Consider the following 288,358-nt stretch of genomic DNA (forward strand, 5'->3'; position numbering starts at 1 on the left):
CCAAATGAAGGGAGTCATGCTATCAGAGGTTGGAAAACTGGATCAGGCTGTGGGCTGGATTCTTAATCACCTGGAGTAAGGTGACCCAGTTTTGGCCACATGGTTTCAAATCAAACCACATGGGTCAGGGTTTCCCAAACTTGGGTCTCTACCAGTTTTTGGATTACATCTCCCATCACCCCTAACTAGCAGGACCAGTGGTCAAGGATGATGGGAATTGTAGTCCAAAAACAGCTGGAGACCCAAGTTTGGGAAACCCTGAATTGTGGACAAAGGCACAGCTTGCAAAGCACCATGCGCAGGGCTCTGCAAAGGGCTTTAGGCTCAACAGTGTCTTCACCTGTCACAAGGAGGATCATGTGGCTTGGCCAAAATGTGTCATCAATTTGCTGGACACTCCTAGAGAAGTAGTTTTTATTTTATTTAAGACATTAATTCAAACAGGTTGTGCAGGTTTTGGAAACTCCACAAATTCCTGAAAAACTTGTGAAGAGAAATAAAAGCAAGATGAATGCTTACAGAATGAAGAAAGAGGTCTCTATTCTATTGCTTTCAGCAAGGGAAGCAGAATCATCCTCTTGTTTACCTCAAAAGGGGATCCATCTTCTGCCAGTAAGGATGTAAGAAAGCAGCCATTACTGTTCCAACATGTATTCATGGCAGTCAGCACTTTTTGTTCTGGTAAAAATTCAGTTTCCACCAAATACTGTTATCTGTCTCATTGCCCACCATTTAACACAAGCTACTAATGTTACATAAGTAACCTTTAATGTAACTTTTTACATACCTATTTACATAACTTGCATAATTTACATTCAGCGTAAACGAAATGTCAAAACGATGTCATTAATTACGCATCTTCTGCAGTGACATTGTGAATGAATACAGATCATAATCACTTGACTGATTTACTGAAGAAGTGTGCATGCACACAAAAGCTTACACCCAGAACAAACATAGTTGGTCTCTAAAGTGCTACCAGAATTTTTATTTATTTATTTAGACTGTGCCAGACCAACACAGCTACCTACCTGAATCTTGACTGATTGACGTTCTCAACCACTGACAAGAACTGCAGCAATTTCTCCTTTTCCTGTTTCCTTCAGAATTCTCAGTCTTCTGTGTTTGCAAATACAATACTCTGTTTCACCATTACTGTATGCAATGCTCTATGCAAGCACATGTAAAACACTTTGGAGTGCTCAAAGTGCCTGCTGCGGCCCATCACCATTGCCTCTCCCTCCCCAAGGGCTCAGAAATAGCACAATTCCTCCCTGAGGAGATCCTGTAACTTGTAGCCCCAGTTCACTCCTTAGTGGGAACAAGTGCTTTGCCAGGGAGCTGGAATTCTCACTTCTGCCTTTGCCACTGTCTGTCCCTTCTCCTGCCCAAGGTAAGGTTTGTCAACTCTCAGGGAGCAAGGAAAGGAAGAGGCTGAGACGAAGGGAGTTTGGACATCAGGCAGGCACCCTCACTGTACTCTTTGTGGTGGAAACAGATTCTGTTTAGGCAAACCTACCCAGAAATGTGGGACCCAGGTAGCACTGTGGGTTAAACCACTGAGCCTAGGGCTTCCTGATCAGAAGGTCAGCGGTTCGAATCCCTGTGATGGGGTAAGCTCCCGTTGCTCGGTCCCAGCTCCTGCCAACCTAGCAGTTTGAAAGCACGTCAAAATGCAAGTAGATAAATAGGAACCACTACAGCGGGAAGGTAAACGGCATTTCTGTGTGCTGCTCTGGTTCGCCAGAAGTGGCTTTGTCATGCTGGCCACATGACCTGGAAGCTATATGCCGGCTCCCTCGGCCAATAATGCGAGATGAGCGCGCAACCCCAGAAATGTAGAATGTCGATGTGCCTTTTAATCTGTTTTTAGCTCATGGTTTATTTTAATTATTTTGGAATGCTTAAAATTGCTGTTTTTATAGATAATTTTATTGTTCTATTCTTCTTGTAAACCCATTTCCCCCCTTACAATCAAACAGTATAGAAATTTTATGAAACAAACCATGAAATAAAGGTGGTGGGTGCTCAAATTCAAGGTGTTACTATTTGTATACTAACAAATAGTATCCTCAACAACCTGGGATATATTTAGCTGAAAGATTGCCTTACCTCACACATGCCCAGTTGATTGCTTTGATCTGTGGAACTGGCACTTTTATAAGTGCCATGTTACTCTCATTCTGCACTTGCAGTAAGTCAAATTTTCAGTGTGGCAGAACCTAATCTGTGGAACTGCCTGCCTATTTCATAGCTTCGTAATTTTTGAAGTTTGCCAATTACTTTTTCTTTAAGGAAGTATACCCAGACAAGCGATTGTTATACCATTTTATGTATCTCTCTCTCTCTCTCTCTCTCTCTCTGTGTGTGTGTGTGTGTGTGTGTGTGTGTGCTGCTTATTTTGCAAATAGAAATTCCATGGAAATTCCAACAGGGGTGCTCACATTTTTGAGCGCCCTTTTCAAATGCACACAAACCCACCCCCCACCTTTGAAGACAAAACCACCTGTTCCTGCTTTGACTGCTTAAAAATACATTTGATGCATCCCACTGCGTCTTGGATTACAGCCTTGGACTTTCTTGTGCTATCAGTGTCTAAAGAATTTCTGCAATCCTCATGAAGACTCTGGCTGAGGAGAGCATGAGCGAGCTGTGTCTGTTAGTCGCAATTAAATCAAGAGGCAATGATGGATATTGGGAGGTAAAAGTGGCACAGTGGTCCAAGAGCTTTTAACTGGTGCCGCTGGATACATTTTCCGTCCCCTCTAACTCAGCAATTAGAACCTTTTAAAAGAACAGCTTGTTCTCCAAGCTAACAAAGACCGTGCAGGGCTGCTCTTTAGATGCCTATTAAATCATGCTAAAGGATATTGAAGCAGCAGTGATGGCAAAATCCTAAAAGCCTTTTCTCCCCTTGTCCCAGACATGTACAACTTCAGCCTGCCTCAGCAGCTGTTCCCAAATGCATCACAGTATTATGTGGACTAGCAAGATCTGAAAATTGTCTGCCTTTAAGTAGGAAATCCCCTTAGCTTTCCCAGGTGCACCATTGCATCTTCCTCACTCAATTCCTTGTCAGCCAATCCCCAGCCCCACAGGATCAGGCTGTTTGAAATCCCCATATATTTGTAACTTGAGATCTATGTTGGAACTTGATTGTGCAATGGTTATTGTAGCCCAGATATAGGGATTCTGTGACTCTCCAGATGTTGGAATACAACTCCAAAAATCCTTGAGCATTGGCCATGCTGGCTAGGGTTGATGGCCACTGAAGTCCAGCAACATTTGCAGCTCCATCATCCTCGATCACTGGCCATGGTGGTTTGACCTGATGCAAGTTGTTGTCTAAAAATACCTGGAGGGTCATACGTTCCCTGTACAAGCCTTATATCATCTCTAGGCTTGAACACCTCTCTGAAGTGCTGCCCATGTCATGAAGAGGTGAGCATTAAAGTCAGTAATCCTCTGGCACTGCATGACTTCACCTTATGCTGCACTCATAAACACGTGTGATAACCAGCTTTATTTAATGAACATGCTTGAGTCTAATTAATGCATGAAGGGGTTAATGCCATAAGCTGTCCTGCCAGCCTGTGTCAGTTCCCCTCACCTTGAGAAGAAATGGGTAACCAAGCCTTTTGGACTCAGACTACATGGGAATTCAGTGTGTGAGGACGTCTGACCTGGTTGCTCCAGCTCAGCCACATGGCTCTTTTGTTTCAGACAAGAAAGAAGTTTGAAACTAGCATTTTGGTATTCCAATAGTTTAGGAACCTTTACCATTTTCTACCATTTTCTAACCAAGCAATGCTTTACTGCCTATGGAGCTTTTTCTGACTGGACTGCTGTTTGGAAAAGCATATGAATCTGACCTTAGAGTTTTGTTAGCAAACTATTTACAGTATAACTTACCAAATGTGTGGGCTATCTGTGTGATAGGGAAGTGGGATAACTTGAGATTCACTGAAAGGCACCTTTTAAAGGTTTTACGGCCTATATTTCCACATTTTCCTTTGCTGCATCTTTTGCCATGTTAAATCTCTGCTGAGGTTCTCTCACCACAGAGTAGTTGTGAGTCTTGGCCACCAGGATTCCAACAAAGCATAGATAAAAATTGGAAGCGATTACCATTGGAAATCAGAGCAGGTCTAATTTCTGAGCAAACGAGATTTAGAACAGAGAAATAGTGTGCTCCATTTGGTTTGAGGTGTAGATCAGTAGTAGAAGCAGAATTCTTAGGGCACAATACCCTTTGCAATTACAAGCTACAAGACTGGCACTGTGGCAGGGATGATTTATGTGCTTTTAAACACCCCAACACCATCCAGTTTTGTTGGGAGCTGCTCCAGATGTTTACAAACAGCTGCCCCTGCTCTGGTTCCATCCCATTATCACTTAGCCATCTATGCCCCACTGTTCTGAGGACCTCTGTTCTCCAGCTCATTTATCTGCAGGCTCTGTTGTATCTATATTGATTTTGTTCTCCTTTTTTATTTTTTGCCTCCCTCTCCATTCTGTGTTTGCTTTTTGAATTATGCAGTGCTGCAGTTTTTCTTCCTCATAAGAAGTGAGTGAATTTTTCGGAGTAGGATCAATTGAGTCCTGCCTGCCATAGTTTAGTCGGGAATCCCCAGAAGGGGCAAGAAAATAAAACGAGCAGGGAGGCAGCGTAAGAAAACTGGAAACGATCAATCCAGTCCTGGTGAAGAAGAAAAACAAAACCCCAAACCTAAACCCCTAGGAGGAAGAAGAAGAGGGACCAGCATGCTCAGTTGGTGCTCCTCATATGGCTTTTCAAATCTCTGCTTTGAATCAATAATCTGCTTTGACACCTATTGCTTCAGAAATGCAGACACAAAGCTAGATTCAAAGGCAACCACACTTCATAGGAGAAGAATATCCAGTTGTCGATATTATGTGTGCGTTTCTCTGTTTTTGCTTACCCTATCTTTAAAATGCATATTATGAGGCCTGGTTAGATCTTGGATGAGCTGGGATAAAAGAAGGTGCAAACAAATCTTTTGGCAGTTTTGTTCTTGCAATTACTTTGCCAATAATAATGATTTTGGACCAGGATAGGAGAACTTTGATGGTTCATGTTGACTACAGTGGGGGCTGTAGATGCAAATAAAACAAAGTGTGGTAGCATGGTCCGTTGATGGTGCCAGATAATTTGCTTCATTGACTGGTTCATTTATTTATTCACAGCATTTATATTGGATTCTAGACAACACGGTTCCCTGAGCAGCTTGCAAAGTTAAAATGCAATATTAAAACTAATCATAAGCACTATCACAGCATTTAAAACATCCTGAAGAGAAAGAGGAGACCAAAAACCAAGTTCACAAAATAATAAAACACACACAATCTACAATGAAGGTTTCAACATTTTAAAAGCCTGAGAGCATTAAAAAAAAAAACAAGTTGCCATACTAATTTCTTTGGGAAGAAACCTACTTCCCTTCTAGCAAGGACAAAGGCAGCAAAGCTCCGAAAGAGGGTCTTAAGGTATATATGGAAGAAGGCAGTCTCTTAGGGTCATGGGTTTGTGTGAGCCTCCTAGACCCTGGTAAGCAAGGTGGAGAGCTTAAAAGCTCTTTTACGCTGGGAAAACCCTGCACACAAAAAAGAGCTTTTAAGCTCTTTGTTTTCTGCGCATTTGTGTGATTTCAACTGGCCAGCCATCAATAGCAAAAAAATTGAAACCACGGAAGTTAAATGCGTGCAAGATACAAGTTGACAATACTGATGATAGAAAAAGTGAGAAAAACCGAAATGGTCACATCCACTCACCCCTAATCTTGAGTTTGGCAGGCAGCAACTGTGCAGCAGCTCTGATTGAATAGGAATGTATTTATTGACCATTGGTCTGCTTGAGAGCATAAGAAGACCCCTGTTGGGTCAGAGCAACAGTCCATCTAGTCCAGCATTCTGTGCTCACAGTGGTCAACCTGATGCTTGTGGGGAACCCACAAGCAGGACCTGAGTACAACAACACTCTCTCCACTTGTGAATTACAGGCATTAATAGGCACACTTCAGCTGACACTGGAAGTAACAGGGCCATCACGTCAGGATATCTTCACCACTCATTGTATCATGTCACCTGGGATGAGGCTGGACCAGAGATAAACAACAGGGTGCTGATGTAAAAATTAGCTTTTGCTACCCAACTTCCCATAGGACTCTGAGTCCCCTAAGTCCAAGATCAGTCAGAGAAGAATGGATGGAGGTAGGATCCAGTGGAAAGCAAGGCAGATATTTATTTTTCTGTTGCGACAGAGTTCCCTCCCCCTCCTTCCAAGGAGGGAGAGACCCTGAACAAAAGTGTGCAGGAACCTTTAAAGACTTTTGACATTGCTCAACCCCCTTAGCCAAAGACCACCCCGAAATCATCATACATACCTCATAGGAGGCAGTCTACAGCAGAAATCCTGTCTGCCAGGATACCTGATAATGGTAGCTGATTGTATTACCTGGACAGCCTGGCCATTCTTTTGTGATGGTTAATACTTTAGTTCCTGAATCCAGGTCACAGGCTCACCCTATTCATACACAAATATGTCCTTAAGACAAAATTTGTACAAAAGGAAAATGGGAAGGGTTTCCCCATTTCCCTTGTTGTTGTCGTTTGGTCGTGTCCGACTCTTCATGACCCCATGGACCATAGCACGCCAGGCACTCCTGTCTTGCACTGCCTCTCGCAGTTTGGTCAAACTCATGTTCGTAGCTTCGAGAACACTGTCCAACCATCTCGTCCTCTGTCGTCCCCTTGTCCTAGTGCCCTCAATCTTTCCCAACATCAGGGTCTTTTCCAAGGATTCTTCTCTTCTCATGAGGTGGCCAAAGTATTGGAGCCTCAGCTTCAGGATCTGTCCTTCCAGTGAGCACTCAGGGCTGATTTCCTTCAGAATGGATAGATTTGATCTTTTTGAATTCCATGGGACTCTCAAGAGTCTCCTCCAGCACCATAATTCAAAAGCATCAATTCTTTGGCGATCAGCCTTCTTTATGGTCCAGCTCTCTTACAGCTCTCTTACTTACTTATGGTCCATTTCCCTTACTGCAGAGGAATATTTAAGGTCATTGGGAGAGTCAAAATGGCTTCAGGATTGCTCTCCCATACGATTTCAGACACATGGTTTATATATTTAGATATGTGTGCATTTATGAATATGAATGTATTCTATTTTTCAGATCTTAACATTCTTACAACAGTGCCCTTCAATTATTGCTGGACTTCTGCTCCAATCAGCTGCAGGCAGCCAGTATGGTCAATGCTCAGGGATGATGGGAGTTGTAGTTCAGCAATATCTGGAGGGCACCATGTTGGCTAAACCTGGAATGGACCAATACATTAGTCACATTTCCTAATTATGTAGGCAATACTGTATGAATAACTGATCAAGTTTGTAAAGCAAAACCTAACTCCATGGCCATTCCCCAATCCAGACTGCAAGGAAAGATGAACAGAACCATTCATTTTCTGACTTGATACTACCCCCAGGAATGTTTTGGCATATATAAACTCCGGAAATAGGAAATCCTCAAAGTGCTATATACTATGCTGCAGAGTTAAAACTTGAACCCAGCTCCTTCCTCCCCTCACCAGTGTCTATCAAGTGACTAGCTTCTATTGAGGCAAATAGTAGAAAAGCAAATATTATGTAGATGCAAATTTCAAGAACTTTGAAAGTAGGCACAAATGCACGGCTTACAAAATGACAGACTGGCTCGCAACCACCCCTTGAACAGTCAAGGATAACAAACACATGTGTAAATTCAGCACCAGTTTGTGGCTAATTTACAAACAGAAATAAACAGCAAAATGTGTCAGATAAATTATTCACCAGAAGAATCTGAGAAGCTCTTTTGGGAGGAAGTGGGAAAAACAGCTTATACCATCTAAAAAATGCCAGAGATTTTAAGAGCACTTATTTGTGAGCTTTTGAGAGGCCAGTGAGGAAAGTGATTCTCTCATCAGCCTTGAGTGCAGGACAACAGCTAGTTGTGTGTTCCTTCCTCTTCTAGTAGCCTCTGCCCAAAACAGAAACAGCCAAACACTTTAAAATGGTTTAAAGGCTCTTATGATGTATGTTCCTAAACCAAAGCTTCCACACTGACATTGCCTGGCCAGTGGGATGTGATGTGCCCACAAGAACATAAGAAGGGCCCGCTGGATCAGGCCAATGGCCCATTGAGTCTAAGCATTGCATCCTCTGATTTTTGAGGCAGAGCTTAGCTATCATGGATAAAAGCCACTGGAACAAGATGTGATCTGAAATTCAGTGAGCTTTCAAAAATCACACAGTCTCCAAATTTTACCGTGCAGTTCCCCAACCAGATAATGGGTTAAAAATGCATATATGTGAGGGGGAAGCATGCATACACTACTGAAAACAGCATACAAAAATACGCCATATTTGGGGAAATTGCTGATGAATTTCCATGAGGACTTATTTCAAAACCAACTGATGCAGCCCTCTCCTGGAGACCCCTCTATACATGCAGCCAATGCAAAGAGTGGGGAGTGGAGCCCTGCATGCTTGCCTCATCCCTCCCATTTGCACACCTCCTGGCAGAGGAGAGTGTCTACAAATGCCAATTATGCAGGGAGAGTGGAGAGCATATGCACCAGCAACTGCATTTGCACATAAGCTCCCCCTTCTGATATTAGTATGCATCCAACAGTTCATACACAGCCCCATTGAATTTTATGAGCATGACTAACTTGGCTCCATTAATTTCAATGGGCTTACTCTGAGCAGAAGTTAATTGGATACAATTAATTGTTATGAACTTGCCAGTATCAAAGGACAAGGCTGGGAGATGTGTGGCCATCAGGGCCAGGGCCAGCAGGCATGGTCAGCTTAGAGTAGCCATGTGCCCTCTGTTTCAGGGATAGAAAACCTGTGGCTTTCCAGATGCGAATGGACTACAACTCCCATCATCCCTGACCACAGGACATGTTGGTAGTGTGTAATGGGAGTTGGAGTCCACCAACATCTGGTAAGCCCCAAGTTCCTCATCCAGGTTCTATTTGAAGGACTGTGTGGTCCAAGCCCAATTTAAAGATAAAGACCCCAAAGAAGGAAGAGTAAGGAGAGGACTTGAAGTTTCCCATCAGCAGTTAACATCTGGACAGTAGCCTAAGCAAAACACACATCTGGCTACAATCATTCCAGTATGGCCAAACCTAGGCCCCAACTGTCTGAGAAACCACATCCTTCCCTACATAACCACTCAGGAGCTGTTTGTTTGGCCCTGGAGCAGGCATTCTCTGTGGTGGTTCCTAGATTTCCTCAACAGAGGTGTGTCCATTATAGTCTCTCCACCATGTTAAATATGTACCTCTTTGGCCTGGCCTTCAACACCCAAAATTTATGCTTTCAAGGCCCACCCTATTCCTGTGATTGTAATTTGTTTTGCACGGGTTTCAATACTTAATTTTAAATGGTTGTAACCTTCTGGGACCTATTGGTAAGGGAGGAGAATAAATTAATAATAATAATAATAATAATAATAATAATAATAATAATAATACAGTAATGCAAAAACATATTTCTATTTAAGTAATTTCTAAACTTTCATCTTTAAATATAAAGCAGCACATGCAAACTGTATGTAAATCTATTCTGCCTTATACTTTTGGTGATGCATAAATGTCAAATTTAGCTCTGCTGCTTCCATACATTGACAGTACATGTTGAGGGGACTCCACTGAACAGTCCACTGAATAGCCCACTTCCTCCTCTCATCCTAACTCCGCCCCGACCATTCTCATTGGCTGGTCGGGGATGACGCAGGCGGGAAGCCACCATCGCGTAGGGGCTGACTTGCAGCCCCTACGCGGTGGTGCAGTCGGTCTGCCCACAACGCCGCTTCCGTCGCAGGCGCGGAAGCGGCTTTGGATCCAACTTATCCTTCACCAATAGCCATGGGCTGTACCCTCTTCTAGAATGACCAGAGGAAGGATGCGAAGTGCATGCAGAGAATTCTTTCAACTGAAAACTTGTGCAGAGAAGAGACTTTGGTAGGAATACGGTAGCTTGCTTGTTGAACACTAGGGACTCAGTAATCAAGCAGTAGCACCTTGCCTTCTGGGCCCCCCGGAGCCCATTCTATGCTGTGTTATTCTGGGTTGCCATCTAGCTTACAATACAAACAGACCCAAAGCTCAATCAGACTTCCTTAGGTGCTGCACTTTTGAAGCACAAGTCCACTCTGTGTCCAAGCTCTGTGTGCTTAGTGGTTTTGCCTTTTATTTTATTTTATTTTTCTCCCAGTGCTTTGCCTGGGAAAATCCACATTTTACTGCTGAACTGGAACAAATGGCAAACCGCAGAAAAACCGGTTGTCATTTACTTCAATTCAGCAATAAATTGCAGGTTTTCCTGGGGAAAGCCTAAGGTAAAACAAACATACAGAAAAAAAGAAACCACTCAGACATAGACCTTCAAAGCCTAGACCTGTGCCTAGAAAAATGTGGCACAAAATAAGGTGTGGATGAGCCCTTAGCTGACCCCCAGTGACCAAGCCCTGTTCACCAGTCATATAAAGCAGGGTGAAGCAGTACATCTTTCAACCAATGGGCTGCTTCCATTCTGGATAACCTTCAGGAGGGGGGAGGTGGCGGCACATGTCTGGTAGGTGGTGTCTGAAGCAAAAAAGTGGGTGGAGTAATGAATATACATGTTGCCTTTGTACTATAGGCTACCAACAGGTCACTTTCTATCCTCTATCCAGGCAAACACATTCAAGGAGCACAAGAAAGCTGTGATGTAAGGCCAAAGAGGCATGTGGCCTGGGAAAATAGGGTGTGGCTATAGAAGGAGTGTAACTTATGGAAAATCCCAAGGGCCAGATAGGAGGGATGTTTGGCCTCCAGGCCTGAGATTCCCTACCCCTCCTACAAAGCTTCAACGCAATAACTTGTTATTTGATTGAACCAATTTTTTCCCCACTGGTGAATACCCTACCTAGGTAAGTGCCTTCCCACTTCTACCCTATACTGTACTGCTGTCTTTGGAACTTATCACATATTTAGTATAATCAACATCACTAGTCCACACAGTGTGTTTGGATTCCAGTACAGAACAAATTATAACCTCATACAATGGTTTATCTCCAGTGTATATCCAGTGCCGCTAGTTCATATGTTCCACTTTAATTGCAAATTAAATCGCAAATCTTCCTCTCCCAATGGTCAGCTATCAGTATCCCTCAGCCCAAGTTGTTGCTGGTAAACTCTGTGCTGCAATCAATATTTGTGGTGCCCAAACAGTAAAAGCTCACCCCATCTGATTTTTAACACACCCCAGGAGCATTGTTGCAGGGTTTAATTATAACTCAGTCTGTTATTGCATTGATCAATTGATTAATTCCCTCCCTCCAATAATCTTTTTTTATACAGTATTTTATTAATTTGTAGTAAAATAACATGGATCAATTCCAACAAAAACTGTAGAGTGTTAAATGTTTATTTGGATCACCTATAAAAATAAAATTTGAGCGGGGACACTGTCAAGTAAGTGAGTCATTGAATACATTGTGAAGGCATGACTTTATAGCATAGCATCTCCATACGTAAGCATGAGTGGATAGATTTCTTATATAAATGTTGCTTCTGTTGACATAGGGGAGATGTAAGGACCAAAGCTTATCAAAATGATCATGTTTAGCTTGACCTTTAACAAATCTTCTTTAACCAGGCTGTGACTCCATCAAATACGGGCAAATACTTTTCCAACACATGTCTGACCGTCACCTAGGAAACATTTTTGACAATTTAACAGACCTTTTCATCATGCCAAGTTGCTTCAGTATTGCTTGGAAATAGACTCCCATTTTATACTGAAGAGGGCTGGGATGCTCTTTGGAGGCAGAAATACCATGCATGGTCCATCAGTGGCATTTCCCAGTGTCTCTCGTTGGACAATATTGACCACAACATACACACACACCCCAACAGATTTTTGAACATAAATAACCTCTTTGAGTCTATTATTACCCTACCTTAGGGAACTGCTCAGGATTTGCTTGGGGATATGGAATGTAGAGGGGGAAGAGACAGCCTATCCTGAAATCACTGGATTTCAGCAAAGCGAGAGGGAAGCCACGAGGCTGGTAGAGAGGCCTATGAATGGGCCAATGGTTCCTCCTGCCCACCCGCCCATCCACACCCTCCCTTCCCCAATGTACATGACTTCCTATCTCATTGCACATTTTCCATTAATAAGGGCATGGTGAGAGTGATGTGCAATGTGCAAGGTGGGGTGGGGGAAGGGAGAAGAGAATAAAAACTGCTGTAAATTATTCATTGCCAATATCATTATGTGTCATAACAGTGTGTCTGCGATTGGGGGCGGGGGGCGGGGGGGAGCGCTTGCGTGGCAAGGCCGGAAAAGCTCATCGTAGGCTGCACAGTGGCAGAGAGCTGATTAAATATTGATAGTCTCTAATTGGCTACAGGGTTTCAGGATGGCCGGGTCTTTGTTGGGATCATTTGTATTCCTGCTTTGAAAATGGGGAGAGAGAGGAAGAAAAAGGCACAGAGAAAGCCAACATTTTCATGTTTGGGCACCCTCCACTCCTTCCTCCTCCTCTCTCCCAGCCCTCCCCATCCCCTGGCAAAGGGCGTCGCAGTGGGGGGGCGATGGGGGTGGTCCTCCCTGGGTTCCAGTCTGGGAGGGGGTGCCATTTGGCGTCCCCACCCCTGCAACTTCCAAGCCGAGCCTCCAGCCTCCCGGTTAAAAGTCTGCTAGGGGCACCGCTCCGAGCGGACTTTTTACCGGGAGGCTGGAGGCTCTGCTTCGAAGTCACGGGGGTGGGGGCGCCAAGTGGCACCCCCCTGCTGCACCGAGCGGGCTTTCTACCTGGAGTTTGTAGCTGGAGGCGCGCGGCTTTGGAGGCGCAGGGGGCGGCGATACCCCACCACATAACGATGCATGCGTCGTTACGTAACACGCACGCATCGTTACGTAACACGCATGCGTCGTTATGTAGCGACACTGCGCCCCCCTGGGTGCATGGCAATTTGCCGCCCTGGGTGTCGCGGCGCCTCACTACGCCCCTGCCCTGGCATGCATGAATTAGCATGGCCTGTGCCTCTCCTGGTTAGCTATGCTGCCGGTGTGCTGTGCTGATGCACTGCTACTGAGGCCTCTGTGCAATGGAACCAAACCTGCAGAAAAAAAGAAGTTGCTGCCCTTGCAGTCTGTTCTTCCCCTCTGGCCTATGAGCAGTTTGTTCTTCAAACCCTGCAGCTTCCATATCCCCATTGTGACCTGGCTTAGTGACTTTGGGAGCTGATGAAGAGAAGGACCATAAACAGGCTCAGCACAGAAATAATTGTCACACAGGAAGATTCTCAAGTTAAAAGAGGGGTGAGAACATTTTTCAGCCTGAGGGCTACATTCTCTTCCAGGCAATATTCCAGGGGCCACATGGCAGTGGTGAGAGGGGCCAAAGGCAGAAGTGGGTGGAGCAATGAAGACACAGCAGGGCAGTTTAGACACTCACATCCATCCCTCCTCTGTCCTCCATGCAGGCAAGAAAAGATTCCAGCAAGGCAAAAACCAGGGTATAAACCAGTCGTGCTGTGGCCTGAGGATTTTTCCAAGGGCATTGAGGTCCATATTTCAACCCCAGGCATGAGAGTTGGAAAGCAGGTGATGAGGATGACCTCTGTAGCAGGCAGGCTGCAAGCCAGTGTCAAGCAGACAAAGTTGAGCTAAAGGAACCAATAGTCAGATTTGATATTTGGCAGTTTCTTATGCTCTCTAATATGCAACATCTTACGGGTACCCAGGATAGATTATTCACCTGTTGTGCAAGCTCAGTTTGTGACTCCTGTTAAAGTAGTATGTAAGATGGGCAGGGAGTATTTTCCCATGCCAAGGGGATTAATTGACAGCCTTGCCAAACCACCTCATTTATACTATCCACTCCTCCCCTTTTTATCTTTTAGTGACACATATTCATTTTTAATGCACTGGCAGCCTCGTACCTAGCATTGCTTGGGTATTCTAGAAAAAACACAAAAAACACTGCAGTTTTTAAATTAGTGGTTAAAATCAGTGCAGTTTTTGAAAGGTTGAGTCCACCATCTTGATCCAAAATGACACCCAGTTGTATCTAAACATAGCCAAAAACCTGCTCCTTCATCTCAGCAAGTGTCATGCGCATAAGAATTATCCAAATGCCTTGCCAGCAGACAAAAACAACAACCACAAACCCACATTTTTTTCTAAATATATAGGAGATACCCTTATGTACCCATCACCTCACAACAACAACAACAACAACAACAACAATTATTAAGATGAAGAATGAATTCTAGCTCAGCATTGTCTACACTGAGTTTTCTCCTCACCCTATAATTTAATGGGGTTTTTTAAAAAAAAGTTTAAAAACTTAACTGTAAGACATTGTTTTCTGCTGCTCCAGAGAAGCGGACATGGAGCAATGGATTCAAGCTACAAGAACGAAGATTCCACCTAAACATTAGGAAGAACTTCCGTGGAATTTGCTGCCAAGGAGTGTGGTGGAGTCTCCTTCTTTGGAGATCTTTAACAGCCATCTGTCAGGAATGCTTTGATGGTGTTTCCTGCTTGGCAAAGGGTTGGACTGGATGACCCTTCTGGTCTCTTCCAACTCTATGATTCTATGATTCTATGTGTACAAACTGCCTTGTGCTAGGTGGCCTAGTGGACATGCCTTACCTGATCTCCCATCAACAGCATTGCTGTAGCTAACTAAGAGGAGGAAGGTAAGGCAGTAGCAAGACTGGCATGGTGCAAAGGTGCTGGTGGAGCCAGTCCACCGGTGGAGCCAATGCCTGCTGTTGCAGTCATATTGCACTCACCACCTCAACCCTCCCAGCAAGCCACAGTGATGCTGGTGATAGGAGGTCAGGAAAGTGCCCTTGCCTTGCCGCAGACCTCTACTGCACAGAACTCAAGACAATTTCTCTTTCTGGACGGTCCAGATCACTAATGGAATACAGTGGTACCTTGGTTTACGAACTTAATCCGTTCCAGAAGTCCGTTCTTAAACCAAAGTGTTCTTAAACCAAGGCATGCTTTCCCATAGCAGTGGGGGACTCAGTTTACAATGGAACACACTCAACATGTTCTGCGTCCAAGGCAAAGTTTACAAACCGAAACACCTACTTCCGGGTTTGCAGCGTTCTTAATCCAAGTCGTTCATAAACTAAGCTGTTCTTAAACCAAGGGCTCACGTGGCCCAGATATATACTAGAGCCTTCCTTATGTCGCAAGTCTTTTGTACCATCTCTTTACACACACACACACACAGAGAGAGAGACAGGGGGGGGGAGTTGAGGTTTGAATAGGGATGTTTGTTTTCCCTGGTTATTATTTGTTCATGAATTTATTTACCATTTGGTGGGGGTGGGAGAAGTTCCAAACAACTCAGGCTCCTCTCTGCATGCACTCCCTGGCCTCTGGCATGAAAAGGAGCTCACTTCAAAGTGAATGGAACCACTGTGTCTCTGGTGGGAGCCACCACATGGGGAAATAAAAAACAAATGACGGATTGATTACTAGCAAGAAGCTACGAGGAATAGTGGGACTGGGTTCATTCAAAAGGGGAGCAACCCCTCTCAGAGGCTAAACTTGCTTAAATTTTTCATTAAAGAGAATCTTTTCAATAGACAAAATGAGCCCAGCTGCTCCTCCTCACGCACCCTTTCCTCTTATGCATTCACGTGGAATGTGGGCAGAATGTTATTCCTGCCAACAGGTGCAGTCTGCACACTGTTGACTCCTACCACCAACTTATGGGGAAGGAACTTGAGCTCAGTGGTGGAGCTGCATGCAAGAGGTCCCAGGTTCAATCCCTGGCATCTCCAGGTAGGGCTGGGAGAGACCCCATCTGGAAGCCTAGCACCCATGAGTAAAGGCCATGCTGGCCAGGATTGATGTGAGCTGGCATCCCACAATATCTGGAGGGCCACATTTCCCACCCCTATTCCAATATAGCAGTATGGATTTATATTTGTTTTCCCAGAAGGCACCACTGTATTAAAGGATGGGGCAGCTTAAGCCTTTTCCCCTCTGGCAATTTTTCTACTCAGAATTCTCCCTCCCTGCTTTTCTGGAGGTGGAGGGAAGAGAATACCGAGTGGAACAATTCTAGAGGGGAAATGGTTAAGCCATTGCCTTCACTACTGCTCCAGTGCTCCAGTGCAGTGCTCCAGTGCTCCAGTGCCTTCACTGCTGTTCCAGTGCTCCAGTGCTCCAGGGTGGGCATTTAGTGCAGTGCTCCAGTGCAGTGCTCCAGTGCTCCAGTGCCTTCACTACTGTTCCAGTGCTCCAGTGCACCAGTGCTCCAGGGTGGGCATTTAGTGCAGTGCTCCAGTGCAGTGCTCCAGTGCCTTCACTGCTGCTCCAGTGCTCCAGTGCGGGCATTTAGTGCAGTGCTCCAGTGCACTGCTCCAGTGCCTTCACTACTGTTCCAGTGCTCCAGTGCTCCAGTGTTCCAGGGTGGGCATTTAGTGCATGCACAAGCCACAAATTCAGTTTGGACTCTGATTCAGTGCTTCGGAAAAGAGCACGATTTGCTCAGCCCAGGGTCCTAATGTAAACCCCAATTCAGAAAAATGAAGCTTTGTGCCTCTCTTGTTTACATTTCAGTAATACAAAATTAAGAGACGCAGGTGGCGCTGTGGGTTAAACCACAGAGCCTAGGGCTTGCTGATCAGAAGGTCGGCGGTTCAAATCCCTGCAACGGGATGAGCTCCCATTGCTCCGTCCCAGCTCCTGCCAACCTAGCAGTTCGAAAGCACGTCAAAGTGCAAGTAGATAAATTGGGACCGCTAAAGCGGGAAGGTAAACAGCATTTCCGTGTGCTGCTCTGGTTCGCCAGAAGCGGCTTTGTCATGCTGGCCACATGACCTGGAAGCTGTACGCCGGCTCCCTCGGCCAATAATGCGAGATGAGCGCGCAACCCCAGAGTCGGTCACAACTGGACCTAATGGTCAGGGGTCCCTTTACCTTTACTTTACCTAATACAAAATTGGCTATAGCTCCCCCCCCCCTTTTTGACAGAAGTGGATTAAACTTGCAGACATAATACTCCTGGGTTAATAAGGGATGTCAATAAGGCCTATCAAGCTATAGACAAAAAGTCCAGGGTTTGTGTTGGCTTTGCGCTTAACACCTTTAGACGTTGATCCCCCATGCTGCTGCTGCTGCTGCTCTTCCTCCTCCTCCTCCTTCTCCTCCTCTTCTTCTTCTTCTTCTTCTTCTTCTTCTTCTTCTTCTTCTTCTTCTTCTTCACAGAATTAGATAGCTCTGCAGGTACTGAAGTCCCTTCTGAGGGGATGCAGCCAAGCAATTTTCATTTTTTTTAAATTTTAAAATCACCTTTATTAAATTTCATAAAACATAACAATATAAAATCATAAAATCATAGTGTTGTGTATAAATCTTATTATACTATGTCCACTTATTCCCAGTCAGGAAAGAAGAAAAAAGTTACCTTCCAAGTCATTTCCCACCGCTTACCTTATAAATACATTTTGAATTTGCGTTGCTTTCATTTGTTATATCTGTCCTTGATTTTTGGTTTTATCATATTGTTGTTTTCCAAATTTTAATTTTCCTCATGACTATCTAATTTAAACAGATCATCAACTCTGTTTTTACACCAATTCTTTTAAAATATTCCTCTACCACTCCCCATTCCAATTTGGATTTCTGTTTAGAGGTGTTTCGAATTGCTGCCGTCATTCTCTCTAGATTCATGAATTCAATCAATTTTAATTGCCATTCTTGGATTGTGGGTAGATCTTCCTTCCTCCATTTCTGAGCAATCACTAGTCTTGCTGCTACACACGCATACAAGAATATGTTTCTCTTATTCTCAGGTATATTATCTGGAATGATGCTCAGTAATAAATACTCTGGTTTTTTTCCAAAAGTCACCCTCAACATTTTTTTCATTTCTTCATAGATCTCATCCCACAATTTACATATTTTTCCACAGGCCCACCAACAATGAAAATAATTTCCTCCTTTTTCACCACATTTCCAACAATTGTCTAAATAATTTCTATATTTTTTGGCTAATTTATTCGGGGTCAGGTGCCATCTGTAAACGAGTTTCAAGATGTTTTCTTTTATATTCGTACTAGCCGTAAATCGCATCGAAACTTTCCATATACTCTCCCATTGTGCCGTGTAGATCGGCCTCCCTAGATCTTGTGCCCACCTTGTCATTACCTCTTTAACTACTTCATCTTTTAGCTCCCATTCTAACAAAAATTTATATATTTTTGATAATGATTTCTCCTTATTTTCTATTAATAATTCTTGTAATTTTGACTTTCCAATTGTAAATCCTATTTTTTTATGTTCCTGAAAAAGGCTTTGTATCTGCATATACTGCAACCAGCTGTTGCAATATTGTTTAATTTCTTCATATGGTTTTAGCTTCCATTGTCCATCCTCACTCACCAAAACATCTTGATACGTCAACCATTTTCCTTTTTTCCACCTTCTCCCTAGGGCTGTCATCTCAAAAGGCAAGGCCCACCACAGTATTTTTGGTTCCATTAAATTTTTAAATTCTTGCCAAATCTTGAATACTGATTTTTTAATCACATGATTGCTAAACTGTTTATTTTTCCCTTTCTCTATTTCTAATAAGTATGTATGCCAACCCCCTACATTTCTAAATCCTTCCACCTCTAATAACTCTTCATCCTCTAATATCAGCCAATCTTTGAGCCAGCACACACACGATGATGCGTAATAAAGTCTCAGATTCGGGACCCCCCACCCCCCTCTATCTTTTACATCTGTGAGTAGTTTGTACTGAATCCTTGGTTTCGTGTCCAACCATATAAACTTACTTAAATCTCTCCTCCATTCCTCAAAAATCTTTCTTTTCCCCAATATAGGTAACATTTGGAATAAAAATAGGATTCTTGGTAGAATTGCCATCTTTATTGTTGCTATCCTACCTGAGAAGGAGAGATTTAAGCCCCTCCATCTCTCCAAATCTTTCTTTATTTCCCTCCATAATTTTCCATAGTTGTTTTTATATAAATCTATATTATTGATACTAATTGTAATACCTAAATATTTGAATTTATTCACAATTTCCCAATTTGAAATTTGTTGCATTTTGCTCTTATCCATCTGTCCCATATTTCTCAACATCATTTTTGTCTTTTTTTCATTGATCTTTAATCCTGATATTTCTTCAAAAGAAAGCAATTTTCAGAAAGATAGCTGCAGTGGTTGTTCCAGAAGAGCAACCTGTGCAAGTCTGATGTAGCAAAAATAAGGATTTAATTTCCCCATATGTTTTATGGGCAAATGGTATGAAGATGTCATACGTTGCAGAGGTAACCCTAGGTAAGAAACCAGCTAAATGACAGAGAAACATGTCCAAAGATACTATGCGCCATTAAGGGTTTTCTTGGGGTGGGTTTTGAATGTAATGGGATTTGCTTCCCTACTTGTGGTCTTGTGAGCAATGGTTTTATTATGAAAATGGTATGCTGTGGAGGTGATCTTTATCTGAGAGATGTTGTTTGCAGATGATGCAGCCTTGACAGCACACTCTGAGGAAGCTGCACAGAGACTCATCAACTGTTTTGCCCAAGCCTGCGTCAGCCTGGTGAAGGCCAACATCCTGAGTTGTCAGCACTCCATGCATCTGTATTGATGACCACACGCTTGAGGTGGTACACAATTTTGCTTCCTAGGTTTCACCATAACCAGCAATCTGTCCACTGATGCTGAGCTGGACAAGCCTGCTACAGCAATGGCTCACCACTCCAAAAGGGTGCGGGAGAATGTGATGCCAACATCCTGGCAACATCAACCCTGCCATGTGGGAATCCCTTGCAGACAACCGCAGTGCCTGGAGGCAGGCAGTCAAGTCATGTATCCATAGAAGTGACCAGAGGAGAAATGAGCACTGCGATAAGCACAGAAAGAAGAAACGCCATGATGCACCTGCAGTAGCGCAGCCAGATGCCTTCATCTGGCCCAGCTGCAACAAAACATGCCTCTCCCGTATTGGTCTCTACGGCCACAGCAGGTGCTGTAACCCTCCAAGAGCTTTACCTCACTCCCAAAGGCACACTCCTCCATTATCTCCTGGGACAGACAAATGTCGGCATAGTCCCTAAGACAATAACCACCCAGTTTTCAAAATGATTCACACAGGGACTAGGAAGCTCTGAAGAATGAAAAGAACAACTATAGACATGTGTTCTGCTCAGTTGGCAGCACCAAATGTCATGAAGGGCAAAGTAGATTTGGACAGTAGTAAACCTGGCAGAAAGGCACAGGGATCCGGTTTGCTCCAACTGGGCATTGTGTCGTCTAGATAACTTGGAAAGTTCATTTTAAAAAGTAACTATTTCTAGTTCAAGTTCGGCATGATTCTATGATTCTGCGTCCAGAAGGGAAGTAATCCTAGTTCATGTTGACCCCTTTGATGGTGGTAGGACTTACTCCTTTTTGGATGGAGGTTTCTAGCAAAGCGGTGTCTTCTTGGGGTGTGGGAAGGGGGTGATTCCTTCACATAGTCTTCCTCTTCCTCTCTGTCCCTTGTGATCATAGGGGTACTGTCCTTTGGGTCTTCCCGAAATAAATATTGGGGCAGAACCCTAACCACCATCTTCCTATCTTTCCTTCTTCTTTATGCAGTTTTTAAAGGAACAACCAACTGTCATTATATTGCATAACTAGCTTTTCTAACATTTCCAAATACACGGAGAACAGTATTTTCCCAAAAGGGCAAAGGTGGGGACTGAGATGGACAGGGGAAAGAAGAGGTTCAGAGAGGGGAAGGTCAGACTCTGGTGCCAATGTTTAAATCTTGTTTCATCTATGAATGAGATGCTAAATATTTCCAGGTCTAGACCACTTGAGAGTCTTTAAAAGTCACTTTCCATGTTTCATAAAATATATATATGGTGCAACCCCCTCTGTAGCTGCTGTGCCACATGGCAGATGAATTGTCCTACCCAGTAGCTCCCTGGTTCTATTAATTTATTTAACAAGATACAAAAAGGCCCCTTCATCTCCGTAACCTAATCCAGGAGCTGTTGTAGGGAAACCATTAAATAATCATGATAAACAAGAATTAAATAATAGAAATAATAGAAACAAATTCCAATCCAGGGAAGACACCTGCCCCTCCCTCCCAGCAGTCTGTTACAATTTCATGATCGCAGCAAAGAAGAATTTATTTCCTTACAGTAAACCAGTTTTACCAGGCAGGAAACAGGACTCAGCAGAATGCTTCATTTTCTATCCTTTTTCTGAATGTTGGGGGAAAGATTAAGGCCACTCTGGTGTTCAGAATCAGAAGGATTAACGTTGCAGTCTTCTGTGGTTATGCAGAAGTAATCACCATAGAGTTTACTCCCATGTAAATGGGCAAAAAAATCCTCTACATTATTCATCTCACTAGCCAATGTGGTGTAATTACATAACTTATATAATTTACATAATAATGTATGACAATCACATTATCCGTATGTTATTCTTTTTCTTTCTTTTTAAATTTTTTAAATTAGTTTCCACATTTTAATGCATATTCTCTCTCACACATACATCCAATTACAAGGTTCTCTGAACCTTCCAACTTCCTCCCCTCCCTCCCATGGGTTCTTAACTTCATTTATTTATTTTACTCATCTTATACTTTTTCCAACTATTATGCATCCCTAATTTATCATAATCAGTTACAAATCAGTTACATTACAAATGCCATTACAATGCTGCCAATGATTTTAACTGTTTACAATGGTTTTTTAAATAAACTACAAATTTACTCCACTATCTAGCAAATACTTGGTCTTCTAGGTTTCTGATCTTCCCCGTCAGTTTCGCCATTTCTGCATAGTCCATCAATTTTGTCTGCCATTCTTCCTTTGTTGGTAATGCTTCTTCTTTCCATCTTTGGGCTAGGAACGTTCTCACCATTGCCGTTGCATATATAAAAAGTCTTTTGTCTTCTCTTGGCACTTCTTTCCCTATTAAACCTAAAAGAAAGGCTTCTGGTTTTTTAAACAAATGTATTTTTAAACAATTTCTTTAATTCATTATAAATCATTTCCCAGAAATCTTTTACCTTACAACATGACCACCACATATGGAAAAAAGTACCTTCTTTCTCTTTACATTTCCAACACATATTTGATTTAGTTTTCTACATTTTAGCAATCTTACTTGGTGTTAGGTACCAAAGATACATCATTTTCATATAATTTCCTTTCAATGCATGCTGTAAATTTTATTCCTTTCCATAACTTTTCCCATGATGAAAGTTGAAATGAATGGGGCAGAATAACATATGGATAACGGGGGACATTATCCGTATGTTATTCTACCCCATTCATGTCAATGGAAAAGATGTACAGTGCAAAAATGGGGAAACCACAACTGGTTATGTGGCGCTTGTGAACCATACCTGCCAAGCCTCCCGCTGAAAAATGTGGGAACAGCAGTAGCAGCACGGCACCGGAAGTTGCATAGAAGCAACTTCTGGGGCCACTCTTGACCATGTATGGGCACCGGAAATAGGGCAGAGCAGCACCGGAAGTCGCTTCTACGCATGCCCAGCTGCCATCTTCCGGGGCCCGGCGGCCATCTTCCAGTGCCGCTCTACCCTATTTCCAGTGCCCACACATGGTCAGAGCAGCACCCAAAATGGAGGCTCCCTGGCAGGTAGGAAATCCGGGGGATTTCCGGGATTTTTCTCCATTCAGGAGAACAGCTGGAAACGAATTAAAATCCAGGGGTTTCCCGTGAAAAACGGGATACTTGGCAGCTAAGCTTGTGAACTGAAAGCAGCAACAACAATTAGTACCTGTTGTATATGCTGGGTTGATTTCCATTCCAGGCATGGGGCAAATAAGTGAACATAGGATGGTTTCTGCTCCCCATTTGTGCTTTTGTCAGAATTTTCCCTACTGACTTTGCCTGGCTCCCATTCCAGTCCAACCTGTCCATGATCTGGTGAAGAAACCCAGTTGAACTCAACACAACTCTAGACATTGAGCCAGTGATCTAGAAAAAGAGACTCATGCAGTGCTTTTTTTAAGGGGGTATGCAAAGGTACCAGCACTTCTTTTTGTTATTGTTGTGAAAAGGTGTGGCACTTACTGTACCAACTTCATGTTGAGTACAGGCACCTATTTTTCGGGGGGGGGGGACTGGCCTCATGGTCATCGTAGTAGCCCTGAAGTCCCAAACAAGCTCTGTCAATAAGCCCTTGGTGTGAATGTTGAAGCCCCCAAAGAAAATTGCCCTGGGGTAGTCCAACATCACGCCCAAGACCTGCTTCTGCCAGCACATGGGCAGCACATGGAGTGTCCATTATCAGATCTCTCATACCCGATGCCCTGTCTCACTGGCCCCAAAATTATATGAGATCCCTCAAGTCCTGTAGCAGAGTGGAAGGGTTTATTGAAGAGAGAAATGGGATCCTTGTGGGTGATAGATTGTAAACTACTTTTTATGAGACTCTCTCTGAACGGTGTACAAAATAACATTGTGTAACATTATGAATAAAACACAGCTAAAATCCAGCCAATCATTTAAAAAAACAAATACACTGGTAACAAAACAGTGATGAAATTAGAAAAACTTTTAAATTAACATTTTAAGAAGAATTTATTTTAAAAAAACTGTCACTCTCTGACGAAGTGTGCTCTCTGATGAAAGCTCATACCAAAATATAAACTTACCGTAGTTGGTCTTTAAGGTGCTACTGAAGGAATTTTTTTATTTAAAAAAAGAGTGAGAATGAAAAAAATAAAAAATACTGTTATATTAAGTACAGGTGTGTATATTCTTATTATCCTAATACACATATAATTGTCAATAGCCTAATATACTCTGTGTAAACTCATTCCAAATATCATTGTGTTTAATCTAAAGAAAGTCTGCATCTATAAGCTGTCCGGTCATATATTGCCAATGTTGTCATCTCATCAAGCCATTGATTAAGGGGAATTGTATCTCTACTCTTCCAATTTGTCAGTATCAGTCTCTGGGCCACCATTGGGATGTGTAGAATCCATTTTCACTGTCCTGTTCTCAATTTCCATACAATGTTCAAGAGCATATTCACCTCTGGAAATCTTTTTTAAAAAGCATAAACTAAATTATATGTGTGGGTAGGCTTGCTGAAATAATAATAATAAAGTTTTCAGCAGGTGTGACTTTTTAATTTCAACAGGCATTTTAGGTGTGTTTTTCTGATATCATAGTTATTTTTAACCATTTAAAAAATAATAATGAATACCATATTCTATTCCTATTGTATACCCCATTAGAAACTATAGGTTGTACCCAGTACTGGCCCTAGTGTATGTACAAGGCCTGATGAAATGTCTCTGGGCTCATCCACACTTCCTATTGCCTGTGCCTAGAAAACACAAGTCCAAACAGTTTTCTGAGTGGGTCTGAATGGTTTCCCCCTTGCCCTGTTCCATTCCTAGGGAAAACCCACTCTTTAGTGCTAAACTGGACCAAACGTCAATCCGGAGAAAAGCTGAATTGCCATTTGCTCCGATTAAGCGCTAAAGAGCGAATTTCCCTGGGGAAAAGCAGCAGGATAAGAAGCATTGTGGACAAGCCCCCAGGTTTCTTTCTGCTCAAATTATACACTCTTTTTGTTCATTTTCCTTCAGTAAAGTATCATCATGATTTATTTTCACGCCAGAGTGCAGCTGTGTTATTTGAGTGACTTTGCTAAAAGAGACAGCCCTTTGTTATTAAGCAATTTAGAAATTATGAAAATAAAGCAATGATGGCGATCCGCTCCCAACCTTCCAGTCTGGACTGGTGCTGCACTGAATATCCTGGGTGGAATCAGATTAACCCCACAAAGCTCAGCCTCCCCAGGTTTAGATAATACATGGCAGGTTGGCCCCCTCACCCACATTTTTATGGCAAGGAAATCTGTATTTATATGCAAAAGCAGCATACATGTTGAAGTAGTAAGCAGCAGCAGCAACTATCTGAATGACAGGCTATAAATACTCTTAAAAAAACCCAAAACAAGCATACTGGCCTCAGGAGCCTGCTGTTCCTTTGGAATCCATTCTGTGGGGCAGCCACACTCTGACATATGGGATGCCTACTGTATTTTCTGGGGCCCTGACCTTCGAGAGTGACAGTCTTTTGAAGCAGGGACATCTGGCTGCAGATATTTGAAATGCCTTGCATTTAGACGGGCAGCCACGATTCCAAGCTTCCTCTAGAGTCTCCCATTGTTGGATATCTGTCCTAACCCCACTCGGTGCCATGCATACACTAACCCTACGCAGTGCATATTTAGGGCTCATTTGCCAACGGTGGGTCCTTTATTTCTCCCTCTGCCTTTTAATCCTCCCGTGAGTTGGGAGGACAGGAGCCAAAGAACAAAAAGCGAAAGCCAGAATGAAAAGAGGATTTCCTCCCAATCTGCGCTTTATCGCCACAGCAGAAATTCATTCCCATAATCAATTTGACAGGTGTGCAACCGTTTGCAGAGTTGGGGGTGCGAGGAGGGCGAGTGTTCAAGCGGGGAGTGCCGCAAACCTGCTTTCTTCCAGCGGGCCGCCAAGTGCACCCGGCTCCGGTTATTAGAGATGACAGGCACACCTGCTGTCTCTGAAGCCCTGCAATTAAAGCTGCTTTGAGGTCCCAGGAAGTGATCGCATTAGAGAAGCCCCCCCTCCCGTCTGCCAGCTTCTTAGCATATTACCAGTGTCATTAGTGTACCAGCGGGCGGAGGGCATCGCTGTGACCCGCGCTCCTTTCTCCCACTCAGGAGGGGATGCAAAGTGACTTTTAAAGAGGGAGACCTGCTTTCTTTCCCCCCCACTTAGAAGTGGTTGAGCTCCTTGGGGTGGCGGGGTGGGGGGGAGGAGAAACGAGTGCACCAGAATTCATTGGCAAAGAGAGAAAGAACTTGGCTACACTCGTCCCTTCCCAGTTCTTGGGAACGCAAGGAAAGTGCTGCTGGATATCGCCGTGGGGTGTGTGTGGATCTGGTGTTTTTTTTGGGGGGGGGGGGTTGGTTGTTGAAGTACTTGAGCTCCTTGTGCTTTGGTGGAGACTTTATTGAGAAGCCTTCATGCTTCAGGGATGTGGGGGGAGGAATTCAATTTAAAGGCAAACTTTACTAATCTGCACTTTCCAAAATTATACATGGATCTGTCATCATTCAAACTTCATCATTGAATCTTCATCATTCAAACTTCTCTAAATTCCGTGCTGCAGTTCTCCAGCCAAGTATATACTGAGATAAAGTGTGCATAAAAATTCTTACACATCATTCTACAGAACATACTCCAAGAAAGGTTGTTTCAGGGGAAGTAAAACACACATGGCTCCATTCCAGTACCCTCACCCCCACAACTGCCCTTGGGGGGGGGGGGTGCCCCATAGTGCTCATGCCATTTGGATCTCAAATGTCCTACTTTATCACTGTTTCCTTAGCAACCAGGCATTTCACAGAGTTGATGACATTTCTTTCCCTGTCTCACCTCCCCATGTCTCTCCTATCTCTCAGGAAGCTTCAAGGATATATTTGGATGTACACGCCAATCTTAACGAGAACACCATCCTTAATGACCATTTGTACCACTTTCAATGTTAGATAGGTTACAGGTAGGTAGCCGTGTTGGTCTGAGTCGAAGCAAAATAAAAAAATTCCTTCCAGCAGCACCTTAAAGACCAACTAAGTTTATATTTTGGTACGAGCTTTCGTGTGCATGCACACTTCTTCAGATAGGGTTAGATAGGGTTTCTCGTTTATGGCCTAGAGAACATAGGGCTTATAAAATGTAGGCACACAGGAACAACACATAAAATTATATTTCTAAAGGTAAAACTGCCATTAATATTTGAAACATTAAAACATATTTAATAATCAAAATATATACCCTGGGAAAATGGTAAAAATGTACAAAACTGGGTCAAACATATGTTGGAAATGTAAAGAAAAAGAAGGGATTTTTTTTATCATATGTGGTGGGAATGTAGAGAAGTAAAAAAAAATATTGGGAAATGATTTACAATGAATTGGAAAAAAAATGTTTAAAAATACTTTTGTTAAAAAACCAGAAGCATTTTTATTAGGAATTTTAGGGCAAGATATACCGAAGAAAGTGAAGAATTTATTTACGTATGCAACCACTGTGGTAAGGGTATTGCTAGCACAAGGATGGAAGAAGGAAGAATTACCAACGAAAGAACAATGGCAAGAGAAATTGATGAACTACGCAGAACTTGCAAAACTAACATACAAATTACGTGAAAAGGACAATCGGGAATTCAAGGAAGAATGGGAGCTATTTACAAATTACTTGAAAAAACAACAGAGAGAGACTTACATTCACTGGCAGGATTTAAATAAACATGCACAATTTTTTAATAGAACAGTCTGAATAATTAGGGGAATGAAATGTACAATTGTATAACATGCAGAAATAATATGTAAAAATAAATCAGATAGGGGAGCTGAGGGAAGTCTGGGGAGGGAGGGAGGGAGGGATGGGGGAGTGGGGAAAGTAGTTGATTGTAGTATTGATAATGTGTATTGGTTTAATATTGATAAATAAAACTACACACACATACACACACAAAAACAACAACAACCCAACAACAACCTGGGTCTCTGATTCTTTAAGTATATAGCGCAGATGAGGCTTCTTTAAATGGTGGTAAATGGGTGAGTTTAACCCCATTTAATTCCCTCTAAAATCTAGAAAGATCTAAGGCAGGATGATGACATAATAAGGATCATACAAATTGCCTTATGCATTGAGAAAGTGAATCACAATGTCTTTCCCCCCTTTCACATATTACTAGAACCCAGTGGAATTATCCAAGAAGGTTGAATGGTGGGAGATTTGGGACAGAAAAAAGGAAGTAGTTGTATACCCAGCCTTGTTATTATCAAACACCATTATTAAATACTGTTGTTGTTGTTGTTGTTGTTGTTGTTGTTGTTGTTGTTTCATTTACGGTATACCACTCCTTTTTTATTGCCAGGGACTTAAGGTGGTTTACAGATAAAAATTAGAACTGCTTAAAACACAGAAAAAAACAATCATTAAACATAGAGAAAAACAATAATTAAAAACTATTATGGTCCAGCTCTCACTTCCATACATCCCTACTGGGAAAAACATAACTTTAACTATACACACCTTGCCAACAAAGGTCCGTATAGTTAAAGCTATGGTTTTCCCAGTAATGATGTATGGAAGTGAGAGCTGGACCATAAAGAAGGCTGATCGCGAAGAATTGATGCTTTTGAATTATGGTGCTGGAGGAGACTCTTAAGAGTCCAATGGACTGCAAGAAGATCAAACCTATCCATTCTTAAGGAAACCAGCCCTGAGTGCTCACTGGAAGGACAGATCCTGAAACTGAGGCTCCAATACTTTGGCCACCTCATGAGAAGAGAAGACTCCCTGGAAAAGACCCTGATGTTGGGAAAGATGGAAGGCACCAGGAGAAGGGGACGACAGAGGACGAGATGGTTGGACAGTGTTCTCAGAGCTACCAACATGAGTTTGACCAAACTGCAGGAGGCAGTGGAAGACAGGAGTGCCTGGCGTGCTCTGGTCCATGGGGTCATGAAGAGTTGGACACAACTGAATGACTAAACAACAACAACAACAATCATTGATAGAAAATATATACATATAGTATCTACTTCGTTCTCTTTTCAGTACCAGGCAAATACCGGTCTTGTTGTTATTCTTCCATGTTTCCTAAGCTGCACTCTTATAAATACCAGAGAGTAGGTCCCATTAAACTCAATGGGGCTTACATCTCAGTAGGTAAAGGACCCCTGATGCTTAAGTCCAGTCAAAGGCGACTATGGAGTTGCGGTGCTCATCTCGCTTTCAAGCCGAGGGAGCCAGCGTTTGTCTGCAGACAGCTTTCCAGGTCACGTGGCCAGCATGACTAAACCACTTCTGGCACAACAGAACACCGTGACATAAGCCAGAGCGCACAGAAACACGATTTACCTTCCCACCATTTATATACTTTCTCTGGTGTGCTTTCAAACTGCTACATAGGTTGGCAGAAGCTGGGACAGCAATGGGAGCTCACCCTATCACACAGATTTGAACCGCGGACCTTCTGATCAGCATGCCCAAGAGGCTCAGCGGTTTAGACCGCAGCGTCACCTTTTTACCGTTTTACACGTATTGGAGAGGGCTGAGCATGAACCAGTTTGTACTGCAATCCTAAGACAGATGGGGAGTGCAATATTGTGGATCAGTCACGGCTTCCAAAGCCTTTCCAGGCCAGAGCAGGGTGTGTTGAAAGGCAGATTTATCTACTCCCCCCCCATGTAGGTCTTTTTTTTTAATGTTTTCCCCATTGGTTTCAGGTAGGTAGAGAAGATTAGTAACACAAGCTCCTGAAGCCTCTCAGATTAGCAAAGAGATCCAGCAGATCCAGGGCCACCTCCACCCCACTTCTGGTCCCAGAATGCTATATTTCAGTGCCTAATTCTGGTTATTGCCTTTGAAAGACCCCCAGTGATAGCTCTGCACCCATGGGACTATGTGCAGTGGTAGTGAAGGGTCTCTGCAGCAGGTATGTCTCTCCACCAGTGAAGTAGAGAGAGTCAAGGTTATTTGTTCTTTTTCTTATTGTGTTTTTTTTTTTGCTTTTTTTATCTTCTATTTTTATGCCCTGAGATCTATGGATGGAGGGTGGCATGCAAATTTAATAATAAAGAATAAATAAAATAATACTAATACTAATAATAGCAACAACATGAAAAGGCATCTCAACTCCATCCTACCCAGTGGATCTGGGGATTAGGATTGATCAGATGCAAATTTATACACCAGGAACGTCCTATGTAGAACCCACAGCTGTACATGAGGTCTTCCTTGGATACTCCGTGAATCTCCTCTCCCCAGTGGAATTCGCCTTGAAAGATGGATTCTGTTGTTGTTGTTGTTTTGGTGGTGGTGGTGGTGGTGTGTGTGTAGCCCACAACTATGCCTCTAGTTTGCAAATGTCTCCAGTGGTCTATAAAGATTGATGATCCCTATGACAAATGCTTACCTGGGAGTAAGTAAGTCCCATTGAGCTGAGTTCTTCAGTTATACAAGTGTGGAACTGGACTGTAAAACTCCTGGGTTTTTGCCCTGCTGGTTTGAAAATCAACTGTCAATTAAAAGAGAGGAAGCTGTGGTTCTGATTTTGGTCTTGTATTTGGTTTATCCTCTTTGGATTGAGCTACCCTGGGAAGTTAAACCACAGAGCCTAGGGCTTGCCGATCAGAAGGTCGACGGTTCGAATCCCCGCGGCAGGGTGAGCTCCCGTTGCTTGGTCCCAGCTCCTGCCAACCTAGCAGTATGAAAGCATGTCAAAGTGCAAGTAGATAAATAGGTACCACTACAGTAGAAAGGTAAAAGGCGTTTCCGTGTGCTGCTCTAGTTCGCCAGAAGCGGCTTTGTCATGCTGGCCACATGACCTGGAAGCTATACGCTGGCTTCCTCGACCAATAACGCGAGATGAGCACCACAACCCCAGAGTTGGTCATGACTGGACCTAATGGTCAGGGGTCCCTTTACCTTTACCTTTACCCTGGGAATCAGTTGTTTGAGTGATTTAGCTTACCTGAAATGTGTCCTTGAACTATAATGGTGCTCCCCTGCTGGATTACCCAATAGGCAGACTAAGCACATGCGCACTGGCCAAGTGGGGTACACATCACACAAGCACACACATGAAGAGATTTTATTTTATTTTATTTAAAAATTATTTGACATTGAGGGTGTGAGGAAGTGGGAGTGAGGTGTGGACTCCTCCATTACCACAGTACCTTCTCTCAATCTAAAGACATATTTAAGTCAGTCAGAAACACTCAAGGAGGGTACACACTTCCGGTCTGTCGCGGCGGAGAGAAGGACGCAGGGACCTCGCGCGCCGATGTCCCTGGCTTCGCGGAGGGGGGGGAAGTCCGCAGAGCGAGCGGATTCCCCGTAAAAACACCGGGTAGAGAGTCCCGGTGACTCACGCGCCCAGCGGTTGCTCCGTTTTTTGCGGATCCCCCGCTGCCCGAGAGCTCAATAGAGCGATCGAGAGCCGGCGGGGTGGAACCGCGGGAGCCATTTTGGGCTATATCTTACCTCCGAGAAGTGAAGCTCCGAGTCCTGACCCGGCAAGCGGCAGATTCTTCCGAACAAATTTAAACTTCCAAAAAGTAAGTGGAATTGCGATCACGGACTTTAAATTCGTTAATTGGAAAAACAGGAGAGGCTTTAAAGAAACGGAAGTCGGTCTCTTCCTAATGGAAAACTGGGAGGCGCTTTAAATAATCTTAAGCTGAACGATAAAAGGCATCTGGGACTGTGGACCTGAGAGAAAGAAAGACTTTTTTGAACCCTCTCAACTCCCGAGTCCGGCACCCCTTGAGGTACAGCACTATTAAGGGGGAGAGTGCTTTGACAGCTGTCAAAAGCTGTCAAGCTGTCAAAAGACCGGGTGGACTTATTGCACTGTTGTAATCAGTAAAAATTGACTGAAAACGTGGTAGAACTATTCAATATTGGAATTAAGAATGGAGTTGTGATTGAGTTAAAAGACAAAGGAAAAGAACAGCCAAAATGGAGTCGACCGTCTGAGGAAGGAATTTTCCAGCACCTCTTTGTTCTCCACCTCCTGTTTGTCTGCGGTCAGGAGAAATATGAAAACAAAGTACTCTCGAGTCTTCCAGGAGGCTGTGCTAAACTATCTACAAATATGGGAGGATATTTACAAGGAACGGCAACATCCCAATGTACCAGCAGTCGAGGATGAAGTCCAAGTCCAGGATTTAGAGGAAAAATTGATCTTGGAGACTGTGGAGATTGAATCTGGACGTCAGGAGAAACAACTAGATGAAAATCTTAAAGAGGACTTGGACTATAAAAAATATGTTTGGGATGAAGCAAAGCATGGACTTCAAAAGGAAGAAAATCAAGCAGAGCAAGAAAATGAGAAGCAAAGGAATTTGAGGATTAATGGACTTGAAGATCCTGGAGGGGTTGAAATGTGGGGTGATGTCAGGGAGGAATGGGAAAGACAGGGGCAGGGGGGGACAAGGGTCTGGAGACGGATATGGGAAAGAATGGGTGTGGGGTGAATATTCTAGTTAAAAGATTTTGCTTTTAGCCTCTGAAAGACGGTTTTTGAAATTTTGGCCTGTTAACGGAAATGCTGATCCAATTGGGGGAAAAGACTTAGGGAGAGGAGATGGAGTGTAAAAATGAATGGAAAAAACTGTGTTTTCTGGAGGGAATTATAAGAACGGCTTAGGAAAGAATTTAAGTTAATGTAAATTTTTGTAAGTTAAGTTAGGTTTAGGCAGAAAGCTGCCTACTCTCCTTTCCTTACTCTGAGATACTCAGTGGCAGGGAGTGCTCAGAGGGGTGAGGAGGGGATATAATGGAACCTTGGAAATGCTGTGCCTCACAGGTTCCTCTTGTGGCAGGAGGGGGCCTGTGGGAGGGCAGCATGGAAAAGGAGGAGGGTTGAGTTAATATTATAAGAAAAGGATTTTAAACTGAAATAGAAAACCCGCCATAAACTTTAGATTTTGCTTAAGGAAAACCAGGAGGAAGACTATCGAGGAAGTCACAAGTATAAGGTTAAGGTAATAAGAATTGGGGAGTTAAAATTCTCCCCTATTATTGTTATGTTTGTATTTGTCTAAGTATGCTTATGAATGAGCTGGGGGAAACCAATCCTCAGAGCTCCTCCATTCCTGTCCTTTCAGTGGCAGGGGGGGGGGAGAGGGGGGAGGAGGGAGGGGGGAGGCCAAACCCAACTTACAATGGACCCCTTTGATTCTCAAAGCACACGGGTTTCACTGGTGGCAGAGGTGAACCAGTGGGTGGAGGGAAAACGAAGGGACAGTGTTATATTGTATGTTTGTGTAGTTTGTTTAGTTTTGTTTGTAAAATTAATAAAAATTATTATATATAAAAAAAGAAACACTCAAGGAGGGTGCAAAGCAGGCCTGGAGACTGGGTGCCCTGAACCCTGACCATAGCTGCCAAGTTTTCCCTTTTCTCGCGAGGAAGCCTATTCAGCATAAGGGAAAATCCCTTAAAAAAGGGGATAACTTGGCAGCTATGACCCTGACAGAGAGGCCTGGAGGGCTGCATAAGGTCCCTGAGATTGTTATTGTCTATCCATGCTCTAACCTAGCACCCAAATTACAGTTCCCAGGGGACCATTTTCTGGTTCACCTCTGCCTTGACCAACCCTGTTCTTTCCCCACTTATCTATTCTTTTCTTATTACTTATCCCCACCTAAACCAGGGGGCATCTTACTAATGTAGACTGAAATAATGAGAGGAAATCAGTTCCTGTCTTGTGTTGCAATACACCAGCTTTGTTTTATTAGGGGTTTTTTCCGGTTTAGTGCTGTTTTATTTAGAATTACATGGGTGGGTGGGTTGGGTGTAATAGTCTTTTCTGTGCCTAGGGCCTCTGAAGGTCTTAATCTGGGCCTGATATTGCCTTGTTGCTAGCCTAGATGTCTATGTGTGTAAACTAGGGTTGCAATATTTCAAAAAGTAGAAACCAGGACACCCCGAAAGTTGTTTGTTGAGCTTTTTTAAAGTTGTTGAACCACAATTTTTTGATTGACTTCCCTATGATCCAGGATAAAGCGACACCTTTCAGAAATTCATCCCAGACGTCAATTCCACCTTTGAAATCCCAGACGTGGCAGCCCTAATGTAAACCCTTGGATGCCTGCAACATAGACAATTGTACAAAAAGAAGAGTCACAAAATTGTTCCACACAATTTTGCCTGTAGCCCCGCCCACCGCTGGCATGATGCACCACATCCCCCAGAATGTTCAATATGTGAGAATGCAGCCCTCAGGATTCAAGAAAAGTTCACACAACCTGGCATAAATGCCTTAAACAGACAAATGCATGAGTCAATATCAGCAGAGTGAATCGATGGGAGGATAAGCATGCAGGAGTGAAACATGACAAAACTTGTTCCATCGTCACGGCAGAAAAGAAATGGGGGTGGGGGGGAGGGAAGAAGAAGCAACAACATGGTGAAAAGCAGTACACAAACCCACAGGACTAGGAGCTCATCCATATTTCACAGCCCAGTTATACAAACAAAATAGGAACCAGAGCGACTGCGAGGACACCATTTGTCATATCAAAAAGGCGTTTCAGCAGCACCTTCCTGGGCCACCTGTCCCCTTGAAGTGTGCAGCTGGGGAGGGGTGGGAAGGAAAGAAAAGGAAAGGAAGAGAGGGGGGACAGAGCAGCTTTCTCTCCATCCTGTAGCCTTCTTGCCACAGCTGGAGACGGCAAGCAAGTAATTAACCTCCAAGCCAATTCCCTAGAGGGGGCTGCCAGGCAGATGAAAAGGACCAACACATCTTTGTCTGAAAGAGGCAGCAGTGGGGAGCTGATCGCCAAAGTCAAGGTGGGAGAGAAAAGAGGGGAGTGAAAGTCTGCGTTCTTTCTCTTTTTCTCCCCAAGTGTTTGTACTCAAGTAATTGGTGTGTGTGTGAGAGAGAGAGAACACAAAACCAATTCCTTATGTCTCTGAGGGTAGAGTTGAATCTTCCACCCCTTACAAATAGTGCAAGTGCTTGGGACTGTACATTCTCAGGCAGGGTCAAAATGGACCTTGTGGACTGAAGCACCCACAACCTTATAAGAGGGTTTCCATCTCAGACAGAGGGGTAAAGCTTAAGCTAAGATCTAAAATTGGGACTAGACCTCCCCCCGCCTGAATTTAAGAAGAGGGAAACACCAGGTGATTTGTTTATCATTCACAACAACAGCATCTATATACTACTTAATATGCTAAATCCCTAATTAGTTTACATAAAACAAAGTGAGATAATTAGAAAAAACAAAAAATGTATATACAACATCTGAAACCAAAAATGCGGAGAGAAACATCAGTAAAAACAGAGAAGCCATCAATAAAATATTGAGTTAAGTATCAATCAATAAATAATCAAACAGAACATGATGAATCAATGAGCCTGGGAATGCCTGCTTAAATAGACGGGTCTTAATAGGAGGTTATGCTAAGGTTAAATTATGACTAGGACTTACTGAGTATTCATTTTGATGTGTTTGTGGGAGGTTATACAGCAATGAACATTCAACTTGTTTCACTTGAACAATAGTTATATTATCTTCCCATTCATTGTTTGTTCATCCCACCCAAAATGGCCACCGAGCTTGTTATGTATTGGTTTAATCTGTGTTCATGAGTTTCTCTGCTAGTCCTGTAACTACCTTTCCCGCTCCTGGGCGATTCAAATGGGTGCGGGGACAGTTGCTATTGGTTAACTTGTTAGCACAATTTGGATCCTCACTCTGATAGGTTCCCGCCAAAATCTAAATGTATCCTTTCCCCAACCCCTGCTCCTGAGAGTATAAAAGGAGCTCACCCTTTCCCTCCAGCCAGTCAAGATTCCTACTGCAATAAAGAAGACTGTTCTTGTTATACTTGACTCCTAGCAGTTCCTTGCTAGTATGCTGAATCACTTCTGAGCTGACTTCACGAAGAGCTGAAATCACACTCACAACATAACAACTGGCGACGAAGGTGGGATCGGAATTCTGAGGCTGCAAGGAGACATTCCCTTGGCCCAGGTTCCGAGTTCGAGGGTTGAGTAACGAAAACTGCTGTTCACGCTCAAGCCCTCACCGACCAGCATCAGTCAGCCTGACCAGCCGCGGAATGGAGGCCGGCAGAGTGTTGGAACCCTTCCAGCTCAGCTCTCCACACAAATGGGAAGATTATGCAGAGCGGTTCGAGTTCTATGCAACAGCAAGGGGTATTACAGACGCCGCCAAGAAGAGGGCCACATTTCTCAGTTGTTGTGGCCCAGAGACCTTCGAGCTAGCAAAGGCACTGCTGGCACCAGTTAAACTACAGGATGCCTCTTTGAGAGACATCATAGCCAAAATGACTAGTCATTTGGCTCCGACTGCAACCAAGATGTCCAGGCGGGTCGATTTCTACAAACGGCAGCAGCAAGCAGGGGAGCCTGCGGCAACGTTTCTAGCTGAGCTCCGGAAGCTTGCACAGCATTGTGGGTTCTCCAACCTCGAGGAAAGCCTGAGAGACCGTTTTGTCTGTGGCCTCAGTAGCAGCAAGGCCCGCCGCCGCATCATCGCGAAAGAAGAGGTCACCCTTGCCTCCGCTCTGCAGGAAGCCATTGCCACGGAAGCCACAGAGAAGGAAGAGTCCGCTGACGTAATCAAGCCAGCGAAAGCACCGTTGAACACCACCCATTTCACAGGAGACCCTGTAGCCAGTCCAGACCAGAGCCCCGTGCAAGGGGTTGAGTTGGTCCGCCAAAGTACCACTGCATCCAAAAACCATCGCCCCGCTTGTGCCGGCTGTGGGGGAAACCACGACAGGAAAAATTGTCGTTTCCGTGACGTCACGTGCCGGGCATGTGGCCGGTTGGGCCACCTTGCAAGGGTCTGTCGTTCTGCCACCTCTGATTCTGCAGTGTCCCCGAGATCTTCGCACCGCAGATCTGCATCCAGCACTCACCTCGTTGATGACTGCAACTACCTCACCATAATAAATGGGAAGACCGTACCCTTCCCCGCACAGGAGAAGACAACCATCCGGGTCCAGATTGAAGGGCATCCCTGCGACATGGAAGTTGACTCTGGGTCAGGATTTTCCATGGTCTCCGACCGAACTGCCCGCTCCTTCTTTCCGGGGGGTAAGTTTCCCTCATTGGAGACTTTTCCAGTCACACTGCAGTCATACACGGCAGGCCGCATTTCAATTTTGGGAATGTGCTCCGTCAAGGTACAGTTCAGAGCCAGGACAGCCGTACTGAAGCTTGTGATTGCTAAGGGTAACCGTCCCAGTCTGTTGGGCACGGACTGGTTTCCAGCATTGGGACTGGGGATTTCGGGGCTTAATTCTGTTACAGTGACTAATGAAAACTTTGATGTCTTGTACCAGGAGTTCGCAATGCTTTTTGATGGATCCCTGGGGTGTTACAAGGGGGCCCCTATTGATTTTGCCCTTGATCCAAGTATTGCTCCCATCCGGCTTAAGCCCAGGCGAGTTCCTTTCGCCCTTAAGCCAAAAATTGATGCTGAATTAGATAAACTTGTAGCACAAGGGGTATTAGAACCTGTTGAATCCGCCAGATGGGAGACCCCGATTGTCACGCCCTTGAAGGCAAATGGGGAAGTGCGCATATGCGCAGATTACAAGTGTACAATTAACAAAGCGTTACGGGGCAATTCATACCCTATTCCAGTAGTTTCTCAGTTGTTGGCCACGTTATCTGGGGGCACGGTATTTGCAAAGCTTGACTTGGCTCAGGCATACCAACAACTGCCAGTGTCAGAGCACTCTGCTGAAGCTCAGACCATTGTCACCCACAAGGGTGCATTTAGCATAAAAAGGCTCCAGTTTGGGGTCAGTGTGGCACCGGGAATCTTTCAGGGGCTTATGGAGCGCCTCTTACGAGGGCTTCCGGGGGTCTTGCCCTATTTTGATGATGTTCTTATCGCTGGGAAAAATGCTCAGGACCTGCTTGAGCGTGTCCGTGCTGTTTTAATCAGATTGCAGGATGCGGGGCTTAAGCTTAAAAAGGAGAAGTGTGTTTTTGGGGTGCCCAAAGTCAATTTTTTAGGGTACGAGATTGATGCAGCTGGCATCCACCCCACAGCAGCCAAAACAAGGGCCATTGCGGAGGCCCCTCGGCCAGGGAACAAAACAGAACTTCAGGCCTTCTTAGGCCTTCTCAACTTTTACCACACCTTTCTCCCTCATAAGGCGACCATTGCGGAGCCCCTCCACAGATTGTTAGAAAAAAAAAGGAGTTGGTGTTGGACCCAGGTCCATCAGAGGGCTTTTGATGCGCTTAGGGGTATGCTTTCGAACCGGAGTGTTCTCACCCATTTTGACGAGTCCAAGCCACTGGTGTTGGCATGTGACGCATCACAGTATGGTCTGGGGGCCGTCCTTAGTCACAGGGACCCTGACGGGAATGAGAGGCCAATTTCGTTTTACTCACGGACTCTGTCCGATACAGAGCGCAACTATGCTCAAATAGACAAGGAGGCTCTGGCCATTGTGGCAGGTGTTAAAAAATTCCATGATTATGTCTATGGTCGGCCTTTTACCATTCAGACTGATCACAAGCCCCTGCTAGGGTTGTTCGTCCCTCACAAACAGACTCCTCAGATGCTCTCTCCTCGCATGCTACGTTGGTCCATATTTTTAAATGGGTATCAGTATGAGTTGTGTCATGTAAAGGGTACACATCTATGCCATGCGGATGCCCTAAGCCGTTTGCCCTTGCCCCATATTTCCGACAGGGACCCTGCACCTGCTGAGTGTGTCATGATGCTAGAGGCGCTGCCGGGCCCTCCGGTCAAGGCCCCCGAAATTGCCACCCGAACAATGAGAGACCCCGTCCTTGCCCGTGTCCTTGCTTGGGTGGGGAGGGGATGGCCAGAGGGTCCCCAGCCAGAGTGTTTCAGGGCATTCAAAACCAGGCAGCATGAGCTCTCCCTGCACCGGGGGTGTCTGCTGTGGGGGGACAGAGTGATTATTCCAGAACCCCTCAGGAACAGGGTGCTGGGCACGCTCCACATGGGGCACCCAGGTATGGTCCGAATGAAATCCTTGGCTAGGTGCTATGTGTGGTGGCCTGGAATGGACCAGGACATTGAGAAATGGGTACGAACATGCACCTCATGTCAGGAGGTGAGACCTGATGTACCAAGGGCACCAGTCCACTGGTGGGAGCAGGCACGGACTCCCTGGAGCCGTCTGCACATTGACTTTGCGGGACCCCACCAAGGGAAAGTATTCCTGGTAGTAGTGGATGCCTACTCAAAGTGGTTGGAAGTGGCAGTAGTTCCCAGCATGACCTCCGCTGCGGTCATTCGGGTGTTGAGGCAGCTGTTCGCAACCCACGGTCTGCCAGAGACTATCGTGTCGGATAATGGAATGGCCTTTGTATCTCAGGAGTTTAAGGCATTCCTGGCAGACAACTTCATTAGGGGGGCAACGTCGGCCCCGTTCCACCCATCGTCTAATGGACAGGCAGAGCGGATGGTACGGACGGCAAAAGAGGCTATCGCTCGCCTGCTGGAGGGGGACTGGGCAGCCCGAATTGCCCGGATGCTATTTTTGCAGCATGCCACGCCCTGCACTGTCACGGGCAAGTCACCCGCTGAACTATTGATGGGCCGTCGGTTGGTCACCATCATGGACTTTGTACACCCGGACAAAAACCCGTCCCGTCCTGCTCGAGCTCAGCCAGAGCCCGAAAGGGACATCACACGCTACCTCACCCCAGAAGAGCTAGTCTGGGTACGAAACTACGCCAGAGGTCCGGCATGGGTGCCAGGTGTTGTCACCCGTGCCAGTGGTCCAGTCTCGTATTTCGTTACGCTGGACGACGGTCGAGTGATGCGACGCCATATAGACCAGCTGCGTCGGCGTGCCCCCAACAGTACCCAAAGTGATGGGAACTCGGCCGACCTAGAGGAAACACTGCCTGACACCGAATCCCTGCAGCCTCCTACCCAGGCCAGTTCCAGCGATTTGGAAATGCCTCCACCAGAAGGTAGCAGCATCCCCGCTTCCTCAGAGATGCTGCCCCCAGCCAGGGATGTGTCTCCACCGCCCATCCTGCCTGCAACACCACCGTCACCCCAAGTTCCGGTGCAGCAGACTCCAGCCACTCCTGTTCCTAGGAGGCCCCAGCGGAACCGCCGGCCACCTAATTACTTGAGGGACTTTGAGTGCTTTGCGCACTAGGAGGGAAGGGGTGTTATGTATTGGTTTAATCTGTGTTCATGAGTTTCTCTGCTAGTCCTGTAACTACCTTTCCCGCTCCTGGGCGATTCAAATGGGTGCGGGGACAGTTGCTATTGGTTAACTTGTTAGCACAATTTGGATCCTCACTCTGATAGGTTCCCGCCAAAATCTAAATGTATCCTTTCCCCAACCCCTGCTCCTGAGAGTATAAAAGGAGCTCACCCTTTCCCTCCAGCCAGTCAAGATTCCTACTGCAATAAAGAAGACTGTTCTTGTTATACTTGACTCCTAGCAGTTCCTTGCTAGTATGCTGAATCACTTCTGAGCTGACTTCACGAAGAGCTGAAATCACACTCACAACATAACAGAGCTCACATGCAAAAAAACGGGATGTCCCATTTTTCCAGGGCGCTTGGAAGATATGCCACTATGTACCTTGACTTGAGAAGAAGCAGTGATGCAGTTAGGTGATTTTAGACTGGACTTAATGCATTATAGAAGCTTCCCTTTTTAGATGGCCATGCCTCACATATTTCAGAATGTGGCAAGCCAGTTCTTCTGCATCTGAGATCGCTTCTGCTGATTAAGGCCATGGACATCTGCCCCAAAGCCCTACCTTGACAGCACTACTTGAGGAGTGGAATGTACTGCTCTGGCTCATGCAGTAAAATAGATTGGGTCAGCCCTGCTGACTGGAAGCAGCACCCCTCTGCCTGTGTTATCTGATCCATTTAACCACAAAGTCTGTGAATGGAACGTGGGACCTTCTGCATGCAACTCGCACATTGAGATAAAAGATCTCTGCCAAGAGCTACCTTTACCAGTGAGCAGTGAAAAAAGAATTTTCAAGGGAAGAGTCCAAAAATTTCAAAACTGTATTTTTCAGCTGTTTTGTTGGGTGAGTGGGCAAAATGAAACCCTCTGGATAAAATCAATGAGGAGCACAGAAAGTTGCATTCATCCACCTAGCACACTAACATAGGGACATAAGGAGCTGCCTTATACTGAGGTAGTACTGGTCCATTTAGTTCAGTATTATCTACCTAACTGGCAGGGGTTTTCTTGAAAGACATTCCTCAAATGTCTGGGGTGGGTTTACCATGTACTTTACATAAACTTACGAGTCACCACAGGCTTCCCCCCCCCTTATTTTCCAAACTTTTCTTTATTTCCTGGAATGCCTTGAGAGCAATGCCAAATCTATTGGCTTGAGGAAGTGTGGCCTACAAGTGTTGTGAAGCTTTCTTCAGTTTTCCCACCTTCTGCACTTTCTGGTGACACCCAATAGGGTAGGTGCTATTCTGCCCACCCACCCCCGTGAATCTTGGATAATTTTTTCCTCCACTCCCCAAAAGTGACCAGTTATTTTCAGGAAAAGAAGGGGGGATTTTTTGGCTTAACCTCACTTAATTCTGACTTCATGTGCAGAATTATAGTATGCACGCATTGCTTCTTAGAAATAATCCTTTGCATGAAAATGGAACAGCTTCCTGTTGGTTGAACTTTATAATGAACTGATCAGGCTGTGTTCTTGATTTCTTTGTCAATATTCTGCAAAATCTGGCCTGCTCAGTTATCTGCCTAGACCTTACAAAGCAAGCTACTGCCATGCACCTGCCCAGCCAGATTCTAAAGAAAGAACCATTTAAAAGGATATTAATGAAATAACTTTGACTTAATTAAAGTCAATTATTGACAAACTCTTAGGCTCACGTTATTTGGTCTGCAAACCACCATAAAGCAATTGGTTTTCTCTCATCTCCGCACTTGGTGCAAAGAAAAGATTGCTGTTATTACTTGACATAATTGTGTTCTGCTTAATGTTAAAGGAAAAAAAGAACCAGGCTGGGTGAAATTCAGGAGAGAATCTATCTGATGTCTCTGTTATTGGCAGGTTGAGTGATCAAGGAGGTTGGCTAGCGGCCACTTGATGCACTCCTGGAAGGATTCAATGACAAGGGATGGCTGCTTATGGTACATGGGTGGCAGCCTTTGCAACTTGGCAGCTGTAAAACTGCCCACAGAGGCAGATGAAGCCTGTTGCCTCAGCATTTTAGGAAGGAAAAACCTTGTGTACTTGCAAATGAGGGGGTCATCAGAGTGACGGTACTAATAGTTTATGCCAAGAATGACCAATATATTGTCATACACCCTGCACTTCCCAAATGGCAAGGAGTTCCATAGTCAGTAGTTCCAAGGTTTGGCTTCCTTTGGCAGGAGAGATCAGTGGAGACATCTGCCATTTTGTTAAAATATATTTATTTACAAATATGCAAGCCTAACTGGCAGGGTTCATTCACTCCTAACTGGATATGGATCTGAAGAAGTATGCATGCACACGAAAACTCATACCAGTGACAAACTTAGTTGGTCTCTAAGGTGCTACTGGAAGGATTTTTTTTATTTTGTTTTGGGTACGGCAGACCAACACGGCTACCTACCTGTAACTGGATATAGATGAATGATGTCAATTTTCATTTTCCCAACCATAAGTTCAGACCAGTTCACCTCTTTTCCACATCAGTATGCAATTAAAAAAAAATCCAATACAACATACAAGGTACCTACCTACCTAATTTTATTTGTATGCCCCCTTTCCACATGGTTCAAACCATGCTCAAGACAACAACATGAAGAAAACACATAACTGCAATGTAACAAAAGTGGTTGTAAGCAATAAATAAAAACATCATCTCACAGAAGGGCGTTCACTCTGGTCAGGTATTAGCTGTTTTATACGGGAAGTTCAGACGGGTCCCTTTAGAAGACAAACTCTGCCTGTGCAATTCTGGAGAAGCTGAGACCATTGACCATGTATTCTTTCGTTGCTTTCTTTATAAAGACTTGTGAAACGAATCTATCTCAAATATACTTGATGAGCTCCCTGGAGGATCCGAAGAATTCCATACAAAATGGCTCCTTTCAGACTCCAACCCAAATGTCACCGCCATGGTGGCAAGATTTTGTGTCAATGCTATTAAAATCCGGTGCGCTTATACAGGAGACACTCACATTAACTCCTGATCAGAGTTAGAAAGATTCCATTTTTAATTTATAGTTTATAGTAAAAAATAATAATTATATATTATCTAAAGATCAAATGATGCCTGCTCCCTTTTTAGATAAATTATTTTAGTTTATTTTAAAATTTTAATTTTTTCTTCTTCAAAATGATTCTTTATTATTTAAAATTACAATTTAACAAACACAAATAAACAAACACAAAAATAAACAATCGCAATGTGAATAAATAATAGCGAATATACATTTCTCCTGTTTCTTTGGCTTTACTTACATACTTCCCGTCCTTCTCATTGTTCAATGTTTTGCTTCCTTTGTTCCACAGGTTTATATTTTGTGTTGTATTTTCTTTCCTTCTATTATTTGTTCTTGACAAGCTTATCTTTTACAAACATCATTCTATTTCTGCTAGCAAAGAGCTGTTTGGATAATATAATTTTAAATACCTTTTGTATATAACTCATTCTCTTGATACATTTTGTGCTGATAAACCTCTTACTGAGTCAGTCAGTTTAAAATTTTAATTTTGATGATGTAATAATTTATTGTGCTGGTCGGTGACTGTAATAAAGATTTAGAATGTAAAAACATCAAAAATACCCCACCAAACTGAACAATTTCTATATAACTCATAAGATTTAAAATACAGATACAATAAATTAGCAACAGCAACACACACACCCCTCCAACAAAACTCAGTCTAAGAGTCTGTTCAAGCTGCGTCAGCTTTTGTAGCTGGAGTCAGTCTGGGCCCTGTTTCTCCCAGGCCAGGTAGAAAAGGTATGCAAAGCATGGAGCAGGTCTTCCAGGACTCGCAGCCAAAATGGGTTATGGTATCTTGAACTATATGATGTCGTACAGTTTGACAGCTTCAGGACAGAGTCCACACTCTTAGTCCATAGGTCCCCCCCAGTATTCCACAGCAGAAGCCATTGGTTGAACAGATTCAACAGATCTCAATGGATCAAACTGGTAATCTGAAAGCAACCTCTGCCACGTTATTCTGCTGCGCTGGCTTGTAGGTGCCCTTTTTAACTGAGGAGGAAGGAATCACACACAAAATCAATACCTGCTCTTCATGGGCGTGAGATTAATCTAAGACAACAGAAGCAGTGTTTTTGCAGTTGGTTGATTCTGGTAATCCATTATTAATGCCTGACTAAGGCCTGGTTCTCTCTGAGGTGGCAGACTTGTATCTGAGCGGTATGACTTCAGACAGCAGGTGGAGGCTCTCTGGTCTCAATGTTCCTCCATACTGAAGAATAATGCCTCGGTATAGAAAACAAGAGCCCTGTTCCCATGCAGTCTTCACTAACCTGGTGCTTTGGACTACAACTCCCACCAGCCCATTCAGCTCATTCTGGCTTGGGTTGATGAGAGTTGTAGTCCAGAACATCTGGGAGGATGCTGTGTTGGCCAAGTCTGATGTACTGTATATTTAGTTATCTGTCTTATTTCACAACATGTATGTACTGCTTGGTTGTAATAAAGCCTTAAAGCAGTTTACAAAACAACAACAACAACAACAACAACAACCAATAAAATTGTCAGGTTTCCCCCCCAAAGTTATAAATAAGTATATAAAACTTTTTTGAAATAATTAAACTCACAATAAACTAAAACCAGTTTTAAATACATATGTTGATAAGCTTGCCTAAACACATTTTTTAATACGTGCCCAAAAAGGGACAGATTGCCAAACCAACCTGAGAAATATAGCTCTGTGATGTTTGGAACAAGGTTCTCCTGCTCTCAGAAACCTTATTAAATTATAGTTCTCAGAAATTCTTGGATGGGGGCAGCCATGATTGTTTAAATGATTGTATGGCTTGTTGGCATGGCAGAAGCTCACCCATGATGCAGACCCTGATTTGTAAGTCTGGTTCAAGGATCAGATCCTATGGCCCTCCAGATTCCAACTCCCACAATCCCTTATTCCAGTCGTCTTGCAGATGGCAGGCTGGTGGAGTTTTAGTCCAGCAATAACAGGAGGGCCACAGGCTCACCATCCCTTTACTTGGAAACCTATAAGGAAAAGCATACAGGTCTTCTTTCAGTTGCTAACTAAGCAATAAACTTGCTTTCAGCTTCCAGCAATCCGGCCAATGAGACGGCAAGCATGAGGAAAACTCACGCTAGACATTTAAATGACTGCTCAGTATTAAAAGACGGTTCAGTCATTTTGTGTCATAGACTACTAGGGATGTACCGACCTATCAATTCGGGATTGTGTGGCAATGCACGCGGTCTCCCCGGAAGAAATAAAGACACAGGACACATAGCTTAAGGTTAATGGGTCGAAAAGGCCACAACTTTATTGATTACGGAAGAAGAGAGGTATTGGCATAGGCATTGGATCTAACCGACTATATCTGACTCCAGCCCGCTCTGCTGGCAGTCTGTGAAGGGTTAACCAAGATTGGATGGGTCCTGCGATGCACATCAACTAGGTACCCATCCTGGGGCCACCATTCGGGGTCGTGCCCTCAGGCCCTCACCTTCCACGGTTTCGGACTTGGCAATGCCCCTAGGACTCCTTAAGGGAGTACCCCTCCGCATTTTGGGGAGGTGATGGCAGCAACCTCCCCACCACATCTGTACCTTCAAGAGATAATCCAATGCCTACCGCCAAAACCAAGTTGTGACAATTACCCCGAGGTAGGCGAAAACCACCTGGCCTGAGCCAATTTGCCAGGTGGGAAAATTCCTACCAGGCCCCAAATACGGCGACCGACCGAAGTCCGTAGGCAACGTCAAAGAGGGAAACCCTGCGTGAACGGGGGGAGGTGGGTGGGAGAAAACGGTGAGGTGAGTCCGAAGGCAAGAGGATGAGCTCCTGCCGCGGGCTCACCTATATTGGCAAGCCACACCCTCCCAGTGCGCCCCGATTGGACGCACCGCTGGCATGCCGCGGCAGGAGGCCAACCAATGGGCTGGGGGGAATGCTAGCCATTCCCCCCCCCACGTGAAGCCCGCGTGCAGCCCACAACCCCTCCTCCCTTCAAGCCGGGAAGAGGCTTTCTCTGAGTTTCTCAATATTCCAATATTACGTTCAGTTATTAACATTTCCATATCATTTTACCTTTTCTTTAAAAAAAGGTTCCTCATGGAAATTCACCAGCATTTTGGTGCAAATTTCTCCTGCTATACACATGCTTATGGACACGTTTGCTTGATATACACATTTTTGCAAAACAATAATTGCCTACGGTAATATAATGAACTTTGCATGTTATTTTCCCTCGTGCATTGCAAGCACAGTTTATTTTAGTATATTCATGTTTCTACACATTACTTAGCTGAAGAATTACACTGCATATTTCACATTGCAAATTTCAAAGGATGGCTGTGTTTCAGTTCAGATATTGTTTTGGAAAGTGCAAATTAGGTAGGTTCGCCTTTAAATGAGAACTGAATTGTGTTTCTCCTCCAACCTTAGAGACTACCCATATTTATGTTTTGGCCATTTTGCACTGATTACCATCCCTCTTTGATCACTTTGCTGCAAGATTTCTGGCTAAAACAGATTTGATGGGTACCCTATTTCTCCTGTTTCTGTTCTGCACATCCATATACCAGACCCTTGCTACTCTCAGATTACCAGAGCATGTTAATATGTCACAAGGTCATTCTTGGTCTTGTTAATAACCCACTGCATGAGAAAGGGGGGATTTAGAGAGAGAACCCTTTCTGATCTCAAGTATGGACTCTTGAGTCAGTCCCACTGTGACCAGCTGGTCTTTTACTCTCATTGCTCATTCAATTTCAAACCCAAACATTGCCATGCGATACACTTGACCTTTGCCCTGGCAGAAGCTCATTTGGGATGACAGTGAAATTCATTCTTTGTCTCCCTAATTCTATCTGTTAGTTCCACCATCCTACACAAGTCCCCTCTTCATGCAATTCTAAGGAAGCATAGCCATTCTGTACTGTCTTGCCCTTTTGCAGACATATCTCTGGAGGAAAGATGTATTTATCACCTTTCAAAGTGTATTACATGAACACAGTTTCTACAGCATGCTCCCCACATCCTGCTTTGGGGGGCAGTTTTGAGTGACTTGCTGGCCCTTGTTAGCACAGTGATAGTTTTGTGGCTTTATTTTACATTATGTATTTTTAAATATAGATACCTCCGCTTTTCTATTAAATTAAATATCCAAAGTGGCTTACATAATATTCAATTTAATAAACAATCACCATCAATTATACAGGACCATCCCAATATATGTTTGTTGCCTGGTCAACCCCACCATTAGGTAAAGTGAGGCAGCTGCCTTGGGTGGCAGATGTAGAAGGGGAAGAGAGTGTTGGCAAAGCAGTGGGTCCCAGTTGGGGGTCCATGGACCCCAGGGGGTTCGTGTAGCCCATCCAGAATGTGCGTGGCACATATTCGTTAACTGTCTGGGACATCCCATTTTTTGAGGGCGTGCTCTGCCACGTGAGAGCTCGGTTTTTGAAAAGCAGGTAAAGGATGCTGTTCACATCACGAGTGTTGAAAAAACAATTCAGTTGTCAGTTCTATCAGCCATAGGAGTAGAGGGGGCATATTCTCTTTTGCTTCAGGAAGCAAAGTCTCTTGAGCTGGTCCTGCCTTGGATGAAAGACAAGATGATGTTCACCCACTTCAGCTCCACATTAGGGATGGGTGAATCTGACAAATTCAGTTCCGCTCATGGTCCTATTTTTCCCCAGTCCTAAGTTTAGTTCTCCACATTTCTGCATCAGTTTGCAGTGTATGTTAAGCAATATGTTTGAACACTGAATGTGTAAGCTTATGTCTATAGTCAATGGATAGAATAAACGCCATTATATGTATTGGTGGATTTGTTTTTAATGGTTCTGATTTTTGTATTTTTTTAACTAAAAAAATCCCAATAAAATAGAGTCCTCACACACACACACACACATACACACAAGTGAATTTTTTCACTTGGAATATTGAGGACTAGAAGCTTATGGCATGGAATAACCTTTTATTATTTAAAGGCAGATTCTGAAATTGATTGCACTCATATTCATGCACCCTTTACTTCTGTGACTTTAGCTAGCCCATCTTAACTAAGGCAAGGCATCACTTTCATGCAGAGAATATCTGCATGGAATACACCTGATGAATCCTAAATGTTTAACATCCATAAGCAGGCAAGGGCCTTCCTCTCTCAAAAGATGATCTCAGCAGCCTCCCCAGAAGCATTTAATGCTGGTTTATGCCATATATATATATATATATATATATATATATATATATATATATATATCTGTTGTGTTAACAGAGCATCTAATGTGACTAAATAGGACAACCTGCTCTCCCATCCCCATGAAAAATAAATGATGTGCTTTATTCATTCTCTCAGCTCGGCTTCCTCTCCACCCCATGCACTCGCCACGATGGGATGGCCTCAAACCCTCCCCCCATTCAGGGAGGCAGCCCCACAGGAGATCAAAGCAGGGTGCCTGATCTCTAGAGAGTGGGCACCTGAGTGGAGACATTGACCCCAGCCCATATTCAGCAGAGCAAGCCATTACATTTTTAAAAAAATGGGCAGGAAGGAGGGAAGGCTTGAAAGGGGTATGTGTGTGCATGCATGGGGTGTGTGGAATCTATGCGTAAAATGCGGCCAAGCAGCAGTTCACCCTTTTAAATATTAATCATCCCTGCTTCTGCAATTTTGCCAATGCGTCTGGGCCCACCACTGTTGAATTTTTCATTAACACTACTCGCTTCCAACGGCATTTCACCCACTTTCCTCCTTCTGGAACACCCCTCCTTGTTCTCCTCCTCCTATCTCCCTTCCCCACAGGCTCTCAGCTTTGCCACCCAGCTCTCTCCTTGAGGGCAATGACATTGTTGGCTGCCAGCATCCTCTCTCCTCCCTGGCTAGGCTGTGGCTGTGGAAGGAGGAAGAGGTAGCAGGTGGAAACAAGGTGCCCCACTTGACAGGGAAAGGACGCAAGCACCAAGTCACCAAGTTCCTTGTTGCATAATGCACAAGCAAGAACAGGGCAGAAGTGCTGACAGGGTGCAGTAGGAGCCTTTTGGCCCAAAGGTCTTCATGGCTTGCTTCGCTCTTGCAGCGACACCAAGCAGTGAGCACACAGCTGTGTGCAAGTGGAGCGACCCCATTTTCTCAAGGTGCAGCACAGCCAACCAGAATGGGCTCGCTGCTACAAGCACTCATTTTGCAAAGCAAAGTGGAGGGCTGAATGTACACAAGGCAGGGCTTTTTGCAACAGCAGCCCAGAAGAAACTAAGCAAAAAAATGAAGCAAATAGAGCTCGGGTCAAGATTTAACAGGTAGGTGGGGAAGTGTAACAGTTCTGCATCTGAGGTGTTGCCTTTCACATAGCTCTTGGCATGGGGAGGAGCTAAGCAAAATATTTGAGACCCACAATCAAATATCCCATCTCTTTCACGCACAAAAGCACACACCCAAACCCACACATCCCAATTGAATCAGGATCACAGCATTTGGGGAGCCAACCCAGGGTGGGGAAAAGGGTGGCCAGATAAGGAGCAATCCCAGACCCTGAGATTTCAGGACTTGACCCTGAGGCCTTAGGGCAGCACCCCAGCATAGCTGCCAAGTTTTCGTTTTTCTCACAAGGAAGCCTATTCAGCATAAGGGAAAATCCCTGTAAAAAAGGGATAACTTGGCAGCTATGCACCCCAGTGATGACATGGAGGCAGGTCCTGGAGAGAGGTTAATTGGGAGAGTGGAGCAGAGGAGGACAGACATCTAGTATGCTATACATTGCAGCTGGCTCCTGCCAGACTGAAGCTTGCAAGCTGAATGCACAGTCTCCTTAACAGTTGTTGTTGTTTGTTGTTGTTGTTGTCACTCACCCCACAAGAGATTCAAGCTCTCCTCCTACAACTTGGAGGGGCCAGGTAAACCTAGAGATCTCAGGTCAGGCCTGGAGGTCTGGCAACCCATTTGCTGAAGCTTCAGCCTTCACTTATTCAACCCTTCTCTCACACATTTCAGTTTTCATTCTATGTTTTATTTCATTTCAGACATACTCCTGATATGAATCCACCTCTAACAGTTGTTATATAGCTATAGATGATATAGATATGGATATATATTACTGTATATAAATAAATACTAGTCTTCTTTGCTCAGGTGTTCGTCTTCACATGTCCAGTTTGTGTTCTTGTAAATAAATTGTATCACAACCATCCCACATGCTTCCAAGAAAACTACCTATAAACAAAAGCCCACGAAACTCCCAACTGCTCAAGTTAGCACAGAGCTACAAATCTTCCCCCCTTTCTTACAGCAGAATAATATTTCTTGAGGGGTTTGAAACATTTGTTGCTGATGTTGTTGTTGAGATACTCAGTAAAAGCCGTGTCGCTTTAAAATATCAAACACAATAACTAGTCTTATTAACTCAAGGCTCTCATTTCCTCTCTTTGCATTATTAAAAATTCAGAAGGGTTGTCACCCATGTCTCAACTAGGCTGTGTGCTGGTTGGGTTTATTTATTGCACATTTTCATAAACATTGCATGAATTAAAAGTGCAGTGTATTAATGGGTTGGCAACACTCAGGGGCGATTTTATACAGTGGGCTAAAAGGCTGGGCTATTTGTGTTCTAGATGCCATCTCCTTATGTGCCCAGTAGAAGCATGGGCACATGGCTGAATTGTCCATAAGAGGCCAGATAACCTTCTGTGGGATAGCTTTGGATATGGACTTTCTGTGTCAAATAAGAGTTTGGGTGGAATAGTACAAGGTTATCTAAAGAAGAAAAAATGAGAGGAACGCAAGTGCTTTCTCCATGAAAAACCTGCAATATCTCTTGTTCTTTATTATCATTATCTCGTTCCCAACTGCATGACCTGAGAAAGGAGGACTGCAAGACCTCCAGGGCTGACCTGAAGTCTCCAAGTTTGCCTGACCTGCTCCAGGTACCAAGTGGGTTGAATCTCCAGATGGGTAAGATTGCCTTAAATGAGAGAGAGAGAGACTGCAGTTTACAAACTTCACCTCTGCAGGAGCTGGCTTCAAATTGTTGCACAGACTATCAATTTTAGTGGTCTAGGAGGCACATGCTATTAGTGGGTGGGGCCAGGGTGGAGTAGATGGAGCAACAAATGTGATTTTTACCTTTGTACAATAGACTAGTTTCTACACACACCCTCTCTAACCTCCAGCCAGGCAAGCAAGAAACATTATAATTATCAGAGTTCAAGGAGGGAGAGAACCAGGGCAGGTGAGAAGTGCCATCTGGGGAGAGTTCTTAATACCAGATAGAGAGGTGTGCAGGGCTGCATTGAGTCCCTGGGCCTGAAGTTCCCCACACCTGCCACACCCCGCAGCTGCCAATACTGCTTTTTTGTTGAGCTGGTGCTATCATGGGCAAAAATCACATGACTGAAATGAAATGAAGTCTCAAATGAGAAGATGCTCTAGTGAAATGATGCTAGCAGACATTATTTCTGTGCCTTAGATAGCTATATCTATTTATCAGGGGAAATGAGGCTTGTTTGCTTTTAGGTGCTATTTTGGTTCTGGTGTGTTGCTGCACGATGGAAATAATAATAAAATATCAAAACCGTTTTCTCCGTCTTTGAACAACAGTTCACAATGTTTCATTTTTAAGTTTGAATTACCTTGCACTTCTTTGAGACCTTGAATTTTTTGTGATATGCAACTATTTTATGTGTGTTTTTGTTTTTTTGTGCAATAAAAGCAGATCTGCTATAAGCATGGAAAAGCAAACTGAGGAAGTTACTTCACTAGTTCCATTGCATTTAAATCTTTTTTTCTTAATATTTAGATTAAATAAGCTTTGCTAGCAGTAGATTTTTTTAAAAAAATACATCCCCCCTCCAAACCCTGCATCTCATTCCTGCTTCACCCTGTGTCTTCTTTTTAAAAAAAAGAAGAAGAAGAAAACCTGAGCTAATTCACCTGGGAAACTCCAGACTTATAAACAGATGCCACTCACACAGGTTCTGGGAGGCTTTCCCATCATTAGATGATGGTGAACTTTGAACTCCTGATTTGGAGCCTCTGTTTCGCTGGAGAGGAGCAGAGAGAAGGAAGGAAGAGGAATGGCAAGGAAGGGATAGCGGCTTGACAGGAGGTCCCTAGTGAATTGTTGGCCTAGCCCAGCATTGGAACACTCAGGACATCAAATTGGCTCCAGCCACTTTGAAGCTCCCCTCACTCTTAATCTGTCTCTTTTTCTCTCTCCCTTTCTCACCCCCCTCTTTTTTTCTTTCCTCTTGCATCTATGAATCATTCATGCCTTTTACTCCCCCCCTTCGAGGTTCCTTTTAAAAAAAGAGTAGAAGAAAAAAGGAGGATATAGAGAAGAAAAGTGCTACACACGCTCACACAAAGCCCAGCCTGCATTTATGTTCTTATTGCTCTATGTAGCTTATTATCACCAGTGTTGAACAAATTACTTACATGCTGTTTCCAGTACACTGGCAGTCCTCAGAGCAATGCTCTTGGTGGGGCAAACTGTTTCATTATCAATGTTAATGTTCCATCAGGGCAGCATGTTAACAGACTCGGTGAATCTTCTTTTGCCTGATGCATTAAAGCACACACACACCACAGAGCAATCCTTTGCTTCTGGATCAATTGGACAGGTATGGGTACGTTTGGGCCTCCAGAACATGTGCCCCTCCAATTCCCATCAGCCCCAGTCAACATGGCCAATGATCAGGCATGATGGGAGTTGGAGCCCAACAACACCTGGCCAAATGTTCTCCATCTCTGCCATAGGAGAAACCCAGTGCAAAATCAGAGACACTTCTCTCCTTGCATTCTTTGGTATTATATTGAGGGGTGAACGGATGAGCACTAAGCAATTGAAAGGAGGTTTGTTTAGGCCCTGCCCTGCAGGCTGGAAGTCTCCCTAACCCCCCTCCCTCTGCAGTCCCACTCATAGCTGACATTAGAACCAGGATCTGGACATCCTTGTAATGGAAGCAATTACAAATCTGAAGTGGAGGTCTTGACCTTGCACAGAGCAGCAATTAATCCCCTGAAAAATTTCCTCCGCAAACTTTGCTTACTGAAAAATTTGCAGAAATTCTGCGCACATACCCACAAAAGAGGCTCCTGATACCTTATATATAACTTTGATGTTCAAGATTGGATGCTTGGCACTATTTACTTGCAGAAATGGCTTGTACTTTGTTTCTGACTGTATTTGGGAGATGGCAAGCAATTGGGCGGGGGCATTCAACTAAGTCAGAACAGACCCAATAAAGTAAATGAACTTAGCTAAAAGAAGTCTATTAATTTAAATGGCTCTGAGTATAACTTTAGTTGGCTACAGTTTGTGGTATTTTGTATTTGAGAGCTTATTAGAGTTCACATTAGATACCAGTCAGACTTTTTTTAAAAAAAAAAATCAGACAATGCCAAAAAAGTTAAGCTTTTTAAAATGTGAGTAAAAAACATAGATGTAAGATGTGAATTTTAATTTTAATTTCAACACTCTGCATTAAATGTGAATGAACATTTTAACTAACTGTAATTTACTTTTATTTTTCTGTGAAGAATATTTGTTTCCATTCTGTCTGAAATGAATATGTGAGAATGCATTCTGAAGCAAATTCTTTTGACATGAATTTGCTTTCAAATATGTGTTCCCCTGTTTTGTTTTGTTTTAAAATAACTTTTGGGGAAGGAAAATTACCTCTCCCTTGCTCCATGATCTTAAAGTGCTGGTCATTTTTTAAAAATGTTCATCTTAAGAGTGTACCAGTAATTAACTAGCCCAGAAGTTGTTTGCTACCTGGTCTAGTCAATTTCACTTGCCAACTGAATTGCATAGAACTAGGGAACGCAGTTGTAATTAGGAAGTAGGAAAAACAGAGCAAAAAAGCTTCTGCTCACCATGCAGAAAATGTCCCCTTTTACCATTTCATTTTTGTGGTTATCAATCTAGAGATCAGGGCCAAAGCTATGGCAGTATAGAAGGGGAAAATACTCGTATTAATTACTCTCTTCCCTTCTCTCTTTGGAAATGAGACCAGGCAATATGGAACTCCAGACAGAATCTCGGGTAAAATGTGTCCAAGAATTTTTGAAGCATCCTTAGAAAGAATAATAAATGCCATTTTTAAGGGTTGCTAAAATGATCTTATATTATCTTATATGATCTTGGGCACAAGGAGTGATGACTGAAAAAAAGCGTGTTACAGTACTGTCATGAAGGGCACATCTATATCTTAAGGGGAAATCAGGCTCCATCTTTTGGCCTCCACTATATTTAAAGGAGCTTTCTCTTTTAATATCTGTAACTTTGTTGATATATGTAAAATGTTTTGTTTGATGTTTTATGACTCTTTGTTTGCTGTGTTTAAACTACTATATAAGCCTCATTTTGATTTGTCTCTGTACAGTCTTCTAACTGGTTCTGCTGAGCAACTGGTTGGTGATAGTTAATAAACTGGGTCCCCAACGGGACCTGCTGACATTAGCTGTAATTCTCTTGGTCCCCTGATTTATTTAAAGGTGTTCGCTCACCTGGATAATGAACAGGTGGTGTAGAAACCAAATTCTTACAACACTTAGAAACAAAAGAAATAGAAATCAGTATGAATATTTAACATTATTGATGTGACAGTTGTGTTAAAGTTCTTGATTGCAACCTTCCATTGACTTTGCTGCTAATCCTCTCCACTCCTTTCAAGGCTTACAAATGCATTAAAAAGTATGTGAAAGGGTAGGGAGCTTTGCTTCTTTTTGGTCTCTACATGTTGCCACGCAATATTATCAAGACTAGCCTTCTTATTTAGCCTACCATTAACTTTATGAGATAAAAGATGTGAAAGTATGTTGGACCACCTGCATGAAGCTACTGGTGGTCCATAGACTACAGCTTGGGAATTTCTGATTTAGATCCCACTACTGGTAGTGGGATGCAGGTGATGCTGTGGTTTAAACCACAGGGCCTTGGGCTTGCCAATTGGAAGGTCGGCGGTTCGAATCTCTGCGATGGGGTGAGCTCCCGTTGCTCGGTCCCTGCTCCTGCCAACCTAGCAGTTCGAAAGTACGCAGTGCAAGTAGATAAATAGGTACCGCTCCAGTGGGAAGGTAAACGGCGTTTCTGTGTGCTGCTCTGGTTTTGCCAGAAGCGGCTTAGTCATGCTGGCCACATGACCCGGAAGCTGTACGCCGACTCCCTCGGCCAATAAAGCGAGATGAGCGGCAGAACCCCAGAGTCATCCGCGACTGGACTTAACAGTCAGGGGTACCTTTACCTTTACTGGCCACTGGGAGCATCCCAGACTTGGTCAGGACCAGGATGCCATCTTCAGGGCTGATACAAGACATTTTATTCCAGTGTCAAATAACAAAACCACTTCCATGTATCCAAGCCAGCCAGACTGGTAGCTGCATCTTAGTTCACTAGCAACATGAAAACACCCTCCACCACAACTAGCACAGTATAGCTTATTGGCTACAAGGACATAAGCTATGTATAGGGTTGCCACTTGTCCCGTACTTCAATGTAAAATTCTACATCCTGTATTGATACAGTTTTGTCCTGTATTTCAAATCTTCTCCCTCTCTCTTTTTCTTTCTCTCTGTACCAAGTTTGGGATCCTCTCCAGATGCATGTGTTTGCAAGGGTGTGTGAAAGATCAAGTATTTAAACTCTGTGTAGCCAAGCAGGGACAGATTTACAAATTCGTGTGTGTGTATGTGTGTGTTTGCACGTGCCTGTGTGACAAATTCCAGAGGGGCCATCCAGTTAGGCTGCAATAGATTGTAACAGATTGCTTTGAAGTCACTTCAGCACCAGATTGGGGGGAGGGGAATCGCCCCTCAACTGCCTGACTCACCCATCCTGTATTTTACCAGAACAAAGGTGGAAACCCTAGGTATGTGGCACTCTATTCCCTGGAACCTCTGCATTCCCGCTCAGCTCCTGGAGCATCTACTATCTGAAGTGATCTTTAGACATGGGTGAATCTGTTGATTTCAGTTTCTCTTTGTTTATGATTTTTCTAGTTTTAAATCCAGTTTTCCATATTTCTACGTCATTTTGTGGGGATGGTGTGTGTGTGTGTGTGTGTGTGTGTGTGTACTCGTGAAAATTCACCGGCATTTTAGTGAACATTTCTACAAATATATACACATTTTTGTGTGCCATTTTGCCAGATATACACAGTTTTTGCAGTACATGTTTTCTCTAACATATAATGCATTTTTGTGTATTATTATCACTTCTGTATGGATTTTAATGCACACTTTACCCTAGTGTATTATATGTACTTTTGTACACATTTCTTGGCTGGGAAACCAAATTGCAAAATTCAGAGCGGGGCAGATTTTAAAGGATGGCTGTGTTTCAGTTTGCATATTGTTTTAGAAAGTGCAAATTAGGCCAGTTCACCTTTAAAAGCAAACTGAACTGAATTTCTCCCCCATCCCTAGTGGCTGCCTAACTATGCTTATTGATAGAGCTAGCCCTGGTCCATCGTCTGTCACAGGCAGTACATTCACAGGGGAAGCTGATGACCCCAGAGCAACAGATCCAACCCCCACCCCACATGTCCACACACTGGGAATAGTGTAAAGCATTGCTCAGTTGATTTGGAAGTGAGTGGGAATAATTATTCTCTAAAGCATTTTGAAATAGCTGCTCACGAATACCTTTTCAGTATTCAAGGTTCCTGCTGAGTTCAGACACTCATGGGCTGGAACAAGAATTCCATTGGGCTCACTTGGGAGGGTCTGTGCAAAACCTGCTCATAGGTTTGGCCACTTCTGAGTAATACAACATGTGGAATGCATCATAATAAAAGCTTTCAAGTGTGTTCCTTCTCTGAAACATCTATAGCAAAGCTCCTACCACCAGCCTGCAAGAGAATCAGCCATGGGCAGCAAGCCTCTGTGACCTATTTAATATGTTAAAAATAAATAGCTCTCCATTAATAATACATATAATAAGACTTTGGTTTGGATGCTCTTGGGTGGCTATGCTGTAAAATGTTTACTATTGATGCTGATTGCCAAGAAAACACTTCTATTAATGATATATTTGGGGGTTCCCTCACTCCTTCCTTCCTTCCTTCCTTCTCCCCTTCCTTGGATAGTTAGAGTCTCTACGGGGCAGTCCTTGACACAATGGTTCAAAATTCAATAAAGATTAATAGGGTTCAGTATAGCATGACTTGTTAGTTCAGAGATGCTTTTATAGGGCTGGCTGCATTCAGAAGCGAGAGCGCTGGGACGTTTGTATGTATGGTGTTGTTGGTCATAATCTGTTTGTTTACAAATGTACAGGCTGATATTCCAAGGGAAAATAATTAAGCACAGAAGGAACATGAGGATTCACAGGAATGTTGGTACTGATCTTAGAATTTAGGTTGAAAAGACACTGTTGGGAGTCAATCGCCCACATAGGTAGTAGCAAATTCGAGATACAGTAACTTCAACATTCTGAAGTTATTCACATGCTATTATATCTATATTGGGGTGAGGAACCTGTGCCTGTCCAGGACTCTCTATCCAGCCCCTGAGACTCTTCCCAAGCTATGCTCCCTTTCATAGCTGCCAAGTTGCCCATTTTTCACAGGAAACCCCATTTTTAAAGCCGTTTCCTGCTGTTATCCTGAATGGAGAAATATCGCGAAATTCCCCCGGATTTTCAAAGCAGCTCCTGCCAGCCAGAGAGGCTCCTTCTGCGCATGTCTGGACATGCACAGAATCGATTTCGGATGCCGCTCTGCCCATGTCTGGGCACTGGAAGTCGCTTCTACGCATGTCCAGGCATGTGTAGAAGTGACTTCCAGTGCCACTCTGACCATGTCTGGGCACTGGAAATCGGGCAGCGCTGGCACCAGAAGTCACTTCTACACATGCCTGGATATGCGTAGAAGCGACTTCTGCTGCTGCGCCGCTGCTGATCCCGTATTTCTCAATCCAGGAGTTGACGGGTATGCTCCCTTTCCAGACTACACTTCTCTCTGACAACGTTGTGCAGAGGCGTACCTCGGGTCCCTTGTGCCCTTAGCAAAAAGCTGTATTAGTGCCCCCCATCAGTATCAGTGCCCTTGCCAATTCATTTTACCATGATAGCTACCAGCCGAGCAAGGCCCACAAAAGGTCCAAGAAGCTGCTAGGGCTGCCCTCCACCTCCAGGGTCAAGCTGGGAACACATAGCAGCAGTGTGGCTTCTTAGCCTGTACTCTCACCCAGCAGCAAGCAAGAAGGCAGACAGGCAGGCAGGCAGAGTCTGGTCAGGTCGCCTGGGGAGGGGAGACTTTGAGGGCCACACACACAAACGTTGGGAGAAGTTAAAAGCCCCTGTTGATAGAGGGTGTGAAGAAGGTGGCAGCAGTGACCCCAACATAGCTGCCAAGTTTTCCCTTTTCTCGCGAGGAAGCCTATTCAGCATAAGGGAAAATCCCTTTAAAAAAGGGATAACTTGGCAGCTATGGACCCCAACCATCCCATCTCATCACCCCAATCTCAATTCCTTCTGAGGCCACTGTCATCCAGGCAATCTGTCTTCTGTTCCTCTCACCCCACCATAGAAGCAAACTCCTAGGGGCCAAGGGGTCATCAGCCCCCCCATAAGATAACCAGCCCCCCCCCCCCAGTTGATGGGCATTGCCATTCAGATGGTCTGTGTGTGCAGCATCATGTGATTGATTATGCAGGGCGGGGCTTACCTGGGCCACTCCCAATATTTTATTCAATTTGGCACCCCTGCATTCCACACAACCAACTATCTTTCCTCTGTTGGAGCGATCTGGGTGATTTTGGAGGGAGGGGGCTACCTGAGCCTGCGCCCCCAGCAGGGGCCGATTTTGCCAATCCCTAGGTACCCGTCTGCTGTTGTGCACCCCTCTTAACTGACCTCCAGTTCCCCCTGCCTAATGAGGTGAGGCAGGTGGTTACAAGGAAAGGGCCTTTTCAGTGGCGATACCCCAATTATACCCCAATTATGGAATGCTTTGCCCAGAAAGGCTCACCTGTGCCTATGTTTCAGTGCCACATGAAAACCCCATTTTTATTATTATCCCAGCCCTTCACATAACTAAGGTTTTTAGGGCATATTAGAACCAGCCTCCCTTTGCTAATTTTTAATGACATTTTCCATCATGTTGTTGATCTTATACTTCTTTGTGATAGTTTTATGCTCGTTTCACATTGCGCTGGCACAGGTTAATGTACTTAGTATTTTATTAGGTTTTGTGTTATTTGCATTCTGTCGATCTTTTAAATTTGTGAACTGACCACACTTATCTCTATAAACCTCTTAGCTGGCTAGAAAAATTTGTTTCCACCTCTAACCTGGCAGGTAGGTAGATCTGCATTCCGAAATCACTTTAGACAGGAGCAGCCAAATGGCCCATTAGTTCCCAGTTGTCTGCCACCAGCAACCAGGCTGTACAAAATCTTGGGAAAGAGCCATTTCTCCATTTAACTAGCAGAAGAGCATTGTTCCAAACAGCATTTCCCTTGCATTTCCCCAAGGAGGTGAAACCTGTTTTCTGGATGATTCTATGCAAGGACCCAAACGCATAATTGTTTAGGACTTTCAAATGCAGACTGTGAGCTAATACGAAATTGTGAAACATCAAGAAGATATTGAATGATGACGATGATAAGCTGCAATTGACCAAAGAGTGTAAGCAATGCATTCAAATAGGAAATTTTGAAGCTTAGGGTATATGAATCTGCCAAGTTCATCACTTTGGGGATGGAATCATAGGCACACTTTACGTGGAACGTAAGAGCCATTGAACAGAGTGGTACTTGGTTCCACATAAGATGTGTTGTAAGTTCTGTTTATTTCAATTGGAGGAGTAAGCACTTGCCTAGCTCCACCCACTGAAATCAATAGAAGTTCTCAAACTTCTTCTTTTTCACGGATCACTTGAAGATAGCTGGAGGTCTCAGCAGTCTTACAATTTAATTATATAGAAAATTCAATAATTTATAAATATATAAATTCATTAAATGATGGTGATGAGGAACTATTATTTTACTTTTAAATAAAAACACAGTTGCACATGTATATATAACTGTTGGCATCACTGTTAAATCCAGTACTGTAGGAAGATAAAAATATATAAGAAGAATACCAGAAAAGCTAGCCAAGATGTAGAAGAATAAATCACCTGGAGGTGTGATGCCGAATTAGGAACTCAAATGCATATGTGGTGGAAATGTCCGGGGATATGTAAGTTTCGGAATAACATCTATGAAAAACTTAAGAAAATGTTAAAATGTACAATTAAAAAAAACGGAAATGTTTTTATTAAATATAATACCAGAAGATATAAAACCCCCAAATCGAACACTGTTGATGTATGGAATTGTGGCAGCAAGAGTCCTGATTGCGAGGAATTGGAAAAACAAAAACTTACCCAGGATGACAGATTGGCAAGTTTTAATGAAGGAATACTCGCAGCTAGCAAAATTTACTGGAAGAATTAGAGGACAAACGAAACAAAAAATAAAAAAGGAATGGAGGATATTTGATGAGTACCTAAAGAATAATGGTATATCTAAATCCTAATGGCAGACTAAGATTGAACCTAAATTGAATTTAAGGGAAGATTATAATAAATGGAAGATAAAAGTTGTGTGATACGATACAATAAGGTGAATATACATAGATTACAGAGAGAATAATTGGAAGTCAGTTAAAAGAAGATATAAATGAATGATTTTACTTTTTCTAATTTTTGTTTTGTTTGTTTGTTTATTCTTGTTTTTTGTGATTGCATTTTTGGTTATATGATTAGATCTTCAGAATGTATTGTTCCTTTTGTCTGTAAAAGTGTGTGCGTATGTTGAGTGTTTATGTTTTTAAAGAGAGAAAATAATAAAGTTCATAACCAGATATCTATGGGAATCAACTGGCATTCATAGAAACAGAGGGACTTGCCATTTGTATTGAACTGGACCATAGGTCCATTTAGCACTGTATTGTCTACAGCAGGCATCCCCAAACTCAGCCCTCCAGCTGTTTTGGGACTACAACTTCCATCATCCCTAGCTGACAGGACCAGTGGTCAGGGATGATGGGAATTGTAGTCCCAAAACATCTGGGGGGGCAAATTTGGGGGTGTCTGGTCTATAGTGAATAGAAGCTGCTCTTCACAGTTTCAGACCAGAAACATTGCCAGCCCTACCTGGAGATGCCAGGGATTGAACCTGAGACCTTCTGCATGCAAAACAGATGCTCTACCAGTGAGCCATGGTCCCATCTGACCATGGAGCTGGAGTCACTGCAGCTAGTAGCATGAGGAAATCCATGGGCTCTAGTCCAGTCTCAGTGGTAGAATGCCTGATTTACATGCATAAGATTCTGGGTTTAATTTCTGACATCTCCAATTATAGATATTAGGTAGCAGCTACCTCCATGTAAAACCCTAGAAAGGCGCTGTCCAGCAGAGTAGACAATATTGCCTAGATGGATAAATAATCCAATCTGGTGTAAAGCGGTTCCCTATGTTCTGGCTGCCTCTGCCATTTCAGTGCAAGAACTTGAGTTGTGCAAAGGTGGCATTGTGCAAAACCTTACTTAAGCTAGGTTTGTATTTTTTTAATATCCGGTTGGAAGCCGTCCAGAGTAGCTGGGGAAACCCAGCCAGATGGGCGGAGTATAAATAACAAATTATTATTATTATGGCCATTTCATTTTATCTGTTTCTTGCATCTTAAATTCGATTCTCCACATTTCCGTGGAGAAGTTTGCAATTCTTTTTCCAAAAATAATAATGCAACCTAATCAGCATTTTAGTGCAAATTTCTCCTAATGCAAGTTCTTGTAAGCAATTTCCCCTCAAGTTTGCATTTTTGCAAGCAATTTCCCTTGCTATGAGGCTTTTCTGGGTGTATTCTTTTCTATAATGCATGCATTTGTATGTACACTTTCACCTGATATACACATTTTTGTACACATAATCTGGTTGGAGAAGTGCACGAGGAACATAGGAAGCTGCATTATTATGAGTTGGACCATTGGTCCAACAAGCTCAATATTGTCTATACTGACTGGCAGCAGCTGAGCAAGGTTTCAGGCAGGAGAGTCTCCCAGCTGGGGATTGAACCTGGGATCTTTTGCATTCACAGCAATTGCTCTACTGCTGAGCTATTGCCCTTCCCAAAGGAATTTGGGGACAATTTGGAGAAGTGTAGATTTCATAGGATAGTTGCATTCCAAATTGTACATTGCTTTGTGAAGTGCAAATTAGTGAGCTTTGCATTAGAGTGCGAACTGGGGGAGTATCTCTCCCCCAGCTGTACTCTAAGCCAGTTGAAGAGTGTCTGTGCTGGAGTGTCTGGAAGCTTTTTCTTGGGCACTGAAGGGAGGCAAAGCAATGAATACAAGACTGATGATGATCCTAAGCTATTGATTTTGGGGCTTTAGCTTCCCTGCCTCTTCTGACTCGTTAGCTCTGGATAAAGGCTAAAGTACAAGCTAATCTGACTTGATTTTAGATCAGAGATGGACACATTTAAATAAAGCCTCTGCTCTCTCCAGTCTTAATGCACTGCTTAATGGGTCATCTGCATGACTCCAGGGAATGCAGGGACTGAGGAGGAGGGAGAGGTGGGCTGTATTAGCAGGAACTGTCTACATTTCTGCATTATGGTAAGGGCAATGTTTAATTTTTTTATTCTTCAAAGAAAAATGCACAGAGCTTTAAGGCTGAGAAAGACTTTTTGCAGCTGAAGATCTTAGTTTTAAGAAGGACCTTCACTCAGGATTTGAATTACAAGGAAGCCTAATTTCTTTTGGAGGGGGGGGGCAGCTCCTTTGCTTTAGCAGGGCAGGATTGTGGGGGGCAGAGGTCATGATGCAATTCTCCAGCCAAATGTTGTGTGCAAATATGCATGTGTTAGGAGAAAGTATACATGGAAATGCATATATGGCTGAAAATAACATGCAAAATTGCATTCTAGATTGGATTACTGCAACATACTCTGCATTGCGCTGCACTGGAAGACAACTCAGAAACTGCAGCAGGTCCTAATTGCAGCCTACAGGTTACTGAACAGGCATCCCCAAACTGCAGCCCCCCAGATGTTTTGGCCTACAACTCCCATCATCCCTAGCTAATAGGACCAGTGGTCAGAGAAGATGGGAATTGTAGTCCAAAACATCTGGAAGGCTGAAGTTTGGGGGTGCCTGATCTAGAACATATAGAACCCCTGCGTTAAAGCACTAATTGTCAGTTCATTTCCAGGCCAGATTTAAGGTGCTCACATTAGTGTTTAAAACCACAAATGACTTGGGCCCCAACTATCTGAAATATGGCCTCCTTCTGTACATACCCTCAAGATCAGCAGTGGGGGCTATCTTGGTAGTTTCAGCTCCCTCAGATGTTCAGAGTGGTGGTTGGCCAGGAAAGGGCGTTCTCTGTTGCAGCTCTAAGTTGTGAAATTTCGTCCTCACAGAGGTGTATCTCACACATTCTTTATGCAATTTCTTTTATATGCTGAAGACACGCCTTTTTACTCTGGCCTTTGCACCTACATATATTAAGACCCACCCTCCTCTTGTGGCTGTCATTTGTTTTAAACTGTTTTTAGCACTGCATCTTAAATTGTTGTAACCTGCCCTGGGATTTCCTGTTAAGGGACTGTTAATAAATTTGGGGGGGGGAATAGTAAATGAATATATTAAGGAAACTGCTTGCAAAAATATGTTTTTTAATTAGGACAAATTTGCACTAACAATCTGAATGGTTTTCTTGAGGGTTGTATTTTATTTTATTTTTAGTTTCAAATTGCTGCAGAAATGTGAATAACTGGATTCAATATTGGGCAAATGTGGTGTGATCTCTTAGAGTAATCAATTGAAACTTCAACACAGGGCATGATAAAAGTCTGTAATTTCATCATGATAAGTTACTTATTGTTTACTGTTGTAACAATTGATTTCTCAAAATTTATCTTCCGCACCATGAAAATATACCAAAACAGTATTAAAAAAAAGTTTGGGCAAATGACAAACTTAAGAGGGACTGAAATCAATAGCCCCTTAAGACAAAAAAATTGGCAATCTTTTCCAGCCTGAGGGTCACACGGTCGCATGGGCAACCTTCTGTGAGCCACCCATCTATAGTGGGCAGGTCCAGAGGCAAAAGGGGATCAGAGCAACAGAGATGACTCTTAGTCAGAAGGCTACATCCCAGCCATGCAAAAATGAGATTTCTACACCCACCACTAGGGAGGAAAAAATTGATTCTGCTTGCATTTAAAGGCAAACCTACCTATTTCACATTTTCCGAAATAATATGTGGACCAAAATGCAGCCATCCTTTGAAATTCACACTTAACCAAATTTTGCAATACAGTTCTTCAGTAAACTAATCTGTACAAAAATGTAAATTCTGGATTATGTACATGCACAGATTAGTTTATGAAAATAACATGCAAAAATGTATGGGGGGATTGCCTTGCAAAAATGTGTAAGTTATGCAAAATTGCATATGAAAAAGTGCAAAAAATGTGAAAATTTTTTGATGAATTTTCACTAGAATCTTTTATTGCGAAAAATGAGAGAAACTGAAAGTGACCAATTTGACATTCCCTATCCACAATTCACATATCTGCAGCCTCAAAGCAAGCATGAGGCCTTTTCACAGTTCAAAAACATATTTCAGTTAGCAAAAATGTTCATTTGTTTGTCAATCATTATGGTAGCTTAGTATTCATTATCTTCCCCCCCCCCAAAAAAAGGAGTGGGTTTTACTTCTTGCTGAATTGGGTAAATATTAGTATTACTATTGTCATTTCAATTTATTACCTGCCCTTCACCATCTGGTCCCAGGGCAAGTTACTACAATGGAAAACTGTTAAAGCACAGTTAAGACACTTATATGCTGTTCTTTTTAAGTAAAAGGATCCTTTCTGCTATTTTTAAAAAAATAAAAAATCAAAGCCAATAATTTAGAGAAAAGGCTTAGAAATCTCCCTTAGAAAGTCAGCTCCCTTTCCCAAGGGCTACAGCCCTGCATCCAGTTTACTGTCAGAAACATAAAAAATCAATAGATTGGTCCAGACCCTCTGTGTGCAAATTGCTACCAGTGGATTCCTGTAGAGTTACAGTATATGAGCAATCAAAGATAAAGATTGTTTGGGGCTGCCTGAGCTGGACTCTCCACCAGAGAATCGTCCTAGCTGCTGGCTCTGCCTCATGCACATGCATGCACATGCCTTCCCCCCCCCCCCGCCCCCATTTAACAGAAGAAATCAGGTACGCTCAGTTTACATTAACAACAAAAGAGTCTTGTGGCACCTAAAAGGCTAAAAGGTGTAATAGAGCAAAGTTTCCATGGGCTGGAGTAGGCAACTACATGCTTTTGACTAGATTCAGTGTGCGTGTGTACTACAACCCCTGTCCATGCATATGCTCTGTACATGAATACAATTTGTATATGCATAGGGGCTGTATGTGCTTGGTTTAGTGAACACATGTAAGAAGGGTGTGGAATCCACTGCTCCCATGCTGCAGCACCACTAACACCCATGCAAGTGTACTCCTGCACATCAAGTGTCCGGATCAACCTTATGATTTCATGTTTTCTGCTGCTTTGGTTGCTCCATTGGACAACTTATGAAAGATGTCCGTCACATACAGAGACAAGTTAATTCCGTGTCTGTTTTGGGCCTGGGTGTCAAAATTTAGGAAGGATACAGGCTAAAAGTGGGGAACATTGAGCCCAGGAACCAAGTATGACCCTCCAAGCCTCTCTAGTGGGGCATATGTCCTTTCTTTGGGTCACTGCCCTGCTTCACAAACACACACACATATAGAGTGTTTCTGCTTGGCTGGAATGCATCCTTGAACTCTGATAATATACCTTGATGGAGAACAGGGACATAAGGAACTGCATCAGAGCATTGGTCCAGTGTTGTCTACAGTGACTGGCAATGGCTCTCCAAGGTTTCAGGCATCATTCTCTCTCAGCTGTGCCTGGAACAGAATCTGGGAATTTCTGTATGCAAAGCAGAAACTACGACTGTAGGGCACTTCTTTGCCGGTGTGTTCGGGAAGCAGACCCCAGCAAGACTGAATCCTCTGTCCACTCGCTAGTGAGCAGAGAGAGGATTCAGTCTTGATGCATGTTCCTCTACAAGCTTGCAGAGCAGCACCCAGCAGGATTGGACCCTTCTGCTCACAGTGCAGCAGGAGAAGGGAAGAAGACATGGTATCTCCTTCTCCCTGCCCCTTTTCCAACCCTACGTTCACTTGGCATTTTAAAAGGAGGAGCCACCAGCCATTGAAGCCATGTGGCTGCCATGTTCAGCTCCATCCCTAATGCCAAACGACATCGTGATGTCATGTGCACAATGTCAGGACTCTGGTCTCATGTGCACAATATTGCCCCTCCCCCTCACAAGCTGGCGCCTCTGTTCAGGAATGTTCTAGCTTTCGACATGCTGAACTAAGCACCTCCACCTCTAAAACAAAACAAAAGTTGATATTAGGTTCCAGAAAACACAGGAAGCTGCCTTCAGAGCATTGGTCTATGTATCGTATCAGTATCGCCAACACTGATTGGCAGTGACTCTCCAGCTTTTGCCAGCTCTACCCAGAGATGCTAGGGATTGAACCTGGGACCTTCTGCATTCTTCCACTGAGCTATTGCTCTTCCCCAGTAGGTTATTTCTTTCTTTAAAGCCTTTAGTTAGCTCCTGGGACTTTCTCACCTGCCAAATCTGTTCAGGATATATAGTCATTTCTGAATGTGGCAGCGCTCCCCTTTACCTTCCTTCTCCTCCTTCTCCCCCTTTCCTTTTCCTTCAGTTCTTTCCCTCCTTACCACCTCCACCTTGCTATTTCAATTATTTAATTTTCCCCCTCTTTCTTTCTTTCTTTCTTTCTTTCTTTCTTTCTTTCTTTCTTTCTATCTTTCTTCCTTCCTTTTTTTTTTTGGTGGTGCTTCCCCCAGCGATGTGAAAAGCTGAATGTCTTAAATACAAATCATCTCCAAATCATTCCACGCAGGACCTCTCCGCCCTTGCCAGAGTGCTGGGGCTGCGGGATAATGAGCTCTGTAGAGATTTTGCTCCGATCTTCCACACCACTAGTGGGGGGGGGGTGTATAGGAGGGGGGGAAGGAAGAACAGAGGGAAGGGAACGGATTTTGCTCTTTCTGATTATATGGGGAAAGGGAGGGGGAGCACCTCCTCTTTCTTCCTTCCCCACCTAGCTGACCAGGGAGCTGGTGTCTGTTTGAAGTGAGTAACCTTCTACATCCTGTAACAGACTGAGCAGCACCACAAAAGGGGGCGGGGGGGCTTAAGATTCTCTTGCAGATTGGTGCACCATATACTCTTCTTTGCATTCTGCAGAACACAACTATTATAAGGAGAGCCCTGCTGGATCGGACCAGAGGTCCATTTCGTGCAGCATCCTCTTCCCCGCTGCAGCCAAGCAGGTGCCACTGGGAAGCTCACGAGGAGGACATGGGGGCAAGGGCTATGCTGCCACCTGATCCATGCACATGCTGTCGCATCCCAAGCTGCATCCTCTGCATCTCAGAGGACCTCCCAGAGTAGAGGCAGGACCAGACACAATGGACTACAGCCTCAGGCCTGGGTCCGAAGCAGTGCTAAGCCTCTCAGTCCATTAGTGCAAAGATTTACGCCTGCACAATTGAAACCACCCCTCCTGTCCCCACACCCCACAAAGCTCTTCTGTCAGCCTCGACCTTCTGGAGCAGAGGGAGCGTGAGTGGATCACAGTGCGGGGGGGGGGAGGCAGGAGGGGAAACTTCTGTGCATTTGTAATTCCTTTTTTTTCTTTTTTAGAAAAAAAACCAAAAAAGAAAACAGGTTTATTTATACATTAATCCACAGGACAAAATGCCAAATAAATTTAAAAACAAGTCTATAATACAGTGTGACATTCACAGAGAAAGCGGTGCAAAGACAGACATACCACCAGGGTGGAGAGACGGAAGACAGAAATGGGGCAGGGGGAGGGAAAGGGGGGGCTTCAGGTATCCTGGTTCTTCATATGCCTTGCATAGGATTCGTGAAGGTACTTCTTGTAGGCTGTCTGGTCCTTCCAGAGCTCTGCAGCTTCCGTGTTCAGCGGACTCTCGGCGTTTGGCTCTCCCAGCAGACTCTGGATGGAGAGGAGGATGGTTCAGACATCATAGAGAGCAGACCACTTGTCCTTGAGGATGTCCAGGCAGATGTTCCCCTGCAGGTCCACGTTGGGGTGGTAGCAGGGGGTCAGGAATTTGATGGTGGGCCCATTGTAAGGGTACCCACTGGGGAACTCTAAGGACAGCTTGTACCTCAGGTCCTCATACACCGTCCCAGTTGCTCCATTAATGGTCCCGATCCACTTGAAGAGGTTGTCTGATTCTGGGAAGGCCGAGATCCCTTTATCCCCAGACATCATCAAAGTCATCAGCTCCTGCTGCAGCCTGCTCTGGACGGAGCCTCGGGCGGTGGCGCTGCCGGGCTCGGCCGCCTACCTGGAGGCAGCAGTGGCACCGGGGCCAGTGTTTTGCGAGGCCATGTTGGGCTGAGCGGTCGTCGCCTGCGCTGCGCCCTCCTGTGCATTTGTAATTTCTTGTGCTAAAATAATAAGGGCACTGGATAACACCATCAATGAAAAATGGGAGATGGAAGTGCAAAGTGCTTTGCTTTCATCACAGGGGGGGGGGTGGAGATTCCGACTTCCAGGCATGTTTTAGACCTGGTATCAGTTGAACTTCCGACAGAGCAGGGGGGCAGCAACAACCAGATGCACTAAGGAAAGAGATACGTGTTGTGTGTGAGGGCCCACTCTGCCTCTTGCACATGCACAGCGAACTCAGTTTGACATCCCTGTTGTGCATGCTCCATTTGCGAGAAAGAGAGAGAGAGAGAGTTGCAGTTGTATGTTTGCTCACTGGTGCACAGAAACAAGTGGCTGCAAATTCTGTCCTTCACTTCCACTCCTGGCCTTATGTGAACAGCGACCCTGCCCCTCCTTCAGATCCAACCCACATAGAGACTGATGCTATGAACTGGATCTGGTTCAGTCCTGGATTCCAAACTGAAAGAGGCTGCATTCACATGGCAGTTTATTCCATTTTCATGACATTTCCCTAACCCTTAATGTCCACATTGCATGTGAGCTTTCGCGTGATGTGAAATCCACTTTGGGAACTACAGAGGAATACAGTGCAGGTTTACCACTCATTTCCATGTTACTTGCAAACAGTTTTCGTTTCTTCCTGGCAGCGGATAACACAGAAATGAGACCTAAACTTACACTATATTCCACTATACACCCAGAAATTGCCTTTACATCATGCGAAAGCTCAAATATAATGTGGAACTCGTCAGTTTTCCCTACGTCGTGAAAATTAAATTAAACTACCATGTACATGCAGCCTGAATCAACCCAGGATGTGGATGGGTAGGGATGATGGATGCTTCCCTGAATTGGGCTGGTCCAATGCACAGCCCAAATAGAGACCACTGACATAGGATGGACCATGTGTCTTATTTTACACATGTTTGAGGTCCTGTCCAAATCTGGCTTAAAGTTAAAGTACCCTAAGAAATGAGAGCAGAGTGGCCCACCCACAGTTAGCACCTGGCAGCAGAAGGTGCATGCACTCTGGCCCCCTAGTCACATTCTTCCATACTATGGTGAGATGTGCCATTCCCTTTAAAATTACAGTTATTATTTCTAAATTTGCACCTATACCTATGGTTTAGCACAGGGGTAGGGAGCCCTTTTCAGCCTCAGGGCCCTTTTGCTGTAGTACCTCCCAGGGGGCACATGTCTATGGTGGGTGGGACCAGAGGCAAAAGTGGACAGAGCAATGAATTTGAATTTTTTACCTTTCTACAGGAGACTAGTTTCTGCAAACACATGCACACCATATCTATCCTGCAGCCACATAAGCTACAGGCAGGCAAAAACATGCTTGGTGTGAAGGAGGACAAGTGAAGTAGTTGTGGTCTGGGGAAAGTTCCAAGGGTCTGAAGGCCTGAGAAGCTGCATGAAGCCCCCCAGGCCTGAGGTTCTCCTTCCCCTGGATCAGCATATGCAAAACTTATGCAAACCGGCACCCTCTTTTGCCCTCTTTTTTTAGTGATGCATAAGCAACCCCACCCACCAGGCAATATGTAATCAACTGCTCCAGCATTTACAGGCCTCCTTACACCTAGCTATCTCATGTGCTTTCCCCACACCAAGTCTTGGACCTTTTCTCTATAAGTTCCACAAATGCAAGTACCGCCTTCACGTACTGAGGCTGCCTTCTCTGACAGCCCTGCACACATTTTGCGTCAGTCAACTGAGTGCTTATGATGAAAACTCCCAGGTTGGCTGTTTCCACCATGGAAAACACACACACGCAACACGAGTGAGTCAGAAACAAAAGAGTGCCTGTCTCTCACTGCTGACTTCAAAGCTGCTGTCAGCAGGAGCCATTGAAACAGTTTAAGTACAAAATGAATTGTTTTAATATTTAATCAGTTCCTAATCGGCGCTGGAATCCCCACTGGAGGTCTGGTTCAGTCAGAAGGCTGTCCAGAGCTAGCACCCTGCTTGACCAGAAAACTCACCCTAAACCCTCTTTTTTTTTGCGTCCCCAAACACGTTACCCACCTCTCCAGTCCAGCTCATAAACAGAAGAATGACAACCCTACCTTACAAGGAACACTCTTAATTTGAAAGCAATGGGGGTTGCTGCTCCAAATATAGATGTGAATTTCCCAACTCCTACTGCAGGTCTCTCAGGCTTCATATCCAAAGATTCATAGTGTAGTCCAGGGATAGGGAAAGTTTAGCCCTCCAGATGTAACTGGATTACAACTCCCATCACCCTTGACAAATAATCAGGCTGTTTGGGGCTGATGGGAGTTGGAGTTCAACTACATTTGGCAGGCCTTGTCCTTGATGCAGTTATACAGATCTTGCTTGCCTGTTTTGTTCATTCCAGTAGTGCACAATATCTCCTACAGCAGTGTTTCTCAACCTTTTTTGGGCAAAGGCACACTTGTTTCATGAAAAAAATCACGAGGCACACCACCATTAGAAAATGTTAAAAAAATTAACTCTGTGCCTATATTGACTATATATAAAGTAATTCTCCCACGGCACACCAGGCAACATCTCGCGGCACACTAGTGTGCCGCGGAACAGTGGTTGAGAAACACTGTCCTACAGGACCCTCTGTGAGATTGTCTCTTAGGCCAATTCTCTAGTAAAGTCCTTCCCAACCTTGTGTCCCCAAATGTTATTGGGCTGCAACTCCCCAGCCAGCATGATCAGTGGTCAAAGTCAATGGAAACTGTAGTTTAACTACATCTGGAGGGCCATATGTTCCTCATCCCTGGACTAGACTTTGATTGGCAAACTTGGCCAATCACTTTTGAGACACTACCCACCAGATGAGCCATTTATGCATCTTAACTGGTGATCACCAAGACGTATTGAGATATCATGATGTTATTGTTTTATACCGTGCCATTTTGTGTCCTAAAGCCAAAGTAAATAATCTGCCTTGCCAGTTCCATGAATTAATTATGCATGGTGTAAATAATTTGGTTTTTCTCTCTTCCTCACAGACATAACAACATAGGAGCAGCCTGTTGGATCAGGCCAGTGGCCTATCCTGCCTATAGGAAACATGCAAGCAGGACCTGAACATGAGAGTGATCTTCTATTCTATGGTTTCCAGCAACTGGTATTGAGAAGAATCACTACCTTCAACAGTGGAGGCAGTGCATAACCACCATGGTTCATAGCCACTGATAGCCCTCTTCCCCCATGAATTTGCCCAGTTCTCTTCTAAAGCCATCCAAGATGGTGGCCATCACTGCCCCCTGTGGGAGCAAGTTCCCAAGTCCAACTATATGCTGGAAGCTGACCTAATCATAAAAAAGACTGAGATGATCACATTGAGAATCTCCATTCATGTTTCCCACAATGTGATGGACCTAATCCAAGCGGTGAATACATCCAAAGATTACAGCAAGGAGAGGAAATCACTTGCCATGGACAGGTAATATTTCCCCCTGCAGAAAATGCTCCAACCCCTGTAAAAATGTTTACTGATTCAATTTTTGTTTCACATGTGCATCACTTGACTTTAATGGTATCATCAGGTTCAGCCTTTGGGGCAGATATCCAGGACCCCATTCAGAGTTTGAGCAAAAAGGCCCCCAAACAAAACAAGGCTGGCTCATCACATTTTGACGTAAGTGACATAGCACACATTAATATTTAAAGGAGCAGGGGAGCCTGGTAAGACCATTAAAGCCACAGCCCAAAATTACCTACCTGTACCACTTCTACGAAAGGATAATCATGCATGTGTGACCTGTCCCTGATGGCAGCACAATCCACCTGCTCTGATCCTCCATGCCCTCTGGCTAACCCTCATGCCTCTCCAGGCCACACACCCTAGCCTTGGGCCACATCCCTTACTCGCCCTGCTTTCTTGCACCCTCCTTGAGTGTTTTTGCCTGGCTGGAATGTGCCGTTGAATTCTTGAATTAGCCTGCAGAGTAGAGAGGGGTGCTGAAGCGTGTGTAGAATTAGCCTGCCATCAAAGTAAAATTGACGTTCATGGCTCTGACCATGTTAGCCTTGAGGGCTGCTTACCATGTGCCTAACACTGGAATGTAGTCCACAGAAGCCTGCCCAGAAGTCAGTGTGGCTCTCAACTGAAAAACACCCAAGGCTTGCTCCTTTGCAAAAGTAGCTCACCTCCTCTTCCAGTGGCTTCCATTTCAGGGCCTGAGGGAATCCCCCTCCAACCCCCAAGCAAGGGATGCCTGGCTGCTCTCGAGCAAGTAGTATCCGGGGAAAGCTGAACAGCCTGAACTCGGTCATTAATCAGGGCTATTTTCCATTAGCTACCTGGAGAACCTCCCTGCCCTCCGCACACACACACACACACACACACACACACACAGAGAGAGAGAGAGAGAGAGAGAGACATTGCCTTGAAGGCAGCTTTGCCTTGCGGCTTTTGAACTGCTGCAGTGTATCTTTGCTCTTTCGGTAATCTTCTGGATGTCATAAATAACTCCTTATGTCCCACAAAGTGAATTTAGCCATGCGGGGTTATTTTTACAGCATTGCTGATAGGAAAGGGGCTCAGGGGAGGGGGGATTTCTTCGTAGAGAGGTGGGGAGGGGGTTCATTGCCAGCGCAAACTCTCAGGGAAGCCAGTGGCTCCACGAAGACTTTCCTGCCAGCACCATCTACTGGGCACGAAGGGAAGTGAGACAGCTTTTCGTCCTTGTAGCATCTTCTCCAATCCATCTCTCCTCATCCCACCTTCATGCAAACTCAGCCAGTGCAGGGAAAGAGCAGCCAGCACAACGTAACTCATGGAGAGCTGGTGAAGATATGCAGAAGTTTTTCCACGTGTTGCAGCTGGTCTTGAGAGCTGGGCAGCAAGGTAATTGTGGGGAGGAAATGCTGTATGAGCTACAGTCTGGGCATAGCTGCCAAGTTATCCCTTTTTTTAAGGGATTTTCCCTTATGCTGAATAGGCTTCCTCGCGAGAAAATGGAAAACTTGGCAGCTATGAGTCTGGGGTGGCTATGTGACCTATTTCACAGACAACCCTTTGTTTGTTTGCTATTAAATTTCTATGCCACCCTTCATCTTAGTATCTAGGGTGGGTGGTTTACAATATAAAAACACAAAAATACACAACACTGTAGCAAACAAAAGCAATACCCCCAGTTTAAATGGCTATAAATAGTTTTATTTGCCAAAGACCTGGGGTGTTGTTGTTGTTGTTGTTGTTGTTGTTGTTTAAATTTGAATACCACCCTCCATTTGCAGATCAGGGCAGTTCACAACATAAAAACACAACACAAAATCACAAAATATATGATTTAGAAAACCACAGACGAATAACCCACTTCCTCCGTATAAGATGTTAATCCTGGTGGAAGAGGAATGTTTTCACCTGGCGCCTAATGGTGTACAATGAAGGTGCCAGCCAAACCTCCCTGGGAAGAACATTTGACAAACAGGGAGCCATTGCAGAAAAGGCCCATTTTCATGCTGCCACCCTATGGACCTCTTCTGGAGGAGGCACACAAAGAAGGGCCTCAGATGATGATCTAAGGACCTGGGTAGGTTCATAACCTGGGGTAAGAGGAATGTTTTATCCTGATGCAAAGGTATCAGGTGAGCCTCCCTGCGGAGAACATTCCACAAATGGAGAGCCACTGCAGAGAAGGCCTATCCTACTTGAAGGGCTGTCCAGTAAAAGTCTGAAGAACGAGCAGGAGGAACCTTGACACTAAAATAATAATAAAACTTATTATTTATACCCCACCCATCTGGCCAGGTTCCCTCAACCACTCTGGGTGGCTTCCAACAAAATATTAAAATACAGAAATCCATCAAACATTAAAAGCTTCCCTAAACAGGGCTGCCTTAATTGTTATTCTCTTTGACCTCTGGTGGGAGGGCATTCCACAGGGTGGGTGCCACTACCGAGAAGGCCCTCTGCCTGGTTCCCTGTAACTTGGCTTCTCGTAGCGAGGGAGCCGCCAGAAGGCCCTCGGCGCTGGACCTCAGTGTCCGGGCAGAACGATGGGGGTGGAGACGCTCCTTCAGGTCCTTAAATGTAGTGCCTGCCCTTCACTAGCAGTGAGGTTCAGGTCAGCAGGTTCAGGCAGGCACACAATCTCCCTCACAGTGGCAGGACGTATTGCTACTGAAATCATTTCTACATTTATATCTATACTACTACTACTACTACTACTACTACTACTACTACCAGTCCTTTTTTCCTGGGGAGACGCAGGGGGACACATACCCCTAAACATTTTATGAATCTAAGTTTGGCCTCATTGAGGGGCAGTATTTCAATATGAGTATGATCATTTTTTATATATATAGAAAAAAAGCACTGACTACTACTATTATTAATAATAACAACAATTTATTACTTATACCCCGCCCATCTGGCAAGGTCTCACCAGCCACTCTGAGTGGCTCCCAACATAATATTAAAAACATGATAAAACAGCAACATTAAAAACTTCCCCAAACAGGGTTGCCTTCAGGTGTCTTCTAAAAGTTTGTTTCTTTGATATCTGATGGGAGGGCATTCCACAGGGCAGGCGCCCAGGGCAGTCTCGAGCAGGTCGGGCGCCCTGGCGCTGAGGGGCAGAGATCGCTCCGGCGCCCCCGCCCTTGCAGGGCGTAGCATGGTACCCTGCCTACCGGCCCAGCGCCCTGGCGCACCGCACCACTGGGGCTCTACCTAGAGCCGGCCCTGCAGGCGCCACTGCCGAGAAGGCCCTCTGCCTGGTTCCTTGTAACCTCACTTCTCGCAGAGAGGGAACTGCCAGAAGGCCCTCGGAGCTGGACCTCAGCTGGATGATGGGGGTGGAGACACTCCTTCAGGTATTCTGGGCCAGGGCTGTTTAGGGCTTTAAAAATTAGCACATGCAGGTTTTGTACAGCTCTGGGCTCTGTGTGTCAGTTTCTGTATGTCAGAATGAATGTATGTATGTCAGAATGTATGTATGTATTTTCCTCCAGAGGGAGGGAAGTGAAACAGCCACAGGTAGACTTGGACAGGATCAGGGGTAAAAAAAAAAAAAAGACATCGCCCTGCAGAAGCAACCCCCTCTGGTGATGAGCAGGCCTCTGCCACAGGTGTCTCCTTTTATTGTCTTTCATGTTGGTTGCCGTTATTTTCTGTGGTGCTTTTAACTGTTCTTAAGCCTGTTTGGACTGCGTTTTGGGGCAGGCAAAAGGTGCTTTTGTGTACTGCTACCAGGATCAGAGGTGATGTGTCTTTTAACACCAGTTGCTGGGTAGCAACAGTGGGAGAGGGCTGCCACTGTGCTTCTACCTTGCTTCTGGGCTTTCCAGAGGCATCTAGCTCACCACTGTGGGGAGCTGGATGTGAGGCTAGACGGGCCTTTGATCTCGTACAGCAGGGTTCTTGTTATGTTCACCTGACATCATGCCTAGGATTAAACAGCTCTCCTGCAGCACGGCAAGTGATTCCATCCTCCAGCCCTTGCATTTGCTTTATTTTATTGCGGATTTGTAGCTAGTTTATTAGCCTCCCTAATTGTCACCTCTCTGTGGCTGTGTGCATGCTATATATACATGTTTAAAGCACATTCCATCCCTCAAAGGAATCCTAGGAACTGTTGTCTGTTAAGGGTGCTGGGAATTGCAGCTCTGTGGCAGGTAGACTGCAGTTCCCAGGATTCTTTTGGGGAAGTTGTGTACTTTAAGAGTGCTTAAAATGTATGAAGTGTACACAGCCCAGGCAAAAAAACAACAACGCCTGCCTCAAAATAGTGCAGCTCAGCAAGCCAGCACTGGATGGCAGCAGTCTGTGGCAAAGAATCTAGACAGCAGCAGCAGCCACAGTAACCATTCACTAGGCTAGAGAACCATTTAACCACAAGCTGGCCACATACAGTTCCGCTCCTCTAACCTTCTGTGCAAGAGAGGTTAGAAGTGCTTTAGCTTCCAAGAAGGTGCAGATATTAATAGTGATAGTAGCTGCACCCCAATTAAAGAAACTTGAATCAATTAAGCATACAAATTATTTTATGGTATAATCCTATACCCAATTACCGGGAAGTGTCATTGAACCTAATGGGGCTTACTTCTGAGTAGACATGCCTAGGATTGAGATGCAAAGCTACAGTCCTTTGTATCAGGGATGAGAAAGATCAGATTCATGCGATTTTCTAAATTATTTGTATAGAAACACAAAGATAGCTTGCTAAAGCCACACAATCAAAGCTTGGAGCATCCGGCTTAGACATTCTTTTTCCTTTCTTTTTACATGATGTAAGTGAGAGAGCAAAGAGTTTGGTAAGCCTTCCCAAGGTGAGGGAGTGTGACCTAGCTAAGCCTGGCAGGACAGCTTACTCTATGGTCTTAACCCCTTCATGCATTAATTAGAGCTAAGCATGTTGGTTATACGAGGCTGATTTATCCCACAAAAATAATGCACAAAAATGTATTACATTAAGGACGTTTGCTTGCAAAAAATGTGCACATTACTCAAATCTGCATACAAAAATATATTCATTAGGAGAAATTCACACAAAAAATAAGATGAGAGTCTTATTTTTTCACATTGCTGTGGAGATGTGGAGTCAAAATTTAAGATCAGGAAAAATGAGAAACTGGGGAAACTGAAACTGACAGATCCCTCTACACCTAATTATGAATAGATGTTCACTGGGGTGTGTTGCAAATGTCTAGAACCAATGAGCTGCCCTTAAAAAACGAATGGTTCTGAGTCAGAAACACAGAACAAGGGGAAACTGATTAGCATCCCACCCTACTTAATATTGGCTTTCTGCTTTCCAAATCAAAGCCAGATGTACTCCATCCTTGCCCTATCTAAAGAGACAATTGGCTGTTATTTATTATTTACTGAGGGTCAAAAGCAGCCAGTGTAAACTGCAACAGCAGGTTAATAAGCTGGAAACAGTCCCTGGAGTGGCTAAAATTGCTGCATATTTCACTGCAATATTCTACATGCACATGCATGCAAAAGCTGCTGAAGGAGCATCTAGCTGAAGAATGTACCATAAAAACTGTAATTTTATTATACACATTTCTGTATCAATATTTGTGTATATTGTTATAGGTGGGGGAGGGGGCTAAACCCTAGGAATTAATAAATGGTAGGATTTTGGTGATTTGGGGTATGAAGGGAGAAATACAAAATCCTGGTCTACCCCGTGCAAAATGACCTGGCCAAGCTAGGAGTATTAAGAAACAATACAGGGCCATTGAGGGCCCTTGGCAATGCAAGAGAACTGACCACACACACACACACACACACACACACACACCTGCCTTGAGGTGTGACCAGAAAATGGGGATTTGGAAGGTTGCCAGGGTAACTGGGTGTGATGTCACAGTAAGGGTTTGGGGCCTTTGCCATGAGGCTTGGAATAACTGAGAGAGAACAGAATGATATTGGGCTGAATGGCTGAAGGCAGGCAGGGAGAGATGCTATGGGGAACAAGCCCCTCTTGAGATGACCATACTGTAGGTAATATCTGGACTCTCTCCATATAAATTCAGATGTAAATATGTGGATACATCATATTTCTTAAAGCTGCAACAGCCTCTGCCCTATCTTCAGTTCTCCGTAGTCAAGCCTCCTGGAATCCCTTGCACAGCTCAGCAGGGATTGGGGTGGCCTATAACAATATTTTCACCAATATAGGTATTTTTTTCTGGTGCATTTCCCTGTAGAATAGGCAATTTGTGCACAATTTAATAATAAAATATTATTTTCACATGCACTTTTTTGCACACTAAAATACCATTGCAAACTTCAAAGAAGTGTATGATCTGATCACAAGTTGCATTCCAAACCACAAGTAGGTTTGGGACTGTCAAACTGGGTCAGCCCAAAGCAGACTAAACAAATTATTCCTCCATCTCTCCATTTGGAGGTGTGAGAGATTTGTTTTTCCCCCAGAGACACTAACAGCAGACAAAGGCTGGATCCAGACACATCAAAGAAGCGTTTCAGTTTAAAGTGTTGTGATGAACCAGGTGTCCCCAAACTAAGGCCTGGGGGCCGGATGCGGCCCAATCGCCTTCTAAATGCGGCCCGCGGACAGTCCGGGAATCAGCATGTTTTTACATGAGTAGTATGTGTCCTTTTATTTAAAATGCCTCTCTGGGTTATTTGTGGGGCCTGCCTGGTGTTTTTACATGAGTAGAATGTGTCCTTTTATTTAAAATGCATCTCTGGATTATTTGTGGAGCATAGGAGTTCATTCATATTTTTTTCCAAAATATAGTCCGGCCCACCACAAGGTCTGAGGGACAGTGGTGAAAACGTTTGCTGATAAACAGTGAAAACAGGTAGAGAAAAACGGGACTCCACCTCGCCATCTGGTGGGACATTGCACATACAACACATACAGCAAACATGAAGGGGAGGGGGGGAAGTGGCAATTTCAGCAGTGCAGCTGCCACAGTGAGATCCAAGTGGCAGAGGGTGATGGGGAATGGCACCAAAGGTGGGGGAGTAATGCTTCACTCAGGGTTCCCATAGGCATCTAGTCGACCACTGTGAGAGTACTTCACTAGACGTGTCCTTGGCTTGATGCCCAACAGGGCTCTTCTTGGGCATTTTTTTTTTTTTGGTCTGCAACACTGGACTCCTATAAAGCATGTGAAATTCATGGATAAGTACTTAATTAATCCTTGGTTGTTGGTCAAATCCTGGCTTCAAACACAGGAAAGATTGTAGGGAAATGTAAAGAGGGGACTACTTCAATCCCCATAGTCTTATAGAACCTTCATTTGGAATGTCTCCTGTGATCAGTTCAAACTGGGAAACATAAAATTGTCTAAGGAAATAGTAGAAAAACAGAGATGAATGGCTTGGGGGGGCAGGGAGAGGGAGGGAACACACACACCAGCACAGATGTTTTATTAACACTGCAGCACAGCAGGAGGTGGGTTTCAACATTCCTTTCACCGGTGATTAAAGCAACATGGCCTACAGCAAGCCCAGAAAACCTCTTGCTTTGACTCTGAGCACGTAACAAACATTGGCAGGAGAGATGAAGAGGTTCACAACAGAGAGAGGACCAAGCCTAAGCCCTGCAGCCAAGTGCCCCCAACTCTGGAAGTGTTAGAAGTTTGCAGCTCAGGCAGTGTATTTCCATCACCATCACCATCATCATCATCATCATCATATCATAGGGCTTCTTGTCTTTAAAAAAAAAACACGACAGAAAATGATAGGTATGAATATTTATTCAAAGCATTGTGGGTTACTTACAGAATGATTCCACCATGTTAATTGCTGTTTAAAATGCCAGAAAAACATAATGGGAACCTAATGAAAATATAGTTTACTTTCAGCATAAGATGCCATCAGGAATTTGGTTACCCTGTATTAGGTGCTTACAGTGCTTACTGGGCATTATAAATTGATATTGGTTAAATAAAGCAAGACCATGTATGTCAAAGTGTCAACTTTGAGGGAGAAATGAGCCATTTCCCCTCTCAACACACAGAGGTGCCTTTTGTTTTTCTGGATAAGTCACATAGGTGATGCTAGCTTGCCATCATACAATGAACAGGATGACACCACAGTGCTATGTATCCAGTTGGTGTTGTTCATGTGAATAATGTGAAATATTTACAACAATATTGGATGTCTGCTGGAGATGTAAGCATAACAATGTTGGAAGTGTGAATATGTAAACAAGTTCAAGGCACTTTTCTCCATGTGTGGTGAGATTGTAGTGGTTACTCAAGTGGTTACGCAAACAATTGGAGAAATTATGGTACCTGAATTATCAATGATTCCTGTCACTATGCTTTAGGAATATGCAAGGTACCCAATAATGAAAGATTTAAAAAAAATGGTTTCATCTGGTGCCCATTAGGATTAGTAGGACAGAAGGCATGGAGGCCAACTGGGTGGAGCAAGAGCCAATGACAGGCAGAGCCAACTAATTTTAGTTTTGTCCCCATCCTTTTTCCTGCTGAGTTCTACAAAGACAATGCTGAGACTAAGGAATTATAAATATGAAGACAGGCAGGCAAGGGCTAAATAAGGGCAGGCTGAGGTTCCTGAAGCAGTGCCCCATTTGCCCTTATGGACCAACGTCCACTGAGCAACCCAGACTGTATCAACTAAGACATGCAAGTTTGAGGCAGTACCAACAAATGGCCAGTGATTGAGAAAAATATGGTACATCATGGTGATGAATAAAATCACTAGATATAAGCAATTATAGGACGGGGAAATTCAATCAACTCAGATATTTCAACAGAACTAGGCACTTTTTGCATCATGGTGAAACCAATATAGAACTGATGAAAAAAAGTCTTATGTGAAATAGTGAATATGTAATGAAGACTTTCCACCTTTATGGATGAAAAAGATGGGAAATAAATTTAGGGAAGAACCTTTGGCTATTAAATGATGTCACTGGGGGCATGTGAGGTCAATGTAAATGGATAAGCAAAATGTTCCCAAGAAATGCAGAAAATGCTCACTAACATGGAGCAGTTTGGGCTAAACTTCTATAGGAAGCAGTTCCTGGATATAACTGATCATTAGTGAAGTTCACCCAAACTAGCCATACCCACAACCAAGCATGATCAAAGGGGCTCTAATATTTATTTGTCTGCATATGATGCCATCATGTTACCAAACCCTATCTGTCATCACGTTGCCAAATCTGATTTTCCATGTGACAACATGAAACCAAATCAGAGTGAGGGAAATCATTTCTGCTAACTCCACTAACTCTGAACTGACATCATCATAATTATGGGACTCAAGGAGACTCACGTATTTTTTAAAAACCGGTAAAAATATAGAAAATACGATCATTAAAGACAAATAAACATTGATAGAACATTAAAGACAATTTATAATTGACAGAATTGAATTATATGCATATATAAAAGCTGTTTAAAATATACAAATAATTACAGTAAAAACAGCATGGCACCTGCAGTCAGTTCCCGAAAGCATGTTGAAACAAGAAAGTCTCCAACTGCAGATGGAAAGACAACAATGAGGGAGCCAATCTAGCTTTCTCCAGGGAGGGGGTTCTAGAGTCTGGGAGCAGCCACTGAGGAGACATCATGATTTGATGACACAACTAAATCTGATTAGTTATGTGGCATCAGCATGAAACCAAATCAAAGCAGAGCTGTGTTTTTTGCCCTGACTCTGGCACAGAAGAAAGTGGGAAAGTATCTACCGGTAAGCAGTGGTATTGGACATGATTGCCGCCACCATCAGTTTATTTCCCAGCATGCCTCTAGTCATAACTAGAACCACTGTAAAGTAAGTAGGGAGTTATTTGCAGGTGATGAGTGAGGTGGTTAAGTTGGGGGCTTTAGGGATCAGCCCTACTTTTTAGTAAAAATGTAGGCCTGCAGCTCTCCTACCAAAGCATCAGCAGTGACAAAAATAACACAGGGCAGAGACCACTTTCCATTGCATGAACTTTATAGAGCAGTGTTGGGCATCAGTAAGCATGAACACAGCAAAATTCCCAAGCCGCCAGTGTCCTGTGCCCATGCTATTAAATATAAATTATTTGGAGCACCAAGACACTGTGAACCTGGCTGAAAAAGAAACATCTCCATTCACCCTGAGGCCTGGAGAAGCTGGAAGTCCCTGTGCTGGGAGTGCCTTCTTTAAACTCTCTCCATTTGGGGGCAGGAGGTTAATTAGGAAGCCAGGTAATAAGGAGTCATTAAATCTGTCTGCACAATGAAGTTAGCATAACAAGGGCAAGCTAAGATAGTTAGAGCTTGTTTGCCCCATGCCTTCAATTAACCTCTCCATGTTTTCAGGATGCGCAAACCCCCTTGAGAAAGGTTTCCCAGTGCCTCTCCAAGTTTGCTAATTAGCAGGAAGGCTTGGCAAACAAGGCCCTTCAAAATGGCTATATACTGATATACTGTACTGCCTCCAGGATCAGAGGCAGCAGACTTCCGAATACCAGTCACTGAGGTACGCAAGCAGGAGAGAGCTATTGCGATCATATCCTGTTTGTGGGCTCCCAATAGACATCTGGTAGGTGACTGTGAGAAATGGAATGTTGGACTAGATAGGCCTTTTGGAATGGAATGTTGGACTAGACAGCATAGTGGGCTGGATGCATTTACCTTACCTCCCAGCAGATGAGGGGAGGGGCAGGATCCAGGGCAGTGCAGTGCAAAGGCCCCAGTGGTGCTAAGGCTCCTGCCAGTATGTTTGCACTACAAAACCCTTCCACCTCCACCTGGCAGGAAGCAGTGACTCAGCTGCCGGGAGGTCACAATAAGCATCTCTACCCCACTCCACAGCTCACTATTGTCTTCTTGACTTGAGCTTGAAGAATCTATGGCACTCACTTCCACTATCCCTGTGGGTTCTGGGAAGAAATTCTCTGCATAAAGAATAAATTACCATGAAAGCATAAGATTAAAATGGATTACAGACATTATCAGAATATTGGTTGTAGACAAATTAACAACAGCAAGGTGGCAGTGGCCAGCAGCACCTGGCATCAGTACCCAACCAGCATGGGACTTCCAAGACTGATGCTGAGTGCACTCCTTATTTTAAAAAGCATTTTAAAGTCAGGGTAGTTGAGGCCAAAGAATTGATGCTTTTGAATTATGGTGCTGGAGGAGACTCTTAAGAGTCCTATGGACTGCAAGAATATCAAACCTATCCATTCTTAAGGAAATCAGCCCTGAGTGCTCCCTGGAAGGACAGGTCGTGAAGCTGAGGCTCCAATACTTTGGCCACCTCATGAGAAGAGAAGAATCCTTGGAAAAGACCCTGATGTTGGGAAAGATGGAGGGCACAAGGAGAAGGGGACAACAGAGGACATGATGGTTGAACAGTGTTCTCGATGCCACCAACATGAGTCTGACCAAACTGTGGGAGGCAGTGGAAGACAAGAGTGCCTGGCGTGCTCTGGTCCATGGGGTCACGAAGAGTCGGACACGACTGAACGACTAAACAACAACAAGTTGAGGCAGAGACATAATTACTCATCCTCATTTTATTATTTTAACTTTAAAAATGCATTGTCTTTTCATACAACAAAATTGTGCTCATTCCCAAATTAACGTGTTTTAATCAGGAATAGCATCCGAAACAGTGGAAGAGCAGTAGAAACAAACTTCGTTTTATTCCTGCGCTTTTGATGGTGCTATGATTTCAGTGAACTTTTTCAACTAGGAAGCTGCACGTTCTCAGGTTTAGGGCTTGTTTGTTTGCTTTTAAAAAATCAGGATTGGTAATCTATGGTTGGTCGGTTGCTCGCTCTTAATATATCAGGAATTTAGTACCGTACTAATAGCTATAAATCATAGAACAGTGGAGAAGAGGAATATTATGCAACTTAAGAAATACCCATAGCCTTCCAAAAGACATTTCCCCTGCATTAATTCTAGAGTCTAGATTTAACTAAGTGCATCACTGATTTTATGAACTTATTCAATTACTGGATCAATTACCTATGCATGTGGGTAAAAAAACCCACAATATTTCTGAAGCAAGAAGCATATTTTCTGTTTCTTTTTAATTCCTGCACACACAAGGTCTAATAGGCACCACCTTAGAAAAGGCTTTCTCCCTGCCTTTTAGAGAAAACAGAATACCTCTCTTCTTACGATCAGCCAAACTGATTAATCCAGGATTAACCTTGGGCATTTTAAGACCAAGAACCACATTCCATTCTAGGCAGCCTCCCAAGGGTCACCTGACAGTGGAGGGTGGGGCCAGGAGCAAAAGTGGGTAGGGCAACAAATGCTAATTTATCTACATATCCCTTTTTATTCTCCATCCAGGCATGCAAGAGGCAGTATCACAATCTGAAGGACGTTCCAGTCAGACAAAAATGTGGAAGGTGAAAAGAAGGACCAGTGAGGAGTGTAACCTGAGGGCCTTATAGAGATGCCTGGAGGGCCACATTTGGCCCCTAGGGCTTGACATTCCTCATCCATGGATCAATCCATTAAATATTGCAGTCCATTGTTTAAATAATCCTTTTTTCAAAGCTGCTTTAATTAGAAAACATTCTGCTGTGATCAGGCCATTGCTCATGATGGTTGTGATGACCCTCAAATCTAAGAGATCCCAAAGCACCCTAGTCTCCCACAACATGATTTACAGCTCCTCCAATAACATCTCTCCCATTGGGGAAATTCCTGACAGGATGTTTCCTGCAGAACCTGCTCTGATCTCCACTACTATCCGGATTTCTGACCAGAGTTCTCTGAATAGGAGGCCTCATTGAGGCTCCACCGTTCCGCAGTCACATGCTCTGCTTGTGACTCACCAGCCAGCATTGTGCACACTTGAATCCACAGAGACCTTTCTGTCCTCTGGGGATAAGGGTTACATTCACCAGCATCACATAAAACCAGTCACCCTTAATGTGCATGACCAGCATTTGCCCGCAAACCATTTGTGATTTATTTCCCTTTAAATGATCTTACAAAATCTTCCAGCTACAGTTTGCATGATTTTTTTAAAAATAATAATAATAAAATGTATTTATTGGAGACTCCACAGTGAAGCCTTATCATTTGACTAACCACAGGCCAAGGTGTTGGCTTGTTCCTGTTTTTGAAAAGCAAACACTGACCTCTCAAAAGAGGCTAGTTGCTGTACAAAACCAATGAACCCCAAATGGAACATGCCCAGAATGCCTCTGAGGTGGCCTCTCCCACACACATGGGTATTAATGAATCTGTCAGTTTCAGTTACATTCACTGTATCATTTTTCTAGTCTTAAGTTCAATTCTCCACATTTCTATATCAGTTTGGTGTGTGTGTGTGTGTGTGTGACGCTCTCAAGGCAAATCTTTAAAAATGTAGTTTAAACACCAACAACTGGGAGTCACTGGCCTGTGAGCACTCCAATTGGAGAACAGCCTTCACCAAAGATGTAATGAACTTTGAAGAAGCATGAACTCAGGATGAAATGGAGAAATGAGCTAAGAGGAAGGGACATTTGGCAAATTGTCACCGTGATCAACTCCCACCCGGAAACATATGTCCCGACCGTGGAAGGATCCAGAATTGGTATCCACAGTCACTTACAGACACACAGCTAAGACAATATTCATGAGACAATCTTACTAGACTATAAGTGAGGAGGAGGAGGAGGAGGAGGAGGAGGAGGAGGAGGAGGAGGAGGAGGAGGAGAAGAAGAAGAAGAAGAAGAAGAAGAAGAAGAAGAAGAAGAAGAAGAAGAAGAAGAAGAAGAAGAAGAAGAAGAAGAAGAAGAAGAAGAAGAAGAAGAAGAAGAAGAAGAAGAAGAAGAAGAAGAAGAAGAAGAAGAAGAAGAAGAAGAAGTTCCTTGAATCCCTTGAAGTAAGGGCAAAGCCTTAATGTACAGTAATCAATTAATCAAGATTTTAGGACACTGCGGGGGGGGGGGGGGAAAGAGAACAGCAGTGTACCATTTAGTCAAATGATGTGAGGGCAGAGCAGGGTGGGGCTATGACTCTGCAGATGGTTTTGGTCATTGGTAAGAGTTGATATCATTTGCAATCTACCCAGCAATGTTTGATGGACTACGAGTTCCCCATTCCTGATTTAGTCAAGATTTGGTTTGGTTAATCAGTTGGTTTGGATAATCAATTTCAAACATTTTCATTTATGGATTTTTACATATTTACAATTATTTGCCTTTATTTAAAATGTAATTTAAAAATGTATGTGGCAAATGCCATCTTAGAAGAGACATTTCCCTTAGCCCCAAACCCAGGAGGGAATGGCACTATGATGGAGCTAGACAATCAGCTCATCATCATCGTATCACCTTGGAACATACCACATTAGACTGCAAGAGGGTGAAGTCACAAGTCTGAATTCTTCGTCTTAAGGGGAAAATACCCTTAAACATTACATGAGCATCTATGGAAGCAGACTAGGTCAGAATTCATCTCCCTGACATCTAGCTCTCAAAATAAATGGAAGTTGAGAGCTTTCTCCTGGGTGCTGCGAGCAGAGAACTCTTCAGTGCGACTTCAACACACCCATTCAGTAGGCAAGAGCTCTGTGCTGCTGAAGTGACTCTGCCGTCATTCTGCAGGTACCGGTAGTAGGCAACCAAGCTTTTCCTTCATCCAATTCAAACCTCCCCAATCCAACAGGAAGAGGATTTGGATTGCATTAAAATACACAGATTAGAAAACTGTTGTCCTTTGTTTTTTGCACTTATCCCAATTTTGCAATGCAGTTCTGGGCTCAGCAACTGTATGAATACAAAAGTACATACTTTAGGATACGATGTGTGCAAAAATATGCATTTTAGGACCAAATCCATTTAAAAGGTATATTGTGAGGGGGGAAATGCATACAAAAAGAATACAAGTTTTCATGTAGTTTTGCAAACAAACAAATGTGGGTGGGTGCAGAAATTGGGGGGGGGTGATTTAAGCACATATGCAAAAATGGGTATGGAAAAGAAATAGACTGATCCATTCATCTCTGCACCCAGGGGGTCAATCTGGCAATGTGCATGTGCATACGACCATCGTCATGCATACACAAAATTATGAGATGGGAGAAAATGTTGGAAAGCAGGTGAACTTTTTCTGAACTCTCCTAGAAAAACCTCATAAATGTGTAACCAATTATGAACTGAGCTGAGGGACACACATCCATCTTTTGTTTTGTGTAGACCATGTATTGGGAGCAGCTGGTGGGCAATTTACAACATGTCGACCAACTAAAGCTAGTGGATAAGAACTTTCCCAAAATATATCCACATCTGCTGCTGTTCTGAAGCAGTAGTGGTTAACTGCAGCTGGGCAAGTGGTATATATTTTATGTATTATATTTCTCCAAACCCAGTTCTCAGACTGCATTTGACAACTGATCTAACAATCACACATCTCCTTTTTCATTCCTAAATGTTTACTTTTTGCCTTCATGCTTCATCAGTAACAAACATTTTATTCAAAAGTGACCACCAATGCCATTGGTCTCAGATAACATCTCTGTGCTTTGAACTTCTGTATGGGTGTTTATGCTCCTTTCTTTCAGTTTTTGCATAGCTCTTTATGCTTCTCTTTTAGATCCAAATTCTTACACATTGGCTCATTTATTAAGCTCTAGTTTTAACTGGTTTGTTTCTTCCAGAATCCATCATGTCCGTCATGGAGCAATTCAGATCTGCAACTATATTCTTTCTTTCTTTCTTTTTTTAAAAAAAATATTAAGGTTTATAGAGAAGAATACAAAACTTAATATATTTTCCTTAAAAAAAAAACCCAAACCAATACTTTTATCTAGATGCAATAAAATCACAAAAAAGTGTGTGAGGGGGAAGAAAGAAATAGAGAAAGAAAAATAAAAAGAAAGAAAAAGAGAGTAGGTTAAAAGAGAAAGGTAGAAAAACAAGATTCAGAAAATAAAAACATCTGATATCTGTTGAATAGGGGAATAAATATCACAACTGGAGAGAGATGTGTTGGAATATAATGTAAAAGTGTTGTCTAAAATGTATAAGATATTGTTGGAATGGGAGACAAAGGATGAGCAAATAAAATCCTCAATGATACATTGGGCAAAAGAAGCATGGGAACAATTGTGGAATATGGATATAAAATTTACGGCATACTATAGTTTAAGAGAAAAATTAAACGAAAATGTTATATTGATGGTACCTGCCACCAAGTAAATTGGCAAAAATATATAAATCAAAATCAAAAAGGTGTTGGAAATGTAAAGAGAAAGAAGGTTCTTTATATCACATGTGGTGGTCTTGTAGTACGATTAAAGCTTACTGGGAAATGATATATAAGATGTTTAAAATAAAGTTTGTAAAAAAACAACAACCCAGAATCTTTCCTTTTGGGAATTATAGGGACAGAGCTGCCCAAACTGTATAGAAATTAATTCATGTACAGTATGTGATTACAGCGGCAATAATGTTACTTGACCAAAAAATGGAAAGAAGTCCCAACAAAGGAAGAATGGATACAAAAACTTATGGAATATGCAGAGACGGTGAAACTTACCAGAAAAATAAGAAATCAAAGAAAAGGGTTAAAACAGGGTTAAAACAAAAGGGTTAAAAACAGGGCCACATTATCTTCCGGGCCCAGGCCTCTGTCTGGCCCTGCAAGGGCCTGGCAACAGAAGGCGCGTTCTGAAGCACCCGAGTTGTTCAGTTCCATAAAAAAAAAAAACCAGGAAGTGGCAAGGGGAAGGTAGGGGATTGTAAATCGAGGGGGATGGATTGGGCACTGCAAATATCTGAGGACTTAAACTGGGGAGAGAAAGTGCATGGTTTTTTAAAAATAAAATAAAAAGACGCAGAGGCTTGCAATCAGTCGTAGAATATAAAGCCTAGGTTAAAAGGGGCACAACTGCCCTTACTTAAAATGGCGGCCGGAGCCTTGCATGTGACACAACGCCCACTAAATTATAAAGCGAAAACCCCTTGCTGTGCCCCCAAGTGCGTGTTAGGAGAAATGATGAACAACTGCCTAATGCTGCCAGGCGTTTATTAATGCAGCCGCCAGGAGAGGCTTTGGGCTTGGGCTATGGGGGTGGAATGGCTGTTTTGGTGGTTATTGGACAGTTGTTCCCCCCTCCCACCCTACGTCAGCCCATGACCTATTTGGGCTTCTCCTCCCCCCCACCTCCCGCCCAGGGCTCCATCCGGGATAGTATTTAAAGGGCTGTAGAGCTAAGGCCTAGTCTGTAAAATGGAGCCGAGGCCTAGTCTTTAGGCTGTAAAAATAGAGGCGAGGCCTTGGCTTGGGCTAGTATTTAAATGTGACCCAAGGCCTCCGCCCTGTCTCTCCATTCCTTGGCCCTGGCCTGAGTCTGTGGGTTGTCTGGTAATGGCGCCTTGGTGGTTTCAGTTGCTTGGTTGATGACATCATTATTTTGTGGGTGTGGCGTAGACTCCGTGGGGAGGGAGGGGGTGTAGGAGGAGGAGCTGAGGGAATAACGAGCAGTCGAGCGGTTACGGAGAAAAGTTCAGCCGACACTTTCACGATTTTTACATTTTTATATATATATATATATATATATATATATATATATATATATATATATATGTGGACCCAGGTGGCGCTGTGGGTTAATCCACAGAGTCTAGGGCTTGCTGATCAGAAGGTCGGCGGTTCGAATCCCTGCAACGGGGTGAGCTCCCGTTGCTTGGTCCCAGCTCCTGCCCACCTAGCAGTTCGAAAGCACATCAAAGTGCAAGTAGATAAATAGGGACCGCTCCGGCGGGAAGGTAAACGGCGTTTCTGTGTGCTGCTCTGGTTTGCCAGAAGCAGCTTTGTCATGCTGGCCACATGACCCGGAAGCTGTCTGCGGACAAACGCCGGCTCCCTCGGCCTATAGAGCGAGATGAGCGCCGCAACCCCAGAGTCGGACACGACTGGACCTGATGGTCAGGGGCCCCTTTACCTTTACCTTTATATATATATATATAGATCTTCATATAAAACCTAGATTTGTATCTATTCCAGACTCTCAATATAGAACGCCTAACAAAATGAATTTTGAAGTCCACATTAACTTCAGCCCTGTCACACCACATATATCCATAACATCCAAACTTTAAATCATGACCTGCTACTTCCAAAATTCTCCCGTTTTTTAGCATTATCCAGCCTAAACAGCAAGCGGCAAAGTACAATTTCAAACCAGGCATTCCCAGTGCTGTCTTTCACATCTTGCAGCACTTTCATTTTAACTTGTGTTCAAATCTCTTTGATAAATCTCTTTGCCATTCTTTAAATGGTAGATCGTTATTCACAATAGGTATTCTTTGAAATAGAAACATCATTCTATGCAAAGCATTCATTTTCATCACTGAAATTCTGCCAAGCAATGACAGCTTTAACTTCACCCATTTGACGTATCTTTTTTAACTTCAGCCCATGTTTTGACCTAATTATTTTGAAATGATGCACAATTCATATTTGTCATGGTTATACCTAAGTACTTTTTTCCAGTTTGAAACCCTGTTTTCTCCATCAAAACCTTCTGGTCTTCTTTGTTAACATTTTCATTTTCTGATGGTTAATCTTAAAACATGCTAATAAACCAAACTCTTTTAGTTTATCCATAAGAACTCCTATCCATAAGTCCCTGCAGTGGGTTTTCTAAAGTTAACATCAAATAATCAGCTCTTGATTTATACATTTCTTTTTGAATCTTTATTCCCATAACTCTCTCATTTTGTGTAATGCTTCTAAGCAAGACTTCTAAGACCAAGATGAAAAATAATGGGGATAATGGGCATCCTTGTCTTGTCCCCTTCCGCATATCACAAGATTTAGTCAAATCTCCATTAACCAGTATCTGTGTTGTCTGTTGTGTATAAATTGATTTTACCCATTTAATAAAATTATTTCCGAAGTTCATTTCTTGCAAAACTTCAAACAAAAACACCCAGTTCAGATTAACAAAGGCCTTTTCTGCACCCAAAAAATCAGAGCAACTTGTTTTTCATTGTGATAATTCAGATATTCCAAGATGCCTAATACATTTCTAATATTGTCTCTTAGCTGTCTTTTAGACAAAAATAAACATTGATCATAGTGAATAAGGTCCTGTAGAATCTTTTCAGATCTTTCCACCAATATCAATGTAAATAGTTTATAGTCATTATTCAGTAAGGAGAAAAATCAATAATTTTTTACTAATATTTTTTCACTTTTCACAAAAACTAATATTTTATGGACAAGTGTCAAGCTTATGTAGGTGTCCATGTGAAATAGTGGGAAAAACCTTTCCTGGCATATTACCTGTGGCCAGCATTGTTGTGGAGAATGGGGTGATTAAAAACAATCAATTATCCTGTCAGACTGAGAATATTCCCTCACTGGTGGAAATTTAGGATATTCCACCATTCTTCAGGAGTGTTTCTTTTCTTTCAACAAAGTCAGCGGCTCACGTATATTCCAACAAAACTTTAATAATAAAGAAAATTGTAATGCAATAGCATACTATCTGAGAGAAACTAAAACAACATCAAGCAAGAATGACAGTTGGTCTCTCTAACTGAACCTAACTGAACACCTGAAGGGAGGGGCTGATTCCAAAAACCCAGCACACCAGATGCCAGACATTCTACTGTTCAAATTAGGCCCCAGTGTTTTTCTAACAAGCATAACATTTTGTTGACAGGCACCCACAAATAAATACTTCCAGTACAACACTGTGCATATTAATTCTTAGTATGCATTAAGGAATTGCAGGTTAGTATGACGTCCATGTGGAAAGTTGTAATGCCCACAGGAAATTACAGTTGGCAACCTAATGATTTATGTATTTTCAGCTCAGCATTTAATTTGCAGAAAAGACAAATGTCATGGAAGTTCCCTTTTTTAAGAAGAGGATTTCATGTTAATGGATATCATAATGCATCACCTGGTCAACAAATTTCCTTTTCAATTTCCCCATCTTAAAATCAACAATCAACAATAACAAATATTACCAACCAGTATACTTCAGTAGGCTGTTTCTACTTATGTGCTTTTTTTCAAGGTAATTACTTTCCTTTGGGGGCACATTTCCCTCTGTTTCTGGTGTTTATCTCAAATTATGTGAAATCGTTTATATTTTGTGTTAAAGACTACCTTAAACCTTTTACAGCAGGGATGAGGAACCTCCTTTCCACAGACCAAACTTTGCCTGATATGGTCTCATTTTGCCCGCAAGGCTATTTGAGGGAAGCCATGCCCAGCTGCCTTACACCTGATACCTTACACGTTGTTACAAAGTAAGGGTGAGACACAGGACCCTATGTCCAAGGTTGAAAGGATCGTCACAGAGCAGGCTTTGCAAGCTTTCCTGCACTCCTGAATGGGCCAAAAGCAGCTTCTATCTCTCTTTCATTCCTCACCTTCATCCCACCACTGTCGCCTCTGTTGCTGTAGGGAAAAGAGACTGCACATTACCTCCTCACCCTTTCTTCAGTGAAAGCAGCAGTGTGAAGTGTGAGAATGAATGGGATAAATAAACTTATTTCCTGCCTCATTCCCCACTACCCTACTGCCACTGCTGCTGTGTGAAGGAGAGGAAATCCTACATTTTACAGTGTACAGTGTACAGGAACCGGACAAAGAATTTTGACAGGTGGGCAAAAGCAACCCATCTGCCAATTATATGACATCAAAATGATGTCAAACAACTGGCAGATAGGCAGGCCCACTGGCCTTTCAAATTTGGCCCACAAAGCTTATGCTGATAATGATCTAGCCTGTGGAGCGTAAAAGGTCCCCAACCCCTGTTAAACTGGGTTGTAATGTTTTGTGTGGCAAGGCAAGAGAACTTCAACCCCTGAGACAATTTTTAGATGAGCCCACCTGCTAGGGAGAGCCAATCAGGATGGACCTGCCTCCTTGAAACATGGTGTCAGAAGCTACTACATGCTTCACAAAAAAAGAGTTTGGGGGGGGGGGTCTAGGAGAGCAATAACAATTCTACTCTTTTCTAAATCACACCCATTTTGAAGTTAGTGATAATTAATCTTAAAATGTTATCTAATTACTAATTATATTGATATATGATTATATTTTCTTTTTTTAGAAAAGCATTGATGTATGTCCACACTCTTCTTGTCTGACTTGTCTTCCAGATTTGTAAGCTGCTTGAAGGCAGAGACCTTCCTCCTTTTATAAAACTTTGTAAAGTGCCCTACATTGATAGGTAAAGGGACCCCTGACCATTAGGTCCAGTCGCAGACGACTCTCGCTTTATTGGCCAAGGGAGCTGGTGTACAGCTTCCGGGTCATGTGGCCACCATGACTAAGCCACTTCTGGCAAACCAGAGCAGCGCACGGAAATGCCGTTTACCTTCCCACCGGAGTGGTACCTATTTATCTACTTGCACTTTGATGTGCCTTTGAACTGCTAGGTTGGCAGGAGCAGGGGCCGAGCAACGGGAGCTCACCCTGTCGCGGGGATTCGAACCGCCGACCTTCTGATCGGCAAGTCCTAGGCTAACCCACAGCGCTGCACTACATTGATAGTGTAACACAAATAATGCCCTAATAATTACCATAGCTGCCAAGTTCTCCCTTTTTTTAAGGGAAATTCTCTTATGCTGAATAGGCTTCCTCGCGAGAAAAGGGAAAACTTGGCAGCTATGATAATTACTAAATTCTCAGGGAACAAATTCCTACCAGTACTGTGTCTCAGTACTGGTAAAAATGTGCCTGGTATAACAAGACGGTTCAGGCGATTGACCATATGATAGAGGTTGCTCTTTGGGATTCAATTCCTGTCATCATTCTCTTCCTGCTTTAGCTATCTCCCCCCTCCACCTCCCCTCTGCCTGAAGCATACAAACTGGTTTATGATTTTGCTCTCCCACATGACAGCTTTTCCATGTCAGCCCTATTTCCTTCACCCTTTCTGATCTAATGCCTATTGGCTGCCGTGGCTGAACACAGAGGAGGGACAAGCCCTAGGTCCTCTATAATTACAGCCCATTCCTTTTTTGAAACTTTTCATCAAACTCTTATGAGGGTATACATCACAGCTGATCAGCATCTCCATTGCATCAGTTTTGGGAAGTGGTTGGATCCAAACTCCTCTGATTTCCAAAACCACACAGCTCACTTTGTTGGATATCTCTCCATGGTGAAAGGGATCCTTGGTGTGAATGCAACCAACACAGAGGGCTTCCTCCTTCAAAAGGACTGGGAAGGTAACTGAATATTGTCAAGGCAGACAATTATTCTAGGGTTGTTATGCATGCATGATATTCTTTTTTAACAGGCTGTATATATTTTAAGTGTTCTATCCTTTACAAATATCTAATATTGTGGCATGGGATGGAGGAGAAATATGATTCAATTTGTACTTAAAGGTGAACCTTTCCCAAACAATACATGGACCGAAACACTACCATCCTTCAAAATTTGCACTTCTCTGAGTTTTGCAGTGCAGTTATCCAGCCAAGTAATGTGTACCAAGATGCACATACTATAGTAAAGTTTTCATTAAAATGCATATAGTCATGAAAGTACTCAGATTGGGGAAACGGATTTGCAATAATGATTATATTAGGTTAAATTGCATAGAAAAATATGTATATGAGGAGAAATTTGCACCCAAATGCCGATGAATTTTCATGAGGACTTGTGTGAACTCACAAACTGTGAATTCACAAACTGATACGGCAATGCGGAGAAGAAAAAAATGTGGGCTGGGAAACTGAAATTAATACATTCTCCAGTCCTAATTATGGATGGAGTTAGACAGTGTGTCTTTTGCAGGTGGCTGAACGAAACCATCTGTAATTTGTGTGGGGTTTTTGTTGTTGTTTTTAAAGAGCTTTTCAAAACAAAGGCCTACAGCCAATATGCTTTAAAAATGAATGGGGGTTCTGTGTTAATTGGGAATGGTGGAAAAATTGGTTCCGTTCTCATTTTAATGCAAGCTTTGCTTTCCAATTTTTCACTTTCCAATGCAAACCGCAGCATAGCAATCCTTCAAAATTTATACTCCTCCAATTTTCGTGATGTAGTTATCTAACAAAAGGAAATGTGCAAGAAAACCTATATTAGGGGAGTGTGTGTGAGAGAGGGGTGAGGGAGAGAGAGAGAAATACAAAACCACATTATATTAGATGTATGTACGGTATGTATGTATGTATGTTGTGGAAATGCAGCAAATCATACTGTACTGAATATTAGAAAATTAAAAGACTGAGAGAAACAAAAATTGGCAGATTTGCACATCCCTAGCAGCACTTTTGTAGGAAAAATATGGTATCCATCCCTGTTTAATGTATACATACGTACATACATACATGGCAAGGAGCAGTAACTCACTGCATGAATAGCACCCCAGGTTTAATCCCAAGCATCAGTGATCCCATTAACAGGGAGGACCATAGTTCAGTAGCAGAGCATCTGCTTTGTATGCAGAAAGTCCCCAGTGTCTTTACGTAGGGCTAGGAATGTTCTCAGCCTAGAACCATGGAGAGATGCTGCCAGCCTGTGTGGGCAATGCCTAGATCATGGGTAGGCAAACTAAGGCCCAGGGGCTGGATCTGGCCCAATCGCCGTCTCAATCCTGCCCGCAGACGGTCCAGAATCAGTGTGTTTTTACATGAGTAGAATGTGTCCTTTTATTTAAAATGCATCTCTGGGTTATTTGTGAGGCATAGGAATTCGTTAATCCCCCCCAAAAAAATATAGTCCAGCCCCCCCACAAGGTCTGAGGGACAGTGGACCAGCCCCCTGCTGAAAAAGTTTGCTGACCCTTGGCCTAGATCAGGCATCCCCAAACTGCAGCTCTCCAGATGTTTTGGCCTACAACTTCCATGATCCCTAGCTAACAGGACCAGTGGTCAAGGAAGATGGGAATTGTAGTCTAAAATATCTGGAGGGTCGAAGTTTGGGGATGCCTGGCCTAGATGGACTGAAGATTAAAAAATAAATAAAAGCTGGTCACTGATTGTCCAACAGACATTTTAACTGAACTTTGATTTCATAGTTTTAGCACACTTTCCATTTTCTTTCAAATGAGTTTCTTATACACCGCTTAGAGATGATTGCAATTAAGTGGTTTATAAAATATTTAAATAAATAGATTACAGGCAGTTTCAGTGAACTGAAAATTACCCTTCTAGATTTATGCAGATGCACAGTCTCTTCTTTACCAAAGACACCTGAAACTTCAGTAAGTGTCTGTCACACACACACACACACACACACACACACACACACCCCTCTTTTTCTTTTTCTTTTTCGGGTTGTGTTTCTCATTTTCATGGTAGCTACAAAAAGGAGACAGAATTTCTGTCCGTTCCAGTTCCTCAAGTCTTTGTCACACCCTAAACCAGGGATGGGGAACATATGATTCTCTGAGGTTTGGTTGGGCTACAACTCCCATCACTCCTGACCATCAGCCCTATTGACTGGGGCTGATAGCACTTGGAGTCAAACGGTGATGAATAAATAGCTCAGATGATAGAGCATGAGACTCTTAATCTTAGAGTCATGGGTTTGAGTGCCACATTGGGTGGAAGATCCCCGCATTGCAGGGAGTTGGACTAGTTGAACCTCTTAGTTCCTTCCAGCTCTACAATTCTATGATTGTATTAACATCTGGAAGGACACAGGTTCTCTATTCCAGCCCTATTTGAACAATAATCAGGCTCAAGGAAATTCATGCAGAGTAACTGTTCAATATCACTGTTTCTCTCCTCTCCTGTAACTCAGAGAACTCACCCTTATCTTCCTTCCACAGGCAAGATCAGGAAAGATCTTAAGCTCTGGGTCCCACCAAGAGACTCAAAACTTTGGCTGAGCTTTAAGCTTTCCATCGCTATGGGCAACTTTTCTACTTTACTTGTTCTGGCCTCTTGCCTGGCCTGCCTCATCCTGAGAGTCTCCAGCCAGACAGCCGTGAGCTTCAGGAATACCCCCATCCCCTTTGAGGTTCTGGATCAAGACAAAGCTTACAGTCTCATTCAGCCTGGAATATTTACAAATTCCAGAGCCACTGTCAACTTTTCAGGCAACCTTATTGGAGATGGCATCACAGAGAGCCCACAGCTGTCAGTCATGTGTGCCAAGCCAACAGAAATCCGACAGGCCTTCAAGTACATTAACACGTTTGTGTCTTGCACTATCTTCATTGTGGGCATCATTGGGAACTCCACCCTCCTGAGGATCATCTACAAGAACAAATGCATGAGGAATGGGCCTAACGTCCTCATTGCCAGCCTGGCTCTTGGGGATCTTCTCTACATTCTCATTGCCTTGCCCATCAATGTATATAAGGTAAGGCCCCTCTTGGCCAGGGTGGGGAAAGAGGAAGAAAGCACCCAAGTTTGGATGAGTTGATTACATCACTGCAATGCACTGCCTGGGGAATCAAGACTCTTCAGCAATAAAAAGTGACCATGAGTTAGCTGGCTGCCATATATACTAGGTTGAAGATGGGACCTATCCAGGCATTCCAATCCCTTGTCCAAGGAGGGTGAGTGAGAGATGGGGCCCATCATCCCCATTCTTGTTAGCCTCCACAACTACTACTACCACTACTATTACTACTACTATTTTATTATTTATACCCCACCCATCAGGCCAGGCCTCCCCAGCCACCCTGGGTGGATAATAAAAACATAATAAAACATCAAACATTAAAAACTTCCCTAAATAGGGCTGCCTTCTGATGTCTTCTAAAAGTCAGATAGTTGTTTATTTTCTTGTTATCTGGTGGGAGGGCGTTCTACAGGGCGGGCACCACTACAGAGAAGGCCCTCTGCCTGGTTCCCTGTAACCTAACTTCTTGCAGTAAGGGAACCGCAAGAAGGCCCTCAGCGCTGGATCTCAGTGTCCAGGCTGAACGATGGGGTAGGAGATGCTCCTTCAGGTATACTGGACCGAGGCCATCTAGAGCTTTAAAGTCCAGCACCAACACTTTCAGTTGTGCTCGGAAATGTACACTTCCAGTCACCAGTCTAGCTGCCACATTCTGGATTAATTGTAGTTTCGGGTCATCTTCAAAGGTAGCCGGATGTAGAGAGGATAACTTCTGATACAGGAACACTTTTCTGTTCCTGAGGGTCCCCATGCAGATTCAAAAACCTGGGTCTCATGGTGTTCTAGGTTGCACAAGGAAATCCTCCATGTGCAGAACAGGTTGTCTGCTACATATGTTTCCCTCCATGATCATGGATCACAGTTGGTGCAATGGACATAGCAAGTGCACTCATCCCCACTCTACGTGACCTAATTGTGAGGATTAGAGGGTAACCCTTGTGAGGGTAATTAGAGCACCATATTAGGGGTAGCATGGAACACCTAAAAGATGCTTCTTTTTGGGGTAACATGAGGGATATGGAAGAAATCTGATTTGGCTCACTTTTTAAGGTGAACCTACCTAATTAACACTTTCTGAAACTGTAACACAGGCAACCTTAGGAATGCTCCGAATTTAGCAGTGCAGTTCTCCAGTCCAGCAGTGTGTCTAAGAATGCATATACTAGAATAAAGCATGCATGAAAAGGTTTCCGTTTCCGGCAAGATGGCGAACAGCACCTAGTCAGCGTGAGCTCTCTGATTTTATCTTTTAAAGACTGTTTTAACGAGCATAGAGATTAGATAAAATTAAGCATTCCACAGTTTTTTTAATAGTAGCTTTTAATACCCCTAATATTATTCAGAAGTTTAAAGCTGAACCTGATTATTTTATTACGTTACGAAGGACTCACAGGGAGATTTATTGGTTGTTTGCACTACGGACTTGGAGGTATAGATGGAGTATAAAATATAGAGCTGTGACAGAGCTGTGAATTTTCATGACTTCTTCCCGCCCCGCCCCCCAATTACAAACTGATGTAGAAATTTGGATAACTGCAGTCATGATTGGAAAAAATAAACTGAGAGAAACCAAAATTGGAAGACATGCCCATCTGTACCCTCATATTATGTAAATTTGTGTCCCTCTTTTCTTATGATCTATAAGTGCTTGCCGCATGTTGGGGAAGACGCAAGCACAGCAGTTTTTTTCTGTTTTGAGAGTAATTTATTTGGGGGAACATTTAGACACTGGATAACTCCCCTTTTCTCCGAAATGGTATAGACTATAGAGTGACCATTAACAGATCAGTGAAGTCATATACACATTGCCATTTAAAGAGGACTTTCCTTGCACAATCCCCTAATATGACCAATAAGTCCAGAGCAGGGCTTCCCAAACTTGTGTCTCTAGCTGTTTTTGGACTACAATTCCCATCATCCCTGGCTACACATCCTGCTGGCTAGGGATGGTGGGAATAGTAGTCCACAAACAGCTGGAGACCCAAGTTTAGGAAACCCTGGTCCAGAATCTAAAATTCCCTACTGCACCATGGTGCAGAGATGGGCGGTTCAGAAGCATTTAGGAAAACTCTGTGTTTATTTCCAAGCAGAAGCATCCCTCTTTGAACTCCTTAGCCCTGCAGCTGAGGACACAATCAAGCTACTGTTTTGCATCTAAGAGCCAGAAGTTGGTCAGATGTCAGAGAAGCAGCAAAACTCGGCTTTCGCATGTACTCTGCTGGGAAGCCTCCAGTGCAAAATATTTCTGTGAGACGTAACTGTTTGTGCAGGCTGACTTGGATATTTCAAGTTGTTTTGGATGTTAGCCAAGGCACCTCCTGATTACAATTAATCAGGAGGTGCCTTGGTGGGGAGCCAAAACAGTTGTGGACACATGGGATCCTTCATGGGGACTTTGTTTTGAAAGGGCTGCTACTCCTGCTTGCCTTCTCTGAAAGTGGCACAGCAGCAATGGCATATACAATCTGACCTTTGGTTCATCATGCTTAGTATTGTCTACAATGACTGGCAGGATCTTTCCAGGGGTTCAGGCAGGAGTCTCTCCCAACTCTGCCTGGAGATGTTAGGGATTGAACCTGCAACCGTCTGCTTGCAAGGCGGATGCTGTAACCACTGAGCTATGGGCTTTCCCAAGAACTGCCCTCCTCTCTGTTTCTAGATGCAAAGATATTTGTACATCCCTTGACTGACAGAGAGAAGGAACAGAAAGTTGAACAAAATCTTCCCTACATTAAAGAAGAAAGGAGTGGTTTTATGAAAGAGAAAAGATGAGATTAAGTTAGATCTTTAATTTCTCTGCCCATTTCCCATGAAGGAGATGGAAGCAGTTCACAATATACAAAATAGAAGCAGTGATCATGAATGCAATTGTAGATTGAATTAACTGAAGCGTAGTGTCCAGATCACAAGAAGTAAGAGTTCTGACTTAGTTCTGCATTTTTTATGCAGTCTAGGGATAAGTAAATCTTTTTCACTTTCTGGGTTTTTTTTTTTTACTTTTTCCATTTTCCAGTCTTAAATTCAGTTCAGATGCATTTTTTTCATCAGTTTGCAATTTATTTATTTTTAAAAGAACAATCTTCAAGGAAATTCATCTGCGTTTCTCCTAAAATACACTCCCCCCAAAATAATAATAATAATAATGCATTTTTGTATGTTATTTTCACTAACAATTAATTCTATTGTTTTTATGGATCACGGTTGTGATGCCATGATGCCAAAAGTTTTTATGCCCCCCCCCAGGCCTGCCCCCATTTTATTTATTTTTTATTTTTTAAAATAACATTTTTTTAGAGGCTGCTTCCATAGGCCCCCTGCTGTGATACTGTGCTGCCAGAGGGGTTTTGTGCCGTGTGTCCATTTTTAAAATAAAAAATAGCCATTAAAAAATTCAAAATTATTTTAATTAATTATTATTTTTAATTACAGGTAGGTAGCCGTGTTGGTCTAGCGTAGTCAAAACAAAATTTAAAAAATTCTTCTAGTAGCACCTTAGAGACCAATGAAAGAGGTATGAGTTTTCATGTGCATGCACACTTCTTCAGAAACCTGAAGAATCTGAAGAAGTGTGCATGCACATGAAGGCTCATATTATTTTTAAATATGTATTTACTGTCCACTCTGAGAAGTAGCCCACTGTGATGACACAAGGTCTTTGTGCCCTCAAGCCAGCCCTAATTTTTCTCCATTTGAAAATAGCAGTGATGGTCATGGTCCTAATTTTACTGACCACTGACCACTCCCTTAGATCCACTGCTGAGATTCAGTGGTGCCAAGTGTGCCCTGTGACCCCTCCAAGATGAGCATTAGCTCTTCATGGTTTCAGGTGGGAAATGGACAAAGCTCAGTAGCAGAGCATCTGCTCTGCATGCAGAAGTCCCCAGATACATTCCTCAGCCTCTGCACATAGTGCTGGGAGAGACTCCTGCATGAAACCCTGGAGTACTGGCAGTCAGTGTAGAGTAGACAATACTGAACTGGCTGGGCTAACTGCCTGACTTGGTATAAGGCAGCTTACTCTGTTTCAGGTGGGAGTCTTTTCCAGCTTTGCTAGGAGATAATGGAGATTGAAGTTAATGCCTTCTTTGTGCAAAGTATGCATCCTGCCCTTGAACTCCTGCTGCTACTCAAAGCCCCTCTCTTGCAAGCAACCAGAGTCTGCCTCCTCCCTGTACTGTACTCAGAAGATAAGCAAATGAATTGTTTGTTTTTCTAGCCCTCGTGCAATTTTTTTCTGGAGCAGTCTAAGGGCTAAAGCAATTCATGACTGTTGCCATTTCTATCTCTAAGGGGTGAAATAAGGGGTGAATAGGTGGAAATGAATGTTTGAAAGCTTTCCAAAGTGCCATGCACACCAAAAACTAACATCTCAACGATAAAGATCAGCAGATCCCTTTCCCTGCCTTGACATACTAGCTTTCCATATGCAGGAAGGGTTTATTATTATTATTACTCTGATACCATCTGCACTAAACATATAAACTGCACACAACCCTGCAGTTCCCAGAGTGCCCTAGAGAACAGGATTGATTGTTAAACCACTGGGAATTGTAGTTCTGGGAGGGGAACAGAGGGTCCTGTAACAGCTCTCTTTGCACTTAATAAACTACAATTCCCATGATGCTTTTGGGGGGAAACAATGACTGCTGAAATAGTATCTTAGCCCTTTAAATGTTTGGTGCAGATGGAGCCTGTCGTACCCATTAGACCCATTGAAATGGACTGAGGGCCATTTATTTCAGTGGGTCTACTCTATGACTCATGTTGGCTATCACCTATGGTCCGAGAATGGCTAATTTTAGCTGTTTTTCCCATGGCTTAGAACTTCAAGCTGAGTTACTCATGGAAGTTCATTCCTGCGCCAAAGCTCAAGGTCTTAATAGGCTGTGTATGACAACTGTTCTATATCTGGACAAGTTATTCAGGACCTAACACAAAGAGGAAATCTCATTCTGGTTGTTGAATGGAATATCCTAACTGTTACACAATTTATTTCATTAATCCACATTTTATTATTTGCCGTATCTGTGTAATCCAATATTTAGCGTGAACTGAAACAAAACTTTCCAGTCTAATTCAAAGTAAACCAGTCTGGTAATCGGATTTCCATGATACAGTAGCTGATTCACTGATTTAAGAGGGTTTTTTAAAAAATAATAATAATGATGATGAAAGAGGAACTTCTTCAGCCAGCAAGTCATTTCTGAACATGTAAGGAGAACTTTCATAAATTCTTCTAACAGTTTTCAAAACTGAGATGTTTTACCTTTATAACTATTTTGTTTCCAAAGTTCATTCATCTAATGATCAGAAACTATTTTCTGCTTTTCACCTGACATTCTTCAAAATACAGCTGACTGATATTTTACATATTTGTTTCATGAGCAGAACACTTGCATTTCATACAAGAACTTGCAGATTAATTTTTTTCTAGGGAAGAGGCTACACATAGCCAGAATGGTATATTAGTTGGACTCATAGAGACGCGGGTGGTGCTGTGGTCTAAACCACTGAGCCTCTTGGGCTCGCTGATTGGAAGGTTGGTGGTTTGAATCCCCACAATGGAGGGAGCTCCCGTTGCTCTGTCCCAGCTCCTGCCAACATAGCAGTTTGAAATCACACCATTGCAAGTAGATAAATAGGCACCGCTGTGGCGGAAGGTAAACAGTGTTTCTGTGCACTCTGGCTTCAGTCACATTGTTCTGCTGCACCAGAAGCGGTTTAGTCCTGCTGGCCACATGACCCGGAAAGCTGTCTGTGGACAAACGCTGGCTCCTTCAGCCTAAAAGCAAAATGAGTGCCGCAACTCCATAGTCACCTTTGCCTGGACTTAACCGTCCAGGGGTCCGTTACCTTTTACCTTTATCTAATTAGTTGGACTCAGTAGTGACTGGTGCCCATTGTGACTGGTCCTCCCAGGGCCATCTTAAGTGTATCGGGCACCATGGCGCGATGATCCCTCCGGCGCCCCTCGCGCTCCACCAGGCAGGGCCAGGCACAGCGGGCAGCCGGAGGGCACGCGCAACAGGCAGGGACGCTACCAGCTGTGCTCCGCCTGCGCCTGCTCGGCCAAAGTGATGGAGCGGCGCTGCAGTCCAGGGAGCCCAAGCTGCCAGCTCGACCGAAGGTTTGCAAATTAGGTGCCGCGGAGCATTGTGGGGCAGTGCTGTCTGCGCTCACTGTGATTTGAAGGAGTGTGGGCGGAAGGTAGCCCTGTTCCTCTTCCCTGCTGCCCCTCGACGGAGGCAGCTCTGCCGCTGCTGCTGCCACCTCGCTTCAGCCACCGCTGCTGGAAAAGGAGCGAAGCGGGCGAGGTGGAGGCGTGGGCGGCTCCGTGTGCCTCCTTGATGCGCCCCCTGCTGGGCAGGCGCCCTGGCACACCATGCCAGTCAGCCCTGGGTCCTCCACACCCCTCCCCGCATTCACTACTGTCTGTGGCACTTCAGATGTGATTGGGCTCTGACTCCCATCAGCCAGAGCTACTGCAGCCAATAGTCAGGCGCACTAGAAGCTGCAATGAAGAAATATCTGGAGGGCCACAGATTCCCCATCTGTAAACTAGACAAACCAATTGTAATAATAATAATAATAATAATAATAATAATAATAATAATAATAATAATAATAATATATTATTTATACCCCGCCCATCTGGCCGGGTTTCCCCAGCCACTCTGGGCGGCTTCCAACAGAAACATTAAAATACACTAATTTCTTAAACATTAAAAGCCTCCCTAAACAGGGCTGCCTTCAGATGTCTTCTAAAAATCTGGTAGCTGTTTTCCTTTTTGACATCTGATGGGAGGGCGTTCCAGAGGGCAGACGCCACCACCGAGAAGGCCCTCTGCCTGGTTCCCTGCAACTTGGCTTCTCGCAATGAGGGAACCGCCAGAAGGCCCTCGGAGCTGGACCTCAGTGTCTGGGCAGAACGATGGGGGTGGAGACGCTCCTTCAGGTATACGGGACCAAGGCCATTTAGAGCTTTAAAGGTCAGCACCAACACTTTGAACTGTGCTCGGAAACGTACTGGAAGCCAATGTAGATCTTTCAAGACCGGTGTTATGTGGTCTGTATAAGGCATTTTTATATGTTCATAAAAGTGATCTTTTATAGAGCAGTTGCTGCACCACTGAGTCCATCCATGTTTGCTACTAGGGCGAGGGAATGTTTAGCATTTTTGTGTAGCATTTTGTTGTTGGCTAGCTTTGAAAGGATGGGCATCAATTCAGCCTAAAACACCTCACAACAGAAAGATGTGGTACAATGGTGAAAGTGCAGAATGGGACTGTAGACTACAACCAAGGAACATTTTTGAACATTAAAAAGTACTCCTGGCAACTAGAAGGCCGGGGGTGGGGGGAGCATCAAATTGTCAAAGGCTGGTGTATGGGATTGCCTGATGCCCCTACACATGTAAAGAAATGAGTACAACGTTATAAGAATCCAGTTCTCTACTGAGATGGCATGCTAATGATGTGCTTCCTCTCTTTCAGCTGCTTGCAGAAGACTGGCCTTTTGGTGTGCAGGTGTGCAAATTGGTGCCATTCATACAGAAGGCCTCTGTTGGCATCACAGTCCTCAGCCTCTGTGCTCTCAGCATAGACAGGTAACAGACCACCTTTGTTGCCTCCTGTCAAGCCTGGTTAATTAGGTCCACTCAGCCAATCATTTAGCCAGCCCTACCTATACAATTCATTGACCCTCTTCAGTCTTCCCTGATCACTGTGGTGCATAACCTTTTCAGCCCAGTGGAGCTGCATTGTCTTTAGAGCAGGAATGTGGTCCTGCAGGTGTCGCTGGTCTGAAACTTCCACCCTCAACTTCCCTGCTGTATTTTCTCCAAGCATTGTGTGGGAGTTTTCAGATGTGAGCAAAAGGTTCCTGTGCAACAGGGAGGTTGGACTAGATGACTCTTGTGGTCCCTCCCAACTCTACAGTTCTATGATTCCATTTGCTTTTTCCTGGGCTGCTCATGGCAGGTATAGAGCTGTGGCCTCTTGGAGCCGGATCCAAGGGATTGGCATCCCCATGTGGAAGGCTGTTGAGGTGACCCTAATCTGGGCGGTGGCGATCATCCTAGCTGTCCCTGAAGCCATTGCTTTTGACTTGGTGGAACTGAATTACCGTGAACAGACGCACTGGGTCTGCATGCTGGCTGCTGAACAGAAATCCAGCTTCATGACGGTATGTTCTCTCTTGTTCAGCCAGATGATTTGAACAACCAAGGGAAGGGATGGGCCAGTCTGTCAATTATGGCTTCTCATTTCCCCTATTTTAAATTCAGCTCTCCACATTTCCACATCAGCTTGTCAATTCTTATTTTTTAAAAACAGTTCTCATAGAAATTCCCCATCTTTTTTTGGTGCAATTTCTCCCTTGTTTACACATTTTTATATTCAATTTTCCCTAATACAAATATTGTTGCATATCAGGGGGCTGAGGTTGGATGAGATTACCCTTGTGGGCCCTCCCAACTCTACAGCCCTATGATTCCATGATTCTGGTTTGTTTTTTTCCTGGGCTGGTCATGGCAGGTACCAAGCTGCGTTTTTGTATGCTATTTTCACAAATGTGTACATCTACATCCACACTTTATACATTTATTTATTTATTTTACACATTATTTGGATGGAGAACTGCATTCCTAAAACTTGGACAATTTGGAAATTTGAACAATGGCTGTGTTTTGGATTGCATATTGTTTTGGAAAATGTGACTTGTGTAAACTTGCCATTAAATGCAAACTGAATCAAAGTGTGTATTCTTATGTTAAAAGTGTGCCCCAAATGCATACAATGAGATGGAGGCGGGCGGAATAGCATGCAGTTAACATAATATAAGAACATAAGAATAGCACTTGATTTCTTGGGCCCCATTTGGTCCAGCCTCCTTTTCTCACAGTGGCCAGCCAAATGTGCACAAGATGCCCGAAAGAAGAACCTGAGCACAACAGCACCCTACCCTCCTGCAGCTCCTAGCAACTAGTACGGTATTCAGAAGCATTGCTGTCTCTGACAGTGGCAGCAGAGTATAGTCATCATAGCTAGTACCCATTGATAGCCAATGGGATGCAATGGCACATCATGGGAGGGAAGCGGGTGGAACAGCTCAGTAACTGAATGCCAGTGAAACCAGAATATGGTGGAATCAAAGGCTCAGTCCATCTCTGGTCTTCATGTGTTCCACAGGTGGCATAGGGACAAAACTCCCCAATGCAATCCCACCCTCCACACAACAGCTAACAACTCCCTTGGAGAAGCAGCTGCTTTCATTCCTTCCTTCCTTCCCTTCCCTTCCACCTGCAGTTCTACAAGGATGTGAAAGATTGGTGGCTTTTTGGCTTCTACTTCTGCCTGCCTCTGGCCTGCACTGGCGTCTTCTATTCCCTCATGTCATGTGAGATGCTGAGCAAGAGGAATGGCATGAGGATAGCACTCAACGACCACATGAAACGGGTGAGGTCCCCCAACCAAGGCCCAAGGGAACAAACCCTGTTCCTTGGCTTAGATACAAGGAATGACGTCAGGCCACCAGCCCATCTGCCCAGGCTTTGCCTGCTCTGTCTGGCAGTGAAATAAGAAAATAAGAAGAGCCATGCTAGATCAGGCCAAAGGCCAATCTAATGTTGTCACATGGGTCAACCAGGTGCCTATGGGAAGCTCACAAGCAGGAACTGAGTGCAAGGTGCCCAGAAGATGTCCTGCTAACTGAAATTTCTTTCATTGCAATAGGGAGCCTGTTTGCTCTATAGGCATGGTTGGGCTCCACTGCCCATCGTCTGTGCTCATTGCCTATATCTGAGGTGGAGGGAGTTTAACAATATCTGGGGAGCCACAGCTGGAGACGCCAGGGAATCAACTTCTGAATTAATAGTAGCCTGTCCTCTGAATTTTAGAAGTATGCTCTGATACAGAGATGGGATTTCTGGTTGGACAGCCTGTCTCCCTCATGCAACTGGTGAAATATGAACATCCTTCCCTTGCTTCCATTCCTGGCATGCAGGACTCTGGGGATGTTCTGGATATTCCCTAATTCCAGAATATGGCAGTCATCTGAAGAGCTAACATTGTGCAGTGGTTAGAGAGTTCCAAATACTCCTCCCTTAGCTTTCATGAGGTTGTTGTGGAAATTAAGAGAGGAGGTGGGGATCTATGCATGCCACCTTGAGCTTCTTGGAGAAAAATGTGGGCTATAAATGATTTTTTTTTTTAAAAAAAAAAGAATTTACAGAAAGAGATTCCATCACAGCTTCTCTTCTTCTGGAAGCGTCAGTTCAGGCTGGACTATTACTATTACTATTATTAATTACTGGAACTGTCCAAAGTCCTGCATTTGTGGGCACAGTAGCATAGTAAAGCAGCTCCTTGGTCTCTGCCTCTGTACATCACTCAGCTGTCTACCACACTCCAAAACATGCACCACACAAGTTATTCCAGTTAAATAGCTGAACTTTCAGCTCATAATACAATAGTGCAGGATGAACAACAGAGAAACCAGGGTGTGAAACAGCAATGGAGAGGAGAAAGACAGGAAAAGACAGTGCTTGGGTGTGGAGAATGGGGTTGATGGTATTTATTGACATCTGTACCATATTATACACATGCTCAAGTCATCTTTGCCTTTTGTTGCTCCTTCATTCATTAACTTCAATGGCTGGACTGCTGGTGTTTCAGCGCCGGGAAGTGGCCAAGACAGTGTTCTGCCTTGTGGTGATATTCGCCCTCTGCTGGCTACCTCTCCATCTCAGCAGGATCCTTAAGAAGACCATTTATAGTCAACAAGATGCTGATAGGTGTGAACTGCTTAGGTAAGCTCAATATCAGAAGATGCTTATTTTCTTCTTAGTGCTGGAAGAGACCTCTACCCTCCTTGAAATTAAAGAGGCCATTTCCAGCGTTAGAAATACAGGGAGCCACTTCATACTGATTTGGACCACTGCTTCATCTAACTCAGTATTGTCCATATTACTCCTAACTAAAAGCAAGATGTATGGGTGAACCATATGGTGTGAAGGAAAGCAAGAGGTATAAGGGGATCCTCCAACATACAGGGCTTTCAGACTTACTCATGAGCTGTTGATAATGCATTTTGATCACTGAGATTTCCAGGCAAGACCAGTGCCAAACATTGGCATTGCTGGGTGCCTTATGCTGGCCCACACCTCTGCTGGGAACCCACTGCCAAACTCCGGAGACTCCCAGGGCACAGGAAGTTGCCTTTATACCAAGTCATACTATTTGCCCATTTAATCCAGCACTGCTAACTCTAGCAGGCAGAAGCTCTACAGGGTATCAAACAGAGGTCTTTACAATCACCCGCTATCTGATAATCTTAAGAGGAGACAACAGAGGGTTGAACCTCACACCATTGACATATGAGGCATGTGCTGTCAGCCACAGCCCTTTCTACAAAGTTTGTATGATGGTGGCCATAAGTTTTGGGTTGCAGCCAAAGAATTGTCAAAGGATTGAAACATACAGCTGCCATCATGCTCCCTTCTGACAGCACTGACTCTCCTTTCTCTTCTCCACTCCAGCTTCCTTTTGGTCATGGATTACTTTGGCATCAATATGGCTTCACTCAACTCCTGCATCAACCCCGTGGCTCTCTATTTTGTCAGCCGGAAGTTTAAGAATTGCTTTCAGGTAGGATCGTGATTGTGTTTATGGAGGTGCAAGTTGTTACTGGGAGGAGGAGGAGAAAACTTTATTGGGGCTAATTCTCTCTCTCTAGTGCAGATGTTGTTGTTGTTGTTATTGTTGTTGTTGTTGTTGTTATATTTTATTACTCAGCCTTCACCCTAAGATCCTTGGGCAGGTTGCAATCAAAACACATTAATATTAAAACAAAATGCTGCACAATATTATGAACAAATGTTGCTGAACTACAACTGGCATAATCAATGATTTCACAAAATTGTAGAGTTGGAAGGGACCCTGAGGGTCATCTTTTCCAACCCCCTGCATTGCAGGAATCCTGCCCATAACCATCCCTGGGTGAGCTCAAACCACTAAAATTCTGATAAATAGTCAGACGCACTGACCCGTTGTATCACAGTCATTGACCATTGTCCCTGGTCATTGACCATGCTTGGTCTGGTAGGAGTTGTAGTTCAGTTACATCTGGAGGGCAAAAGAGTTCCCACACTGCCATATCAATATGTTCTTGTTCTTCAATACATTTACACATGCAGAACGAGTATCATCAGAAGTAAACATTCCCCAAAGACATTTAAAGTTACCTCTCAGGATTTTTATTTGTTTGTTGCATTTATGACCTGCCTTTCCAACAAAAAACGTCTAAGGCAATGATCAACAATAAAATCCACAATAAAATAATATATAACCCTTTTAATAAATAAGCACCACAATTAATCAGATGAAACATATTAAAGTGCTGTTGCAGTAGAAGGAGGGAGTGAGAGTAACCCAAAGGATTGAAACTGGCACACAATTTTCTTATCACAATGTTAATTGAGTCCAAAGGTCAAAAAACCAGATTTTTCAACATCCTGAAAAAATATCTCAAGGACAGCACAGAATGCAATATTGTCTCCATCTTGGCCTGCCCTTGGTAGTAATTTCCCAGCCCAACTTGTTCTCCTCCCAAAGAGCTCATGCTGGCATCTATGGTTCTCCCACTCCTCATTTTATCCTCAAAACAACCTTGTGAGTTAAGCTAGATTAAGGAGACAGTGACAGGCCCAAGATCACCCACTAAGCTTCATGGCTGAGTGGTTATTTGATCCTGGTCCAACACTCTAGCCACTATATTCTGCAGGTTTATCATCTTCCTAGGGCTGTGGTGTAGGGTGGTTCTTCAGAAGCCCTAAACATCTCTGATTTCTTTCTCATAGTCATGCCTTTGTTGCTGGTGCCAGAGACCAGCTCTTGGCATTGCACCAACAGATGACAAGGGCTCTGTTGGGAAGTGGAAAGCCAACGGGCAAGAATTGGGCCTCGACCGGAGCAGCTCCCACTTGAAGTACAGCTCTTCGTAGACGAGGGAATCAAGAAGAGGAGGGTCCACCAGGACTATAAAGATGGCTAGCCTGATTTTCCTTGTGGTTCCTCTTCAACTTCTCTGCTTTATTCTGGAAGGAACTGGCAATTTCATCGCCCAGCCCTTTGAAAAGGTCTTGCTCACCTGATGTTCCTTAGCCCCTTATTACTTCCTTAACCCCACCACATTAATGAATTGTTCTCTCTTTCTAAACAGCAGTATCCCTCATAAAAATAAATGGCAGGTTGGAGCAGACCAAAGGCGCTTATAGTCTAGAGGTGGGGAAATTTGGGCCTCTCTGGCTGATTGCTGATGCTCTCCCATGTTACACACCCCAACAGCCTTGCTTTGCACCCTCCTTGGCAGCTTTTGCCTGCTGAGAATGAACTGTGATTGCGCTCCTTACCTGCCTGGATGGAGAGAGAGGTGAGTAGGGGTGGTGTGTGAAACCTTTTAAACATGTGTAGCTGGAAAGTAGCCTACTGTACAAAGTTAAGAGTCAAATTCATTGTTCTGCCCATTTTTGCTGCCCATTTGCATGTGGCCCCTGTTAGGCTGCCTACTGGTGAATGTGGCCCTTGAGCTGAAAAAGATTCTGCACCCAAAGATGCAGTTGGTGTATTAGGTTCCTATTTTCCCTGGATATCAAATAAGGGCACAGTTGGAGAGAGGGAGGACATGGAGAACAGGAAAGCAGAAGGGATGTGGTTCTGGAAGGGACAGAATGCTGGAAAGGAATTGGACTATATAGCAGATTCCCTTCTCCCTTTTGCCTAAAGCCAGGTGGGTAGATCTATAGCTAGGGATGGGAGGGAGATAAATCTTATTCAATTCACGTTTAAAGCCAAATCTATCAAATTCACAAAACACAGCTGTCCTTCTGAATTTGCATGTGTCCAGATTCTCCAGTCAGTTCTGCAGCCAAACAATGTTTACAAAAATGCATGTATCAGAGGGGCAGTGTGCATAAAAATTGAATACATTAGTGAAGATAACATAAAAAATGCATGTGTTAGTCAAAACTAAAGGCAAAAATGTGTTTATTAGGCCCTAATACACTGACGGACTTTCATGAGAATTTTTTTGGAAAAGATTTTTGCGAAATGCTGTATAAATGTGGGAAACTGAACTTAAGGTGGGGAAAATGAGAAAGTGAAATAACTAAAACTGAGCGCTATTTCCATCCCTATCTGTAGCAAAGCAGACTGTGTGGCTATGGATTAGGGTGAAGTGGTCGTAGATTTCCTGCTATGGCCAGTCCCTCTCCTAGGGACGAGGGAAAAAATTGATTCCGTTCGCATTTAAAGGCAAACTTACTTGATTCATACTTTCTGAAACAGTAGGTGATCTGAAACTCAGCCCTACTTCAGAATAGTGGCAAGTCTCTAAATTTTGCAGCTGTCTTTCACCCACATTTAATTTAACACACACCTATAAACATGATAATAGCATACAAACATGTGTTACATTAGTGGAAATTGCTTCCCCCAAAAATGTGTGCATCAAACAAGATTGCTTACAAATATGTGTATATGAGCAGAAATTCACAATGAAATGCAGATGAATTTTCATGCGGATTTTTTTAAAAAATGCTAACAGATATGTAAATAGGGAGAATTGAACATGAGATTAGAAAATGTGTCCTTGGACTATTGTACTGCCTTTTCGGTGGAAGTTGCATGTATGCACAGTATAGAAAACCTCTGATTCCAATATAGCTGACTGCAATCATTATCTGTTGCTCCACCCACTTTTGCCTCCGGCCCCACCCACTCCATGTATGCAGGCTTTGGAAGGTTGGCCAAGACGGAATGTGGTCCTTAGGCTGAAAAAGGTTCCTCACATTCTTCTTCTTCTTTGGCAATCACTTGTAGCCAAGTAAGATTGTCTTCCATAAACAAGGCTTTATCAGTGAGTCCATAAGTGACTGTGGAGGCCAATTCTGGATCCACACATCCTTCCACTGTGGGGGCATATGTTTCCGGGCGGGAGTTGATCATATACACATGGACAATGCCAATGCTCCATCTACTGTGTCATCAATTCCAGAATATGGGTGGTATTCAAATACAGTCATACCTTGGTTTTCGAACAGCTTAGTTCTCAAATGTTCTGGCTCCCGAACGCTGCATACCAGTGACTGTTCTGGTTTGAGAACTATTTTTGGAAGCCGAACATCCAGTGGGGCTTCCAATTGGCTGCAGGAGCTTCCTGCAGCCAATCAGAAGCTGCACTTTGGTTTCTGAATGTTTTGGAAGTCAAACAGACTTCCGGAACGGATTCTGTTCGACTTCAAAGGTACCACTGTATGTTTTACTCAGAGTGGCTCTATTGTAATTATGTTCATTCATTTCAATGGATCTACTCTGAGTAAAACTTAGTTGAATGCTGCTCTGCATATGTGACATCACTTCTTGTGAGCTGAAGCCACCAAGAAAGCAAAATATGAGACGGTTAGAATGGGAATGCCTCTCCCACTGTAATACTTTTGCAATCCACCATAGTCATTTTGTTTCATCAGCTTTTCACCTCCTTTCCTGGACTACTTGGCTCTGAAGATAGCTCAGTCTTCTTTATTTTGGATTTTGCTGGCCTGCTGGTGCTTCAGTGCTTACCTATGTGAGTGTGTTTGTGTAGACAGTAGCTTATCTCTCATGCATGTATATATTATATATTGTACAGAAAACCATTTAAGCTTTCGGACTTCAATAAGGTAACCATGAAACACTTACAGAATCTATTCAAGACTAAGTCTTCAATCCTATGCCCACTTAGCATTTAACTCAGTGGTATTTGCTTCTGAGTTAATGTTCATGTAATCACAGTACAAGTAAACTCTCAAGGGCTGACCCATAGAAATTAATAGACACGGCTAATTTAGCTCCAGTAATTTCAGTTGGCCTACTCTGAGTAGAATTTTGTTGGATACATTCCTAAGCTTCTGCTAGACAAGATAGTGCTGTGATTTAAGAATGACAAGCAGCTGTAGTTTGCTACAATATGACTGGTTTCCATTCGCATCAGGTAGATGTTCAAGGGTACCAATGAGATTTGAACCTGTTACATTTGTGAATGTGATCAACTCATGCGCTGGTGATCAGCACCACACCTGGGCCTCCTTTTCCAAGTATTTTGAAAAGGATTTCTTTGCAACAGAATGAACGCATCATAATTTTGGGTTGTGACTTTATTCTGTAGTTTATGTAGCCGTGATATATATTATGCTGAATTTCAATTAAAAGATCATTGACTGTGCTTCAAACTTTTTTTCTGGCTAATATGCTGACTGGCAGTTGCAAGCATTAGTGGTAATGGCAGAAGGTCTTAGCCATCTCCATCCATACTATAAGCCTAGTTGCCTGGATATAATTTATTCTAATTGTCTATTTGTGTGGGTGCAAGGGCTTTTGCATAACTAGCTGAAAATAGCACCACCCATTTTGCAAGGAGGTATCCACAGATGTCGGGAACTCCAAGCTTTATAAAACTACAGAATGTGAGGCTGGGGGACCTGAGGCAGGAGCACCCAAAGAACAGTGTGTTCAACACAATTAGTATACAAAGTGGCCATGGAATGCTGGCTGGTTGGGTCAGAGAACTGGGTGCTGTATTGCACTGCCTCAGATAAAACTCTCTGAAAGAGGGGGAAATGCATCTGGAAGGTGGGGAGTGGAGGCTGGTCCATTAGGGCAAATAGATCACTGCCTCACAAACTCAGCCTGCTTTCTTACTTGCAACCAGTTCAGAGGGTGGCTCTGGCTGTGTGCTTCCTCCTTCTTAGCCTTGGTATTCCCCTTGCAAAATTCAGCAAGACGGGAAGGAAACTAGAAATTGTCAAATCTGCCTGCTGTTGGGCTCCTTCCTTTCCACCCAACCAGTTGTAATGAGTAACAGCCACCACTAGTTGGGCGATTTCGCATCCCTTACCAGCAGTTGTGCACTCAGCCTGAAGTTCATTACCCTGCATCCGTTTTGCACAAAAAAGAAAACCCTTGCAGGGGGGAACAGTCGCCATGCTGCAGTTCTGCCAAGTCGTTAACTCTGTTGCAGTCTTCCAAGAAGTCACCAAAAGTGTATCCTCAGCAGAAGTGAATGAGAAATACTAACTTGAAGAACTAAGAAGGAGCGTTATTCAGAAATACCTGGGTCTAGCTTGCTTCCTGACCTAACGTCTGCATAAGCAAAGCACACCATCAAGGGCCATGTTGGTCAATTTGTAGGTGAAGGAACAATTGTATGGCAAATTGTGACATTCATACCCATGTCATTCTCCCAGCTCAGTGTGAATAAAATATTTCCCTGTATGAAAGATTTAGAGGGATTCTTATTAATGGTTACATGGGCCTGGGAATCTACTAAATACTTCATACTGCTATCTAATTCATCCCTCTCGTGTGCGCCTCTGGAGAATGCAAACATAGTGCAGACAATCCCATGAGCCCCAGTGGCTGACATAGGAAGGAGAGTATGCTCAGCACATACCATGTAATTGCTGGGCTTATCTGAACATGTTTTAAGCTGCCATACCAAGACCAGAACATTGTCTCATGAGAAAAATCATAAACCGATTGTGGTTAATTTTGTTGCACAACAGAATGCATGTGCACTCTGTTGTGCAGTAAGCTTCCACTATCGCAGCTGATTGGAGTCCTCTTCTGTGCAACACCGACACTCACTCCCTTGCTAGCTTAACAGCCTTTGTGCTAGCCGACACAGAACACTGGATACAGCCCTTTGTCAACAATTACTGGTGAACTGTTCTGGTTCCAGGTTGTGGAGATACTGAGGGAGGGGGCACCATGGAGGATGCCAGGAGCTGCAGCACCCCCCCATCACTACTCCCATCTGCTTGCTTGCCATGTAGAGAGCAAGCAGGCAGTGACATCTGCTGATCCTCTCTCTCACCACCGTCTGGGCCAAAGTGAAAGGCAGGTGAACAACCAGCAGGTTTCAATGGAGAGGTGGAGGCTGGGCCAGGGGCCCCTGTCAGGCTATCAGCAGGTGCCTGGCCATTGCTAGTGATGTGAACAAAATCTCCTTTTTGGGTGCTCCTAGTAACGCAGGCAAGTTGGCTCAACTTCCTTCTGCCATTGACCTGATGCTTTCTTGCTACCAGATATGAAATACTGTAGTATTTTTAAAGAGAATTCTAAACAGGGAGCAAAAGCATTTAAAAACAAAAAACCACACCCACACTAAGTTGGAATGGATTCCATCATCCAATGTTTATTAAGGGGGAAAAACCTTTAGTCCATAAAAAACAAGACCTAATCTTTCTCAACCCCCCCCCCCCTCCTCACAACAAGACAATCTAATTTAAGTCACGGTAGTGCCATTATTTACTTAATGAAATGTATACACCGCTTGATTGTGATGCTGCAGCATTCTGCAATAACTGCAGCTTCCAGTTCAAAAGGCATCTTCCCAATGTCATACTCGGTCCTGAAGATAGGGTTGGAACCGCTGCCCCCAAATAACATTTGCAGGAGCCTGTCCAGGAGGATACCATAGTTAATGGCATCAAAATGCCAACGATATAACAAGAAGCAGGAGCAAGGTCACACTCCCCGTCCCACACTCTGCAAAGGGCATCCATCAAGACAACCAAAGCAGACTAAGTTCTGTGCCAGGTCTGAACAACAGATTGGAACTCAAGACTATGCTTCTTCCATAGTCACATCCTTCTGGGCATTGTACTCTTCCACGCTTGCCTGCAAGGGGGAGCGAACAAAGGCTGTGGTTAAGGGATTTGTGGTCCACATCTGAGATGCAGCTCCTAGGGGATGGATGGACCCTTGAACCAAAGAAGCTGCACCACAACATTCTGTTACAGCCCCCTTCTGTTAGCTGTAATAGGTAAATAGAACTTTTGGGCTCAGGCTGTGTGCCTCTTCATCCATCCTTCTAATTCTGATATTCAAGCTGTGAGTGTCATTGCTCATGTAGTCAAATGGCACCACCCATGGACGAGAGGATGGTAATAGCAGCATTGAGGGGAACCCTGAAATATGTTCCAAGTTCAGAAGAGGAGAAAAACAAAGGGGAGAGGTTCAAAAACCAATGAGTACCAAACATGCACAGCGTCAATAGAATGGAGGATTGGGAGGGATGGAGAGAGAATGTAACTGAATCCTGAACCCAGGCACTTCACACTGTAACAGTCCTACTTGTCACTCTATAATGTGTATTACAAGTTCTTAGTTGCTTTTGATAACATGTTGCACCTTGCTGAGTACTCTTGGGTGATCTAGAAAAACAACTGATAATTGGTTCCTGCCCTGCTCTGAACAGAAATGATGATGCAGCCAGGGACTGCAGCTGTGTTACCCCAAGAATAACAAAATGGTGCTCTGTTTCTGGCAGAAGGACATCAATCCTTAAATTAAAATAAATACATTTCAAGAGGGTTGGAAAGGACAAGACCCACCTCAAATTTGCTTTGTACGTGCTGGCAGACACGCATGAGATCCTCCAGCCCCTTCTGGAACATATCCACAGCCGGTAGGCCTCCTATGAAGAAAGGGAAGCATTCATAGTCAGGCAAGACTTAAAGAGGGCCCAGATCCTTCCTCTGCATTAATAGGTTCCTCCATTTTCAGGTGAGCTATGAACTTGTGAAACAGAACTGCCTGCAGGCAAGAGACCATAATAATTACCTCCTATTTTTTTTATTAAAGATTTCTTAGTTTACAAAAAATGTACATTGCCTCTTTTTCAAATTGTGCTTTCTACAGATCAGTTTAATTTGCTGTGAGACATTAGTCTTCTCCTATATGTCATTAATAATAATAATAATAATAATAATAATAATAAACCTAACATCTGAATAGCACCCTGGAGGGAAATGTACTTTGCAGCACAAGCAGTGTTTGAAACTCCAACAGTAATGCATGCATTCTGCGATAGAGAATTTTATTATTGCAAGCATTTTCTGAACTCGTCGCATTTTCTGTCGCAGTACACTGCACCTAGGATTTCAATTTAAATTGCCTCTGCTAGTGCTGAGGGCGCGGGAGAAGTCCCCCTCCACCAGCCCTACTTTAAAGAGACTGCTGAAGTGGGAATTCGAAGAGAGCCGTATCCTGCCTGCCCGGGGGTGGGGTGAGGAAGAGCTGTGGGGCTTCAGAAAGCCCTGCCAGACCCTGCGCCACTGTGGATGCTGCCGAGGTGCTGTCGCCTGAAGCCCCATCAATGCTGCAATTGCGGAGCTGCTTGTAGCTCCAAACAACCCTGCAAACCCAAACAACCCTCTCACTTCACAAGGCAGCAGTAGTGTTGGGGAAGAGGAAGAACGGGAGGCTTCGCCTGACAGAGGGAGGGAGAATAGGGAGGATCGCTCCTGCTGCTGCCTTGGGAAGGAAGAAGGTCGCGGGGTGGTTTTGCAGCCATGCCACCACCGAAGTGCCAAAGCTGCAGGAGTTGTTTAAGAAGTTGAAGCAGCAGAACAAGCAGCTCTGCATTTGCAGCCAAGCATCCCGCTGCCCCCTGCCACTGCCAGGAGGAGCCCTAGATGTGCCTCTTTGGGTGCTGCATGAGCCGGGGGATCTGCCAGGCACTGCAGCACAAATGCAACCAGAAATTGTGTTTCAGCGCCCCACAACCCAGGTTCTAGGTGATATGTAGCCCCTTGCTTTTCTTTCCTGGTTTCAAACACTGAGCACAACATAACATAGCCAATGGTCAGTGATTCCCATAAATTGCAGTCCAACAACTAGAAGACCACTGGTTTCTGTTACACAAGATAGTAATATTATCCCTTATGTTGAAGCTGGGAATAGGACAGTGCAGAGAGTGAGAGTGAGTGCATAAGGCAGGGACAAGATTCGGAACAGCATTTGTAACTCAGCCTCTTATCCACTAAGTTGTGCTATGTGCAAGCACCATTTCTCATAAAACCCACAATTAAATTCTGCAGGATTGCCCAAGCCTGATGATGGGATATAAAGAACAGTTAACCGGCAAGTTTTCCAAAGGCAACAGAGCTCACCACAGTAGGCCTCCCTGTTCGCCACAGATGCATATGGAATGCTGCAGCTAATTACATATAGCCCAGGTGGATGTGAGGAATACACTAATCAGCCTTGTCAAAATAGTGCAACACTATGTAAGAAGGAGCTAGACAATGTAAGGAAGGGAAGGGCATCTCCACCTAGCTCAGATCGTGGCACCTTGATCAGGTACTGTAAGGAAAGATCCAGAGCTGACAGAGATGCTGCACTGTGGCTGTAAGAGACCATTTGTGCTTTAATATGCAGTTCGTAGGCTAGTTCTGTTCAGAATCAGGCTAGCTAGGTGTATTGTATGTTGACTCTTGCTATACGTGAGTAAAATGTGTAGTTTTCACCCAAAAGTTTCCATATTGTCTCCGAATCACAAAGAATAACTGCCTTTTAGCAAAGCAGCCCTCCAAGAAGCAGGCCTGCACACTTCACCTTTGGTCTGGATGCGGAGGTTTATTTTTCGTTCAGAAGGATGGGTGATGCTATATCCACAGAACTCCACTTCAGGGCTATGGAGAAATGAAGAGGAGGTTAGTTTTTAGAGTAGAAAAACAAGAAAAAAATATTTTGCTTTCTTGAATTGTCCTAGGCATAGCAGCCAACTCCTAGAAGCCTAGGTGCCTTTGCCCCCCCCCCCCGGTTAAATATTTGAAGAAGCTTCTTTTGCAAAGGGGAAAAGCTCCATTTTTTTGAGGATCATCTCAAAGCTGTGCAGCTTTTTATGCAAATGGGGAAAGCCCCATTTTGAGGGGCAGTCAGCTCACAGTTGACCGCATCTTTTTTGCAAAGGGGGAAAGCTCCATTTTTGAGGATCAGCTCAAAGTTGTTGAGCTCACCTTGCAAAGGGAGGGCTCCTGTTTTTATGGGGTTCAGTTTCTGTTAATTGGTTCTCATGAGAAACTTACAGATTCTTGCTTCACACAATTAACTCAAGGCAGTGCCAATTTACTCTTGGCAGAAAGCCAAGGTCTGCCTGACCTGGAAACTACTCTCTCTGATTGGTTAACGACCAGCACTGAACTCTGTTATCTAGGAATGCTAGCACAGTTGTTCCTTGTTGGGTGTTAGGAGTAGGAGTGCTGTGTATGGTTGGAGAGAGAGAGACAGAGAGGATTTATTTTGCTTTGCTTTGTATGCAGAAACTCTGCTGGTTTTATTTTCTTTTAATAAATCCTGTAAATAGTTATTCTGCGTCTAGCCGACTAGTCATTTCCACCTCAACTAGCTTCTGCGCTGTGCAGGGAAATTCTGCTACGTTTGGGCTAAAGCCACTAGAGCTATGCCTGACACTTCAAAATTCTAAGAAACTCACAGTTCTGCGGCTTCTTTAGGAAAGGAAAGGGACCCATTTCTACAGTTTCCAGACAGATAATCCAGGGTGGATTTGATTTAAATCAAACTGATTTAAATCACGATTTAAATCACGATTTAAATCACTAGTCAGTAAGGCTTGATTTAAATCATAGTTGATTTAAATCATAAAGACTAATTCTTGCTGGTATAACTTTATTATGCAAGTAGATGAAGATTTTTAGAATAACAACTTTTCTTATTAGTTTTTTTATCCCCAGTTTAATAGGTTAATCATTCATATTTGGACAACTTTACTGTTGTACTTAGGAAGGAGAAAAATAATCATTACCTTAATAATAACAATTTGAATAGATTTATTCAACTGAAACAATAACATTTCAGCAAATGTTATTTGCTTAAACAAACATCCATGTTTGTTAACTAATTTGGCTATACAAAAACAAAATATATATATTTTAAGAAACTTAGACTGTCAGCCCAGCCTACACATGAAAAACTTAAATACTGTCCAAACAATCAGAAAAATATTGTTTCTACTCTATTCACTGAACTTCTTGAAACTTAGCACTGAAGGGGTTGTTTCTGTATTCATAGGTTTGTAGAACAACAGGATTAAGGTCTTTTTCTCAACTCTGTTCATGTTATAACATTTTTGCTGTGAAGAAGAGGCATGTGATCTCTGTTGAGTCAAATTCAGTTTTGAGAACTGCAAAAGTAAACGAAGCACCTGTGATAATATCTTGTAGGCAGAGAAACTGCCCAATAATCTTACAAAAACCTCTGGAAGAGGTGAATGGATTAATGGAATTTATTTACCCCCAAAATTAAACATATACAACCTTATACTACATAATTAAAAAAACTAATCTTTATTTCATGATGGAATAACCTTTGGATGGTAATATGTTTTCCTCAAAAAGCATTTTATTTAAAAAAATCCAATTTAAATAAAAAAAATCGATTTAAATCAAAAAAATCCCATTTAAATCAAAAAAATCCGAATTTTTTTGATTTTTTTAAAAAAATCATTGATTTTTATCCACCCTGAGATAATCTAATCAGCCAGCCACATGTTGCGGGGGAAACAAGCAGCCTCTCTCTGCAGTCAACAATTGTGGCCTGGGCAGGCCAGGAAGGGAGCTAGCTCCCTTATCTCCTTCCCCAATCTCTTGCAATCAGCTGCTAAGTGGGCAACAATCTTCTGCTTCTGGATGAAAAGAGGGGGGAAGCGTCAACAGGGAGCCTAGGTTCATTCCCCTCACAATAAATCATAGTCACTCAGTGTCCAAATACAACCAAAAAAGAACACTATCAGCAATGTGTGCTTATTGGAAGTAAGCGAAGATAAAGACAGTCTTAAGATAAACTGGTAGTGCACTTGAACCCAAGGCGATTTGGCAAAGGGAGAAACTGCCCCCTCTCTTGCACATGTTGATTGGTTGGGCATGGAAACTCACCACAACTCTTCACAATCCAACAGCCATCCTGTTAAGATTGCTGCTGTTAGGGGCATTTCGGGTTAAGAAAAATACACTCTTTTTTGCAGTAGTTACCTTACACTTACACACATCCCAGGACATTCTGGGAAACCTAAAATGGCAGTGGGGAACTTAGCAGAGATTTGAAGAGCTACAGTGAGTTTTTGTCTCCTCTTAAATAGCTGGAATTATAATCGCCCACCCCCTCACCCACCCCATTTCATAGTGAATACGGCCATGACTAGCGAAGGGTAATTCTGCTCAGCTCCAGTTCCTAATCTCAAATTTCCTATGTCCCATCTAATCGCATACTGAATTGAACCAAAAATTTCTGAACCAGCCAGATCCCACAGGTTCAGAATGGGCAAAATTAACCTGCCACTGACTTAGCTGACTCCTTTAGCAGTCCCAGCTACATCGGAACACAGGCATAGGTGCTCCTCATAAGGCAATTAATGGCTAGCCCAGGCAGCCTATGTATTGGCCTCACCTTCGGCACCCTATCATGAAGGCAATAGGACCCTTACTTACTTTTTCATGATCATGTATCGAAGGGAGTTGCCAAGGGTGTGGTCCTCATTGTGGAGCACAAACGTAACACAGTTCTTATCTGTCCCATCTGCCCGTACCTAAAAGAGAAGTAGTGAAGATAAAGAAAACAAGGTCCCTGAAGGACAACAAAATAAGTGGCTATATACCAAGTCAGACCATTGGTCCATCTAGCTCAGTACTGTCTACTTTACACTGACCGGTAGGGGTTTTCCAGGCTCTTTCAGGTGAGATTCTCCCAGTTCTACCTGGAGATGCCAGTAATTGAACATGGGACCTTCTGCAGGCAAAGCATGTGCTTTACCACTGAGCTATTGCCCTTCCATCATTTCTTTTAATACCACCTTTCCTGAAAGTTTAATACCAAAATGGTATTGGTAATATATTGATTTCACACTTGCAGTATGTCTCCATGTGCAAAAAGCGAGACAATTATCTGGTTAGGGAGGACACTTTTTCCTGTTGCCAGTTGTGGGTGGATTTTGGCCAAGGTATAGTTTTTTAAAAAATTTTTTAAAAAACACCACGTTTCAGCCAAGAGGGCTCCTGGGTCAGACCATCAGCCTAACCTACTCCACAGGGTTGCTGAGAGGATAAAAGCAGGCAGGAGAGAAGATAAGAACTAGGCAGACCACACTGGGTCACATATGAGGAATATAAATATTGGTTGGCTGTACTGTATAAAAACAACCCGGTTCAGATGGCCACCTTCCCCGTCCACAACCCCGGACAGAGGAAAGTTTCATCTGTTGGATGTCAGCCTGTCGCTGGGGCCTTAGCCTGCCCGGTCGTCGGCCCCCACCCCGCCACGAGCTTCGGTCTCACCATCTGCAGCACTCGCGGCTTCTTCTCATCCTCCTCGTCCCCCATCCTCTTCTCCGCGAGGCCGCCAAGCGCAGAGGACGACGGGAGCCGCGGTGACGCACGTGACGCTCACGCGCACACCCCCCTCACGCACGCAAAAGCCCAACCTACCAGGCATGAGCTCCCGGCAGCCACTGCGGCAGAAAGGCGGCGCGTCGAAGTATAGTAGCCCGCGCGCAAAGGGCTACTGGGAATCGTAGTTCCTTGGGGAGGGGGGCACAGGCACCAATTCCCTCAGAGAGCGGTAATTCGAGCTTTAAAAAAAAAGTTTGAAGTGGGAGAGTCGAATGTTCACAAACCGCAATAACTTCGGCGCCGCCACAGAAAAACTGAGGAAGGAACCCGATTCTTAAGCTCGGCGGCAGCGAAGGGGTTAATAGATATCGGAAGGTGGGAACTGCCATCCGCTGATCCAATCCGGAGCTGACTCTGCTACCGTACTTCCGATATGCGTTCCAACAGAAGGCAACAAGAACACGGGGTGGGGGTGGAGTGTGTTTGTAACTGTTTCCGCCCTCCCTGTTTGCTGTGGCTGTGGGTGGTAGTAGAACTCCATTTCCCAGAATCCCGCGCGGCGGTCGGCTGCGGAAGCTCACGTGCTGTGTTTGCTTGTCCTACGAGAGACGCGACGCGGGTACGGGGAAGAAAAACGGGGTTCCGGGCGAGCGCCCAACCAGGTAGGGAACGGGCGGGCGGGCGCTCGGTTGTTGCCTGGTTGTTGCTGTTGCTGCTGTTGTTATTGTGGGGATTGCGGGGGATGGGGATTCACCTTCGTTTTCTCACCTCCGTCACCTCCTCCCTGCTACGAGGCCTGGCTGTGGCTGCCGAGAGGAAAGGGAGCAGTGAGTTCCCTTCAGGGTAGAAACGCCCCCACCCCAGCTGTCGCTATGGCAACGCCCCCTCAGGGAAAGGTCGGTCTGCACCCTCCCTTTGTGTGTATTGAGGGGCGCTTGCACCCCCTGCCCTCTTTCTAGGGGAATAAAAGGAGGGGGGTCATTGATTCTCACCACGTCCGCTGTAGCTTGAGATTGTGATACAATTCACTGTTTTTCTCTCTGTGTGTGTATATATGTGTGTGAGTTTTTAAATACATTTATAATTTATTATGGAAATTACAGTAAGGAAATAAAGTGAAAGAAAAGAAAACAGCAATAACATACTTGAAATTGTGATACAATACGATATATGGGTATATAAAGTAGGACCATTATCCCAGCAAATGTAAAATTATTAACAAGTTGTTATCATTTTTATAAATGCATTCCAAATTGTTGTTCTATTTATCTACACAGAATCTTATCTAAAGGCAACCCGTTCATATGTTGCAAGAGTTGTCGTATCTTCTATCCATTGATCAAAGGGCGTGTAGAAAATCTAGGGTGAGGATACCAGGCTGCTTAACCCATATAATCCCCACCCCCAAGAATCCTTGGAACTGTAAGTTATGCCTCAGGGAACTACGGTTCCCAGCACCCTTAAACACACTACAGTGGCTGTCCTAGGATGGTTTTTTTTGGGGGGGGAGTAATATGCTTTAAATATATACAGTGTGTGCACAGCCTAAAAGAAAAAAGGAAGTGCTTTTTGCCTTATTAAGTGCTGGCCGCTAGTTACAATGCAATATGATGAGCAGATGCAGTGAAGAGTTTTGTGTGTGTTGACATTGTGACAGAAGCTTCCTGGATCATCATCCATCAGATAGTAATCGTTATCATGACTGCTGGGGTTTTTAGTTGGTGTTGATTTAATTTTTATTATTATTATTGTGACTTGCATTATCTGCTTTGAACCACTGGTTTAAAGCAAGTTGTGTGTTTGTTATTAATGCCAAGCTGCTTTGGAAAGCCAATAGTCACAAAAGGCAGCTTAGAAATATTTGAAATAGTAAAGTGGGTTATGGACTGGGTTACGGACTGTGAAAGAATATGCAGTAATAAATGCATTGGTCTCTATAGTGCCGCAGAGTAACTGTTTTCGTTATTGTTTTTTGTATGAGACTAACACAGCTACACTTCTGGAAATTATTATAATGATAAGCAGAAAGAAATGCTTCCCATCTCACATTCCTCACTTTTGAGGCAAGTTTAGATAGGGCCCTTCTCAAAGCACATCTTATTTTACAGAGCATAAAAGGATAGGCCCCTGTAGTGACAAAATTAAAATTTCTCAAAAAGGAAAGATAGGGAGAAAGAAGACAGCATAGAATCTTGGAGGAAGATGGAGACAATGGTAAAGAAGATCAGACTATGTTTTCAGGAAATTTATTCATAACTTTCAAGTGTCTTACAAACCAGCAAGTTTTTTTCTTTCTTGGTAAACATGACACCTCTTATGAAGTACAAACAGGACAAGTTCTTGTTCCAAGGAGTTTGCAATTTAAATTTTGCAGAGTAAATACTAGTATCTACTTAAGCTTAGTTTTAGTGGTGGGGTTCAACTGAAGCTTTCATTGAAAAGATTTTGAGGAAGGATTTAGAAATACTCTGAGGCAACATCACTGAAACAAGCACTTCCTTGAGAGGCTATTATAATAATTTATCTGGATCCCAGATAGGTAGTAACTGCCTATTTGTGCTGAACAATGCATTCAGGAGCTTGAATTATTGCTAGTCGGAGTATCAGCTACCGGTACCAATTTTTTTGCCAGTTACAAGTCTGTTAATTTTTAAATTATATCTCACCTTCTCTCCAATGAACTCAAGGTGGTATATGTGGCCTTTATCCCTGCTGTTATAGTAACCAAAACCCCTATGTGGTAGGTTTGCCTGTGAGAGAATGACTAGTCCAAAGTCATTCTGTGAGCTTCATGGCTAAGTAGAATTTGAATCTGGGTACAGCCCCCAGTCCTAGTCCAGTCGTTGTACCTGCCAGGCAGGAATGGGAAATGTGGAGGAGAAGTTGATAACAATTAGGTGTGATATGCCAGTGTTTCTCAACCTTTTTTGGGCCAAGGCACACTTGTTCCATGAAAAAAATCACGAGGCACACCACCATTAAAAAAGTTAAAAAATTTAACTCTGTGCCGCCCTATATTGACTATATAATTATGACTGTAAGAAACACTTGCCAATTGCTGTGTTGGTTGCAATCTCCTGTAATAAGGCTTCACAAGCCGCTGATTTCTCTGCCAGCACAATCCTTTGCTCAGCAAGTTTCAGGTTGAGCTCATCCAGCCAGCTTCTTTAAGTTTGTCTAAAACCACCCTCCCGTGGTGGTGGCTGTTGAGAGCTGCGCTCGCCCCGCATCTTGACCCGGCCGGCTTCCTTTCCGGCGGGTCAGTGTTGAATATTGGCGGCCGCCAGGCACGTGACAATGCAAATCACCCTTCTCGTCGCCGCATGTCGCGGCACACCAGCCAGCGTCTCGCGGCACACTAGTGTGCCGTGGAACAGCGGTTGAGAAATGCTGTGATATGTGACTGACATTCAAAGTGGGCAGCAAGTCCAGCTGAACTTTCAAGGCAAAGTCTGAAGATTCTAAGCAGCGGAATCTCTACATTTCTGCTTTGAGACTTGTCAATGTCCACTTTTCTGTGAAACTTCTCTTTGCAGATATGTGAAGCACAGACTGTTATTGCGGAATGGGGTGGGTGGTGGAAATATGTAGCTTATTTTCAGTATTGTCATGGGTACTTTCCCATAGATGTCTGACTTGCACAACCATGCAGCACATCAAATTACAATGGCCCCTGCTAAGCGGACAGAAAGAATTGCATTTTCTCAGCAACAAAACATTGCGGTCTGCTTAAATAATCATGCAACATCCTCCAAACTGAAAAACTTAATTGAGAAGGTAATGACTGCACCCAGTGCAAGAAATGATTGGGGACTTTCAGTTGTGCTGAATAAGGGGAAAGGACTGGAAAGAACTTTGGACTTTAATATGGGTCTAGAACACAAGCAAAAGAAATCAAGTGATGTTGGCCAGGCAAAGAGAAGGCATTTGAACTGTTGGGGGAAGCATGCAAGAAAGGCCCTTCTTGGCTGGATCACATTGAGCAACAGCTGCTGCCTTTAACAAGTTGGGGAGCTAGGAAGTGGTGGTGGGGAGATACCACATTAAACTGTCTTATATTTGTGAGGTTTTGTGCAATAAGCAGGGTTGAATAAAACCTGGGACTTTTCCAACTTTTTCAACACAAGGTCAACAGCATGGGACATGGATAGTAGTAAAAAAGGCAAAGCTTACATTGAGCAAGTGTGGTTTTTGCCTGTTACATCTAGGATGTGAGGAGGGCCTTCCAGATCAGATTATGTGCCTTTTAGCCATGCCCGGTACTTCTGAGCATTCTTGAATGCCAGCTCCTCTTAAAGAGGCAAACATTAATACATCACTTAAAGAGTAGAGAAAGCAGTTTGGTTGTTTTTTTGCTGCATTAAAAAAAATGCTTGTTTTTTCTTTCCTGGAGGCAAGCTCTGAAAACAGCTCTGCATTTTTCCACCATGGTTTCCAGTTGGCATCTCATTCCATCTGGAGCAGTCTGTATTATTATAATTTTTAAACTGTGCAGTTAATTAAGACTGACAAGACTTAACAATGACAAGGCTAGCTTACTCACCAATCCAGCATTTAACTTGTTGTTTTGTGTACATTAGTTGCATTAGTTGCAAAGGTACATTCACTTTGAAGGTGCAGAGCTCCTGTCCACCACTCAAAAATATGAGAAAAATAAGAAATTCTTCCAACAGTGTTCTGAAGAACAGGATGATGGTGTGAATTTGGAAACAACATGCCTGAGGAGAACAGTTAAAGTAGACAGTTTAGTCTCAACCGGTTTGAAGATGAATGAGAGGGAAATGTATGCTGAATACCCATAGAGTGTGGAACATGAGTGTTGGTCCAGGTATAGAGGTACTCAGTGGCTCTCCTCTCTCTCCTTCATAAAGGAACTGAATTCCAATGGAAACAAATAATGGGAATCTCTGAGCAGCGCTGGAAGGTCACTTTAGGTTTGCTCTAGCTTTCAGTGGTTGGAACTGCAAAACCTTTGGAAAGAGGAATGCTGTGATTGTTTCATGTGGAAATTTTAATGTATGCAGTATCTATAGGAAACTGAAATTTATTCACTATTTATGGACCCACAGCTCACTGCTCTTGTGACTGCTTCGTTGTTTGAGTTTTTCTTTCTGTGCCAGATGTTTGGCTCCATAAGCATCTTGAGGTGGTCAGGTGGTTAGTTGGATTGAATCATGTGCTCCTTTGCTTACCAACACAAACACACACACAAAATCACTGGAGATGACCTGGTGTTTTGTTCATGCCATGGGGAGACCGAAAACTGTTGTTGAAGCTGGAATAGCACTGCTTCATATTTGCCATGGGTAGGCGTGTAATTGACATTGGTTGCAGGCTATAAATTCCTTTGTAGGCCAGTTGAAGTGTCACATATATTCAAAGTTTTCATAGGGAGCTTTAGAGTCAATACTTTGTGGACAACAGCCAGTATTAATTCAATCCTTAAGAAGTAGACTTTGCTAGGTCAATGAATATGAGTTTGAGCAGATTAAGGCATAACATGTAAATTTGTGTCCTCCTGACTAGTTAATGTGTACGATGATGTGGTATTTACTGTACACTGAGTTGGACCTTGCACTTGCCTGTAAATATACATAATTGAGCATCTGTACCATGAAATTTGCAGAAAAATTCTCTACATGTCTCAAGGATGAACAATACTGAGCTAGATGGACAGACCCATTTCTTGTTAACTCCTCCAGGCAGGAATTCTTGGTGTGTATAGAGGAACCTACTAATAACCCACTGCTGTGTGAAACACAGGGTGGATTTGATTTAAATCAAACTGATTTAAATCACGATTTAAATCACGATTTAAATCACTAGTCAGTAAGGCTTGATTTAAATCATAGTTGATTTAAATCATAAAGACTAATTCTTGCTGGTATAACTTTATTATGCAAGTAGATGAAGATTTTTAGAATAACAACTTTTCATATTAGTTTTTTTATCCCCAGTTTAATAGGTTAATCATTCATATTTGGACAACTTTACTGTTGTACTTAGGAAGGAGAAAAATAATCATTACCTTAATAATAACAATTTAAATAGATTTATTCAACTGAAACAATAACATTTCCGCAAATGTTATTTGCTTAAACAAACATCCATGTTTGTTAACTAATTTGGCTAAACAAAAACAAAATATATATATTTTAAGAAACTTAGACTGTCAGCCCAGCCTACACATGAAAAACTTAAATACTGTCCAAACAATCAGAAAAATATTGTTTCTATTCTATTCACTGAACTTCCTGAAACTTAGCACTGAAGGGGTTGTTTCTGTATTCATAGGTTTGTAGAACAATAGGATTAAGGTCTTTTTCTCAACTCTGTTCATGTTATAACATTTTTGCTGTGAAGAAGAGGCATGTGATCTCTGTTGAGTCAAATTCAGTTTTGAGAACTGCAAAAGTAAACCAAGCACCTGTGATAATATCTTGTAGGCAGAGAAACTGCCCAATAATCTTACAAAAACCTCTGGAAGAGGTGAATGGATTAATGGAATTTATTTACCCCAAAAATTAAACATATACAACCTTATACTACATAATTAAAAAACTAATCTTTATTTCATGATGGAATAACCTTTGGATGGTAATATGTTTTCCTCAAAAAGCATTTTATTAAAAAAAAATCCAATTTAAATCAAAAAAATCGATTTAAATCAAAAAAATCCGATTTTTTTGATTTTTTTTAAAAAATCATTGATTTTTATCCACCCTGGTGAAACATGACCTCCACATAGCACCAGTAACATGTGAACAAACCTCTTAAAAGACCTGGAGAAGACTTTGTTTATACAGTCATACCTCGGTTTAAGTATGCTTCAGTTTGAGTACTTTCAGTTTAAGTACTCTGCGGACCCATCTGGAACGGATTAATCCACTTTCCATTACTTTCAATGGGGAAGTTTGCTTCAGGTTAAGTACGGACTTCCAGAACCAATTACACTCATATTTCGGGTTAAGTACGCTTCAGGTCGAGTACTCTGCGGACCCATCTGGAACGGATTAATCCACTTTCCATTACTTTCAATGGGAAAGTTCGCTTCAGATTAAGTACGCTTCAGGTTAAGTACAGACTTCCAGAACCAATTGTGTACTTAAACCGAGGTACCACTGTATACAACCTGCAATGGAATGACAACATGAGACTCTTGTTTAAGGCAATAAGCCATATGCATTTATGATACTCAAAACAACTCTAAAAAGGGCAGTACGCCAATCATTTTCAGAGTTCTTGCAGAGATCTCAGAAAGTCCTTAGTCAAACTCCACTTGGATTGCCACATAGGCAAGGATGATCAAATATAATGATGCTCTGTGGGGCTGTTGCATTTTGTTTTACTTGAATGGTGCCTAGCGCCAGCTCTCAATAGAGGTGTCTGCAGGTCTGAGCATCTTCTCCCTCCCTCCACTGCAGCAACAATTATGTTCTCATTTTGGTCCCTCATTCCTTGTGTCCTGCAAGAACTATTAATTTCAGAATGCAAAGCTCTTAGGAGTGAATGCAAGTGTTGCAGACTTTGGGTGAGGGGAAAGGGGGGGGAAATAATTGTTGCAAGCAGCTCTTGTGATGTTGCTTATCTAAAATGTGGATTTCTGCCGATGATAGTTAAAACTGGCTGTGGTTTGCAAGATATCTGAAAAGTGTGGAACCACCAATGCTCTGTTGCTTTGTGTTTCTCTTGCTCTTGGCTGCACACTGAAGAAGATGGGGCAGCGACTGAGGTGTGGTGTGTGTGCTTTGCTCTGTTAGGCAACCATTTTCTTTATGCTTTTTTTTTTTTGCTTTGTAGCCAGCCTACAGCCATGGCTATCCTGTTTGCTGTTGTAGCCAGGGGCTCCACGATCCTGGCCAAACACGCTTGGTGTGGAGGAAACTTCCTGGAGGTGACGGAGCAGATCCTGGCTAAAATACCCTCTGAGAACAACAAACTCACCTACTCCCATGGAAAGTGAGTACTACCCTGGGGAGAAAGGAAGTGGGAGGGTGGGAGAAATGGATCTGTTGCAGATGAGGAAATAAAGTGGGATGGGATGGTGGTGGTTGCTCATGAAAAGGTTGGTGTGATAGTCTCAGGTGATATGCAGCTGATCTAGGAATGCTTCCCATATCCATTCTGTTATGCTCTCCAACTAGAGCAGTGGTTAGGGGCAGGCCTGCCTTGATCAGTATATGACCATGTGTTTATCTAGCAGCACTGGAACAAATGACCTAAAGAGGAGACTCCTTTCATGAACTACTGTTCTCAGTTCTGTCTCCTGGAGCTTTGAATCTGCTTACGTTATGTAAATGTAAATGTAAATGTTATTTAATCAAAGAGAATTGATGCTATCAATATCTCAAGGACCACCTCTCTCCATATGAACCTACCTGGACCTTGAGATCATCCTCTGAGGCCCTTTTTCATGTGTCTCCATGAGATGTCCAGAGGGTGGCAACTTGAGAAAGGACCTTTTCTGCAGTAGGTCCACGTTTGTGGAATACTCTTCCCAGAGAGATTTGAGTGGTGCCTCCATAATAAATGTTTAGGCACCAGGCAGAATTGTACCCTTTAATCAGGCCTTTGGCTAATTAATATCCAATACCCTTTTAATTGTGTTGTAGGAGGGGGGATTGATTTTTTTAAAAAATATTATTCTTAACCTGCATTTTGTGTTCTTTTATTCTACTACGAACAACAACAACACAATATTGCAGGGGTGGGGAATATAAGACCCGGGGGCCAGATATAGCCCTAAGGGCTGTCCCCAGGCCATGCCTTTCACAAGCCCTGCTTCACACTCTTCTTGAGTGTTTTTGCCTGGCTGGAACAGGTCCTTTAACTCTTGCCTACCTGAATGGAGGAAGGAGAGTAGTGTGTGTACAAACTCACTGTATAAATGTAAAAAATACATGTATTGCTCCCCACATGTTTGCCTCTGGCTGCACTCACCAATAGCATGCAAATCCTGGAAGGTGGCTTGGAAGGAAATACAGCCCTTAGGCAGAAAACAGTTTCCGGGCACAATTCAAAGTGTTGGTGCTGACCTTTAAAGCCCTGAGCGGCTTTGGCCCTGTATACCTGAAGGAGCGTCTCCATCATTCAGCCTCTACACTAAGGTCCTCCTCCGAGGGTCTTCTGGTGGTTCCCTCACTGTGAGAAGTGAACTTACAAGGAACCAGGCAGAGGGCAAACTCGGCAGTGGTGCCTGCCCTAGGGAATGCCCTCCCATCAGATGTCAAGGAGATAAAGAACTGCACAAATTCAGGCAGCCCTGTATAGGAAAGGTTTTTTTTTAATGTTTAATGTTTTAGCTGCCTAGAGTTACTGGGGCAGCTCAGTCCATAGCTGCCAAGTCTCCCGTATTCCCTGGGAAACCCCCTTTTTCCAGCCATTTCCCGCTGGCAGCCTGGATTTTAAAAAACCCCGTAAATCCCCCCTATTCTTACCTGCCCGGGGAGGCTCCTTCTGCACATGTCTGGAGTCTCTGGACATGCGCAGAAGCGATTTCTGGTGCTGCAGCCATTTTGGAAATGGTCAGAGCATGCGTAGAAGTGACTTCCGGTGTTGCTCTGCCCAGTTCCAAAATAGCCGCGGTGCAACTTCCAGTGCCGTGCCGCTGCCGATCCTGGATTTTTCAGTCTGGGAGTTGGCACCTATGGCTCAGTCAGATGGACAAATTATTATTATTATTATTATTATTATTATTATTATTATTCTCACCCCTGCATTTTTGTAGAAGAGTTTGCATTCATGTGATTTAATTCAAACGCATGAGGGAAGTTGCACTATCCACAGTTCTTACAGAGAACTATAAATGGTAGGGTTTCTCATTCTGTTGAAGTCTTCTCATGAGCTCCTAGCTTCCCAACTACCAGTTTACAGATTGAGTCCAGGGAATGCTTTGGGGTAAAATAATACTTTGCCATGATTGATGCTAAGTAGTTGTGCCCCAATCAGTGTCAGGATGGGAGTTCTAACTTCTGTGTGAAATGAAAATGTGCTAGCAATAGCCTTGCCTGTTTGGATCCATTTTGGAATGGTGGCTATGTTTGATGTTTCTGCTTTGTGTTTTGTGCTATTCAGTAATTGCACCATGCAATTTGTAATTTTGCAAAATTCCGTAATTTTGCACCATGTGAATATAGCTTTGTTTTCAGTTAATTTTGTTTTCAAGTTTTCTCCATGTTTTGAGGAATTGGTTGGCTGTCTTCTCTTTGAGACATTGAATTAATGGGGTCTGGTTGTCAGCAGAAGGAATTTTCTAATGTACGAATTTAGACCTGTGTGCTTGAAATGCCATTGAGTGTATGGCAACATATGACCTAGTAGCTGTTGTGTCAAAATCTATACCCACCTACTTCTTTAAACATGATTCTGGTATCTTCTCTTTCTCTAGCTATCTGTTTCATTACATCTGCCAGGACCGGATTATATACCTCTGCATCACTGATGATGTAAGTACGTAGGACAAAAATGTATTTCCGTGCTCTTTGAAGGTGATTGCTGGAAATGCCCACTGGGGCCCAAATACTGTGGAGTTTCTGCATAGCTTCATTATGTAGAGCAAGGTCTAGACCAGGCATCCCCAAACTTTGGCCCTCCAGATGTTTTGAACTACAATTCCCATCATCCCTGACCACTGGTCCTGTTAGCTAGGGATCATGGGAGTTGTAGGCCAAAACATCTGGAGGGCCAAAGTTTGGGGATGCCTGGTCTAGACCAGCAGTGGCTATCTTGTGGCCTTCCACATGTTGTTGGACTACAACTCTCAGCATCACTGACTCTTGGCCATAGTAGCTGGGGCTGGTGGGAGATGAAGTCCATCAGCATCTGGAAGGCCACAGGTTAGTCACCCCTGGGCTGGATCTTACTTTACACACGGAATATGTGCAGCAGCCCCACCCCCACAGTGCAATCTAGGCCTTGTAGTTAAGGTTTAAGAAGTGGGCATGCTTGGCTGCATGAAAACATATTGGCCCTTTTTCCACCAGCAGCTTCTTCCCCTCCAGCTCTCATCTCTATCTAGGTCTTTGCAGGTTTACTTGCATCTTGTTTGTATCGAAGACTCTAGTGTGGCTAATGAGAGAATTTGCTTTTGCTTTGTACCCCCATCTTTCTGCTTAAATAGCTTTCTGGCAAATTTTTGCTGTGACAGTGTTCTGAGGTTATTTTGTTTGGAGAACAAAAAATGTTATGGGCCCCATCTTCCAGCTGGCCCTGTGGTTTGTCCCCAGCACCTCCTGTTTAGATATACATTGGTTTACGAACTTAATTCATTCCAGAAGGCCATTCTTAAACCAAAGCGTTCTTAAACCAAGGTGTGCTTTCCCATAGCAGCGGGGGACTCAGTTTACAAATGGAAAACACTCAACAGGAAGCAAAACATGTTCTGCTTCCAAGGCAAAGTTCACAAACCAAAACACCTACTTCCGGGTTTGCAGTTCTTAATCCAAGTTGTTCATAAACTAAGCTGTTCTTAAACCAAGGTACCACTGTACTGCCCATGTACACTGAGTTTCTGTTTTGCAGTCACAGGTCATAGCTGTTAATGCACCTATCCTAAGTGCATTTGTTGCTCCGATGAATTTGTTCTGCTTTTAGGACTTCGAGCGCTCCAGAGCTTTCACGTTCCTGAATGAAATCAAGAAGCGGTTTCAGACCACCTATGGCTCCCGTGCACAAACAGCTCTGCCATACGCCATGAACAGCGAGTTTTCCAGTGTTCTGGCTGCACAGCTGGTGAGGTTTATTGATATCAGTCTGCTGGACACAGCATTCAACTATAGACCACATGATGTTGAGGAATAGGTCTGTGCTTGGCTAATTATCCTGTAGCTAAATCAGGGCCTCCCCAGGCTTCTAATACTGGTGACACACTTCTTTTATTTAAAATTGGCAGTGAATTTTTATTCAACCTCAAAAGATAGCTTCTTTGCATGCATTATAGTAAAAGGGGGTACTGTAAACTCTGCTCTTAGAAGAACTTGCATGGCTGTGTTTCTGAGGAAGATTCTTGGATTCTGCCTTTCCACCTCCAGAACTGAGGTGCTCAAGGTAATAATAATAATAGTAATAATATTTTATTTATACCCCGCCCTCCCCAGCCAAGGCCGGGCTCAGAGCGGCTAACACCAAATATAAAACAACTAGTTAAAATACAACTCAACAACAAGACTAAATACAATAAATTAAAAATACAGCTTAACATAATGAATTAATAAAAATAATAAAACAATCTTTTAGATCAAGAATTGCAGGCAAATACATAAAAAGTACAAAAGCAGTAACTGACCTAAAGTTAACACTGAAAATAACTGAGACGAAAACAAGGATAATCCTATGCAGCAGAGAAATTGAAAGCATGCAGCAAAAGAAGCCATTCAAGGCGATGGCAGAACTCTGAAGTAGGAACCTCATGAAATTATCTTGGAGCTCATATGGTTTTATTGTTTGTGTAGTTATTTCAGTGTGGTAGCTTAAGTTATTAAGGACAATGACTAACTCATTGAATTGCACTTATAAATGAACAAGTAGGTAGTGTGATTGGTACAGTTTGGGAATAACATGCTCCCCAAACATGACAACAGAACACTTGCAGAGCATTTTGGACTAGTTGATGATCTTCATGGGCAGCCCCATAAAGGGTATGTTAACATTAATTCAGCCCAGCTGTAACAAAGGCATGTGTAACTTTCGCAAGCCCCATGATCTTCAGGGTTAGGCACAACAATCAAACCTGAGCAAAAGTATTCTGGCTACTGTCATTGCTTGGACATCAGGAGCACTCCCAACCTGATATTTCAGTGGAAATCTAATCCAAAACAGGCAGTCGCCCTGTCATTGGATTGGTTGGACCTCAGACGGAGAGCATTTCTGTTTTGTCCTGATTGCAGTAACTTGTGCAGCAATGCTTTAAGCAGATTCTTCTGTTGGCTGGTATTCAGGACTTAGGGTGCTGATCTGCCCTGAAACAGAGCTTAGGAATTTTGGGGCTAAATGCTGAGCAGATAAACCTCAGATCAGCCAGTAGAGGGAAACCTCCTTTAAGTTACAGTACTGGGAAGCACAGAGAGGAATTGTTTGAGGGCTGAAGAAGCAACTAAAGTGGAGCTGAGGGTCACCCTGCCCAGCTCTTAATGCTGAGGATAGTTCCTTTTATGAGAGGATCCTGTTGGACTTTTCAGATTGCTCTACAGAGACTTTACTTTCTCTTGCTTCATCAAATTAAGCAAGAACCAGAAATTTGTTACATCTGCTCTTCCTTTCATGCAGAAGTACCACTCAGAGAACAAGGGCCCTGACCAGGTGGCAGAGACACAGGCCCAGGTGGACGAGCTGAAAGGGATCATGGTCCGCAACATAGGTATTGTAGCGCTCATTGGCATAAAGATGGTGCAAGGTCCTGCATGTGTACTGAGGATGAGATTGCTTGGGTGCAATGAGTGTCCCTTTCTTGCAATAGCATAGCTGTGCTTCTGCCTGGACCTTGCTTTGTTGTGGGAAAGATCAGTATGGGAAAGGAGGGGTGGCTCTCTATGTTGGCTGTCACACTCTTACACAGCTCTTGTACAGCTGACTCACCTGGCAAAAAGGTTGCATAGGACAAAATATAAGCTGCTTGTTCTACTTGCAGTCTGCCATCGCCCTGAAACTGGTATGGAGCTGACCCTTGTGCTGCTAGCCCCTTTGCCTTGTGCTCTGCTGTTGCAGATCTTGCTCTGAGGTAGGGTAAAACCCACCACATACCTGCCGCAGAGATCAAGAGTACAATGGCCATGCAGTTATGCACTGTTTGTGGTCTTGAGGATAAGCCGCCTGTTCAGCTAACATCCTCCCCACTAGGATTCTCACTGTAGCCTTTCTTCATCCCAGATCTGGTGGCTCAAAGGGGAGAAAAGCTGGAGTTGCTGATAGACAAAACTGAAAATCTTGTGGATTCGGTAAGTTCTGAAATTGGTGGGAGAATTGGTTGGGTTCTCAGGGTACGTATAACATGCATGCAAAAAAAGCCAGGATTAAAAGAGAAAACTTATTCATAGGCTTTTGCTGCGTTTCCATCTTAAGAAAATGCTTTGAAAGAAGTAGCATACAGATGTGGGGTTGGGAGGTGAGCAAATCAGGTGATGCTTTTTCTCAGAGCAGCCACTCCTTAGAACATACTTTGCATGTTTTCAGGTCACACAAGACCTCCTAACCTAGGTGTTCAGAACAAAATTAGTGGATGTTTAATAGGATGTTGTTTAACCTAGCAGAACTTTAGCTTGGCAGAACAAAACAGCAGAATGGAGGTTGCCAGATGCTGTCCTTGGATAGCTAGACCCTCCATAGTCCAAGTGTAAATTAGAAATGTGTGTTCGGAAATAAAACTAAGAGAAGTGAAGAGTGGGTGCATTTTGAGGATTTCTCTAGAGCGCAGTCTAGAGAAGCTTCCAGACCAAGACAGTGTAATGACCCTCCTCATGCCAGAATTTATCCTGGTGCTAGGCTGTTTTTTGTTTTGGTCCTATGCGAAAGGCAAGTTGAGGGTGAGAAAGCCGTTGCATGGTGCAGAGCAGGAAGAGATTGAGAACATTATCTGTTCAGGGCATAGGAAATTATCACAAGGATCAGAAAAGAAGAACCAGACAAATGGACAGGATCACTTTTTGCTGTAATTTGTGAATGGATTATACACTCCAAAGTGGAGTTCAAATTCTCCAGTGTGCAAAACAGGGCCCAATTAATGGTTCTGACCCTGAGGCCAGGTGCTTCTAATGGTTGAGGCATCTTTCTGGGGGGAGTAATCCTTGCAGAAGGGTTGCTTATTCTAGGAGAGAGTAATGACAACTAGACCCGCTTAAATGTTCATTTGAATGTATTGGAAGCAAATTAAAACTTGCCTATTCTTATATGTTGAGACTGAATTGCAAAACCAAGTAATAGCTGGGCAAGCTTTGCGGGAGATGCAGTGTTCGAAACTCCCATTGTAATAGGCATATTTTGCGACAGGGAATTTCATTAGCGCTAGAAGTTTCTGAGCTCTGGGTGCAGTACTGCACCTAAGATTTCAGATTAAAACTGCAGAGTGGAAGGAAAGGGGGAGCTTTTTCTGTCTCCCCACTTCCAGCTACTCTATGAAGACTGGAGATGAGACCTTCTTGAGAATATTAGGGGGGTGGGCAGGAGAAGGACTACTAGACCATGTGAACAATGAACATAATATTTTAGCTGTAGTTCATTCAGTTTAGCTTTGTATTCTTGTTATAAAAAAGCGTGCCGAGACATTCCATTGTTGCACCCATAACCTAGGATTAAGATGCCATTTAGCTTCTAGCTTTCATATCTGTTTCTAACGCTGAGGGGGTGGCTAGGGAGAAACTGGCATGGATTTCCACAAAAGGCCAAGGTGGTGTTGGATGTCTGATAGCATGAATCTTGTCTGTGCTTTTCCCATAGTCCGTCACTTTCAAAACAACCAGCAGAAACCTGGCTAGAGCGATGTGCATGAAGAACCTCAAGCTCACCATCATAATCACCATAGTATCCATTGTAAGTTGTACACATCAGACATTAAAGGGGGAGGGGGCTTTACACTTTAGTCTAGATCTCAAGTGTAAAATGAAATAAACTATGTTTACCTCTGTCCTGCACTGCAAAGGTGAATTCTTGGGGTATTCTGTGTAGTCCTTTGCAGTACTTTTCCCTCCAGGTGGCTGGTGCTCTTTATCTCTCTCCTATGCCCCCATTCATTCCAGGCCTTTTTGAAGGAACATTATAGCTAGGGCGAATTAAGCTATAGGTCTACAATTCTGAGTGCCTTTGGTACCCTTAAATTCCTGGGTTTCAGTACTTTTTGTCCAGAAGTGACAAATATTGCCTTTGAACAGCCACCCCCCCCCCAAGCAAGAGGGAAACTTAAGGCAAACTTGGTTGAAATGTAGAGTGGCTCTCTTTACAACTATTGGGCAGTGTGCACATTTCGTTGTGGGGGTCCACTAAAGTGACTGTATCTTCTCCACAGGTCATAATTTACATCATTGTGTCAGCTGCTTGTGGTGGGCTCTCGTGGCCTTGTGTCCACTAGTAGCTGTTGGAACACGTCTACATGAGAGCACACGTGAGCAAGAATTTCTGAAGGAACGACCCTCATAAAACAAACATGGACCTCCTTGCTCTTCATCCTTCCAGGACGCTCAGGTCTTTTTGCCTTATCACCCCAAAAGGGCCTGTGTGGGACCCCAAGCCAGAGGGAGGCATCTTTCTTTTAAACCTACCTACTTGAAGGGAGTTTTGTCTTTTAACTGCAAGGCTTCCCAAGAGGAAAGTGGTTGACATTGGGAGGGTCTAAACATACTTCTGTATTACCATGCTTTGCACTTTACTGTCCTGATTCCTGGGAGGAGGGGAGAGCTGATGGTCATTTGTCCTGTTCATCCTTTGGCCCTTGAGGGGGCAATGTGGGTGGGACCACCGAAGCCAATGGGTTCCTGTTTACATACCGTAGCCCAGATGCATGTGATCAGCTCCTCCCACAATTGCTTTCCCAGTGGTGCCTTTCCTAAACTCATGTCAGGCTGTGACTTGTCCTTGGAGGAGCCTCCTGTGGCCACCTGATGTGCACACCGGTGGGCTCTGCTTTGTGACTTGGGTGATTGCCAAGTGTGTAATGTTTCGATGTTGCTGTAATGTATCTGCTCTGTGTAGTTTTAAGTGTTTTTCTCCTGCCTGGTTTGGAATGTTTTCAGTCTGGAAAAAGTGCTTGGGCTCAGAATCCACCTGCAGGGTCAGTGAGAAGGGGCTAAAATATTGCTCCAGTGAACAAAGCCCTGCAAAAGAGCACTTGCACCATGCACAACATAGGCTATTAGTCAACTTGATTCTGAATGGGGGTGGGGTGGGGAGGGTGCTTAACAGGCAATGAGTAAAGTCAGATGACAGGCCAGAAAACAACAGAGATCCTCATCTGCTGATCTGGGGGAGGGGCAGGGAGAAGGCTGAAAAGGACTGCTTAAGGCTTACTCAAAAAATTCCCATGGAATCAGCCCATCAAGTACTTTCTCCCCCCCCCCCCAAACTTCTGTCATGCATTGCCCTAATTACATACAGGAGTTTCACATCATTGTAAGCTGCTGGTAGATTGCACAAATGCAATTGGATGCCATTTCAAAGCTTGTATGCATGCTGAGCGCACTCCTGGACACTTGGGAGTGATTTTTTGTGGCAGACTCTACCCGGGAGCTAAAGCTTCTATGGGATGTTGCACTAAAAATAAAGGGCTGCTGTTTGAAATGTTGGTGGGCAAGGCAAGATTGCAGTCCCAATGGGATACTGTACATATGTTGCCCCAAGACCTCAAACTGACAAGATACTTTGGCTGACTTCATCCTTGTGTGTTGGGAGTATAGGGCAAGAACAAATTATATGGGAAATGAACACTGATTTGTGCCGGTTACAGCAGTCATAGGACATTTAAAGCCCCCCCCCCCCCCCCGGTTTATATGCTACTGAAGAACTGAGGCAACTCCCTAAAGTAGGGTGGCACTTTGCCACTCTCCCTGTGCTGTTCTTTTACTAATGCTTTTTTCTGTAATGAGGTAATTTTCAACAGCAACATAGGTGAGTGTTGCAGAAGTTGGGCTATCCTGGGCATGTCCTCACTTGCCAGGGCCTGCTATCTGAGAAGGGCTCCCCTAATATTTTTTCCAGGCACATGTCAATGTTCACTTAATTGTGCATGTCTTAGAAATAGTTGGTAGCAGCTAATTTTCTCTTATTTTTATTGCCTTTATGTAAAACCTTTAAGAGAAACAGCTTCTTCCTATTTAAAAAATACACTGATGCATTGTAAAATAAAGTTAATCTGTTTGAATAAACATATTGTACAAATAATTGATGTGAACCTTTGTGGGGGAGCGTACTGCTTTTCTTGAATGACATTAAAATTTTAGAAATGTAACATGGGATCATCTCAGCTATAGGTAGTGCATTGAGAAAGGGACTGTGTATGGTAGATATATGTGGAAGTCACACAGTATGTTAAAACGCTTCTGAGGAACTTTCACTGTATTCTGCAAGATGCTTGCTTTAAAAAGGAAAGTGGCCTGTAAATTACTGAAGCACACACCAATGCATGGTCAAATAACCTTCAAACTGTCACACTTCAATTTTAAAACTTATCACTGCAAAAGTAGCTTTTGTGAGGAGGGGAGATTTTACTACTTCTAGCTTAATTCCAGTTACTTTAACAACGACATTCTTAGTAGTGATCCTATGCCCTTATAATTGTTATTCCATTATCACATGAAGACATACCTCTTTGCCTAGGCCTTAGAAGGGTTGAGGTACATGTACAGTTGGAATCATAACTTAGCAGTTGGAAGGGACCCTGAGGGTAATCTAGTCAAACCCCCTTCAATGCTGGAATCTCCACTAAAGCATACCTTCTGTATCTCTCTGCCTTGAGACTTCATGAAAGTTAGAATATAAAGAACATACTGCACAAGCTGGCAGTGTTGTAGAACTATATTGTAGGTCTGCTTCTCCAATTGGAATGTGCATCTGTGATGTGTTGCGCCTCACCCTCAAATGTCTGGATTGACGGTATATTAAGCTTAGTCTAGATCTTGCTTTTGGCAATACAATAGCTGAAAACAGATTTATTTTTATAAATGGGCAGTCACTAGTACTTAAGTTGGCATGCTCTTCTACCTTTGAGCATTGTTTTGTATGAATACATCCTCTTTTGTTATTTTTGTTACATTAGGCTAAGTCCAGCTTTATTTACAAGCATGACTGTCCGTTCCACTCTTCTGCTTATTATTAGTTAGCTCTTAGGTGCAAGATACTGTTAATTACTGGTTCAGGTTTATTACCAACAAGGCCATCCCACTTAAATGCTAAATTTAAATAGTGAGTTCAGCTGCTGCCATTTCAGTGACACCATTAATATACAAATACTGAAGTAAAAGCTTTCATTATTTGAGGGCAATATTCCTCCTGCAGAATACCTACATATAATTAACTTCCCCACAGACTTACACCAAATGCAGGTCTTTTCCTGGGAATTCATAGGGGAAGGGTTTTTTGTTTTGTTTTACAAAAGAAACCATACAGCCCCACTCTGTGCACATACCCTTTTGAAAAAGAACTTTAGCCCCTTCACATTTATTAACTACAATATCAAGTCACATTGGTGGCAGGAACTAGGAGTGGCAGGCCAGTTTGCATTCCCAGGTATGATTGTGTTGTATTTATAGCAGGCACCAGCAGGCACTGATTTAGCTGAAAATTCAATTTCCTTCATTAAAAACAGTAAAATATAAAGAGTTGTACAAAAAGCAGAAAAGGAGGGTTTTAGTATCTGATATGAGAAACATCAAGCACTTGTTCTGCTTTCAGATGTGGTAATACCTACACTAGATTACTGCAGCACATTATGTGGGGCTGCCTCTGAAGACAGTAAGAAACTTCAGCTGGTGCAGAATTCAAGGGCAAGGTAGCTTGAGCATATTATACCAATCGTGGCCCGACTGCACTGGCTGCCAATTAGTTTCCATGTTCAATTCAAACTGCTGGGTTTGTCCTAGAAAGTTTTGGACCACCTCTTCCCATATACTCCAACCCAGACTCTGCAATCGTCAGAGGTCCTTATTTGTGTGTTTCCTCCACAAGAGTTCCAGAGGGCGGCAACATGAAAACAGGCCTTTTCTGCAGTGGTTTCCCACTTATGCAATGCTTTCTCCACAGAGTCTTGTCTAGCACCTTCAATACATATCTTTAGGTGCTAAGCAAAAACCCTTTTCTAGAACTAGGACTTAGGCTGAGTAAGGAGTCTATGGCATTTTAAATGGGTTTGGGGGTTATTGGTTTGTTTTTATGTATTTTGTGTTCTCATTTTGTACTTCTCCCTGTGACCTTCAGATGAACGGTATCATACAAATTTCATAAATAATAAAATTATAATAATACACCAAAGACTATCATTACTCAGGTAAAATATAAGGAAAAGAGCGAATAGGTACACATGAATTCACTGCAGGGTACACAGCCGGCCTTCAAGAAACCACACAGGAGTCTTGGTGTTTTGATATATTTATTTGGGAGTGTGTACTATCAATGATCAAAAACCAGCTTCAACCACTACTATAATCAAAGTAACTGAGATACCCATACTTGGAATAATTAGAAAACCTCTTAAAAGTTCCTAGAAAAGTTAATGTACCCCATATGACACTGTAATTTCTAATTATTTCTACTTCTCTCGATGCTTTTTAGGAGGGAAGCCCCCACAAAATGAAATGCTTTTATAGCCATAGGGGCACTATCCTGTGCTCGTCTTTCACCCCTTGAGGGGAATGTTCAAACAAATGTTCAAGTGTAATCAGGAAGCTTTCTATATTCCCAAGTACAAAGCAATAAGAATATAACAGCTAAATCAAAATAAAGGCAGTCAATTTCTACCACTGAAATATAACAGGCAAAGAGGTGGTATGAATTCAGAAAAATATCTCTGTGGGGTCATGAAGAGTCGGACACGACTAAACAACTAAACATGATCAAAAACCAGCTTCAACCACTACTATAATCAAAGTAACTGAGATACCCATACTTGGAATAATTAGAAAACCTCTTAAAAGTTGCTAGAAAAGTTAATGTACCCCATATGACACTGTAATTTCTAATTATTTCTACTTCTTTCGATGCTTTTTGGGAGGGAAACCCCCACAAAATCAAATGCTTTTATAGCCATAGGGGCACTATCCTGTGCTCGTCTTTCACCCCTTGAGGGGAATGTTCAAACAAATGTTCAAGTGTAATCAGGAAGCTTTCTATATTCCCAAGTACAAAGCAATAAGAATATAACGGCTAAAGCAAAATAAAGGCTGTCAATTTCTACCACTGAAATATAACAAAGGCAAAGAGGTGGTAAGGGACCCAGGTGGCGCTGTGGTTAAACCACTGAGCCTAGGGCTTGCTGATCAGAAGGTCGGCGGTTCGAATCCCTGTGACGGGGTGAGCTCCCGTTGCTTGGTCCCAGCTCCTGCCCACCTAGCAGTTTGAAAGCACATCAAAAGTGCAAGTAGATAAATAGGGACCGCTCTGGCGGGAAGGTAAACGGCGTTTCCATGTGCTGCTCTGGTTTGCCAGAAGCGGATTTGTCATGCTGGCCACATGACCTGGAAGCTGTACGCCGGCTCCCTCGGCCAATAATGCGAGATGAGCGCGCAACCCCAGAGTCGGTCACGACTGGACCTAACGGTCAGGGGTCCCTTTACCTTTTAAAGAGGTGGTATGAATTCAGAAAAATATCTCTGTTGCTCAGGTGCACTGATGCTAAAGATAAGTAGACTTTTAAGATCCTCCTGCCCAGCCAGCTGGGCTCTTGGTCCAACTACAGTGGTACCTCTAGTTATGAACTTAATTCGTTCCAGAGGTCCATTATTAATCTGAAACTGTTCTTAACTAGAGGTGTGCTTTCACTAATGGGGCCTCTTGCTGCCACTGCACCAACAGGGCACACGATTTCCGTTGTCATCTTGAGGTAACTCTTCCAGGTTAGCGGAGTTTGTAACCTGAGGCGTTTGTAAGCTGAGGCATTTGTAACTCGAGGTACCACTGTATTTCCCAAACCAACCAGTCACTCTTTATCAGTATCTTCACATTGGCTCAGAAGCACCCTTCTTTCCAAGAGTCATCAGCAGAAACACTGGCCTTCGGAAATCTGCTGGGATACAAAAATTAAGTACTTTAGAGGAGTAGCCACATGCTACTGTAATAGATTAAGAGCTGTATGTGCTGTATCTGTTACTAAAGTACAGCAAGAAGTTTAATGTTTGAATGCTCTGCTGTATTAAAAACCTCCAAGCACAAAGAAAACTAGCTTTCTCCCCAAATGTGCTCAGGACGTCTACACAGCTGCAAGAAAAACAGGTGTTAATGTGTTTTACTGCATGTGCATGTGTTGGGAAGGATGGTTCCAGAAAACTGATATGCGGCAAAATAGACATAACACAACTTTCCCTACTACAATGTATACTGCTTCTCTTATATCCACCAAAGAGAAACATTAGGTATTGAGCAGTACTCTTATCTGTTCAATTAAAAATGCAGTCTTTTCACAGGGGGTGATTTTTTTCCAGGCATGCTGCACAAACATGGAACCTTGATTGTCACATAGGAAATCCTAGGTGATACAGTGGTTGCCATATCAGAGTGCTCTACTGCTGAAATAAATGTCATCAAACAAAAGTACATTGGCTGGCTTTTAAAACATTCATGCTTCCCAACATCCCTGTAGCTACCCAAGTACCAGGATTCTTCCCTGTGCACTAGCAACACAAGGCCAACCTCAAAATAGATGGTTTAAGCACCATATATTTCACATATACCAAGCAATCTTCCTTTACTACAGCCACTTACTGCTTGTTGAGAACAGAATTATGCAGACAGCACTTCACCCAATAAGTCGGTTCAGAATTAGTAAAAGTAACAGCAACTCGCGACTGTAATAACTCCCTAATCTCTTGCTGCAAGCACCTGCCCTCACATCCACCTCCATGCTCATATTAGGCCTTTTAAAAAAAACACAAAAACATTCATTCAAAAGTTACAATACAGCTTTGTCTACTGCCATAATATCACAGAATGATCACTCCTCAATCCCACATCATGTTTGCCTTTTTTCATTTCATGGTTGAAGCAGATAAACTTAACACACTGCCCCTAAACCTGACTGCTCAGAAGGAAGTTCCACTGAATTCCGATAGAGCTTCTGCGTTTTCCTCTAAAGTTGAAGGAAATTATCACAATTGGTCCACAAATTTTGGTCGGCCTTGGTGAGCCAAAAAAATTGTTGATGCCAGGATCATATAACCACAAATCAAGCATTGCCTCTGATTTTGCACTGTGTCCCTGAGACGTCATGAAGTTGGAAACAAACTTCCATCTTGGAAGTGGACAGGAGGCAGAAGCTTGCTTTGCGTCTGTACTTGCCAAATGCTCCAAGCAGCTGGCCATGTAGCACTAAAAAAAGTTACCAATTTTTCAGCTGAGGAGGTAGGGATCATTCTGCCCCACAATGCATCTCCAGAACTAGGAGAATTCCTTTGGACTCTTGCCTGAGGGTGATGGGCATTTGCTGTGGTGAGCAAAACTCTGGGAGTCCTGACTCCAATGCAAATAATATTAGAAGCCAATATTGCTATCCCAACCAAGCCAACAGCACAGATACTTTTAATTCTCAGGGCACAAGCCCAGAGCATCCTTTTTTTACTTTGCACTTAAAGCTTTTACCTCTTACCTCTTGGCTGGCTGTGCCAACTTGCTCTTCAGGGAGGGTGTTCCCCCAACGGACGTTCTACTTTTTGGAAGGGCATGTTTTGCTCCTGTGGCCATACTATTGCTTCTAGCCACCGAACTGCCACCACCAGCAGAACATGGATGCTGTGTGGAAGACTGTAGCTTTCGAACTCTGCCAATAGTACTGCCAAAACCAGCAGCTCTAACGGGCTGCTGTGGTGTTATGAGACTGCTGGCACAAGAACCTGCTTTCATTGGCTGTCGGACTATTAAGGGTGACTTCCCAGCACCCGAGGAATAGCGGAGCTTACTTGGAGCCAGACCTTGAAGTGGGGTGAGAGAAAAGGCACAAGTGAGACCACAAAAAGATTTACAAAGTTTATTTCCTGTCTTCTCAGGATTACAAAATTTTAAATAAAACACTAACAAAACAAAAAAACCAGGACACCCCCTCCCCCAAACAACCCCAAGGATAGACATTAAAGTTCATTCCTGAAAACCTCCCACTGGAAGAAGCTTCAATGCCATCCTAAGAGCAGACCGTGAAGGAGTCAGATGCACCTCTCATGGAAGGAAATTCCACAGACTGAGTGACACAACAGAAAAGGCCCTGTTTTCATTCCTAATTATCAATGCAGTGACAGAAAGAAGTGCTTCAAAAGTGAAGTGGAATTATCAAAAAATGCTTTATGGAAGAAGGTGATTGTTGAGATTTCCTGTTCCAGGCTGTTTAGGACCAAGCATGAACTGATCCTAGACACAAAATTGGTAACCAAATGAGTTGGTAAAAATTGGGATGGCATGTTCCATCTCCTGGCTCTAGACAAAACCTTAGCAGCTATATTCTGGACAGCAGCTATATTCTGCACATTATAGAGCACATTACAATAATCAAACCAGGAGATGACAATCATGAATGAACTGCGGTCCAACACCCCAGGGACATTGTACAACTAGATTGCAGAGATGGATCCAAGAGCATCTCCAAGCTGCGAACCAGGTACTTCTCAGAAAGTGTAACCCCATCCAGAACAGGCTGCATGTCTATTGCAAGATTATCATAACCCCCAACCCACCAGCACCTCTGTCTTACCTGTTTTTAAGTTAAGTAACCAACATTCACAGAAAGAAAAGCTAACATACCAGCCGATGGCTGATTGATTCTGGAGAGTCGACTACTGGGAACCTGCAGATCTGACTCCAAGCTGCAGCTGTTCCTTACAGACTCCAAGGAACGCCGACCTGTTCGGGCCAGGTTAGGCATGCTGTGCCTTAGCTCTTCTATAAGGGAAATGCAAAGACAATGAAAAATCCAACTGCTTCCATGTATTCGCTTACACAACCACTGCAGGCAAGTGATCTTCTCAAACATGGTTGGATTCAGCAAGTGTATCACATACCTTCATTCCCAGAATATTTCATCCTTTCTGGAATGGAATTCTGCACTGCTCTCCGGGAGGTGTGAATCCGGGTGCCTGTTGCCCTGCCAAAGTCTGTGTTTGTGGATGGGGACTGGCACCGTGGTGAGTTCAGTGGGGATGGTGAGTATCTGTGGCTACTATGATAGGAAAAGGAGCAGCCATCATCCTCATCCTCCAGACTGTATGCGTCAAAGTCCTGGTCACTGTAGGTGCCTTTGCGCAATGAATGCAAAGAAGCACTGGAACTACGACGGGAAACAGAGGCTGAGCTGGAGGCATAATCCTGGCGAAGACCTAAAGTATGGTCAACCACAAAGGATACAGTCATTGCTCATTGTTTTTTCCCATAGTTCTTACCTGACATATCTTTGCTGAAGTTTCTACGATATGACCCACCATTGAACTGCTAAACCAAACAGAAAGCAAAGACATAATACACTGCTTGTCTCAATCACAGTGGTGCAATCACAAATATTGTTCCAAACCCTAGAGATGGAAGATAATCATTCAACATGACATATTCCCATCAGGTGCTCACATTTTATGCTACTTTTAAAACCTACAATAGTTACAAACTGTACTAGGTACAAACTGTACAAACAGTACTAGCACTGTGTACAACTATACACAGTGCTAGATTTCTAGATTGGTGCCAGAACTCACCATGAATGCTACCATGTTCTCTGATAATGGCAATGGCGCCCAACTGAGAGGTGCCAGAACTGAATTGCAGTGAATTCTGGCTGGGGGGAAAGCCCTGATTACATATATAGTTTTACAGTGATGTGTGTGGTCATTTAAAATGAATCGTTGAATTTTAAATTGCAGGAAGGTTGACAAGACATTTGTTGAAACAACAACAACAAAGCATTTACACATGCACTGCATCCATTCTTTTGTTATGGATCTTGGCTTCCCCACTATTTGACTGGATTGTCTTCCAGTGGGATAATATTGTTAATAAGCAGCCACCCAGTCCATTTGCTCCTGTTTAAGTTCTAATAAGAGGGTAATTCAAGTTACCGTACTTTGTTTCCATTTTAAATCCCACCTAAGCAAAAACATCTTCAGACTAACACAAAAGCTAACACAACAGCTCAACTGAAGATCCCAATATATAAGATGGACACATTTTAGCACCAAAAAACACTAATTTATGCCACAGCATTTGATGCCTCTAACCCCATGTCTTCTCAGTAACTTCAGAACTTTGAAATTACAGTTGTGAAAGCTAGATACTGATAAGTAGCTGCTTATATATTTACAGGTCATGACACCCACATTCAGGGCATAACAAAATCCATGGAGATTTCAACGAGTTTTTTAGCTGTGAAGTGCATATATGTAAGAAACCAAAAGCTCCATATGTGTTTCATACACTGCAGCTAGTAAAATACTTCTTTAGTTTACACAAGCTGGCAGAATTTTGCTGCACTTTTCACAAAGATACTTTTCCCAGGACTAGATATGCTATTCCAACCTGTTCTCCTGTTCATTTTCAAACTTATTTTCTTCCCCCAAATCAGCCTGTACACCTGACCATCACCTAAATTGAAAAGGTGCTCTTGATCCAGAAGCAACTGCAATGAGCCTGAAAGGTTTTACATTCATCAGAGCAACAGTAGTCCTTACACATATACTGTTCACATCATTTACTAGTATCAATATAATTTATTCAGCAGGGCTACTCAATTACCCAATCTAAGTGGAAAATTTATGTTACTGTGTTACATATAATGCAAGAAAACAAAATTAAAATGTTACATATAAGGAGAGAAAACAAAAGGAAAATGTTATTCAGCCTCTATTTGTGCAGTTTTTTTTAAACCTCTTGTTGTAGATGATACTGTCCTAATGTAAAATGAATTGCTTTCACATACTTTCTTCCTGTAGACGGGCCATAACCAGCACATCTGTCAAGTCTTGCAGTTTGTATCCCATCGTGATAGAGTCATCTGAGGTACTGAGTTCACTGTCAACAGACGACTGAGAGCTCAATGCTGAATGCGTGCCCAAATAACCTTTCGGAAGTGGTGGGGAGAGAAAAGCCAAAATAAGGACTAGAAAGTATTCTTCAAAACTCACTAGTAGTAGCATACTAGGTACACAGTCTTGTTTGAGTCTAGTAATGAGTACAGTGACACTTCCTTATAAAGCATTCATGTTTAGCATTAAGATTAGAAATTACTTCTGAGTAAGAGAACTTCCTTATGTAACTAAATTACAGAGAAGGCCTACAAGTACAGAGTTTGCATTTAACCTAGTTGTTATCTAGGGACACGAGTAGTGCTGTGGTCTAAACCACCAAACTTCTTGGGCCTGCTGATCAGATGGTTGGCAGTTTGAATCGCCATGACTGGGTGAGCTCCCATTGCTCTGGCCAACTTCTACCAACCTAGCAGTTCAAAAGCATGCCAGTAGAAGTAGATAAATAGGTACTGCTGCAGCAGGAAGGTAAACAGCGTTTTCATGTGCTCTGGCACTCATCACGGTGACCTATCGCACCAGAAGCAGTTTTGTCATGCTGGCCAGCTTCCTTGGCCTGAAGCGAGATGAGCGCCACACCCCATGGTCACCTTTGACCAGACTTAACCATCCAGGAGTCATTTACCTTTACTTTTTTACCTATTATTGTTAACATCCTGCCCTTCACTCTAAAAACTCTGGGAAGGTCACAATAATTTAATGGCCCAATGGCATATAGTATCTAAGCAGGGGAGTAGGGGGGCAGGGAAAGGTCTAGGGCCCTTGAAAGAATTTTGGTGGAGCTATAGCTAGGCCTATGATTCTATGTGACTCCCTTAACCGTCATCATTCCCCATTTCCCAAATAAGAAAACAGGCAATGTAAGTCAAAGGGAGATGTGTTTTAGAATTTTGAGTGAAATGTGTTCATACAATATTTGCAGAAATGTTCTTTTTAAAATAAAAAGTACCCCTTCTTCTGGCTATGGCAAAAACAAATAAACCAAATCAGTTCACTAAATCTTCATGCGTCAAAGCCTCCTAGACTGCAACAATCAAAACCTTTCTTGTCCTCTTGCTGGAGGTGGATTTAGGAGTCCTCCTCCATATTATCCCTTCCTCCTCAATTCAGACACTGTGGATTTAGGCTGAGTCCCAAGTTTCCTATAAGACACTTTCAGAGAGGGAAACACTTTTTGCCTGAAAACATCATAAATAATTTACTATTTTAAAAGATTTAAAAGTCCAATACAAAAACCACTGGGCAAGAGAGAAGACCAGCCCCTTTTCTGTCTAAGCCCACTACGAGTCCCCACAAAGGTTTGCTTGTTTGTGGAGAAGGGCTGTCAAGTATCTGCTTTGCATGCAGAAGGTCTTGAGTTTAAACCCTGGCATCTTCGGGTAGGACAGAGAAAGCCTCCTGGTCTGAAACCCTGGGAAGCCACTGTCAGGGTAGGTAATATTGAGCTAGATGTATCACCTCAATATAAGGCAGCTTTCATTTATCATGTTTTTTTCTAAACCATCTTCTAGTTCATTTGTGGCCTAAAAGGAAACAACCTACAGTCCAATATTTGTCAAGTTTCTTTAGTTGATTGCCCAAAGATATTCTCACTTATCATAGATAACCAGGTAAATGGCTACTAACCAAGCCCTAGGACACTTTAAGGGAAATACAGGCTTACTCACAGACCAAGAACCTAAGCTAATTATATTGCATGGTTCATATGTATCTAGGCAGGATGTGCATTCAAGTCTAACCTCAGCAATCTTAATTCCCTCAGACTCTTAGACAAACACCAGCCATCATGCTGATTTCATTGAAGTTAAGGCAATACAGAACTCAAACTACCTGAATAATAGAAGATTCAGGACAGACAAAAAGGAAGCACTTCTTCATACATAGCACTGTTAAAATACAGAATTTGCTTCCTAAACACTTGGTTATTTCCACCAACTTAGATTGCTTTAAAAGGGAATCAGGTACAGTGGCACCTCGGGTTACAAACATTTCGGGTCACAAACTCTGCTAACCCAGAAGTAGTTGCTCTGGCTTGCGAACTTCGGCACAGGATGTGAACGGAAATCGTGCGGTGGCGGCACAGCGGCAGCAGGAGGCCCCATTAGCGAAAGCACGCCTTAGGTTAAGAACAGTTTCAGGTTAAGAACGGACCTCCGGAACTAATTAAGTTCGTAACCCGAGATACCACTGTATTCAGAGGCATGAATTTGTCTGTTGCTGAGGTCCAACAGCAGGAAAGGGCTATTGCTATCATGCCTTGCTTGTGGGCGTTCCATAGGCATCTGATTGGCCACTAGTTACGTGGTCTGGTTATGCTGTTGTCACCTGTGCATACTTGGTCACACTACACTTTGGAAAACACTTTGGCCAATTGAAGTTTTTTCCAAGTCTAAGCAGAGAAATTCACATGCCCATTTACATATAGTCCTTTGACTTCAAATGTCAAGCTAATCCTCCCCCAATACAGAAGGAATTTTACACATGCAAGTGAAACAACAAGTCTTCATACAAACCATGAAGTGGCAAAGCAGCAGAGGGAAGTCCTGTAACAGGAGTCTTCATCAGGGCTTTATCTTAAAGACCAATCAAATGTCCCAGAAATGAAATGCTCAGTTGTGTTGGGAGGTGGACTTTTCTCTCAAGAAATCAAACTTTTTAAATTCCCCAGAATTAGCACAAACAAGCAAAGAGGTCTAAAACAAGCAGCATTAGGCAAAGGCAAGAAAAAGAACTAGGCAATCACGTTAAGCCTGAAGATACCAAATCAGTCTCACCTCTTCCTCCCCCACTCCCTCATGCATCTCCCACCTCCAGTCCTCTGAAAGTGTCCCCAATGCCATGCCATGCCATACCTGAGCTGCCACAAGTTAGTAGCGGTTTGTTAGTTGATTTGTAGTACCCGGGTATGTTTAGTGCATTGCTACAGGACCCTGTGTCTGTATTCAAGTTATGCACACTTGAAGATGCCTGTGGACCGCAATACAGGGATTTCCACCTACTGGCTAAAGGAAAATACAAGAAAGCCATGTAACTTTACCAAGTTAAATAAAGATATGGACAGAAGGAGTGACAGACTACGTTTGCATGCATTACGTGCCAGACACACTCACCCTGAACACAATACAAACAAATTATTTGATTACCAACAGTTTAAAGTGTCTGGAATATATAAAAAATTAAGACAGTTCTCAGTTCTGCATGCAGGGTTCTCTCCTTGGCTTAATACTGCATGCTTTCAAATGTTAAGACAAACAATGCAATTGCTTCTGCCTCAGCTTATAATGCCCACCCCATATACACCTGAGACAGCATCAAAAATATCTGACAGAAGGAGAGAGTGCTTCATGCATTACACTGAAATACTAATAGTACTTCCTCTTTCCGTGTTTCCCAGATAATATATAGACAGGGTAGATGGGATAGCTCCCCCGTGTGGGAAGACAGGATAATTTCGACCTCTACGTCATTCTGAAAGTGAGGATTTAAATGATTCACAAATATCGTTTTGTGGCAATCCTGAGAAGCAAAGCTAGCCTCAGTCTAGTGCAATTAACATTTATGCTGGTAAAGTAGCCAGCCTACCCCAAACAGGGACAGGGAGCTTTGCTTCACATCACCCAATGTGGTACAAGATAATAATATACAGTATACATTGTGCATACTAAGAATCAAACATCCAAGAGTAATCAGTGTGAATCAGCTACCCTGCTGATCCAGATACAGGCAGCGTAGTCCCATGAAGCAGCCATCTGTGGACTTACGGGGATGAGGGGAAATAATGTTGTCCTTCTCTTCTCAATGCTCTATTAAAGCACTTTCATTTAAAGTGTATTAAGAAGTTTTGAAAGACATGCTGCAAATAACAGCTATAAAAACCCAGCATGAATAGTCCACAGGTACTTGGCATACAGACATTTAAAATCAAAGAAAGATTTCCCATCATTAGTTGTAGCTAAGATCTAAAACAAGTTAATGTTGAGAGTTCAAAGAGGAGTGGTGTTTTTAGTGCAGAGAACAATCAAGCCTTATTCTGAACCATCTTGTCCTTGAAATCCCTCAACTCAGAATGGTACCTCATGATACAATGGACATTTAGATTCTTTGAAAGCTAACTGAATGCCTTCTAGAGAGACCAACTCAGCCATAAAATGGAAATGGGTAGAAGCCTGACCAATATAACACATTTTCAGGTGATCTGAATACTTTTCCAGAGTCTGAATATGGGCTTGTTTAATAGTTCAAGACAAAATGATTACAGTGTTCACCTTACGCATATTAAGAGCCATTTTGAAAATAGTAAGATTAATATTTGGCCACCCAGTAGTAGGCAATTATACTGTGTTTCTGCCTCCCTGAGCAGGCTGATAGATGCCAAGTGACAAAACTGGGCTTTGGAGGGATCTCTCTCTCTCTCTCTCTCTCCACTCTACCAGTCATCAGAGCCTTGCCAGTATTCTATTGCTGGCTGTATGTAGGCTAACAAAATCCTGGTGCCTTGGTGCAAGAGGAGATCTGTGGAAAACAGAAGTCTGAAGGGCTCATTTAAAAAGAGGGTAGGAATTCTTTACTCCCCTATAACCCAGGCCTAAAATGGGACCTTTATGACTTTTTTCACAGTAAGCACCACACTTCTGAAAGCATTTTTAAAACATATTGCTACCACAGCTAATACATATGGATGCAACTTTTATATTCAAGATCAAAGCTAGTAAAATTAGCAATTATAACATGGCTACCAACTTGATTTAATTGCTGAACAAGCAACACTAAGAATATTGCAGACTACATACAAAACATTTTTTCAGTATTTGAAGCAGAAATGCAATCAAGAAAAGGATTCTGCCAAGCAGACTGCCACTGCAACATACAATTATCTATGTAGAACACATCCTCTGAATCTTCTTGCTTCTCACTTGCCTCAGACCTCTATTTTCTGTATTATGAAGCAAATGATCAATGTTTGAACATTTTCACACACCAATGAGCAAACTGAAATGTGTGAAAAGTGTTGAGATGCTTGTTAAAATACATACAAATCTTCCAGAATAAGTAACTACAAATCTTTCATATACTCATTCCGAGTAAAAGGAAAGATTTTGATTTGCATTCTATCCCATCCCAATAATATTTATTTTAAAATAGCATCATTTAATAAAGAATGTAATTCTTTTACACTTGTAACTTAAATTTTTTTTTGCACCTGCAGTTTTTATATTATATTGATGTATTTATTATTTTGTTCCATGATGCCTACAAGTTTTAACAGAAAGTTGGCATATAAAGTTTATACTTATCATATGGAGGCTATTCATCCATCTGCTATTACTTGTTATGAATGATGGGAAATTGAAGTTTTCAATATTATTATATAGTGTGTAGACAGTTGGACTAAAAGAATTTACTTTTGAGTAGACATGGATAGAATTATAGGATCCACAGGAGGTTCATTTTTCAGAGCTCTCTAAAAACCACTCTCTTGTTTGTGAATAAGAATTATGAGGTTTGCATGATGATTTTAAGTATAGATCATAAAGTCTTACTTTTGTTTACTACAATATTGATGGTTTAACATTAATGATTGTTAGCAGTCCTGGGCTAACTGAGTCAGATATAATAATAAGTATAAATTTTCCGTATTATTGCCCTACTTTCAAAAAATAAACTAAGATTATTTGGGGTACAGGAGCTTTCAGCTTCATCCATAGCACTGGTCACATCTGTAACAGTTATCATTATAACAGTTTTGTTATACTTTTGTTTGTTATACTTTTAAACAACTAATACATCACAAAGTGATATGTTATGATTATCTTTATTCTGAGAAACTGTTTGAAGCAAATACAGTATCAAAAATTCAAGAAAATGTTTATTTATGGTTAAAAGTGATTCTCTATTTGACATGAAATTACCAAAGCTGTTTGCTTAGTATCATCATGAGAACAGACATCATCCACTGATGAAGCCACCTCAGCCCAAGTATCATGTACACCATCTTGCCTCTGGCAAGCTTAGAAAGATTATCTCCATGGCACCCTGCCCAGCCATTAGTGCTAATGCAATGTGGTTTAAGCTCTGGCAAGAAAATGCTAAAGAGCAAAACAAGAGATCAAGGTACCAAAGCTCTTTGAACTAAATTCAATTGCAAAATTCCAAATACTACCTATGGAAGGAGCAGAATTGTCCAATCAAATTTAACTTTGCATGTGCTTCTGCTTGTTAATTCTTGTGACAAACCAAGGCCTCAATCCTACACTCACTTTCCATGGAATAAGTCATATTGAACTCAAATGTACTTTCTTTTGGGTAGACATGGAGAAGATCATACTGACAATAATAATTTTGACCCTTCTGGGGGTTTTTCTCAGCAGCCATACAACACAAAATATTAAAACAAACACATTCAGATCACCTACCTTGGTCAAGTCTGCTAATTAGGGTACGGCAGGCTGCCTCCGTCTCAGGACTAGGATTGTCTAACACATGCCTACACCACTTCAGGGGAGACTCCTTTTCATCTGCTGGTATTTTTCTTGAAGACACATATAGCCTTAAGCAGAAGGAGAAAGTTTAACATGCTGATTCAGTAAATAATTATATCAGTTTGTCCACCTTTACAGCTTGGGTAAGCTGCTGAAATAAGCAACATGAACTATATGCAGTATGCATGCCCACCCCAAATAGATAACTACATTTATTACACTGCAAGTAGGAAGTCAGTGTGCTTACAAGGTCAGTTAATAATTTTTGTACAGTACAGTATTTTATTTTTTCTAACGATACTTGGTGAATTAGGTGGTTCTGGTGGAGTCCAACAAGCAAAGGTGCTACAGCAAAAGAAGCCATCCAGCAGGAGCTTTTACTAGCTTGAACTGCTTGTGGTTAGAGCAGATAAATTTTGCTGAATACATTTTCAGTAAAGTACTCAAAGAGACCCCTTTTAATAGTTTTAAAAGAGAGTTCCAAACTGAGAAGATTTTTAGTTACTCATTCATACAGCTAATGAGAAAAAAACTGACACTACATCAAGAAGGATGGGAAAAGAAAGTGTTGGGAATTTACAAATTTCATTAACTTCTAAACAAGACTGGTTCTTGCCCATATTAGGGGGAAGAAACTGTTTTAAAGACTGGAAAAAAGATATATCGAGGTTTGTGTGGAATGGGAAAAAACCAAGGATTAAATACCAACTGTTGATTGATAAGAGGGAGAGAGGAGGCTTCGCTCTCCCAGATCTAGAGCTTTATCACACGGCCGCAGGGTTGATATGGATGAGGGAGTGGATAACACTACAGGACAGAGAGATGTTAGATCTAGAAGGCCACAACGCAAGATTCGGGTGGCATGCCTACCTACTGTATGGGAAAATAAAAGCCCACAAGGGCTTCTTAGACCACATTGTAAGGAGATCATTATATAATATCTGGAACAAATACAGAGGGATATTGGAACCCAAAATCCCGTTATGGGCATGCCCGACTGAGGCAATTGCAGTAAAGAGAAGAAATATGGAAGGGAAGTGGCCCACGTATAGAGCAGTTACAGATATGGTGAACGGTGAAGTAATATTGAAAAATTATGAAGACATAAAAGGAATGTTAACGGATTGGTTGCAATATTTTCAGTTACGTCAGAAATTAAATACAGATATAAAAAACAGTCTGGCTATAGAAACATCAAGGTTTGAAAGGGAATTAATAATAAAGAAAAAGAAAAATATTGCAGGAATCTATGACTACCTGTTGGAGTGGGAAACCAAAGAGGAGTTAACCAAATCTGTAATCAAGTGGGTGCAGGACTGTGGACATAATATAACCATGGAACAGTGGGAACAACTCTGGACGAAAGACCTTAAATTTACGGCATGTTACACCTTGAGAGAACATAATATGAAAATGTTTTACAGGTGGCCTCTCTCTCCACAAAGGTTAGCAAAAATGTATAAAGGGAGGAACTCAGCTTGCTGGAAATGCAAAAAAGAGCCAGGGTCGTATTTCCATATGTGGTGGACTTGTGATCATATAAAGATATATTGGAACAACATATATAATGAGCTTAAAAAACTATTTAGGATTACATTTAAGAAAAAACCTGAAATACTCCTGTTGGGTATTATACCAGTTGAAATTAAAAAAGAATACAGAACACTTTTGATGTATAGCTTGACCGCCACTAGGATTCTTGTAGCGAGGAAATGGAAAGAGGAAATACTCCCATCGATCACGGAATGGCAGGTTTTAATGATTGAATACCTACAGCTAGTGAAAATGACGGGGTGGGTACGAGGAATGGATATTCAGAAGACATCAAAAGAGTGGATTATTTATAGGGAATACTTAAAAATGTACAGTACCAATAATTCACTATTGACAGATCTAGAACGATATTTGTAAAGATAAGTAAATTAGGGGGGGGGAGGGAGAAAAATTAGAAGAAGAATTACCAATATTAACAAGCCTGTGAGGAACACCAATTTTAAAAAAAAACACAGGTATAATGGAAAGGGTTGGAAGTATCAATGGTTTCTGAAAACAGAACTTACCTTTCAAGAGTTACTTTGATTCTGTACAATTTCCGATCTATATTGAGTTAGAATGATATTATATTTGGACTATAAGAATTTTTCTTTTTTCCTTTTTTTGTGACCTGTTTTGTACACTTTATTTTGGAAGATCTGGTGTATCTTTTTAAAACTTTTTTCAATAAAGATCATTAAAAAAAAATAAAAAACAAGACTGGTTCTTCAGCCAAAGAAAGGGTAAAATCGTAGTTAACTAAAAGGGGAAAGACCTAGCACAAAACAAAGACAAGCCCCTACTTTAAGAGCTGAGGAAGTCTTACATTTTCTTCCAAATAGGAAAAAAACTAATATTTTTCTTACATTTTATAAGATATTGTTCTGAAACAGAGTACTACTGTATAAACACATAATGCACTTTTATTTCTGTATTCCATTCCATTTTATTCAAAAAGCTATATTATGTTAGGATATCCACGACAGGTTATGGGTACAAGGTATGCCACAGTGCTTTAAGAAATCTCTAGATACAGTACCAGCTTCAAGTGCAGAATTGCTGCCTCTACCTCTGTTTCTCATTGGTAAGTCTGCCACACTTCACTCACAAAGGCTTGTTAGTGAAAAACAGAATGAACAATTAAGATGGAACTTCCTAGCACTTATCTTTAAAACAGGCATTTATTGGAATGCAGCAGGTGTGACATTCCTTCAGAGAATTAGCAAGACCCATGGCTATATAAAATATAAGTCCTGCCACAAATTATTAGGTAACTATCTATGATATTGACATATGAGCAATAACTATAACCATTATCATGACTCACTTCCTGAGAAGTAGTCACATACAGCTTTAGATAAATGAAGTTCTCTATTCTCACAAAAATTGAAGGTGTATACAACTAAAATTCAATTCCCAAATACCTTTCCACAAAAATTATAAATGCACAAGTCTCCACAGCAAGCATATTCCAGCCAGAAAAAATGACTATACATAATTTCTTTCTAATGAATAGCTGGATTCATGCAAAAAATAAATAAAATGAGGTTGATATTTTAATTGTTGTATGTTGTATATTTCTATTTTTGTAAGCTGCTTTGAGACCTAGATGGTGAAAAGCAGGATACAGGTTTTTAAAGTAAGTAAGTAAATAAATAAATAAATAAATAAATAACTGTCACAAGCAGTAGTGGCTCAGGGCCACTCCACACGTTATGTCTACATATAATTTATGTGCCAAACACGTATTGTATGAGGAACAAGAACTGGCAATAGCACCCCACCACATTCAGCAAAATCAAATGTGGGAAGTAGTGGGAATGCATCCTGCACTAGGGAGGCAAACACTCCTTAATATCTTCCAGCTCAGTTTATGGCTGTCTCTTGAACTGATCAGGGCAGGGCCCAAAATAGACAACCACCTGCCTCACTCACAACTAAAAAAGTGTGGAGTTGCATCTATAATGCAACGTTTAACACTGCTGTGTTAACTAATAGTTCTGGGGGCCAATAGCAGTTACATTTTTTGTGGACTTTTTGGGCTGCTTCCCTTGGAACCTGTCCACCTCCAGAGTTTGTGTGGATAATGACTACCCAAATGTCCATTTTTTCTTTGACTTTTCTTTGACTTCCTACACTTAGGAAAAGTTGCTGACAACACCAAGGAGTCCTGGTTTAATTCCTCTGAACACAGATGAAGGCCTCATTTCTTTTATCTCAATTCAAAACAACAAAACAAAATAGAAACTGCTCCAGATATTTAGTCCAGTTCCCTCCTCCCTTGATAGGCATAATTTTGAGTGACTTACCAGGTGTCCTCTTCATCGTCAGCATTCTCAAGTTCTAACAGCTCCACTTCATCCAGAGTTGTCTCATTAAAGGGGTGTTCTACCTCTGCATCCCCTTCGCTCTTTCTCAGTGCTGGCTCAATACCTGTGATGAAGTCTTCTACTAGCGCTGTGCTGCTACAATTCCAACCAGACAAGTCATTGGTATTAGCATCACTGTTCTGCATTTCTGTATTGCTCACAAACTTCGGGTTAGGAGACTGTTCCTCACAACCACTGGTACATTTGTTCTGTTCTGTGGCCCCTACATCCTTTTCCAAGATGTCATCAGTCTCCTCTGAACTCATTTTACTCAGTGCAGAGTGTAAGTCTGCCACTATCTGCAATTCCTGTTTATCCATCAGAGTGTTGATGCTATTATTCATTTCCATCCCATTGAGCCTGGTATTGCAATTATCCACTCCAGCGCCAGCTTGGCTCAGCAGTTTTGCCTCTGGCACACTTCGAAGGCTTCTAGTTCTCAACTGCTCATTCTGGAGCTCAAGTCTCCTCACAAGTTCTTGCAATTTCCGCACCTCTTCCAGCTCAGGGCCCACTTGATCATCCATTGGTTCAGTATTGGGACCCATCACAGAGTTCTCTGCTGAGCCCCGGCTGAGTTCAGTTCCAAGACTGAGGTCTGGCTGAATTATAGGGGCACTCCCAGGGACAACCATCTTCATGGAACCCCTGAGGAGACTTGCTAGAAAAAGATATTATATAAGATACCTGTTAAAAAATAAAGTAAACATACCAGTTCTTTTAACAATTGAATGTCTCCAGGGTAATGGTGCAGAGCCAAGCCTTATTAAAATCTGAAGGCACTTATCTGCAAGGGTTGTGCATGTTACTTACAATGGACATGTTGACATGAACTAAATTTGCCCAGCAGCAACCATAATCACTACTATGGGAAGGGCAACTCACTGTTGTTCATGGTGTAAGCAGATATCCATAATGAACACATACAAAATAAGTAGAGTGCTCTATAATCTTCCCAACTTCACATGGAGCTGCCAAGGCAAAAGTGGTTTCAGGAAGACAGCTTTAGATCTGTGAGGTCAATTTGGAAAGGACATGAACAACTCAAACTTGCAAAATTCTTCTGAGCTAGCAAAAAAGAACCACACACAACATTTACCTAAGTCTTTGCCAAATGATAGATTCAGAGACAAACTACCATGGAATTGATATTTCAAGTATAATTTGAATTACTGCCAGCCTGCATTAAATTTCAAGTGTTTAGGATTTTCGTAACCCAGCTTTTTCAATGGGGAGAAAAAAGACTGAATGATATGGAAAGCATTGTTAAATATTTGAAACACTGATATTGGAGGTAAGTTTCTATATTGTGCAGCAGCTGCATTACCATGTTCAGTAGATAAATTTTGCAATTAACTGACAGCTTGGTTACATACATCGTGTGTGCACAAACATAGGAAAATTACTTTTTGAAGGCAAGAAACAAAGCAAGCCAGTAGCTAATATTGGATCATGAAAATGCAGGAGAGGAAATTGCTTCTTTCCCAATTGTTTACATTGGAACAGTAAACCATAAATTTATTTCTGCAGGTTTTGGTAACAAGTGATCATACAGTGAAAGAAAATGAAGGGCACTAGCAGTTTACTTAAAACTAGATGCAAGGAACTGACCATAAACAACTTTTTACGTTACTTTCCCTACTCCAGCAATTTGGCCTGACAAAAGCCAGTGAACGTGGGCTTCTGTTTACATAGTATGTATGTTTTTGGAAAGACAAATATACACACATACACCTTTTTTGGCTCAGTACTTTACTTCAAACTGAGTGGTTATGTTGACACATGTAAGGGTGTGTACGGAACCACCTCTGTCAATTAACCTGAAAGTGCACGAGACACACATAAAAGTACAGAGTGATGCCAATAAGTATGCACTTAGTATTTCATTTAAGTCATACCCAATTACAGATGATGAGCACAAAAAAGGAAGCAATGAAAAAATTCAAGGTGACAGCTCAAGACTATCTGGGCTCTATTATTAATGTGGTACATGGGACTTATTAGTAAGGCTGTTACAGAAACATATCAAGTCTTAAAGTGAACAGGTTTCTCTGCTCACATTTACAACTCTTGGGAAGCAAAACAGATGTCAAAACCCCTAAAGCAGGGATCAGCAAACTTTTTCAGCAGGGGGCCGGTCCACCGTCCCTCAGACCTTGTGAGGAGCTGGACTATATTTTGGGGAAAAAATGAACAAATTCCTATGCCCCACAAATAACCCAGAGATGCATTTTAAATAAAAGGACACATTCTACTCATGTAAAAACATGCTGATTCCCGGACCGTCCACAGGCTGGATCTGGCCCACGGGCCTTATTCTGCCTACCCATGCACTAAAGGAACCATCATATAAAAACTGTGTAATTTCCAATTAAATACTTTATCTGTAGGGAAGAAATATCTGCCCCAACTTTGAGCCTAAAACATCCTCCCATAAAATTGAATTTACTATAAAGCCAGCTAACTGGCCTATAATTTTCTGAATTCCTCCTGAATCCCTTTTTAAAAAATAGTATTTTACTGATCACTTTCCAGTCCTCAGGTATGGAAGCTGATCTTGGGGACATACTACATATAGTTGATAGAAGATCAGCAATTTCACATTTGAGTTCTTTAAGAACGCTGAGGTGAATGCAATCTGAACTCTTGTCAGTTTTTGTTTTGTCACTCACTAAGACTTAGAATTTTTTCTCTTGTAACCATCATTTGCCTCAGTTCCTCAATTTTTTCCTCTGAAACTTAGTTCAGGCATAGGGATGTACCCTACATCTTCCACAGTGAGGGCAGGTGGAAATAATTCATTCAGCTTCTGTGCAATCTTTCTTTGTTTAGCATATTTGCGACCCCAAGTGTCTCTCCAGTCAGCCTGCTTTTACTAATGTATTTAAAAAATTTGCTTTTAGTAATCTTTCTGTATTCAGCAATGACCATTTCAAATTCTTTTTTATCATCCCTTAACATCTGCTTGTGTTTCTTTTCCGAAAGCTTGTGTTCATTTTTAATGTCTTCTATGGACAATTCCATTTTCTAAAGAAAGCCACTTTACCCATAATATATTCCTTGATTCTGATTTTTAACCACACTGGAATTCTCTTGGCCTCAGTCCTACCTTCCCTAATCTGCAGTTGTTGCTTGCCTTCTATTGCTGTGCCATTGAGAGCGTGCTCACTTACGGTTTATGTGTGGTATGGAAGCTGTACTTCTCGGGAAAGGATAGTGTTGTGCAAGAATTATTAAAACAGCAGAGAGTATTAATGGTTGTTCACTCTTTACCTTAGAACATATCCATACCATCAGGTGCCATAGAAAGGCATTAGATATATCAAGAGATGACATCCTGGTCATCGTTTCTTTGAGCTCCTGCCATCGGGATGGAGATATAGAGCAGGCATCCCCAAACTTTGGCCCTCCAGATGTTTTGGCCTACAATTCCCATCATCCCTGACCACTGGTCCTGTTAGCTAGGGATCATGGGAGTTGTAGGCCAAAACATCTGGAGGGCTGCAGTTTTGGGATGCCTGATATAGAGTAATGAAGGCGAGAACGAGCTGTCTCAAGAACAATTTCTTTCCTAGAGCAATTTTGGCCTTGGTGGAGTACAGGATCAGGTTTAAGGTGCTGGTTTTGACCTTTAAAGCCCTATGTGGCTTGGGACCTCGTACCTACGGGACCGCCTCTCCTGGTATGCCCCGCGGAGGACCTTAAGGTCCACAAACAACAATACTTTGGAGATCCCGAGCCATAAGGTGGCTAGATTGGCCTCTACTAGAGCCAGGGCCTTTTCAGTATTGGCCCCAACTTGGTGGAACGCTCTTTCCCAGGAGACCAGGGCCCTGCGGGATTTGTCATCTTTCCGCAGGGCCTGCAAGACAGAGCTGTTCCGCCTGGCCTTTGGGTTGGACTTAGCCTGACCCCTGTGTTTTCCTCCCTCATGGCCTGGATTTATGGACTACTTGAAATGAGGCTGCATTTTAAATTTTAATATTGTATTTTAATCTGTATTTTAATTAATTGTTTTTATGTTTTATTGTAGTTTTGTTGGTGTGAGCCGCCCTGAGCCCGGTTTTTGACTGGGGAGGGCGGGGTATAAATATTTATTATTATTATTATTATTATTATTATTATTATTATTAAATGGAAACTCTGGATTCTGAAGTCATCTTATTTATCTGTTATATTGTTCTGTATTGTATTGTGTTTATCAGTATTTTAATTTATGTGGAGTGTCCTATTTGAGTTGATATAGCAACCGAGAAATTTCGTTGTTCCCACAAGGGGACAATGACAATAAAGATCTATTCTATTCTACTCTATTCTATATTCTACTCATGCTTCTATTACTGTAGTTTTGAATAATTCCCAATCATTCTGGGTAGACCTGACTTCCTTTATTTTCTCATTTAAATCATCTTTCCCTCTTATGTTTGTGTCCAGTCTTAGACCAGAAATGAACCTACTGTATATCATACAAAACTGAAGGAAAGCCACATGTAGTGATGTAATGTTTTCTTTTTTTAAAAAAGAGTTATGTTAAAAGTATAATTATCAACGTTTCCCAGCAACTATTTTTAGCTCTATTTCAAGCAGGCTGCTGCAATTAAGCAGAAAGTGGCAACCATTATCTCTAAACTACCCATGAGATCAACTGAAGCTCCAAGCATCCATCTCTCTCTTTTTTTCAGGAGAACAGTCAAGTTCTTACCAGTGTAAGTGTTCAAACAAAGCAGAGCAGAAGCAGCACCCTGATCAGGATAGATGATCTTACAGGCTGACAGAGGCGTTGCATGAAGCCCTGAGGAGAGAAAGATACACACAACCAGGAAAAGAAAGAACAAATCAATTGCCAGAAGAAGCAGGATCTGGATCAAACAACACTTGTGAATGGAGGCTGGTACCCCCTGCCCTAAAAATGGGGTTCCTTTCTAAGAGAACAGGAGGGACAGATAGATGAACAAAAACCTAATCTCTCTCTCTCCAAGCCCTTAAAAAAGAAAGAAAGGTGTGACTCTCCTCAGGAGAAAGAATTGGGGCAAAAAAGCTATTGGGGGGGGTGTTCCCCTTTCCCCACATTTAATGAAGGCAGCCACAAGCCAGAAGACACAGATTGGTGGGTGCCTTCCCCCCTCCAGTTTTTTTTTTAAAAAATATGATTATTATTTCATTTATTTAAAGGATGACCGGGAAGGGTGGGTGGGGAGAGCAGCAGTTGCTGAGCAGGCCGGGTAAGGTTATGTATTAGCAGCAGCAGCAACTACAAACACACAATATGCACATCCTTCACACAAGGAAATTTAACCAAAGGTGAAAAGGAGAGAGGGAGGGAGGGAACCTTCTGTGGGACTTAAACACTCCTCCCCACACAATTTTCCCAGGCAACTGAGTCAGGTCTTTCTCCCCCCCCCCCGCCCCCCTCTTCCATACCTGCTCCTCACCGGAGAAGACCCTCCGAGGGGATCGTCCGCTCAAGGGAGATGTGGTAGGTGTGGGCGGAAAGAGGGGGAGGGCAGGAGGGATGGAGGGGGCCCCGGGGACCGCAACTGAGCCCCGAAGGTTTCAGGAAAGAGAGCGAGAGAGGCAGAGACAAGAGAGCGAGAGAGGCCCGGCTCCGCTGCCCATCGCTTCAGGGGAAATTAAGGCGTGGGGGGGGGGGGGTCCGCCGAGCGACCGTTGCCGGAGTAGACCCTTATTATCAATGCCGCCTCCTCTACCACCACCACCACCACCCGCCACATCCCCGAGGGCGCGCTCATTACCTGCCACACACACACCCGACACACACGCGCGCGCCTCCTCTCTCTCCTTTCAGCTGCGACCGTTTGCCGCCGCTGCTACTGCTTCTTCGCTTTATGTTTTTTCTGTCTTTTTTTTTTTCGTTTCGTCCTCCTGCGGCTGATTGGCTACGCTCGCAGCCTTATTTGCATATCTTCGGCACGGCCGGCCGAGCGAAAGCGAATCAGGAGGGAGGGAAGCGGAGTTGGGGGCGGGGTGGAAGCGTTTTGTGTGTGTGTGTGCGAGATTGAAAGAGACAGCGCTCAGAGAAAGTCCCGCCCACCTCCGGCTTTTTGAAGCCTCCTGACGGCGCGCGTGTCCTAAAGGTGTACTGTGTACTCTTAACGCCTGCGCGTTGATAGCTGCAAGGAGATCTAGGGGCAAAGAAGGGTGGCTTAGTTGAGGCAAGGCAAGGAGTTTGCTTTGCTGGGCGGGAGGTGCTAGGTACGGTAGATTGTGGCCGATGCGTTAGAGTTAAACGGGGGTGGGGCGACGACGGGGAGCTGCCTTGCTAATATCGGTGTCTCCCCTCGCAGCCTCATCTGCGCTACACATTTAATTATTATTACTACTGTTTATTAGGATGAGAGGAAGCAGAGCAGAGCAAACCCTGATGGCCACGGAGCGCAAAAGGTGCTGAAAAGCAAACTTTTTGGAGTTTCTGGTCCATAGTCTCTCCTGGATTTGGAGGCCCTAATACAACTCTTTGCCAAGGGTGCAAGAGAGCCAAGTTACCCCTCTGTATCCCACAATGCTCAAAGTGGCACCACATTAGGGATGCTCTGAGAAATTTAAATGGTGGCTGGATCCAGCCTTCTTGTGGCCCATGTCAGGTATCAGCAGTTTGCTCTACCAGGACACTTGTAGCTACCATGGGCATAGCCAGGATTTTTGCTAGGGGGGGCAGGACTTGGTTTGGGGGGCAGACCCAACATGATTGGTCAGTTAAGCATTTCTATTGTTTTATTTGATCTAGGGGGCAGCTAAGCCAATGGTAACTAACCAAGGATGCCATGTGTTTAGGCCTGCTCCGTGGTAGAGCATCTGCTTTGCATGTAGACGGCTCCAGATTCAAACCCCAGCATCTCTAGGTAGCGCTCAAAGAGACCCATCTGAAATCCTGTGGAGTGGCTGCCAGTCACAGCTGGCAATACTGAGCTAGATGCAGTTCTGCCTGTGCTAATTGTTTTGATTATTCCAAAGTCTTATTCCTTTTGCCATCAAGATGCATGCCACTTGAATCGGTTGCTCTTTTGCGTGATGTAGCAGGGTGGGTTGGAAAGGAGAAGACTCACAGATGAGCTAGTCTGCAGTGAAAAAGAGAGAGGGTAATCTAGTCCAACCTCTCTGCAATGCAGGCATCTCAACTAAAGTGTCCTTGGCAAATGGCCATTCCCCCTTTGCTTCAAGACCTGTGTCTCTATGCTGGCCAGCCTCTTGAGTGCCCGCTTTAAAATGGGATAAGGCAAAATCCTGGAGAATAAGGTTATCAGTGGTTACTAGCCATGACAGATATATGCTACTTCTAAGTTGCTGGAGGTCACAAGCAGGAGAGGGCTACTGCAGCCGTTTCCCTCCTACCATTAGGGTCCAGACCAGGATTTTCAAACCAAGAAGTTGACCATCCTTGCAATCTATTCATAAGTAGACTAAAAGTATCATAGTTAATAGGTTAAGCTTAGTCCAGTTTTAAATCCATAGTGCTCTGATTTATTGTGTACAGTATTCTATTTTGCCCCTTTGCTTGCTTTCCCCCTACTTTTTAAGAGACCAGCACATCTTTCTGAGATCTGGGAAGAGACTTGACGCGTGTGGGCTGCTGCCTTTACTCAACTTATAAGAGAACCATCTGGGGAAAACAGGATGTGTTGGTCTCAATCCCTAGGTTTTCAGATGTTTGCAAGAATGCAAGCTGCTTTGATCTCCAAGTGGGATAAAACAGCTGGAAACTACCCCTGCCTGCCCCAAAGCAATTTGTGCGTCAGTTGAACCAAAGTGTACAGGGTGAACTCCTCAGCAATTTGTTAAATTAATTGATTTGGTGCATCCCCAGTTTACCCCCTGGGGCTGTAGGTGACCAAAAGAAAAAGCGGGTGGGCAACATCTTCCAGAGTAAGATTCAACTGACAGTATTGCAGGGCTGTTGTGTTGTAGCTGGGCAAGTAAGCCCCAGCCAGTTTAGCCAGTGGTCAGGGATGTTGCAGGTTGTAGTCCAAAACATCCGGAGGGCACCATCTTGGCTCCTCCTAGTCTAGATTTAGTGGCAGTAGAAACTGCAGGAGGGTAAGAGAGCTGTTGCACTCGTGTCCTGCTTGTGGGCTTTCCAAAGGTATCTGGTGTTGATTGGTGTGAGAACAGGTTGCTGGACTAGATGGACCTTTGGTCTCACCCAGCAGGCTTTGTGTTATTATGCTCTGCAGGGTTCTAGGCATGAGTCTCTCCTAGCCCTGCTTGGAGATGCCAGGGACTAAACCTGGGACTTCTTGCATATAAGCCAGGTGCTCTACCACTGAACTATGCCCTGTTCCCCATCTTGTGGCCTAAGTGAATCATGTGTTGTGCAAAGGACTCCGTCCATTCCTAAATCTAGTACTAATCAATTTAATGGCAATGGGAGACAGACAGAGATAATGGTGTGAGACAGAAATCTACCCACTTTCCCCATTTTGTTGTTTTTGCAAATTTCCCTTAGCTGCCACCTCTTTAAAATAACACATTGCCACAGTTCTCAGGAGTCACAAGAATGAGAAATGTGCTTTTCCTCTGGAAACAAATGCTCTCCTCTGTGCCACAATGTGAACTTTTTAGACCAGTGCACTTCAATCTTGGGTCTCAGTCCAGATGTTGTATCTCCTATCAGTCTCAGCCAGCTTAGCCAAAAGTAATGGCGGGAGTTATAGACCAACAAAATCTGGGGACTGAAGGTTGATGATGAATGCTGTGTAGGACCAGGAAATACATCACACAGACAATTAAGAACTCAAGTCAGCTTTCTGCACATAATATTTATTAGAAGAACTGTTATGTAGAGATTAAACTTTTGGTTCAAAGAAAATAGGTTGGCAAGGAAAATGACGCAAAACATCTATAAGACCTATATCTCCCTTCCCAAAGCAGTTTGCAGCGGTACATGTCATTGAGGAAATAAAGCAATCAGTTAAACAACTTCTGAAATCACACTTGTTGCTTGATAAAAATCTGTGCTCTAAAGCCTGCAGAAAAAGAAGTCAGCCTAGAAGTTAAATATTGACCATAGACTTCTAACAAAAGATCTTGCCCAAGTCACCAGGTTTTATTGCATGCTTGTGTACTAATAATTGGTAATTTGCAGGAGTAGCAGGTATTTTAACTGGAGGCATATCTTTAAAACATATGAGGGGCATGATAAAAGAAAAATCTAATGTCTTAAAACTTGAACATGAAAGGTTTGATGAATATAGCAATTCACCATGTAGAAGGTTCGCTGAAAACTCTGCAAGAGTTTTGTCTTAAATTTCTGCAAGAGTTAAGTAGCTATAGCCTGAGGCTCAAAATTAGAGAAGAAGTTTAGGAGAAAGGTCGTAAACATTTCCCTTTGCTCCACACCTTCTGGACACAGCTCTGGTTTTTCCAAGTCCGTGTCGAAGCAGTTATGTTTTTGTTTTGCTTTCCCCGGGCAAATGTGTGTTTTACTACTGAATCAGAGCAAACAGCAATCTGGAAAATCTTATTGCCATTTGCTCCAATTCAGCAGTAAAATGCAGATTTTCCTGGGGAAAGTGCTGGGAGGGAATAAATCACCTTGACCTGGAGAGACCAGACCTGTACCTAGAAATGAGGCACAAAAGGGAGTGTGGATGAGCCCTAACATATTTGCTTCATAATGTTGTAATGAGCCAGCCAAAACACCCTGGTGCCTGACAGTACTTTTGGGCAGAGGTAGAGGGTCTCACTCAGAAGGGGAAATAACAAACCACTCTTTGAAGTGAAGGAATAGACATTACTATTTAAAAAGCCCCCCATGAGAAGACAAGTCTAGAGTCTAAAACGGTCACCACTATTTTTAGGTCCTGTAATAAGTTTAGTATGTTGAGTTAAAATGGTGGTCTTATTAATTAGCAGCCACAACAAACACTAATAATCTACTGGAGCCCTCTCAGCCAGGCAGGCATACAACCCTCACACTATTCTCAAGTGATCATCTCTAAACTCCTACCGCAATGTCTCTTGTAAAAATAATAATATCCAAATTACTATATGGATTTTTGAGTAACTGCCACGGTCAGTTTATCCCCAAATATCATCACCCCTAGTGACAGAGGAAAAAAGCTTACATACATGTACTAAGCTTTTCCAAGGGATCTGATAAAATTCAGATCCTGTAGAATTAATCTAAGTCTTGAAAAGCATATAGAGCTGAAAGGAAGTGCGAAAGACTGTCACTCTTCTCACTTCCTCCTTCAGCTCTATGTACTTTCAGAGAGAGAGAAAGACAACCACTCACACTACTTCATGATGATGAAGGACATTCATGTGCACACAACCCTATTCTCACACCAAGAATGATGACAAGGGAACGCCTTTCATGCAGTCACTATTATACACTGTGTAGGCCTGCCAGCTGTACATATGTATGCATTTACCCTGTGAATAACCTGTTGAGCAGTTTTTATTTAAAAGAAGAAAAAGCTTAAGAATATTCAAACCCACAACAGAACTGAGAGCATTTACATATTAGCTACAATGCAACTCAAACACATTCAGCAACATTTCATTTCTGTAATACATCATTACTGGATATATGAAGCTGTCCTATAATGAATAGAGATATGGGTCCTCTTAGCTCAGTAAATGTCTGTTGCATGGCAGTATTTGTCCAGGATCTTGGGATATGTTATCAATCCCCTGTTGCTCATGATCCTTTAAAAACAAAACACCTGGAAATGCCAGAGTTTAATGTTATGCATACAAGGCATGTTTGAACTGAGCTATGCCCGTTCCGTATGTGCCAAGGGTGGCCAGTTCCACATAGCTCCAAAAGAGGAAATGCATCATACGTGCACAAAAAGAACAGGTCACAGATTTGCATACAATTTGCACATGCTCATTTGTATGTCTAGCTACAAATTTAGAAAGAATTAATATAATAGAAATATTATAGCTTATTGGGGTAGACTGTGTGACCTGTACCTGCTCAGTTCTGCTGTCAAGGTGCTGTTGATAGGCTACTTTCAAGGCTTCTGCAGATCTGCCTTCTTATAGTACTTTTCCTTTAAGCTTGAATCAGACAGTCCTTCAAACAGAAAGTTGCATTCTAGGACATATGGCCACCCTCTCAGGTGTGCACGTCTCCATGTTGATTTTGTTTAAAAGCACCCCAAAATCAAAACATAGGATGTTTTCAGACTGTCATTTTTTTCAGGTGGAATTCAATAACGTATCAGCAAATTCAGGTAGCACAAATAAATATGATTCAGCTCTCTCGTGCAACAAACCTGCTCCCTACCCTCCACCCCCCAATAAATAACCTGGATTTTTTTTTCCCCAGTACTGATGGGGAAATGCATTGGAACATGCAGAATGATAATTGCCTGGTGTAACATTGTATAACTTAGCCACCAGAGACAGGATTTTTAAAGAGATTAATACCAGGAAATAAGGGTTGTCTCTGGAAGATAGGGACATTGTCCCTGTCTCCCCCTCTGCATCTCATTCACTTTAGCACTTGGACGAGTTTATCAGAATGAATGTAGGTAGTAAAGTTAAAGGAGTGAGTGTGAATTGCTTTCCCTAGGAAAAGGTGGCTAAAGAAGAGTAACATAAGAGCAGAGGAAGAACAGATGTTCGCTGGTCAGAAGGCAGTCAAATCATCTTGGCCCACGTGGGCTATGGTCTTCTCTTGGGTTAGGCTCTTCTGGCCAATGGAAATCTAAGAGAAAATTGGAGAATGAATGGACGATAATGAACTGGTTAGGCAAGGAACACAGCAAAGCAGTGGCACTCTGGAAGAAGAAGAAGAAGCGATGCAAAACAGCACAGTGGCAATATACCACTGCATACGGGCAACTACTGCAAAGTTGAGCTGCTGCTCCTGCCAGTTAATAGCCAAAGATGGGGGAAGGCTGACAACCAGATTGGCTGCTACAACAGAGCAGCCATAGGAATGTAGGAAGCTGCCTTATCCTGAGTTAGACTGTTAGTCCATCTAACTCAGGCCTCATCCACACTTTCTCTTCTCCCACTGCTTTCCCCTGGGGAAAACAGCTCTTTAGCATTTTGCTGGATCAAACAGCAATTCTTGTTTCCTCCACATTGACGTTTACTCTGATTCAGCACTACAGAATGAGTTTTCCCTGTGGAAGGAGTAGGGCAATGCTTTTTTAGGCATGCAAGAAGTGGAAGCATGGCTGAGCTCTCAGTATTCCCCCTTGGCTAGCAATGGCTCTCCAAGGTTTCAGACAGGGGGACATTCCTAGCCCTACCTAGAGATGCTGAGGATTGAACCTGGACCTTCTAACTGCAAACCAGTGAGCTATGGCCCTACCTCTTGGAGGGAGGAGATATTAGAAGGGCAGATAAAGACTGGAGAGACCAGGGTTCAAATCCTTCCACTCAGCCATGCAGCTGAGGATAAAATGGGTAAGAGAGAAAAGGATCACATATACTATCCTGATTTCCTTGGAGGAAAGGGATTAGTTATAAGATGTTTATGTGATCCAGATCCAGCTACATTATGCATCGCAGCCACACTGTGCCTGCATCATCGGTGCCAAGCATATTATTAGTATATAATTACAGCAGTTACAATGATGACAGAACATATCATTAGGATTCCTAGAATTCCTTAACAGTGTTGAAAGTATTCCACATTCATTACCTGTAACATCCGACAATGCAGGACATTATTATCCCTATGTTGCTGATGTCAGGGATAGGGAATGTATCCAATGTTAATCATACTAAGAGTAGGCCCATTGAAATGAATAGATATGACTGACTTAGGTCCATTAACTTCACAAAGCCATTCCCAAGTAAAACAACCCCTTGAATTTAAAGTTAAGCTGAGGCGAAAAGAAAAAAGAAAAGAAAATTCCCATTCCCACACCCACACCCACACCCACACCCACCTCACCAAAAGAATAATATTTTGCCATTTCTTCTCCATTTTTTAAAAATGGGGTGGTGTGTGTGTGTGTGTGTGTGTGTGTGTGTGTGTGTGTGTGTTGGCTGCCATTTAACTCCCACAATGCTTCAAAATGCAGCTAAGGCCAGGGCACAAAGCCGTGGATGTGTGTTTGCAGGAGGGAGAAGTTGGCTATTGCTACCACTAACAGTGAGGTCTGCTCTGTAAGAAACTGTTGGAGAATCTGCTGTATCCTGGGGGTGTGTGTGATTTGTTTTGTTTTGTTTTGTTTTGCAGGGTGAGAGGTGTCCTCCCTGCAAATTTCAAAAAAAAAAATTGAATAAGGAGGGGAAGGAAAAGAAACCGTTGGACAATTTTTCCTTCCCCTACTGAAATTCAGTAAAATTCCTTACTCCTTACTCTGCCTACAGATAGGGTGGGAAATTCTTCTATAGACCACGTGTGTACAGCACTAGCTAAAAGTTATAGATAGGTAGATATAATCAGCAATATTTCTGTTTCGGTATTTAGCCTCTGCCTCAGTGTTTTTCAACCATGGGTCTCATTCCAGATGCTGCAACTCCTATCGGCCCCAGCCAGATTAGCCAATGGAAAGGGATGATGGGAGTTATAGTCCAACATTATCAAGGAAACCAAGGTTGAAAAACAATGCTGTATACTATACTAGTGTATTTTCCCCCTCCTATCCTCTACCTCTCCATCCCATTTTAATGCTTCAGAGAAAAGGCCCCACTCACTTAGAAGAGCTTCTCATAGCACTTATCACAGTGGACAATGTCCCGGTGAATGAAGATTTTATCCAGGAGATCTCCCATTGGCTTGTGGCAAATCCCACACTGTGGAGAGAGAAGGAAGAAATAGCTGCAATTGAAATATGCCAAAGAAGGATATATCCAGAAGAATCCCAAACTGGTAGGGTGGCAGCATACAAAAGAAGATATTTATTCACACATCTCGGTTACAGGCAGCAAGCTTATTAATATTTTCAAATATTGCACATCAGTTATACAGCCACACAAAGAACAGGTGCTTGTGAAGATTCCGAAACGCACCGAATGCTAAATTTTCTTGAATTACCATCTACAGGAGGGATGGTGGAGACAGCTGGAAGATCTGCTTCCCCATCTTACACAGGAAGGTCCTCCCTTCTCTCTCCTCCACCCCGGTTGCCCAGCTTTCAGCTTTCAGCTGCTCTTTCTCCTTCCTCGTCCTTCTCTCCTGTCTGGGGCTGCCAAACCGTACCAGAAACTGACAGAACCCAGGGACCCATAGCAGATAATAAATTGTATAACCAATACCCTACTTTCGTGCCTGGTCTTGGTGTGGTGAAATAAGACATCTTGATACTTGTATACTACTGTTTTCAAAGGTTTCTGATTAATAAGTGTGAGGTTGTTCCCATATGATATAACCTCCCCATTTTCCCCTTGCCATATAGATCCATACGCATGAATTGTGGCAAAAAGAGGGACCTACCCGGAAGCAGTACTCATGGCAGCAGATTCTGAGGTTCTCAATGGTAATCTTAGCACAGTTACGGATCTCACGGCCACAATAAGTGCAGGTGTCTTCAGTTGGCCTGAAGTAAAGGAGGAGGAGGACTTAAGGACTTAGGAATGCATATAAGGGGAATGGGTTAACCACCACCAACTTGCCCATCAAGTGTCACTGCTCTTAACTGAAGCCTTCCTCTTGACTGATTTAAGTGAACAAAAACAAGCATCAGGAGAGCTAATCCCCAGTTGTCCACAATGCTGTATTTTTCTTGCCTTCTCTACACAAGGCCATGGATCTCACAGCCTCTACCATAGCTGTCAAGTTTTCCCTTTTCTCGCGAGGAAGCCTATTTAGCATAAGGGAATTTCCTTTTTAAAAAAGGGAGAACTTGACAGCTATAGCCTCTACATCTAAACAACATATTGCATTTTCCTGCTTTTCCAATTTTGTACAAAAGTTTTTTAAAACCTAAATCTAGCAAAAGAAAGAAGAAGAAAATGCATGAGGAAAAAAGAGGAAAATAACTTTGTGTGAGCAACCCAATAGGCTCCTTATATAAAAACCTTTTTTAAAAAAAAATTGCCCCTTGGTTCCAAAGTATGTAATGTTGTCCCATTGTAGGAATTATCACTTGGACATTGTAATTATTTGTTATAATGAAGCTTTCCAGGCTGACAAACGATCCTACCTTTTCGGGGGGCTGCTATTCAGAAAGCTGGCGCTGCTATAGCTTGTCCTCTCCAGTTCAGACAAATCAGCCAGGCTGCGACTGGGGGATGAAGGTAAGAATACATCATTACATGTACAACATTACATGTACAATTTAAGGGTTAATTATTTTAGTGTTAAAGTCAACTAGCCAAGAAGGGGACAGGTGGAGGTGTTACTTAGCAAGTAGGCAGAATGGCATGATATTTGCTGAGGTAGCACAAGCCATGAATGGCTGTGTAGTTCTGAGGGAGCTTTTCCTCTGTAGGCTTGGTTGAATGTCTCCCTTCTATATATAGTGGTGCCTCGACTTACGAATTTAATCCGTTCCGAAGGCACCTTCGTAGGTCGAAAACTTTGTAAGTCGAAAAGCTCCATTGGAAACGCGATTTCCCATAGGAATGCATTGGAAACGGAAAAAATTGTAAGTCGAAGCAACCCCATCTAAAAATTCGTAAGTCAAAAAAACCCTATCTAAAACTGCCGCGGTTTCCGTTCGGATGTTGAGAAATTCATAAGCGTGCAGTCATTTGCCCCATTCGTAAGTCGAAAAATTCGGTTGTCGAGTCGTTCGTAAGTCGAGGTACCACTGTACAAGCCTCTCTGTCCTTTTCTCCATAAAGTACTGTATAGCCTGTTTTCGTTCAGTTTTCCTCATTAAAGTGTGATCAGGATTTTCTCTCTTTGGACCCTATCTGCGTTATTCAAGTGACTTTGCAATCAAATATTGCATACAAGGAGGATTATTTACCCCCTCCTATATCCATGCCTTTTCTCATCTACTACATCATCAAATTTGGGGGAGCCATCTGAGGCATCTTCTGCATGTGTGGGGCCATTTTTTGGGTCATCAGAGCCAAAGTAGCCAAAGACAAACTAACAAAACTTTTTGCACACAGATTTATCCATACATAAAAATGGCATAGGCTTACAAGCTGCTGAGGCAATTATAGATGCACCCATCCACTCCATATTTCGTTCCCTTACCTATTGTAACGTGGTGAGGATGACAACTCTGTGCTGTTGACTGATTGCTTCACGAAGAGAAGGCCTTTGCTAAAAATGGCAAGAAACAGATTTTGAACAGGTTGTTTTCTACATCTGTCTGTCTATCATCTCTCTCCCTCTCCCTCTCTCCCCCCCCCTCTCTCTCATATCTATCATCTATCTAATCTATCATCTATCTATCTATATCACATTATTTCTATCCATTTTTAATTGTTTTTAATGATAATTTTTTCTATGTCTTAGCAGGGTGGGATGGGGTTCCATCTGTAAACCACCTCAAGGTGGGAGAATAAATATTTGTCTGTGTGATATAGTGTTTAGAGCCGGCATGTCCATTTCAGGGGCCTAATCCAGGCTGCCGGTTGGTTTAATCCGGGCCCTGTGGCAGTTTATTTCTTGGGGTAAAATCCTTAAAAAAGCTCAACAACTTCAATCCCCCCAAAAAGGTTGGCCCTTTGGTCGGCCCCCATGGCCCTTCACTTCATCAAATCTGGCCCTCTTTCAAAAAAGTTTAGACACCACTGGTTTAGAGAGTGCCAGACAAGGAGCAAGAACAGCCACATTCAGATCCCTAGCTCTGCCATGAAGGTCACCAGAGGGGAGTTCCAATGAATCCAATGAATTTAACAACAGCAATAATAATAATAGTAGTAGTAGTAGTAGTAGTAGTTTCAAAACCCTCATGGTTTGAAAGCATGTGTGAAGGGTACATGAGGTTGCAATGAATAACATTGCCCGCTCTTGCTGATGATATATGCAGCAGCCTTGCAAAGGGGCCATATATGGCTACAGATGAATACTACTACTACTACTACTACTACTACTACTACTTATTATTATTATTATTATTATTATTATTATTATTATTATTATTATTGCTGTTGTTAAACCTATAGCCTGCCTCTCCTCCAAGGAACTCAAGGTGGCATACATGTTTCTCCCCATTTTATCCTCACAACAACCCTGTGAGTTAGGTTAGGTTGAGAGGATGTGGCTGGCTGAAGTCACCCAGTGAGCTTCAAGGGTGAGTAGGGATTTGAACCCCGATCTCCCATATCTCTGTCCAGTACTCTAACCACTGCACCACACAGACTCATGCATGCTGGACTCCTCCACAGTGCCATATTATGGCTGGTGGAGGGCTGTTTGAAGGGTGAAGTTAACCAGTTCAACCTCCTCATGAGCCCTTCTCAGGTGACCGGGCTAGCCATGACCTCTCTCAGGCTGGATCTAGACACAAAGAAGTGATTCAGTTAAACACATTGTAGACTTCATACAGGGAAATCCCATTGGTGAAAAACGGGACTCCACAGCGCTTTATCTTTACCAACGTTGTCTTTACTCAACGTTATCTTTACCAACGTTGCTGAGTCCTCAGTCTAATCTACCTGACAGGGTCGTAGTGCCAAATCAATGTAGGAGAAAGGGGAACTTGTATAATATCCTGATCTCCTTAGAACATAGAGATGAAGGTGAGATTCTGGAAGTGCAGAAATGAAGGCCACATTCTGGGAACCACCAAGCAGTTCTGTCATTGTATTATTGTCACAAGCAGTATACAATGACGTGTGGGAGTGTGTAGCCATGAAAACTAGCTTCCCATTGACCCCCACTTTTTACCTTGATGTGGTGGGGTCTGAGTCATAACCAGAGGCTGAAGGATTCTTAAGCCGAGAGGAAGCTGCCGCAGCCCTCTCATCTGAATTCCTGTCAAGGGAAAGGAGATTAGATGAGCAGCACATCTAATTAGATGTCAGCTAAGGGGCATGTGTTAGAGAAGGGTAGACATTCAGTGTGGCATCCCTGCTGTACCCCCTTATTGCCTGAGCAGACATCAATGAATGTTTGGTACAAGGGCCAGGTGTAGAGAGTCCAAGAAACATCAGCACTGGTCACCTCCACAACATACATTTAAAGCACATGGCTTCCCACAAAGAATCCTGGGAACTGTAGATACAGGGAACCTCATGGAGATACAGTTCCCAGCACTATGAACAAACTAGGGCCAAATATCTGTGCTAGCAATCCTAAATTTAAAGCTTTGGCAGGTTGTCATGGGTGAATAATAATCCCACCCAAACCTATTTAACCACCTCATCTTTACCTTCTGATATCTGTGTCACAAATGTCCTTATAGAAAGGCACCCTGTGGCTCCTTGGGGAGCCAGTTATTGGGCCATCTCTGAAGGGGTAGTAGGACATACTGGGAAGAAACAGATATATCAGTGTTAGCAAAACAGCAAGAAATGTAAGAACAAATGAGATGATGCCTTTTATGGGTTGTCCCTAAATAACCAAAGTGAGATTTCAAAGTACATGTGCATTATTAAAAACACCAATTCCTACATTTTAAATAAATTAAGGCCCTTGTTTTGGTCCATACATATAAATTTTTATTCATTATGCAGATGCCCCTGTTCCTTTTGGATTAACCTTTAGTTGTTCCAGTAAAATATACTTTGCCTTTTGCTTTGTGCTTCTAAAGCACATTAAGCTCAGTTCTTGCACAGTACATGTTTCTCTGATAATAGTCACCACCAACAAAATATGGCACTGGATAATGCTCCTGGAAGCCAGCCATGTTCTTTTCCGGGACACTGCTTCCTATTCCCACAATTCCCCATTCTTTTCCCCTAACAAACCAGCCAGTATTCCATGATCACTGAACATGCTAAGTCCCCATTTGCCTATTTTGGATTACCCCACCCCTCCATTAGAGAATTTATTGTACTTCTATAAACCTAAATATTCCTTCAAGCCTGCTGATACCTAGAACAGAGCTAACAACTATGATGGCTATTCTCTGCTTCCACTGTCAAAAGGCAGTGTGTTTCTGAATTCCCGTTTCTGGAAACCGCAGGAGAGGAAAGGGCTGCTGCCCTCAGGCCTTGCTTGTGGGCTTCCCACAGACATCTGATGCGCCAATGTGAGATCAAAGTCCTGAACTAGATGGACCATTGGCCTCACCCACCTGAGCTATTCTTACATTCTCCGTCTTGCACACAGACTGTACCATTTTGGATGGACAAAGATGGATACTTGAAGAATGAGTTTGCTATTAGTACATAGAATTCTGGCATGAGAAGTAACTAAGTCGGCCACATATTTCAAAATGTTCTGCAGGACAAGCACGCTGCAGGGATAAGAAGAAGTTCAGCTAAACCATGTTTTACTCACAGAGGGTTGAACAGGAATGCACACAAGCATGGGATCAGCAAGGTTAGGATAATGGTGATGCCTATTGCAATAATGCTATCCATGGCAGCTATCATGAGCTGATTTTTCCTCCCTACTCTCAAGCCATCACTGGTGTTCTTGCATATCCTGCCTCCTTGCTATCATGTTATCTGGTTGTGATGATTCGTAAGTTACTGCTTCCACTGACTTCTGAAGACTCTTATTACTATACAGACCGGAATCCAACTGATCTGAACCAGGTCATAAGATTCTCAGGTCCAATTCCCACACCACTTTCACTCTACTGCTCTCAATGGATTTCTTACTTAGGTCTTTTGGACTGTTCAAAGCCTCTTTACCTTCCACTGTTGAATGCTTGGTTGTTCAGGTATGATGTTATCTCATGACTGATCTCCAACTTCCTGGCATTGGATGGCTGGTTGCTCAGATATGATGACATTCCATGCCTAGTCTCTGAGCTGATGGTATTGTTGGGTTGGCAATCCAGATATGGCAATCTCTTGTGATCTCTCTCCAACACACTGGGGTTGTCCATATAGGTTGGCATCCTATGACTTGTCTCTGACATGCCCAAAGTAACCCCCCTGGAGAGACTGAAATAAATCCTAATTGTCATCATAGCAAGATCTCTCAGAAGATGACTCTGTTGCCTATCTGGCATGATTAACTATTGGAGTAGTTCATCCATAAAACATGGAGAATCTCAGCACCATGTTTGCTTTACAAGATAGAATGTTGTCTCCTCTGTCCAAAGCTGAGGAGACAGCAAGATAGTTTGCAAGTCCTGGCATGTATTAATATGTAACGGTGGGTAAATTTATCCAGATGGAAAGCAGCTGGAGGAAAAGGAAGCCCACAACATCTGGTGGTGCTAACAATGCCAAATAGTTTGCAAAACTGCAAACTATTTAAATGCTGAGGAGGAGGAGGAAGAGTCAAGGACAAACAAGGCAGCAATCCAAAGCAGAAATCAATAGATCTCACATCCAAATAAATGTGTTTAGGATTAGAACACTTGAGTGATAAAGAAGGAAATTTTTAACCAGTCTGAAAAATAAGGGAAAGTGCTAGAAAGCTAAGCTGCACCACCTTTTTTTTAAGCCACCAGATCAGCTACGGTAAATCCTATAGAAAAAAGTAGAACAAGTTAGTCCCAATGAATCCCTCTTGCGTTTAATGGGACTGTTGGAACTAACTTTAGCTGGATTTGGAGCTACAGAATGATGAAAGCTTAATGAGAATAAAAACAAATAGCCAAAATATCAAATCTAATGAAGTTTGTTCAGTAGACATGTTTTGTTTTGTTTTGTTTTCTAAACCAGATTGCCATTCTGGAATATTTGGCTATTTGAAATAAATTCTGATCAGCAGGATGCAAAGGTATACCCATGGATGCTGAAAGAGCTAGATGAGGAACTTTCAGAGTTAGCAGCATCTATTTGGAGAACTCAGTGGAAGATGGATGAAAAGACTGTAGAAAGGTAAATAATGCACTATGAACATATTTCACATTCTAAATAAAGGCCTTGGCACAGTCCTACACAACATATGAAGAAGTTAATATCCCCCTCTCATTCTGACTGAAAATCTGACCTGTGTTTTGGTTTCTAACTGATTAACAAGACACACAATAGGTCACAATATGCTTATTGCCAGCCTGAAATTAAGTGATGTTCCGATTTCTCATTAACCACTTCTGTCAGCGTGTTTGTCAAATTAACTAGTGCCACAAAACCGAGAAGGACTGTAAACAATAAGAAGAATAGGATTAGGTTTAAAAATGATTGGCCGTAAAGCAGTAATATAAAATGAGAAGATTATGTAAATATGCCAGAAAAAATAACGCAACAAGAGAAACTTCATCTCAGGAAGCCCTAGAGTGCAGATAGCACAGTTCCACAGGATAAGCAAGTTGAAAAATACTAATACTACACCCAGTTTTGATTGCCGCTTTAAGAAAGGTGTAAAATTTACAACTCAAGCAAATTTAAATGGATTCACAAGACAGGAACAAATGAGATCAACTGCTAGAATGTTTGGGAAGGGACTCAAGAACTCAAGATGCTGAGCCTAGAGGGACAAAGATTAATGATTTGCAACTTTCATATAACAAGGGGAAAAAGTGAAGCAAATGCTTTCTCTCTTGTCAAACATGGAAAAGACAAGAGGCAACTGAACCGAAGTCATAGCAGGTGAATGTTTGTTTCACTGTCATAACCATCATGACATAGGTTGGTATCATGACCTTGCCTGTACACTAAGATCTGCATTGAAGGCCCTCCTTGTGTGTCTGCTGGAATGGCTGATTAGGCTGATGTGTGCAACAGAGAGTCACGGAACTCCCTTCTGAATGACTTATGCATGCCCCCCTTTGGCACAGGCTTTCAAGAAGGCCCTGAAAACATCTCTCTTCACTGCTAGAGCGGTGGAACCCTCTGCATGCAAAGCAGGTGCTCTACTCCCTCTTCCTGCTGCTTATACTCAGCATGTGGCATTTCCCTGTTTGTGGTGAAATAACCCATCAAATTTAACATGCCGTCAGCATAAACCACAATTTTGCATGCTGACGTAACTCGTGAGAGGGTGTGCACTGAGCACGCAATTCCTGCTCGCTGTCTTCTGTGGATGCGCAGCTAGGGAAGTGTTGTGGGCTATGTTATAAAAAAGTATTCATCCTTTTCAGTGAAGAGATAAAATCTATCAGAAGCTTGCAGCAGCAGCAGCAGCAGCAGCAGCAGCAACCCATTATGTACATTTACTAACTGAGACTCTTTCATTACCTGCCATTGCTTGGCCCCTGTCCTACTCCTGTCCATTTCACAGCATCCTCAGACATAGAAATCAAGTAGGTGCACATGGAACAATAAAACAATGGAGAAAGAGTTTTGTTTGCTTTGTTTTCTCATGACAGGATGCTCTTAAAGAGCAGGATAAGAGGAAGAGGTGGAAATGGCAACCCTACAGAGCACTGGTGGGGGGGGGGAAATGATATTTTTACAACAGGGATAGGGAACCTGTAGCTCTCTGAGTGTTGCTGGATTCCAACTTCCATAAGCCCCAGTCAGCATGGCCAATGACCAGGGGTGATGGAAACTGTAATCTAACAACAACTAGAGGGACATAGGTTCCCTGCTGTAGTAGAAATGTAAATAATACTCAATGGTTTTAAAAGAGGTTAAGATTATCTGCACCTGCTGGCCACAATGGTGATGTTCTCCTTCCACTGTTCCTCTGAATACCAGTTGCTGCGAAGCTCAGGTGGGCAGAGTGCTGTTGCACTCATATCACACTTGCGGAATTCCCACAGGTATCTGGTTGGCTACTGTAAGAACTAGACTAGATGGGCCTTTGGCCTGAGCCAACAGGGCTCACCTTGCATGCTTATTCCCTATGTTGCAGGTGTGGGTACCAAGGTAGAGAGAGAGAGAGAGAGAGAGAGAGAGAGAGAGAGAGAGAGAGAGAGAGAGAGAGAGAGAGAAGCCTGCTGAAGGCCACCTAAGTCAGTTTATGGTAGAGACAAGATTTCAACCTGGGACTCTCTATGTTTCTGATGGGAGCTGGAGTCCGTTGACATCTGGAGGCCTACAGGCTCTCCGGTAATGCAGCATCTTCCCAGGCCACAGCTCAAGCATGAAACTATGAGATCAGCGAGGAATGGCAACCCTGCAGACACTGCAGTCTTCCATGTTTCCTTACCTTGATGTGTCCGAATCTGACCCGTGCTCTCCCTGTTGGCTTTCCGGAGTGGCAACGCCACTCTCCATAGAGAGAGAACTGGACCTGCCAGGGAAATAGAGGGGATGTAAACATATGTATGTGTGTGCAAACCATGCTTTCCAACATTCCATTGCTGTGAGCATTTGGGTGGAGATGGCCAGAAAAATAAGCATCCCTGCTCAAATCCTTGTGAGCAAGTTGGAGACAAGTGGAACCTTGCATACAGCACACAGTGATACCTTGGTTCTCAAACGCCTTGGTACTCAAACAACTTGGAACCCAACACTACAAACCCGGAAGTAAGTGTTCCAGTTTGTGAACTTTTTTTGGAAGCCAAATGTGCTCCGTTTTGAATGCCACACTTCCAATTTGAGTGCCATGCTCCCATTTTGAGTGCCACACTTCCGTTTTGAGTGTTACGCTGGGGTCTGTCTGTTTTTGCTATTTTATTTTGTGTTTTTGCAGCTCATTTTATTTTGTTTTTGTTGTTTGGTTCCGGTTTCCGCCTGCAGGAATGGCGGACCTGTTTTCCATCCCTCTGACCTTCGTAAGGAATTTGGCGGTTGCTAGGGGAGTAAATGGCAACCCCCTACCCTCTCCGGGGGTTACGGAGAGGGGCCGCTGGCCCGCGATGCCCCCAGACCCACTCCGACTGTTTATGGAGTGGGGGGAGCTTGGGCTGAAGCACTTACGAGGGCCAGGACTCCCGGACGCTAATCTGCATGGCGGGGATTTCCATGATTAAAGAAGATAATTAGGCTTAAATCTATGGACATACTTCAGAAGGAGGGGCAGAAGTGCTGTTTACTGCCGAGAAATCGTTGCTGCTGAGGGTGAGGAGTTAAAGGCTGTATTTCATCTGGAAGAAGGATTGATGGGGACGGAGCGATAAGGGAAGCGAGTCTTTCTTTTTTATTTTTTTTCATATGAGTTACTTCGTACCTTCCCAGACGTGATGTCCTGGCTTGTTTGGAGTGAAAGAGAAGCAAAAGACTGTGTGAGTTGAACTTTATAAACTGTTGTTATTGAGTATATTTTTTGAAGATGAGGAGTTGCTGACGAGAAAAGCCCCCCTCTAGTTGGATGGGAGGAGTGCCTGGACGCGTTCGGAGGATTTATGAGTTGTGACGCACTTTGAATTGGAGCAGCGACCTGAAGCTAAGTTCAGCTCTAGGGCAAGGAGATCCATTAATTTACCAAGAGCCTATGCATGGTGTGAGGTCTGGTTCTTCTGCCTGGAAAAGCTGTAAATTTTATAAAGATCATTAATCTATGAGAGAAAACGAAAGTGATTTGAGTTTTTTTAAGATGGCGCTGCTTCGTGTTGAGAGTCGACGCAATAGGGACGCTCCAGACCAAGAAGATTTATGGGGAGGCTCGACTGATTAACTCACACAGGAGAAAGAACATTTGTGAAACTTTGTTTGACATTTATCTCAGCAGCTGGGAAATAATCGGTTGAAAGAGGAAAACATCTATGTGACTGTAAGGGAAAGATCTGGATTATTATGAACTCGGAGAGACGATTTGAACTTTAGAAAAAAGACGGCAGTGGACGGTTGCGAGGAATCCCCAATTTCTTGAAGCATGGGAACCCAAAAAAAAATTTCTAGATGATTTGGCATAACATTCGGTTTGATTGATATATATGTGTATAATTTGAAATAATGAATGTGATATAATTGGTTTTAATTGGAAAATTAATAAAAATATATTTAAAAAAAAAATTTTGTTTTTGTGATTGTGTAGAACCCAGTTCAGCTACTGATGGACTGATTGTGTGACTGCATTACATTGTTTATTGCTTTCATTTTATGGATCAATGTTCTCGTTAGATAGTAAAATTCATGTTAAATTGCTGTTTTAGGAGTTGTTTTTAAAAGTCTGGAATGGAGTAATCCGTTTTGCATTACTTTCAATGGGTAAGCACACCTTGGTTTTGAAACGTTTTGGTTTTGGAACAGACTTCCGGAACGGATTAAGTTTGAGAACCAAGGCGCCACTGTACTGTGTGGAAAACATAGAGAGAAGCTGTTCACTTCAAAACTGCACTGCCACAGCTTTCTCCCTTCTAAGATAGGATATATCTGTTTTTTTCCAAATATTAAATTCAGTTTGGCACATTTCTGCAAATATTTGTGCATTTATTTATTTCTACAGTCTGCATGAAAATTCATAATTGTCATGTGCACCTCCTCTAATATGCACAATTTGGTATGTGATTTTGCCTAGTATATGCATTTTTGCAAGCAATTTCCCCCAAACAGAATGCATCTATGTTTTCACAAGCATATGCATGCCCCCATGCACTTTTCATTCATATACACTTGTGTACGGGTTCTTTGGTGGGATAACTACATCACACAATTCAGAGAAGTGCAAAGTTTTGAAGGATAGTTTGGCTTTGGTTTGTGTATTGATTTGGGAAGTGTGAATTTTGCAAGTTCACATTTAATTACAAAGGGGGGAAGGATCTCCATTATACCTCCTTCCTTTCCCTGCCCGAAAGACCCATTTATTTCCCCTGCAACAGAGGAAATATGCAGGCAGTGGTGGAGACGCCAGAAAACCCAGTGAAGTTTGCTTCTGATAAGAAACTGATGCTACTTGCTTGAGTTCCATCAGGGAGAGGACCCTCCAAGAGCATTCTGTGAACAAGGAATGTCCTTTTCACAGAGTGATACTCCACCGCAGCAAGAACAGCTCTTGAACCCTGCACTCACCTTGCACTTTCCAGCTCTGACTCATCCCTTTTGGCAGCTCTCAGGAGTTCGCCTTGGATGCCGGTACTAAGGCTGCTTTCACTGGACCATGAACCAGATCTGACCGAGGAAAGACAGTAACACTGGCAAATCTTATCCATTGAAAAAAGAAGAATACAGATGCAATATACCTCTCAATACCAGTTGTTGGGAATCACAAGTGGGGTGAGCTCTGGTCTTGTTTGCAAGCTTCCCATAGGACTGCCACACTAGTTTATCTCTGCTGGTTGTGTGACAGTTTGTATATTTTCTTGGCTGCTTTGTTTTAATGTGTATTTGATTTTAATGTAAATCTGGCAATGAAGACCGGAAAAGGAATATCTGAAATAAATGGGAGAACAATCCAGCCCTCTGAACTGCCATGAGCCATGCCATCACCTGATCTGGGATTGGTTTGGTTTGGTTTGGTTTGCTATGCTATGCTATGCTATGCTATACTATGCTATGCTATGCTATTCAATCCTGGGTTCTCGTGCAGCAAAGGGGCTTCCTTCCTCTCTCCCTCCACCACACCTTCTGCTTTGCCTAGTGTGTGGTAGGGCTGTACCACTCCATCATGCCCTGCTATTGTTTGCCAGGGATTAGGGCTGTAGCCTAAGTCAGTGGTTCCCAACAGGTGGTCCGGGGACCCCCAGGGGTCCGCGAGCTATGCCAGAGGGGTCCTCAAGATCCTATTAGAATAAAAAATATATTAAATATATTTCGTATGATAACAGATTTTTTGTTTTGGCCGCTTCCTGCATGAGCAGAGTCTAGCGCAAAACTAGAATTAGATAGAGGCAGTAGTTTTGCTGTATGCCGCAAGGACTACAAGAAACTTGGAGATAAGGCAATGAAAAAGATCCTTCCATTTGCAACCACATATCGGTGTGAGCAAGCATTTTCTTCCATGTGTTTCATGAAAAACAAATATAGGAATCGGCTCAACATGCGGTCGGATTTCAGAGTGAAAGTTTCAAGTTTGGAACCTAATATTTCAGAAATAATGGACTCAAAGGACAGATTTAACTCATCTCATTAAGAACTGAAATTTAAAACTAACTGTATACTGATGGAGTACTCTGTTGTAACTGTAAAAAACGTATAAATATAAAATATAAAAAGACTCTTAATTTGGCTCTCACTTTTTAATTTTAGGATTAGGAATTAATGGGGGTCCTTGTCACAATAGCGGCTCGATGAGGGGTCCTCGAGAAAATTTTGTTGGGAACCCCTGGCCTAAGTATAAATAAATAAAGGAAACTGAGCATGCTCAGTAAGCATGGAATACTGATTGACAGTTTTGGAGAAAAACTGGAAAACAAAGTGGGAGAGGGAATGGAACGTTGTTGTTTGAACTCTGGAGACAAACATTTCACACCGCAACATAGTGCTGCAGGGACCCACTTATATATACATAGATTACAGAAGCAAGAGTTACTTTTAAGGAACAAACGCACAGGTGAAAAATGCCATTGGCATACTAGAGACAGTGGAGCTGCAAAATATCTTCAACAACGGGAAGGTTCGACAGGGTCCTCCTCTCACTGCTTCTGCGAAAGGTTTTAAAGAAAGCAGCTCATCTGACTTTTGCCCCGACTATATCAAGCAGCGAAGGTGGAACCTTCTGTTGTCTGCCTCCTTACTTTGCCAGATGAGCTTCCACCTTTTTGTATTCTGTGTCACTTGGACTCTCATATGCCATCTCTTGCATAGCCTTCTTCTCAAAGTCAGAGAAAGATCTGCAAGAAGAAAGGAGACGGTTGCGGACCCACTTGCAGTGACACCTCCCCAGGGAGCAAGACCTAGCCATAGAAGGTGAACAAACTGGACAAGACAATGTTCTTGGATTTAAAATTGGCCGTGACTTTATTGATTCCAGGTGTAGGTAGGATTTGACTTAGGCACTGGATGTATATTATCTCAGCCTCCAGGTAGAGGGCTGACACATGGGATTAATGAGTTCTCCCCAAGACGCAGGTCTACATGGATGGCCCTTCCAGGCCGCTGAAGGAAGCTCTAGGGCCCATCTGCCCCATGTCTTGGCTTTTGGACAGAAACTTCCACCTAGCTCCCTTTAACAGGGTACTTTGTGATCACACGGTTTTGAGGTAAGGGTGATACACCACTTCACCCCTGGCCAGATGTTAGACTAAAAGGATTCCACCTAATGCCTTATCGAGCCGAGTTGCAGCTATTGCTATGGGGAAGGCAAAACCTGCAAACGGGGCCAATCTGTTTGCAGGCAAATTCCTTCCTAGCTCCGAAAACGGCAACCATTACTGAACCACAGGAATGCCAGTAAGTGCAGTGCCCTGGGAAGGAAGGAAGGAAGGTTGGCATACAAAATCCACAGCATCACTAAATGGGGTGGAGAGACGGAGGGTTGTTCTTCGCTTGACTGCAGTCCCAAGTGTGGGCACAGTCAGCATTTCTGTAGGCTAGGGGCAGACAGGAGAGAAGCTTGCTCTACTCTGGTCCTCTTACAAGCCCCGCCTGCTCAGCCTGGCCAGATGGGCCAGAATTCAAATAACCAGATGGCAGGAACACCCGCCACTCCAAGCAGCCAGCCTCGGGATTCCCCAACTGCTGGCCACCTCGCCCAGCATTGCTCCCTGGGACTTGAGGCCCTCTGCGACAGGCCGCAACCGTCGCCCATCCTGGGACTGGGTAAGCTGGCAATTGCAGTCCATCCTAAAACTATTGTCATCCATAACATTGCCAGAAGGTGCTCCTTGCTCCCATTTGACAATGGCTACATGCACACCATGGCTCTCGCAAAGAATCCAGGGAACTGTAGTTTGTTAAGGGTGCTGGGAATTGTAGCACAATGAAGAGTAAAGTACAGTCCCTAGGACTCTTTAGGGGGAGCATCATGTGCTTCAAATACAAAACGAATGAGCTGCCACCTGTTTGGATTTTGCCGGGCATTTGGCTGATTTCCGCCTGGACACTGCTGCCGACTGCAGTATTCTGGATATGTCCGAGAAAATCCGGACATATGGCAAGCCTAAATTAACCCACATGAACACAATGAATTACTGCAGGACCAATGACACTAATTCTTAGCATGGCTTACGAAGCTTTAGGACAACATATCTCTGATGAATTTTCTGGAAGTCTGAGTAGCTGTGTGTAGGGACCCTTAATAATAATAATAATAATAATAATAATAATAATAATAATAATAATAATAATTTTATTTATACCCCGCCCTCCCCAGTGAGAGCCGGGCTCAGGGCGGCTGACATCAATAAAATTACAATAAAACATAAAAGAAAGAAAAACAATTGATTAAAATGCAGATTAAAATACAATTTAGATTTAAAAATTGTTTTAAAATGCAGCCTCATTTTAAAATGCCCCAAATAAAAAACCAAAGGCCAGGCAGAACAGCTCCATCTTGCAGGCCCTGCGGAAAGATGTCAAATCCCGCAGGGCCCTGGTCTCCTTTGAGAGAGCGTTCCACCAAGTTGAGGCCAATACTGAAAAGGCCCTGAATACTGAAAAGTGCAGGGATGGGGGACCAGTAGCCCTCCAAATGCTGGTGGACTACAATTTCCATCATCCTTGAGAATTGCTTCAGCTGAGGTTAGGCTTTAGAATTTATAAATGAACCCCACCTAAAAAAAACAACTCCCAAAAGCAATTTGCAACAATAATAAAATGCAGTGATAAAAATACATAAGCATATTCAAGACACAGCCAGAGTAAAAACATCCAATCGTTGGTGCTGCCCAAATGCACAGGGTGGGAGGGAAGAATTTCTGGGCACTGAAACAAGGACAAGCTGGTGCCAAGCAGGCCTCCCTGTAGATAACAATCTATAGACAGAGAGCAGCTGTTTGATCAATATACTACCATATCTTGCTAAATTTCATTCACACCACCAGGCATGTTATGACACAACAGCAGACCACATTGCATGCTTCTGTTCCTCCATTATTTTACCCATGAAAAGGGCAGTAAATAACTATATGCTGGAATACCACCCCAAATTTTGTCAGATGGCAACACAATCCATGACAATCATGGGAAAATTATAGATCAAAACCCCCGTAATTTTCCAGGTTAGCAGGTAGCAAATAGATTTCTTTTCCTGTAGGCAATTAACACAGATATTAGCACTAAATTCCCCCGTGGATTCTGCTAGATTTCCACAAGTGGCTTTTATGTCATGTGAAAGATCATATAAAATGCAGAAATCATCAGGAAGATGGGAAATTCAGCCCTGGTTTGGGAAGTGTAGATTAGGTTGGCTTGCTTTTTAAAGCATACTGAATTGAATTCCCAACCCCATTCCTAATTATGATAGCCAATTCCTCCAAGATTATGTGACACACACACACACACACACACACACTCAAATCAAGGGGGGGAATATGGAATATTTCCCTAAAATTGGACTCTTAACCTAAGATAACTGAAACCTGGTTCTGACATTCTGGGAAGAAGGCTGATGACAATATAGCCAAAATGCCAATTTTGCTTTTTCCTATGTACCTTTTTGAGCCAGCATCCCCATCGCTGTCAAAGTGGGTGGGAACACTATACGTTGCTCCAGAAGGAGTATCGGTGCTGTCCCTATTGAAAGAGCCAGTCCTAGCAGAGACAGAAATATGTTTCAGTGTTAGATGAATATTCAATGCCTGGATTTGCTGGTTTTCCTCTTCCAGCCTCATCCCCTTTTTCATTTGTATTGTGACTATTAAACTGTAAGCCCATGTGCAGGGAGCATGCTGCTGTTCTAAAGTCTTTTCAGAAGCACTTTAGGTGCTGCTTACATGCAATTGGGGGCCCTACAGCAGTTGTATTGGGAAGTTTTAAATGCTTGATATTTTACTGTTTTTATATATGCCGTAAGCCGCCAGAGTGGCTGGGGAAACCCAGCCAGATAGGTGGGGTATAAATATTATTCTTATTCTTATTAATGTTTTTGTTGTTGGTGAGTTAGCTGCCCACTTTCCCCTTCCATGCTCACACAAAATCTGTGTGAATTCTGTGACTTGTGAACTCAGGCTCCTGTATTTGGCCTCCCTGGTGGAGCTTCCCTCTTTGTGATCTGGGGCAGATCTGCCAAGAAAACATCCAGCAAATTTTTGTTACGCATGAAGCAACACGGATTGTCAATGGCTGCTGAGCATGACAACAGTATATTCTGCCTCCAGTATCAAAGGCGGAATGCTGCCACTGAATGCCGGTTGCTGGGGAACACAAGTGGGGGGAGAGAGTGCTGTTGCACTTGTCTCATGCTGCTGGGCTTCCCACAAGCATCTGAGTGGCGTCTTTGAGAGCAGGACGTTGGACTAGATGGGCTTTTGGCCTGATCCAGCAGGATTTTCGTGTGTGTGTTCATGCATCTCATTTCCCAGCGTTAACTTCCCAGGAAAAGAAGGGAACAGGGAAGAGCCAGTTTAAATCTTCACTAAGCTTAGGAAGCTCATTTGGTGACCCTGGGCATAGATACAGCGTGTTGTAGGGGTTAGAGTGTCAGACCTAGAGGGCTAGACTTAGAAGATCCAGGTCCATTGCTGCACATGAAATCCAGTAAGTGAAATTGGGCCAGATTCAGCTTTAACCTACCTGAGAGTGTAGGAAAGGGGTATAGCTCAGCGGTAGGGCATCTGAGAAGATCCCAGGTTCAATTCCTGGCACCGCCAGGTAAGTCTGGGAGGGACCCTGGAGAGCCACTTCAGATCAGTGCAGTCAATACTTAACTGGGTGATCTACTGGAATACTGTGAGGTGTTCTAATGTACATTCTTCTTAGGGATGAATTGGCAGCTGCTGAAATTGCAATTATGGTGCCTTTTTTCAGGTGCAGGCTAATTTTAGGACCTTGGAACAGAGCAAGGTGTGGATTTCAGGGGTGCCAACAATGAAATTATGTGAATATTCTTGTCCATGGGAGGTTACTACCCTGCTAGAATTCTAATTAAACTGAATTGAAATGCTGTGGAAATGAGGTGAGTGGAGGCAGAAGCCATGCCCGCCCCACCCACTTTTAGGGAGAAGTCTTGCCACAATTCAGGAGCTTTGTGCGTAGAAGAAATGACAGCACAGCAGCCAGAGCTTCATTTCCACAGGCAACGACAAAACTACCCCCCCCCTCCACAAGGAAGCTGTCCCCACTACCCTCCTTTCCACCACTGTAAATGCCACCCTCTTTTGGGTTTCCTTGGACATTTTTCAGGGCGGACATAGTCAAAAAGTGAGAGGGAGCAGTCTAGCGTTTCAGCAAAAATGTGAAAAATAGTGCCTGTACCTTTTGTCTCATTTACCAACTTCTACAAATGCTAGAAGCTTTTAAAATTAAAATAAAATTGCAGGAGGAAAGATATCCCCCCACAGGATACACATGTGACCACTGTCAAAAATATTCATATATTCAGTACTGTAATCAAAATATTCAAATGATTTCACCCATATCCCACTAAAATGAAGAGATGGCCCATACATATTTGGAATGGCAAATGTGAGAAGGGAAGGGGGCGACCTGGAAGTCCTTGAACCCACTCTTTGTGCTGGCTGGAAAAGAAAGAAATGAGGGGGCCAGAGCATGGACACCAGCAAATGTACCTGCACATCTCCCCCTGGCTGCGCTACTGCCCTTGAGCCCATGAGTCTCCTCAGGACTGGGAAAGCTGGCAGAGAAACAGCAGCTATGGCACATTGCCACCTGCTTTCTTTTTGTGCACGTGTGTTTTCTCTGTTGGTAGTGGGGTTTATTGCTGTGGATGGTTGTGGGCACCAATTCATACCACTCAGGGTGAGAGCCTGGATGGATTGGAGTGGGGGAAGAAAAGGGGTTAAGTTACTTAAAAGCCACCAAGTCTGTTGGCACAGAGTGTGTGAGTGTCTTTGTGTGTGAGAGAGAGCAGGGCTGCTGTAAGTGAACAACAGAGTGGAAACTGTTGCTAAAACCACAGGTTATTTATTCTATTTAAATCTGCTTGAATGCCTTGTGTTTGCTTTTACCGAAGTATTTGGTTAAATTGGCAGTTTTTTCAAAAAAAAAATTTGTAGTTTTAAAGCTTGTTCACCTTATGACAGAATTGTTAAACTGTTGTTCATTGGACCTGTAATTTTTTTAATAAAAAAAAATGGTCTACTTGATTTTTCCTCTCTTTATTTTATTATCTTTGCTCCCTGCTCTTAGATTGAAAATATTTATTGAGGAGCAGGCCATAAATATAGCAAATAAATAAATAAATAGTCTAGATATCACAAGCTGGTGGAGGGGAGAGACATACCGCACACAATACCCTAATTTGCAACAAGCAAATTAATCACTATCATCTAAAAAGAAGCCACTATTTTACATTATCTTTAGACCTCCAAAGTTTTAGCCATGCCCTTTTACCTTGGGGAGCCAACATCTATGTCACGCAGGTGTTCTCCAGCCATGGACTGAAGATAAGTCTCAGGTGTAGAGAAAGCATCTCTGGTTCGATAATGAGAGGTGGGCCTGCTAAGGGAAGTCCAATGAACCTTTGTGAGGACATTTGGCCAGACAGACTGTCAAATGTGAATAATGGTGATTTCCATACTTGGAAGTAGGGTTGTATTTGGCCCAGTTTTTGCTGCAGTTAAGACGCTCATAAAATGCGCATTGAAACAGTTTTGTGGAAATGCATACAAAAATACATGCAATAATAACACATACAGTGATGCACTTAATAGGATGTACAATTTTAATGTGAACTTTTCATTCAATATCTCAAAGAATTCACACAAAACGGGACAGATTTATGATAGAGCGCCAGCAAAAATGAATTAGGAGGTTCTTACCTATTTGGGTTCGCCTCTGGGGAGATGACAATGTGTGGAGGTGTTTGACTCACAGTTGTACTTTTGGGCTTTCTTGTTTCCCAGCTGTGGATGGCAAGAGGGCATCTGGTTAATAAGAGGCCTAAAACCACTGTTCCATTCTCAACCCATTTTCTGTTAGTCCAGGTATCTATGCAGGAATGTTGGGCTGTGTATATGCAGAAAACTCCAACTTTTGTGTGCCTGGAATGCAGCTTACTGAACGAACACATCCGTTGCTCCACCCTCTTGTTTACTCTGGCTCCACCTACCACTGCCATGCTGGGATGTGGGAATGTGCACCCTAAGAGCAAAAAACCTTCCCAATTTAGGGTCTGAGAAAAAAGCCAGTCTAAAAGTATAAAATTTACCAAGTGGGTGCTCAATATGATCAAAGATACAATCCATCCTATGCATTTAAAGCACATGGCATCCGCCTCAAAATCACGGGAACTATAGTTTGTTGATGGTGGTGGAAACTGTGCGAGGAATAAACTACAATTCCAATGATCTTTTGGGGGAAGCCATGTTGTATTAAATGTGTGTTGAATGTATGCTGTGGGTGTGAGCATGTACAGCTTTCCAGGAAGTAAGCCCCACTGTACTCACTGGAATTTACTTCTGAGTAGGCATACTGTATATGGATTTGCATTGTTAATTTTGCATTTTTGGTGATCACATAGGAAAAGACATATCAACTGTTTTGCCCCCCCCTCTATATTCTGAACCAAGGAAGAAATTTACTCTCTGCTGAATAAAAAAATAGATCCAATGCCTACCATCAAATCATATTTATACTATCTACCTGAGATAAATTTGTAGCAGACTGAGGAATAGGGCATTAATCTAAATATCAAATATGCAGTGCTTTATCTTCTAGAAAAAAGGGTGCCTGTACTCATCATGAAGTTTTTACTGTGAGTGCCACAGTTTTAACCAGTGCTTTTTTTTCTAGCGAAAAATAGGTGCCAGTAATGTGTACCCTTGAGTACCCCCAGAAAAAATAGCACTGTAAATAAACAAATACTGTACCTAGATATGCATTAGCTGCCTCAAAAACTTAGGGAAGGTTCATTGAGAGCAGCTTGATAAACTTCTAGTTTACTTTTTAAAACTTTGAGAGGAAAGTATACAGTATTCATTTTAATTCTCCAAATTTCATACATGCTATCTTTAGTGCTTCTGATCCTTTCTGATATTGCATTTCTGCTTTGATTTATGAATGTAATCATGACCCTCATGGAAAAATAGAATGCAAGTATTCCAGTTATTAATTACAGTTTTGCTCTTGGTTGTTGTTTAGTTGTTTAGTCATGTCCGACTCTTCGTGACCCCATGGACCAGAGCACACAAGGCACTCCTGTCTTTCGCTCTACCGTTTGTCTGAATATGCATCCCCACTTTATCCTCACAACAGCCCTTGACAGGTAGATTCTGCTGGGGAATAGTGAGCTTCGTGGCGGAACGGGGCATTAAACCCAATTCTCAATCCAGCCCTCCAACCACTATGCAGTGTAGCACTTTGGTTGGGCACGTGGGTGGCACCCCTGGCCTGTGGGTCACACGTGGCCCCCTGGACTCTCTCCAGGTCATGCACCTCTCTTCCCACTGCTCTGTGCTTTTCTTGAGTGCTTTTACCTGGCTGGAACTGTAATAATGGCTCTTTCTTGCCTCGATGGGAAAGTGCAAGCACACCTGGCTTTTGTGTGGCTGGGGATAGTTGATGTTGCATTTGGGTCCTGTTTGCGAGCTCCCCATAGGCACCTGGCTGCTGGACTAGATGAGCCTTTGGCCTGATCCAGCAGTGCTCTTCTTATGTTATATTATCTGCCCACTTTTGCCTCTGGTCCTGCCCATCAGTGCCATGTGGCTCTTGTAAGGTTTCCCACAAGGGAATGCAGCCCATGGCTTGAAAAAGGCTCCTCACGCCTGCTGAAAGTGCGGTTTTTAAAAAAGCAGCAGCATTAATCATTAGCACACTTAGTAGAGGGGCAAGTAAACATGCATAGGATTACAGTGGTACCTCTACTTACGAATAACTCTACTTACGAATGTTTCTACTTACGAATAGAGCTCTGTCCGCCATCTTGGATGCGGTTTAGATAGGATTTTTTCTACTTACGAATTTTTAGATAGGGTTGCTTCTACTTACGAATTTTTCCTCCCAAAGCATTCCTATGGGATTCGACTTACAATTTTTTTCTACTTATAAATGTGCGTTCGGAACGCATTAAATTCGTAAGAAGAGGTACCACTGTAGTTAGTTACAAGTAGGTAGCCGTGTTGGTCTGACGTAGTCAAAACAAAAAATAAAAAAATTCCTTCCAGCAGCACCTTAGAGACCAACTAAGTTTCTCATAGGTATGAGGCATATAGGTATAGGTGTGCATGCACATGAAAGCTCTTACCTATGAGAAACTTAGTTGGTCTCTAAGGTGCTGCTGGAAGGATTAGTTAGTGTAAAAGAACGCAAGTGGAAATTACCCTCTGACACTGCTGTGCAAACAGTGTACCTAAGCTAAACACTTTACCTCCACAGTAAATGTGGAAGTGAATTACAGGTGTTTAGGATAGGTGTTTAGGTTCAAAATTGGGAAAGGAGTACGACAAGGTTGTATATTGTCTCCCTGCTTATTTAACTTGTATGCAGAATTCATCATGCGAAAGGCTGGAGTAGATGAATCCCAAGCAGGAATTAAGATTGCCGGAAGAAATATCAACAACCTCAGATATGCAGATGACACAACCTTGATGGCAGAAAGTGAGGAGGAATTAAAGAACCTTTTAATGAGGGTGAAAGAGGAGAGCGCAAAATATGGTCTGAAGCTCAACATCAAAAAAACCAAGATCATGGCCACTGGTCCCATCACCTCCTGGCAAATAGAAGGGGAAGAAATGGAGGCAGTGAGAGATTTTACTTTCTTGGGCTCCTTGATCACTGCAGATGGTGACAGCAGTCACGAAATTAAAAGACGCCTGCTTCTTGGGAGAAAAGCAATGACAAACCTAGACAGCATCTTAAAAAGCAGAGACATCACCTTGCCGACAAAGGTCCGTATAGTTAAAGCTATGGTTTTCCCAGTAGTGATGTATGGAAGTGAGAGCTGGACCATAAAGAAGGCTGAGGAGACTCTTGAGAGTCCCATGGACTGCTAGAAGATCAAACCTATCCATTCTTAAGGAAATCAGCCCTGAGTGCTCCCTGGAAGGACAGATCGTGAAGCTGAGGCTCCAATACTTTGGCCACCTCATGAGAATAGAAGACTCCCTGGAAAAGACCCTGATGCTGGGAAAGATTGAGGGCACAAGGAGAAGGGGATGACAGAGGACGAGATGGTTGGACAGTGTTCTTAAAGCTACCAACATGCAGGAGTTTCCAAACTGTGGGAGGCAGTGGAAGTCAGGAGTGCCTGGTGTGCTCTGGTCCATGGGGTCACAAAGAGTCGGACACGACTAAACAACTAAACAACAATAACAACCCTTCATCACAAGATCTCAGAGCAGTTCACAAGATAAAACACTGCATATTTGCTTGAACTGGAAGGACAGATCCTGAAGCTGAGGCTCCAATACTTTGGCCACCTCATGAGAAGAGAAGAATCCTTGGAAAAGACCTTGATGTTGGGAAAGATGGAGGGCACTAGGAGAAGGGGACGACAGAGGACGAGATGGTTGGACAGTGTTCTCGAAGCTATGAACATGAGTTTGACCAAACTGCAGGAGGCAGTGGAAGACAGGAGTGCCTGGCGTGCTATGGTCCATGGGGTCACGAAGAGTCGGACACGATTAAACGACTAAACAACAACAACAACAAGGATAGAACAATATGAGAAGGATTACCTGTCCTCAGTAATAACGGCACTAGGTGTTTCAGCACTTCGTGTGGCCTTGGATTTTCGTTCATTCTTCTCACTGTGGAAATCAAAGCAGAAGCAGTTGGAAATTAATTACAATTCATTTCTTTCTCACTCCTTCCAACCAAGCATGCCAGTTCCACTAGGAAGAGCAGTTCTCTACTTAGCTGCTTGTATTTTATGAGTAAATTAGGATTGCACAGATTATTTATTACCTTCTATGTGAAGGAGATTCAGGAGATTTTGGAGCAGAGTTGTTCCAGGAAGTCATCTGATTACTCTCTTGGTCCAGTTTGTTACTGGAAGAAGAAATTAGAATAATTATGTCTTTGGGAGCATATCTGGGCGCAGTAAGCTAGAGTAAGAAGAAGGGATTTGAACTCTGCGTGTAGAAGAAGTCTCAAAGGTTCTGCTGGACACTGACCCCTATTTCGCACCCACAGCACAAATGTATAACATTCACCGCAACCCTGAATATACAGGAAAACACTGAGTATGAATACAGCATGGTCAGTTTGTTGCAATTTATACAGGTGAAACTCGGAAAATTAGAATATCGTCAAAAATTGCACTCATTTCAGTAATGCAACTTATTATTTATAATTTTTCTTTTAATTTTTACAAATGCTTTCTTTTGGAATTTCCACAGTAATAAAACAAAGAGTTACAATAATACAAAATAAACATCACTATTACATTTCATTAATTACATTCCATTTATAATTGACCTGCCTAACGACAAATAATTACAATTACAACAAATAAAGGCTTGACATATCCTGCTTTGCATGCCATGCATCTATCTCATATATTGGTTTCACCTTTTAAGTTGCATTACTGAAATAAATGCACTCTTTGATGATATTCTAATTTTCCGAGTTTCACTGTATAACTGAAACTGAGGCCTGGGCATCTCAGAAAGAGACATCTTTTCCACAAGCTAGATTGGCCAAAAACTGTTCTTAACTAGGATATCTGTTTGATTTCTGCCCAATACATTCTGCCAATGTAGAGAGGAGCTTCATTTACCTGTTTTCCAAAGAACTGAACTGGTTGAACAAGGATTCAGAATAGGAACTGGAGGCTTGGTTTCCGCTGTTCCCTGAATCAAAGCTATGAAAAGAGAGCAATGCAGCACAGGGCAAGTACATTAAGGTTTTCTCCTTTTGAAATCCAGAGTTCTTCCACCCAGCTCTTCTCCCTCCAACACCACTTTCCTCTTGTAGATAAAATGGGCCTGATCCAGGTTTAGAGGCAGCCTGCCACTGAATATCAAGCTGCTGGGGGAACAACAATAGACCAGAATCCCACTTTCATACCTTGTTTTTGAGTAAGGATGGCGAAGATAAAGGCATTTTCCATTTTTCCCATTTTGGAGTTGATTTTTATTTTTATTTCTGGAGAGCAGCAAATTTCAAAGGATCGTTCTAGCCCCCTCTGCACTATACATTTAAAATGTATACCACTTTAAACAGTCATGGCTGTTTGGGAACTGCCTGGGAACTGTAGTTTTTAAGGGAACTGAGAATCATTAGGAAACTCCCCTAATTTAATGCATTATGTTGCAGAAATGGCTAGGAAAAATATGTATATTATGCAAAATTGTATTCTAAAATATGTGTGTTAGGAAGAAAAGGCATGAAAATGTTGATAATTATGTGAAGACATAAAAAAGGGCAAAGAATTAGAAAAATTAAAAACTGATAAAAACCACGATTGACAGATTATCTGGTTCTGCTTGTGAGCTGTGCAGAGGCATCTGAGTAGCAACTATGGGCAATGTGAAGTACAGTGGTGCCTCGCAAGATGAATTTAATTCGTTCCAGGACTCAATTCGTCCTATTTAGTCTTGCAAGTCGCGGTTTCCCATAGGAATGCATTGAAACTTAATCAATGCATTCCTATGCATTTCACAACAAACCCACATGTCAGGATCCCAGACTCCAGGGAGATGTTTCTTGAGTTACAGGTATTTGTGAGCAATTGGGACTCCAAGGGGCAATGAGGAAACTGACAGCTAATGGGGCATCCTCTGGGGCAATTGAGTTAAGGACACACTTGCTTATTTCTTAGGCTATTTTGGTTTTCACCACTTGCTATCCGTGTTAGAAACAGATAGAGATATACAACCTAGGTGCCAAGTGGCTCCTTAAACCAAGGTTACAGTCGCCATATCGGAATGCTTAGTTGCCATTTTGGGGCAAGACAGCTCTAAAGCAGGGGTCAGCAAACTTTTTCAGCAGGGGGCTGGTCCACTGTTCCTCAGACCTTGTGGGGGGGCAGACTATATTTTGGAGAAAAAAATGAATTCCTATGCCCCACAAAGAACCCAGAGATGCATTTTAAATAAAAGGACACATTCTACTCATGTAAAAACACCAGGCAGGCCCCACAAATAACCCAGAGATGTATTTTAAATAAGAGGACACATTCTACTCATGTAAAAACATGCTGATTCCCGGGCCATTCGCGGGCCGGATTGAGAAGGCGATTGGGCTGCATCCGGCCCCTGGGCCTTAGTTTGGGGACCCCTGCTCTAAAGTCTTATTTTTCAAATGATGGACTGGTTGTGATTGGTAATCAGTTAAACCATTGGTTAGTTCAGATGACAACCTTGAACTAGGTTAAGAACACTGACAACTTAAAGAAAATATGTATGTCCCTGGATAAAGTGACTTTATCCAGGGACATAGATATTGGCCTTTTCCGACCTCTTTTTCTTAATGGTGACACAGACCATTCATAACGTAGGGATATTATTCACAAATGTGAGCAGGGCAGTGGGGTGGGGGTAAGTGTAGACAATCATTAAATATAACATTGTTCACTGCTCTTGCTCGGGCTGCACAGAAAAGGCATTTAGGTTCCTGGAATTCATTCTGATTGTGAAGATAAAATATAACTGATAGAATTCTACAGGATGTGGTTTTAGTGTGTGAAAACAGTCGAGATCCCAGGATCCCCAGGCATGTACCTCCAAGTAGTGGAGACGTCAGGTGCCATCCTGGCATCTAGATATAAGTGGTTGATAGCTAGGTGCAAAATGCACCTGGCGCCTGGCTAATTTTGAACATTGCTTGCTATAGTATGGAATGGTAAAGGAAAATGCAGATTACACTAACCTTGTGCTAGAAGAAGCATTCACCATCCTTGTCTCACTTCGTGGGGATCCTGAAGTGCTTATTCTTTCCCCATTGGTGCTGCTGGCAAAACAGAGAAAGCCTGGTGGTTAGTCCATGGGTTTATTGTCTTCAGTACACCAGACCTGCCAAGTGTCCCTAATTTAGAGAAGCCGTCCCAGTTTCTGATTTGATCCTGGAATGTCCCACTTTTCCTTAGGATATCCCTATTTTCACTGGAGAAATGTTGGAGGGTATGGAGTTATTCGATTCCTGAGCTGCCTGAAGGCAATCCTGAAGGCATTCCGAAGGCACCTTCATAGGTCGTGAGTCGTAAGTCGAAAAACGCCATTGGAAACACGTTTTCCCATAGGAATGCATTGGAAACGGATAAATTCGCAAGTCGAAGCAACACTATCTAAAAATTCGAAAGTCGAAAAATCCCTATCTAAAACCACCGTGGTTTCCTTTCGGATGTCGAGACATTCATAGGCGCGCAGCCATTAGCCCCATTCGTAAGTTGAAAAATTTGGTTGTCGAAAAATTCGTAAGTTGAGGTACCACTGTATAAGGAAGGTTTTTTTAAAAAAAAATGTTTAATTTTCATTATGTTTTTATGTAAGTTGGAAGCTGCCCAGAGTGGCTGGGGCAACCCAGTAAGATGTGTGGGGTATAAATAGTGAAATTATCTTTATGGAATGGGACGTCCCTCTTTTCATTGGAGAAATGTTGGAGGGTATGGTAGACACTCAAAGTAGCCAATTCTCTAGCAGCCAATTGCAGTTTGTCCTTGGAATGGTTCCTACCATTAATATCAGGGTGTAAATCAGGGATGGGAATCAGCTCAAGGGCCGCATTCCTTCATGGGTAACCTTCTGGGGCCCACATGCCACTGGTAGGCAGGGGGCCAGATGCAGAAGTAGAAAGAACAATGGATGTGACGCTTACCTTTCTACAGCACATTTCTGACATATAAAAGGCAGAAATTACTAAACAGCACATGCAGCATCTCTCCACCCTCCGTCCATGGAGGTTAGGAGCCTTATCACAATTCAAGGATCCATGTCAGTCAGGTAAAAGTATTCAAGGAGGGCGTGACCTCTAAGAGGAGGTGTGGCCTACCAAGAGTTCCATGGGCTAGATTGCGACACCTGAGGGTCTCATTTACTTTTCATGGCTTGAGGTTCCCCACCCCTGGTTTAAATAATAAAATCCAGCTCAGCAGCAGGTATTTGCAAAAACCCCAAAATTGGGCAACATTGTAGAATTCAAACTGTACGTTTCTCACATTTTGCTCTAAGAAATGCAGGCCTTTCGTTTCTTTTTCTGTTTCGGAAGCTGCAACAAAGCTACTTGCTTCCTCACAAAACTATGCCATCATTTCCTAAACTATTTTTTTATTGTTTAAAATGCAGGTCTAGCACTGCAACACATAAACTCTATGAAAAGGAAAGGAAAAAGGAAAGGCGGGGGAGTTACAGGCAGGCAGGAAAGAATTGGTGAAGGGTCAGGACAGCAGGTAAGGAAAGGAGGTAGGTGGCCACCAGATGCAGATGTCCTGATTAGGGATTTGATTAAATCCCCATTAAAATGTGAACTTGCTTAATTTGCTTATGCCAAAATAGTACATGAACCAAAACACAGCCATCTTTCGAAACTCGCACTTCTCCATACAGCTCTCCTGCTAAGGAAATGTGTGCAGCAATCCATATGCCAGGGTAAAAGGTAAAGGTAAAGGACCCCTGACAGTTAAGTCCAGTCGTGAACGACTCTGGGGTTGTGGTGCTCATCTCGCTTTACTGGCTTTGTCTGCGGACAGTTTTTCCGGGTCATGTGTGGCCAGCATGACTAAGCTGCTTCTGGTGAACCAGAGAAGCACACAGAAATGCTGTTTACCTTCCCGTCAGAGCGGGACCTATTTATCTACTTGCACTTTGATGTGCTTTCGAACTGCTAGGTTGGCAGGAGCTGGGACCAAGCAATGGGAGCTCACCCCATTGCGGGGATTCGAACCACCGACCTTCCGATCAGCAAGCCCTAGGCTCAGTGGTTTAGACCACAGCGCCACCCGCGTCCCTTATGCTAGGGTAAAGTGTCCATAAAAATGCATATATTAGTGCAAATAACATAAGCAATGTATTATTGATGGAGAAATTGCTTTACAAAAGTGTGTATATTACGCAAGATTGCATTCAAATATGTGTGCATTAGGAGAAGCTCACACTAAAATGCTAATTAATTTTCATGGTGGCTTTCTGATGTGGAAAAGGGAACTGAAGATTAGAAAACTGAAACTGAAAGAAGCCAAGATTTATAGATTTGCCTATTCCCCAGTCATGGTGAGAGAGTATCAGAGTCTAGCCATAAGGCAATATGGCCACTAGCCAGAGAGGCAATTGGGGGACTGTTTTCTCCCACACCAGTTGGTGGGCATGCGGAGACATCTAAAGTGATAATCACTTTAATATTGACCAAAAAGTCTTACGTCTTCCCACGACGGCTGAACCATCCTGAAGCAGGTACTGTCTGACTTCTGGAGCGTGGGCCTGTGTCATCCTCTAGATCAAGCCTATCAGGAAGACAAAAAGCCCCAAGTATAAGTTGTGTTGTCCCTCTCTTTGCACACACTTCATTTTTAGGTTGTGAGGTGTGCCACGTATTTGACAGAGCCCTTATGTTCTCCTACTAAAAGGTAAAGGGACCCCTGACCATTAGGTCCAGTCGTGACCGACTCTGGGGCTGCGCGCTCATCTCGCATTATTGGCCAAGGGAGCCGGCGTACAGCTTCCAGGTCATGTGGCCAGCATGACAAAGCTGCTTCTGGCAAACCAGAGCAGCACATGGAAACGCCATTTACCTTCCCGCTGTAGCGGTTCCTATTTATCTACTTGCATTTTGACGTGCTTTCGAACTGCTAGGTTGGCAGGAGCTGGGACCAAGCAACGGGAGCTCACCCCGTCACAGGGATTCGAACCGCCGACCTTCTGATCAGCAAGCCCTAGGCACAGTGGTTTAACCACAGCGCCACCTGGGTCCTCCTACTATCCACCCCAATTTGGTGTGTTTGTTTTTGAATAGCAATTTCATTGGGGACATTAAAAAAATGGAGCAAGGGACAAAGGCACAATTCCACCTGGCCTTGGAGACTACTCAATTTATTACAGCATAGGTTTTGTGGGCTGGCATCTGAGAAAGTGGACTCCACTCCAAGGAAGCTTATGCCATATACAGTAATACATTGGATAGTCCATAAGGTGCTGTAAGACTCTTTGTTGTCCATCCTCATCCGGACCATTGAACGAGTAGACAACAAGGGGCCTTAACTCACCTCTTGGCCACGAAAGATGGTGCCTCTTGTGTTGGACTTCTAAAAACACACAAATATTAAAACCCATCAGCAGGGTGAGTTGAGGTCACCATAACTTTTTTTTTAATGTGTTTTTATTCATTGTTTTGTGAACAAAAGTGATAGGTGGCAATGCCATCAACACTTTCCTTACAAAAACACACCTCTGCCTGCCCCCTCATCCCAAGCTGTTACACAACCTTCAGTCACCCTTTCCTCTTCTTCTACCCACCCCCCTCAAAGGAATCCTTGAAACCTTGTTTGTTGTTTTCCTCCTATAACTCCTGTGTAAAAACTAAAGCATGGGTGGGGAACCTATGGCCCTCCAGTTTGTTGTTGAATACCAACTCCTGCCAAGCCAAGCCAATGATCAGGGATGATGGGGGTTGTAGTCCAATGACTACAACTGGAGAGCCATGAATGTCTCTGTTAAAAATAGTGCTATGAAGAGTACAACCTGGCAAAATGTGTATGTATGTGTTTGGTAGGGATGGAGAGCAGAGGTGTCTTACCCGTAGAGGCTAGTGGCGCATGGCGCCAAATTCTAGAGGGCGCCAGGGAAGAGGTGGAGGCTGGACACGGTGCCTCCCGGCATCAGCTCACCCGCCTCCGCCATGCCGTGCCAAAGCAGTGCCACGCCTGGAGCCTCCGTCTGCCGTGGTCACTGCAGCACAAAGCGGCCAGCTGAGTTGGGAGGCGGCATGTCCAGCCTCCACCTCTTTCCCGCCGGAGGAGCCACCCTTCGGCCGCTTCCCACCTCCTCCAGCCCCGCCGGCTGTTTCACCTTCAATCGTCGCTAAGAATTGTTCTTTTGTTTCTGTTGTTAATAAATCCCTTTCCCTCCACTCAAACTTACCCATTGCTTTTCTTAGCAGCTGAAAGGACATAGGAGCGCTCCCTGCTGGCTGTTCTCCTAAGCACGCTGCTTGCAGCTTCAGTTCTGTGAGGGGAAAGAGAGAAAGGAAGTAGGATGGAAACAGGACACGCCAGTTTCTACATCTGTGAAGTTTAATCACAGAATATACAGAACTGTATAGTCTACTCCCATTAGGTTTGGCATCTTACACATCGCCAAAAGAGATGAAATACATCACCTCAACAATAGACTAAAGAAAGATGACACAGGCCTGTATGAAATTTGCATATTGTGATTTATATTTATCGATGCATATTTGGAAATAATCACTGTGGGCAAGACTGATTAGGTGACTTGTATGCTTGCTCTCTCTGCTGCCTTGTCGGTGGTCAACAGCTGTTCATTGTTGGTGGGCAACTTCAAAGCCCCTTCACTCCCTTCTTAGGGTCCCTTACCTCTAAATCAAGGGACACGGGTGACGCTGTGGGTTAAAGCAGAGAGCTTAGGGCTTGCCGATCAGAAGATCGGCGGTACGAATCCCTGTGACGGGGTGAGCTCCCGTTGCTCGGTCCCAGCTCCTGCCAACCTAGTAGTTCGAAAGCATGTCAAAGTGCAAGTAGAAACGGTGTTTCCATGTGCTGCTCTGGTTTGCCAGAAGCGGCTTTGTCATGCTGGCCACATGACCCAGAAGCTGTACACCGGCTCCCTCAGCCAGTAAAGCAAGATGAATGCCGCAACCCCAGTCGTTCACGACTGGACCTAATGGTCAGGGGTCCCTTTACCTTTTACCTCTAAATCAGACTTGGACTGGACAGTCTTTCAAGCAGAGCAGCCCTCAAAAGAGAGGACTGTCCTCTGTGGTCTCATATGGCCACCTTGTACTGTATGCTTCAGACTGCAAATGCTCTCTTGACTGAAAGCTCCATGCAAATCAACAAATCCTTGAGCACAGAAAACTTGCTGGTTTTCTGTGCAGATGGAACTTTTCATATGAAGTAGCATTTAATCGGGTGAGCCCACAGCTGCAGTTGGAAGAAGTGCAGTCAGATACGTGAGAACAAGAACCTGGTCTAACAGAGCAATCCAATCTATATGAACTGATGTTTGGAATTAGTACAATTATCTCCCTCTCTCCCGCCACCCCCTTGGAACGCCCGTTTCATGGGAGGGGGCTATGGCTACTTAAGCTACCCTGGCATAGCAGCAGCTCAGCCTGGGTGGGAGATTTATGCCAGTGAAGCCCTGGCTCGGCTGGGGCAGCCCAAAACCTGCTGGATCCAAAGCTCCCCATTCTGGTGAGTCTGGGATTTGGATTGCACTGTAAATCCCCCATGCACAGCTGTACAAGAGCTCATTGTCCATGGTGCTCTCTCAGCTCCAGGGACTGAACTCTGTTGCTTTCAAACATAACCCTCAATATGCAGTCTGCTGCAACTGTGATGTGGTACCTCTTTTGTTGCTCATCTGGGGAAACGGAAGGCTCCACGTCACCTGGTTCGGATAGCTCTCGTTTGATGTTATAAGGAGCACTGGATCATGTATAAGAAAGAAGAGGTGGATTGTTATTATTTTCAGCAAACAGCCACAGGAGGAAGCTTGCTCATCAGCCTCACCTCTCTACAACCGCCCCAACCACAGTGAAAGGCAGCAAAGTACACTTTGGATTCTCTGAAGCCTGCCAATATCTCCCTCTTGTGGCTACATAAGGATCCACATGCCCCTCTGAACTTTGGAAATGGGAGGAAATGATGAGGCTTCTGGACTGTGAGATGATAGGATGTGGGGAAAGCATGTGAGATAACCAGCCTAATATAACCGACATGCTTAAGTTTAGGCCGGCCCAAGGCATGGTACTTTCCTCCCCACCAGGGATGTTCTAAATCAGGAACAAAGGTGGAATAAAGACCTACATTGGGATCTCCTGCCCTGTGGATCCTTTCACCTGAGGCAGTTGCCTCACCTTGTTTCACGGGTGGGCCGGCCTTGCTGCCTGTGCAACTTTCATGACCTATGTGTGGAAAAGCACATGAACTGGACCTTTGGAGAGTTTGTAAGTAAACCATTTGTAACTTACTAAATATGTCTTCTCCTATGCTGGTGAAAGAAGGGACTGTTTTGGAACTCACTTGGAAAGACATATTTTAAAGGTCTAAATAGCCTATATTTTCACCCTTTGCTTTACTGCATATTTTGTGATTTTAAATCTTTGCTGGGATTTTCTCAACAAAGAGTACTTTCTATACCTACTTTTTCCTCCTGAACCAATAAAGTGAAAGAAGGAGCACAGAGCTTGCGGGAAAGGCAAGGAGGGTGATGGTGGTTAGTGAGAGTTGAAGAACAACCAGAGAGAAAATAAAAAGGGAAAAAGGAGGGGGCAAAGCAACAAAACTGAACTTTGGGAAGAAGATGAAAGATGGAGAGAAAGCTACTGAAACTAAAAGGTGCTTTGTGTCACAGAGTGTCTGACTGCTGTCCAATACTGACAGATAACTGCCATTATTGTTATGTAAAGTAATAGGAGTGGGGGGAGGATTTAGTTCATTTGGCTTGGATTCTAGCTTCCATTCTGTGAATGGAGCATAGCTCCTGTTCCCAGAATTAGACCTCCCTGCCTTATCCTTCCATCTGCATCACCCTGCTCCTCCTGGAAATGTGATCCTGGGGCTTAGGAGCTCCTTGAGAATGGCGTGGGATATGGAGCAGATGGGCTGCAGGTGTAGGAGGGGGCTGAAAAGGATGTAGCTCAGTTGCAAAGCATCTGCTTTGCACACAGAAGGTCCCAGGTTCAATTCCTGACAGCTCCAGGTAGGGCTGAAACCTGGAGAGCTGCTGCCAGTCAGGGTAGACAATATTTAGCCAGAGGAACCAATGGTATGACTCTGTATGAGTCCATTTCCTATGTTACTATAAGAAATCTCCCCTGACACAAAAAGACGAACAAAACAAAAAGGAATCCAAGCTTTCTTTTTGTTGTTTTTATTTGTTAATTGTCAGGTTGTGCTGTTTTATTGTGGAAAGTGATAATGTTCAAGCAAATATGCAGTGTTTTATCTTGTGAACTGCTCTGAGATCTTGTGATGAAGGGTTGTTGTTGTTTAGTTGTTTAGTCGTGTCCGACTCTTCGTGACCCCATGGACCAGAGCACACCAGTTTGGAAGCTCCCGCATGTTGGTAGCTTCGAGAACACTGTCCAACCATCTCGTCCTCTGTCGTCCCCTTCTCCTTGTGCCCTCAATCTTTCCCAGCATCAGGGTCTTTTCCAGGGAGTCTTCTCTTCTCATGAGGTGGCCAAAGTATTGGAGCCTCAGCTTCAGGATCTGTCCTTCCAGTGAGCACTCAGGGCTGATTTCCTTCAGAATGGATAGGTTTGATCTTCTTGCAGTCCATGGGACTCTCAAGAGTCTCCTCCAGCACCATAATTCAAAAGCATCAATTCTTCGGCGATCAGCCTTCTTTATGGTCCAGCTCTCACTTCCATACACTTCCCATACACTGGGAAAACCATAGCTTTAACTGTGCGGACCTTTGTAGGCAAGGTGATGTCTCTGCTTTTTAAGATGCTGTCTTGGTTTGTCATTGCTTTTCTCCCAAGAAGCAGGCGTCTTTTAATTTCGTGACTGCTGTCACCATCTGCAGTGATCATGGAACCCAAGAAAGTAAAATCTCTCACTGCCTCCATTTCTTCCCCTTATATTTGGCAGGAGGTGATGGGACCAGTGGCCATGATCTTAGTGTTTTTTATGCTGGCACTGGGGATATTTTAATTTTATTTTTTTACAAAATAGCCTCAAAATGAATTGCACCACATTTTAAAACATCAAACTACTTATCCAATGTTTAAAACTATGTATGTAGAATAAGCACAAAATAAAAACCTAAAGGTGTTTATCCAGCAACATGAATAAAAAGGATGCATCCAGCCCAACCTTGCTGAAAGAACAATATTCATTTATTATTATTTAGATTCATATACGACCCTTCATTTGAACATCAATAATAAATGAACATTGTTCTTTCAGCAAGGTTGGGCTGGATGCATCCTTTTTATTCACGTTGCTGGATAAACACCTTTAGGTTTTTATTTTGTGCTTATTCTACATACCTAGTTTTAAACATTGGATAAGTAGTTTGATGTTTTAAAATGTGGTGCAATTCACTTTGAGGCTTTTTTTTTGTAAAAACAAACAAACATCCCCAGCATCAATGAGAATGGGTCTTCCGTGCCTGTGGTTGAGTTCTGTTGATCATTACATATGATGTGCCTGCCTTGACCAAGATGGGGTTTCTTAGAGGAGGGGAGCAAATCCCTTCTGGGTATACTCACAGTTTCTTGTACTCCTCAGTACTCATCTTGTGCCCTTGACTGAAGCGGGGCAGGCTGGAGCTCTTGGCACTGAAAGCAGAACACGCCCAGAGATAATCAGTGGTTTGAACAAACAGAAGTGATATGTCTGCAGGGTTATATCCTCATAATATAACGGTGAGTGTGGAGAAGTTGCAGTGCCAAAGGTCTGAGGTTTTGTATCCACGGATGTCCCAGCTTCTTAGCCACCCCACTTTTCTAAATGTCCAGATTTCTTTCTTTTAAGTAAGCTTCTAGATTTTTACTTGATACAGGACAAAGTGTGCAGCAAGACTATCCAATTACACTCTTGAACATAGTACAATTTAATAATTTTGGGATTATTGACACTTACCAGGGGGAAGCCCCATTGAACATTCCTGAATTGCAGGCGGTTGGACTAGATCAGTAGTTCCCAAGCTTTTTTTGGCCATGCCCCACCTAATCATCTCTAAAATCCTGGGCACTCCTCCCCCCCGGACATATAATTCTTATTATTTTGTTGTATTTTCAATATTTTATTGGAAGCCACCCAGAGTGGCTGGAGAAACCCAGCAAGATGGGCGGGGTATAAATAATGTTGTTGTTGTTGTTGTTCAAAAATTGAACTCCTATTCACGTGGAGGAAGCCTAAAAGGCCATTAACTTGGTCTAACTAATTCTCAAATTGCCCCCCCCCAAAAAAATCAAATTGCCCCCCTGTGTGGTGTGTGCCCCACAATGGGAACCATGGGACTAGAAAGTCCATGGAATCCCTTCCAACTATGATTCTACCATTCTATCATAACTACTTCTGAGTAGGCACTGTTTTTTAGACAAATGTGGGCTACCTGAATTTATATTCTGATGGTTCTTCAATGATTGCCCATTCTTAAACCCCCCCCCCATATTTCTGGCAAGGAGTGTTCTTGGATCGTATGGATTTGACTTCATTGACAAAGCCATGTGTCTGTCCCAAGATCAGGGATTAATCAAACACACCTCTTTTGTGAGCCATTGGATGCTGTGTTCAAAGGAGTAGTCTTATCAATGGTCTTGGTGAAAACCCCTCTAAAAGAGAGACACAGAGAGAAAATATGTAAGTAACTTCCAAGATCACACAGCACATTACAAGCTTGGTGGATCAGGGAATGCTGTGGATCTTGATCTCCATAAGGACATAGTGTATCTTGATTTCAAAGTCCCCCATGATATTCTTGCAGAGAAGCTGGTAAAATGTGGGCTGGACAAGGTTACTGTTAGGTGGATTTGTACCAGTTTGAAACTATACCAGACCCTGCTTAGCTTTGCAAATGTGCTGGCAGTTTTATTGTTGCACCGCTAGGAGGACACACTTAAGCAGGAATAGCCAGCTGCACAAATATAAGATGGGGGCACTTGGCTTGCCAAGGATTTAGGGGTCTTAGCAGACCACAAGCTTCATGAGTCAACAGTGTTATACGGCATCAAAAAAACAGCTAATGCTATTCTAGATTGCATCAACAGAAGTCTAGTGTCCTTATTAAGACACATAATAGTACCGTTGTGTTCTGCCTTGGTCAAGGGTCTGGAAAGCAAACCTTAAGAGGAATAGTTGAGTATATTTAGCCTGGATAAGAGGAGACTGAGGAGAGATATGATAGCCATATTCAAATATCTAAAGGACTGTCCTGTAGAAGATGGAGCAAGCTTGTTTTCTGCTGCTCTGAAGGGTAGGACCCGTACCAATGGATTCAAGTTACAAGAAAAGAATTTCTGATTAAATATCAGGAAGAAATTTCTGGCATTAAGAGCTGTTTGTGAGTGGAATTAACTTTTTTGGAAGATGGTGGACTCTCCTTCATTCTATGATTCTATATCAAAAGCAAAATGCTTTCCTTCTTTCTGGTCCCATCTCTCTCACCTGATGAGGTACCCAGAAGGTGATGTGGCACTGGGAGATCTAGGTAGAGAACAGAAATACATTATTGGTAAAAGGAGAAAAATATGCAGAGACAAAACGCTTAAGGTTTTATCCGGATTGTTGGCTTTGGGAAGATTGAACAAACAGACACATTAACACGGAGAAGCACTGCTGTTGTGGGGAAACTACATTTGCCCCAGTGGTCAACAAGTTGTTGGGGAAATGTGTGTTTTGTTTCATAAAACCTTGGAGGAATCATTGTAAGAACTACACCCATCCTGTGCAATTTATTTTTTTACCTGAGAAAGGAAGGAACTACTGAGTTTGGGGCTGGGGAGGATACGGAAAGATGGTAGATATTGGCTGGGGAGAAGCTGCAAATTCTTCTCCAGCTCAGTTTTTAATCTAAGCCAGAGAAGAATTGCAGGGTTTTAAAAGTTCCTCTCTCATTGTAAGGTGGGGGTTACTACTGCTCAATGTTCATTTCCTAGCCTGGTGCAGGAGAACTTTGATATCTAGTTTTTACAAAGAATTACAATAAACACATACACAAACTGAAATTCACAGACTACAACCTGCAATGCCAAACTTTAAGGTAACCGTGGCCCTCCCCCCCCCATTAAGTGCCCTACTTTTTGCAGTAAAAGGGAGTCACTAACTTTTTGGAATAACTTTTTGGAGACTGTGGTTCTGCTTTGGAAGGTGGTTCATCAAAGGCTAATCTGGAAGAACAGAAGAGAAATGTTACCAGATGACAAAAGACAACACCATAGCAGAATAAAACATCAAAAATTCATGATGGAATTTGAGTCCTATTGCATTTGGCTAAGGAAGAGCTTACTGTCACTTGACTTTTATGTAGACTGATGTTTGCCTAATAGCCTTTGAAGGTAGCTGAGCAGTTGAGTCAACTGCCATAATATGAAGTACCTTATATAAATTAAGGAAACTGTCTTATACTGTACTGAGTCAGATTCTTGACCCATCTAACCAAATATTATATTCTCAGACTGGCAACAGCTTCCCAGAATATCATGCAGAGGCATCCTCCCAGCTCTGCAATGTGAGTTCCTTTTAACTGACGAAGCCCACCCAGAATCGCCAGTGGATAGATCCCAAAGGAAGCAAGGTATGTGCAGGTGGTTCATCAAAGGCACCTGCGAGTTGGTGACAAACTCTTCGGTGAGGCAGGAGATTTCCCAGTGGTGCCCCTGGTCCTCAATGGTGAATGCCTGTTGGATGGGAGAGGGGAGAAGAGAGGCAAAAGTGAGAAATCAGTGTGGTGGAAGCAGCCCTGGTGTAAGAGGCTTTCATGCTCTTTCAGTTATTGTTATCAATATTTAAATCAATATATCAACATTGATATCATTATATCAATATTTATTCATTACACACCCTTCGCCATAAACTCTGGAGAACCAAAACACAACCATCCTTTGAAATTTTCACTTATCCGAATGTTGTGATGCTATTCTCCAAGCAGGAGAATCATAATATACAAAAATTCACCGTGTTACAGGAAATCTTCTGCAAAATGTGTATATCAGTCAAAACTGATTTTGTACAAAAATGTGCTTACCTGGAGAAATTTGCACTAATATGCTGAAGAATTTTCATCATGTTTTTTTTCTAATTAAAAAGATTATAAATTGTTGCAAAATGTGGAGAATGGGAAACTGAGAAAATGAGAGAAGATATTCTTCCACCTCTAGACAATTGATAGATGGGCAGTTCTGCCCACCTGGCAAAACTGACTTACAAGGGTGAAGGAGTTCTGCCTTGTCAGTATATTCCCCACAGAGAATGCACTGGCAAAGTAGCACCCTTCAGGATTGAACTCTGTGTTCACCATTCAATCCTTTTGGCTGCAGGGGTCTGCTTTGTCAGTATATTCCCTGCAGGGACATCAGCTGATAGACAGGCAGATGTGGTTTGGGAGAAATGGCCTTGCAGGACAACTTGTAACATGATTGTTACAAGAAGGTTCCACCCTCTCCTGTGCTAGGACCAACATAAAACCTCAGACATAGCTGACAAAGAATCTAAAATCCTAGTTATTCCCTCTTTACAGGCTGCACCTTCAGAGGAAAGTGAATAAATGGATCTTTGGTGCTCTGGTTCCTCAATTGCATGCCAGTGCTCTGGCAGAAACCAGCTGCTCAACAACTGCCTTTTTAAAAAAGATGCAAGGCTCTTCATATTCAATAGCACTGCACACAATGCAAAATCTGAAGTCTGATCCCTTGTGAACTTTTCTCTAAGAAGTTGGGTGATGATTGAGATATTATGTTTTGGCAGCATTGGAAAGAGGCCTGGGCAGATGGAGCAGCAATCTTGCAGGCAGGGCAGGTGAATGCCTCTACTCACAATGGGCTGTGGTTCTGCTCCTCCTCAGGGTCCGATCTCTGCTGAATCCAGCTCTTATCCCCTTTCAGTGTTGTCCGCACTTTCATCTGGGTGATGATCCTCTTTCGATCCTCATCGCTAGGTAGAATGACGCCATCTAATAAATGCACAAAGTGTTAGCTAAGTCGCTTGCATAATGCAGACAGAGTGGTGGCACTTGCCCTTCTTCTCATTGGAAATGCTCTATTGCAGGGGACAAAAAATGCGGGGGGGGGGAGCGAGAAATGTCCCTATTTTCATCTGAAGAACGTTGAAGGGTATGCAGCTTGAAAGTAGAGCCCTGTAGAATTAGCTGCAAACTTCTAAACCCTTGGGAAGGAGTAATAATTACTCAGCAGTTCATTACCTTTCACAACGCCAAGGGACAGCATGGTTTGTGTTTCCTCCTTCCTCAATATTCAGAGTTTTGTGCTAGCTGGTATAACTGGGAAGGAAAGAATGAAATCCAGGTTATTAATGAGACTGGAGGAATGGAAGTACCACAGGCATTGCTGAACTTTCTACAAAATGGACACTATTTTTTATTATTCTTCCAACAGTTCCATTACTTACTGCAGGGATGAGGAACATTTTTTCAGTCAGAGGGTGACATTCCATTCTGGAAAACATTCCAGGGGCCACTTGCTGCTGGTGGACAGGGCCAGATTCAAAAAGTGAGTGAGGCAATGAATGCAAATGTTATCTTTGCATAGCTGGTTTGTTTCTGCGCAGATGCACATCCCTCTCTAGCCTCCATCCAGACAAGCAAGAGGTATCACCTGTTTTCAAGGACACATTCCAGCCAGGCAGAAGCACTTAAGGGGGGAGTAGGGGGTGTGATCTGAAGAGTCCCAAGAGAGAGAGAGAGAAGCCTAGATGGTACCATTTGCCCCTGGGGTATGGGTTCAGGAGGTAGTTTTCTCCTGCTCATGTGAGCTTTTTGTAAACAGACTTAGATTTTATAACACATGTGGGCACTTTTAGGCTTTTCGTGTAGTCCAACATCTTGAGGGATCCAAACCCTTCCCCCAATAAATGTTGTTTTGTAAATCCAAATGTTGTTTTGTAAATCCAAATGTTGTTTTGTAAATCCACCTTGGATTTACAGAAATATGGGCACAGAGAAAAAGAACTTGGAGCTCTTGTATTTAAATAAATTATTAGCCCTAATGGTTAAAGAAACTTCAGTGTTCAGTGAGTAGCCCCTTCCTGATTGTTGTTATCTTGCAGGTGGAGTCCAGTTGCATACCAGCAAGTTCTGGTTGCACAATGAATGTTGTTTTGGTCCTTATGTTCAGTAAACCAACTTCAAAATAAGTAAACAGGCCATTTGGAAGCAACCAATGGCAGTGTTTCACTGGATACCAGTTGTTGGAGAACAATGGCTGGAGAAGCAATTTCATTCCTAGCCTGCTTAAGGAGTTGGATGATATACAGCTCCTCAACAGAGTGCAGACTTTGCACAAAGAATTTCTCAAGTTCAGCTCCTGGCATCACTAGTTAAAAGGCTCACATAGGTAGCAAAGACCCTAGAGAACTACAACCAAATACTGAGCTAGACAGATGAACAGATAGGCCCATTTGCTATCAGGCAGCTTCTTGTGTTACAGTCTTTTTGGAAGTACCTGTTTGGCCACTGTGGGGAAACAGGATGCTGAACTAGATGGATGTTTCTTCTTAAGAATTCTTATCTCAAGGTACAAGACAGGAAACATATAAATGTCAGGAAATGTACCATAAACTAAGGAATTGTTGTTTGGGTTCTACAGAAATCAATTACATTACACTGCAGTACACACACACAAAAAAATGTATGAGAAATAAAAAAAATACAATTAACAACAAATCCATGTTGCAGACCACCCTGAATGAAGTTGGTCAACAACACATCCACTGGCAGTCAACATATGGAAACCCCTGTCTCAATTCATGATTGGTGTGTGTGTGTGTGTGTGTGTGTTCCTAATGAGCTGTCAGCAAGATTCTACAATATGGGGTTTTACTGCTGGCTGTGCGGGTCTCTTGTCTTGATAGATCAACAGTTGGTAGAGCTGCCTAGAAGAGTGTCTCTAAGGAGAGAGAATATCTAGGTAGGTGGGGTGCTGAGATCAGCATGCGTACTGCCTGCAGCTGAGCTGCTTGTGTTCCAAAATGCAGAAGGGGGGGGGGAGTCCTCTCGGCTCCTGATTCAGCAGCTTTGGGGTGGGGGGTGGGAGGATTTGGCAAGTGTGTTCCAGTAGTCCGCTCAAAAATCTTAACAGAAGCAGAGAGAGGAAGCAACGTCTTATAATGTGTAGTGTCTGTGATATGACTTTAGCGATGAGCTAAAGCTTATCCTGATTGCAGAGAGAGAAATTAAAAATCACAGATAGGCTGGTCAGGGAAGGAAGAGGGAGGAGAAGACAGCTGTAGGGAGCTGCTTTGGAAATGCTCAGCTTTCCTCATACAAGCAGGATGGGGAGGAGGGTGGTGACTTTTTCTTTTCTTTTTCTCAAAAATTATTTCCTGTAGCACAAATGGATGAACTTTTGCTTACGGTATTAATGACTAAAATGAAATATTAAAAAAGATTACGCACAAACCATTTTAAATTTTTTTGTATGCCGTTTTACCATTTCATTAAAATTGTATTAACAATTCTATATATACCGGTATTTCGTATCAAATTTGGATACAACACTACATTCCACAATGGGGAGTGTTCTTAGCAACATAGGGTATATAAATGTCACACCTGCGCAAGGTAAAAGCCCCTTTTTGGGACCTCAAAACTCAGTCAGCAGACCCTGCCGGGCATGCTGGGAAAAGAACCTACAGGGGGAGGTAGCAAAAATCGTCCTCTAGCGACGTCTATACTGTTACTGCAGCTAAAAAAAGTTTCCTTGTGTGTTTGATGACCCTATATAATGTTGTATATATGTGACTCTAAAGCTTCGGTTCAATTTTATACCTGCTTACAGTGACTTCAAAAATGGTCAAAAAACTGATAAATAAAATTTTTAAAATCATTTTGTGTGTGAGGTTTTTTTAAATCAAATCTCTTTGAAAGTAAAATTTTATCTAATCTTTAATGAAAGCTCATCAAATTATGATACAGGGAAATGAGGTTGTAAAAAAGTAATCACCCTAATGGGGAGTCTGTGATCTTCCGTGTATTGTTTGACCGCTAACTCCCATCACCCCCAATCATCAGCTATGTTGGGTAGGGGTGATGGAAGACACAACTTACAGAACCAGGGCAGTCTCGAGCAGGTCGCGCGCCCTGGTGCTGAGGGGCAGAGATCGCTCCAGCGCCCCCGCCCTCACAGGGCGCAGCATGGTTTCCACATGGCTCGGCACCCTGGCGCACCATGCCACCAGGGGTCTACCTAGAGCCGGCCCTGTATAGAACGCCACAGACTCCCCATCGACCTCTGCTCTTTAGCACTTACCTGGAGCCAGACCTACTTACTGGAGCTCATAGAAATGGCTCATAGAATTGGCTGACACCAGGGGTCAGTATCACTGGGTACCCACTGAGACCCATATTGTTCCATCTTGCTCCGTCTTCTTGTCCATTTGCCCTCCCTGCTTGCCTCACCTTCTCTCTCTCTGGGTGGCTTAATGGATTGGGCAGAGGAAAGAGGGCAACCAACCGAGACTGCCAGCATCGGTGATGGGGAGGGTGCCCACTCAAGGAGGAAGGGAGTCCTGAAGGCATCTTACCCAAGGTCTCCCCAAAACATACGGCCAACACAACCCTTGACATTTTGAACTCAGCTATTCTAAGGGGATGTAGATTCAGTGACATTCTGGACACAGTTGTGGGAAGTAGGAGAAAAGAGGAGGAGAGTTTTGATTATCATAGTGTTGACCAGTTACCGGGTCAAGACCTTGTTACTCTGGAATGCTCTTGTTCAGGACTCAAGCCAGCCAGCCATGCCCTTCCAAAGATACTCCATTCAGCTTCTAGCTCCAACCCTCTGCCACACACGCAACAGTCATTCAGCATTCCATGCCTACTGAGCACACAGTTTTTGGCCCTAGGCTGTTTTCTTGCACTTTTGCAAACCTTGGCTGCCACCCAAGCCTGTTGTTGCCACCCTTTTGTGTGTACGTAAGGATCCGCCCTCAGAGAATGAGTTCACTGTAAGATGGAAGGGACAGTGAGCCACTCCCGTTGCTTTAGGATGAAGTAAGCACTGCCACTTCCGCCCCCTGCCTAGCCACCACTTGGCATCCCCGTCCTGTCATGCATATTTGTGCACTAGTTATCGCAACGCAATCCTAAACAGTAAATGTGTCAGCCCAGCTGTCAAGAACTGGTGTCGACAGCACTGAAAGCAGGAAATAAAACTTATTTCCCCAGTACCAGGAACTTGCCTTGATTCCAAGGTGTTTATTTTAGCCAATGCACCAGGTTTGGATCCCCACCCAGATCCCTCAAATATGCTAGTTTCCATAACAGCAAAGTACTGGAGTATCAGAGGTACTGAGACTACAGGCACACTCTCCAACATGTCATGGATGAGAAGAGAGAAATGCATGTTTGACACCCCAGCAACCATTATACCAAGGATGATTGAAAGCTACATTCTGCATTGGGGGTTCATCCCCAAACTGCTGGAGAAGTTGGAGCGCTCTGTAGAGAATGTTCTGTGAAATGTACTACAAAGTCCACTCATGCAATGCAAATTCTGTCACCAACCAGTGCTATTTTTCTAGAAAAATAGGTGCTGCAGCACACCATGAACTTCTCCCTTGTTCTCTTAGAATGGCAATGGCATCCACCTGAGATGTGCTGGAACTGAGTTCTGGTGAGCTCTGGCTGAAATAAAAGCCCTGCCACCAACAAATGAGGTGTCTATGCAAATATCTGGCTCCTCTTGACTTTAAAGAACCTCAGTAATGATGGAACCCACAGGTGGAGGAAACTTATATTTTTACATATATTTTGTAAAGGGAATACAGTGGTGCCTCGACTTACGAATTTAATCCGTTCCGAAGGCACCTTCGTAGGTCGAAAAATCCGTAAGTCGAAAAGTGCCATTGGAAACGTGATTTCCCATAGGAATACATTGGAAATGGGAAAATTCGTAAGTCGAAGCAACCCCATCTAAAAATTCATAAGTCAAAAAAACCCTATCTAAAACCGCCGCGGTTTCCATTCGGATGTCGAGAAATTCGTAAGCATGCAGCCATTTGCTCCACTCGTAAGTCGAAAAATTCGGTTGTTGAGTCATTCGTAAGTCGAGGTACCACCATTTTTTGATCCTTTGTTTCCTTTCTTTATACCTGCACCTTTTTTTTTGTTAACAAATCAATAAAAATTTAAAAATGCATTGACAAAGCAGGGAGAGGGGAAGTGTCAACCTCCAAAGAGCTGTAAGGTTTGCAGAAGTATGATAAAACATCAGTGGGTGGGGGAATCCTAAAGGGGCAACAGCTAAACAAATCCCAATGTACCTATGTTCAGTGGACATAGAATGCTGAGTGTCTCTGAGGTGGAACAGGAAAGATTCCTGTAAAGAGTGCTTGTACCTGTAACATGCTGGGAGGAAACTGTCAAGAAAGGGCAGGGCTTGCTACTGTTTCATGACTCACGGTTGTGGGAGGGGGAATGAGCTGTTTGTTGTTCCCCAAAGCCATACCTGGCAAGTGCTTCCAATCTGCCTAGTTCTGCATGAATCTGCAAAGCCAGAAATTCTAGTGCAACCTGAGTGTCTGGGATGAGCTATTCCAAGTTTAATTGAGAAAAAGAGGCAGTCTAGACCTGTTGATGAGAGAGCCTTGGTGTAGCCAGTACATACATTGTCAAGTCTCTGAAAAATTAGACGGCTGCTTTAGCGTGGGTCTGTGCGAGAGATGGGACAGGATGCAAGTGCCAAGTTGTGTGGCCTCTTAGTGGTTTTATAACACAGCAGCTCAGGTAGGATGCCCCGCTTTGCAGAGGACAGCCTTCCAGTTTAGGGGTAGGGAACCTATGGACATCCAGATGTTTCTGGAATAGAACTCCCCCATCATCTCCTACCACTGGTTGTGCTGGCTATGGCCAATGGAAGTTGGAGTCCAACATCTGGAAAGCTACAGGTTCCCCATCCCAATTCTAGTTGAGGGAGTCATATTTCTGAAAGGCTGTGCAGTTTAAGCCTAGTTTAACAATACCATAAGAAGGGAGAGCAGTTTTCTTGAAGATGCCCCATCAATAGTGGCCTGGTCACAGACTTTCCTGTTAAAGTGAGCTGCATTGTACAGTTCTTTAAATTACAGTAACAGGGTTGTATCCAACTAAATTTTTACTCAGAATGCACTCAGTGAAATTATTGGAATTAAGTCATGTCCTTTAATTTCAAGGGGTCTACTCTGCGACTAACATTGGATACAGCTCATTGGGCCAGATTCAAGTAATCCAGTGTGCAAGGGCTCCCACTATTATAATGGGGTTTCCTCTTTTCCACTCTTTGTGTGCCCCCAATCCGCCCCCAAATTGGCTCTGGAGAGGGTCAGGAGAACACCCAGAATAGCGTGCAGGGGGAGAAAGAGGCAGAAATGTTTACGCTGACTGAACGATCAGAAGACCATAATAATAATAATAATAATAATAATAATAATAATAATAATAATAATTTATACCCTATCCATCGGGCTGGGTTTCCCCAGCCACTCTGGGCGGCTTACAACAGAATATTAAAATACAATAATCTATTAAACTCTCTTTTTTGGCTATGTGCTTCCTGCTTTTTAGCAATGTATACACCCAGTTCTCAATCCTGGTGAGTCATCTGGAACAAGAGACCACCACCACCACCCCATGGCCTGCAGTTAGTATTGTTGTGAGTATGGGGGCTTAGTCTGCATGGGGTTAAAATCTAATGGACTGAATTAGCCAGGCAAGGACTGTCATTACCACCTAAGTAGCGTCAGCATAACAAAGAAAGCTGCTCTGTGCCACAGGGCGAATGAGTGGGCTGGCAGTGAAAAAGACAATAGCTGGAGTTAGAGTGTGTGAACTGGGCTAGAAGCAGGCAGAAGCCACATGGTTGATTTCTGCAACTCACTGAAGACAACCAGTCATGCCCTGGGTCCCCCAAGCTCTCTCAATGCCAATGAAAAATAATTGAATAGAAAGAGAACCTACCCACATGAGGATGCCAAGACCACATAATACCGGTCCTGAGACCTACATTGGCGCCCAGTATGTTTCCGAGCACAATTCAAAGTGTTGGTGCTGACCTTTAAAGCCCTAAACGGCCTCGGCGCAGTATACCTGAAGAAGCATCTCCACCCCCATTGATCTGCCCAGACACTGAGATCCAGCGCCGAGGGCCTTCTGGCGGTTCCTTCACTGCGAGAAGCAAAGCTACAGGTAACCAGGCAGAGGGCCTTCTCGGTAGTGGCACCCGCCCTGTGGAACGCCCTTCCATCAGAGGTCAAGGAGATAAACAACTACCTGACATTTATAAAACACCTAAAGGCAGCCCTGTTTAGGGAAGTTTTTAACCTGTGATATTTTAATGTATTTTGGTATTTGTTGGAAGCCACCCAGAGTGGCAGGGGAAACCCAGCCAGATGGGCGGGGTATAAATAAATAAATAAATAATTCAAAAACCTTGCACATACACTACAGTGGTACCTTGGTTTAAGAATAGCTTAGTTTATGAACAACTTGGATTAAGAACGCTGCAAACCCGGAAGTAGGTGTTTTGGTTTGTGAACTTTGCCTTCGAAGCAGAATATGTTCCACTTCCTGTTGAGTGTATTCCATTTGTAAATTGAGTCCCCCATTGCTATGGGAAAGCATGCCTTGGTTTAAGAACACTTTGGTTTAAGAACGGACTTTTGGAATGGATTAAGTTCGTAAACCAAAGTACCACTGTATTGTAAAAGAAAGAATGTTTACTATTTCCTCTCTCCCCTTCTCTCCTCTCCCCCAATTTTATACTGTATATTATACAACATTAATGTCTCACATCAAATACAACTGACCTGTAGAAAGGACTTTATGATCTGAAAACAGAGATGATATATGTACTTTAGTAACCCAAGAAAAACCTTTAATAAAAAGATTTTTTTTTAAAAAAAAAAAAAAGGGTGGCTATGGAAGAAGCAAGAATTTCCGATGGGCTAATGCTGTGAGCCCCTCCATTGTAGGTTCAGGTTGTGTATATGTGTAAATAAATCATATATCCTAGCACACCATAGTCTCTGCGGTCCCTCATTCTAAGTAAACCGAACCCTGGGCCTGGAACCCCTGGGATCAGTTCGGGGTTGCGTGCAACATTATTCTTATAAGTGTGACCTACAACAAATTGTTGAAGCATGGATTGTTCCCCATTCAGGATACCAGATGCTCCATTCTATTCCACCTAATGTTCAGGTTCCCCCCATGATCCCCATCAGCATTCCATTTATGAAGTTCAGCGTCATCTCTGGCCTTCTCATTTTGCAGCACCCTTCTAGAGAGGCTTTGAGCTCTGCGAAGCTGAAAGTTTCTAAGGGTAGGAGGTTATCTCTGGAGTTCTGACACAGGGGACAGTGAGTGGATCTGTTCTTCATAAGAGTGTCAAGCTGTCTTCCTCAACCTTTGGTGAACTTGAATATTTGTAAGTAAACTCAAGCATCATAGAAATGTCATAAACCTCCAATGTTCTCTCCTCCAAAGACTCATCAATCCCAAGTAGGAAGAAAGTGCATTAGCCAATCCACCTTCAGACGTAAGTTGACATATAATCTTGCTGGCTTTATTTGTATATCATTTATATTTGTTGTATATTATTTTTAGGTGCACCACTTTGGAATCTTATTATTATTATTAAGCAATTTATAGATACTTATAAACACAACAAATAAAAATTTAATTTCTGGAAATGCTGAGGAAGAAGCTGAACTAAGGCAACGATGCTAGCCACTCATACAAATAAAATTTTAACAAAGCATCCCTGAAACCCAAAAATAAAGACTGAAGGTTGTTTTCAATGTTGCTTGTTCTCAAAGTAGCCCCATTGAAATCAATAGGAATGACTAGCTGAGATGCATTAATTTCAGTGGGTTTAGCTGGATACAACCCTGAGTAGTTTACCAAAGGTAAAAAAGTAAAGGACCCCTGGACGGTTAAGTCCAGTCAGAGGCGACTATGGGGTGCAACGCTCATCTCAAGTGGAGTCAAAAGATACTTAGGAAGCTGCCTTATGCTGAATTAATCCATTAGCTCAACCAGTTCAGTATAGCCTCTCAGGGCTGGCCCTATGGCAAGGCTGGGTGGCGCCGGGCGCCGGGCCGCCAGGGGGGCGCCGCGTGGCTGCACCCATGGCAGCTGCTCGGCGAACGCTGGGAAACTGGGCGGGGGGCATCGGAGGGATCTTCGCACCACGGCGCCTAATATGCTTTAAATGGCCCAGTAGCCTCTACACTGACTGGCAGCAGCTCTCCAGGGACTCAGGCAGGGGTAAGATAAGATATCTTTATTGTCATTGTCCCCCTGCGGGAACAACTAAATTACTCGGTTGCTACTTCCACTCAGATAAAGCATTCCGCATAATCCAAAATTATAAAAAACCTAATTAAAAACAGTAAATATAATACAAAATAACAAGTAAAATAAGATGACTTCAAAGTCCAGGCTTTCCATTTAAGGCCAAAATTGCTCTAGAGAAGAAACTGTTCCTGAGACGGCTCGTTCTTGCCTGCATTGTTCTATATCTCCGTCCCGATGGCAGGAGCTGAAAGAAATGGTGACCAGGGTGCGTTGGATCTCTTGATATATCTAGTGCTTTTCTATGGCACCTGGTGGTGTAAATTTGTTCTAAGGTGGTGAGTGAGCAGCCAATAATGCTCTCTGCTGTTTTAATAATTCTACACAGCCCTGCTCTGTCCTGGGAAGTACAGCTTCCGTACCACACACATTAACCGTATGTGAACACGCTCTGTATGGCACAGTGATAAAAGTCTTTCCCAGTGCTACCTAGAGATGTTGTGGACCGAGCCTGGGACCTTCTGCATTCAAAGAAGGTGATCTCCCACAGAGCTATGGCCCTTCCCTGAGGCTGGGACTCTGCATGGCAAACAGCATACCCTCCAACATCTCTCAGATGAAAATAGGAAAATCAGATGAAAATAGGAAAATCTATTCTACATCAGGAAGCTTCTCCCGCATTCGATCTCACCACACATGTAGATGTCATATACCCATATACATCTGTCACCTTGAGGCAATTACAAACTCTCTGCCTCACCTGTCTCATGGAATAGTTGTAAAGAAAAACTGTGAGAGGGAAGGGATTGTATACAGCACCTTACACAGATAAATGGAATGAAATAAAATTTTAGCTATATGCTGCCTTGAGTCCTTCTCAGGGAAAAAGGCCAACAACAACAACAACAACAACAACAACGATCAGGAATATACAAGAGAATAAATCCTATTAAATTCGCAATCCTAAGCATTTTTTTTACTCAGAATTAAGTCCCACTGAATTAAGTGGGACTTAATTCTGAGTAAAAAAAAATGCTTAGGATTGCGATGTAACACTGCACAGTCTTTGCCCAGTTATCTAGGAATAAGCTCCACTGAATACAGTGAGACTAAACTTCTGAGTAGACAGTGTAAGGCTCCATTTACAATAAATGGTAATACAACAATATGAATCTGCATCTTCAGAAACTGGCTTCTGTAGAATTTCGCCTCCACCAAGCATCATCCCTAAGTTGTAGCTTATTGGTACCACTAGCATGCCTACAGAATGCATGCACGTTTCCTTAAAAATGCCTGGCTGCTGGAGCGTTGCAATTAAAGAATTGAACATGGAATGGCTACATTTTCCTTCAAAATTATAGGAAGGGCTTTGCATGCCAGCTTCATTGTTTTCTTTATTTGATGCAGGTATTTTCAGTATAAACAGGACTCTGTTTTTGCACCTATACACAAACACACACAAACAGAGAGAGTTCCTATTTCCAAAAAGAATAGGAAAGGGGGGTTCTGATATTTCCACCACTTTTAATCAAGACAAGGAGAGGAGGAAAAAGGAAATCTGGAACATTCCAGGATCAAATCAGAAACTGGGATGACTTCAGTAATTCCAGGAGTGTCCTTGGAAAGTCAGGACACTTGAAGGGTATGAAATAGGGGTGGTTGGATCAGGTGTAGTAAGACCAAGAGGGTGGCATAGCTTCCCTTATAGACAAAGACCATAAACCCAGTCCTTTTTTTCTGGGGGGATGTGGGGGTATGCATACCCCTAAACATTTTGTGACTCTAAGTTTGGCCTCATTGAGGGGCAGTATTTCAATATGAGTAGGAAAATGAGAGTACCCTAAACATGTTAGAAGAAGAAGAAGAAGAAGAAGAAGAAGAAGAAGAAGAAGAAGAAGAAGAAGAAGAAGAAGAAGAAGAAGAAGAAGAAGAAGAAGAAGAAGAAGAGCACTGCATAAACCTATTCCGCTAGCCCATAGAACAATCTTACCATATATATCAGGGCTGGGAAATCTTTTTCAGTCTGAGGGCCACATTCACTTCTGAGCAATCTTCCAAGTGCCATGTGCCAGTGGAGGCAATAGTGAATGCTCAGCAGAGTAGGCTAATTTTTACTTACTTAAATGCACATACAGTGGTAGCTCGGTTTAAGTACACAATTGGTTCCGGAAGTCTGTACTTAACCTGAAGCGAATTTTCCCACTGAAAGTAATGGAAAGTGGATTAATCCGTTCCAAACGGGTCCACGGAGTACTCAACCTGAAGCGTACTTAACACGAAGTATGAGTATAATTGGTTCTGGAAGTCCATACTTAACCTGAAGCGAACTTTCCCATTGAAAGTAATGGAAAGTGGATTAATCCGTTCCAGACGGGTCCGCGGAGTACTCAACCTAAAGCGTACTTAACCCGAGGTATGAGTGTAATTGGTTCTGGAAGTCCGTACTTAACCTGAAGCGTACTTAACCTGAAGCGAACTTTCCCATTGAAAGTAATGGAAAGTGGATTAATCCATTCCAGACAGGTCCGCGGAGTACTTAAACTGAAAATACTCAAACCGAGGCATACTTAAACTGAGGTATGACTGTATCCTGATCCTCCTGGCATTATCCGAACTCAATGGCACATCCCAGGCAAATATATTTGGGCTACAAACCAGAGCTGTTTAGGGGCTGTAGCCTGGGGGCAGACAGGGATGCTTGTAGGGCCACATATATTTCACTACTCATAAATTTATTTTATTACTTTATTTATTTACGACATTCCTATTCTACCTTTCTTCTAAGGAGCTCAAGGTGGCATACATACTTCCTCTTCCCCCATTTTATCCTTTGCAAGGTAGGTTCGGTTGAGAGTAATTGACTGGCTCAAGGTCACCCAATGAGCTTCAAGGCTGAGTGGGGATTTGAACCCTGGTCCCCCAGGACTTAGTCTGACACACTAACCACTAGACCACACTGCCTCTCTCAATGAGTGCAGTGGGGCAGCATGCTGTCAGTAAAATGTAGGTCTCTAGATATATAGTGATCAATTTATGTGGGTGTATATAAAAAACCTACAAACCCAAGTGATGGAGATGTCTCTCTGATTAATTATAGATTTTAATCTCAGGGTGTGCCTTTCCACTTTAGGGAGCCAGGGCAGACCGTAATGGATGTTAGGGTGTGTTATTATAGGGTGTGAAACTTAATTTTTGCAAATTTATTCAGTAGGAGGTCTTAAGAATATGTTTTTGGATGTGAGGAATTCAAATCTGTTATTATTTTTATGCCTTGGCAACATTTAGGTTGGTAAGCCTGTTTTCAGAAAAGCAAAGAATTTAAATGTTACCTTCTGAAAATGACAGGTAATGCCAAATAATAATAATAATAATAATAATAATAATAATAATAATAATAATAATTGCAAGTACTTAGCAATCATTTTTCTATCCATTCTGAAGGAAATCAGCCCTGAGTGCTCACTGGAAGGACAGATCCTGAAGCTGAGGCTCCAATACTTTGGCCACCTCATGAGAAGAGAAGACTCCCTGAAAAAAACCTTGGTGTTGGGAAAGATTGAGGGCACAAGGAGAAGGGGACGACAGAGGACGAGATGGTTGGACAGTGTTCTCGAAGCTACGAACATGAACATGAGTCTGACCAAACTGCGGAAGGCAATGGAAGACAGGAGTGCCTGGCGTGCTATGGTCCATGGGGTCACGAAGAGTCGGACACGACTAAATGACTAAACAACAAAAGCAATAATTTTTAAATTTTAATGATTTCTGTGCAATTTTACACACATTTTCCTTATCAAGCGCAACTAAATTATATTAATATAACCAAAATACCTTTTGAATTCCCAAGTCATGTTACAACTTTTTAGCATATTTTTGGAAATTAAAAGTTGAAAAATTCAATGTGTCCTAAGATATGGCTGTCATCTTTGGTCTCAGTTCTGGTTGAAGGAATGGTTGAAGGATTGAAGAATATTTTAGATTTGGAAGGTCATGATAATATTTTAGGTTGGGACACTTTCTTGTGGTATGAAAAGGTGAAAATACATAAAGGTTTTACAAACCATACAATCAGGAAAAAATTGTGCAGAGTAAGGGATAAGTATAAAAACTTGTTGGAGACCAAAGCACCACTATGGCTTTCACCTTTGGAAGCCATAGCAGTAAAGAAGAAAAATATGATGGAAAATTGGGCAACTTATAGAAATTTATTAAGAGAAGGAGGAGGAGAATTTAAATTAAAAGAATTTAAGTATTTATCAGAGGTGTTAACAACATGGTTACAGTATCATCATTTGAATGAACTATTTAAAAAGGATATGAAGCGGGGGTTTGGGGAACAAATATCACAACTAGAAAGAGACCTGTTAAACTGTAATGTTAAAGTGATATCTGAAATGTATAAGATGTTATTGAAATGGAAGACAAAGGACAAACAAGTGAATCTTCAATGATACACTGGGCAATAGATATTGATCATAATATAGGAATGGATGCAAGAGGACGTTTATGGAATGTGGATCTAAAATTTTATAGCATATTATAGTTTAAGAGATAATTATATGAAAATGTTATGTATATACAGTAGTCCCTAACACCTAGTAAAGTTAATGGGACCCCTGACCATTAGGTCCAGTTGCGACGCTCATCTCGCTTTACTGGCCGAGGGAGCGGGCGTACAGCTTCCAGGTCATGTGGCCAGCATGACAAAGCTGCTTCTGGCAAACCAGAGCAGCACACGGAAACGCCGTTTACCTTCCCGCTGGAGCGGTACCTGTTTATCTACTTGCACTTTGACATGCTTTAGAATTCCTAGGTTGGCAGGAGCTGGGACAGAGCAACGGGAGCTCGCCCCATTGCAGCGATTCGAACCGCCAACCTTCTGATAGGGCAAAAATTGAAACTGAATGCTGAAAATGTAAAGAGAAAGAAGGTAACTTTTTTCATATGCGGTGGTCTTGTAATAAGGTTAAAGCTTACTGGGAAATGATATATAATGAACTGAAAAAGATGTTTAAGATAACATTTATTTTAAAAACCAGAAGCTTTTCTTTTGGGAATTATGAGATCAGAACTACCTAAACAGTATAGAAATTTATTTATGTATGCAACCACAGCTGCAAGAATGTTATTTGCCCAAAAATGGAAGGAAGAAGAGGCCCTGATGAGAGAAGAATGGATACAGAAGTTAATGGACTATGCTGAAATGGCGAAACTTACCAGAAGAATAAGAAATCAAGACAAACTTTATTTAAAAAAATATAGAAATGGTTTATTGGGTATTTACAAACAAACTGTAAACAGATTAAGATATTGGCAGGATTAATGTAAAAACCTGCAGTTTCAAAATATATGTGGGATATATACGGGGATAGATATATATAAAAGAATGTGTTGAGATATGCAGGGAGATGAAAAGAAATGTAAAGAACCACAGAAAGAGGGGGAAGGGAGTCGTAATTTGAAATGTTAAAATTATGATTGAATAATTCTTGTAATATATACAAATGAAAATTAAAAATTAAAAAAGAGAACAAAGAAAAAAAGAAGCCCCAAGGTTTGTGGAACTACCAAAACAACAACAACAAATCTTTATTTAAAAACAACACACACACACACACACCGGGAAGTAAATACACTTTAAGAAACAGCACAAGGAGGAATGAGTGAAGGTTGGGATGCAGGAATACAACACAGAGCACAGGAGGAAAGTAGAACACCCTGCTGGAACACCAAACAGGAGAGTCCCATTAAGAGGGAGGACTGTCCCTTTTCCTTAAAGGTAAAGGTACCCCTGACCATTAGTTCCAGTCGCGGATGACTCTAGGGTTGCAGTGCTCATCTCACTCTGTAGGCTGAGGGAGCCAGCGTTTGTCCGCAGACAGCTTCTGGGTCATGTGGCCAGCATGACTAAGCCGCTTCTGGCGAACCAGAGCAGCACACGGAAAAGGAGGTTACTCTCCCGCCGCAGCAGTACCTATTTATCTACTTGGACTGGCATGCTTTTGAACTGCTAGGTTAGCAGGAGCTGGGACCGAGCAACGGGAGCTCACCCCATCACGGGGATTCAAACTGCCCACCTTCTGATCGGCAAGCCCTAGGCTCTGTGGTTTAACCCACAGCACCACCTGCGTCCCTCTCCCTTTTCTTCGTCAGATAAATGTTGGAGGATATGGAGTTATGTGACCCCCGAGTCAATGAGATAAGTAACTATACAACATTTAGAAGACATCTGAAGGCAGCCCTGTATAGGGAAGTTTTCCTGTTTAATGTTTTATTATGCTTTTATATATGTTTGAAGCCACCCAGAATGGCTGGGGCAATCTAGCCAGATGGGCAAGGTTATAAATAATAAAATTATTATTATTATTATTATTATTATTATTATTAAATAGGACATCCCTATTTTCATTGGCGAAATGTTGGAGGGTATGGAAGTGCCTAAGGCCCCATATGCAGAGGTGGAGTTAGGTTTCCGCAGTGCTGAAACACAGGATAAAGGGAAGAATCTAAATGTAGGGCTGCTGTTGCGTCCCACTCTTGACTGCTACCACCAATACCTGATAGAGATTTGTTGCCTCTGACAGCTTTCTGGCAGGCAGAAATTCCAGTTATTATTGGCATTTCTGAAGTGCCTCGCCCCACTTCAGCTGTTGGTAATTATTGTTGTTGCCTATAATTAATTCCTAATGATTATTCAACAGATTCATCTACCTAAAGAGGATGGAGGCCCTGTTGCTGCTACAGCCTGCACAGCCAGTTTCAGGAAGCTTCCCCAACCATTGGAGCATCAGCAACACTCGAGAAATTGTCCTAAGGAGGTGCATATGGATTTCTGCTTTGATTTCAGCTTCCTAGCCTCTGATGTGATAATTAAATTACATAATGCTTGATTTCATGTAAGGTGCCTTTTTGGTTCTAATTGCGATTCTGCATACTGCATAGATCTATTTTCATATGCCTGTACTATGGAAGTGAAATGTAACAGCAATAACAACTGCCACCACCCATGTGCTCCAGTGGTAAATCACTGACCCTGTTTTCTGGGTACATCAGGGTAGGGCTTTGGGGCAGAAGTCTAGGGTCCCACTGAATAAGAGCCCCCTCACAACAGTGCAAAAAAATGTGGTTTACCACATTTTGAAGCTTTTTGAAATAATACACATCTACCTTCTAAACATGCAGGCTATAATGCAATTTGAAACAAGGTAAAGGTAAAGGGTAAAGGACCCCTGGATGGTTAAGTCCAGTCAAAGGCGACTATGAGGTTGTGGCGCTCATCTTGCTTTCAGACCAAGGGAGCTGGCGTTTGTCCACAGACAGCTTTCCAGGTCATGTGGCCAGCATGACTAACCGCTTCTGGCGCAACAGAACACTGTGGTGGGAACCAGACCACACGGAAACGCCGTTTACCTTCCCGCCACAGCTGTACCTATTTATTCTACTTGCACTGGTATGTTTTCGAACTGCTAGGTTGGCAGGAGCTGGGACAGAGCAACGGGAGCTCACACCGTCGCGGGGATTCGAACCACCGACCTTCTGACTGGCAAGCCCAAAGAGCTCAGTGGTTTAGACCACAGCGCCCCACAGCGCCCCTTTTGGTCCAAATAGTAGTGCTGGGCTAGCCAGACAAATAATCTGTTCTGGGATTTTAAAAACTTCCATTATTCTTAACTGGAAAAAACACAGTGCTTTCGATAGCAGGTGATGCGAAAGACATCTAAGTTGAGACTCTGGCGAGCTACTGCCACCACTTACAAAGCTAGATGGACAGACAATCTGTCTCAGGTTAAGGCATCTTGCTATGTTGTAAATTTAAGGATGATGGAGAAAATATAGTTTGCCTTTAAAGGTGATCCTGCCTAATTCACAACAATATGCAAACTGAAACATGGCCATCCTTCAAAATTCACACTTTTCTGATTATTGCAATGTAGCTCTCCAGCCAAGTAATGTCTACAAGAATGTGCAGACTAGGGTAAAGTGTGCATTTAAAAATGCATATATTAGTAAAAAATAGCACAAAAATGCATTATATTGGGGAAAATCGCTTCCAAAAATGTGTGTATTAGACAAAATTACATAGAAAAACGTGTACATAGGGGAAATTTGGTGAACTGAAATTAAAAAATGAGACAGAGATAAACTGAAATTGGCAGCTTTGCCCATCCCTAGTGTGGTTTTTGGTGTGAAAATCTTTTCTTTTTACACTGCCTTTTAAGGCAAAGCCCACACAAGTTGGCTCACTTACTGTAAAAACAAGCGCAAGAGGCAAGCTCATATATCATTTAAATAGCTTTAAGGAGAAGCTGAAAACAATACAAAGACCAGCAAAACAACCATTAACAGAAACTCCCCCCCCCCATAACACTTCAGTCAGGAAAGGTTGTGCAAGCATTGGATGTGTGTCTGGACACAGTCATGGGCTGGATATGAGGCAACAAGCGGAGTCTGAATCCTGGCAAAATGGAGGCATGTTGGATTAGCCAGTGCTGTAGCTCTGGGGATGGGGAGCCAACTGGGGTCTTTGCCCTGGGTGAAGCCTCCAGAGGGGTGCCATTGAGGCTCCCAGCCTGTGTCTGTTTACGCAAATGCACAAGAGGGTGGGTGCCAAACTGGGTATTTGATCCAGGTGAAATAAGGCCTAGTTTTGCCCCTGGATTAGCAGTTCCCATGTCCAGAAAACGGGCAAATTCCTCCTGCTACGCATATTTTTGCAAAACATTTTTAAAACACATTTTATTTTAATGCACACTATATTCTAGCATTTGCATTTTTGTACACATTTCTTGGTTGGAGAGCTGCGTTGCAAAATTCAGCAAAGTGCACATTTTGACAGACGGCTCTGTTCTGGTTCATGTACCGTTTCGGAAAGTGAGAACTAGGTAGGCTCACCTTTAAATGTAAATCCTTACTACTGGACCAGGTTAAATTCTTTCGGCGTAAAAAGCCCTGAATAACTTTGGGAAAGGTACACAAGTGCAATCACTGAGGTCATCAGGGTACATACACTCTTGTAATACCTCATGCCTCAGATGTCCTGCTCCATGGGAACCCAAGCAGGGCTTTCAGTGCAATGGCCCCAGTGTTTTGGAACTCCTTTCCTGTGGTTATCAGACAGGTACTTACCCTTTTGGGATCGTAGTGCCTATTAAATACATGTTTATTCTGCTAATGGAGCCACACACACATGCCACTTGGGGGGGGTGTCCCATAACCACGGAGCCCCTACCAAGAAGGCCCTATCTTTTATGCTCACCAATCTGGTTGATCTTACATTTAGGCTTGCAGACAGAGTGTCTGAAGCAGACCTCAGGACCTGGGCAACTTTGTATAGCTTAAGGCAGTCCTTCAAATAACCTAATGCCAAATCATTTAGGTCTTTAAAGGTCAATACCACCAGCATTTTAAATAGGGATATTACAGATATACAGAGGTGCCCCTTTCCATCTAGAATCCTTTTAATAATCAATTTTTATTGAAAGTTTTCAACACAGAACACAATAAAAGCCAAACGAATCTAAATAAAAATAAAACAGAGAGAAAAGATAGAGAAAAAGAAGAAGGGAAGGAAGGAAATAATAAAAAGCCCTCTATCAAGGTTGTATTCTTAACCCTTATTCCACACAAAGGAGGGTGAGCCCCCCCCCGCTCTCACCTGGGAGCTTCTCCCCCCCCCTTCCCTGCCTCCTACCCTGGGAGTTCCTCCCTACCCAGTCCCTTCATCTTCCATCCATCATCTTCCTGTGTGTATCTTTATTAACCCAAAGTAGGAAACATCAAAACATCAACATAAATACAGAGTTAGCAGAAGAAAGCAAAAATTGGAAGTTATAGAAAATAAAAGGAGAGATAAGAAAAAGGAATTAGAAGGGCATCAGATTCTCATTCAAAGTATTCAAAATATACACTCCAGGATAACATCCAAGGGAGATTCCAGTGGGAAGACTAGCAGTGCTGGAAGCTATGAAGTTACTTTAGGAAGCAGAAAAGAGAGCTTGCAATGGGGGAAATCTCAATGAACTGGTTTGGGAATGTTGCTCCACAGAGATAATTACAGGTGGTCTGCGGGGGGGGGGGGTTACAAGTGTGTGTGCATGTGGCCCTTGAGGCCAACCTTTCTGGCCCTTATAACTCCTAAGGCCACACCCCTCGCTGGCCTTGCTTCACATCCTGAGTGCATTTGCCTTGCTGGAATGTTCCTTAAATGCTGATCTTAACTTTCACTTGTCTGGTTGGAGAATATGGAGCGGCGTTTCTCAAAAGCAGCCTACTGTACAATGGTAAAAATTTATGTGTGTTGCTTGGCCCACTTTTGCCTGTGGTCCCACCCATCAATGGCCTGTGGCCCCTAGAAGGCTGCCCAGAAAGGAATGTGCCCCTCACTCTGAACAAAGTTCCTCACCCCTGATTTGTAACATTGATGGACTAGGAGTAACTCTCCTTCCCTCAAGTGGCATCCCAGATGGGCCTCATGCAAGTGTGTGAGTATTTGAGATGTTTGCCAGGCAGGTTACTTCCTCAGGTCAGTCACCCCTGCTGTTGTTGTAGACTACATTGCAGAAAACCAGGTAATACATTACAGGTCCAAACAAAACAAATGTGTCTAATAATCTCTTCATTAAAAGCCATCTGAGCCAATGGTAGCAAGGCCAACACACGCACACACAAACCTTGTATTGCTGTTCGTATTCTTACACTGCTGTGCAGACCAGAGAGGCAGCAGGGATGTCTTTATCTAATGTGCTTCTGAATTGTTTTCCCATGCCAAATTCTGTCCTCTACCTATGCACAACAGCTGCCTGAAACGTACGCAACCTCGCTTCTGTTCTCAAATCAGACAGAAGATGGTTTGAAGGAAAGCACTTCAAACAGGGGGATTTCTCAAGAAGCTACAGGATACCTATGAATGTGGCTATTGTCGTGTGTGCTCCGCTTCAATCACCAGTGGTGGGAGTGTGCTGGAGCTGGAGTAAGCAGCAATGTACATACAGCCTTGCCCTGACAGTTGATGGGTTTGGGCTATAAGGAAAGTGGAATAATAATAAACCAACTGGTTAATAAATCAAAGTTCTCTGGTAGCAAAACAAATGATTCATACCCCACAATTTTATGCACATATCTGATCAAATCAATAAGGCATAAACTCGGTTCAGCATTAGCAGGAACAGCAATTAGAAGAGGAGTGCTACCCACGCTAGACTCAGCCTTCCATCCCAATTACAGAAATAGAAGAAGCATTGGGAGGTGTTTGTATGTGTCACTGGGAAAGAGCTTGCATAGAGCAATGAAGACTAGGTCCAATCCCTAGCATCTCCAGGGGAAGTCTCATGTCTGAAATGCTGGAGATCAGCTGCCAATCAGTTTTTGGTTTGTAATAAACAGAGCAGAAGGCAGCTTACTAGATTCACTTCAGAGAAGCTATTGCTCAATGAAAAGCAACCCCCCCCCATGCACAACTAGATGAGGGCCTATTAACTTGGTAGCTGAGCATCTGCTTTGCATTAAGACGGCCAAGTGTCCTGCTGCACAGATGATAGTCCTTGGTTTGAAAGCATCCTCTAACTAAGGGCTCTGCAGTCCAAGAGCTGCAAGAAAGAAAACCTGCAGAGGCCTTGAAGTTTCCCATCCACAGTTGGTAGCTAGAGAGTAGACTAAGAAGGCACACAGGCCACAAGGAAAGTGCCACAGCTCAAGGGTAGAGTGCATGCTTTGCCTACAGAAGGTCCTAGGTTTAATCTCTGGCATCTCCAGGTAGGACTAGTAGAGACCAGCATATGAAACCAAAGAGAGGAGCTGCCAGTTTGTACAGACAATACAGAGTGAGATGGACCAATGATCTGGCTCCATATATGACCACTTCCTATGTTCTAGGCTAATATCTTTGAATACCAGTTACCAGAGAGTGCTTGCATGTTTCCCACAAGCTTCTGGTTGCCACTGCAGGAACAAGTTCCTGCAATAAATGGACCATTGGCCTGATCCAGCAGAACTTTCCTTATGTTCTCAGAAGTTCATATGGTCACATTCATGTCTCCCACCATAATGAGATGCATTTTAGTTCTACTCATATTAAATAAGTTATTTCTAAATCTGTATCCATATGTATACATTAGGACATTTTGGAGGGGAGTGTTGCAAATCAGTATTATCCTCTTTGGTGACGATGTGTAACTTTGCATGCTGGAGGAGCCCCATGCGCCATCCTTGGGATCTCCAGAAAAGGATGACCCATGGCTGAGAAAGTCACACACACACCATGGACAGTGTCAAGAGAGGAAGAAAAGAGCCAGAGTTAATAGAAGACTGTTTCATATAAGCCCACAAGAGAGTGGGTTGCAGCAAATGGGGAAAACTAGCTGAGTGGTGGAATACATCACACAACTTTGCATGCAGAAGGTTCAGTCCCCAGGAATTAAAAGCATCTCAGCAGAGAACTGGGAAAGACTCCCCCCTGCCTGAGCCTCTACAGAATCAACAGCATCCAGAGCATGTCTGATATTGATCTACATAAGAGGTTGAGAACCTGTGGATCTCCAGATGTTGGACTCCCGTTCCCACCATCATCCCTGGCCATTATCTGTGCTACCTGGGGCTGATGAGCCCTTGGACTAAAATGGAGCATCAGGTATGACAAAGCATAAAGCAGCATCACAGATCTGAAAGTTTTATTTGCCAGAGCCGCTCCAGCTCCTGTCATACACTTATCAATTCATTAATTCTGATAAGGCAACCCACTTCTTTAACCTGCATATATTGTACAGATGAACTATCTTTGCATATTTCTTGTTTCTTCTGCATGAGATTATTCCCCACCTACAATTAGGAGAAAGAGCAGGGGAGGGTGGCACAAGGCACCAAGAGTCTACAGTACTTGCAAATGACTGGAAATCATATTCTGCTCCTCCCTGACCCTGGTTTCAGAAATGCCAAAGTACACACACTCACACACTTCCAAGATTGCCCTACATTTGGACACATGACACAATGCCCTCATTGAAGCTAAGCATGTCTGGAGTTGGTTGGTGTGTGCAGGAGAGGCTACCTGGGCACCTCTATGTTTACTGCCTCTATTTATTACTAATATATGTTTACTCTGTGTTTACTCCATGTGTACTATGATGGAATAAAGGTGGTGAGATAGATGATAGATAGATAGATAGATAGATAGATGATAGATGATAGATAGAGATATATAATAGATAAGTAAAGAAAGGAAGCTGATGGATTCTTAATTACAGTATATTGAATTTGGCATTCAGTACCAAAAGAGGCGACACGGGTGGCACTGTGGGTTAAACCACAGCCATTAAACTGTTTCCGTGTGCTGCTCTGGTTCGCCAGAAGCGGCTTAGTCATGCTGGCCACATGACCCAGAAACTGTACGCCGGCTCCCTCGGCCAATAACGCGAGATGAGCACCGCAACCTCAGAGTCGTCCACGACTGGACCTAATGGACCTAATGGTCAGGGGTCCCTTTACCTTTACCTTTACCAAATGAGGCAGTCAGACAGAAAACATAGAAAGCCCTGGCTTGGGAACACCATCTATATCAGCAAGTTTTACTTTTGGGAGCACAAATGATAGTGGACTAGATCAGGGCTGGAGAATCTGTGGCTTTTTAATTTTTGGAGAGAGAAAAGTGGGGGTTTTCTGATGGAATGCAGAGGGTGCTATAAAAGAAGCCACTTCCTCACTCCTTGGTGCATATATGGGTTTTTCTACATTTGAGAGTTATTCAGCTATTTCTCCACTTTTCCTCATGCGGAGTAGACTGGAGTAGTCCACACCTGTGTGCATTTGAATTTGTATATGAGGAGCCACTTCAGTCATTCCTGTTTATATGAGTAGCCATTCCCTTTTGTGTTTGTTCCCCACATTCTAATTTGTTGATTTTATGATCATAGCATTAACTGGGCATGTGTGCTGATAGTTGTGCATATTCTTTTTTTAAAAAAAAAACCCTGCATGAGAAGTGGCCAAAGCACACAGATATGCAATTGTAATATTGCTTGTGCATGCAGTTTCCCAGTTTTGTGCATATCTGAGGGATCGAAAGGGGGTGGAGATTTCCTGAGTACAGCTGGTAAAGAAATGGAAGTATTGAGGAAGTAGTGGGAATTGAAAAGGCAGTAGCAGAAAGTGGTCGTTTATTGCCCACCAACCCAAAACCATTGAAACAAATAATCTGTGAACCAAGTGGGATACAGAAGGAAAACACAGAGATTGGTATTGCTGAAAGATAATGCTGCAAATTAAATTGGGGATACAAACAGCTGCAAACACAAGGTAAACGTGGATGTGGACAAGGCCTGTTATTATGATGCTATCACAACAGCATCTGTGTTGTTTGCAATTGTGACAGTTAGAGGCCTGGGTGTGAGGACGGGAAGATAACAGGATTTGTGATCAGGTGGAAAATTGAGGCTGAGGGAGGAACTCTTCAGCACTGCCCATTCTATCAGCTCCTCCCTTACTCAGACATTTCCTTCTTTCTTATTGTGACAGATTCTCAACAAAAATTCGATGGAAGAAGAACCACCAGGAAGGCAGAAGCACTTCTTAAACTGCAGCCAACTGGTGCCTGTTCGCCTAACTTCTACAACATTGTACAGTTATGAATTGTATAATTAGAATTGTGCATTGTAAGCTGCCATAGGAATATATCTACCTTGAAAAAGAACTTAAAAGATGTTTAAATACACAAGTGAAAACTCTGAGCTGGAGAACCAGGCTTGTCACCATTTTTTTTTTCTGGCAAGGATTTAACCCTGGCACAGCAGGCAGAAATCCCACAGAGGAAGTTCCCCCTCACTGCACCCACATACTGAGAAGGCCATATTGCATAATAGGAGATGCAGACACAAATCGGTACTTCGCCATAAAGCTCACCGAATTACCATGGAGTAGTCACACTGTGTTTCTCCAACCACACAGGAATGTTGTGAACATAGAATAGGTTTGAGAGAACCATGTATGCTACCCTAAGCACCTTGCAGGAGGGTTAAAAAATGCCACAGATAAATGTTGGGTGAACTTCACCAGTTGAATTTCTGCCTGCTTTGCATTTGTTAAAAGGCACTGGAGGCCTGCAAAGAAATAATGAAAAATGAATGTGGGACATTAACAAACGAGGGGTGCCTCTAAAAAGCAGAAAACACCTGACCTCCCCATTATTGCAGATCTCTTAAAATCAGCATTCTCTTCATGGGGTTACTGATGATAATGTCCAGTGTCTATTTGGGAGCCCCTAACACAAAGTTAGGGACGCGGGTGGCACTGTGGGTTAAATCACAGAGCCTAGGGCTTGCTGATCAGAAGGTTGGCGGTTCAAATCCCCATGATGGGGTGAGCTCCCGCTGCTCGGTCCCAGCTCCTGCCAACCTAGCAGTTCGAAAGCACGTCAAAGTGCAAGTAGATAAATAGGTACCGCTCCAGCGGGAAGATAAATGGCATTTCCGTGTGCTGCTCTGGTTCGCCAGAAGCGGCTTTGTCATGCTGGCCACATGACCTGGAAGCTGTACGCTGGCTCCCTCGGCCAATAACGCGAGATGAGCGCCGCAACTCCAGAGTCAGTCACGACTGGACCTAATGGTCAGGGGTCCCTTTACCTTTAACCCAAAGATATTCATAGAGCATCTGCCAAGGTGCCTTGGAGCCATAGGTGCTTAGGGTAGCATACATGGTTCTCTAGCATCCACAAAATTCCCCATGAGGGGTTGGGCACCCACAAATTCTGGCGCCAGGGTCATGCAAGGTGCATGGCACTCACGGCCCTGGGCACCCACAGTTTGGGGCCAACTAGGCACTCCTGCTTCGAGCTCCATAATTCTATCATTTCCTGTCCCTGTTGTGTGCTTCCAGCAAGGTGGAGGGCAGAGGACCCCTCGGCAAAATGATGCCAAATCCTTCTCCCACTTCCCCAGTTAAGCAACTTTTTGTACTGATGATGGTAACAGCTGTATGGCAGACAGACGTTCACAGTATATATAATACAGCAAGTGTTGTAATTAAGAGAAAGTGCTGCAGTGTTCTTGGCTCAAATGCCACCTCCTCTCCAGGACTTGCCTACCTTACAGGGCTGTTGTAAAGATTAGTAGAAATAGCAATGAGCACCAAGGAAGAGATTTGCATAAGAAATAAGAACCGCAGCAACATTTCACATCACTGCATCTGCATACTGGAGGAAAATATAAAGCTAACATTTCAGGAAATCTGCTGGGGTGGGGGTGGGGAGAGGGGAGGAAGCGGCAATTGTTACAACAAAGCAATGGACCATGCTAGCAGCTGCCAAGCTGGACTTATAGAGAGCATAGTGTGGCATAGTGGTTAGAGTGCTGGTTTAGGGTCAGGTTCAAATCCACTGGGTGATCTTGGGACAAATGCTACTTCTCCATCTGGCCTACCTCACAGGGTTGTCGTGAGCATAAAATCTGATGACTTTGTACGTCACCTTGAGCTGCTTGGAGGAAAATATGGGGTAAAAATGAAATAAGTTGCCAGGGTATTTGGGGGGGGGAGTGATGTGCTTTACATGTATGGTGTACATGTAAAGCACACTGTTTCCTCCCAAAGAATCCTGGCAACAGTGGTTTACACTTCTTAGGGCTACAATTCACCAGACCCTTAACAAACTACAGTTCCCAGGGTTCTTTGAAGGAAAGTGATGTGCTTTAAATATATAGTATGCAGAGCCCAGATAACTGTTCAAAGCCAGGTCAGCTCATAGAATCGTAAATTTGGAAGCGACCATGAGGGCAGGAATTCTCAACAGGTGGCACATTGGGGAAGCTGCTTTCCACAACCTGTTGATCCCTGGTGGGAAACAGTCCTCCCACCTCAAAGAAAGGAAAATCAAGGGAAGGGAGGGAAAGAGCAGGGGAAGAAGGGCAAGAGAGGAAACTCGCTCATCTTTCAAACCAAAAAGGTGGTACTTACTCGTAACCTCAACAGCAGTGGGTCCCTTCTCCAAAGGTGTCCTCGAGCATTTAACAGTACTCCCGCCCTCACAGCTGTGGCTGGAGCAGTGCTCTCCCTGCTAGTCCTAATGCGCTCAGCGGCGGAGGTGTGGGCAAGCCAGAATGCGTCCCAGACAGCTAAGGCTGCCCTTGCCAAAAAAAAAAAAAAGGCCCAGCCTTGTTATGGGAGGGAGATGACAATGTGGGTGTGTGTTTTTTGCCCTTCAGGGGATCAAACAGGTTTCTCTTTCCACAGCAGAAAATCTTCCCCTCCTTCTCTCTCTCTCTCTCTCTCTCTCTCTCTCTCTCTCTCTCTCTCCCCCCCCCCCCGCACTTTGGCAAAGAGGTGCCTCTCCCTAGTACATTCCTTACATTCTCTGCCCTCTGTCGCTAGAGACACCCTAGGCTGACAAGGAGAATTGGAAACCAAGTCACGGTAGCTTTTTTTTTCTTTCCCTTTTGCTTTTGCCAAATTCTGTATGGGGAGTAAGGTTTGGCGCTCAAGGAGGGTTCACAAACAGCCACCTTGTGAATCAATTCCCCTTCCCGTTCTGTACAATTATTCAGCTGCTGTTAACCAAGGTCTCCAACCTAAAGCACCCATCAAGAGACGGACAGATGGCTCTCACAATAATCCCCACAACAAAAAGTTAATAAAATGTTCATAGACTGGGCCAGTGTTTCTCAACCTTTTTTGGGCCACGGCACACTTGTTCCGTGAAAAAAATCACGAGGCACACCACCATTAAAAAAGTTAAAAAATTTAACTCTGTGCCACCCTATATTATAATTATGACTGTAAGAAACACTTGCCAAATATTGCTTTCCGGCGGGTTTGCACTGAGCTTTGGGAAAGAGGAGGAGAAATATTGCTTTCCGGTGGGTTAGCGTTGTTTATTGGCGGCCGCCAGGCACGTGACAATGCAAATCGCCCTTCTAGTTGCCGCACGTCGCGGCACACCAGCCAGCGTCTCGCAGCACACTAGTGTGCCGCGGAACAGCGGTTGAGAAAGGCTGGACTAGGCTATTGAGAAATTAGCTGTTTTATTTTGCTACTTTTGTTGTTGTTGTTGTTGTTGTTGTTGTTGTTGTTGTTGTTGCATTTTTATACTTTAGGGAACTTATTTCTGTAGGAACTTGGGAACATAGGAAGCTACCTCCTGCTTTGTTCAGACCATTTGGTCCACCTAGCCCATTATTGTCAACACAAACTGGCAACAACTCTCCAGGGTTTCAGGCAGGGTATCTCTCCTCCCGTATAGATACAGGAGATTGAACTTGAGACCTTCTGCAAGCAAAGTAGATACTCTGCCACTGAGCTATAGACCTTTCCTGAAAGACATATGAACATAGAAAGCTGTCTTATACCAACTCAGACCATTAGCCCATTTAGCTCAATATTGTCCACACTGACTGGCAGCAACTCCTCAGGATTTCAGGCAGGCTTCTCTCTCAGTCCTACCTAGAGAGGCCAGGATTAGAACTTGGAACCTTCTGCATGCAAAACAGATGCTTAACCACTGAGCTACAGACCAGATAGGGATGAGGGACAAACTCTTTCAGTTTGCATTTTAATGCAAACCTAATTCACACTTCCCGGACCAATATGCAAACTGAAACATGGCTAGCCTTTGAAATTTGCACTTCTACAAATTTTGTGACGCTGTTCACCCAACCAAAATGTGCACACAAAAGAAAAGAAAAGAAAAGAATTTATTAGGATAAAGTGTGCACACAAAGTGTAAGTATGGATTTTCAAGTTGGATTTTAAAAGTCCACAAAGAGGTGCAAAAATGTGGTTTTCTAAAGAATGTAAAAATGAGAAACTAAGGAAAACATTAACAGCTGATTCTTAATGTTCATTTTCTCTCCCCGCTTCATTTTTCTGTTCACAAGGAAGATCCAGAATGTTAGCCTACTACGGTGAAGTCGATTTAAAATATGCAATTGCTGTCATTTTTAAATGGTTTTCTATGTAACTGGGTTTTTAAAAAATATATATCTGCAGCTGTTTTGTCTATGTAATTATTTTACACATGTTTTAATTGTATTTTAATTTTTTTTGAGGTGCCTCATTAGAAACAGTTCATAAATCAAGTAACAACTACAGCAACAGCTGCACCAACTGCTACCGGTACTACTAAAAGTGTTGCTAGCCCTGTGCTCAAACACTCTTCCAGCAACGATTGGGCAGTCATTCTCACTTTTAGCTTTCAGGCGTATCTCGAAGACTTTTTATGCCAACAGATCCTTCTGTACTGCTTTTCAAGGTTTTTATTTTTAGGTTGCTATACCCTGCCCTGGTGTTTTGTGAGAGGGCGGGATATAAACACTTTCATAAATAAAGCATGGTGTCATTAAGGGTTTGAGAAAACTTGAAGCTCACGTATAACAAGAAAAACCAAAGCAACCTCTTGACTCCCCCCTCCACAAATCCAAGTGCCAATTTATGGCATGCCAAGTTCATTAGACATGCATAGAAGCCTACTAGAGACAATCCACTTTTCATTTGGCTGCCTTCCTGGAACTGGACAAAGCAGGTGAGCTGTCCATCATCTGGCCATTGGCAATGACATGGGTATTGGGCTCCATGTGACTTAAGGAGCCAACAGTTTGGTAGACATGATTTGCACTATGCATCTCTGCATAGTGCATCTGCAGAGATGCATATTCTTTTCTGATTTGTGCAGTTTGCTCTGCATGTTCAAGTGTGTGTGGTGTGTGTGTTTCATTCTTGTGTTTTGATTTGCTAACACTTGTGCTTTGGTTATAAATCCTCAAGCTCTCTAAATGAGACTGATGAGCCCAATAATGATTATTTGACCTCTCAGTGAACCACTGTGGCGCCAAATTTCACAAGCCAAGTATAACATCAGGCAAAAGCCTAATCTCTTTCCAACAGCTCTATATTTAAGAGCCTCAGAACTTAATTGGATTCCCCACTGTTTTCAGTAACCGTCAATCTCCCACCAGGCAGAAGGCAAGAGGCTGCTTTCCTTCACCCTTCTCTTTCCCCAAACAGGGTGAATGATGCTGAAAGTCAAGAAGAAGGGTGTGGAAGTCAAACCACCCATTTGATGAAAGGAAATCAAACAGGTTTTTCATGAGTCTTGCTCCACAGAGCGTCTCTCCTCCTTAAGTGTGAGTGGCAGGTAGCAGGCAGCCCTCTTGCTAAGGCTGACAATCAATCCAAAATGCATTCAATTTTGGCGAAAACAAGAAGAGTCTCATGGAACCTTAAAGACTAACATGTATTATGGCATATGCCTTTGTCAGCTACAGTTCCATGCATCAGATGCACAAAGCATTATCCTAATGGAGGGGTGATTTTAAACAGTGAAGGCAGAAGGAAGTGAGATACAAAAAAAAAGGGACAGGTGACGAGAAGTACACTATTATCAACAGTGGCAATTCACAAAAATGTTAATAATACAGAAAACCTGGCATCAGTAAGCCAAATAATGCTTGTAAGTGTGATAAACGATCCTTTTGTCCTGGGTTCATGTTACAGTCTTCCTCTGAAATTGCTTTGGTTCCAGAGTGGCCACTTGTAAGATGAGTTAGTATCCTGGGAAGTTAAAATATCCCCCACAGACATGACACCGCCACACGCTCACTCACACACAGAGAGATGCCATTTCTGGTGTCAAATTTGTGCCTATTTACTCTTTACTGTAGAGATGCTTGTAGGAAAGTGGAGTAGCTTTCACCATTCCCACAAAGCCTTGGGGTTGTATGTCACTTTGTACATCGTAACTGATTCCACCTGCCATTCCATTGCACAGCCAACTAATTTGGAGATAGCATTCTGGAGCTTCTAACGCCACCATGAAATATCCAGAAATGGGACACAACAGAATGGTTTCTTTTTGACACAAATGCAGTTGTTCTAGAACAAGCTTCTTGACTCCAGCAGCTACAAAGGTTGGTTCAACAACTGTCCTGCAAGCTTCAAAGCCATTAAAATGACCCCAGTCCATTTCACTATCTTGAATCTTCAACTTTCATCTGCCTTCTAACACCGTTGTGCAATAATCTCTTTGACAGCTTTAGCATATGCCTTGTTAGGATTGTGCAAATGGTTAGGATTGTGCAAATGGTTTAAATGTCTCGTTTGGATTGAATATTAAACTTGTTGCTGCTTCAAAAGTTGCATGCTTTTAATTTTGCAAATAGTCTTCAGCAGTATTGTAAGCGGTTATTTTGATGTTGTTGTGGCCAGTGGGCAAAGCAAAACAAAACAAACATATCCATCAATCCAAAGAAAGCACAGGAAATGTCTGCTATTTATTAGCATTGCCCCAGATTTCACAAAAGTACTGGCCCAACACCTAAGATTTGTGTTTTCATGACCCAACTTATTCCTGTGGTTGCTATTCATTTTAATGGTTTTAATACTAAGTTTTGAATTGTTGCAACCCACCCTGGAACCTGCTGGTTAAAGGCAGGTAATAACAGCAGTAATACTCATAAATCTGAAAGGTCCGTCAACCACAGGACATCTTCAACAAAATGGCACCCTGTGTTCCCCCCCCCCCATTTAATTTGGATTTTTCCAGTCTGCAAAAATGCAGAATTTGGGGGGGGGATCCAATTCTTCCACCTTGCAGCCACTTTCCATCCTTGGTAACATGGTTGTAGTAGTAAATTGGTCAGGCAACATCAATAGTATTATTAAAAAGGCCCACCAGAGGTTGTATTTCTTGCATCAACTAAGAAAATTTAATTTGCCCCAGCAAGTGTTGATCCAATTTTACAGAGGTACCATTGAAACTGTTCTTTGTAATTCTGTTACTTCCTGGTATGACAGAGCTTCTAAGATGGACAAGAAAAGGCTCCAACGAGCAGTAAGAATTGCAGAAAGGGTAATTGGTGTTAGTTTGCCTTCAATAGAGACACTTTATGCTGTCCGAGCTAGGAAGAGAGCAGAGGGAATTGTCGCAGATCCTTTGCATCCTGGTCATCATCTGTTTGATTTACTTCCACCTGGACGTCACTATAGGACTAAAACGGCTAGGCACAGGAAGAGTTTTTTCTCTCGTGCCATCAAATTGTTAAATTCATAGTTGTGTAGCGGAAGGGGAGGCCAGTTATGGGTGGGGTTCCTTTGCTGTGTTATTGGATTGTGAGTGGAATAGTGTTTGTATAAGTTACGTTGTATAAGGTACATTGCAATGTAGTCAAAGCAAAATTCCAAGTGTGTTGGTACTTGGCCAATAAATTATTCCTTATTCCTTATAAAATTGCATGTCACCTATCTGTGGATGTGCTGGAGTGCATTGTGTGGACAAACACTAACGTTCCGTGTGGGTTTGCCATGTATTACTCTATCCCCTACGCACATTCGTAAGTAGAAAAAAAAAAAAGTAAGCCGAATCCCATAGGATTGCATTGGGAGAAAAAATTCGTAAGTCGAAGCAACCCTATCTAAAAATTCGTAAGTAGGAAAAATCCTATCTAAACCGCATCCAAGATGGCGGACGGAGCTCCGTTCGTAAGTAGAAACATTCGTAAGTAGAGTTATTTGTAAGTAGAGGTACCACTGTACTTCCATTGGTGAGTTGTTGATCTATTAATGGTTTTTCTTCTTATACTAGACGGAATTGTTTTCATGCTGCTTCCCACTCCCTTGACACCATATATTGTTTTTACAGTGGTACCTCGGTTTATGAACACAATTGGTTCCGGAAGTCTGTTCATAAACTGAAGCGTTCATAAACTGAAGCGAACTTTCCCATTGAAAGTAATGGAAAGTGGATTAATCCGTTCCAGACAGTCCGCGGAGTAACCGTTCATAAACTGAAGCGAACTTTTCTATTGAAAGTAATGGAAAGTGGATTAATCCGTTCCAGACGGGTCCGTGAAGTACTTAAACTGAAGCGTTCATAAACTGAAACATGGGTGTAATTGGTTCCGGAAGTCTGTTCATAAACTGAAGCGTTCATAAACTGAAGCGAACTTTCCCATTAAAAGTAATGGAAAGTGAATTAATCCGTTCCAGATGGGTCCGCGACGTTCATAAACCGAAAATTCATAAACCGAGGTGTTCATAAACCGAGGTTCCACTGTACATGTACTTTTAAGCTGCCCAGAGAACATAAGAAAAGCCCTGCTGAATAAGACCAGTGACCCATTTAGACAAGTATCTTGCTCTCGGTGTCCAACCAGATTTTTAAAAATGACCCCTGGAAAGTTAAGGCGACTATGGGCTTGCAGTGTTCATCTCTCTTTCAGTCCGAGGGAGCTGGCGTTTGTCCACAGGACAGCTTTCCAGGTCATGTGGCCAGCATGACTAAACCGCTTCTGGTGCGATAGGACACTCTGATGAGTGCCAGAGTGCACAGAAACGGCGTTTACCTCCCCACCACAGCAGTACCTATTGATCTACTTGCACTGGTGTACTTTTGAACTGCTAGGTTGGCAGGAGTGGGGACATACCAACGGGAGCTCACCCCGTCACGGGGGTTCGAACCACCAACCTTCTGATTGGCAAGCCATCAGGGGGTTTGGGCTGGGTGTTCATCAGTAATGCGGATGATACCCAGCTCTACCTCTCTTTCAAATCAGAACCAGTGAAGGTCCTATGTGAGTGCCTGGAGGCGGTTGGAGGATGGATGGCGGCTAACAGATTGAGATTGAATCCCGACAAGACAGAAGTACTGTTTGTGGGGGACAGGAGGTGAGCAGGTGTGGAGGATTCCCTGGTCCTGAATGGGGTAACTGTGCCCCTGAAGGACCAGATGCACAGCCTGGGAGTCATTTTGGACTCACAGCTGTCCATGGAGGTGCAGGTCAATTCTGTGTCCAGGGCAGCTGTCTATCAGCTCCATCTGGTACGCAGGCTGAGACCCTACCTGCCCGCGGACTGTCTCGCCAGTGGTGCATGCTCTAGTTATCTCTCGCTTGGACTACTGCAATGCGCTCTACGTGGGGCTACCTTTGAAGGTGACCCGGAAACTACAACTAACCCAGAATGAGGCAGCTGGACTGGTGACTGGGAGCGGCTGCCGAGACCACATAACACCGGTCCTGAAAGACCTACATTGGTTCCCAGTATGTTTCCAAGCACAATTCAAAGTGTTGGTGCTGACCTTTAAAGCCCTAAATGGCCTCGGTCCAGTATACCTGAAGGAGCGTCTCCTCCCCCATCGTTCTGCCCGGACACTGAGGTCCAGCGCCTTCTGGCGGTTCCCTCGCTACAAGAAGCCAAGTGAAAGGGAACCAGGCAGAGAGCCTTATTGGTAGTGGCACCCACCCTGTGGAATGCCCTCCCACCAGAGGTCAAAGAGAACAACAATTACCAGACCTTTAGAAGGCATCTCAAGGCAGCCCTGTTTAGGGAAGCTTTTAATGTTTGATGGATTTCTGTATTTTAATATTTTGTTGGAAGCCACCCAGAGTGGCTGGGGGAACCCGGCCAGATGGGCGGGGTATAAATAAATAAATAAATAAATAAATAAATAAATAAATAAATAATTCAAAAACCTTGCACATACACTACAGTGGTACCTTGGTTTAAGAATAGCTTAGTTTATGAACAACTTGGATTAAGAACGCTGCAAACCCGGAAGTAGGTGTTTTGGTTTGTGAACTTTGCCTTCGAAGCAGAATATGTTCCACTTCCTGTTGAGTGTATTCCATTTGTAAATTGAGTCCCCCATTGCTATGGGAAAGCATGCCTTGGTTTAAGAACACTTTGGTTTAAGAACGGACTTTTGGAATGGATTAAGTTCGTAAACCAAAGTACCACTGTATTGTAAAAGAAAGAATGTTTACTATTCCCTCTCTCCCCTTCTCTCCTCTCCCCCAATTTTATACTGTATACTATACAACATTAATAATTATTAGCCCAAGAGGCTCAGTGGTCTAGACCACAGCGCCATACACATCCCTCCAACCAGATTACCTTTGTGAAGCTCTCAAGCAGGACATGAACTCAACAGCATTGTCCCCACCTGTGATTCCCACTGACACTGAAGGTAACATAGCTATCATAATACCCATTCCACACTAGTATGAAAGTGATATTTTAGTGTGGTAGCACCTACACTTTGGAACTCCTTGCCTATTGATATCAGGCAGGTGCCTTCACTGCACTCTTTTTTTTAAAGCAAGCCTACTCAGTAGTGATGCATGGAAGTGAGAGCTGGACCATAAAGAAGGCTGATCGCCGGAGAATTGATGCTTTTGAATTATGGTGCTGGAGGAGACTCTTGAGAGTCCCATGGACTGCAAGAAGACCAAAGCTATCCATTCTGAAGGAAATCAGCCCTGAGTGCTCACTGGAAGGACAGATTGTGAAGCTGAGGCTCCAATACTTTGGCCACCTCATGAGAAGAGAAGACTCCCTGGAAAAGACCCTGATGTTGGGAAAGATGGAGGGCACAAGGAGAAGGGGATGACAGAGGACGAGATGGTTGGACAGTGTTCTCGAAGCTACGAACATGAGTCTGACCAAACTGCGGGAGGCAGTGATTTGTTGCAATGACACTTTTGCAAGGTGTAAATGTGATTGCTACAAAGACCAATGGACAGTAAAATGGCAAATAGTGAGGGAATAACCCTGGGGGACGCAGAGTGTAAACAGAAAACCCTATACAGTAGTTTGTATAGAAGAACAAGGGTATTCCCAAAATGTAATTATGATACCAGAAAAAAAATTAAGCATTGCATTAAAATTATACCAAAAAAGATTGAGTGAGCAATCTGACCTTCATGTTAATGAAATGGAAATGCGGTCTGCCGAGCGATTTGAGCTATATATTCATTGTTCAGTGTTCTCGAAGCTACGAACACGAGTTTGACCAAACTGCGGGAGGCAGTGGAAGACAGGAGTGCCTGGCGTGCTATGGTCCATGGGGTCACGAAGAGTCGAACATGACTAAACGACTAAACAACAACACCCAGATATTTGGAATGCTGATGTGTTTTTAGTTTATTGCTGGTTTTAATTGTTCTGAACATTTTAATTATTTTTACCAATACTTTGTTGCTTTATTCTTTTTGTAAACAGTTATTTGCTTTTATTTTCTAACAATCAAGAGGTATATAAATTTTATGAAATAAACAAATAAATAAAACAATGGGTATTGGGTAGCAACACAAACACACTGAAACAAGCAACTGCTGGGCTGTTCTAGGACTCAACAGGTCAAGGCGTGGAGGATGCAGCAATTATGCTGGTTTTGTGCCAATTTCCACCTGCAGAGAAAGATACTACACATTCTTCCACAACAAAGGCCAAGCCCCATCTCTGCCCTTTCTGCACCCAGGTGTGGCCACAACAGAGCTTTGCTGTAACTCTGACTCATGGGGAAAGACTGAATGGAATTCCTTAAATATAAAGTCCCGCAATCCCCCTTCTCTCATTCTTCAGTATCACCCAAGCAGTATCACCTCATGGTTTACTGTGATTAGCTACTTTGCCCTTTGAGACTACTTGGGGACAAGTGTTCACAGGAACGGCAGCCTCAACATTATCTTTTTTTTTCTTATGCATTGACACCATCCACACACTCATTCGTTTTTGGCCATCCAGATGCTTCTTCCAAACTTTTACCTAGGTAAGTGCCTTAAAACAATAACTGCTGATGCTTTGCAACAATTTTGGGCACTCCCATTGCAATGTTAGCACAGCCACTTCCAAATGTGACACATCATCATTGATCTCTGAGATCTGCATTACAGGAATGCTTATTATGCCCCCCCCATAGGCATAACCAGTGCTTTTCTTGCTTCTGGGCTCTCCACACAACTCACAGTTATGCCTATGACGCTGCAGAAGCTTCCTGGTGGCATGAATCCTCTCAAAATTCACAGGCAAAGGCTGGCAAACTCCTAAGCAGCAGAGCAGGTATCACCCATAACTTTGATGAAACGCAAGGCAGCTCTGTTGTTACAGGGCTAAATAAGGTGGACAAATATTTTGTCTTCTGTGTTGTTAGCCCACAGAGAACTGGATTGGGGGGGGGGAACGGGACTTCTTAGGCCCCTTTCTGGCTTTCCAAATGGGAAGTTACTCCCTTCTATAGTTCCTTGTTCAGGCTTATTATAATCAAGGATGGGCAGATCTATCAATTTCAGATTCTTTTCATTTCTCATTTCCCCAACTTTAAGTTCAATTCTCCACATTAGTTTGAATTCTTTTTTAAGTCCTCATGCAAATTCACCTGCTTTAGTGCAAATTTCTCCAAATATGTATTTTGTATACACAAGTTTGCCTAATATACACTTCTTCTTTTTCAAAACCACTTCCCCTAATAGAATGCTTTTTAAAATGCTATTTTCACCAGTTTATGTAGTTTTGTACACGTTACTTGGCATGGGAAACTATATGGTGAACTTTGAAAGGATTGCTGCGTTTCAGTTCACGTACTGTTTTGGAGAATGTGGTAGGTTTGTCTTTTAAATGCAAACTGAATTCAAATTTTTCCCTCCCTTCTCTGAACCTAAACATTCAAAAAAAAATTTTTTAAAATAAAAACCTGTTTATTTACAGTCCCTACAAACCCTTAACAAAATGAAGTTCCCTAGATTATTCAGAAGCAACGTGCTTTGAAATGTATGCCGCAGCAGGTGTGACTTCAGGGTATGAACCTGGTTAAAAAGAAAGGAGCACTTCAGAAACACTTGTGGCTACAAGAGGGCACTCTGGATACAAGAGGCTATTCTGGCTTAAAGCCAAAAGGCTTTGGGTGAAATGGATTGAGGTCGCTCTAATAAGGAAACTTACCTTATCACCCATGGGGTCACGAAGAGTCGGACATGACTAAACAACAACAATATTATCACTGCTGCTGCAGTACCAAGCCAGGTTCACCATTCCCTGCAACAGGAATGGGTAACCGGGAGGAGACTCTTGAGAGTCCCGTGGGCTGCAAGAAGATCAAACCTATCCATTCTGAAGAAAACCAGCCCCGGGTGCTCACTGGAAGGACAGATCGTGAAGCTGAGGCTCCAATACTTTGGCCACCTCGTGAGAAGACTCCCTGGAAAAGACCCTGAGGTTGGGAAAGATGGAGGGCACCAGGAGAAGGTGACGACAGAGGACGAGATGGTTGGACAGTGTTCTTGAAGCTACGAACATGAGTCTGACCAAAGTGCGGGAGGCAGTGGATGACAGGAGTGCTCTGGTCCATGGGGTCACGAAGAGTCAGACACGATTAATCGACTAAACAACCACCACCATTGGCCCTGCAGCTGATATGGGACTCCAACTCCCATCACCAGCCAACAATGCTGAAGGCTGGGAGGTGATGGGAGGTGGAGTCCAGGAACACCTTGCTCATTCCTACACTCCATTAGTTAACACTTGTGCACTAAAGGCCAGGAATGTAGCCTATGGCCCTCCAGATGTTAGATTCCAGCTCTCATCAGCCACAGTCAGCGTAGCTAATGGGCAGGGTCAGGATAAGAAGAGCTGTGGCCCGCAAGCATCTGAAGGGATACTTTTTCATCTAAGAATTTAGGAGTACATTGATTTGCAAAGGGGTGTACGGGCTTGCCCTGTGAAGACAGCATGAAGTAGTGGGATTTCACACCTCCATTAATGTTCCAGCAAACTAGATAAACCTGTGACTGCAACCCCTATTAATATAATGTGGGAATGTCCTGCTTAACTGCAGTACTGTATGTGACTTGGCAAGAGGCCTTTACTTCAGAAACAAACAGCATCTATTGTATCGTACTGAGTTTTTATCAATGGAACCCGCAGAGCAATTATGGCAAGTGAGCACTACCTAGAGGCAGAAGTCGATGTTGCATCCAAAGGTTCTCATTAGCAAAATCATTTTCCAATGGGAAGCTTATAAGTGGTTCTCACTGTGGAACGTGAAGGCTGGAGATACATTGGCCACAATGCTCACGCACATTACATATGCCCTTTTTCAATTTATCAATGAACGTAGATTCACACACTCCAACATGCATTTTACATATTTCAGGAAGGCAGAAATTGTCTCAAAATTTAGATACTTCCAGAACAGAATATCCCAGTGTACTTTATTGGCAATTGCACTGAAATACATTTTAACTTTTAGTATGTAAGCAAACTCTTCCCATCTGCTGGGCAAATGAACAGTGGCTGTCTTTAGAAAAAAAAAGAACCTGCGCAGTCACATTCCAGAAAGTTTTGGCCACAGCTTAAGTACACAAGTGCAAATGCCTCATCTTTACAGATTTCCCACATAATCTTGTTACAGCTGATGTTGTCCTGATGTTATTGGGACTATGAGCACCCGGCTGGTGCTGATGTGAGTTGTAATGCAATATCAGCTCACGATTGCCCACCTTTACCTTAACAATGACCGATAGGATTATTGTTTTTATTTATTAAATTTGTATACCGCCCTTCACCCAAAGATCACAAGGCTGTTCACAGCATAAAAATTCAAAATGAGAACACGAAATACATAATAAAACAAGAACAAACCAATCACACACACCCTCCCTCAACCACATTTAAAAGGCCATGGAATGTTAAGCAGCCAAAGGCCTGGTTAAAGAAAAATGCTTTCACCTGTCACCTAAAGATATACAGAAGGGTTACCCAGCTCTGGAATTTGCACACAGATCTCCCCACCACAAAAAAGTGGCTGTCCTGAAAAAAGAGTAGGGAAACTTATGGCTCGACAGATGTTCCTGGACTACAACTCCCATCATCCTTGACCATTGGGTCATGCTGGCTAGGTATGATAGGAGTTGGGGAGTCCACTGTGAAAGTCCACAAGCTCCCCAGCCTTGCATTTCACAGTTTACTTCCCTCTGAATAAGGTTAAGGCGAGTAAAGGCTTGGAAAACTGTGCCTGAATTAACAAACTGCACAGGTTTTGTTTCACCCTCTGCAGCCACCACTTCAGAGATGTTGGGTCACAGCAGCTCAGCTGAGGCAACAGAATCAACTCAGACTGGGGTTCCTACAAGAAGTGTTCTAGGGAAACCAGACTGAGAGACAGGAGCAGCCAAAGCAGAGTCTGTAGAGATTGTGGAGATGTTCCAATGGACCCCAGGCAGCTACACAGCACGGTGGAGGTGGGGGAAGCTCTTGATAGTCTTTGCCACGGCTTCATCCAGGCTAACCAGTGGCTTGTAGCCCATGTGCTTTTTGGCCCGCTCACAGCTGTAATAGTGGAACGTTCCAGCAAGCGCCACCCGCATGGGGGTGAAGGTGGGGTGGACGGTGACAAAGGGGCTCAGCAGCGTAACCACCAGTGACAGGAGGAAGGCCAAGTAATAGGCCAGCCAATAGGGAATGCGGTATTTGGGAGCCTCGTAGTCCAGGCCCGTCAGGATGCGTGACATAAACTCCCAAAAGAGGATTGGCTCGTCATTCGTGATGTGAAATGCCTGCAAGTTAACACAAACAGATAAGAAACAAAAGAGTAAATAATCATCCTTTCCCCGTCACCCCTTTAAAGCTGCAATCCTGGATTCAGCAGTTGTGCTACTTCTGGTTCTTGTACGCTACCCTTGGGATCCTTTTCAGCTAAAGCAGGTATGGGGAACCTTTCGCTCTACAGATGTTCAGGAGCACCTATCATCCCCTACTATGGGTGATGCTTGCTGGGGCTCATGGGAGCTGTAGCTCAGCAACACTTGGGGGGCTTAAAGTTCCCCACACCCGAGCTAAGGGGGTAGAGAGACAATGCTCTAAAAGTAAGAGATCAGGAACTGATCAGTTTGCTTCTTCAACTGGAGCCTCTGGAAAAACACTGGCAAGTGAGGGCATAATAATAATAATTTTATTATTTGCACCTCGCCCATCTGACTGGGTTGTCCCAGTCACTCTGGGTGGCTTCTGTGCATCACAGTTGGGGAATTTCAAATGAGACTGGTGCAAAAACAACAACCAGCATTATGAGAGCTGCCTCTCTCATCCCTTAAGCACCCTTAACCATGTGCAAGTGTGACAGATCAGGCTATGTAGCCTGTGACGTGAGAGAGAAGGGAAGCAAGCCAATCAGGGGGATTATGGGGTTGTCGCTGTTTTGGTTCTTATTATGCATATTCTGTTTTTCAGATTGTTGTTTTATGTTGTGAACCACCCTGTCATCCACAGGAATAGGGCAGTATACAAACAAATAATACTATAAATAAATAATACTAGCTCCACCTTCTTGCCTGCCTCAGTGCTGCCACAAAGTACGTATTTTTATTCCTGGCTGTCTCCATTCAATAGTCCTTTAACCTTTGGAAGCTAACTGGCCCAGGCAACTCTGTTTCAAATAGTGGCAAGGCAGCAAGGCGAGGCATGACTAATATGCGCTAAAACCAAAACAAATTTGGTTCTTAGTTAAGGTTTCTCTTTGTAAGATAAGTTACAAAAAAGTGTGTTAAAAGGGACAGTTATCCAAGAAAATAAAAACCAGGAAATCACATTCTGCTGTTCCTAGATGAGATTGCTTGCCAAGACAATCCTTATCAATTTCTGTCTTCAGATCAGCTTATTTGCAGAGCTCCAACCATCTTGTAAAACACTCCAGTGTTCCAGCTCTTAATGTTACATTTCAGTTCCACCAACTTATCTCCGTTTACCAGCTTCTCTTATCCACAAAAGTTCTATTCTCCTTTCCAAACTATTAGCCAACCCGAAGGCTAGTGGAGTGCCGTTTAACCCTCCATTATGAATACCTGTTGAGCTTTTCTTTTCCATCTTAGATTTTTACGTTTCATTTCCTCTTAACTATATTAGGTTCCTGGGCTTAACTTTTGCCTCTGCTGTGAACTTCAGAACATCCAGGTCAGGAAAGAAAACCATTTTACAAGAAACGACAGAACATAAAACGGTGTAGCAGTCTCATTCCTTCACAGAGAAAAAGGAGGACCCACCTTTCCACACAGGGGAGAATCTCTCTCAAGGTGCTCTGCAGCTAGCATGTGCCCATGGACCACATTTTCCACAAAGGTAAAATCCACCAAGTTCTTTCCATCTCTGCGCAGAGAAAAGAAAGAAGTTGAAGGTTAACACCAACATGCAGGGGGGAAACTCTGGGATACAGAGAGCCAACCTAGATGGGGTGCCAGCTGTTAGGATGCAATTAACATGCAAGTTTGTTTTGTTTTGATTTGAAAGTACATGGGAGTTGCAGTGAGCACCAAGCAACAACTTGAGTGTGGAGAGTCTAACCTCCCCTGCTATGGTCCTGTCAAAAATACTGCAGTCCCCACTTAAGCTCCTGTTTACAAAAGGGTTTACTGCAGTCCAGGAAGAGCATCATGGCAAAGGAAAGGCCAGCCTAGCACCACCCACCAGCCAGAGGAGGAGGATCTGAAGGGAGCATCCCTTTCTCTTCCTTGTGAGAAACAGCACTCGGCTCCAAATGATGGTTGTGCTGGGACTGCAGAGCTGAAGGGAAGAATCCACTGGCCTCCACCCACCAGCTAAAGAGCTGCTGGGTTATGTGCACACCCACAGAGTGTCCAATTTGTGGGGTTTTGTGTATTAGTGACTTGGACATAACCCGCGTTGGGAAAGGTCACACTGAAAATTATTGCCTAATCTTCAAAATCAGCTAAATGAGCAGGACATTTCCTTTCATAGGCATTTCACATCCAATAAAGCCCAACACAGCATCACACCTAACTGCGTCCAGAAGCTCAATCACCTTTACTTTGAATCCTGCAAGACCTGCTCTCTGCTTTGCTGGCCTATTTCCACCTGGTCTGGGAGGGCAGGGCAACAACTGACTCCAGCAATGAGTGGTGCTGCTACTGCTGAAGAGGCCTGAGACCATCTTACCTGTGAGCCCTGGAGGACCTTGCTGCTCAGGATGCCTACAGGCTGTTCAGGAGTTTATGTTGGGGTCAAGATTTAATTTTTGAGATCCTTCATTTCTGCTGTTATTGGCTTTATGTTATTATATCTTTATCATTAGACATCATGAATTATGTGAGCATTGTTTGATGCTATTCTATATTCGTCGACAAGCTTACATTCACCGTTCATGATTACTTAAATTTTTGTAATTATGTAAATCTTTCAATGCTGCAGGCTGGCTTAAGTGTTGGTTAAGTGTGCAGAAATAGCTAGCTTAACTAGTAGAATAAGAGAGATCAGGAAGAAAGAGTCCTTAAGGAAGACTGGAAAAGATTTGTTGTACCCCTGATCGTTAGGTCCAGTCGCGGACGACTCTGGGGTTGCGCGCTCATCTCACTCTATAGGTCGAGGGAGCCGGCATTTGTCCGCAGACAGTTTTTCCGGGTCATGTGGCCAGCATGACTTAGCCCCTTCTGGTGAAACCAAAGCAGCGCATGGAAACACCGTTTACCTTCCCGCCAGAGCGGTACCTATTCATCTACTTGCACTTCGTGTTTTTGAACTGCTAGGTTAGCAGGAGCTGGGACCGAGCAACAAGAGCTCACCCCGTCACGGGGATTCGAACTGCCAACCTTCTGATCAGCAAGCCTTAGGCTCTGTGGTTTAACCCACATTGCCACCCGCGTCCCAGTATAAAGTAAGCTCAGCTAAAATTGAAAAAGAACAATATGGAATAATTCAAATATGCAGCAGCAAAGGATAACTAAAACGAACCATGGAGGTAGGCGGGGGGGGGGGGGGGAGACGTTGATGCCAAATGTAATGTTTGTGTCTGTGATTTGGTGAATGTGGAAAATGTGTAAACTATGAATAAAATTCAGACACATTTATGGCTTTACTTTAACTATGCTCCCCCCTCTCTCAGCTGCCATCACAGGGGCGTGTGAAGAACCATCTTGTCCCCAGGGGTGGGGATAAGATGAAGTAACTACTTTTTTTCTAAACAAGTTCATTTTATTGTAACTTTTTAAAAATTAAAAAGAAAAAAAGAATCTACGCTTGTTGCAACAATCTTACGTAAACCTCTTTGTGAGGGCCACCCGAAAAGAGGTAAAAAGCTGCGGAAAAGAAATAAATAAAAAGGCAGCATTCAAATAGTTGGCGGTGATGCAGGCTCCTTACATGTTTCAGCCTGAACCAGTCATAAAAGCAGGGTGCAAAATTCAGAGCAGTTAAAACTTTCATGGGGCTGGATTTTCCTTACCCAATCATGAACTTCATCTTGCCACTCTTGGCTGCTTGGATAATGACAGGAACCAAGTGAGGGTCTTGTGGGCCAAAGATGCCATGGGGACGAATAGCAGTGGTGAAGAAATTCTTCTCTGGGTCGTTGGCGCTCAGCACCTCCTACAAGAGAAAAGCCTGAGCCATCAATGCTCCCGTGTAATGATGCTTCACCCCTGCCCCACACAGCCTTCTAAATACATTGGACATCTAAAATGGGATAGTTGGTTTCACCTTACCCAAGAGGGAGGTTTCAGTAGACTTGAGGTATCCTTAAGTTTTGTAGATATGGTAAAAACAGCCCCACAAAGACGGACAGAGAGGTAAAAAAATGACAACTTGGTGGGAGGAGGAATGGAATGCCTGGAACTCCAAACAGAACGATTTTGCACTTCGTGATCATTCTGTTTTTCTTTTAAAATAGGCAGGAGATAGTTGGCTGTAACCAACATTCTCTTTCTGCTAATACAAGGGCTCTTGTACTAGCAGGTGGGTGAATTTTAACACTGCACAGAAATCCAACACGACAGTTGCATTAGCAGAAACTCTTTGCACACCAGGTTGCGCAATCTATTGTGCAAGGAACTTAGCAGCAACTTGCTTGCGCATTCTCTTGTGTAGCAACATCCCACTAGCACAAAACAGCTCACCAATGGAACATGTATACCATTTAGTCACTTGGATAGAGCCTGCATTGGATACGGCTCCCTATGTTGTTTAGCACATATAGGCTCTGTTAGCCTAGTAGCAGCAGTGAAACAGAGGACATCCAGACCTTCTCCTGCAGAATCTTGGTTTCTGTATAGTAGTCAATGGGTTTCTTTGCGTAGGGGAGATCTTCAGTTCCGTGCTTAATATCTGTGCCCTCGAAGACCACACTGGCACTGCTAGTCAACACCAGTTTCTGCAACAGGAAGGGGATGGTGGGGAGAAGCACAATACATGGAGTTTTACACAGAATGCTTTGGCAAGAACTGCAAAAAATGTAATACTCCTACTGGATCTGGCCAAATGCCCATCTTGTCCAGAATTTCATTTCCCACAGTGGCCAACCAGGGGCTTCCAGGGAGCGCAGCAGTGGGCCATGAAGGAAACAGCCCTTTTTTGCCATTTCCAGCCAGCAGCTAGTATTCAAAGGTAGACTGGACATTCCACATAACCATGATTGCTGGTAGTCACTGAAACACCAATTCACCACCCGTGAATTTGTCAAATGCCCTTTTAAAATCTATCTAGTGGCCAAAAGTCCTATAAGTTATGTGTTGTGTGAAGGAGGGCACTCTGTACTGGCATGCATGGAGGGTGCAAGGGGATTCTGACATACTCCCTTAGCCTCCTAGTCTAATGGGTTTCATGGACACACTGAGAAAGCAAGGAGAAAGCAAGTCCACAAATGCACCCACCAGCTTGCCACTGGCAAGTGCATTTTTCCTCTGTGGAGAGTACAGAATCAAGGAGAATCCTGACATGGAACCACAAGGAGTTTCTTTGCTGCCAGGCTGACTTCAGAGATATGGGACTCTCTTAGAAGCGGCACAGAGATTTGGAAACATTTGAGCAGGTCGAAACCCATTTCAAGCACATCCCTCCCTCTCTGTTCTGCTGGGTCTTCAGATCAGGGTAATGTCAAAGGACCCTGTTCTCTTCCTCTGGCTGGCTACCCAGGAGCACAAGGATTTGTTGACACCCTGCAACTTGAAAGAAACCACCCAAGGGAGAACAAAAGATCTCCTATATGCACTAGAGCCCACTGAGATCAGCGTTGGTAAATTCCTCCCCTACCCCACACAAAATGAATTGGCCAGATTAAAAAATGTTTATAATACCCCTCACATTTACAATCAAAGTAGCAATTCATTTTTTCAGGAGACTATCCCACATATATTTTCATGCAGCTCTTGAGGCAGAGTGATTATTTTTAGAGCTGTCTCCCCACCCCTTTAAAATCTAAATAATGTAAGAAAAATACTCTTAAGTTGTCATGTCTTGTGATATTAAGTAACACTTTGATTTAGCTCTTTGAATCACACTAGCAGAAATTTATTCCCCGCCCCATCAAATTATTTCAGTTCAACTATTTTTGATTGGCAGAAATAATTTGTACCATTTTGAAATATCTGTTCTGTTGGTATAAGCTCCATTTTGAATGCTATAGCCGAGCTTTATTTCACTCTTATACTTTATTGTCCTCTTTGATACAAGTGTCTAGTTGTTGTTGGATGCTAAATAGATACTGTAAGTAAGTAGGCTCTTGGTGGCAAAATTCCAATTCAAACGTTTCCCAGAAAGCCCACCTCACTGATCAAAACCAACCCTGTTTACTGTCTGCATGCACATTTTCAATAATGGTACTCACAACCATGGTACACACATAACACTGCATCATGGTTTGTTTAGCCTACCAATGGTTTGTTTGAATGTGTGAGCCCAGACTAGCACAGCATACTAACCGTGCTATCTTTTCCGCTTAGCAAACCACAACATGAAGCCAGGGTTTGTTGTTGGCTTATGAACCATGGCTTGTTTTAACCATAGCTCATTATGTCCAAACCAACAGCCTTGTTTAACCATGGTTTGTTTGGGCATCCCAATCCCAGGTGCTCACCAAGGTACAAAGGCACAAAACAAGAACTGCAAAAAGAAAACTTTGGAGAAACAAACCATAGATTGCTTGTTCATCTGTGAGGCAACTCACAGGTGGCTAACCACTAACAACTTTAGCTGAAGGGCAATAATGCTTAAGGATTTAGTGCTATATGTGCACACAACCACAAAACTTGACCAGATTCATTCAAGTTGCTTTAAGTTCCAGCTCTGCACTTACTTCGACACCAGCTTCCTTACAAGCCTCGATGACTGCTTTGGTCCCCAAATAATTGACTTTGTAGAAAAGATCTCTGTTGTGGCTGGAAGGTGACGGTGAGGCACAGTGAAACACGACAGTCACCCCCTGTAAAGCTGGAAGCAGATCCTGGAGGCACAGAAGAGGAGTTTAGAATCAACCAACCTGGAGAATCACAACAGCCACAACTGGGTCTAAGACAGAGGTGATGAACCTCCAGATGTTGTTGGGTTTTGACCTGCACCAACCTGGCCAGTGGTCAGGAATAATGGGAGTTGCAGACTTATAACATCAGGAGGAGTGTTCCACATCTATAGTCTAAGGGCAGACTTTCAGCACAGCTCCATGAGGAAAGCTAAAAAAGGAAGCTTTAGTGCAGAGACTCAAATAACATCACAATTCATAGATTAGGGCAGTGGTCTGCTCTGCTGCCCATTGGGACCCGTTGGCCAGGAGGCTAACAATAGGTAGAGCCAGAACCAATGATAAGTAGAGCCTACTATTTCTAGGTTTGCTTACATCCTTCTCCATGCTGAGCTCTACAAGGGCAACACTGAAACTGAAGAAGCTGACAGCCAGGTCACCCTCACGTCTGGTTGTAAGAAAGCAGGCAGGCAGGGGCTAGCTGTCTTCACTAGATTAGGAACAGAATCATATTTGGCAGACATAGGGAAACTCGCCCCTCCATGTTTTGGGACTACAACTCCCATCATGCCTAGCTAACAAAACCAGTGCTCAGGGATGATGGGAATTGTAGTCTCAAAACACCTGGAGGGCCGAGTTTCCCTATGCCTGATCTTTGGGATCACCCAGAGTGGTGGAAATGTGTGTGCACTTCCCTTCAAATTGTTCACACTTGCATGCATTTCAAAAAATGGTCACACAGAACTCGAAGGGTAGTTTTATCATTAGGCTATGGGCTTGAGCTACCCAATAGCTCAATCACACGGGTGCAGTAATTGGTCAACAGGCATTAATAGGGTGAATCATACTTCTTCATCCCACCAGTTTTATAATAATTTATAATAATAATAATTTATTATTTATATCCCGCTCATCTGGCTGGGTTTCCCCAGCCACTCTGGGCAGCTTTCAACAGAATATTAAAAACAGTACAGCATCAAACATTAAAAACTTCCCTAAACAGGGCCGCCTTCAGTTGTCTTCTAAATGTAAAATAGTTGTTTATTGCCTTGACATCTGCTGGGAGGGCGTTCCATAGGGCGGGTGCCACTACCGAGAAGGCCCTCTGTCTGGTTCCCTGTAACCTCACTTCTCGCAATGAGGGGACCGCCAGAAGGCCCTCGGTGCTGGATCTCAGTGTCTGGGGTTATGTATATGGCTACCAAAAAGAACACTGGTCACCTGAAGCAATGCCAAGCAGACCAACGAACTCCAAATCTGAAGCATGAACAAGATGCACCAGCGTGCTGATATCTCTTTGCTTCTGTGCTCACAGCTGTAGTTTTGGGTCATACCTTTTTGTTGCAGAGATCACCTAGGAAGAACTCCACCTTGCTGTTCTTAAAGCCCTCACGGACATCGAACACATTAACTGTGTAGCCTTTCTCTAGCAGACTTTGTACCATGTGCTGACCCAGGAACCCTGATCCACCAATCACAGTGCATTTCTTTCTGGACTGTAAAGAAAAGAAAAGGGTAGGGCACATCACCAGAGACCAGTGCACTGCTGAATACTTGTGAGTTTGCATGCATGGTTCTTGGGAATGAGCAAAGAGCATCAGGAAATAATTCACTGAACAACAGCCACAAGCAATGAGAAAACCAAGCAATGAAAAACAACACTACTTTACAGAAGATGCATAGAAAACAAATGTGGTGAAACATCTTAAGAGATGCTTTTTGAAAAAAGAAAAAGAAATGCATTTACAGTAGCTACATTGTAAGCATTGTAAGATGTTTTGTGAAAACACTTTCCCTTGAAAAATCAAGTTATCAATAAAAAAAGAAAAAACCTGTCTTAGTCGAGTAGCCATATTTGGGAGCTATGGATGACTGTGCAGCAAAATCTAAGGGAGCATCCAATGAACACGGTGACTCCAAAACTTTCTTTCCTGTTAATAAATATGTGAAATATAAAAAAATATGTAATAAATATATCAAACAGAGGTCTACCATTCTTAGCTCACATAAGTAGGATTCCCAACTGACTAAATAAAAATTCCATGCCTGCTTTTCTCCCTTTAAAAGAAGTGAGATTTTGTCAGCATGTATCACACATTTGACTAGCCAACACCAATGCAACCCGCTTGCCTCTCCAAATCTGTCACAAGTCTATTTTTAAAAGCCACCTCTAAGCTAGCCACTAACGCCACACAGCAGTTAGTCCCACCCTAAGATGATTTTGCAAGAGTGTACTTCTTTACACAACACAGCTTTTGAAACTCACTGCCACAAGATGGCTAAACAGAACAATGAAGTTGAAAGGTAGCCTCCACTATTAGAAAGCAACACTGCCCGCTTGCCTACATATTCATTATTATATTGATGTAATAAGAGGAACTCCCCAGTTCACAAAGCAAAAAAATAAAAAAGGCAAGCATTAAACGCACGCGAGATTTTTTTAAAAACCCAAGAACTAATAAAAACCAGCTTAACAAACGCAGACACAATTTAAAACCCAGGCTTTCAGGCCACGCAGCATCCACTTCCCACCGGGACAACAGCTTGCTCTTACCTCCAGGCGCCCCCCAACAGACCGAACCTGCCCCACGCGGCGAAAATGCAGCGCTTATTCCCACTTACCCAACTGTTGTTGTTGCTGCTGTGCTGCTGCTGCTACTGGACCACGCCCACCTCTGCATCCCTCCAATCACTACCCGCTCTTCCGTTCAGCTCCTCCTTCCTGCGCGGCACCACGCTCCCCGCCCCTATGCCGATAATCGGCCGAGCGCTGCACCGTTCTCCCATTGGCTCTGTGTCTCTCCCATTTCGATCCAATCGCGCTCTGCCAACCGAAGACCCGCCTTGCAGGGCTCGTTGGCTTGCAGTTCAGCCAATTGGGGTTGGATACAGCCCCCCGCGCGCGCCCTACTCGCCGGCCAATCGCGAGAGCGGTTGCTCCCACACCACCGCGTGAGGAGAGGAGCCAATAGGGAGCCGCGATATTGAGAGGTACCGCTGTTGTGGGGACGGTTCAGTTCGCCGCGGTTTTTTTTTTTTGGTTGTTCTTCCCACGCCTCCTGCCGCCTCAGGACCGGCTCGTCTTCCGACGGTCCCGGCTCGGGATGGTCAGTGCGGTTATGACTTAAGCGGGTGGGCAGGAGGAAGCGAAGGGAGAGGCCGGCGCGGCTTAGTGGAGAAGGGCCGTTAAGCTCCGCCTTCCTCGCAGGAAAGGCAACCGTCATGCAGATTTGTTTATTCCGATGTTAATTTATGCAAGTGAAAGCCCAGGTTGGCGTCATAGTTTAGGTCAGCCTTTCTCAATTTTGGAGTCCCCAGGAGTAGCTGGACTACAACTCCCAAACCCTGACCATTGCCGCTGCTCGCTAGGGATGCTGAGAGTAATAGTCCACAGATGTCTGGTCTAGGTCCTTGTGATGGACTCGAGGGTTGTCCCCTACTTTTTTGTTTGTTGATGGAGGGGGGTGGTCAGCATCTCGAGGTGCTTGTTTTTTCGGGGGCTATGCTGAGGGTCAGCCTCTCCCGAAGGTGGTAAATTCGTCTGGGCTGCTGCACCAGTAGGGACAGCTCCTGGTGGCCTTCAAATTCATGATTATAATGATTTTCTGTCTCTAAATAAATTTTAAATCCCTGTGCATAGAAATGTATGGTGTAAGGGAGAAGCCTACCTGCTCTCTCATAAGCAAACTTCCTAAGTGGAGCAAGGTGTTGATGGTGGTTGGGGGGTGCTTTAGTAATCTGTAATCCAGATGTGGGAAGCCTTTGGGGGGCCAGATGTTGCTGAGCTACAACTGCCATTAGCCCCAGCAAGCATGGTCAACAGTCAGGGGTGGTGGGAGTTGTAGCTCAGCAATAGCTGGAGGGCCAAAGGCTTCCACATCCATCACAGGCACATGGTAGTAGGACAGTTGAAGCAGTTTGACCATTTCAGTTAGAAATAGGATTTATGTGCTGGGTGGTGGGGAATCCCCCAGCCTGTGGATGACAGCCTAACTACCCACAGTCAGCATAGGATTGCATCCATGTTACCTGAAGGGTCGCCTACACTTGTGTGAGGCTGTCCAAGCTTTATTATCAGCATCAGAGGTTCTGCCCTCTGGCCTGCCAGCAAAAGCTGTCAGGCTGGTGGGTGCTAAGGATACGTTTTTTTCAGTGGTAGCTCCACACTTTGGAACTACCTGTCCAGGGAAATATTTATGGCTTCAAAGTGTGTTTGTTGCATTTCTGCCAAGGTACCCAGGGCTATTTACAATTTTAAAATAAATGGGGTAGAGTATACAACCAAGATTTGACCAGGAGTTTCTAGTTCACCCTTATTCATGTACTCTTGGAAATCATAATCTTTGTAATTCTTCTGTGCTGTAAGTAGCCAAGCGCCCTTAAATGTATGAAATCCATTTCCTGTTGAGGAATGAGACATAGTACTTGGCATTTGACTACCACAACCTCACCTTACCTCAAATGGGGTGGAACAAGAATTCCATGCTTTGAGCTCCTTTCAGGGAACAGTACACAAATATTATCATTTGTTTGGAATTCTGAAATATTGATTCATTCATTTGATTGACTAATGTCTCCTAAATGTTCAGGAAGATTAAAACCATGTACTTGTGTTTTAATGTTATCTCTCTTTTTTTGGTCTTTGATATATGTTTTAAGGCCTCCAGCTACAAGAAAGCACCAATGGTGGCTCCACCTCAGAGGAAGAAGGCAGCTCCCAAGACTGAGCTCACTGAAGAGCAGAGACAGGAGATTCGAGAGGCATTTGATCTGTTTGATACTGATGGCACTGGGAACATTGATGTGAAAGAGTTGAAGGCAAGCAGAAAAACATGATTGAAATGTGTCTTAAGATTGTAATCATATGCCCCATTGAGCCAGACTGGGGCTTACTTCTAAGTAAACATGTAGAGGAGCTGACTTTAGCGAATGAGAGCTGTAGTCCAAGACATCTGGAGGGTACCTGGTTGTTGAAGTCTGAACTAAAGTGATAGGGTGGCTGCTGGAGAAGGGTAGTGTCATTCTACTCCATTGTTCTTGATTATACTATTTTTGTCTGCTCTATCCTACTTTTGTCTGTTCTGTCACATGCTTTTTGTGTTTGGCTTTATTTGTATTGGGAAAATACCCAAGAGTTATTGAAGGCTGTCTTGCATCTATTGCTTGGAATAGAATAGAGGAGGCCATAAGGACATAAAAGGGTGATTATAGGCATACCTGAAAACATAAGCATTTCTCCTTTGGGGCAATTATCCTCCACCCCCCCATCCCACTTCTTTAATGGTCAATTAGGGGCTGTTCCTGTTCATCCCTCCCTCCCTCATCAGATAGACAGTCTTGTTTTGGTTGTTTTCACACACCTTGCATATTTATATGATCAAATGTTGATGACAGTTCTCTGAGAGGGCTTTGTGATTGATGCAGACTCAGCTGTGCAAGTCATGCTTTTGTTGTTACATGTGGTTAACATTTTTCCTCCAGTGATATTTCAATGAGGGAATCTAAAATGACCAGAATAAACAGGAGATAAAGAATATAAGGTTAACCTTTCCCCCTGAATGACAAATTCAGCAGCTAAAGTAAATACAGTCTGAAAAACTCAGTGGCATCCAGATTTGTCTTGGAACAGTCTTGTTGTTCAGATTTCATTTAATGGAGTCAAGTGTCTTTGTTACAGCCATGTGCCTTTACAAAGTTTTCATCCTATCTTTCTCTATACCATGGGTATAGAAAGGATTACTTCTTGTTAGAAGCTACAGGAGGATATTTCCATCTTCAACCTTTCAACAGTACAAAATAGAATACTTGGAAGTATTGTAATCTCTGTGATTCCTGATAGCAGAAGATGCTGCTAGTGTCACTGTGCTGGCATTGTCTTTACTCATTCTAGGAGTCTCTCCTATTATTGAGTGAAACTTCCACTTTGTTTGACCTCATCCCTGTCTCCAACATGAAATTATTTTCCCCTTGGGAGACTGGGATGGAATATTAGGAAGCAGAGAGAATCAGGTTTCTGGGGCAAGCACAGGCTCCTTGGCCATCACTACCATTCATCATCTCATTTCTCATAGGAGGATTTCAGCTTGTAACAGAGCAGAGATGTTAAAAAAGAGCACGGGTTTCTAGATTTTCTAGACTTGATTGTTATCTTGGAAGATAAAGATTCTTTGTGTGAGGCTTTGGGTTTCCTGGCCTGGAATCTATGTGAATTGTTAGTGTTGTTGCCATTGAGAAAGATTATCTATAATTTGCCAGGGATTGCCTCTATCTCATCTGGAGGTAAAAAGCAGCAAGTAATTTTGTTCCAGTTTTTGAGTGGTATTGGGTTGTTTGCTTATCTGATGAAGAGTTGCATGAGCTGATTTGCCTTCTCTCCACTTTTGGTGGAGTACATTGTTATAATGCCAGTTCAGATGACCCAGTGTGCTCCATTCCCATCCCCACCTTATGTAGCAGTGGATATTCTCAGTATTGACCACTAAGCATGTCAACAGCAAGGGAGCTCTGTCAAAGTTACATCATTAAAACAAATTTACTTTCCTACCCACAGTCTTGACCAGGTATCAGCAACCTACAGCCCATGGAGGCTGTTGGGCCGCCCGTGAACCGAGCCGCCCTCTCGGCAAGTCCCCCGCGCGCTGTGGTAAATTGGCACAGCACGGCACAGGGACTCGCCGAGCAGCACCAGAAATCACGTCTATGCAGCCGCAGAAGCGATTTCCGGTGGCGCTGCGGACATTTTGGAAATGGGCAGCCAGCACCGGAAATCGCTTCTGTGCATGTCCGCGGCTGCACAGAAGTGATTTCTGGTGCTGCGCTGCCCATTTCCAAAATGTTCACAGCGCCACCGGAAATCGCTTCTGCACCTGTGCGGCCCATGTCCGGCCCACAGATGATAGTCCATGGGAATCCTCCGGCCCACGGGCAGAAAAGGTTGCCGACGCCTGGTCTTGACACTAGTACATCTCAAAGTCTGCTGACAAGAATGGAAATATATAGTCTTTGTCTCAGATGCAGAAGTTCTGCTTCTATACTGTACAGTTCAGGTATTTACTATTCCTTTTCCTGCTGAGATGCCAGTCTATTTTCATTGTTTGCAGGTTGCCATGAGAGCACTCGGGTTTGAACCTAAGAAAGATGAGATCAAGAAAATGATCTTAGACATTGACAAGGAAGGAACTGGAAAGATTGCTTACAGTGACTTCGTAGGAGTGATGACCCAGAAAATGGTAGGTTGACCTGAACAGCTGCCACAAAATCTGGCCTTTTCCTGAAGTCTATGAGGGAGGGCTAAAGGAACCTTGTTGCTATACAATATTTGCATCTGTGTGTGCTGAAGATGTGGTGGAAACGGGACTCTGTCCTGTTGTAAGGCACCAATTCTGGGGTGTGTGGGAGATCCACATTTGCTTACATCAATTGCTTTTCAGGTGACTGGGAAAGCCATGTAGATGTCAGTCTCTGGTTGGGACAGATAGCTTACCTATTTTGCCTTTATTGATTGGGTAGCAGTGGTTGGATTCTTTGAAATAAATAAAAGTCCTCTTACAGAGGTCTATTCATTCACCACAACCAAATTAGGATAGAGCGTGCCCTAAAAGGATGTAGTATTCTTTCTCTTTTTTGTTAAACTTTGCATCTGCAGTAATGTGGCTATATAGTTATAGCCAGAAGTTTGATGGCAGTTTTTAAATTTACTTTTTTGTTATATTTACATTTCTTACACGGGTAGGAAAGTTATAACAGTTTGCCATTTCAGTAGCTGGTTGTTTTCATGTGTAACAACCAAATGTCTGAAATCTTACTATTTTACTTATCTTTATCAAAAAAATTAGGCTGAAAAAGATTCAAAAGAAGAGATTCTGAAAGCCTTCAAGCTGTTTGATGATGATGAAACTGGCAAAATCTCTTTCAAAAACCTCAAACGTGTGGCCAAAGAACTGGGGGAGAATCTTACAGACGAGGAGCTACAGGTTTGGACTGTGTGTCTGTTTGCATGCATGCTTGAGCCACTCAATGTAATGATTTAGCAAGCTTGCATATACTAAGTGCTCTGAATCACCTGCAAATGAGATTCTGTAGCCTGTCAAGCATCACAAATTTGTACTTAAGTTGGAGCTAAATGGAACCTTCGCTTTCAATGGTAGTACGATTCTTAAAACCTGCAGGCAGGCAACAGTAGGGGCAGGGCTATCATGTTCATGTCCTTTTTGTAGGTTTCATGGGAACACCTGATTTGCTGCTTTGGGGGAATTGAACTGGATGGACCTTGTTCTGATCCACGAGTGCGCTTCTTACGTTCTTAATATTTGAAAGAGGTGGGGTGTTGCTTTCCCCATCAGCTCTTGCAATACTTTGGGGACTCCATTGAGTTTGTTTTCTTTTTTTCAAAAGAATTGTTACAGTTACCTGCAACAAGCAGTCTGAGGAATTCCCCTGGCATGACTGATTCACCTAAGCAGAGTATTCAACTCCTTGTCTACCCAAAAGGAAAAAGGACATGTCCTTTTTATTGAGAGCCTTTGTGGTATAGCAGTTAGAGTGTTGGGCTTTGACTGGGGAAACCTACTCATTCACAAAGCTTACAGTGTGATTTTCATCCAGTCATTGTCTTGAACACTAAAGCATATGAAGATTTTTTGAGGAGTGTGTAAGATATGTCCTTGAAAGAAGGTTGGCATAAAAGTCTGATAAGGATGTCACTTTTTGTACTGACCCAATCTTGTGCCTTTAACAGCAGCTTGACACACTGAAATAACAATAATATAATATTTATTTATTACAGTCAACGACCAGCACGGCATATTAAAAACATAAAATCAATCAAGAATACAGTTTAAAATATATTCTAAAAATTTAAACTAGATGAGATTTGCTATCATTATTCCATTAGATACAGTATGGTTGGTTAATTATTGCACTACATAAATTAAGACATTGGCAAATTGGGTTCTATTCTAGCTCAGATCAAGAATTAATTTGGGTGCCACCAATTTATGCGGACCCAATCTTAATAGCGTTGGCAGAAAATTTTGCCACCACAGCTGTGACAATTGGATTGGAATATGAGAGAAGCCATTTTATATAGAATTCTTCAGAGCGTCCTGGAAAATCGACCAATATCGTAAAAATAAGTTCATTTCGTAAGTCCTCACAAAAACATAAAAACAGCTGCTGTTTTTATGAGGACTCACGCTGAAAATAACTGATAAATATTTCCCCGCTATCACCATGTCAGGAAAAACTACCTGTTTAATCTCCATGTTTCATACTGCTGTTAAAAGGATAAGTGTTGAGCCAATGCATATGGTGGAAACACTATTTACAATTATTATTATTATTATTATTATTATTATTATTATTATTATTATTATTAACAGGAATAAATGGGTGTTTTTGCTTTCAAGAGAAAGAAACAATAGTGTTCTGCAGCTATTGGTATTGGTGAAGTTCAGCTTATTTGTAAGTGAACTGAAGTTGATTATGATTAATGTAATGAAGTTTGTCTAACAATTTATTCAGGATGCTACAATCTCAGACAAACTGCAAAGTGTTCTAAAGGGATCTCCCCAAAACTGAATGATGAGGGGGCTTAGGTAACAGTATGTTAGATGAAAAGCTGCTGGTGTACAAACTGATGTATTTTGAGGCAGAATGAGTGTCAAAGGCAAAAGTGTATTTTCAGTCCCCTTTGGAAACCTATTGCAAGAAAGAGATGCCTCTTCCTTCACTTCCACAACCACCATTTAACTCACTTGGTTTGGCCTTTGATTCTTTGTCATGTTTCAGGAAATGATTGATGAAGCTGATCGAGATGGAGATGGAGAGGTCAATGAGCAAGAGTTCTTACGAATCATGAAGAAGACCAGCCTCTACTGAGATGCTTGGCATCTTGTGTGTGCGGTTTTTGTTTTGTTTTTTAATCTCATCATGGTTTTGTTGCCTGAGTTTGACCTCCGTGGTGCTTGTTCTGGAAGGAATCAGCAGCAGCTGATCTCACTAGCTTTGTGAGATACCCCTCACATTTTTTATGCCCGTGTCCTTCTCTATTGACTCCACCTCCACCACAATCTCCTAATAGTGTGCTTCAGATCCATCTTTTATATTTCAAACAGTCATGTGAAATTGATTCCTTGGTTGAGCTGCCTTTTGAAGGAGGTTGTGTACTTGCACACTGGACTTACATGCAAGGAAGTTTTTTTTTGTTTTTTGTTCTTTTTGCCAGAGACAATTTAGGTATTCTCAGAAACAAGGATGTTTCTTTTTTAAAACTTGTTTTGAATTATCCGAAGCTTGCATTGTATGGCGCTTGGTACTTGCCAAAGTGAAAAGACGCCAAAGAGTGGATAGCTCCAGTTCTGCTTCTGCACCTATTCCACATTGGTCGTTCCCTGCCTTCTAGGAGGTGACTTGATTCTGGATGTTGAGGTTGAAATGCAGTGCCTGCAGTATTTAAGCCTTGATTTAAAAGAAAACAGTGTACTTACTTATTAGCCTTTACACTTTTTCAAAAAGCATTGAATGTAAAATTGGTGTGTTTTTAATCCCTGAATTGGCTGGAAAGAGCCTGTAACAGTTCTTCCAAATGCTTATGGTTTGTGTTGCTGAAATGTAAAAGATGACATAAAATAGTTCATGACAGCAAAGTTCTCTGTATTCTTGTACACATTACATTGGCAGATGGCGGGGGGCACCTCCAGTTAATTATCCTGTTGCTGATGCTGGAGTGGGATCGCTCTCACCCAGTGTTGGATTGTACATCCAATCATTGCAAGAGGAGGAAATGGATTTCCTATGGAGTTTCCTGCCTTGTTTCTCTTGTCATAGGTCTTTCTTTACTATTGCTACCCTCAACTAAAAACTCATCAGTGGCTCACACTCTGGAATCTAAGAGGTAAAGGCTATGCTAAGCCCATCTCACCACTACTGTGTTTCCCCGAAAATAAGACACTGTCTTATATTTATTTTCCCTCAAGAAGACACACTATGGCTTATTTTCAGGGGATGTCTTATTTTTTATTATGCGTCCAGCCTCACCTCTTCCTTGGCGCCCTCCAGAACCGTGCCCATCACTATGTCTTATTTTCGGGGTATGGCTTATATTGCGCAAATGCCTAGAAATCCTGCTACGGCTTATTTTATGGGTATGTCTTATTTTCGGGAAAACGGTATGTGTTGGATGGGGTTTTTAATTTTTTTGGTATGTTACAACTATTCAGCAGATCATGGAAGGAAAGAAAGCCAATTTTGCACTGCCTGTGCTCAGACTGCACAGCTTGTACTCCCAGGTCCCACAAAGTACTGTCTCAGCCAGCAGCTCAAACATCTGGGCCACTATTAATTTATTCATTGTACTTATATACCTTTCTGCCAAGGCACCAAAGGCAGTTCACAATATTAAAGTAGGAACTCATACATTTGAAGTCAAATGAAAAAAATCAGCAGACCATAAAGGTAGGTAGGTAGGTGTGTGTGTGTGTGTGTGTGTGTGTGTGTGTGTGTGTGTGTGTGTTATTTACAATTCTCCTATGGAAATGAAAAATTTAACCTCAATACTCTGGATATCAGGCGACTGAAGCTACACCCAGGATATTTATCAGCAAAACAAGAGATTTATGCTCTTGTTTTTATGGGTTTAAATCAAATACGCCACCACTCCTGTCACCTCAGGGTCACACTCCTGATCAGTTCCACAGAAGAGGCACCCCTATTTCATTTTTTGGGTACTCTTGGGCCACAGGTCAAAGCCAGATATAACTACATGCAGTGCTGAATCCTCATCTCATTTGTGTTGCGGCTCTAATAGAAATCTCATTAGAATACATACATGTTGCAGTGCATCCAGATGCAAGCAGATTGGGAACTAAATGAATTAAGGAGGGTGACAGGACTTGAACCTAGGCAGCTTTTCTAATGAAGATTGTTACAAGAACACCAAAGGTAAAAACTCTTTAAATACAGTAATCCATTTGTTAGGGCATGTGTGCAAGATGTCATTCAAAAGACCAAACCTACCATTATCAAAGTGAGATAACTAGTGAGGATGATAATTATTTATACCTGGCTATCTGGCTGGGTGACTTTAAGCAAAATTTTAAAAATAATAAAATATCAAACACTAAAATTTCCCAATACCTTGAGATGTCTTCCAAAAGTTGTGTAGTTCTTTATCTCCTTGACATCTGATGGGAGGGCGCCACTGCTGAGAAGGCCCTCTGCCTGATTCCTTGCAACCTCACTTTTTGCAACCTCCAGAAGACCCTCAAAAGTGAACCACAGTGTCCGGGCTGAATGATGTGGGTGGTGATACTCCTTCAGATATCTAGTGAGGGTACCCAACCCAAATACACAACCTGAACTTGGTTCACTTTTCAAAACATTGCATAGCATAAACTGTCAAAAGCTGTTAGCACAAGAGCAAGGCAAAGGGACCCCTGACCATTAGGTCCAGTCGTGACTGACTCTGGGGTTGTGTGCTCATCTCGCATTATTGGCCGAGGGAGCCGGCGTATAGCTTCCAGGTCATGTGGCCAGTATGACAAAGCCACTTCTGGCAAACCAGAGCAGCACATGGAAACGCCGTTTACCTTCCCGCTGTAGCAGTTCCTATTTATCTACTTGCATTTGACGTGCTTTCGAACTGCTAGGTTGGCAGGAGCTGGGACCAAGCAACGGGAGCTCACCCCGTCACAGGGATTTGAACCGCCGACCTTCTGATCAGCAAGCCCTAGGCTCAGTGGTTTAACCCACAGCGCCACCTGGGTCCCACAAGAGTAAACTGCATGAAAGGACAAAGTCCCTACTCTGTAATGGTGATTATCTGCTAACTGCTCTCATGCAGCTCATTCCCTTATTTTCTGAGAAACGAACAAAATAACCTGTAGGGGTGGTCACAATCTTGGCCAGTGTGCTAGAAACCACATGCCAGCATAATTACTAGGCATTCATATATCCTATATCTGTGGGACATTCTGACCCTTTATACTGAATGGGAAGCTCTTAATGAAAACCACAACTCATGTTTCAGAAATTAATTGTAAACAATAATATCCTTCGGTTGGTTACAATGGTATAACTTGGTGTTGACTTTGAGGGAAATCTAATGTTTTTTATAAGACAACGCATGCCATCAGTGTGTATTGCATTTTACACCATATAGAAATCCCAAAGCAGTTTAACAATCAATCACTCTCCTTGGAACTGAGAATTGTAGTTCTGTGGTGGGAATAAACATCACCTAACAACGCTTAGCACTCCTAACAGTTCCCATAGTGCAGGTGGGTCCTTGCTCTATAAAACATTTATAACATGCTTCTTAAGAAAGAAATTCACAAAGGGTATACAAACAACCAGGAGAAAAGCATTAAGAATAACCACAATTCAAAATTATATTTTAAAACAATTCAGCACAGCAACACAATAAGTCTTCCCAAGCCACCAGGCAAGTCAAAAAGTGTCCGATTTCCAAGGACACGGACTTCAATTAAGGCGGGGCGATGTCTGGTTTTCAACATTGTGATATATCACCAGCTAAACATTAAAGAGGTAAAGAGACCCCTGACAGTTAAGTCCAGTCACGAACGACTGGGGTTGTGGCGCTCATCTTGCTTTACAGGCCGAGGGAGCCAGCGTTTGTCGACTCCACAGACATTTTTTTCCGGGTCATGTGGCCAGCATGACTAAGCCGCTTCTGGCGCAGCAGAACACCAACACCAGAGCAGTGCACGGAAATGCCGTTTACCTTCCCGCCAGAGCGGTACCTATTAATCTACTTGCACTTTTTGGCATGCTTTCAAACTGCTAGGTTGGCAGGAGCTGGGACCAAACAACGGGAGCTCACCCCGTCACAGGGATTTGAACCGCTGACCTTTTGATCGGCAAGCCCAAGGCTCAGTGGTTTAGACCACAGCGCCACCCACATCCCTAAATATCTCTCTAAACATTGCAATATATCAGTATATCACGATGTCTGCAATAAGGATGGAACTATGTAGAAGCAAACACTTTCCTCTCTGTTTGAGTCGCCCCCCACCAAAACCAACAATATTTTAAAGTTAATAAAAAAGAGAGTCATTTCTATACATTATTGATCAATGAAGATTAATAAAACACATCTGCAAATGACACTTTTATCAATTTATTATTTTCCCTCTTCTGGTCTGTTTCAAGCTATTCCACTAGGGGGTATCAAAATATTTTTTGTGGGAAAAGAAAGCCTGTTTAGTAGGTATTTTCCTTGCATGTCTGCTCTTCTAACAAGTAAAGTTGAAATCATGCTACTAAATGTTGTTCTTTCTTCCTTTCCTCCTCCCAAACCAAACCATTTCATCCTTTGTTTCCCATGCCATCAGCAATTTATACATTTTAGAAATTAATTTCTCATCATTTTCACATAAACCTACTTCAAAGTTTGACTTTTGCTCTGTAAATCGATTATTTAAATCCTTTTTATAGATTTTGTTTAATTGATGATATTGGAACCAGTTACCCCCTAAGTTTTGTATTTCGTTGAACTTTTGAAGCTTACATTCATTATCCTCAAAACTCAATAAATCTCTATAGCCCATAAACATCTGGTTGGGCATTGTGAGAACATGATGCTAGCCTAGATGGGCTACTAGCCTGGTCTGGAAGGTTCTTCTTATTTTCTGAGAAAGTCAGTAATGGAAAAGTATGCCAAAATTTTGCATTTCCTAAAGAAAGATCAGAAATCAATACAGAAATGGCTTATAACCAGAGTATCTGAAGGACCATATTCTCCAATACAAATCCTACTCATTTATTCATATCCATATCATAGTCTCTGACAGGGTCTTCTCAATGATTGTGCCCCATTTCAAAGTGTTCTGTTTGGCATCCACACTTTAATTTTATTTTAAAAAAAACCACACACCTGCCTTTCCCCTTATATCATGTGGATGTCTTTTGTTATCATTTCTGCTTCCTTTTGTTATGCCTCTGTTTTTATTGCTTTACCAGCTTTGAAATATATTGTATTAAATTGCAGGTTGGGGTGTTAATTAAAAAATCAAGTTGCCTTGAATGCGGAAAGTGGAAAAGTAGGTAGAAGTGTGTAGAACAAACACACAAATTAATAAAACAAGATGAAAAATCTGCAACATGGACTCACTTCTCCTAAGCTGGAGGTGCGCTGGGTGTTAATTTGTTTCAAATCTCTGCATATATTTTGCATCTCATAGAATATTTTAAAAATATTATTTGTCAAGTGGGACCTCTAACAAAATGTTGCAGTGTGAAGTGCCTACCCAAATTAGTCTGCTTTATCTCTGCAGTTTTTAATCCTTGCTGGGCTTTTAAGATCATTTTTAACACTGTTTTATGATTGGTTTTCTGTTCTATTTTATTTACGTACACTGCTCAGGGATCCCTTACACGTAGAGCAGTTTATAATTGTTTTATAATACAAGTGAGTGAGAGAGTAATTAAAAAGTGCTCCTGTTCAGGGTGCCAGCCAGCCATGCTTTTTTCCGTGATGCTCCATTTCATACTACAGTGGTACCTCTACTTACAAATAACTCTACTTATGAATTTTTCTACTTACAAATGGAGCTCCGTCCGCCATCTTGGATGCGGTTTAGATAGGATTTTTTCTACTTACGAATTTCTAGATAGGGTTGCTTCGACTTATGAATTTTTTCTCCCAATGCATTCCTATGGGATTTGACTTACAATTTTTTTCGACTTACAAATGTGTGTTCGGAACACACTAAATTCGTAAGTAGAGGTACCACTGTACCAGATTTCAAGATCACTACCACCACCTCTTGCAATAGTCTGAGCATCCTCAGTGCTCACAGAACTGTTTTTGCTTCTTCTCTTCCAATACCCTTGTCCCACCCTAATTTCCCCTCTTTGTGACATCTTGCCCCTTTGTAATCCTGGCAGCCTCCCCCTTTCTTGTCTGAAGCTGAATGCCTCACCTTTTGGCAGGATAATGACTCTGCTATCTCCCGTCTAAGGAAGCCTAGCTCCTGAGGAAGCTGGCTTGACTTCAAACCCCATATTTACTAATTTCAGAAAATATGGGGAGAACCTCACACAAAGGAATTTTAAGAGATCCTTGCCCTCTGCAAACCCACAACAATATATTGGATTAGATGTTAGATGCAACTTACATGATTGCTACTGTTTTGTTAGACAGGATTTCTTCCATTTTAAAGTTATCTATTAAATTTTCATTATATTGCAGACCATTGCACCTATTTTATGACTGCTGTGTTACCTGGTGTTTGTGTGTGTGTGTGTGTGTGTGTGTGTGTGTGTGTGTGTGTGTGTGTGTGTAAATTACAGACTAGTTGTATTTAATCAATCTTACAAACAGTATTCAGAGCACTTAACAACAGACAAAATATTTTCACAGAAACACAGACCTTTATAGTTGGAAGGGGCCATGAGGGTCATTTTGTCAAACCCCCTGCAATGCAGGAATCTTTTGACCAACATGAGGCTCGAACTCACAACCCTAAGAGTCTCATGCTCTACCAACTGAACCAGGGGTCAGCAAACTTTTTCAGGAGGGGGCCAGTCCACTGTCCCTCAGACCTTGTGGGGGGCCGGACTATATTTTGAAGGAAAAAAATGAAAGAATTCCTATGCCCCACAAATAACCCAGAGATGCATTTTAAATGAAGGCACACATTCTACTCGTAAAAACAGCAGGCAGGCCCCACAAATAACCCAGAGATGCATTTTTAATAAAAGGACACATTCTACTCATGTAAAAACACGCTGATTCCCGGACCGCCCACGGGCCGGATTGAGAAGGCAATTGGGCTGGATCCAGTCCGGGCCTTAGTTTGCCTGTACATGATTACTGAGCTATCTAAGCCCAACTTTTCTTGGCACAGTAACAATTGGTGCAGTTTCTACAGTCATTAAGAAAACGTATGTATCTATCAATATAAGGAAATTGAGAACATATATACAATTGTACAAGCACTACTGTGAGTAAGTCCCATTGAACTCCACAGGTTTTACTTCTGAGTAGGCATGCATAGGCTTGCACTGCAAGTCTTGAAGTCCTTTAGAACTATAATGCAACCTCTTTACCCTTTTTAACCTTCACATATTTTGTTTCACTTAGCAGCATCACACATTGTTGTTCAACTGATGTGTGTGTGTGTGTTCTAATCTTTGAAGTATTTAGATCTTTTGAATTATTTTGGGAAGCTTTCTTGACTGCTTTATCTCCCATTTCATTTCCTTTAATACCCACACAAGCTGAGATCTATACAAAAATGTCATTGTTGCCGTGACATATTACCATATTAGGGACATCAATAATTTCCAAAGCCAGACCCTCTTTGGTGATTGAAATTTCCAGGATGATATCAATGGCACTTAAAAGATCTGGAAAAGTGACAGATTGTAAAGGTTGCACTTTAGCAATCTAATTCAGTGCCATCAGAACGTCAAATAACTCAGCACTGAAACCTGATAAGTAATCTAACAGCCCAACTGCCTGAATTGAAATTTATACATACAGGGTAGGTGAATTGTTCCAAATCCAGGAGACACACACACACACACACACAGAGAGAGAGAGAGAGAGAGAGAGAGAGAGAGAGAGAGAGAGAGACTGGTTCACATGTATGTATATTCAACACTTGGTAACTGCAGTTTTAAGTGCCCAACTCAAGTGTGTGAATGATTCACACATGCAACAGGATGAGCTGCCAGAATAGACTGTACCACTTCAGATGCCAATGGGGAAGTCACTTTTCTGAATACTCCCACTTAAAAACTTTCTGCAAGTAGAAAATACAGTAACATTCCTAGGACTGGGCTGAGTTAGGGCCTTTTCCCTTGCTGTGATAGGTTGTTTTTGTTTTTTCTTTCAAGTACGGTATTTTAAACTGTAATTGAGAGAGCATACGATATTGGCACACCCCCAGTCCTTCAGTGAGAAGTGGTATAATCCACTTTGTGTCTTTAAGGGGTCACAAAGCACTTTCATACTATTTGTTCGTTGAGGTCTGTGTACACACTTAGGGCTGGGCAATATATCAATATACTGTATCATCCAAAACTGGTTTGAAGTCCATATTGTGATAGCAGTTTCATAATTTTTGACCTCACAGTATATAGTGAATCGTGTGTGTGTGTGTGTGTGTGTTAGCTATGCAAAAAACACAATGTGGGGGGGGGGGAAACCATGAAGCCAAGCCAATGCTTCTCTTGATACCTGCAGCCCCTGTTAACTCTGCCAGCTCAGCTTCCCCCTGCCCTCCTGCAGGGGGCAGCAAATCACAAGAGCAGGCGCTAGCAAAAATCACGATGCGGGAAAAACTGTGAAGCCAGCCAATGCCTCTACATAGCTCCAACCTTATTTGAGACACTGTGATTGATTACATTGGTATATCGTGATGTTTAGCTGGTGATATATCACGATATTGAAAACCAGGTATCACCGGGCTCTAGTACACACCATACATTTGAAGCACACAATTTCCCCCAAATAACCCTGAAAACCATTGCTTAAGGGTGCTTGGAATTGTAGCTTTATAAGGGCCCTCGAGATGTTCCCGAACATTCATATCTAGCCATTGGCCATGCTTGCTGGCCCTGATGAGAGTTGCAATTCAGCACCATGTGGAGGGCCAAAGTTTCCCTACTCCTTGCTTTAAAACTTGGGACTGGTACTTTCTCAGTTGTATGACCATCCCCACTCATTTCAGTGGGGATTTACTTTGCAGGTGGACCTGCTCCTTCATTCCAGAATGGTTGCTTGAGATGAAGGGTACAATGGCATCCCCCTCCCTCTCACATACTGGAGTAGCAGCTGAATTTAATCTAGCCTTATACTGAATCAGGCCATTGGTCCTTCTAGTTTATCTGCACTGACTGGCAGCATTTCTCCAGGAATTCAAGCACGATAGTCTCCCAGCCTGTTGAGGTGCCAGGGATTGAACCTGGGACCTTCATGCAAAACAGATGCTCTATCACTGAGCTACAGTCCTTCCCCCAAAATTGATGATGGAACAAGCATCTTCCACCCAACAACAGCAAGCTGAGTTGAGGGTGCAGGGCTGACACAGTTTTGTCATCTTAACATTTCGCTTTCTAAATCCCCCAAGCATCTACCACCTAAGGTAGTCATCTCATTCTGCATATTTGTAGGACCAAACCAGCCAGCATATTCAAGAAGTTTGGATTGGGGCAAAGACCTTCAATTTCTGCCTGTGTGTTGAACATTCAGTATTATATTAGCATTTGTTAACCACAGTAGAACTGCCAACTTTGGGTGCACATTCTTGTCCTTAACTAGAGTATTATACACTCAATGCTGTAAAATTCTGAGTCACAATGATCTAACTACTTCAAGCTTTATTTTTCAGAGGCCATCAGTTAAAACTAAAGTATGTTCGAGTTTTTTCCCTACTGTCTATAAATACAACACATAAAAAGTCCTTATTACAGAATGCTTTATTAACATCAGCAGACAGTCTTACAGCGTGATCTATGGATGATCGATTTGCCTGAAAGCCACTTTAATATGGAGGAAGAAGATTGTTCTTCTCCAGAAAGAATGACAGCCAGCAATAAATCATCTCCTCCATCATCTTATATAGCAATGAAGTTGGGGGACAACAGATCATAAGGACCTAAATCAGAATATGATCCTATTTTCTTTTTGAAATTGAAAAATGAAAAAAGATCTTTCAACCATTCTTGAGACTACCAAAACTACAAATATAATTATTACAAGGAGCTGAGCCGAAACTTCGCCCAGTTTCCCGCCAATGTATTCAGTAGGTTAAAAAAAAAAAAAGCCTATCTTTTTTATGATTCCTGACTTTCCTTGTGAAAATGGTGGCATATTTGTTTCCATTGCCTTCACTTGCTCTTGTGCAAATCTCTTTCATTTGCTGTTTTGGCACTCCTTCTGATAATGGTCAACAATTCATTTGCATTGTTTCCACTCTGTTATTGTCACTTGCCCTCACTGACATCAGGACGCAATCAAACTTGATCTGTTTCGTAGCAATCAATTATCTCATTCACCATATTATCCCTGATTCTGTCTGATCACCCATGTGACTATTCCAGGAAGGAGTAAGCTGTACTATTGGAAGGGGACATCACTGAAAATGTACAATCCAAAGAAACCCATAACACCAAATAGCATTTTAAAAAGTAAATGTTCACAAAATCAAAGTGTTTACTGAGACAAGCATTTCTAACCTACCAAAACCATTAGTTTCTACTGGAAAATCACAATGAGTCAAGCCAGGGTAATGAGTGTTGTGCCCTCCAAGTGCTGCTGGTCTCCAGTTCCATCGTCTCTGACCATTGGCCAACAACATCTGGAGGGCATTGGGCTGCCAACTCAGCTTAAGTTATTACTCATATGTTGAGCTATGCAGAAGTTGCCAAAGTAATGCAGCATTCAAGCCATGTTCTCTCTCAAAAATTCCCAGTTTTTAGGAAAGAGTTTTCTGGGCTACGTCTTGGAACCTAGTTGGAACACCTGGGGAGATGTTCCCTCCTTAAATCTACAACAGGAAGGAATACCAGGCTATTTTGTGACAAAAAGGCACTCCCTACTGTTTTGCTGAAGTTCTATAATAAGCAATATATTTAGGTTCTGTTTAAGGCTTAAAAAAACTTTTACTAGATTTATCACACTAAAAAGCGTTATTGAGATTTTGATTTCCTTCATATCTTAATGCAATAAAGCCACTTAGCATTGCCTTATCAAGTGCAACTAATTAACAACAAAACAGATATTGTTAGCTATAATCATCCTATGATCAGCTATATGAATGCTGAATTGGCTTTTCCAAGTCTCATTCAATACTCTCACTTTAAGTACCATATAGATTTTTCTGCCTTCAATAGCATCGTACAGTTATACAAGTTAATAATGCATACGCATTTGACTGGAAAATTACCTCTTCCTGAAGAACCATCAAACCTGTCTATTGACATTTTATAGAAATTAAAAGTAACACATACTTCTCGGCTAAACGACAAGCTCACCCAACCCATTCCTTTCCATCTGTGAGATGATAGAATGGGTATACATATGCTCACTGTACCATTGTTATTTTTTATCTGTTTTGACATTTATATCCCACTTTTCTATGATAATTCACATTCAATATCACTTACAAAAAATACAAAACATATTAAAAAAAACTGTACTAAAAACTCTCAAACAAACGATACAGTCAGGCATAGAAACTTGCAAAATGAAAGCTGAAATCCTTAGACTGAAACCTTCCACCCAGCCCAGAGGCATTACGGGAATGATTTCCCAATTTCCAGCATACTACAGCTGCCCCACACCACCAGAAAATTAGGCCAGGGTGCTGGCAGGCTAGATCACACCTGCAGGCTTGCAGTACAACATTCGTGCCTTAGAATTTTGCAATGTCATATTTGGATCCTGCCTTATACTGAATCAGGCCATTGTTCTATCTAGCTCAATATCATCTATAGTGATGGGCAGTGGTGCTTTATGGCAGCGTTTCTCAACCACTGTTCCGCGGCACACTAGTGTGCTGCGAGACGCTGGCTGGTGTGCCGCGACGTGCGGCGACGAGAAGGGCGATTTGCATTGTCACGTGCCTGGCGGCCGCCAATATACAACACTACCCTGCTGGAAAGCAATATTTCTCCTCCTCTTTCCCAAAGCTCAGTGCAAACGAGCCTGGCGGCCGCCAATACACAACACTGACCCGCCAGAAAGCAATATTTGGCAAGTGTTTCTTACAGTCATAATTATAATATAGGGCGGCACAGAGTTAAATTTTTAAACTTTTTTAATGGTGGTGTGCCTCGTGATTTTTTTCACGGAACAAGTGTGCCGTGGCCCAAAAAAGGTTGAGAAACACTGCTTTATGGTTTCAAGCAGGGGGTCATTCTCAGTCTCAATCCTCAGACACTAAGGATTGCACCTGGGACCCTCTGCATGCAAAACAGATTCTCTTTACTAGTGAACTACATCCCTCTCCACATTTCTTAATAGTACAACATCCAAGCATTTTTACCAGGGCACTTGCTGCTCTGCAAACCTAATGTCACATTGCTATCTCAGCGGTCACCTTGTGGGGTGATGGAATTCTTGGCACCGATTCCGTAGAAATGATGGCAGTGGTATAAACTAGCACCATCTATACTTAAAACTGAAGTACAACGATTTCTACTTTTAAAAGTGGACTACCCACCATATGTCACTACTGTCACTTTTGAAAAGCACAGTAAAATAGAGCGATAGTCAAAAAGACCACTGTCAATTAAGCAGAGAATGGCTTTGTCACTGACATTCCAAGTGCATTGCTTCTTCAAGCACATCAGGAAACTGCGTTTCTTAACCATTTCCCCTCTTTAACACTAGTCACCTGCCCACCCAGCTCAACTGCTTCCCTGTGCTCTGTTAATAGGGATATTGCTGCCCACTGTGAAAAAGAATGTACAAATCTATCGATTCTGGTTTGTTTCAGTTCCCCACTTTTCCAATGTAAAGTTCATTTCTCTGTACTGCATTCTATATCAATTTGTGGTGGTGGTGGTGATGATAATGGTGATGATAATAATAATCATCATCATTTCATGACAATTTATCAGTGTATTTCCCCTAGATGGAACTTTTATCAATCCACATTTTTGCAATGCCACTTCTGCTAAAAAATAATGCATTTTAGAATATTATTTTCACAAATATATGCATTGCACACTTTAGCATATGCATTTTTATACACAATACTTAGGTGGAGAATTGCATTGAAAAATTATGAGAAGTGCAAATTTTGAAGCATGGTTGTGTTTTGGTTTGTGTATTGTTTCAGGAAGTACAGAATAAGTAGGTTTGCCTTTAAATGCAAACTGATCCAGATTCTCTCCCCTCCCCATAACCTATAAATTAGCTGCACTTAGATCCCATTGAAATAAATGGGTAAAGTTAGTTACTTAACTTAAAGTTAAATCCTTCTGATTTCAATGAGATCTGGATGAAACTACTTGAGGTTGGATCCAACCCAAATTCAAGTAGTCTCATCTTTAGCTCACCAATAGGGATCTTGGGGAATTCTGATGTAAAGCAAAATGAGAGTGGAAATGGCTGGTGTTTATTTATCCCATGTCTGGGGTGGAAATCAATCCAGCAAATACAATCGGTATTTGCTATGGTTGTTGCTTTCAGTCTACAAACATTACATAATTGATTATGTGCTGTCTCTCTTCCCTGCTCCCACCCCATATTTCCATTGCCTTTGCTTTGAAATGAATGACCTGGAATAATGTAATGATAATGTAGCCATGCAATTTATGCAATTACTTATGTAATTTTTTCCACAGTGGCAGTAGGACAAATAATGACTTTGTGGGCAGCAGACAAACTGCAGCAAAAGGAAAACAATGCTGCATGCAAGCGATATAGGTTGAAATGAAAACATGTACTATTTTACATAGCTAATTAGTGTGATTCCAATATGTTAAACTAAAAATATTTTTTTTAAAAAAAAGATTGACATTCAAAATCACTAAGATTAAAGCCCAGGGCTTCCATTCTTCCAGTGGAGAAACGGAATGATGAATGATATTAAAATGGGGGTGACTTTTAAGGAAGGGATACATCCTCTGGGGCACCTTTTGTGAGACCATTACAGTTTTATGGCTCCTGTGAAGTTCCTTGAGAAATGCACAGAGCTAAGGCCAGAGCATCTGACAAGTTTTAATGTTTTGCATCAATTCTCAGCCATTATATATTTTTTGGAAAATAAAAAAGTCCCATATTGAAGAAACACATAAAGGTCAGGACGTAAAGAAGATGCATTTCCCTAAAGAGGAGGAAAGTTCAGCATGATGGTGTGTGTGTGTGTGTGTGTGTGTGTGTGTGTGTGTAAGTGCATCAAGACTAGTGTGCAGATGCCTTTTCAGCACACAACAATGATCCACCTTATAAGAAGTATATAAAACATGAATTAATGTGACAGAGCAGACACAGAACACACACTCCTGTTCCTTGCACTATAAAAGAAAGTGCACTCTCTGCACCAAGGAGCAGGAAGTGTGGGTGGAGGGAATGGCAGGGAAATGTGCATGCTGCAAAACAAATATCCCAGGACCAGTCCTGCAGTACACCAGGGGTTAAATGACCCCCTTGAGTGGCACCATAACGGAGTGGTAGCAGTGGAAACAGATGAAGGCAGGCACTGCCTCTGGATTCAAAATGTCTTGGACAGTCACTGGAAAACTCTTGCATAAAATGTTATTTTAAGTAAAATGTCAAAAAACCTCTTCACAACAGAGAATGTGCCCTGGCTTGTTATCTATCTAATTTGTGTGCCACCCTGAATGTCATACAGCAAAAGTAGGGGTGTCAGGAAAAATCATTTTGTGTTCCACTCTATTCATTGCATGCAACCCTGCTTCCACTCTGCTGCAGCGCTCCTTCTGCAAAAGCTACTTTTCTCACTGTCTGCTGTAGCAAAATCATGCGACCTACATAATCCACATGTAAATTACATTGTGCAACTTTCCATAATTTACGTAATTCTGTGTTTGTAGGCTGAAGTAGCTTAGAAATCCTAAAACTACAATTAGCAAGAAGACCTGCTACCTATGTGTTAATCTTTGATGGGCAACATCAAGGGTTCTGTAGCTCTCCCTCCCTAAGGCTCTTTTATCTTGAAGCCAGACTTGGACAGCACTTCAAATACAGGGCACCTTCCAATAAAAGGACTGTCTTCTGGAAACTGGGCACAACCTCACTTTACCCCTCCACGCACCCCAGGGGGAGGTGTCCCCATGCCCATTTGCAGCAGATGAAAAATGGAAGTTTATGCCTTTAATACAAATGCCATCATGGTGTTTAAAGATGAACTTGAGCTCTGATAATTCTATTAATCTGCCAGATGGCAATGAGTAATACAGTACAATTAATCATTCTGTCAGCTCCAGCTATCCAAAGCAAGCTGGTGTACATTTGAATATATACAAAAAGCTGTTGACCAAGGACCTTACAAATTTTTCATGTAAATGCAAAGGGTGTTTATCCTTATATTGGTCCTTGCATATCACATTTTATTTATTTATTTACTTCAGAGGATTTCTACAAAGTCTTTTTTTTTCATGAATCCTTTCCTCTCTCTTTCCAAGGGAAAAAATATCTTCCAAAAGTGACACGACGGAAAAGAACATTTCTACTCGCACTCACAAAAGTTGATCAAAAGTTTTCCAGGAAGCGCCAAAATATTATCACAGTATTTCTTTATTTTAAAAAGGGTTTATAGGGAGTTAAATACTGTAATAGCAAAACGATCAAACAACAGTACACAAATAAGGATTTTACACAAATGATATAATTTACACAAGTGCCATTAGATTAATGTAACAGAGCACCATCTTCAGAACATTCTATTTTTCAGTCTGTGTTACCACAAAACCACTTTTCTTGAAGCTTGGCCTTCAATGTTGCTGGAGGGAAAATGGCTTTCTCTTATCCACCTCAGCTCCACAGTGGTTCTCTCAAATGGGTTGTCCCTTGGAAACGGGAACCTACAGCCCATTATAAGAAAAAAATAAATAAGCTGAATGCCTTGAGGTCAGGGTGGAGTACACCTTCCAGCAGGATCTGGCACCTGTGAGTAAGAGCCCTCAGTTTCCTGGCAAAGCTCATCTGTGCTGCGCCCCACCTGTCTATCTACCTGGCCATGGCATCAGCAAACAACCATTACATTTCCCACAATGCCCTGAAGCGACTTTGTGTCACAACACTGTGAGGAAAAAAATGGCCACTTCTCACTGACATTACTAAAGGCCCACCAATTTAGGAGAGGGTCTCCTCAAATCTGAAGCTGATCTTGGACCAGAGAGCACAACCAAGTCCTCTTTTTTCTGTGTTCAGTCTACATACAGTCCATGCCAGTGTGGTGTTGTGGTTAGAGTGTGAGACCTGGGATTATCAGGGCAGTAGGTGACCCTGGGTCAGTCACACTGTCTTTCAACCTAACTTACCTCCCAAGGTTGCTATGGAGATATGATATGGAAGAGGAAGCCATGTATGGCCATAGCTGCCGCCTCCCGTTTTCGCGGGAAGCCTCTGTATTTTAAACCGTTTCCCGCTGGCAGCCCGGATTGGGAAAAATCCCGTAAATCCCCCGGATTTCCTACCTGCCAGGGAGGCTCCATTTTGGGTCCTGGCGCCGCCCAATTTCCAGTGCCCAGACATGGGTAGTGTGGCACTGGAAGTCACTTCTACACATGCCCAGACATGCGTAGAAGCGACTTCCGGTGCCGGCAGCACCCAATTTCCAGTGCCCATACACGGGTAGCGCGACACCGGAAGTCGCTTCTATGCATGTCCGGATATGCGTAGAAGCGACTTCCGGTGCCGCGTTGCTGCTGATCCCGCATTTTTCAGCGGGAGACTTGGCAGCTATGCGTATAGCACCTTGAGCTCTTTGGAGGATGGGTGGGCTATAAATGCAATTATTATTATTATTATTATTATTATTAAACAATTATGATAATGTAACCAGCATTTCCCAATAGGGTTGCCTGCCCTGCAGAAATTGCTGGACACCAGCCAGAGTGTCCAACAGTTAGAGATGATGGGAGTTGAAGCCAAATAACATCTTAGAGGGCACCAGCTTGAGAAGGTTGGTGTAACCAAACTTTGAGAGCTGGTTTTGACACATATAGACCTTTGGCAAAGTTTTGATGAAATAAAACAATAATTCTTTCCTTGAGACACGGCAAAATGTAATAACCGTTTCTTGAGGAAGTCAACCTATTTAGTCAAATTTTGTAGCTGACAGTGCAACTGTGTCTGCCAAGTCAGGTTGCATCAAAGCACCAGGTGATGAAAAGGTAATGAAATGTGACTGATAGTACTTTGGGGGAAATGGTTACATATAGTAAGGGGGACGTGTCAGCATTTTTGCTGGAGTCAGGGAGGAATGCTGGCTTTGGGGCAAGGTACCTTCAAAATTACTCTCCACCACCAGCAGTCCACTCCTGCTTAGCACTGATTTAGGTGCCTTGTCTGTCTGTCTGTGTTTGTTTGTTTGTTTGTTTGTTTCTAATAAAAAGCACAGTCTGTTGATAGCATTCAAATACTTCCAGCTGATTGCCTTGGGTTCCATTTCACAAGGCATGCAGATCTTCTGCTTGGAACGAAATAGTTGGATTCAGTGCTTAGATTCATTAAAAGCATAGAGAATTGGAATCTTATCAAGGCTATATGTGTGCCTGCACACAAACATATAACCAGAAAATGCTTATTATGGGACAGTTATAGAAATGCCCAGGGCTGTCTCAAGCACGTCGGGCACCCTGGCGCCGTGGTGCGGAGATCGCTCCAGCGCCCCCGCCCCGCTCCGTTTCTTGCTGCGGCTGGTAGGCGGGTGCAGCGCGCAGCATGGTTACCAGACCGGCGCCCTGGCACCCCGCGCCACCCAGACTACCCCTAGAGCCGGCCCTGGAAATGCCATCAACATGCACACAAACATAGAAGCAAAGTGAGGTATTGCAAAATGTTGCTGCAAATTCTACTGGAGAAAAATTAACACAGGTATATGTGAACATTGAGCATGAAGACTTAATATGTTAATTTTGCAACAGGGAATCTTTATGGCCTGGTGGGCCAGATTGTTATCTGTTCCCACCTGCGCAGGCCGACTTGAGTAGGACATCCCAATCTGTCAATCGCCTAGGGGTCTTTGTGACATCAAATGATTGACAGGTGGGTGGTCCTGTTCTTCTGCCAAAGTCCCCAGCATTGTCAGGCACTTGGGAACTGTATTATCATTTATTAAATTTATATACCAACCTTCATCCAAAGATCTCAGGGCAGTTCACAATATAAAAACACATAATAAATAGAAATAAATAGAGCCAAAGACTTTGCCAGCCCTATGTTCAGCAAAGCTCCGTGCAATAAGACTGGGAAAGCTGTTTTCCACAGGAGAACTTGATTGTGCACCTTCTCCAGCAGGGTTGAACTCACACCCCTCAGCTGATGCACAGTGGCTTCAACCCTTCAGGAATCTGAATGGCAAAGCAGAACACTCACTCATCTATTCAGCCTTTATTGGCATGATTTTTTAGACAATAGAATCATAAAAAGGGGGGGGGGGAACTATGCATAAAACATTGGCAATCCAGATGACTCAATAGCAACCATTCAGTGAAATTAAGTAGTTTTAAATTTGACTTTTAAAATATTGGCTAAATATCCTGAAACAATCTCAGTAGTTTTGGGTATATCATATTTCATCGGGTATATCATGGATTACGAACCCTTTGCAAGTAGATACCCTTAAACTTCAAAGGAGTCACCAGTAGGTCTCTCTGAAGAGAGGGCAGTCCAAAAATTACCGTATATGGTATATTGCATCTGGTTTATTCATACCACAAGAGCAAAGTCTGTTCTGAAAGGGTATTTTTGGGAACCTTCCAGACAGTACAAATGAGGGGAAAGCATTTAAACGGGTTAGCATAAAAACTCTTTGATACAAAGGGGTATCTAAATTATATATAAAAAATTAGTTGGGCGTCATTCCATAAGAAGGCTGCAAACCTAAGCAAGCGGATGAGCCTACAGAAAGCCGATGTTCGCCTCACACCACTCATCTGTTATCAGAGTTCATTTTTCTTTTTCTAAATTCCCTTGTATGGTAAGTAAAGCAGTCAGCATTTGGGGCCACAGAGGACTTTTGACTGTTTCCAGTGGTGTGCCCAAAGAGCTGATTCCTGCGCCTGGAGGCTGATTGGATGCACATGACTGCCAAAGGTGGAAGCAGCTGGGAAGACAAAATGGACATGAGTCGTCCCCCGTCCCCTCATTGAAGCCACCTATCATGCATCCAGATGGTCGTGTGAAGAAGCGATCGGTGAGCTTTGGAACTTGAGGAGAGCAGTGTTGTGTGAAGGATGAGACTTATTAAACCCTATTGCCACCCCCATCCTTCCTTGGTGGATGAAAGACAGTCAGCTGTTGGTCTCGGGCAGATTAACAAGGAAGGTTGTTTTTTGTTTATCTGCCTGGTCAAGGACAATTTACAGTTCAGTTACTCTGAAGCAAGGACTTGTTGATCCGAGCACGCTCCTGTTATAGCTCCAGGTGGAGGGTGATAGATCGAGCCGTCAGTGTGATAAAGTGCAGCCTATAGGCAGGCAATACACAATATAAATAAAACA

At 43.0% G+C, this 288,358-nt stretch overlaps 8 protein-coding genes across 40 annotated transcripts; 3 read left to right on the forward strand and 5 right to left on the reverse strand.

The window, feature by feature from the left end:
* Positions 1–67,630: 67,630 nt before the first annotated feature.
* On the reverse strand, positions 67,631–68,343 carry UBE2C (ubiquitin conjugating enzyme E2 C). The gene is given in 1 exon segment (XM_088664576.1): positions 67,631–68,343. A coding segment is annotated over 1 exon segment (534 nt). The 3' UTR covers positions 67,631–67,809.
* A 25,420-nt stretch (positions 68,344–93,763) lies between these two features.
* On the forward strand, positions 93,764–113,385 carry LOC118084367 (endothelin receptor type B). The gene is made up of 8 exons (XM_035113811.3): positions 93,764–93,995; positions 96,548–97,083; positions 104,622–104,734; positions 105,108–105,312; positions 106,434–106,583; positions 107,802–107,935; positions 108,665–108,773; positions 109,985–113,385. Exons 1-8 carry the CDS (start codon positions 93,809–93,811, stop codon positions 110,126–110,128), a joined length of 1,578 nt encoding a protein of 525 aa, XP_034969702.2. The 5' UTR covers positions 93,764–93,808; the 3' UTR covers positions 110,129–113,385.
* Positions 107,672–122,359, reverse strand: LOC118084368 (DNA-directed RNA polymerases I and III subunit RPAC2). 3 transcript variants are annotated; one of them, XM_035113814.3, is made up of 5 exons: positions 122,297–122,359; positions 121,454–121,551; positions 118,563–118,639; positions 116,558–116,640; positions 107,672–107,882 (listed from the first exon to the last, which is right to left on the reverse strand). In XM_035113814.3, exons 1-5 carry the CDS (start codon positions 122,339–122,341, stop codon positions 107,859–107,861), a joined length of 327 nt encoding a protein of 108 aa, XP_034969705.1. In that variant the 5' UTR covers positions 122,342–122,359; the 3' UTR covers positions 107,672–107,858. The 3 variants fall into 3 exon arrangements, with proteins under 3 accessions (XP_034969705.1, XP_034969704.1, XP_034969703.1); XM_035113813.3 differs by lacking the exon at positions 107,672–107,882 and adding an exon at positions 115,331–115,841; XM_035113812.3 differs by lacking the exon at positions 107,672–107,882 and adding an exon at positions 115,331–116,131.
* A 587-nt stretch (positions 122,360–122,946) lies between these two features.
* VAMP7 (vesicle associated membrane protein 7) lies at positions 122,947–140,209 on the forward strand. 5 transcript variants are annotated; one of them, XM_035113817.3, is made up of 9 exons: positions 122,947–123,246; positions 123,628–123,772; positions 130,151–130,309; positions 132,738–132,795; positions 133,943–134,080; positions 135,614–135,704; positions 136,214–136,281; positions 137,777–137,869; positions 138,342–140,209. In XM_035113817.3, exons 3-9 carry the CDS (start codon positions 130,164–130,166, stop codon positions 138,402–138,404), a joined length of 657 nt encoding a protein of 218 aa, XP_034969708.1. In that variant the 5' UTR covers positions 122,947–123,246; positions 123,628–123,772; positions 130,151–130,163; the 3' UTR covers positions 138,405–140,209. The 5 variants fall into 5 exon arrangements, with proteins under 5 accessions (XP_034969708.1, XP_034969710.1, XP_034969707.1 ...); XM_035113819.3 differs by having other exon boundaries at positions 123,628–123,714; XM_035113816.3 differs by having other exon boundaries at positions 122,947–123,012.
* Positions 140,210–142,393: 2,184 nt separating this feature from the next.
* Positions 142,394–165,278, reverse strand: LOC118084370 (SLAIN motif-containing protein-like). Of its 5 annotated transcripts, none has more exons than XM_088664577.1 (10): positions 165,160–165,278; positions 164,109–164,198; positions 159,347–160,067; positions 155,439–155,572; positions 151,878–152,027; positions 148,920–149,060; positions 147,019–147,333; positions 146,762–146,899; positions 145,620–145,941; positions 142,394–144,041 (listed from the first exon to the last, which is right to left on the reverse strand). In XM_088664577.1, the coding sequence occupies exons 3-10, from the start codon at positions 160,045–160,047 to the stop codon at positions 143,987–143,989; spliced, it is 1,956 nt and encodes a 651-aa protein (XP_088520703.1). In that variant the 5' UTR covers positions 160,048–160,067; positions 164,109–164,198; positions 165,160–165,278; the 3' UTR covers positions 142,394–143,986. The 5 variants fall into 5 exon arrangements, with proteins under 5 accessions (XP_088520703.1, XP_034969712.1, XP_034969713.1 ...); XM_035113821.3 differs by having other exon boundaries at positions 142,394–144,044; positions 165,160–165,277; XM_035113822.3 differs by lacking the exon at positions 165,160–165,278 and adding an exon at positions 164,828–165,134 and having other exon boundaries at positions 142,394–144,044.
* Positions 165,279–168,165: 2,887 nt separating this feature from the next.
* Positions 168,166–239,334, reverse strand: ZNF185 (zinc finger protein 185 with LIM domain). 19 transcript variants are annotated; one of them, XM_088664582.1, is made up of 30 exons: positions 239,146–239,320; positions 213,127–213,204; positions 212,742–212,877; positions 211,532–211,606; positions 211,034–211,096; positions 210,375–210,413; positions 209,474–209,542; positions 208,475–208,543; positions 205,599–205,679; positions 204,151–204,234; positions 203,277–203,315; positions 202,434–202,517; positions 199,952–200,029; positions 197,859–197,942; positions 197,045–197,128; positions 196,816–196,887; positions 192,958–193,041; positions 192,530–192,637; positions 189,671–189,769; positions 186,814–186,909; positions 185,150–185,248; positions 182,406–182,489; positions 179,048–179,302; positions 177,616–177,714; positions 177,132–177,218; positions 175,491–175,559; positions 174,484–174,564; positions 173,775–173,877; positions 173,036–173,134; positions 170,944–171,083 (listed from the first exon to the last, which is right to left on the reverse strand). In XM_088664582.1, the coding sequence occupies exons 2-29, from the start codon at positions 213,149–213,151 to the stop codon at positions 173,036–173,038; spliced, it is 2,445 nt and encodes an 814-aa protein (XP_088520708.1). In that variant the 5' UTR covers positions 213,152–213,204; positions 239,146–239,320; the 3' UTR covers positions 170,944–171,083. The 19 variants fall into 19 exon arrangements, with proteins under 19 accessions (XP_088520720.1, XP_034969723.2, XP_088520721.1 ...); XM_088664583.1 differs by having other exon boundaries at positions 192,530–192,634; positions 199,952–200,032; XM_088664580.1 differs by having other exon boundaries at positions 199,952–200,032.
* An 11,814-nt stretch (positions 239,335–251,148) lies between these two features.
* On the reverse strand, positions 251,149–261,849 carry NSDHL (NAD(P) dependent 3-beta-hydroxysteroid dehydrogenase NSDHL). 2 transcript variants are annotated; one of them, XM_060270144.2, is made up of 8 exons: positions 261,812–261,849; positions 261,022–261,120; positions 260,524–260,685; positions 259,028–259,174; positions 256,979–257,107; positions 256,184–256,326; positions 253,992–254,094; positions 251,149–252,509 (listed from the first exon to the last, which is right to left on the reverse strand). In XM_060270144.2, the coding sequence occupies exons 2-8, from the start codon at positions 261,040–261,042 to the stop codon at positions 252,177–252,179; spliced, it is 1,038 nt and encodes a 345-aa protein (XP_060126127.2). In that variant the 5' UTR covers positions 261,043–261,120; positions 261,812–261,849; the 3' UTR covers positions 251,149–252,176. The 2 variants fall into 2 exon arrangements, with proteins under 2 accessions (XP_060126127.2, XP_060126126.2); XM_060270143.2 differs by having other exon boundaries at positions 261,744–261,849.
* Positions 261,850–262,098: 249 nt separating this feature from the next.
* CETN2 (centrin 2) lies at positions 262,099–269,835 on the forward strand. Of its 4 annotated transcripts, none has more exons than XM_035113838.3 (5): positions 262,099–262,180; positions 263,849–264,007; positions 266,290–266,418; positions 267,025–267,162; positions 268,979–269,835. In XM_035113838.3, the coding sequence occupies exons 2-5, from the start codon at positions 263,873–263,875 to the stop codon at positions 269,066–269,068; spliced, it is 492 nt and encodes a 163-aa protein (XP_034969729.1). In that variant the 5' UTR covers positions 262,099–262,180; positions 263,849–263,872; the 3' UTR covers positions 269,069–269,835. The 4 variants fall into 4 exon arrangements, with proteins under 4 accessions (XP_034969729.1, XP_088520723.1, XP_088520722.1 ...); XM_088664597.1 differs by having other exon boundaries at positions 262,137–262,477; XM_088664596.1 differs by having other exon boundaries at positions 262,137–262,459.
* Positions 269,836–288,358: the final 18,523 nt, after the last annotated feature.

Source organism: Zootoca vivipara, chromosome Z2 (genome assembly GCF_965207765.1).
Source record: "Zootoca vivipara chromosome Z2, rZooViv2.hap1.1, whole genome shotgun sequence".
Taxonomy (NCBI): domain Eukaryota; kingdom Metazoa; phylum Chordata; class Lepidosauria; order Squamata; family Lacertidae; genus Zootoca; species Zootoca vivipara.

Coding starts and splice junctions, on each gene's coding strand:
- NSDHL (XM_060270144.2), bottom strand. CDS start 261,042: ATGGCTACTCGACTAAGACAG. Junction 259,175..260,523: donor GTGATCTCTGCAACAAAAAG/GTATGACCCAAA, acceptor CTGTGCCTCCAG/GATCTGCTTCCAGCTTTACA. Junction 252,510..253,991: donor ATTCTCCCCTGTGTGGAAAG/GTGGGTCCTCCT, acceptor GTTAACTTGCAG/GCATTTCACATCACGAATGA.
- VAMP7 (XM_035113817.3), top strand. CDS start 130,164: ATGGCTATCCTGTTTGCTGTTGTAGCCAGGGGCTCCACGATCCTGGCC. Junction 134,081..135,613: donor GTGTTCTGGCTGCACAGCTG/GTGAGGTTTATT, acceptor CCTTTCATGCAG/AAGTACCACTCAGAGAACAA. Junction 136,282..137,776: donor CTGAAAATCTTGTGGATTCG/GTAAGTTCTGAA, acceptor CTTTTCCCATAG/TCCGTCACTTTCAAAACAAC.
- LOC118084367 (XM_035113811.3), top strand. CDS start 93,809: ATGAGGGTATACATCACAGCTGATCAGCATCTCCATTGCATCAGTTTT. Junction 104,735..105,107: donor TGTGCTCTCAGCATAGACAG/GTAACAGACCAC, acceptor TGCTCATGGCAG/GTATAGAGCTGTGGCCTCTT. Junction 108,774..109,984: donor AGTTTAAGAATTGCTTTCAG/GTAGGATCGTGA, acceptor TCTTTCTCATAG/TCATGCCTTTGTTGCTGGTG.
- LOC118084370 (XM_035113821.3), bottom strand. CDS start 160,047: ATGAAGATGGTTGTCCCTGGGAGTGCCCCTATAATTCAGCCAGACCTC. Junction 145,942..146,761: donor AATCAATCAGCCATCGGCTG/GTATGTTAGCTT, acceptor CCCCACTTCAAG/GTCTGGCTCCAAGTAAGCTC. Junction 144,045..145,619: donor TTGGCACAGCCAGCCAAGAG/GTAAGAGGTAAA, acceptor TTTGTATCCCAG/CAGATTTCCGAAGGCCAGTG.
- CETN2 (XM_088664596.1), top strand. Junction 264,008..266,289: donor TTGATGTGAAAGAGTTGAAG/GCAAGCAGAAAA, acceptor CATTGTTTGCAG/GTTGCCATGAGAGCACTCGG. Junction 267,163..268,978: donor TTACAGACGAGGAGCTACAG/GTTTGGACTGTG, acceptor GTCATGTTTCAG/GAAATGATTGATGAAGCTGA.
- ZNF185 (XM_088664580.1), bottom strand. CDS start 213,151: ATGCTGTCCCTTGGCGTTGTGAAAG. Junction 212,878..213,126: donor GTCCCTTGGCGTTGTGAAAG/GTAATGAACTGC, acceptor TGCATTTATTAG/ATGGCGTCATTCTACCTAGC. Junction 208,544..209,473: donor TCCAATGGCTCACAAAAGAG/GTGTGTTTGATT, acceptor TTCTGCTTTCAG/TGCCAAGAGCTCCAGCCTGC.
- LOC118084368 (XM_035113812.3), bottom strand. CDS start 122,341: ATGGGGGACGAGGAGGATGAGAAGAAGCCGCGAGTGCTGCAGATG. Junction 121,552..122,296: donor AGCCGCGAGTGCTGCAGATG/GTGAGACCGAAG, acceptor CTTCTCTTTTAG/GTACGGGCAGATGGGACAGA. Junction 116,641..118,562: donor CCTCCGCATCCAGACCAAAG/GTGAAGTGTGCA, acceptor CTTTCTTCATAG/GAGGCCTACCGGCTGTGGAT.